The 260,864-nt window shown below is 43.8% G+C and overlaps 4 protein-coding genes, 2 long non-coding RNA genes, 1 other non-coding gene and 2 pseudogenes across 10 annotated transcripts; 2 read left to right on the top strand and 7 right to left on the bottom strand.

The window, feature by feature from the left end:
• Nucleotides 1-960: 960 nt before the first annotated feature.
• LOC128325298 (uncharacterized) lies at nt 961-4,368 on the bottom strand. Its single transcript, XR_008307356.1, has 2 exons — nt 3,823-4,368; nt 961-1,305 (listed from the first exon to the last, which is right to left on the bottom strand). It is a non-coding gene; the product is annotated as an uncharacterized LOC128325298 (long non-coding RNA).
• Nucleotides 4,369-10,158: 5,790 nt separating this feature from the next.
• On the bottom strand, nt 10,159-35,891 carry LOC128325377 (calcium-activated chloride channel regulator 1-like). Its single transcript, XM_053251095.1, has 9 exons — nt 35,604-35,891; nt 34,998-35,222; nt 32,120-32,297; nt 27,860-27,966; nt 25,874-26,104; nt 23,455-23,725; nt 16,663-16,827; nt 11,950-12,189; nt 10,159-11,028 (listed from the first exon to the last, which is right to left on the bottom strand). The coding sequence occupies exons 1-9, from the start codon at nt 35,775-35,777 to the stop codon at nt 10,730-10,732; spliced, it is 1,890 nt and encodes a 629-aa protein (XP_053107070.1). The 5' UTR covers nt 35,778-35,891; the 3' UTR covers nt 10,159-10,729.
• A 1,368-nt stretch (nt 35,892-37,259) lies between these two features.
• Nucleotides 37,260-68,382, bottom strand: LOC128323154 (calcium-activated chloride channel regulator family member 3-like). Its single transcript, XM_053245875.1, has 6 exons — nt 68,374-68,382; nt 60,452-60,503; nt 47,935-48,101; nt 41,599-41,739; nt 38,195-38,345; nt 37,260-37,420 (listed from the first exon to the last, which is right to left on the bottom strand). The coding sequence occupies exons 1-6, from the start codon at nt 68,380-68,382 to the stop codon at nt 37,272-37,274; spliced, it is 669 nt and encodes a 222-aa protein (XP_053101850.1). The 3' UTR covers nt 37,260-37,271.
• On the bottom strand, nt 68,037-104,385 carry LOC128323153 (calcium-activated chloride channel regulator 2-like). The gene is made up of 14 exons (XM_053245874.1): nt 104,197-104,385; nt 99,753-99,890; nt 98,037-98,187; nt 96,563-96,671; nt 95,552-95,720; nt 92,422-92,649; nt 91,867-92,094; nt 88,129-88,306; nt 87,132-87,238; nt 85,790-86,011; nt 85,382-85,652; nt 72,998-73,168; nt 69,439-69,675; nt 68,037-68,915 (listed from the first exon to the last, which is right to left on the bottom strand). Exons 1-14 carry the CDS (start codon nt 104,383-104,385, stop codon nt 68,509-68,511), a joined length of 2,805 nt encoding a protein of 934 aa, XP_053101849.1. The 3' UTR covers nt 68,037-68,508.
• LOC128325514 (U4 spliceosomal RNA) lies at nt 84,425-84,559 on the bottom strand. Its single transcript, XR_008307499.1, has one exon. It is a non-coding gene; the product is annotated as a U4 spliceosomal RNA (small nuclear RNA).
• A 14,494-nt stretch (nt 104,386-118,879) lies between the features above and the next one.
• LOC128325169 (calcium-activated chloride channel regulator 1-like) lies at nt 118,880-168,573 on the bottom strand (annotated as a pseudogene).
• Nucleotides 168,574-172,126: 3,553 nt separating this feature from the next.
• On the top strand, nt 172,127-227,653 carry ODF2L (outer dense fiber of sperm tails 2 like). 4 transcript variants are annotated; one of them, XM_053245273.1, is made up of 18 exons: nt 172,127-172,302; nt 179,186-179,356; nt 181,145-181,308; nt 182,522-182,648; nt 185,889-186,020; nt 187,528-187,590; nt 189,742-189,813; nt 190,159-190,275; nt 193,941-194,126; nt 199,070-199,179; nt 202,125-202,260; nt 206,601-206,711; nt 207,254-207,358; nt 207,516-207,662; nt 210,679-210,764; nt 211,047-211,209; nt 214,112-214,237; nt 225,546-227,653. In XM_053245273.1, exons 1-18 carry the CDS (start codon nt 172,237-172,239, stop codon nt 225,672-225,674), a joined length of 2,211 nt encoding a protein of 736 aa, XP_053101248.1. In that variant the 5' UTR covers nt 172,127-172,236; the 3' UTR covers nt 225,675-227,653. The 4 variants fall into 4 exon arrangements, with proteins under 4 accessions (XP_053101248.1, XP_053101247.1, XP_053101249.1 ...); XM_053245272.1 differs by having other exon boundaries at nt 172,129-172,302; nt 207,504-207,662; XM_053245274.1 differs by lacking the exon at nt 185,889-186,020 and having other exon boundaries at nt 172,129-172,302; nt 207,504-207,662.
• On the bottom strand, nt 227,303-243,079 carry LOC128322950 (uncharacterized). Its single transcript, XR_008306101.1, has 3 exons — nt 242,862-243,079; nt 240,267-240,394; nt 227,303-227,697 (listed from the first exon to the last, which is right to left on the bottom strand). It is a non-coding gene; the product is annotated as an uncharacterized LOC128322950 (long non-coding RNA).
• Nucleotides 243,080-244,089: 1,010 nt separating this feature from the next.
• LOC128323152 (ceroid-lipofuscinosis neuronal protein 5-like) lies at nt 244,090-260,341 on the top strand (annotated as a pseudogene).
• Nucleotides 260,342-260,864: the final 523 nt, after the last annotated feature.

Here is a 260,864-nt window from a genome sequence, read left to right as displayed (position 1 = left end):
TACATATAATCTTTGAACATGCACTGTGGTCATAGGTAAGGAGGTTCATAACAACTGTTTTTGTGTTACTGTGTGGGGATTTAGTATAGGGTTAGGCTCCCTATGAGTCTAACCCTATCCTAAATCACCACAGTAACACAAAAACAGTTGCTATGAACCTCCTTACCTACAACCACAGTGATTGTGCAAAGATTAAATTATTATGGCTGTACAAAGGATGGTGTGACTATGACTCCTGAATAGCCTAGATCAGGGTTAGGCAACCCTCGGCATTCCAGCTGCTGTTGAACTACATCTCCCATCTTCCCCACCTTATGGTGGCTGAGGATGATGCGAGTTTTAGTTCAACAACACGTGGAGTGCCAAAGGTTGGCTCCCCCTATTCTAGATACTCCTTAGAGCACAGCACCAACATCATTCCATAATCATAATTAATTTGACTACACCCAATCAAAAAATAGAGGCAGGACATTTGTATAACTTAAAATTAGAGTCAATCATATTTAGGATGTTCACAGGGTGCTTAATTTACATCCAGATGCCATGACGAACACTCTTCTAGAATAAATGTAACTCTTGCTTTGGCAATGAAAGGGTTTTATAATATATTGGCATTAATCAGGGTTACCTGATGTGATGCTACTGCAACTGGTAACTCATTACAAGTAAAAGAGAATCTAATACATATATCCTACTTTTTGATTCTACTAGACAAATATACTTTCTCCAGGGAGTACAGATATAAGTTATCCTTTTCCTATGTAAGGACAAAAGAAAAAGAAAAAGGGGGGGCACCTAAATTAGGCCAACATCTGCGTAATAAAAAAGCTTGTGTTTCATGATTGTGAATCTTGCCTTTTCTTCCAACAATAGATTTTCCTGACTTTCCACAACCAAAACTGCTAAACTAGCAATGCAAACAATTTTATTGAATTGACAGTATTTTATCACACTATAAAGTCTAGTATAAAGTTTTAATTGGTTTCTGCTGTCAAGTGTACATAGATTCTCTGGTTTAAGCAAACATCACATGAGTCCATTTTATGTGAGTGCTGTTCTATCACTGCTGCTGTCATCAGTCTTCATATGGTAGGGATTGTTCACATGGATGTGAGCTGGAGGTTGCTTGCCTCAGGTGCTACACAGTCCCCAGTCCTGCCTGAAATAGCAGGAAGAGGCCCCAGTGTCTGTCTGACCCATCCCAATATGTCAGCAGCTCAAACCACATTCGCTGAAAACCTGAGCAGAGAATCTCTTCCTCACCCTCCTCCTGTAGGTGCCCACATAAAATAGCAGAGGAAACACCTAGGAGAAAGCATTAGAATGGAAGGCTGCAGCAGGGAGCGAGCATCAGCCCCTTTAAGATGTATATTTTCCTGACTCAGCCTATTTAATAAGGCAATACATTCCACAGTAAAATATTCCATTAGATTAATATGGTCACAAAACATACTAAAATAAAGACCTGAACTTAACCTGAGAAAAAATTATTCCTTGACAGTTCACAACAGTGGAGTGGGACCTGGATAGTTATTAGGTTTTATGGCAGCCATGACCTGCTGTGAAATTTTCACCTGCAAATGTATAATGTGATGAGCTGAAGGAGCAAAGAATAAGAGAACAGTCCCACAGCCTGATACCTTTGTCACAGCAGATAATGCTGGCCACCAGGAGGCTTTACAGACAGGGCTTTCCCCCTGAATCCACTCCTGATTGGAGTGTGCCAGTCCACATATTCGCTGGATTTAACCCGACCTCCCTGCAGGCTATCAGGGACCAGGAGAGACAGGGCTTTGTTTTTCTCTAAAGGTGTTGATGGAGGTGCTGATGGCTATGCAAATAGTCCATCTAATCCCTCAAATAAAAATGCCTGAAATCTGCTGGAAGCAGATTCACTCTTCAGATACCCCAAGGCATAGAGCCAGGTGTGAAAAACTTCCTGGGGCCTCTTCCTTCCTCTCCCGTGTCCAAACAGACTCTGATGCTAGGAACACTACGTGTCCCATTGTTTGGTACATTTTTACATTCCTCTTACAAATAGATTAAAATAGCACAAGCACCTGCATAAAATCCCATTCAAATGGAGAAACTTGACACAACAGGTGTATGTGTATGCGTGCGTGTGTGCACTTGCATTCACAACATGCCTATATCTATATAGCTTTAGCCTACTTCCCTTAAGAAAGATAAGCTTATGAGATCATCCCGCATTCTGTGTGTGTCCGTGTACCTTTGTGTCCCCCTCTATCAACTTTGTAATGACAGGACTAATATGAACCAAATTGGGTATAGTTATAGGGACACATAGAGACACCTCAGTGGCATAGTTCATGATGATGTCATCCACCCCCATTCAGAACAGCGGACTTGTAAACATTTGAGGCGCAAGTGCGCTGACTTGTGAACCACCTAACTGATTTGAATCAAATTGGCTACAGCTGTAGGGACACATAGGGAAGCCTCAATGGTGTAGTTTCATCTACCCCGATTCAAGATGGCAGATGCATGAACGTTTGAGATGCAAGTGGCTTAACTTGTGGACTCTCTAATCGATTTAAACCAAATTTGGTACAGTTGTAGTGAATGAGACATAGGGACACAATGTCTCAACAGCATAGTTTGTGATGATGTCATCCACCTCCATTTAAGATGGCAAATGCATAAATGTTTGAGGCGCAAGTGGGCTGACTTGTGGACCGTCTAACTGATTTGAACCACATTTGCTAAGCTGTAGGAATACACAGGAACATTTCAATGACATAGTTTGCTTTACAGAGTTGCCAGAACCTAAGGGGTATACTTGTGGGTCAAATGGGCCGTAAGCCAGAATTTGGCTTTTTTAAAGCCAAATCTGGCCACCTAGGTTTGCAATGATGTCATCCACCCCGATTCAAGATGGCAGATGCGTGAATATTTGAGGTGCATGAGGGCTAACTTGTGAACCGCCGTACTGATCACAATTTGGGTGGAACAAATCTTATTAGGCAGGAAATCTCTACTGAGGATCCGGCATCTGTTGCATTATAAGGGTAGGAGCCATTTTGTGACTCATTAGCAAATAATAATAATCGTGATTTCTTTGCACAAAAATGGCAGAATTGGGCATTTTGGGGGGTATCACTGGACATCTGGGGACCCAAATAGCATGGTACAGCATGGTGTATTATTTTGTTTGTTGTTTGTTTGTTTGTTCGATTTCTATACCACCCTTCCAAAAATGGCTCTGGGTGGTTTACACAGAGAATCAATCAATCAATCAATTAATTAATTAATAAGAGTCCCAAAGGGCTCACATTCCAAAAAGAAACATAAGATAGACACCAGCAACAGTCACTGGAGGTAGTGTGCTGGGGGTGGATCGGGCCAGTTACTCTCCCCTTGCTAAATAAAGAGAATCACCACATTAAAAGATGCCCCTTTGCCAAGTTAGTAGGGGTGACCATATGCAACTGTTTTCCGTCTCCCCCTCCCCAGAATCCAACCCACTGAGTCCCATTGACTCAATGACTCGGTATCCGCGGTTCCATTGTCCACAGTTGTAGTGGAGAACGGAACCCCCGTGTATACTGGGGTTCACCTGTACTGTTCTTTCATCTGAATTATGTTGCTCTAGGTACATAGGAAAGATAGGACATGGCTGCCCTTGTAGAGATATCTCCAGCAACAAATTGCAGTTGCCTGTGACTAATATTGCTTATTACGCACATTTCTGAAAGTGCTTTTTATGTATATTCAGGCCACACCTTTTTAGAGGCATTTGGAAAAATAGTTTGACAAATCCAAAATGATGCAAATTTTATTTTCCCTTCTTTTGTTTCTTACCTCCATTTATATTCAGTCTCACAGCATATTTTTCTTGGCCATTGGAATTTTTTTTTTACTCTTGTGTCTTGGGCCAATGCTTATTCTGTTTATTTCCTTGTCATTTAAGCGTATGTGTGATTTACGATTACAAGAGAGTTACTCTTATTACGGGCATGCAATAAAATTTTTCAACAGGTACCTGATCATTATCTCTTCAGGTATTTCTTCCTGGATCAAAATTTCCTTGAAGGTTTCCTATAATGATTTGCACCATATCCAAAGGCTAGTGACTAAGATTTGGTGGGGGGGAAGCAAGATATCAGTACTACCAACCCAGCTCCTCACCAGCATGGCATTCTCAGTCACATCACTATACCAACAGGGCATTCAGGTTCAAAATGTTGTGGTCCATCTTGAACATCTATTTGCTGGTGTGATGAAATGAGATTGGGGAATAAACAGTATAGAGATATCTGGATATGAAGGAGTTAAGTCTCATCCTAAGTGTAGTTGGCAGAGACAAGCCCTGTAGCTGAGACTAGAAAAACCCCTGGCAGAGAGCAGAGCAGTTAGAACGGTTAGAATTCAGTTAGAGTGTCAGTTGGAGCTGAAGTTTTACATCGTGAAGGTGTCTGTGTTAGACAGCCTGGTAAGTGTTACTAACCATGCTTGTTACCTCTCTCTCAAACCTAGGCACTTAGACATTTTCTTTCTTTATCATGCTCTGCATTCCAGACCAAAGGTCATTCTGGCAAGGCATTTCCCTACGGTGCCTTTCAGGTCATTTTTGCAAACTACTGCAATGGCCGAAAGGAAATGCCTTTCTCTGATTGCATCTGAGCATAGGCAGAGAGAGATGCAGGGCAAACTCAAATTAGAGTTAAAAAGAGACAAGAAGGAAAGGAATGCAAGCTCTTCTCCCATGTACAATGATAAGAAGTTCCAAGGCTAAATAAAACTTCTCACCTCGTTTCCCCCCAGCCATTATGAGAAGAGTGAGTAATGCCAGACAGCATGATGTGCTCCCTCCTTTCCTATTCAGGTGATTGTCTAAGGCTATCTCTTTCATTGATCTTTATTTAAAAGAGCATACAGGGGAGCCACCCTGATGTAACCTAATCAATGCCCAATATCCATGCCTTCTTTGGAGCAAAACTTCTACAATCCTAAAAATTCCTCAAAGAGAACATTTAATTTTTTAATCATGCCTCAGGGTATGTTTTTGCCTATAAAAATCCCCTCAAAAATGGTATCACGCTCTCACTTCCTTCACTTGCCACCCTTTCTGGCTGTGCACTCACATGCACTCTACCATTGTACTCAGCGCCCCATGCTGCCTGGGGGCACCTCATTCCTTGCCTCCTGCTTTAATTACCAGAGAGGCGGATTCCCGAGCTAGACACAGGTAGCCATGACAAACAGCTTTCTCTTTCTCTTCTTTTCCATTCCCAGTACTGTAACCTGGTAACATGCCTCAGAAACCTAACCACCCCTTTCCCCCTACTTTCTGTACCCCTATTATTCCTCAGTAAAGCAACTCTTTGTTTTCAAGATCACATGTCCATGCTCCTTCATTCCTTCGAGTGTGTCCATGCTGCAGCTGCAGTCCCACAGGAGTTTAAGTATTTGATTGCTATTGATTGGTCTGTACCCATTTGATGCTAATTTCACCCACTTTAGTAAAGCATAGCTACGGACCGTGATAGCTGACACTTGTCCATGTGCAGATCTCTTAAGAGAATAAGGTCTGAAAGTAATGAGAACCATGTTGGGTTCTGAGTAAAACAAGTGGGCAGGAGGAGTGTGTACTGTAAAGACACACAGTGTATATCTGAGATATAGCCTGGGAGAAGGCTGGCTTAAGGAGAACCAGGAAAGGTTCTGGGAAAGAAATATAGTTGTAACTCTAATAGATGAGCTCTGGGGAGAAAGAGTTTGTGAAACCAGACTCATAGAAGTGTTTGTTTATTATATTTGAATACTGCCCCAAACTTCGGTCTCTGGGTAGTTTACAGCAACTTCAAACAAATTAAAACATAAATTAAAAACATAAAACAATTTAAAACCACAAGTCTAGTTTAAAAGTAGGGATGTGCACAAAATAGATTTTGCATTTCATTTCAAGCTCAAAACGAAATGCAAAATGCTTGAAACATTTCATTGAAACAGTGGCCAAGCCAACTGTTTCAACTAAACAAATTCTAAACTTTTTGAGTGTTTCGGCCATAGGGAACAATGGGGTACTAGAAACACCCGCAGTGTTCCCCATGTGAAGCTCATAGGGACACCAAAGTGGGTTGTATGGTAGGACATGATGGGTGCTACCTGCCACCTAACCCACAAAAGAAATGGGTAAGCGGTCGGTTTTTAACAACTGTTTAACCTTTCCCCCAAACCTCCATAGGAACTTGAGGTGACACCATCTGGAATCTGCCCGAGAGGTAGGAGCGGAACTACTTGAAAGCAGTGCCTCCAACTCCCAATCCTCTCAAATGGTCCAGGATACTATAGTATTGAAAGCTGCCTAGAGATCCAAAAGAACACCCATCAAGCCGACCAAGGCAGTCTCCACCCCATATACTGTTCGAAAGCCAGTTTGAAATGGGAGGCCACCACCCTCTCAATTACCTTACCCAGCCATGGAAGGTTGGAGGCAGGCCTATAATTGCTTAACTCTGAGGGTTCTAATGGAGTCTTCTTCTGAAGAGATCTAATGATTGCCTCTTTAAGACAGGAAGGCATCCTGCCCTCCCTCAGCGAAGCATTTATAACATCTACCAAGGCTTCTATAATGACCCCCATCTCCGCTGCCAGATAGTATAGGCCATGTCGGACAAGGGTCAAGAGAAAAGGTGGTAGGCCGCACCATTCCAAGTACAGTGGTCCCTCTACTTACGAAATTAATCCGTTCCGAATGCACATTTGTAAGTCGAAAAATTCGTAAGTCGAAAAGCGGTTTCCCATAGGAATGCATTGGGAACGGATTAATGCGTTCCGGAGCCTAGAAAAAAGACCCAGACCCCCAGTAAGGCTTGCAAACTGCACAGGAACATTTCTTTTCAAGAATAAACAGGCAGTAAACAGGCAGGCAAGTCAAGGAAACCGCATGTAAAATTCGTAAGTCAAGGAAACCCCATCTAAAAATTTGTAAGTCGAGGAAACCCCATCTAAAAATTTGTAAGTTGAAAAAACCTCATCTAAAACCGGATCTAAAACTGCCGTTTGTAACTCGAAAAATACTTATGTCGAGTAGTTTGTAAGTCGAGGGACCACTGTAGTTTATTCACATCATCATTTAAGCCAGAAGTGAATGAAAGGGAACTGTTGAGAAACAAGCAAACCTCAGCAATTGTAAATTAATAAATATTTATTTGATTTGAGAAATAACAAAGGAAAGTGTCTGTCTCTACCCCTATGCCTACAACACTGTATTACCAAATCTGAATCCCCATAAATAGAATTCTTGATTATTAAGAGAGTGTATATTGTGGCAGTGAAACAAGATCCTGTCGGGAAGATTAGAAAGTAAAAACTTTAAAGAAACCTTGGTAAATACATACAAAATCTCTCCCCCCTTTTGTCATAGTTGGTGTGACAGCTCATTGGAGGGGAATGTTAGAAATGACTTGGGACATGGGATAGGGGTGTGCATGGAACTGGCACGGGCAGTGTGGTTCGAGTTCAAACCAAACTCGAACCGAGACGCCTGGTCCACAAGCCAGTTCATTAGAACTGGAGGCAGTCCAGCTCAAGCTGTCAAACTGGTTCTAAGCAGTTTGCCCCAGTTCAATGGCCTTGCATGTAAAGAGGAATCCGGTTAGGATTTCCCTTTACAAGCAAAGGGGGATTGCCTATGTAAAAAATGGGGTTGGAAGTGTGGATGAGAGGGCACCTTACCGGCTTTCACGTTGGCAGCTGTGGCAGCAGCTCCCTGGCGACTGCAGGTACAGCTCTCTGCAGAGCTGGCTGTGGCCCCTCTCAGCCCTGCCAGCGCTCCCCTCCCACACCATGGGTTGGGGGCAGCACAGTTTTGGCCTCCGTGCATGCGGAATCCCTACTGGATTCCCCTTTACAAGCAGGGCAATCAAGCCGGCTGAACTGGGCCGAACCGGTTCCAGTTTGGTTAGAACTCAAACTGGCATCCTCTTTTTGGTGGGGAAGTGCCTTTTAAATGGAAGTGGAAGGAAGCAAGGTGGCTGTTTCAGCATTCCTCTCACTCTGGAAGGAGTGCTGAAACAGCCACCTGTTGTGCAACCTGCCTCAGGTTTAAAAAAAAAAAAAGAGGAAGGAGGATGTGGTGCAGCCTGACTCCTGCCCCCATTGGACTCAGGTGAAGGAGAGGGGAGAAAAGGGCAAGGGTGGAGTTTGTTCTGCCATGACAACAGGAGGGCTTCTAACTGTTCCAATTGTTGTGGCAGAACTCCCTAGGACAATGCTTGAACAGAAGGCATGTCTGACTTGTCCAGGGCTGTCTTTAGAGAGCACTGGCAGAGACCAGGGCCTTGGGAAAAATCAGCCAATCTGAGGGCCCCCTTCCAGTTAATTTTCATGGGAGTGAATAGAGCAGTTGTCCTGCTTGTTCTGCCCTAAGGACACCCCTGAACATATCTGTTTGACTGACACAACTGCACAGTCTTAGTGAGCACTGTAGAAACAGAGGCTGTAGCCTAAGGTTTCCTTCTTCCTGAGGAGGGAACTGCCTCCAAAGGCAGGAGTCTTCTTCCAGAGCAAGTGCCCATGTTTTAGAGGAAGAAAACTTCAGGCTATGACCCAGAAGAAAGGGCACCAATCATTCTTTGTCACATTTTTATTTCCTTGAAGCTAATCATTTTAAAGGCTAGGAAAGAATGTCACTTAAATGACCTGCCATTGTACAAGGAGGCACACCCTTGTGGGACTTTGAATTCATACCAAGGGCCAAACTAGACAGGAAGGTGTCAGATCCACATGTTTAATCTTGGATGTGTCCATTTCGTATCTGTAATTTATCAGCTGTGCAGCTGTTTTTATTTTTCCATTTGCTGTATTTATTTCAAAGCTGTTTTTATTTTTCTGACTGATGAATTACAGATAGAAACTTGTTTTTAAAAGTAGAAGGGGAGAATGCCCAGTTTTTAGAGCAAAAGACCATGAAACTGAAATGTCTGGAATCCACACAACCCACAACTGTCACTTAGTTTCCTGTCTCGTCTCTTCAAGCATTCATCTTTTCCCAGCAAATCTCCCTTCCAGGATCAGAGCTCAACTGCAGGGCAAGACATTCAGATGGACAGACTGTGGGGTACTATGCCATGGGTGGGGAAGAGTCCTCCCATGCACCCTGATTTGCTCTAAAAATTAGATTCCCTACCCACATGTGTTTAGGGAAGATTCAGCTTTAAACATGTGCTGCCACATATAGAGGCTATTCCCACGATCAGTCAAAATCAGGCTAGGGGAGCCTAGCCCGATTTCAGCTGATCGTGGGAGCCACTGGGCTCGCAGGCGAGCCTGTTTGCCTACCGGCAGTTAACCCACCAAACAACCCCTCCCCTTAAACCGGGTTTGTGGAGCAAATGCTCTGCAAAACCGGGTTTTTAAATGATGAGTAGCCGCGGCGCGGTACCATGCTGTGGCTACTCATGAGTAGACCCCCAGAGGGGAGGCGAAAAGCTGCCTCCCGGCTCCGGGGGTCTCTCCAGTATGCCCTGCTCGCTTGCACAGGGCATGCTGGAGCTTCCGGGGGCCACGTGGCCCCCGAACTCCCCAGCCCCTGCCAGCTCCGTCACAGAGCCAGCAGTCATGTGGGTGGCCGTTCTGGCCGCCCAGGGCTCCCGCCCTGCTCATGTGCGGGGAGAGCGGGCTTAGCCTGCTCTCCCCACAAACCCGGCAAAAGCGGGTCTCACTGATTGTGAGACCTGCTTCATACTGTGTGTCTCACAGACATGTGCAAAACAACAGTACTAGAACGATTTATACCGCTGGGCATGAATTTTGCCTATGGTGAAGTGGTGAACTGAGTAACTAGGCAATTTGCCATTTATTATGGTTAAACTGATGATTTTGACATACTAACATAATTGGGTATAATTGCATTGAACTGCAGTTTTATTGTTCTATTATTTAGTCTTTGCTATCTCAGAACTCAAGAGTAGTGTATAAATACTGGCCAGCCTCCAGTGGCGACAAATTGGTCACGAGAGCAAACATACATATAACACCACAGCAAATACTAAAGTTCATCGAGAAATTAGTAATGCCAAGTAGATTTTGTGAGAGATCACAGCATGTGTCTAATGAGCTTTCAGAATTATCACAGGAAAAAAATAAGTGGGCAACACATCTTGATTAGTTCTTTATTTAAAAGTATGTGGTAAGGAAAAGCTAGCCAGGTGGCTAATGATTTCCAAGATTCTAGCCAGGGCTTTCCTGTCAACTAGATATAGCGGAAAATTCATAATTACAAGAAGTACATGTATCTTTTGAAACAATTTTTATTGTGTCTCTTCTCTCCAAATTTTTTCCTTCTAAAACTAAGCATAAGTATTGCAGAAATCAGCCATAATAATTTCACTTTTGAATTTGTTTATTAAATAGAATTCTCATGCATAGTTTTATTATTCAAAATGCCACATAAATGCTTAGTTTTATTATGTAATCTGTGTTATAATTGAGAGCCTTCAGAATCAGAGGTGGAAACGGAATAGACATTTTCCAAAAACGGGCTTAAAGTAGATGTACCTAAATAGCACAGACAGCATATATTTCTCTCTCTATTGCATAATTTCTTAGATGTTAAGTTCTTATCTCTTAGATGTTAAAGTCATGATAACATTCCAGTCTCCAAATGTCTGTTTTCTGCTTTTGTAAAACAAAAAATCTTGTACATATAATAACACAGTAATTACACAAGCACATACTGTGATCGCTGTTGTGGGAGCAGTATTTATAAACAAGTGTGGATGATTTCCTTATTAAAAGAAGGAGGCAATGGAGAAGCAAGCATAACTGCTCTTGCTATGTTAGATACTTCTCCAACGTTGTTGCTGTTATCAATGGCACGAATTGCAAAGTAGATTATGGTGTCATTATCTCTGTTGACATTTTCAGCCTTGAACTGAAGGGATTGTCTGACTCCAGCAACAGCAGGTGTCAGACCAGTAGTGTTCACAGAAATGGCACTCTGAAAGGTAGCATCTCTTAATTCCAAGGCATTTGCACTCCTTTTTATTTCATATCTTTCAGCTGCAAAAGAAGAACAATATAGATGTTCAATTATGGAAAAAGACAAAGTGTGACAAAAATCATATTGCTGCCCCTTCTGATACATCTGCAACTTCTCTTAGGGACTCCTCTCCACATTGACTGGAAGTACACTTCTATCACGGAATCCCTCCATGAGACTCTGGGGCATGTTCTCAGACACACTTTCAACTTACATGGGGTACCAGATAGGCTTGTGGGGTTGTGTGTTGTTTTTTTTACATTTACATTTTAAGCTATTACCCCATGCAAACAGACGGGATGCCTTAAAACATGCCCAACAGTTTCCCTACAGTTCCACGGCCCTGGGAATGATTCGTCATGGTGGACCAGCTGAAGATGGAAAGTTGGAAACTCGGTCTCCAGAGGAATGATACAATACTAATCCAAGGTCTTACAGGGAAAGAGCGCTAGTGTGAATAAAACTGGCATTTGGCTTTTTTCCTTTTGCAGAAAATAATGCCTGACATCCAGACTAACCACGTGCACATCCTTCAGAGGCCTTTTTAGACGTGCAATGGGAGCTCTCACTCAGCTCCCCGCAGGCCTTTTGCATGTGTGCTGTTGCATAAGAGGCCTAAGAGTTTGGAGTGCTGCCTGTGCTCCAGAAGCACTCAGCAGAGCAGAGTTGCTGATGCTGACCCTAATGGGCAGCACTCTCTGAGCTCTTGGCCTTCTTGATCTACAGCACACATGCTAGAGGACTTGTTAGGGTAATGTGAGAACGCCCAGCACGTACCACACGGGCTCAAAGCATGCACACTTCATTAGGATGTCAGCCAATATCTTTCTCTATGATCAACCAATAAGCTCCATCGTGAGTGTGTGTGTGTGTGTGTGTGTGTGTGTGTGTGTGTGTGTGTGTGTGTAAACACTGTGCTTAAAGCATAATTTCATACTTACCTTTTCCTGTATCATAATCATTCCCAGGAGCTGTCCATGACAAAAGGAATTCACCAGCATCACCCACTAGCTCTACCTCAAGGTCAGTGATTTTTCCAGGTGGAAAGACATCCTTGGGATTAGCAGGAACTCCTGCCATTACAAAAGAGCCTCCTGATGCAATTCTGCTGAAATTCCCTAGATCTGCTTGGATTTTATCATCACTGACCTCAGGTCTTGGTGGGTTCATCGTTATTACATCTACACACAAAAAAGGCAAAGAGGATGTGACCTTTTCAGTTTTGGCTGAATGTAACCACAAAACTCCAAACATTTCCAATTTTTTGATAAGCAATTTGATATAAAGTGCAATGGGTATCTTTCTTCTTCTACATATTCCAAATTTTGGCTCATTTGGTTTAGAAATGCATATTTGACATCATTTGGTTTAGATTTTATGCATATGATCCCCAGCAAGTTCTATATTCCATCTCTCATTCACCTTCTTCATGGTTTGCTTGACAGCTTTTTCTTCACAGATGTTAAGTCATCAATTAAAGATCAGTTTGTAGAAAACCAAATAACCTGTTTTAATTCTTTAACCTTTTTTCACTGACCCTTGGCAACATAACTTAACTCACCCATCTGAGCAAATCTGCAATTGTGGTGTTATCTTTAATAATCCCCTGTCCTCTTGCACCTCAGAAAGTTGCTATAAAACCTGTCATCCGCCCCACTCCCATAACATTTTAATGATTCAGCCATTCTCAAATGCTAACTCTCCAAAAATGCTTATCTAACATCTTGTTTCGGTAATTTATTATGGTTTCTTTTCCTGGTTTTTAACTCTTCGGCCTCTCTTCTTGTTGGTTTGGCTTCAGATATAATGTGAAACCATGGTTTGTGCTAGCCACTCACAACATTGTTTAGGCTTCCAGACGTACAACCAACAAGCTATGGATTATGTCTCCGTCTGCTTTTGTTTCACCTTTGCTCAGGACACAGCTTTATAAGTTCACTCCTGCCTCCATGGGGCAGCAGTCTCTTGAGATGGAACAATGACTCAAACTGCTGCTTATCTATGGTCTGTACATTCAGACACAGCACGAACAAACTGTGGTTGGCAAACTGTGGTTTGCCAGCCAGGGGCAGCTCTCCCATGAGGTGAAGTGAGGTGACAGCCTCATGAGGCAAGGGTGGGCATCCTGTCCCCACCCCCCAGAGCAGTAACCCTCCTGCCTGCTGCAGTCCATTACTGCCTCTCTGCCTCCTCTCTACTGTCACCGCTCTTGTTCTGGGCTCTTTCCCCTTCACTGCCTGTACCCTTCCAGGGTATGCTCTGCCCTCTAGCCTATGCCACTGCTCTTCTTGTTGAAGGCAACGTGCATCCAGCTTCACCCACCCATCTGCCTCTCTTCCTTGCCACTGCTCCAGCACCAGCTTGCATGCTCTCTCTTACTGTCTCTCTAGGACCACATCCGCCTCCTTGGTCATCTGATAGTCTGGTGGTGCTGGAGGAACAGTGGGAAAGAGTGAGTGAGCTGGTGACTAGGAGAGAGAGATTGGGAGGTGAAGCTGTCTGCAATAGCAGTGGTGTGAGTCAGACGGCACACTAATCTATAGAACTACATAATGAATAGATAGGGGAAGAGATGTTTCCATCTGCTCTCTAAGAGGAAAGGAAGGGATTCTGACTCAGCACAGGAAATACCTGTAGAGTCATATCAGAGGACATACAGTGGAGACAGGTAGAAAGCTAGGGAGATCCTTACTCACTATCTCTACTCCCAATGCCTCTAGTGGTCATTAGGATAGTTGGTGCAAAAGGTCGATGCACTGGAAGTCCATCTCCAACACAGCCGACGGCTGCAGTGAGGGGGGGGGTGAGGAGAAAGTCCCCCCTTGTACCTTAGACCTGTGGGTCTTTCCATCCAATCAGCAACGTACATTATACAGCACTTTCTATTATGTGTGGTTTGAGTTGTCCCTATATACTATGAAAAATGCTTTTTATTCCAAGGAAATGGTCTTCCTGACATGAAGCTTAGATCAAGAAGTTGCCTAACTCCATGCTTGCATATGTTTTACACTGTTCCATCCCCTCATGTTTTACAGTGGTTCCATTCCTATTTCTCTGGTAGATTCCAGATGGTGTTTTTTGGAACCTGTATGGAGTTCTACATGGCTCCACACTGTCTCTAATGCTCTTTAACATTAACATGAAACCGCTGAGAGAGATCACCAAGAGGTTTGGTGCAGGGTGTTATCAATAAGCTGACACCCAAATCTATTCCTCCATATAGACCTCATCAGGAAATGGAGTAAGTTTCCTAAATGCCTCCCTGGAAGTGGTAATAGGTTGGATGAAGGATAACAAACTGAAGTTGAATCCAAGTAAGATGGAGGTACTGACTGTGGTGGGGTTGGGAACTGAGAGATGGTTTAGAACTGCCTGTTCTGGATGGGGTTACACTCCCCATGAAAGATCAGGTACATAGCTTGGGAGTGCTCCTGGATCCAAAACTCTCTCTGGTTTCTCAGGTTAAGGCAGTGGCCAGGAGTGCCTCTTATCAGTTGATATGTCAGCTACACCCATTCCTGGAGATAAAGTTTTTATTTATTTATTTATTTATTTATTTATTTATTTATTTATTTATTTTCATATTTATATACCACCTGATATGTACATTTATAGGTGGTGTACAAACTCTACGAAATATACATATCAGGTGGAATATAAATTAGATAGATAGATAGATAGATAGATAGATGATAGAGAAAATGTTAGGAAGATAATGGAAGCAGAGGGGAGTATAACTTTCCTTAATCTAGCTAAGCGAGGGGCATCAGAATTTAAAATCTTTGTAAGAATTACTGAATTGCTTCATTAGTCCGAACCCATTATATAACATAACAACAGTGCGATCTTAAGCATGTTGTACTCTGAAGTAAGTCCTGATCAGCTCAGTGGGCCTTACTCCTTATTAAGCACGTTTAAGTTCAGAGACACCTTTCACAGTGGTTATTTCCTTTTAACAGGGAGAGAGCAACTGGCCATGTTCAACTCCAACACAGCATCCTTTAACTGTCTACACATTACTGGTGTCTACACATTGAGGTTGTGCACACAACCATGAGAGGGGCAGGGAGAGGGTAGGGCTGGACCTCCCCCCCCCCCCACAGATGATGGACAATCTCCTCTTCACTGCACTGTTGTGTGCCCATACAATCTGTGCTGCTCCAAGCAGCGCAGATCAATGGAGCCCAGGAAAATGAGCCTTGGCCTCCAGGAATCCCAGAATGCACTGAAGAACAGTGCATTGGGGTATCTCCCTGTGAGTTGGGCACTCTAGATGCTCAATAGGGATGTGCACGGAAGTGGCGATGGCCAATTTGGCAGGGGGGTTACTTTTAAGGAGAAGGGAGAGTGCTCTTACCCCCACCCTGTGTTTCCCACACTGGTGCTGTGCTTAAAAACAGTCCCTCGGGGCAGCAGTGTACCTCCTTGCCGCCCCAATGTGTTCTCCTTGCCACCCCGATGGTTCTCAAGATGGGGGAAAACTGGGCTAAAAGAGCCCGGTTTTCCTCTATCTTGAGAATATCCTCACAGTGTCGAGTTCTGGGGATGTGCACGAACTGGTTCGGAGGCCCTTTTACAGACCTCCTTTTACAGACCAGAAGTGCCTGGTGCGTGCGCATGTGTGCGAGTGTGCCGTGTGTACATGTGCCGTGCACAGCACACTGGGCACTTCTGGTCTGACGCAAACCGATGTGGCATCGAACCACCATCAAACTGGCCAAACCGCCAGACCTTTGAACCAGTTCAGAGGTCTGTAAAAGGGCCTCCGAACCAGTTCGTGCACATCCCCAGAACTCGACACTGTGTGGCTGTTCTCACGATAGGGGAAAACTGGGCTAAAGGAGCCTGGTTTTTCCCCCATTATGAGAACCACCGGGCTTGCAGGCAAGCCCGGTGGTTCTCTGGTGGTTAGCCTGCCAAAGTAGCCCTCCCCTTAAATGAGGTTAGCGGAGCAGAGCTGGTAGTTGTGTGGGCGGCCGACCCGGCCACCCAGGGCTCCGTGGGTGATCATCTGCATGTAGAACCTTCCCAGGTTCTTCACACTATTCGTGTGTCTGCTCAGGTTGTGTGCAGCCCTGGGAGATGCACAACACTGACCCTGGGGATGAGGGTGCGCGCAGATCCTCTAATCCCAGTTAAGGTCCTGGGTTAAAGGTTGGGTTTGTGAGGGTGGAAGGACCAGGATTGGCCTCGATCCCACCGTTCCACATGAGCAGTCCAACCCACGCTGGGCTGCCCAAGCCTATGTTGGGCTGCTCATGTGAATATCCCCAATATGTGTCTTTTTAGACTGAGCCCTTGGGGGACAGGGGACCTTCTTTTTTACGTTATTGTTTTTAAAACTCAAAAAGACTTTGAGTTTTGTTGTTGTTGAGAAGCAGTATATAAATAATAGTAATTAAACCTAGAAAAATTAATTAAGGCAAAGTTAGGATTGTTGATTCAAATAGTGTAGGAGAGAAGGAAAGGATGTTCTCAGTCTTCTGGCTAAATCAAGACCAACAGAAGGGTGATGATGGAGAGAAGACTGCCAAGGGGAACCTTGTGTCTTCACTGTGCAACCCATTTCACACTTTGAGATCCCTTGAGCTCATGTGTCCCCATTCTCCTGCATTTTATTAAAATACTAATGCTCTTTCATATTGAATCCTTACCATCTTCTATAAAACCTGGTACATATAAAGCCTGGCTCTGTCTGCGGATGCGTCTGGCAGTCTTCTCTTTCCCTTGGACACGCGCTTTAATGTTGTATCTACCATTTCCTTTGAAAGATGTGAAATATCTTGAGTAGATTCCATCATGCCTGACAATATCAGCACCTAGGCAGATAAACATTAAGAAATAATATCTAAAGCAACTATATTTCTGCTTAGGAGTTATAAAACAATACACAGCATATTCAGGGGGTGTTCATTGTTACAATTTGACTGCTGTTTTCCTAGAAATTGAGGAACGTCTGATTATAGCTGTGATCATATTGATTAGTAACAAACCACTGTGTAAATTGCTACTCTTTGCGATAACCAGCACAAGAGAAAGTCTACATAATTTGTGGTGCACCATGCTAAATAGAGCTCACCAGCATGTATTCTGGTTTACCATGTACTTAACAAGTTCAAAGTAATTTCTGTAGCTTCAGGTGGTCAACAAAAACAGAAGGGTTATGAAGTCTCTGATGGACTGCCATTCATCTCTTCGGTACTCCAGTAGCTGGTAGGTGAATATATATACCATCAGACATTTCACAGATTAGACAGGGATGGTTCTGTGAATGAATGGGAAGAGCTATTCTAGAGTAGGAATGTGCACAAAACTGGAAAAATCAGTTCAAGCTCAAATCTGAATTAGATTCGAGCCAACCCAGCCCTGCACAGTTCCATAAACCTTCAACCCAGACCAGGTTTGAGTTCGAACTGAGCTGGTTCGAAGGGGCTCAGAGCTATACTGGTAAAGGTGAATCCGGTGAGGATTCCCCTTTACCAGTAAAGGGCAAGGGGGCTCACCTAAAGGTAGATGGGGCAGGAGGGGAGTAAGAAATTACCTTAAAAGTGCTGCTGCCAATAGCGGTGGCGGGGAATGGTGGGGGCGGAACCCCCAATCCTAGCCAGCATCCCTCTGAATAGGCAGGGCTATTTTGGGCCTCTGCTCAGGCGTGGAGGTCACTAAATGGCATCCATGTATGTACAGAGACCATTTGCATGACTACACAAATTGCGTGATCACATAAATGGATGTGGGGGAACAAATTGAAGCTGAATCCAAGCAAGTCGGAGGTGCTCATTGTGGGGGCTCAGAATCTGAGGGGTGAGTTAGATCTTCATGTGCTGGATGGGGTTACACTCCCCCAGAAGGAGCAGGTGCGTAGCTTGGGAGTACTCCTGGACCCAGGCCTCACCCTGGTATCTCAGGTGGAGGCCATGGCCAGGAGTGCTTTCTATCAGCTCCGGCTGATTCGACAGCTGCGCCCATTCCTCGAAGAGGATGACCTCAAAACAGTGGTGCATCAGCTGGTAACCTCCCAGCTTGACTATTGCAATGCGCTCCTCGTGGGGCTGCCTTTGTACATAGTCCAGAAACTTCAGTTAGTTCAGAATGCGACAGCCAGATTGGTCTCTGGGGCAACCCGGAGAGACCATATGATGCCTGTTTTAAAACAGTTACACTGGCTGCCAATATGTTTCCGGGCAAAATACAAAGTGCTGGTTATTACCTTTAAAGCCCTGAACGGCTTGGGTCCAAGATATCTTAGAGAGCGCCTTCTTTTACATGATCCCCACTGCACGTTAAGATCATCTGGGGAGGTCCGTCTCCAGTTGTCACCGGTTCATTTGGTGACAGAGGCAGGCCTTCTCTGTAGCTGTTCCTGGACTGTGGAATGCACTCCCAGCGGAAATTCGAAATCTTGATTCTTCAAGAGAGCCCTTAAAACCTATCTGTTTGGCCTGGCCTTTCAAGGTTTTTAATTAGTTTTAATTGTTTTAATACCTGGTTTTCAGGGTTTTAATTGTTTTGATAGTTTAATTGTTTTTTAAGTTGTTTTAAATTGGTATTTATATTTGTATCTCTGTTTTAATTGTTTTTAATGTTTCCTGTTTTAATTGTAAACCGCCCTGAGCCATTTCGGAAGGGCAGTATATAAATCAAATAAATAAATAAATAAATAAATAAATAATGGCCTCTGGGCATGCTTGAAGGTCATTTTAGTGACCTCCATGCCTGTGCAAAGACCTGAACTGGCCCAGAACCGGCCTTGCCATCTCAGGCTACATGGCAAGTCAAATACATATATGCATTATATTGTTAAAGAATTATGCATGTATACCATTTAGAGGACTCATGTTACAGGTAAGAGACAGTCAAAACAACTGATGACTAGTCCAAGATCATATTGCCACCAGGTCGCTTGCTGGTGACTTGAAACTGGGCCTTCTCTGTGGCTTCCCCAGGGCTTTGGAATATGCTCCCTGTTGAGATAGGAACATCTCCTTCTCCATTTGCTTTTATATAAGAACATATGAAGAGCCCTGCTGGATCAGGTCCAAGGCCCATCTAGTCCTGCATCCTGTTTCACACAGTGGTCCACCAGATGCCACTGGGAGCCAACATACATGAGTTGAGGGCATGCCCTCTCTCCTCCTGTTACTCCCCTGCAACTGGTATTCAGAGGCATTCTGCCTTTGAGGCAGGAGGTGGCCTATAGCCCTCAGACTAGTAGCCATTGATAGACCTCTCCTAAGTTATCCAAACCCCTCTTAAAGACTTCCAGGTTGTTGGCTGTTACTACATCTTGTGGCAGTGAATTCCACAAGTTGATTATGTGTTTTGTGAAAAAGTACTTCCGTTTGTTGGTTCTAGATTTCCTGGCAATCAATTTCATGGGATGTCCCCTGGTTCTAGTGTTAAATGAGAAGGTAAAGAACGCACCCTAACTATGTGACGCAAAATCCCCAGCAATCAGCCAGTGCCATCAGGTCCTTTTATTTCACCAGGGGAGCTCTTTTCATCCCAGCTGCCATAAAGCTTTTCACAGCTAAAGTTTACCCGCAGTTCCTGTATGGTGCCCAACTTGGCCCATATGAGAATTTTACCCCCTCCTCCCCTGGAAGTAGTACAAACCAAATTTTAAAGAACAATATTCCAAGTGCCATGCTGTGTTCCCAATACATCCCTTAAGACATGAGGCAGGAGTTTTTAGACTAGAAATAAGACTCTGGCTGAGTATGTTTATATTTTGGTTGAAGCTGTTATTCTTTCAAGTGGGCTTGGCTCATCTTACCCTTATAGACAGTTACACTTTGAGATGGAAGGTGGCGTTAAGACATAAGCTACAATCAGAGGCGTACCTAGGGAAAATAGCGCCTAGGGCAAACACTGAAATTGCGCCCCCTGTCCAAGCATCTGACACCCATCTTTCAGATAACTTTACCATAATATCAGCTGAAAAATACAGGTCAGGCTCGTTAATCTTTTAATATTTCAAAAACTATTTTAGCAGTGGACTTAGCCAGACCAAAAAATGCTGGAAAACTACACATTTCAGTATGCTGGGGCTCATGAAATACCCAAATACCATGTGGAGGTGTACTTGGAAAACTAAACAGAAGTGCCTGTCTAATTCTCTACTATGTATTGTAGCATCACCATTACATACGTTTTAAAAATAAATGGAGAATTTGACTTTTCCCAGATACTCTGTAAATAATTAAAGGATATGCAGAGTAAACTGTGTCACTGCTTGGAATATATTCTAGTATTTCAGAAAGACAGTTAAAATGAGAGAAAGAGAGCAAGAAACTCCCAGTGGGCCTTAATATTAAGGATTTCACACTGATTCAAAGACAAATTCACCATTAATAGCCATATTAGCAAGACATCACATTTAACTCACTTATCACAAGAAGCAAAGTAAGAGCAAATGAATACAATCCTCGCTCATAAGCATCAGCTCAGTATTCACAAGCCCTGATTCTCTGTATATAGTGCCAATCTGAATATGTGTACAGTGACTTATACTATATATCATTATTATTTTTACCTGTAGCTCCTTCGGGGGGCTTCCTAAAGGCTTGGGGGTTTGCAAAGGTTCCTGCTCCCCCCACTAGCCTCTAGCGCCTCGCAGGGACCATTTGAGCATGTGCAGTGGCCATTTTTAAAAATCTTTTTTTTTAATGGCCACTGAAAACAAAATGGCCACCACGCATGCTCAAATGGCCTCTGCAAGGCCTGGCATGACCTAGGGCCTCACAGAGGCCATTTGAGTATGCATGGTGGCCATTTTGTTTTTGGCAGCCATTTTTTTTAAAAAAATTATTTTTACAAAATGGCGCCCCCTTCAAGTGGCGCCCAGGGCACGTGCCCTGCCTGTCCTACGGGTCATCAAACAGCATGCATTTGATATAGAAATGCAAGAAGAGTCAGCTAAGCTCCCAGATGGATTTATATAGGTAATCGGTTTTGAAATGTAAAACCTGCTAAATACCTAATCAGCATAACAGCAAAATTCAGGAGTGCCATGACCCTTGCTCGGCTAAATGCACTCCCCACTGCAGTTTTAGAGGGGAAGTTCAAGAAACTATCATACGCAGCCCACCTCTGCCTTTGTGGCTTGAAGACATAGAAACAACTGCACACATATTACTTTACTGCACATTTTACAAGCATATTCGAATCAATTTTATTTCCTCATTTTTAATGGAATTTCCTGGCCACACTGATGAGTTTTATTTAAACTACTTGCTATCAAATTTTAAAGACACAATGTCCTGGAATGTGACCAAGTTCTGCTATGTAGTCTGTAAAATCCATAAGGAACTCACTATCTGATTATTGTTGGCAGTTGTTGTTTGATTATTATTGCTGGTCAATGACTGAAATAAAGCTATCTATCTATTTATAAAGTCATAGTTAACATCACCAGGAGTAATCTACTCTGTTCTGCATTATTCTGATGATTTCTGTGACCAGTTCTGGGTATAGCATTTTAAGAGGGATTTTGATTAACTGGAACGAGTTTAGAGGAGGGCAACAATGATTGTGAGGTGTCTGGAAACCAAGTCTTCTGAAAAATTGTTAAAGAGGAGGGAATATATGGCTGCCTTCGCCCATAACGGGAAGCCATGGGTCCAACAGACCCACAGTTTGCCCCCCTTCCCTCTGCCCTGCTCCCAGATGATCTGATCTGGAGTCTGGGAGACTGTGGGTGGGGGCTGGCTGCACAGGCTTCCTCTTTCTCATGAAGGACAGCCACAGCATCCAGTCGAGGATGGAGAGATGGAGGAGCTTGCTACCCTTCAAGCAGAGGCAGCCTTTGGACAACACAGAGCTGCTTACTAACCAAAGTTTTAACAGCCGAACCCAAGGAGCAACCAAGGGTTCAAATTAAGGTTCGTGGTCATTAACCTTGGATCGCTTTGGGGACAAAACCACAGTTAACCACATTTGGACAACCACAAAATCAAACCTCTGGTATGGTTGCCTCTGGTTCAGCGTGATGTCTGAAGGTGGCCTATAATCTCCTGGATAAGAGAAGGTTAAGAGGAGATATGATAGAAGTCTACAAATGTTGGAAAGGCTGTCACATAGAAGCAGAACCAATGGGCTGAAAAGACTAGAACCAATGGGCTGAAAGGACAAGTACATGGAAGCAGATTCAGACTAGACATTAGAAGGAATTTCCTAATTACAGGAGCTCTACCACAGAGAGGAACACTCTGCCTCACACAGTGGTGGGCTCTACTTCACTAGAGATGTTCAAATGGAAACTGGATGGCCATCAGTCAGGGATGCTGTAGCAGCAGTTTCCTACATGGAGAAGATGATTGGGCTAAAAGATCTCCAAGGTTCCTTCCAACACTAACATTCAATGATCCTATGTGCAAAATGTTTTTCCTTCACCAATGAACTACTGTACTGTTCCACCTCCCCACACATGTGGAATTCAGAAGTGGATTGCCTTGCAGCTCATGTTTAACTCACAACTCACCGTGCAAGAGATAAATGAGAACCTTTGGGTAGTCTGTCCAGTCTCTCTCAAAGGCAGGATGGCTCCTAGGCCATGAGGAGCAGAGGAGTAGCACTGTGACATGTATCACACAATCATAACACAGATTACTCACTATACCATCAATGTAGTTTTGAGGGTACAGTGTACACTATACCATAACGCAGGAGCAGAACATTTGTTTTGCATACAGAATGTCCCATCCTGGAGATCCTTTTTAACCAGAATTGCCCAGGATGGGACCTTCTGTATGCAAAGCAAACATACTACTGAGCAGGGGCGTAACTACCATTAGGCAAGGGGAAGCAGTCGTCTTGGGGCCCCACTGCCTCGAGGGGCCCCCAGAGGCACATCACATGACTCCCCACCCGCCCATGTTGCACCCCCTATGAATTATGTTGAGTCTCTTGGAGATCGGCAGGCGCAGAGAGTTAAAAAAAACCCTAGATTGTGAAGTGTGTTTCTGTGTGTATATCAGCGAGGGGCCCATTTTAAAATCTTGTCTCTGGGCCCCCTCCAACCTTGCTACGCCCCTGCTACTGAGACACACTGAGCTAATTGTCTCCCCTTAGGGGAAGCAACTATCCTCCCTTAGGGAGTCAACTCTCTTCTCTTTAGGGAGACAACTCTCTTTTCCAGGCTAAACATTCTCACCTTCTTTAACCTCATAGGACTTGGTTTCCAGATCCCTCACCATCTTTGTTGCCCTCCTCTGAACTCATTCTGGTTTATCAACATCCTTCTTATCACGTGATGGAATCTCCAAGTAGCCAGTTGAGAAAGACCTCTATCAGGGACCCTGGAGAGCCACTGCTAGTCAGATTTGACCATCGTGGGCTAGATGGGCAAAGGTCTGACTCAGTATAAAGCAGTTTGCTCATAACTTTTGAAATGATGCACAGAGACAAATTCTAAAATACATACCAAACGCTTGAAAATAACATACCTGCACCATTGTCAAGAAGTTCCATTTCTACAGCTGTTCCAGACTCTGGTTCAACTGTGGCTATAACTTTTGCACCAATAACAGGCAAAAATCCTTGACTGACTTCTGCATAAACTATCACTGGATTAGGAAAGTTATTGGAATCTCTATTCATATACACCTTCACAGTCACTGGAGGCTCAGTTGAAGACGCTGCTCGAGTGGTGACGGTCATCGATATGACTTGAGCCTCTGAGTGTGTATTCTGGATGGAGTAAGTCCAGTCTCCCACCTGCAAATCAAAGTTTTGAAGTACAAAAGACAGCTAAATATTCAGTATCTAAGACTTCATTTTTCTTAAACACAGTTTTGTTCATTTGGTTTGATAAAGATGGGAGTAAGGCCTTTATTAAAGACACCAAGAACAGAAGGCAGCAGAGTCTTGCTGGGCATATGACAGACTAGACAATCATTTGACTGCCCCTTAAAGGGCCCTGTGGAACCAAGCTGTAATCAGTCTCCCCTCCCTCCAAAGAATTATCAGGGAGTCAACCCTTGTCTTGACTGACAGGCTGGTGAACTCCAGGGCAGCCAATCAGTACACCAGATGGGTGGGTCCTAGAGAGCAGTTGATGGGAATCCTGGGAACAAGAAGGGCAGTCTTTGTTGGAGAGAAACACATGTGGAAAGGCTTAATGAGGGGCATGGAGTTTTTGCTCCCTCATAGTCAAAGCAAGCATGGAAGTTTCTCTTGTGAATAACTGCAGATTCTTGAGAGACAGGATTGCAGGAAGCTTGATTCTCATCAGGTGTTGGGTGGGTTTGCAAGAAAAAGGGGATTCAACATAGGGAACAGTTTGTTAGTCGGATTTTGTGTTAGAAACTTATATTTCTTTGTGTGTGTGTTTTGCATATCCCTGATACTGTTCTATTACAGTTTACCTGCAACATAATTAAAATAAGAAATACTAGCCTACACTCAACCCAACTAGGGTGTTGCAAAAGACTCTATAAAGATCTAAGTGTACCTAAATGCAATCTAAACTGAAGCCTAAGACTACCTATTTTTGTAAACTACTAGGTTTTATTCATTCATTCATTCATTCATTTGATTTCTATACCATTCTTCCAGAAATGGCTCAGGGCAGTTTACACAGAGAAATAATAAACAAATAAGATGGAACCCTGTCCGAAAAAGGGCTCGCAATCTAAAAAGAAACACAAGATAGGTACCAGCAACAGTCACTGGAGGTACTGTACTGGGGGTAGATAGGGCCAGTTACTCTTCCCTTGCTAAATATGAATTGGACCCTGCTTTACCTCCTGTTCTGGTTCTTAGCTAATCCCTACCAATCACTTCAAAAGGATGACTCCTTTGGGTTTATTTCTTTGCACACATCCCAGAAGTTGCTTTTGATAGGGACTGCTGCTGTTATAGGAGTGAGCCTCTTAGTCTCGGTGCTACAAGATTGCCCACAGACTACCTTACAGAGGTATACTCAGTATTATGGACTGCCCAATATTATGGTAAATGATTCTATTTACAGTATGTCATACAAAAGATACAGTAGTGGATCAATAATCAATCACACATATCACAAACTGCAATATCAGAATAGAACTTTGATGTTAAATATTGTAACGGGCCTGAGTCAATGAATTGCAACGAAATTTTGCCATAGGCCTGGCAGCAGCCTCAGGATATGTACTCTTGCACTTTCTCCAGAGTTCAGGGCTTTGTTTGCTCTTGAGCTGAAACTTGCCCCAACGTCCTCATTTCCCATCAAGTTCAAAGCTCTTCCAAACAAAAAGCCCTATTGATGGCTGGTCCACCTAAATGTATTTTGACAGGTGTTTTCTAATTTCTTCATCATAAGCATGGTCAAATTAGCAGATCCTGAATGCTCTGAGCAGGACCAAGCAGGGTTCCAAGCTCAACTCACTTCTCAAATGAACATTATCATCATCATTATCATGATATCAATGTGAGCACCCTCCAGGTGAGCATCAGCTACAGGGAAGCTGGATTCAGGTGGCTGCAGTGATGGCACCCCATCCCACTACTAAAGCCTAGCTCTTGAGCAGCTTTAGGGCTTTGGTTTCAAAGCTGCATGACCAGCCCTAAGATTCCTATCCTGAGAGAGAAGAAATATCATAGTGAGATAGTGAGGGTCCTTTGTTGCACAGTAAGAGAATCTTGCATCCAGGACTTCTGGAAGTAAATGGGTTTGAGAAGCTATCAGAGGCAAACTTGGCCATGGTGCAAGGCTCCTCAGTGCTCACCTAACTCATCGTGTGGTGGCACAAACCTTTGTTGGGACAGCTGCAGTTCCAGCTGGTCCATAAGATGGCCTTACCCACTTTCTAAAAGGAATGGGCACTTTCTTGTTATTGCTAGAGCTAAATATGCACAGAGTTTTAAAGAAAACTCAGTTCTTACCTCTGCAATTCCATTAAGCTTGAGTCGAGCTGTTCGGACATTGGTCTTTTCAATGACAAAGTCTTTTTGAAGGTATTTTTTCCCTTTGGGATCCGTCAGGAAAATTAGTGGTGAAGATGTGCTCTTACTCCATGTGACTACGAAGAATGTGTCTTTTCCTACAGTTTTATCAATGGATATCAGACCATCCAGCCACGTGCCAGAACTGATGCTGTTGCTTTTACTTTCAAGCTGTTAGGAATTTTTGAAAAGTATTATAATGAAGCTGTGTTAGATAATAAATAAATAGGGTTTATTTACTTCCTTAGAGGGTAAACATCTCATTACATTGGCTAGAGGCTGCTGTCACAGCGGATAGCAATAAATAAACAAACAAACAAACAAACAGTGCTCAGTCAGGGAAACAACTTATTATTTTTTCATATAAGCTGATATGAGAAGTTTTTTGTTGGAAAGCAGTGCCTATTTATTTATTTATTTCTATGTCAACCGCTTTGGGAAACTTTGTTGAAAAGTGGCACATAAGTATTTGTCATATTTGTATAAATATTCTAAATAATCACAAGAACAACAACATGTTTCAAATGATGCATAGAGCAATTTGATTAGCAGCACACTGGCAGTAGCAATGTGTTTAAAAGTGGGACAAACACTCTGCAAATGCAGAGTGATCAAAAACAGGAGGCACAAATGAAGAGCCACAAATCTCACTCCAGAAATGAAGAGAGGCAAATGTGTCACAAATACGATATGGCCGAAATACACTTCCTAACTGAATGTGTGAAACACCAGACAAGAGAGAAAACTATTTCCTAAATTATCTGGGGACCTATAAAGTTCCCTATAGATGTGATGAGAGAGCCTAAAGAGCTGGCTTGCTGTCACCATATCAGAACATACAGAGGTGAGCAACACATTTGAAAACACTGTATGCCCAGATTCCATTGAATCGGGGGGAAGTTTTCCCTTTTCTGAAATCTTGTTTCTACTCTACCCAAACATTCAACAAATTAGCAGAATTTGTGAGTTGATGACAAAGCAGGATATGTGAGAATTATATTACCTCTTACAAGAACAAACTTTCTATTAGATGGGACAAAAGTCTAATTACTTCCTTTTTTAATAATGTCAAAATAATTTTTTAAAACTCACTGTAGTGAACAATCATATCATGAATGGGTGGACGTGAGACAGCTTTAGTACTCCAACAAACTCCAGCCAACTCTGCCAGACCCACAAATTTGGGCCTCAGTGCAGAGGGGTACCACACCCATCCTCCTTCTCAGTATGGTTGGCCTTCATTCTTTGTGTGATCAACTTGGAACCTTCCTTTTTGGCCCTAGCCCAGTGTTCTTCACTGCACGGCCCACAGACCCTGCTGGAGCCCCCTGACTTGCCTCTGCCCCCCTTACCCCCCCATCTGACAGAGCACACACCCTCCCTCGCCCCTTCTTCCGTGCCTTCTGTGAGAGGTGGCAGTAGTGGTGGCTGTGGCAAAGACAGGAAAGTGCCTGGCTAGCACCTTGAGTGTGCACCCTCCCCCTTCGCTGCTGGGGTGTGTACTTCCTCAGCAGCCACTGGGTGAAGCACAGGCCTGCAGCAGAAGGCGCGGGGTAGTGTGCCAGCAGCAGCCCCCGCCACAACATCAGTGAAGATCACTACCCTTGCCAGTCCTGTCCACACATCTCGCAGCTGTCCTGCCCCTCTCCTGCCTTCTGCTTGCATTCACCTTGGTTCTTTCCCCTAATTTTGCCGTATTGTTGCATTGTTAATGCAGAACATCCATGTACAATCTGAATACCATTTCAACTTTAAAAAAATAATAATAATTCTTGGAATGTGCTCGTTGGTAAAATATGATGTCTTAAATTGATAGTCCAATTCATCATTGTATTGCCTGTGAGCCTGAAGAGCCTGAGTTTAATTTTAGCACCTTGGGGAATAATAGTATCAGCCTGCTTGTTCCCAAATCCATGAAAGCCAAACCTGAATAGATATTTGAGCGGTATTTCCACTTCCTGATGAAATTGTACTGAAAGCATCTATGAGTCCATTGGAATCCAAACTATCAGTGGCAGCAAACTTCAAACCTCCTGAAATGCAATTGGAGGAATGATTAGCATAATCTGTCATTTGCAATAGCAATAGCACTTACATTTATATACCGCTCTATAAGCAGTTTACAATGATTTAGCATATTGCCCCCCAACATTCTGGGTACTCATTTTACTGACCTCGGAAGGATGGAAGGCTGAGTCAACCTTGAGCCCCTGGTCAGGATCGAACTTGCAACCTTCTGGTTACAGGGCGGCAGTTTTTACCACTGCGCCACCAGGGGCTCTGTTTCTATTGTGCCTTGTGGTGATATCAACAAGTTTGCAAGTGTGGAAGCAGAAATACAGCCCCAGCTGGTGGAAACGGCTTTTTAATAGTGCAAAGTGTGTATCTAACTGCTCATTGTTGCACACATGCCTAGCTGAATCAAGGTCTGTGACTTACAGGAATGGAAGTGTGCTTTCCTATCAACAGAAAGTGAATCAGAACATTCCCATTTCTCAGTCCCTGCAGCTCCACCATTTCCTGTTATGACTGGCTGCTATTCTATTACATCTTGTATTCCATATTACAAGGAGTCCTATGAATTTTGAAATCATAAGAAAAGATTATGAGGATTATAAACGTCTGCTAAGAGTTTGTGGCATCTCAATCACAGTAGAACATCTTACTCTTTCCATTTGCTCAGTGCCTGCCTTGACAGTGTCTATGTACAGTTAAAAACATGGAGGGGGCTGCAGGGATCAGGGGCCGTGAGTGCGCAGGGCATGCTAGAGAGACCCCCGAGCCGGGGGGCTGCTTTTCAGCCTCCCAGTTGGGGGGTCTCCTCATGAGTTGCTGAGGCGTGGCGTCGTGCCGCGGTAACTCACAATTAAAAAAACCCTGGGTTTTTCTGAGCGCTCGCTTCACAAACCCGGTTTAAGGGGAGGGGTAGTTTGGCAGGTTAACCGCCTGGAGGCCACCAGGCTCACCTGAGAGCCCGGTGGTTCTCACAGTCAGGCAAATCAGGCTAGGCTACCCTAGCCTGATTTCGCCTGACCGTCGGAATAACCTCATGGTCTTTTAGTAGGCTTGCTTGCCACTCTTTTTTTTTTTTTACTTCAAATCACAGTTCTTTATTTAACATTAACATGTACCTGTTCTTGATCAACTTAATAAAGAATGCAGTTTGTTCTATATTTTCAGCACCCTGAGGCAGGCCAGTCACTGACTGCAGCGAGCACCCAATGAAGAGGCTGGCTTCATGCTGCAGGCCCCTAGAGAGCAGTCTTCTTCAGCCCTGCAGGTTGGATAGCCGATTGCACTCTGGTACTACAACTCCCATGATGAAGCTTGTTTTGGGAGCCAAAAGTTCACCTTTGCCCCTGCCAGCGATAGGAGGAGGCTGAGCCTTGTGGCGCAGAGAACACCCAGCCCTGTGAAGGAGTGGCCCATTGTGCAAAAGTCTCTCCTTAGAGTTAAGCAGCCTAACGGTCTCTCATCCTCTTCCACCCAACCTCCAGCAAAAAAGGCCGGAGAATGCAACAATATAATGAAGAATAGGAAAAGGAGATCTATCTGTTGTCTAAAGGGCATGATAATGCTTTGAAAGCTCATCGCAAAATATGCAACATAGACTCTTTAGTTTCACGTGGTGGAGTGTGTGAGGTGAAACAGCACGCAGCTGGAGAAGGTCACGTTTACAACATTCCAATGAGGGGCCAAAAGCAAGCCATACCCAAGTATCTAATTAATGAAAGTTCATCAGAAGCCAATAAGGTATCTCTTTTTACCCTATCTTGTTGTTTTACCAGTTAGATGAAAGTGAAATAAATTTGAGGGGGCTTTCTCTGGTGACAAAGCTACTCTTATTTTATATGAGAAATGTTAAGAACACTAGTATTGCTTCTATGCTGCTATGCTGAAACATAGGAAGCTGCCCTAAATCGAGTCAGACCCTTGGTCCATCTAGCTCAGAATTGTCTACACAGACTGGCAGCAGCTTCTCCGAGATTGCAGGCAGAAGTCTCTCTTAGCCTTATCTTGGAGATGTCAGTAAAGGAACTTGGGACCTTCCCAGAGATATTCCCAGGGGAATATCTTACAGTGCTCACATGTAGTCTCCCATTCAAATTCAAATCAGGGTGGACCATGCTTAGCAAAGGGGACAAGGCACGCTTGCTTACCACAAGACCAGCTCGCCTCCCAAGCTATTCAAGGCAGCTTACAATACCAAAATTGTAGAAATATTCAAAATTTCTATTGCTTATTATGAGGTAGCATTCAGACAAAGTTACTCATGAGAAGCACCATTGAAATCACAGTTATCTTTACTACCTTAAGGCCCATACATTTCAATGGAACTCAGTCATGGCTAACTGAGTCTGTATGCTACCCATGAAATCTTAGAAAAATAGTATATAGATAGATAAATTTTATACATTAATACATCACACTACTAATAAATTATTGTTCATGTTCTGACAGACACACATAATGCCATTTTATTAAGTTCTTACAGTGAGGCTATTCTCACACGCCGCCTAAGCCTGGGTTAGACTGTGTGTGAGAACCACCATGATGGGATCCTATCCCAGCGGAGCAGCGCCACCTAGCCTGGCTTTTAAACCCAGCTACTTGCTCGTGCGCAAGCATGGTCTGTTTCCAGCCCGGGCACACACAAAGATGGGTGCTTAGATTGTGCATCTCTCAGGGAAATCCTCCAATACATTTCACGTGTTGCACGGTGCATTGTGGGATTCCCGGAGACTGGGACGTGTCGTCCCGGCCTCCAGAGCTTCACGTTGCACCACGCAGCGCTGCTTGTCTGGGAGTGCAATCTGTGCTACCAGGAACATGAAACTGCTCATCGGGGCGGGGGGGGGCGGGGAGGTGAGTTTAAGCAACCTTCCCGCCCATCGGCCAGCCCACCCGTTCTTTATTTTGGAGCTCTTCAGGAGGCAAGCCTATCTTTTAGTAAAACTTTAAATGGAATCTAGAATATTGTAGGCATTTTCTTACTGGGTCTGATGCAGTTTAAACATTTAAACTGCTACTGCTGCTATGCTTGTTATTAGGTCTTTGTGTCTTTAACGTTTTTCTCCATAGGGAAGAATGGAGGTTTCAGCAGCCCCATAACTGCTCTTGGGGGGTGCTGGGGTGGCTCAGAACGAGTGGTGGTGTAGTGCACAGAGGGTGCCAACCACCCCCATGGGTTGCTAACCCATGGGGTACTGGGTTTTGTTGTTTCTGAGGTGTTCTGAGTGTAGATTCTTTGGTAGCATATGAGATTTTCAATGACAAACCATGAATCCACTCTCATTTACTTCAAAAATCACTTAAAAATCAGCCCTTTGCCCAATTCCTTTCAAATAATTCTGGTAGCTTCCTTGCCCCCCTTGGGCACTACCACTCACCACACTCTGCTCTAGGCCACTCCTTTCCCCTCGACGTGAAGCTATACATTTGCTGCAATCCTCATTATTCTCTATGAGGAATAAAAAAAAACTTTAAAAATTCACCAATAATTGGAGGAGTGTCCGATTGCCTTGGGGTTTTTGTGGGTGGTAGGCTCCCCTGGCTGCCTTCCACCCACCCCACTTTTGTGCCCCTAGGTGCTCCACAATAGGGGATAATGGGCTGGTTCAAGTCTCATTATACCCTATGAGAAAAATAATTAAAAATATTTCAAATATTTATAAAAGATCGTAGGAGCGTCCAATTGCTTTGGGGTTTGAGTGGTAGGTACCCATGGGTTCTAGCTACCACCCCACCTACTTTTGGAGGTTTGGACCAGTTTGAACCAGTTCGAACCAGTTTGAATTGAACCACCCCAAGTTTGGTTCGAATTTGAACCTGCAGCTCGAACCTGATGGCTAGTTTGGTTCGAACCATTGAACCGACCCGGTTTGAATTTGAACTGGTTCGAGTTTGAACTGGTTTGCACATCCCTAAGCACCACAAGGGAAGGGAAGTGATGTCTTTGCTCTGTTAGTTTAGCATGCAGTATTCCGAGGTTTGCTGCCTCTGAACATGGGGGTCTGAGTTGGCTATCAAGGCAGTTTCCTTGGGCTGTAGAACAAGTATGAGGGTGGCTTTGCTGGGTGGCTGGGACTGACAGCACCCCCACTTCTCAGAGGTGCCATTGGCCACCATTTAGCAGCATAGCTGAATCTTGTAAGGCTTGGATATTCTGCTTGCTGGCTTACTTACCTGTCATGTCTGCCAGTATTTCCAGTTCTGGCGCAGCACTTGGCCCCAAGGCGATGGTGTGAATTTTTGAGCCACTTTTCTTAACTTCATCAAAGCAAGACCTCACTGTATTGTCTTCTCCATCTGTCAAGAGCACAATTTCAGTGCCTTGAGTGCTGGGATACTTCTGTAAAAAGACCTGTATTGAAAAGAACATTTCAAATGTTAGCACCAAACGTACAAATAATGTTGAAGTCACAGGATGTGGTTTGGAATTAGAGTGCAGGAGAAAATTCTACAAAGCTCTCCAAACATCGTTTTCATTTTAGCACAAACTGTATCAGAACTGATTTCTCAGCCTGCAACAAGAGGAGGATTTGGTGAGATAGAGGCAATAATATGTCTTACTATTGTTAAAGAAATAGTATTCTACATATCTTCTTTAACGCTTCAGCAAAGAATACAGTGTGGATTTGGGTATTCTTTCAAAAACAGGAAGTCCTGAGACTTATGACACGATTGGTTCCTGAAAACTGCATCTTAATTTGAAATGTCTTTAACTCGAAGCCTATTTTCCCACAGGAAACAATGTTATAAATGGGAGTTTGGTTCCTGTATCGAGTTCAGATACCCTATTTTATTTTCTGCTCCTTTCAGTGCTGGAGGTATGTCAGTCACTGCAACCACAGTAGTGCAATTGGGTGGGAAAACACACCACAACGCCATGGCATCATCATCATTATCCATACTTTATTTTGGCAGCTGTGCTTACGGCACTCTGTCATAGAATGTTAAAGGACAAAGCATTGGAGACTGTTGTGTTATCTGTGTGGTGTGGCTTGCACTTCTGTATTCCAAGCCACACTGGAAACAACTCTAAAGGTGGATGTTTAGAGTACTTTCTACACCAGTGCCATAGCGTTCTGAGGGATGGCAGCTCTGCACGTTACCAGTGTGGTTCTGGACCCAACCACACATAAGCGGCAATTATGTTCTGAGAGAGAGCCATAATGCTACTGCACAGTGTTACCTCGGGTCGCGAAATGTAATTCCACACTAATAACAGCAGAAGACAGAAGTAGGAGGAGAGCTGGTCTTGTGGTAGCAAGCATGACTGGTCCCCTTAGCTAAGCAGGGTCCACCCTGGTTGCATATGAATGGGAGACTAGAAGTGTGAGCACTGTAAGATATTCCCCTCAGGGGATGGAGCTGCTCTGGGAAGAGTAGAAGGTTTCAAGTTCCCTCCCTGGCTCCTCCAAGATAGGGCTGAGAGAGATTCATGCTTGCAACCTTGGAGAAGCCACTGCCAGTCTGTGAAGACAATACTGAGCTAGATAGACCAATCGTCTGACTCAGTATATGGCAGCTTCCTATGTTTCTGTGTTCCTAAGACCAGACAAGTGCACGTTGTCACTCAGTCACTTATCCCAAGAATGAATGAGTAGCAAACTGGGTGAGTGGATGCAGTTCTTTTATCTGTTCAGTCATTCTCTTCTGGCAAGTGACCCTCTGCACAATTTCCCGCATCCCTTTGTTGTTTACACTGCATTTGTTCAATTTGAATGCAGTTTGGAAACTTCTCTTGGTGCAAACTGCAAAAGCCAGACTGGTGATCAGAGTTGGCCTCCAGGAGCATAGAACACCCTCATGAGAAGAGTTCCACTGACTCTCACTTTGTTTCCAGGCTAATTTTAAGGTACTGTTTTAACATTAAACCCTATATGACCTGCTTACAAGATCAGAGGAAGCATCTGCTCCCATACATGCCTCTCTAGTAGTGGAGATCTAGTCATGAATCTTTGCTGTGGGTTCTGCCTCCTTTGGAGATTAGATCTTCTTTGACAGTGAAAGAAATGTTTTCTCTTGCATTCTTGTATATGTGGAACATGTCACTGCTTCAGATTTGCCATATCTCTGACCATATCTGTGACTATTTAGACAGGCGTTTAAAACTTCCCCTTCAGCTGCCAGGAGCTGTCTGCTGTGAGGCTGAGAGCCATGGATTCCGCCTACAGCTGCCCTGTGTGGCAGACAACTGAACTACAACAGCCTTGACTTTCGAGCCTTGAAATGGCCCTGCCCAGCCAGGCTGGCTATTGGATCCTGCCAACGAGCAGGTAGCACAATATACGCTTCCTGTGTGGACTGTGGCTTTTCTTCAGTAATAGACTTTTGTGTGTGTGTGTGTGTGTGTGTGTGTGTGTGTGCTCCTGGTTTGTTTTTGGCTCCTGGTTTCTGCTTGGCCAACCTGGCTGAAAATCACAATATAATGGTTTCACAAGGGTCTCCCATGCATGTGATTTTCATCCTGTTGTGACAAGAAACTAACCAGTTATTACATTTGGGGACTTCTCACCTTAGCCTATGGCTGAAGCATTGGGGAAAGAGGTAATGATAGCCGGGGTTTAGCAGCAGAGGCCTCTGTACCTTCCTATTCAGGTTCAGCCCTTTACTCCTCTGCTTCCCTGTTGTGATCCCCTCTGTGTATTTGGCTATATTGCCTCCCCCTATAATAAAGTGCAAAAGTAGCAATTCAACTTTTAAAAATAAAAAGGAGGAAACTAAGCTCTTAAGTGCAGAAGAGATGCCTCTGGAATTATGGGCATGCATTTGGTGTGGATTGGATGCCCATCCTATGAAATTCCTGGTGAGAAGCAGCACTTGTACTGTTTGACTACTTTAGCAGAAGAAAAGCTAGATTGTTAACAGCTGGTTCTCAGTTGCCTTTCAGTGTCAGACACAGACACACACACATACATATTACCCTTGCAAACCAGTCTTCTAGTACTGTGCCCAGGCTTTCCAATAATACTGTATAGCTCAAAAAGAAAGTTCATGATGGGAAACGTAAAATGTGTAAGCAGAACCATAGAGATAATGGTCAAATTTTCTCCTTCACCTGAAATCCTGAGCGGACTCCTGAACAAATGCTGGTTCCTCCAGCAGCCGAGGTAGGCAGCGAGTTTACAAGAGAACTACGCACATGGTCAGTGCTTATCTGTTGCAAACCAGTCTTGATGGTTGCAGAACTACTGAATGTGACAATTCCAACCCAGGAACCCTTTTCAATGATTTGTAAAATGAATAGTTCTGCAGCTTGCCTCAGTCGATTAATGCGATTATACTGCATATAAAGAAAACAAATTCACAGAATAGTCAATGCCATTCAGGACAGCAAATAATTTTATTTTTTTAAAAAAATTATGTTCTTGGTGTGCTTAGACTGTTTGATAAACATATATGAATACACTACAGGCAAATCCATAATATTTATAAGTATCATGAGTAACCTAATCTACATGGTTATAGATGAGTAACCTCATATGGAAAGCGCCCATATGTATCTAATCAAGAAGAGCAAACATAGCCTCAATATTTCTAACTGGATAGACAATTTATTACTGAAATGCCGACACAGAACTATCAACATTAATTTCAGAATTTAAAACTGCCCTAATCTCTAGACATTTCTTTGGGAAATAAAAAACAAACAAAAAGGACTTACTGAAGCCATACTTCCAGAAACATCAAGTACTAGACACAGAACTCTCTCTTGTGTTTGCAGCAAGGAGATAGTGGGGGCAGGTGGAGGAGCTTTGAGTGGAGATGAACTAGCAAAGTCAGTAGAAGTCATGATTACTTCCCATGTGCTCCTTTGGTTGCATTGTTTGTTCTGCATATTTGGTGCATGGATGTTATGATTACTCTTGTCGCAGAACTGAGTAACCTTTTAAAAAAAGAAGGAAGGAAGGAAAAGCAGGTTAAAAGGAAAACACATTGGATTAGAATAAATCCCATAGGCTCCCGAGTGACATTAGTAATGCTTACTGAAGGTAGACTTTGCATGTACATTATAGAGGCAGGAGTGCTTTGCCTTTTTTCAGGAACAAATAGGCATCCAGTTTTATACAGCCCAGTTTGTGGGTCAACTTCACATCTTCTAATTTTTCCTGCATCAGTTCGGAATACAAATCTACCTCTGACATCAGCTGAGCATCTAAACAAAATAATAGACAAAATAATAAAATATTATTAGCAAGCCAAAAAGTCAAAAAAATAAGTATGAGTAGTGCCTAGTATGAGTAGTGCCATGCTGTTCTGGATAAAATGCACCCACCAAAAGATGAGAAGATTTGTTTGTAGCAGATGCTGGGCCTGCTAATTCACTTTAGCCACAGTGCTACAAATATATTAAGGCCAGGTTCACAAACATTGTGGAACTTAGTTGCAAAGTTGGTAACCAACGTGACTATCTGAACCCATGCCAAGACAGGAACTGAAGGTTCATTTGGTGGTGTCAAACTCAGATGTCCGTAACCAAGATTGCATGCTATATCTGGATCATTGCTCTTCATGAACCTCTGATTTGTTCCAGGATAGCCAGCCATTTTGCCATCAGGACCAATGGCTGCAAAGTGGCTGACATAGGGAGGTCTTGCCAGTCAAAGGGTAGCACAAGGCAGGCTAGGATAGACAGGGGGTGCACCTCTGGCTCAATGTAGCTACTTCCAACAAAAAGATATGAATGTAACTGTCTGCACAACCAATTTCAAGTTCCCTCCATATTTTAGGCTGGGGGAACTGCAGGTTCCTTGCTAAGTGTAAACCTGCCCATGGTGTACTACTACTGCTAGTGCCCAATATGGCTCCTTTCCAGTTGACAGCTTCAGCCATAGCACTCTCAGAAGGACAGATCTTAGAACTGGGCTGTAAGTAACAGATGGAGAGAAAGCAACATTTGGAGAATGTTTGTAAAGGTTGTAGATGAAGCTTAATCTTAGGCATAGAACAGCAAAAGAGATGACAGTAATCAAATTGCACATGAAAATTAGCAGATTCTTCATTCTACAGATTGAATGTAGAATGAAGGCAAAATCTGTGGCAAAAGTTGTCAAGAAAGATAACGTCAACAATTACTTTTCATGATGCACACTGCAACTATGTCATTTTTAGTTGTCGATTAAAGCTAAATACAGGTTCATCTCATAGTGATACTCAGTGACTGTAGACTGTAATTAGAGTTCAGCACAATTGTTTAAATTCAGATATGTGTCTTAAGTGAAATGTAAAACATTCTCTTTCACTACCAAACTATTTCTCTGTGCTCTGGACAACCACTGACACCTCATCAAAACTAACAAACTGAAGTTAAAAAAAAATCACCCATGCAATATTAAAGTATATCAATTGAAGATATGGTTGTAGGAGAGTACCCTGTTGCTTCAGGCTTCTTCTGCCCAGTTGCATAGAAAGGTGCATCACTGTTATATTCATCGAAGACACCCCACCGGAGGTGAGCCCACTCATGGACAAAGACTCTGCCTGTGGAGTACCAATAACAAACATGGCTGTAATGTATTATTTACATGTACAATATATAGTTCTTTTAATGTTGATTACAATATTTTGCAAGAAAAGTTGCAAAATAAAAGGAGAAATGCTGTGCAATTACACCAGCAACTGGGTAGCTATAATAGGGATGCAAACCTTTCCATCTACTGGCTCCTGTACCTCTCATAGTTGTGCTTCTGAGGAAAGATGTGGGTGTATTTCCACGATTATGGAAACTGTTAGAAGAGTTTCAAGGTACTTTCCTTAGCTATGTACATGTTAGGTTTGTGGTTAATAGTTGCCGATAAAGATGTGCTATAGAAATGATGGTGAACTACACTGAAGGAGTCATCCTTTATTCCAGGTCATGGTTTGAAGGTGTATGATACAGCAACCTTGCTAAAACTAAATATGGCCAGGTTAGACTAGTGTCTGAATGGGGACCTCCCGGAAAATCCTAATATAGCACCATGTGTTCTCTTCATGCTTATAAATGTGATGAATCAGGAAATCGTTAAGTCTATGACATGGGAAATGCTTTTATCACTTGGAAAAGTACTGATAAACCTAACATGCAAATATTGCTAATTCCTTGGCTAAACTTGGTGTGTTTTAGACTGAATGCAATAAAGCTCCTAATGATTTCTCAGGACTTTTTCTTTTATATTATTATTATTATTATTATGGCCATCATCTTTCCAACCGTAACGACTTAAATTTTCTGTTTTTATTATTCAAATATAAATGTGAATTGGCAGGTACTACCTCGTGGTCCATACATAGGAAGCAGTTTGTCATTTGTCAGGAAGTTAGATGTGAAATGAATGTATCGTCCCTGTTGCCCACATCCTCCATACTGCAAAGTGTACGGCTCATCTCCATACTTGGGGAAAGGATCTGCCACTATGACATCGGCCTAAAAATAAAACATCACCTGGTTTAAATACAACCAAGAACAGGAATAACAGATTTCTGCAGAACTTTCTGCAGAACATAGGAACATAGGAAACTGCCATATACTGAGTCAGACCATTGGTCTATCTAGCGCAGTATTGTCTTCACAGACTGGCAGCAGTTTCTCCAAGGTTGCAGGCAGGGATCTCTCTCAGCCCTATCTTGGAGAAGCCAGGGAGGGAACTTGAAACCTTCTGCTCTTCCCAGAGTGGCTTCATCCCCTGAGGGGAATATCTTGCAGTGCTCACGAATCACGTCTCCCATTCATATGCAACCAGGGAAGACCCTGCTTAGCTAAGGGGACAAGTCATGCTTGCTACCACAAGACCATCTCTCCTCTCAATTCGCTAGGGCCAAATTCTGCTAGATTTTTATTCTGCATAAAATTTTTATTCTGCATTTGATTTGCAATCTACATTTCAACAGAGCTGTCTTTGCCAGATGGAGAAATATCTGAAAGGAACTGGGACCTCATCCTTCTTTGAGTAACTAACCTGCTAACTTGGCAAAGAGGCACCTTTTGATGTGGTGATTCTATGCAATTCAATAATATGCATGTTTACTCAGAAGTAAGTTGCATTCAATTAAGTAAGCTTAAGCCAAATAAATACATATAGAATACTGCCTTTTAATGTGGTGATTCTCTTTATTTAGCAGGGGGAGAGTAACTGGCCCTATCCACCCCCAGCATAGTGCTTCCAGTGACTGTTGCTGGTGTCTATCTTATGTTTCTTTTAGATTGTGAGCATTTCATTGCCTCACACATGGATACTAAAATGTTTAGAAACAACTGGTCTCAGCAAAAACATTCAGATATTTATAAAAAAAAGCAATGAGCATGTGGAGTACACAGTTAACAATCAATGGCGAGACACTTGGACAGGTTAGCATTAGAAGAGGCATTTTCCAAGGGGACTCACTATCCCCTCTGTTGTTTGTAATCGCCATGACCCCACTTTCACAAATACTAAACAAAACAGGCCTCGGATACCAAACATCTAAAACATCAAGTCAAATCAACCATCTGCTGTACATGGACGATCTGAAGTTGTATAGAAAGTCCCAGTCAGAAATCGAATCACTGCTAAGCACTGTCCGTATATTCAGTAGTGATATACCAATGGAGTTTGGACTAGACAAGTGTGCTGCATTAATACTGAACAGAGGAAAAATAAGAAAAACAGAAGGAATAGAACTACCCAATGGAAGCAAGATCAAGAACCTGGAAGAGAAAGAACATTACAAATACTTGGGCATTCTCCAGGCTGATAACATCGCACACACTGAAGTTAAAAGAAAAATTGGAAGGGAATACATCAGGAGAGTTAGAAAAATCCTCAAGTCCAAACTCAATGGCGGGAACACCATACAAGCCATAAACACCTGGGCATATTATACCTGTTATTAGATACACTGCAGGAATAATAGACTGGACCCAGGCAGAGCTAGAGACGCTAGATCGTAAGACCAGAAAAATCATGACCATCAATCATGCTCTGCACCCCCGCAGTGATATCGATAGGCTATACCTCCCTCGCAGCTCAGGTGGAAGAGGAATGCTGCAAGTCCATCAAACAGTACAGTAGGAGAAAAGAAGCCTTGAAGAATATATAAAGGACAGTGAAGAAGATGCACTCCAAATGGTCAATAATGCAAAACTATTAAACACCAATCAAACAAAGTAGGCCCACAAGAAAGAACAAGTCAAGAACCGAACAGAAAAATGGAAAAATAAGCCACTGCATGGTCAATATTTGCACAATATAAGTGGAAAATCAGACATCACCAAGACCTGGCAATGGCTTAAGAATGGCAACTTGAAGAAAGAAACAGAGGGTTTAATACTGGCTGCACAAGAACAAATGCAATAAGAGCCAAAGTAGAAAAGTCAACAACAAACAGCAAGTGCCGCCTTTGTAAAGAAGCAGATGAAACAGTAGACCACCTAATCAGCTGTTGTAAAAAGATCACACAGACTGACTACAAACAAAGGCATGACAAGGTAGCAGGGATGATACACTGGAACATCTGCAAAAAATACAAGCTACCTGTAGCCAAAAATTGGTGGGACCATACAATTGAAAAAGTGGTAGAAAATGAAGATGTAAAAATATTATGGGACTTCCGACTACAAACAGACAAACATCTGCCACACAATACGCCAGATATAACTGTAGTTGAGAAGAAAGAAAAACAAGTGAAAATAATCGACATAGCAATACCAGGGGATAGCAGAATAGAAGAAAAAGAAATAGAAAAAAAATCACCAAATACAAAGATCTACAAATTGAAATGGAAAGGCTGTGGCAGAAAAAGACCAAAATAATCCCAGTGGTAATTGGCGCCCTGGGTGCAGTTCCCAAAGACCTTGAAGAGCACCTCAACACCATAGGGGCCACAGAAATCACCATCAGCCAATTACAAAAAGCAGCTTTACTGGGAACAGCCTATATTCTGCGACTATATCTGTAACAATTGACAATAAAATTCTGGCATCCCAGGTCCTTGGGAAGGACTCAATGTCTGGATAAAACAAACCAGTCAATAACACCTGTCTGACTGTGTAAATAAGAATAAACAATAATTAATTAATTAATTAATTAATTAATTAAATACTCGTGCCATTGATGGGATATACAATTCAATACTATGCATGTTTACTCAGAAGTAAGTTGCATTCAGTTAAGTAAGCTTAAGCCAAATAAATACCCATAGATTGCAGCCTTACCATCAGGAAAGGTATATAAAATCACAATGTTAGAAGAGCTCTGCAGCATCGGACCAATGGTCCAACTAGTCCAGCATCCTGCTCCCAACCATGGCCAACAGGATACCTTCAAGAAGCTCACAAGCAGGATTGCAAGACACCAGATCAGTGTCACAAGTGACTAGCATTTTGAAGCCTACTGCCTGTGTATGCTACATTCAGCTAATAACCATTAACAGAGCTCTCTTTCATGAATTTGTCCAATCACTTTTAAACCCATCTAAGTGAATGGCCATTTCTACATCTGGAAGAACATCATGAAACAAACCATATATTTGTTTTCTCAGAAGTTAGCCCCAGTGAAATTTAGTTCCATTGAGTGCATACAAGAATGCAGCCTTATTTTTTCTAAGTTTTGCCTCATCTTTAAAAAAAGGCACAAAATTCTTCTATTAGTAAACTTCATACTTGTGATTGAGTTTAAGTTACAAGTATACTTCGTGCTTACCTTTTCATAGGATTCTATGGTTAATCTTTTATATTCAGGTTTTGTTCTCCATGTCAAAGGAATAACCACTTTTACAGTCTTAAAATAAAATCTTTGCTGTGTGGCACTGAAGAGATAAGCAGATGCCTCAGTAATCATGTCCTAAGAGGAAAAATAAGAGCAAGAAATGGCATATTCTGTGCTGTAAAGCTGTACTTAAGGAAGCTATATGAATCTGCATTTCACTTCCCGCCCCCACTCCCCTCCTTTCCTTTCCTAGTGTTCAGCTGGAAGTTTTGGATGTGGGGTCTTGAGATGACTGGGAAACAGTCACACTTCTGTACATTCAAGCCTCCCACAAGCTGATAGGTTCAATTCACTTGTTTTGTCTCTATTAATTTTTTTAATGGTTCTCTGCCTTGAATAGCAGTTTGACACATGGGCATTATACAGAGGAAGCTTTTCCTAGCAGAGAGAATCGACTCAATGGCACACTGTACCTTTACCTTTACTGTTGCTTTGTGTCCCTAGTGGTGGTTGAGGAGGGGGACATGCCCAGCCAACAAAAACAGAGAACCAACAAAGTGGAGGAAACCTGAGTGGTGGCTTTTAGCCCTCAGTCACCCTCCCCGAAAGACTCCTGAAAGTTAGACGCTGTCGCTAGACAGTAGGGAAGTGCACAAAACTGGTTTGCCCAGTTCGGTTTGAATTCGAACCAGGTTCGAACCAGGAGGGGGTGGTTAGGTTTTGGTTTTGCTCGAACCTCCCCCTGGTTCGGTTCAAACTGGTTTGGACATCCAAAAATTGGTAGGGTGGTAGCTGGCACCCAGGGGTACCTGCCACCCAAACCCCAAAGCAATCAGACACTCGTATGATTTTTTATGATTTTTTGAATTTTATTTTTATTTTTTCTAATAGGGTATAACAGGACTCGAACCAGCCCATTATTCCCTACTGTGGAGCACCCATGGGTGCCAACAACCATGCAAACCCTGAAGCAATATGACACCCCTATGATTTTTTATGAATATTTGAAATATTTTAATTATTTTTCTCATAGGGTGTAATGGGACATGAACCAGCCAATATCCCCTATTTTGGAGCACCTAGGGGCACAAAAGTGGGATAGGTGGTAGACACCCAGGGGTGCCTACCACCCACAAAGTTTCAAGGCAATCGGACACTCCTCTGATTATTGGTGAATTTTAAAATTATTTTGGAATTCCTCATAGAGAATAATGAGGATTGCAGCAAATGTATAGCTTCACGTCGGGGAGAAAGGGGTGTCCTAGAGTGGAGTGTGGTGGGTGGTAGTTCCCAAGGTGGGCAAGGAAGCTATCAGAATTATTTGAAAGGAATTGAGCAAAGGGCTGATTTTTAAGTGATTTTTGAAGTTTATGTGTCTTTAAGGTTAGCAGATGAGAGTGGATTCATGGTTTGTCCCCATGGGGGTGGTTGGCACCCTCGCTCTGGGCCACCCCAGCACCCCCCAAGTGCAGTTATGGGGCTGCTGAAACCTCCATTCTTCCCTATGGAGAAAAAACTTAAAGCCACTTGTGGGGTGCTGGGGTGGCCCAGAGTGAGTGGTGGTCTAGTGCAAAGAGGGTGCCAACCACCCCCACGGGTTGCTAACCCATGGGGTACTGGGTTTTGTTGTTTCTGAAGTGTTCTGAGTGTAGATTCTTTGGTAGCATATTAGATTTTCAATGACAAACCATGAATCCACTCTCATCTGCTAACCTTAAAGACACATAAAGTCAAAAATCACTTAAAAATCAGCCCGTTGCTCAATTCCTTTCAAATAATTCTGATAGCTTCCTTGCCCCACTTGGGCACTACCACCCACCACACTCTGCTCTAGGCCACCCCTTTGCCCCCGACGTGAAGCTATACATTTGCTGACACCTCCATGCTTCTTTATGGAGAAAAACCTTAAAGACGCGTAAACTTCAAAAATCACTTAAAAATCATCACTTTGCCCAATTCCTTTCAAATAATTCTGATAGCTTCCTTGCCCACCCTAGGAACTACCACCCACCACACTCCACTCTACGACACCCCTTTCCCCCCGACATGAAGCTATACATTTGCTGCAATCCTAATTATTCCCTATGAGGAATTCAAAAATAATTTAAAAATTCACCAATAATCAGAGGAGTGTCCAATTGCCTTGGGGTTTTCTGGGTGGTAGGCACCCCATCTGTCTACCACCCACCCCACTTTTGTGCCCCTAGGTGCTCCACAATAGGGGATATGGGCTGGTTTGTGTCCCATTATACTCTATGAGAAAAATAATTAAAAATATTTCAAATATTCATAAAAAATCGTAGGAGTGTCAGATTGCTTCAGGGTTTGGGTGGTTGTTGGCACCCATGGGTGCTCCACAATAGGGAATAATGGTCTGGTTCAAGTCCCATTATACCCTATGAGAAAAAATAAAAATAAAATTCAAAAATTCATACAAAATCGTACGAGTGTCTGATTGCTTTGGGGTTTGGGTGGCAGGTACCTCTGGGTGCCAGCTACCACCCTACCAATTTTTGGATGTCCAAACCAGTTTTTGGAGGAGAGTAAAGAGCAGAAAAGAGTAAAAAGTCCTTCTTCCCCCTCAGGTGCAGAAGGAGACGAGCCCACCGCCGGGGGGCCCCTAGCCCCACCCCCTGCATCAGTGTCTGATGCAGGGAGAGGTTAGCCATGCCCCCTACAGTTGACATCAGCTGCAGGGGCATAGTTTAGGTCCCAAATGGGGCCACGAGGTGTTCGCAGTGCAGCTGGAGAGGCTCTCCCTGCCTTTTAAAGGCAGGGAGAGCGTCTCCTAGCCACATAGTGAACACAGCACTGGAGGATCTAGCTCGCAAATGGGGCTGTGTGGCCCCGTTTGAGAGCTAAATCCAGCCAGCGCTGCATTTGCAGTGTGGCCAGGAGTGGCTCTTAGGCAGAGAGAGCTGATCCGGCCATGCTGCCAACGCAGCACTGGCCAATTTAACCCCCAAACAGGGCTGTGCCAGACGCAGGGAGCATCTCAGGGGTGTGAGGCGTGGCCCCTGAGGGGCAGCGGCCTGGGTTCTTTTAACCCATTTGCTTAATGGTGTCTCCTCCCCTGTTCCCCCTCCTCCTTTTTGCACCCTAAGTTCTTTCACCTGACAACAGTATTTGTGGGAGAGAAGAATTGTTTGACCCTGCATAATGTGTAGCTCTGCCCTTGGGCAGTATGAAATCCTGTACATGCTTACTTGGAAGTAAATCATCCAGACCAATTATCTAGACCTATTCCAAACAGGCTTTGGGGCGGGCTATGGGGTGGAGACTGCCTTGGTCTATCTGATGGATGACAGACATACTTACATTACAAATATATTTGCCCCTGCTAACTGGGCAAAGAGGCACCTTTTACCGTGGTGATTCTCTTTATTGAGCAGGGGGAGAGTAACTGGCCCTATCCACCCCCAGCACAGTACTTCCAGTGACTGTTGCTGGTGTGTGTCTTATGTTTCTTTTTAGAATGTGAGCCCTTTGTGGACAGGGAGCCATCTTATTTATTTGTTTGTTGTTTCTATTTGTAAACCGCCCTGAGCCATTTTTGGAAGGGCGGTATAGAAATCGAATTAATAATAATAATAATAATAATAATTAATAATAATACATAAGAGAGCACCTTCTTTGTCATGAACCCTGCCACTTACTGAGATCACATGGGGAGGTATGGTTACGGTTGCCATCAGCTTGTTTGGTGGCAACACGGGCTGTCTCTTTGGCTGGCCCAGGGCTTTGGAATGTGCTCCGTGTCAGTATGAGAGCTTCTCCATCTCTGGCTGTCTTTTTAAAAATCACTTAAGACACACCTGTTTTCTCAGACCTTTAAATCCATTGTATAAACATGCCTAGGATTGCGCTGCACAAGCTGTAATGCAAATGTTAGATCTACATCTCTCTTCTGCTTTCTGCCACACATTAATAACATAGAACAACTGGTCCATCTAGCCCAGGGGTTCTCAACGTTGGGTCCCCAGATGTTGTTGTTGGACTTCAACTCCCATAATCCCCAACCAAAGGCCACTGGGGCTGGGAATTATGGGAGTTGAAGTCCAATAACATCTGGGGACTCAACGTTGAGAATCCCTGGTCTACACTGACCAGCTGCAGCTCTCTAGGGTTTCAGGCAAGAGTCTCGATGAGAATTTAATGCTTTCCTAAAGTCTAGGAATGCATCAGCCAGTGAGCATACTATGAGTTTTGCTTAACTGTGTAAAAATAATGAGCTTTCCAAACCAAACTAGCTTTCCATCGAGAAACCTAGGCCGCGTATGTGGTTACAGATGTTTATTTTTATAGTATTTGTAACATAAAAGAAATCAGAATTACCAAACTATTTTGTTGTAGTATGCTTATTCTCATCAAGAATGCAGTAAAGCACGTGTGGAGGGGGAGGGAAGATGTTCATCGTGGTGTGCTTCACAGTTGAAGACATGGACATTACTGTCTTGAGAGAGGTGCCAAGGGGTGGGCAGAGGATAAGGCTTTTAGGTCTAGACTCTGAAATTATCTAGCTGTGTACCCCTGGTTGGACAAGCCATGCCTACTAAATTTCTCCATGTCAAGCTGCTATTAAAGGCACAAAAATGGGGACTGTTTAAAAAAGAAACATGGCAGCCTTGCATTGACTACCTTGCATTGACTTGTTCTACACTGTGCAGCTCCAGTGACAGAGCGTACAACCATCCCAGTTTATTAAAAAAAACTTTGGCAGCACCAGAAAGCAAAAATATGGGGAGGCACAGAAGGAGCAATGTGCACATCTGGGTGAGGGAACTGCATCTCACATGTTAGATTTTTTGAAACTGAAATAATAGTCTATTTCACATTAACGTTCTCATTCTGAACATATTTCCTATAACATAAATAATATACATTTCAATGAAGTTAATTTAGGGGATATATAATTTGTTTTTATATTACAAGTATTAACCAAATTCAATGGGGGGGGTGCGTGGGGGGGGACTTTCAGACAATCTAGAGTTCCTACACCAGCATCTTTTTGGATTAAAATTAGGCAGACAAAGCACAACCCTCATGATGTATTCCTTTCAACAACACAGTTACTTGAGACAAACTGGGGCAAATCACATATGCAATGCAATACCTAAATCCACCAATTGTTATGAAATTCTGCAAAGTGGTTAAAACAGCTTCAAGGTGGGAGGGCTTCAGAGAGTCTCTTTTCAGTTATGACTATAACAATTTTACTCAAGGTCCCTTTCACAAGTTAAGTTCAACACTCGTACAATGAGTGTACAGTGTACAAAGGTACAGATCTGTACAAAGGTACAGTGATTCACATGTTATGTTGAATGCAGGTACAGAAGTACATTTCCTATCTGCACTATGCATTGAGGGGCCTGTATCCAGGTTCACTTTTTAAATGAACACAGGTACAGTCATTAACACAAACATGTGTAGAAGTGTACAGACATCTATACACTCATACAGCATAATGTCTGAACTGGAATTTAAATGTCACCCTCACCCATGCTGCATGTTCATTCACAGCTTGCAGATGTTGAATGATAAAGAAAAGCACTCAGACAATGAGAAAAGTGTGTTTCCTTCCAGGGGTCCAGCAATTGCAGTTGGGTGGGACAGGTGATAGGGTAAACTAGTCTAATGGGGTATCTGCCCCCACACTGTCCTCCTCTGGAGCCAACCATGATGTGGCACACATAGCATGGCCTAATATAACAGTTGCTAGAAATAGCTGAAATGGGGATAGTTTAATATTTCTCTGCAAAGAGAGGGCCAAGAAGTGTGCTCCAAAACAGTAGAGCTATTCCTAACACCATGATGATAAAATTTGGTGCACATGTGGTTCAGGATACCATGACTAATCGACAAGTTTGAAAATGGGATGTTGTTTGTACATTACCTCATCATGCCTATCCAAAAATATTAAACCTACTGCCTTATCACCTATTAACTTGAAACTTAGGATACAGATAGCTTAAGACAGTCTGATTACTAGTAAAGCCCGTAAATACAATATTTTCTACATTTCATAGTCAAAATTTAGGCCACAAAGTTCACCTTATAATAGGAGCCAGCACACTAAAACAGAACTCCTAGAATCACCCATGGGATGGCATGCTGGGCCCAGTTCCATTTCTGGGTCTTATACTTGAATGAGTGGGGCAGCAGGTGAGACTAATATTTGCAGCCTAGAATGTGCATCTGTACTTGCAGAGAGCAAGCTGGATTTACTAGTATACAACAATCTAGCAAATCTAATAATAGTGGAGGTGCTAATTTAATATATTCCTTGGGCCGAAATAAACAAATACATTTAATATATTTAAAGCATCATACCTTTATGTTGTCAACAATTTTGTTGTCTTCAGCTATCTGAGGGTTAATTCCAATAACAATGTCTTCAAATCCACCATTGGATAACTTTACCAAGGTCCCTGTTGCCTCCAGGAGTAGTTGTAACATCACTAAAACAAACCACTCCTTGAGCATCATCTTTGCTTGTGCTACTTACACCAGCCTTGCTTGGAAAAATAATGGCACAGGCGTGTTATTTATGCAAGTGCTTAATATACAGACACAGAATATTAAATAGGATTTTTAACTGGCTGTCACAATTTCCCCCACTCTTCCCCTCTAAGCCCCACCCTTCCAGCCTCCACCCTGCCTTATTTCTTAAACTCCTATTTTGTGTGTGTGACATACCATCTTATAATGTTTGCCAGCCTACGGAATTATTTTATATAGATTTATATGTCTATATAAAATCGATATAGTATTTATATATAGATCGATATAATTATAAACTATAATTCATTTATATAAACTTTCTACTCCCTCTCAATTTTTTACTCAAATTTAGTGTTTAGGACAAGTAAATATTATTTAGAACCATCAGCTTGATTTTATTGTGAGGGAATAAGACACCATTGTTAAGGTGTCATTTTATTGTAGAAGAAGGTAGGCTTTCTACAAATATGATATAAGGTAATCTGTTTAATAGTTCGTTATAGAGAATAGTTCTGTTATAGGCAACAGCTATAACACCAAACTATTGTTTTGGAAACACACAATAATATTTTTTTTACTGTTTCCCATCATTTACTTCATAAAAATCTATCCAAAAATCAACAAATGGTCCCACATTTTTTCAGTTTACACAGAAAAATAAATTGTGGGGGGAATGAAAAATAAGGATGGTTCTCTGTCCCCAAAAGCCTCATAGTCTAAAAAGAAACATAAGATAAACATCAGCAACAACCACTGGATCCATGTAAGAATGCATGAATGATTTACTAGACCAGCAAAAAGTACATGTACAAATACACAACACAGTCCTACATTTGAAATTCCACAGCATTTTTGGCTAGCTTCAGAAGAAAACTGTAATGTGTGCTTTTAGAAACAACCAGCAACAACCACTGGATAGATGCTGTGCTGAAGTTGGCTGAAGTTGTCTATTTTTTTAAGCTCAATATTTTAAAGTGTCTTTTTTATAATTTTGTTTTTAAATTTTATTGTGAGCTGCCTTGGGATTTTCTTAATGAAAGGCGTGGTATAGATTTAAAAACAAATAAATAAATAAGGACAGTTGCTCTCCCACTACAAAATATTAGAGAATCGCTACTTTAAATAGTACCTCTATTGCTCGGTTCGCAATAGTTTGAGTTTTCCATCCAATGCACAGCAGGTAAAACAAATCCTTTTGTGCACATAAGACATGTCTGCAAATCCAAGGTACATGGAATTCCATACACAGAAGAGAGACTGATGTAAGAATGAATGAAGATGTACAGTATTACAGTCACAGGCCAGCAAAACGTACATGTACAAAAACCCCACACAATCCTACATTTGAAACTACAGGCCATGTGTTTGGCTAGTTTCAGAAGAAAAGTGTTAGGTACTGTTTTAGAATAGAAAAGTTGCCCTGACATGGCTTCCCAGTGTAAGGGAAAAGATTCTGTTGTACACCCTGCTCTTGTTGCTGGCTCTTGGAGATTACTTTGCAAGAATTGAGGGTGAAGTGTGCAGTGTCTGGACATACAGGAAAAAGCAACCAGAGTGTTTTCCAATGTCCAAAACAACTGAATGGGGAAGATGCTAGGTTCTGTTGTGGGACTTGAGACCTGCCCTGTTGTTGTCCATGTAAGAAATTCGTCATGTGTGAAGGCTCAATTATTGCTCAATGTTTCTGGCATTCATTACTATTTCTGTTCTGAACATGCTTAGTATCTGGGCAAAGAGTATCATGATAGCAGAAACAGTTGCTAGCAAGAAATATGGTTATTTGCTGTTTGTGGTAGTCTTAGCATCAAGCCTGCCTAACAGTTTTCATAGCATTTGCTCCTGTTCCAGAACTTCCTGTGTTCCACTGTTTGCACTATTTGCACTTTCTGTGTAGTATATTGTGTGGCCAAGTGAAGTTCCTTGACTGAGAAAGAAAAGGGTTGCATGAAAGGTTAAGAGGGGATGAGTGAAACGAGTCCATGGTAGACTTTTGTGTATTTGCTTGTGCACACACATGTGTGTTGTTTTATGGTAACCCTTTATACTGCTATACTTTGCTCTGATTGATGTATCTATATGCAATATACTGTATGCACCAAGAAAAGAGATAATTAGGGTGGTCTTGTAAAACAGTTTCAACAACAAAGGTCAGTTCAGAGACTGAGAATACTGCCTCTGTTGTAAACTCATATGATGCCCTTGTGATGAAAAGAGTTGTAAAGATAAAATGTGCTGGATCATCCGCCCACACGACTGCTGGCTCCGTGACAGAGTCGCCAGGGACTGGGGAGTTCGGGGGCCACACAGCCCCCGGAAGCTTCAGTATGCCCTGCACGAGTACACAGGGCACACTGGAGAGACCACCAGAGCCGGGAGGCGGCTTTTCACCTCCCTTCCGGGGGTCTACTCGTGAGTAGCCATGGCGCGGAACCTCACCGCGGCTACTCACAATTTTAAAAACTGGGTTTGCGGAGCGCTTGCTCTGCAAACCCGGTTTAAGAGGAGGGGTTGTTTTGCCTGCGAGCCCGGTGGCTCCCATGATCAGCCGAAATCGGGCTAGGTTCCCCTAGCTCGATTTTGGCTGATCGTGGGAATAGCCTCACTGTCTCTCTCTTTTCTTGGCATCTGGAATGGTATTTACCCTTCCCTCTTGGACCAATTCTTGTTCCATTTATGTTCTTGTCATTTAAGCTTACACAAAATAGAGTCACCCTTATTAGGGCATAGCAGAAATTCTTTCAGCAAATACCTGGCCATTTTGTTTGGGGGCATTTGTTTCCTTTTGAGGGATTCCATGAAGTTTTCTTCTTTTTCTATCCACAGCATTACTGATCACACCCAAAAGTTGGGACTTCAAGGGTGGAGGTATGGGTGGAATAGACTTAACATAGTTATAGGCTTAAAAGGCACAGTCTTCACATAGATATAGGTGAGATAGTTTAAACAGAACATAATTTAGGAGTAACATAGATAAAGGTATAGACCTTAACATACCTGGAACCATGTTTAATAAAAAGGCTAAATATTAAACACTTGTCTCAATCAAGATGACAACAGAAAACACTTGTAATGACCACTTGTAAATTAGAAGGCAACAATAAAAATCAGGGCGGAGGTATCTAACTGAAGCAGAATGTAGTAAGCACCTGACCACAAGGCAGGGTGTAACCGCTAAAAAGAGGTAGCTGTGGTGAGCTCTAAACGGAATAAAAACCACAGGGAGCTGGGCATCTCTGAATTTAAAAAACTAAAGGTTCCATGGAAACTGAGGGCTTTGGAGATGCAGACAAGTAGGATGAGTTGTCCTAATGAACCAAATGTTATACTTCAAGCTATCAGAATACATAGACTGATGACGGTCTATATATGGGGAAAGTTCCTATGCCAAGAAGAGTATTTAAGTACTCATCAAGAGCTGCTTAAGATCACCATCTCTCAAACCAGGATTGGGTTGTGCCTGTTGGCTGCCCACCACTGTCTATATTCTGCTTTGCTTGACTCCGATCTTCTGGCTGCTGTTCTGCAGTACTACTATCTGCTGGGATTGGTGAGTTGCTAATAAAGGCCTTGAAACTTTACTCTGTGCAAATTGTTCTCTGGGCATTGGCAACCAAGTGGGAAGGACCTGAATTTCAGACTTGTGGCTGAGGTTTTGGCCAGGCTGCAGCTGCAGACCTAATTATTAAAGGTGCATGCTAAAAGGTCAGGGAATGAATTTCTTACAAACACTACAACAACCAGCATCCAGATCAGTGGGTCTCATGACCAAAAGTACACTGCAGAGATTGATTCAAAAACACTACACCTCTTCAGCATGTGGTAGTAATGAGATGTACAACTGGGTGTCATTAATCTATTGGATGGAAGGGAATGAGGAAGACTCAACATGGCGATTCTGCTTTGGGTGCCATGATGATGTCATTGATGGAGTACAATTCTGGCCTCTGATTGCATATACGGGGTTAAATTACAAACTTCTGAAGGGGAAGAATGGCAGTTCAGTCCCCAAATAGTAGAGCAAAACCAGCTTGGGGAGAATTCAGCCAAGCAAGAGATCTGGAGACAGTTCTTTAAGTTTGAAGAACAACAAGGATTTATTTAGGAATTACAAAAGGAATGTGAAAACTGAGCTTAAGGCTAAAAGGGGAGAGACCAAAACAAACAGCCCTCTCTGGAGAGACAAAATGGAGACTAACACTGGAAGAACAGAGAGGGGAGGAGTCCACCACCATTATCCATGACCCTATCCTCCCCGACCCCCAACCACCACCACCAATGGCCACTATGAGAGCTGATGCTGCCACGGTCCTAGCTCCAACAACTTCTAATAACCAATTGTTTAATCCAGGCCTACAAATAAGTATATAGAAGTGTGTATCAAAGTATAATTCAAAGTGGTTTGGATCAAGTGCCTAATAGAATATAAAGCCAGCAGGACTGAAATAAGAATTGTTCAGAACTGAGAGACCTCTTGGTAACAGACACCAAAGCCAAGAACGCGGGCTTGAATGTGAGATGGGAAGCCCATGAGAAATAACAGGTACCAGAACCTGTCAAACACAGACCATTAGCCAAATTCCTCAGTCAGCAGAAAGAGGATCTTGCTGGTACCAGGAGATACGATAGGGATTAACGTTGTCAGAAAGGCCAGGTAGTAACTCATCTTCCCAGGTTCTAGGTGGCACCTATAGAATACTTTTAGTTATTTTATTTATTTAATACATTCATATACTGCCCCAAACCAAAGTCTTGGGGTGGTTCACAATTATAAAACAATACAAATAAATAAAACATTAAAATCAATTAAAACTCAAAAAAGCTGCTTAAAACAAAAACAGTTTACAATATTTAAAATTACAAAAGCTAAAAGGTCTGGTTAAAAAGATGATTCTTCAAAGATCTTTTTAAAACCGCTAGAGATGGGGAGAGTCTTATGTCAACGGGAAGCGCATTCCAAAGTCTCAGAACAACTGAGAAGGACCGTCCCTGAGTGGCCACCAAACAACTTGAAGGTAACCACAGACAGGCCTCCCATGACAAACGCAGTGGACGATGGGGATCGTGCAGAAGAAGGTGTTCTCTTAAGTACCGTGGGCCTACGCTGTTTAGGGCTTTATAGGTTATAACCAGCACTTTGTATTTTGCCCGGAAACCTATTGGCAGCCAATGTAACTCCTGTAATATATGAGTAATATGGTCTCTTCAAGATGACCCGGAGACCAACCTGGCTGCCTTGTTCTGTACTAATTGTAGTTTCCGGACTATGTACAAAGGCAGCCCCACATAGAGTGCATTGCAGTAATCAAGTCCGGAGGTTACCAGCAAATGTATTACTGTTCTGAAGTCATGAATCTCAAGAAACGGACGGAGCTGGCGTATCAACTGAGGCTGATAAAAAGCACTTCTGGCCACTGCCTCAGCCTGAGAAACCAGGGAGAGGTGTGAATCCAGAAGCACTCCCAGACTGAGTACCTGTTCCTTCTGAGGAAGTGTGACCCCATCTAGAACAGGCAGGTCAATATTGTTTCCTGAGTAATGACCCCACACAACAAATACTTCTGTCTTGTCTGGATTCAGTCTCAGTTTGTTATCCCTCATCCAGCCCATTACCTCCTCCAAGCAGGCATTCAAGGAGGATATGCCATCTCCTGATTATGTTGACATGGAGAAATAGATTTGGGTGTCATCAGCGTACTGATAGCACCCAGCACCAAATCCCTGGATGATCTCTCCCAGCGGTTTCATGTAGATGTTAAAAAGCATTGGAGACAATATGGAGCCCTGAGGGAACCCATATAAAAGCTCAAGTTTTGAAGAACAACAGTCTCCAAGCAACACCATCTGGAATCTGCCCAAGAGATAGGAGCAGAACCACTGCAAAGCAGTGCCTCCTACCCCCAACTCCCTCAGATGTTCCAGAAGGATACTATGGCCGATAGTATCAAAAGCCGCTGAGAGTTCCAAAAGGACCAACAGAGTCACACTTCCTCCGTGAAGTCCTAATTGGAGATCATCCATCAGGCCAACCAAGGCAGTCTCCACCCCATAGCCAGCCCAAAAACCAATCTGAAATGGGTCTAGATAATCAGTTTCTTCCAAGACCACCAGGAGCTGAGAGGCCACCACCTTCTCAATCACCTTATTCAACCATGGGAGGCTGGAGACAGGCCTGTAGTTATTAAACTCTGAGGAATCCAAGATAGGCATCCAGTTTAACCACACAAGAGGAGGTGCTGGATACCTCTGCATCTGATCCTATGCTAACTGTGGAGCTGAAATCTAAATTGGTCCGAATACGAGATATTTTGTCCACGAAAAACTCATTAAAAGCGTCACAGTGGGCAACTGATGGATCCCAATTTTTATTCAAGGGAGCAGGGGGTCCTACAAGCCCCCTCACAACCCTAAAAAGCTCAGTTGGACATGAGTTTGTTGAAGCAATACTGGCAGAAAAGAAGTGCTTCTTTGCTGCATGTATAGCCAGAGCATAGATCTTTAAGTGTGCTCTATGTCGTAATCTGTCGGATTCAAGTCAAGTCTTCCTCCACTTGCGTTCCAGTCGTCTACCTTGCCACTTCAGCTCCCGCAGATCTTCCATATACCAAGGAGCCATTTTTGAAGCGGGTAGGAGAGGTCACTTAGGAGTGATCACATCTACTCATAGGCGTAACGATAGGGGGGTGGGGGGCACGTGCCCCGGGTGCCATCGTTGTGGGTCACGTGGGGGTCACTGCCATGACCCCCGCCGGCCATCCCCCAAAAATATTTTTTTTAAAATATTTTTTTAAAAATACAAATGTGAATTTCTGTGGCTCAGCTGCAGCAGCAGTCAAGGGAGCACGTCAGCGCCCCCTCCCCCACGAGCGGTCCCCCCCATTGTTTTTTGCTGGCCTGGCTGCTGGCCTGGTGGCGGGCAATGCGGCAGGCGCCTTCCATGTTCACTGCTAGACGCACGCATGCGCGACTCGGCCGGCGTGCCGAGTCGCACTGCGCATGCGTGCGGTGCGTGCGTCTCTGACGTCCTCTCAGCTTGGTTCGCCTGCACGTGACGCGGAGCGGGAGGAGAGGAGAGCGTTGTTTCTGGGGTGGCTGGCTGACTGGCGGCGCAGGGAGCTGCTCTGACGGGCTCGCCCGCCGCCGCTGCTCTACCCCAACGCCGCAGGAGCTGCGGCGTCCACCCAGGAGGGCCGGCCCGGGGAGGAGAGGCTCCATGAGCCACAGCAGCAGCAGCGCCTTCCCCTCCCCAGGGCAGCGCCACCCTCTGCTTCTTTGCTCCACCACCTGGGCGCCTTGCCTCAGCCCCCTCCTGCAGCGGTGGCACCCCCGGGCCCCTAGCAGCTGCAGCAGCTGCTGCTGCCTCCTTCGCCGCTGCTGCCTGAGCACCTTCCAGTGCGGCCCCAGCCCAGAGAAGAAAGGGCTCCCTCCTCCTCCTCCTCTCGCCGCCGCGCTCCCTCTGTGGGCTTCCCCAGGTCGCTGGGCACCCACCCCAAGAAGGAGACCATGGAGGCGCTCAACACGGTGCAGTGAGCCCACGACTTCATCTACAGCCTTCACTCCACCGAGCAGAGCTGCCTGCTGCCGGAGCTGCACTGCTTCGAGTCCATCGCGCGATCGCCCAAGGTAAGGCGAGAAGAGTGTGCAGCGTGTCCCGGGCAAGGGAGGAGAGACTCGCGCGTCCCACTTGTTCCCCCTCCTCCACCCTCTCTCCCGAGCAGCACTCAATCCAGGGCGTGCTTGTATTGGAGGAGACCAGCAAGTGTTCAGCTCCCTCGGAAGGAAGGCAGAGGGTTGCAGCCATCCCTTGGCTTTGGGCGGGCACTGAGCCCTCTTCCGCCTTGCATTCTTGAGAATCAATGGATCACAAGCATCACAAGCCTGGGGCACTCCAACACCAAATCCGAGACCAGGTCCACAATATGTATGTTTAATAACAAATAACATGTATTAATTGCTTTATTGATATGCTTGTATGTTTGAAACCTATAAAAGCTAGCCAACTGTATGGCTTAGGCGCATAGTATCAGCCAGATATTCTCTGACTATACTTGTGCCTTTCATGACATGAAATAAAAGCTTATTTGAGCACCGCACCCTTGCTGCATTTGACTTCATTCAGTCAGGCAAGAAGTATAATTGTGGGAATTTGGTCTAATCCTGTTTGGTTCTGGCAAGACACCCCATTCTCTATCCATGTGATAGAAGGATGAACGCAAGTGGCTGAATCAAACAGGAAGGCTAGATTCCAGAGGTTTCCCCCCCACAACACTTCTCTGTGGTTTACTTAATGTTAAAGGCCTACAGTTCCAGTAAATGTACAGAGAAAACCAAACAACGTTTGAGATTAGTTCCATGTAGTCAGTTTTAAAACCCATAAACACTAAATCAACAGAACAAAGGGCACCAATAATATTCTTTAGTATTTTCTCTTCTAAACATTTTTGAAGGCTGGAAATAGAACTGCTCTCAACTTGCAGGTTAGGCTATAGGATCTGAACTGATGCCAGTGCATTTCTGTGGGCATTTCAGAGGTAATACTTAGAGAAGTAGTGGCTTTTAGGGATGGTCCCTAAAAGCCACGACATAAACTCTCACTTACCTTGGTTTAGTGCATTTCAGTGGCCACTCAGAAATTCCACATATTCCTATGGCCATTCAGAATGTACCAATGCACCCCAATGGTCATTCTCTGTCATTTGTTTGTGTATGCCTCTCTATAGAGCACTAGTAATTCATAAGAACATAAGAACAGCCCTGCTGGATCAGGCCCAAGGTCCATCTAGTCCAGCATCCTCTTTCACACAATGGCCCACCAGTTCAAGATGGGGAGCAGAAAGGATAGGAATTCAGTTTGTACAAAGACAAGACCCAAATACAATTTACTAATCCAAGACAGATGTGTGTGTTCTAAAAGAAAACTTGAGAAGGAGTTGCATATGTGAGAACACTCAATTCCATACCCCCAGCAATATATTCATCTATTGCATCATTTTATGGCTGTAATTCTTTCTAGTTGTTTTACTTTTCAACCATAACTCATTTAGTTTTTGTACATGCACTGTGGTTGCAGGTGAAGAGGTTCGTAGAAAACGTTTTTGTGTTAGCATGGTGATTTAGTATAGGGAATCTAACCCTATACTAAATCACCACAGTATTAAACGACAGAGCGTGTGCAAAGATTAAATGTATTATAGTTGAAAAGTGAAACAACTAGAAAAGATTATAGCTGTAAAATAATGAAATGTAACACATTATGCTTTAGGGTCCTGGATCTTGTCTGGATTTCCATCCTGATTCCATCCTATGCTATAGCCATAGGGCAACATACTATGTGCACTACAGATTGCTCCACAATTTGCACTGCAACTTCTAGGGCAACAAACTACTTGAAGAAGGTTCCAGCACTGCCCTGTTGTATCTTAAACCCCGCCAATGCTCCTTTTTGCCAATGGAACTGTGCACCACTCCTAGATGGAAATGACCATTCCCATGAAGGATACTTGGGATTCAGCACTAGCATAATGTAGTTATGCTAGTGCTAACTCCTCCTTCCCACCCTCGCTTTATGGTCCTCCTCTCCACCCCTTTTTCACCCTCAAAATTACTTGCAATATGCTCTGGTGCCACACTACAGTGATGATAGCAGGTGTTGCCGGTGGAAAGGGGGTGGAAAGGAGATCATTTTAATAACCCACACGAAGAAAGTGTACACTGCATAGAACAATTAAGCTAATTGTGGAGATACAACCCATTTCATTATGGAGATATGCCCCATATGTCTTACCATGTATGCTGTAGTAACACAGAAACCCACCCCCTCCCCCAATCCTGATGCACTTTGAAACCCTGATTATCCCCCTTTGAAAAGCCAGATGCTGTACTTGGAGAGAGATTCTCCCTATGATTACAAATGCTGGGGTGCCAGCAAGATAGTTTTTCACTGAGCAGAGTTAGGTCTGTCTCTTCAAACAAATGCTGCCCTTATGGTGATAGGGAGGGCTTCCAAAGCACATCAGTATGAGGGGCGGGCGTACAGGTATGCATTTGTGGACACTTAACTGTGTCTATAGTTGCCTGAATAGCACTAGTGTTTATGAGTCCATATTCAGTATAGTCATCCAGAAGTCTTGATGGTATTCACTGACTTCCATAGAGTCTAGAAAGCATGGTGCAAATATGACTCCTGAATAGTCTAGATCAGGCTTAGGCAACCTTTGGCACTCCAGCTGTTGTTGAACTACAACTCCATCTTCCTCAGTCACAATTTATTTGTGGCTAGGGATGATGGGAGTTGTAGTTCAACAACAGCTGGAGTGCCAAAGGTTCCCTGCCCCTATTCTATATACTCCTTATTTATAGGACAGCACCAACATCATTCCATAATAATAATTTACTTACTAATTTAACTATACCTAATCAACAAAATAGAGGCCAGGCATTTGCATAACTTAAAATTAGAGTCAATCAGATTTAGGGCTGCCCACAGGTTCTAAATTTACATCCAGATGCCGTGACTGACATTCTAACAGGATACCCGTAACTCTCACTTTGGAAATGAAAGGGTTTTATAATATATTGGCATTAATCCGGGATATGTGTCATGATGCTATTGCAACTGGTAACCCATCTTTTAAAAACAGTATCTAACTCATATATTCTGCCTCTTGCTTCTATTATTTTTTGAAAGATTTATGTCCTGCCCCTTCAGTACAGTACTGCTTGGGGGGGCTCACAGCAGTAAAACAATAAAAGCAATACAAAATTTAAAACAATAAAATTGATAAAGCACAATTTAGAATAAAAACAATTAAAACAAACCACATGAACCAAATTTTAAAAATCCATTAGGTAAAACACATTAAAAAGCCTCTCTAAACAAGTAAGTTTTAAGTTTGTTTTTTTTAAACTAGCTGACCTGGTGCAAAGCATCTGCGTCCCTAGTTCACCCTGTCTCCTCATCTTCTTTTCGTGCTCCCCCCCTTCAGCCCCAATTTGTGTTCCCCCCTTCAGCCCCATTTCATCCTCTCCCGGCAGCTAGCTGGGGCGGGGAGGGAGAAGTTGCCTCTGCCTCTCTCCACCCACCCCCCATTTCCCCCCACCAGCGGTTGTTCATCGGGCCCCTGCTCCTCCTCCCCCCCCCCGCTCCTCTTCCCCCATCCCAGTTGGCTGGCCGTTTGCTGGGCTGCCACTTCTCTCCTCCCCTGCCCTCCCCGTCACTAATCGGCTGCTTGATCACAAACTCTCATGAGAGCTGCCACACATGGGATTAGCCTTGGATACGTCTTAGAGAAATAAATATATAGATCCTAACTAAACAAACATACATTCTCCAGGGAGTACAGGTATAATTTATCCTTTTCTTGTGCAAGGACAAAAAAAATAACACCAGGAAAAAACCCCTAAATTAGGCCAACATCTACTAAATAAAAAAAGCTTGTGTTTCATGGTTGTGAATCTCAAGACCTTGCCTTTTTCATAAAACAATTTTTTATCCTGATCTTTCACAGCCAAATCTGCTACATCAGTAATGCAAACAATTTTATTGAGTTGATAGTATTTTATCATACTATAAAGCCTAGCATAAATTGGCTTCTGCTGTCAAGTGTACATAGTCATCCTGGCTTAACCAAACTTTGAAGGCATCCATTGTATGTCGGTGCTATTCAATCACTGCTGCTGTCATCAGGACCGTGTCTTCATTTGGCAGGAATTGTTCACATAGATGAGCTGGGGGTTGCTTGCTTCAGGTGCAACACAGTCCCCAGTCCTGCCTGATATAGCAGGAAGAGGACCCAGTGTCTGTCTGACTCATCCCCAAATATCAGCAACTCAAACCACATTTGCTGAAAACCTGAACAGAGAATCTCTTCACCGCCCCGTTCCTACTCTTGCCTGTAGGTGCCCACATAAAATAGCAGAGGAAACACCTAGGATTAGAATGGAAGGCTGCAGCAGGGAGCGGGCATCAGCCCCTTTAAGCTTTGTATTTTTATGACTTTCTAAACAGCCTGTTTAATAAAGCAATATATTCCACAGTAAAACTTTCCATTAGACCAGGGATTCTCAGTGTTGGGTCACCAGATGTGATTGGACTTCAGCTCCCATAATCCCCAACCAAAGGCCACATGGGCTGGGGATTATGGGAGTTAAAGTCTAATAACTTCTGGGGACCCAACATTGAGAATCCCTGCATTAGACTAATATCTTCACAAAACCTACTAAAAGATATCCTAACTTAAACTGAGAAAGAACTATTTTATCTCTTGAGGATAATTCAGTTTTTTAAGGATGGCAGTCTTCCAAGACACACATATGAAAGGTCAAGGCTATCCTAAAGAGGAAAACATACCTGGATAGTCATTAGGTTTGATGGCATCTAAGAACTGCTGTGAAATTTTTACCTGCGAATGTAAAATGAGAGGAGCTGAAGGAGCAAAGAATCAGAGAACAGTCCTACAGCCTGATACCTTGATCACAGCAGATAGTGCTGGTCACCAGGGGCCTCTTCCTTCCTCTCCCTTCCTCTCTTGTGTCCAGACAGACTCTGCTGCTCAGAACACAGTTGTGCCATTGTTTGGTACAGCAGATTGTTTGGTACAGCAGGCCCTGATCTCCAGGGCCTCTTCCTTCCTTTCCCTTGTCCAAATGGACGCTGTTTCTGGGAACAATAGTTCTCCAGAAAGTAAATTTATCTTATGAATAGATCAGAATAGGGCAAGCACACGTATAAAAAGTTCCATTTGAATGGAGAACCTTGGCACAACTCTGTGTGTGTGTGTGTGTGTGTGTGTGTGTGTGTGTGCATGCATTCACAACATGACTATATCTATATGTCTTTACATATTATTTTCAGTCCTGGAACTTATATATGTTCTAGTGATCTTGTTTTCTTCAGAGAAAAGTGAGTTTTTTTGGGGGGGTTTACAGTTCTGTCATGTGTTTATTAGAAATATTTTTACTTTACAGATAATACTTAAGATGTAGGCAACTGGCCTGGCAATAAAGGAGTTTCCATCGAAAATGAGAGAGTTTGGATGTGCAAGGCTGCTCAAAGAGCGACGAGAAGAGCCTATTACAAGCTCCAGGGCCCCCTTCACATGTATGACTGGCAACAGCATTAGCAGACATTTCAGCATGGTTGGACCCCACATGTAGGGAGGTACATATAACAATAATGAGGTCAGAAGGCACAGTCAATCAATGGGTCTTTTGACAGGAATGCATGTGAGGAGGAGCACTGCTAGGGAAGCAGCACTGGGACTAAAACCTGAGCTTTCTGCAGATAGGGGCAGCAAGCCTCCACCATGTGTGCATTCTGAGGCATCTCTGTATTGTGCCTACGCATGTTACCCCTCTGCATGATTGGAAACCCTGCAAAGGATACCCAGTTGAGTGGAGAGATAATTTCACGTGTACGCTTGCAGTCATATTGAAGATGTGCTTAGTGTATACTGAGTGTATACAAAGGGTGTGGGGCCTGCTGCTGCTAAACAAGCTCTATATATTCTGAATAACCATTAAAACTACTTATGAAGGTAGAATGTAGGGATGTGCGAACCGGTTTGAATTCAAACTGGTTCAAATTCGAACCAGGGTGGTTTGAAGGTTTGAATTCGAACCGAACCAGCCATCAGGTTCGAGCTGCAGGTTCGAGTTTGAACCGAACCAGGGGTGGTTTGATTCGAACTGGTTTGAACCGGTTTGAACTGGTTCGGACATCCAAAAATTGGAAGTATGGTAGCTGGCAACCAGGGGTACCTGTCACCCAAACCCCAAAGCAATCGGACACTTGTACGATTTTTTATGAATTTTTGAAAATTATTTTTTTTTCTCATAGGATATAATGGGACTCCAACCAGCCCATTATACCTTATTGTGGAGCACCTACGGGTGCCAACAACCACCCAAACCCTGAAGCAATCGGACAGTCCTACGATTTTTAATGAATATTTGAAATATTTTTAATTATTTTTCTCATAGAGTATAATGGGACCCGAACCAGTCCATATCCCCTATTGTGGAGAACCTAGGGGCACAAAAGCGGGGTGGGTGGTAGACAGATAGGGGTGCCTATCACCTACAAAACTCCCAGGCAATTGGACACTCCTCTGATTATTGGTGAATTGTTAGAGTATTTTTGAATTCCTCACAGAGAATAATTAGGATTGCAGCAAATGTATAGCTTCATGTCAGGGAGAAAGGGGTGTCGTAGAGTGGAGTGTGGTGGGTGGTAGTTCCTAGGGTGGGCAAGGAAGCTATCAGAATTATTTGAAAGGAATTGGGCAAAGGGCTGATTTTTAAGTGATTTTTGAAATTTACACATCTTTAAGGTCTTTCTCCATAAAGAAGCATGGAGGTGTCAGCAAAGGTATAGCTTCACGTCAGGGGCAAAGGGGTGGCCTAGAGCAGTGTGGGGTTGGTGGTAGTTCCAGGTAGGGGCAAGGAAGCTACCTGAATTTTTTCAAAGGATTTGGGCCGAGGGCTGATTTCTGGTGAATTGTTGAAGTTTACGCGTCTTTAAGGTTTTTCCTCATAAGGTATAATGGAGCTTTCAGCAGCCCCATAAGTGCACTTGGGGGGTGCTGGGGTGGCCCAGAGCGAGTGGTGGTGTAGTGCCCATAGGGTGCCAACCACCCCCATGGGTTTCTAACCCATGGGGTACAGGGTTCTGTTGTTTCAGAGGTATTCTGAGTGTGGATTCTATGATAGCAAATTAGAGTGCATTCATGGTGTCTCATTGAAAATCTCATTTGCTATCATAGAATCTATGATAGGCATCCCTGTCTGTCTACCACCCACCCCTCTTTTGTGCCCCTAGGTGCTTCACAATAGGGGATATGTACTGGTTCGGGTCCCATTATACTCTATGAGAAAAAGAATTTAAAATATTTTAAATATTCATTGAAAATCATGGGGGTGTCTTATTGCTTCAGGGTTTGCATGGTTGTTGGCACCCATGGGTGCGCCACAATAAGGAGTCCCATTATATCCTATGAGGGGAAAAATAAACAATTTTCAAAAATTCATTAAAAAAATTGTACGAGTGTCTGATTGCTTTGGGGTTTGGGTGACAGGTACCCCTGGGTGCCAGCTACCATCCTACCAATTTTTGGATGTCCGAACCAGTTCGAACCAGTTCGAATTCAAACTGAACCAGGGGGTGGTTCGAACAAAACCAAAACTGAACCACCCCCTCCTGGTTCGAACCTGGTTCAAATTCAAACCGAACTGGGCGGACCGGTTTTGTGCACATCCCTAGTAGAATGCCAGCAGTGGAGGGGGTGATTCCCAGTGAATTGCAGTGTGGCATGTATGATTATCTGCCCAAGGGGGCAGAAGTCAAGAGTGTGTGCTCAGTGCAAAGAGCTCCTGGCTCTCAGGGAATAAGTTTGTTCTATCAAAGCCAAGGTGGCTGACCTGGAGAAGTTCGGGAGGCAGGGAGGTATTTGGATGAGACCCTCAGGGATGTGATACAGGCATCCCACTCCCAAGCTAATGGCTCCTCTGCTGTCAAGGAAAATGAAGGTCTCTGGGAAGGAGGACATCCATCTAAGGAAGAGTGGAATGCAACCTTACAAGGGACCCCTTCCTTGGGTGATGCACCAATATCCTCTCACACAAAGGATTCTCCTCCAGGGGGTGGGGGGCCTCCTAGTAGTAGGTGATTAGATCATTAAAGGCATAGAGAGATGGATTTGTGGCCTGCTCATAGACCACATGGTTACTTGCCTGCCTGGTGTGAAGGCTGAGGATGTTGCGCAGCATCTAGATAGGCTGTGCTGGGGAGGAGTCAGTTCATGGATGCTGGCACCAGTGACATTGGAAATGCAGTCAGGAGATCCTGGGAGCCAAATTTAGGCTGCTTGTAGCATATTGAAGTCCAGGTCCCCCAGGAGAGCATTCTTTGAAGTGCTAGTTGTTCTATGTGCAGGACGAGCGAGACAGGCGGAGCTGAGGGGTTTAAATGTGTGGATAAGATGGTGGTGCTGAGAGGAGGGGTTTAGATTTATTAGGCACTGGGATACATTTTTGGGCAAGTGAAGCCTGTACAAAATGGACGGGCTCCACTTGAACCAAGATGCAACCAGACCACTGGCGCTTAAAATAAAAAAGGTCGCAGATCAGCTTTTAAAATGATGCCTGAGGAGTTACAGATAAGAACTGGGTAGTATCTGGTTTGGCAAGCAAAATCCCCTAAGGTGTGAGGGTGCAAACATTTCAGATAAAACAGAAGGGACAGAGTAGAACTAGGAGTACAGCAGACAGAAGAACATGACAGCTGGTCAAAAAGATCAAATAAAGGAGATAGCCCACACCAATCCCAGGTAAGAGACTTTGCATATAGCTGTTTATATACCAGTGCCAGAAGTCTCCAAGCCAAAATGGGTGAGCTGGAGTGCTTGGTTGCTAATGAAAACATAGATATAGTGGGCATAACGGAAACCTGGTGGAATGGTGAGAAACAGTGGGACACTGTTATTCCTGGATACAAACTCTACAGGAAGGACAGGGTCGGGAGGATTGGGTGTGGAGTAGCACTGTGTGCTAAAATAAGATAGATTCCAACAAGCTAGAAAACCTAGGAGGACTGGAGTCCTCCACAGAATAATTATGGGTGTCTCCAAAAGAGGGAACTTCTCAAAAATGAGGGGACTGGTAAAAAGGAAGCTGAAAGAGAAAGTCAGGAGGGTCAAATCACTCCAGAAAGCATGGAACTTATTCAGAACCACAATAATAGAAGCTCAGTTAGAATGTATATCAAGAAGGAGGAAAGGTACCACCAAGTTCAGTAGGATGCCAGCATGGCTAACAAGTAGTCAGGGAAGCTATAAAAGGGGGAAAGACTTCCTTCAGAAAATTGAAGTCCTGCCCAAAAGAAGAGAACAACAAGGAACATAAACCCTGGTCAAAGAAATGCAAGGAGACAATAAGGGATGCAAAAAGAGAGTTTGAGTAGCATATAGCTAGGAGTGTCAAGGGGAATAACAAAAACTTATTTAAATATATCAGAAGCAGGAAACTGCCAGGGAGGTGGTTGGAACCTGAGATGATGAGGGCGTGTAAGGGATTATTAAGGAGGATAAGGAGATTGCAGAGAAGCTGAATGAGTTCTTTGCATCTGTCTTCACAGCAGAGAATACTGACTATATTCCTGCTCCTGAACTGAGATTCATGGGCTTTGAGGCTGAAGAACTGAGCCAAATTGAGGTGACAAAGGAAGATGTTCTAAACTGTCTTGAAAAACTAGAAGCTAACAAATTGCCAGGGATGCATCCATCAAAGAGAATATGTAACTGTTCCCTACAATTGGGCTCTCACCAGAGGACTGGAAAGTAGCTAATGTAACTCTGATTTTCAAAAAGGGCTCCTGGAGGGATCCGGGAAATTACAGGCTAGTTAGCTTAACTTCTGTGCTGGATAAAAGGATGGAAAATATACAAAATTGTTATACACATAGAAGAACAGGCCTTGCTGAAGGAGAACCAGCATGGCTTCTGCAAGGGCAAGCCTTGCCTCACTTTTGGAGTTATTTGAGAGTGTCAACAGGCATGTGGACAAAGGTGATCCGGTTGACATAGTATACTTGGACTTCCAAAAAACTTTTGACGAAGTTCCCCACCAAAGGCGCTTGTGTCAACCTAGCAGTCATGGGATAAGAGAACAGGTTCGTATATGGATTGGTATCTTGTTGAAGGACAGGAAACAAAGGGTGGGAATAAATGGACAGTTTTCACAATCGGGGGAAGTATGAAGTGGGATTGCCCAAGGATCTGTACAGGGACCAGTGTTCTTTAATTTATTCATAAATGATCTAGAAGTTGGGGCAACCAGCAAAGTGGCCAAATATGCAGATGACACTAAACTATTTAGAGTAGTGAAATCCAAAACAGATTGTGATGAGATCCAAAAGGTTCTTTCCAAACTGGGGGAGTGGGTGACTGACAAAATGTCAAGTGCGGTTCAATGTAAGCAAGTGTAAAGTGATGCATATTGGGGCAAAAAAACACCAACTTCACATATACGCTAATGGGATCTGAGCTGTTGGTGACTGACCAGGAGAGAGGTCTTCGGGTCATGATGGACAACTCATTGAAGGTGTCGACTCAATGTGCAGCAGCTGTGAAAAAGGCAAATTCTATGCTATTATTTATTCATTCATTCATTCATTCATTCAATTTATATACCGCCCTTCCAAAACGGCTCAGGGCGGTTTACAACAGAATAAAAACAAGTAAAACCAGTTAACAATTAAAATCAAAACTATAAAAACAGAATAAATTAAACATTCAAACAGCTAAAAACCCTGGAGAACCAGGGCAAACATTAAAACAATTAAAACAAATTAAAAACCCAGAAAGGCCAGGCCAAACAGATGGGTTTTAAGGGCTCTCTTGAAGGTCACTAAGGATTTAAGATTACAAATTTCTGCTGGAAGTGCATTCCACAGCCCGGGAGCAGCTACAGAGAAGGCCCGCTTCTGAGTCGCCACCAAACGAACCAGTGGTAACTGGAGACGGACCTCCTCAGATGACCTTAACATGCGGTGGGGATCACGTAAAAGAAGGAGCTCTCTAAGATGCTAGGGATCATTAGCAGGGGCGTAACTACCATTAGGCAAGGAGAAGCAGTCGTCTTGGGGCCCCACTGCCTCGAGGTGCCCCCCAGAGGCACATCACATGACTCCCCACCCGTCCATGTTCCACCCCCTATGAATTATGTTGAGTCTCTTGGAGATCGGCAGGAGCAGAGAGTAAAAAAACTAGATTCAATGTGAACTGGATATTCACCGTATTCATAATGGGGATGTGAGTGTGAGTGCACGATATATTGTGAAGTGTGTTTGTGTGTGTATATCAGCAAGGGGCCCATTTTAAAATCTTGTCTCTGGGCCCCCTCCAACCTTGCTACGCCCCTGATCATTAGGAAGGGGATTGAATATAAAAATGCTAGTATAAAACTATGGTGCAGCCACATTTGGAGTACTGTGTTCAGTTCTCATCACTGTATCTTAAGAAGAATATTGAAGAACTGGGAAAAGTGCAGAAGAGGGCAACCAAGATGGTCAGAGGCTTGGAGCACTTTCTTCTTTATGAGGCAAGGCTACAGCATCTGGGGCTCTTAATTTGGAAAAGAGGCGACTCTGGGGAGACATGACAGAAGTGTATAAAACTGTGCATGGAGTATAGAGAATGGGCAGAGAGAAATGCTTCTCCCTCTCTCACAACTCTAGAACCGGGGGTCACCCCATGAAATTGAAGGTCGGGAAATTTGAGACTGACGAAAGGAAGTACTTTTTCACACAGAGCATAAATAATCTATGGAATTCTCTGCCACAGGATGTGGTGATTGCCACTAGCTTGGGTGGCTTTAAATGGGCTTATACAAATTCATGGAAGCCAGGTCTATCAATGGCTACTAGTGTCTATAGGCCACCTCCAGTGTCAGAGGCAAGATGCTGCTAAATACCAGTTGCAGGAGAGCAACAGCAGGAGAGGGGGCATGCCCTCACGCCTTGCCTGTGGGCTTCTCGGAGGCCACTGTATGAAACAGGATGCTGGACTAGATAGGCTTTGGGCCTGATCCAGCAGTGCTGTTCTTATGCTCCCCTACATGTCAGTGGGGCAAGGTCCTGGCAGAATGTCTCCACATGATTTTAGTGTAGGCAAATAACAGCAGCCTGGCTGATTGTCTCAAATATTGTCTAGGGTAGAGAATATTGCAGATAGGTCTACTATGATTCCATAATTACACCTTATCTCAACAAGGCTGGTTCTCAAGTAGATAGAGCTGTCTGATATGCTTATTTAGAGTGTAGCTGTTGCATTTTTCTAAAATTTTCCAAACTGTATTTTAATAGTAATAAAGTAGTACAAATGTTTTAAATGTTTCCTCTTCTTTAAAAAAAAAAAAAAGAGGGGGCAAACAAACATTTTGAAGGAACACCCCTCCCCACAAATGTTCTTACACTTTCTTGTACAAAAAATGTATATGATTATTGGTGTGCAATCCATTTTTCAAAAAACAATTTTTCCCAATGGGGAGAGACTTTACTTCCAGTTTTGGAGATGAGATATTAAACATTTCTTTTCTTATTCACTAAATTTTCCTTTCATCACACACAGACATTGTATATTTGCTGAAAATCCTGTGAAGCCAGGCAACCATGTCATAAAATGTATGAGATAGCCTTTGTCTACCTCAGAAAGAGAATTCCTGATTTAGGACTTTCATTGTTACCTAGGATTAAACTAGGATTGTGACAAGTTGTACCTTCGACATTGTTTGAGTTGTCTGGTAACCATTACATGCATTTTCTTCCTCCTCCTCTACAAGCTAGAAGCTTGTATTTGTATATTAATTGTTCCTCTCTAAAACACTGAAAAAAGTTCTAAGAAGTCTGGTATATCATAGTACTGCTTCTTCAAAGGCCATGTTTTTCTTCTTCTTTAAATTCCATACAGTTGCAGTTATAATAAGGCACAAAGCTGCCACCAAAATTCCACACGTTGTTAGAACGATTGTTAAGGCATTATTCTTGCCATGAGCAATGAGTATATCTTTCTGAGGGAGGAACGCAACTGCTTGTGCTATATTGGAGATATCTGAATACAGGAAGGCTTTATCAACAGTGCGAATAGCCATGTATATTAGTGTGATGTTTGCTGTTGCAAAAGCTTCAGGTTTAAACATAAATGTTTCCTTGTAGCCAGCCTCCTGAGGTGTCAGTCTGGAGATATTCATGGAAGCAGCATTTTCAAAATTGTCCCTCAGTTCCAGTGGACTTCCACTTGCTCTTATTTCATATCCTACAGCTAAAAACAAAAACATGTTAACACCAGGAATTTCCCTCCCTTCAGTATACATTTAATACCTGCAAATGAACCTCTTGACCTACTGTGTGAAGAAGAGAAACAATTATTTCTACCTATTCCAGAAATCAGATTGAGACATTTAAAGAGGAATCAGTCTTTTACCCAGAAATGATAACCCTTGTAGTGCAAACCCATGCCTGTTGATTTGGAAATAAGTACTGCCAAATCCAGTACTTATTTACAGAGAACTGCTCATAGGATGCACCTTTGGTTAGTTAAATTGGCCAATGGTACTAGCAAACAAGAGCATTGCTTCCTTAGCAAAAGCAGTGGATCCAATCCAAAGATAACCAGACACAACAGGCCTCTCTGAGTACAACTTCTCTCATGTTTAATACTTTGATATGGCCCTATGAACATAGTTAAAACATCAGTTGAAAATACAGTGCACTTTCCTAGTGAAAATGCAGTGCATTCCTTTGCAAGGGTCACTAACAAGGAAATGAATAAATACTGAACCTACCTTGGCCCTGGTCAAAATCATCCCCTGGTGCTGTCCAAGTTAAAACAACTTTATCACCTTCTATTCTGGCATCAAGATCAGTAATTTTGCATGGTGGAAATACATCAGTATATGGGCCAGTGGGAACTGCAGATACACTGAAAGAGCCTCCCGAAGTTATTCTTCTGAAGCCCCCTGATCTGATTTGTGTATCTTCACTTTTCATCAGTGGCCTTGGTGCATTCATCTGGATTGTACCTACATCATATTGAGAGAGAGAGAGAGAGAGAGAGAGAGAGAGAGAGAGAGAGAGAGAGAGAGAGAGTCTGTGTGAATATGCTCTCCACATACTGACTGATGGATTCTTCACTAAATTGGCCAGAAAGCCAACAAAAGACTGATGTTAGGAATGGGCCAATAGTTCATTGGTAAGGCACATGCTTTTAAGGGAACATTGGAAGCTATTTATATACTGAGTCAGACCATTGGTCCATCCAGCTCAGTATTGTGCATACTGACTGGCAACAAGTCTCCCAGGTTTCAGATAGGAGGCTCTCTCAGCCTTACCTGGAGATGGCAGGGATTGAATCTGGGATCTTGTACAAGGGAAAGAGATACTCCACTACCACCACCATGACCCCATCCTCTAAGGGGAATACCCGACAGCAGACAGTGCTCACATGTTGTCACCCATCCAAATGCAAGCCCAAGCAAACCCTGCTTAGCAAATGAGACCATTCATGATTGTTACTGCAAGACCTGACCTATAATGCTCAGATTAGCACATTATCTCTTTTGCAAATCCCTGCTAACTAAGCAAAGAGGTACTTCTCAAAGTGGTGATTCTCTTATATTTAGCAGGGGGAGAGCAACTAGCCCTATCCAGCCCCAGCACAGCAGTCCATGTTCAATCCCTGGCTCCTCTAAACATCTCAGGAAGCAAGGCTAGGAAACACGTATTTCCAGTAAATTAACCTGTGAATAACCCTATAGACAAAAGGAAGGACCTCAGATGAACAGGACTGAAGAGGGGAAGGTGGCAGAGAAGTGAGGTAAAGGTGCAGATTAGGCAATGGACAGAAATATCAGTCCAAGCAGACAGAAATATCAGTCCAAGCAGCCACACTTTCCTTACACTTTCTCATATTTGGTGAGAGACTTGTTAGTAGTCTGTAATGAACTAGAAGGGGCATTAACCTAGCCTGGCAGAAGACAGCTTTATATGCTCATAAACTTTCTTACAGGAGGAACAGCAAGGAAAACTGAAAACCTGGCTCCAAAAGGAATCATATGCTCCTTACATTAAAAAAAAAAAAAATCAATTACAAGAGGAAGGGAGGAGAAATACAGCTTCTTGTTCTCATAAAGACTCACTCTCCCACAAGTCACAGAAATTCAAGTTTTATGGAAGGAGCAAAACACACCTAGCAGTCAATGCTCGTGTTTATCGCTTGTCATCAGTATTTGAAGTCCCCTAGGCCATAGGAACTACTGTTCATACTTTTTTTAAAAGTGCCCCAGCCTCCCAGTCACGTGTATGGCTCCCATCATGGTTACAGTGTTAAACTCTTCAGGTGAATGCTTTGGAACCATGAACAGCTTCGGGGAGAAGATACTATAAATCAGTTGAGTGCCAGTCCGTGCTGGTCCATGAGTAATTAATCTCCCCACAAAACAATTTCATGCCGGTGGGGGCCACCACTGCTGGGAGCTCTCCACACATCTCATTTCTAGGCAGGCATCCTTCGTGTTGGGATAACGTTCATTTCGAAGAAGCTAAATGAATGTTATCCCAGCAGCGAGGGCTGCCTGCCTAGAAATGGAGAGCTCCCAGTGGTGGTGCCCGCCCCCCGGCTTGAAATTGTTTTGGGGGGTGCCTGGAGGTGGGGGCGAGGGAGGGTGACCCTTTTACTAACTGCTGGTCCAGGAAACTGCGCACAAAGACTGTACCCCGGTCCATGACTCCAAAAACGTTGAGACACTGCTATAAATTATGCATCAGGGCAGGACTTCCAGAGCACTTTCAGAGGCTGTACATGAGCATAGCCTTTGGTTTAATGACATCTGAAAGGGGCGAGTATGACAATGAATACCAGTGGCTGGGGGCAGTGAGGCAGGGCTGATGTCTTTGTGTCCTGCTTGTGGGCTTCCAGGAAACAGCTGACTGACCACTGTGGTAAATGGGATGTTGTACTAGGTGAACTTTTGGACTAAGCCACAGAGTTTATTCTTGAGTTCATAAGGAGTATCCTCCACTACAAAGAACCTTGTCAGGATATGGAACTCAAAAGAACTCCATGTTCAGAAGTTTTATTTTATACATTGTACATCAGGATCAAACAAAATTAACTGAGTTCCTTGCATCTGCAACCATGTACTGGATTATCTACTGGACTAAAAAAAATAGGGAAGGGGAAATAAATGCTATCATCCCAAAATGTGTGTGTGTGTGTGTGCGTGCGCACGCACGCACGCATGCCTAACACTTACAATCACACATTGGTTGCATTTAAGACAGAAAAGCTTTTAATATATGCTTATTTCTGGGAGAAAATGCCCCCCTCCAATGTAATATTTACATATAAGGGCTTTTTTTTTTTTAGCATGATGTCTGTGGAAGATGCACACATATATGAACATATTTCTCTATATAATGTAGTCTGCTCAAAGATTAATTTATGAACTGGATTTGTTTTGGTTTTTTCCTAAATCTCTAGCTTAAGCTTTCAGCAAATTGTAGCTGATACCTATGGATGCAATTCATCAGAATGTATCATTCAAAGCATCAGCCCACAGGAATAAATATTGACCCAGTTCAAAAACTTCAGCCATGTCCTTTGTTTGTTGTGATGAGAACAAGCAACAATTCCACCATCTCTTCCATCCTCCTTTGTGGGCAAGAGGAAAAGACTGGAAGCTTCTGTTTGAGATTTGTAACAAAGTTTCCCCATTACATCTGAATATGAGAGACTGTGGTTTGTACAAGTCTCAGAGGTCATTCACACTATCGAAAAGTGTGTTCTACCCGGGTTTGGAAGCTGTGTGTACTCCCAATTTTTGATTGTGTGGAAGCAAGGTTAGAGGAAAACCTGGGTAGCAGTGATTGTGTGGAAGCAAGGTAGGAGAAAAAGCTACCCAGGTTTTCCTCTAACCTTGCTTCTACACAATCACTTCTACCCAGGTTTTCCTCTAACCTTGCTTCCACACAATCAAAAATTGGGAGTACACACAGCTCCCAAACCCGGGTAGAACACACTTTTCGATTGTGTGAATGACCTCATCGTCTGTTAACAAACCAGAATCTCCTGATTTGATAACCTGGATTGTTAACAAACTGTGATTTGTATGTGAGGGAAGGGGAGGGTTGTACCAGATCATTCTTAATACAACAAACCATCATTTTTGTATCGGAACCAATTGACTACAGTACTTCAGTATTTCTTTAATGATGCTTGTACAAGGAAATTTAAAGGAGTATTTCTTTCTACTGAACATATAATCAGTTGGGAACTACTCTTGTGAAGTGCATTGACCCAAACATGCACAAGAACATGACTTGGTTGACATCTCTCTTTCTTACCATTTTCCAAATAGCCAGGAATATACATGGCATTACTCCATAGTATAGTAAGATATGGACCAATAGTCTTGTTGTCTCTCTGAACATGCACTTTCAAGCTATACCTTCCATTCCTTGTGAAAGAAAACAGGTATTTGGAATATACACCATCATTTTTAAAAACATCAGCACCTGGATGCAAGAGAAAGCAAAACCAAAAGTTATTCGACATATTTTGTGCTTGCCCCTCCCCCTCCCCCCTTAAGATGAAAATTATAATGCAGGGATAAATTTGGGTGTGGCACCTCAGAGTGACTGGAGTCTTAGCAGCCAATGATAAACAAAAAGGACAAAATCCCTGTTGTATAGCTGTGGCCCATAAGTGCTCAATAGTTGAGAATCATTGGATGGATCATTGTAACTTGGCCTTTTTATCCTGCTCAAGCTGAGAAGTGTGAGGGAAAGGATAACCTCAAGCTGAAGTATAAGAAGGCAATGTCTGTTTGGTGTGAAACGTAGTGGCTGAATTCAGACGTAACACAAAACCAGAGTTCTCGGGCAGAGGTTGCAACTGCGAATATGTGCAACTGCGGTTTTGAGCCAAAAGCAACCTCTGGTTTGCCTCACCAAACTCCAATTTGAACCTTCAGATTGCACAAAGGCTTGCAGCCAAGACCAGAGGTTTGGCTGCTGAAGTATTACGTCCAATCCCTGATGGTGCCATAACCATGGTTTCATGCAGATTTTGAAACCACAACCATAGAGATGGTGGCACAAACCAGCCCGGGATCATGCCTACTCTGTGCCTGCGGCACTTCTTGCTAGCTGCCTCTTCAAGCACCAGTCATACCCCTCCTGTTCCTGATCAAGCAATGGAGTTGCCTGGCAACCGTGACACTACCACATCCCATCTCAAGCTTGTCAGCCAGTCAAGCAGCAAAATCACACAGGGGAGTCACACAGGGGCATTCCCCCTTCCCACTCTGTCCCGCACTCCCCTCTCCTGGCAAGCAGGAGGGAATGGAGATGGGATGACAGGACAGGCACTAAGTGCTTTGCTCCTGGAGAGTTAAGGAACAATGATGTATTTTCACAAGCACAAAAACTCCAGGTGGCAACAAAATCAGGACACCTCATCATAGTGCCGGGGTGGGGGTGGGGGGCAACATGGGGTTGGGTTTAAAAGGTAGCCCTACCAGGGATTTTTGAGCAGTCAAGTTCTATTTTTTTCACAAAAAGATTGGGGAAGGGAGCCCCCCACTCCTTCTCCATGGGGGTTTGCTGTCTCTAGGCTTACACATGAGAAGAGCCAGGCAGCAGGATTGACATTGCCATCACTGATGGTGGACCACACTCGCTCCAGAGAGTGGCAGGCCATGGGGACACCCCATAACAACGTATGTGAAGAACCATCTGAGGGGAGAGAGTTGCCAAGCAAAATCACTAATAATGTGTGACGACAAAACATTCCCTTCTCCCACAGACCGCTCTCTCACAAGAGTGAAAGGCCATTGGAGCTCTATATCAAGCCAGGTTGCTCTATGGAAGAAATCCATGGGATGGGTACCCCAGTGACTGCTCTTCCTGTCTTGGTGACTGCCACCAAATAGGTTTCAAAGTGTGCCCCCTGCCAGCCTGTCCACCTATGTGCACATGTGCACCCTTTCTTGTGCCCCCAAACAGCAACCCGGCTCTCCTGGGGTTGCTGTTTGGGAAATCAGTGCTCCCCTCTCCTGTGATTCCCTGCATCAGCAGATCTGCAGATGGTGCTACACTGGACCGAACCTGAGAATTTTGAATGGGTTTAAAGGTCTGTCCATGAATCCGGTGTTCCCCCTGTCCATGCACGTGACCAGGCTCTGACACATGGAGCATCAAAATCTCCTTTGGGTGCATTCAAGTCTTCACTGGGGGGGGCAGGGAGGCAGTGCTTCTGTTCTATTTTTTACCATGGAGAGATGGGGGACCCACACAAGAAGGGTCCCCTTCGTTGGATTAGCTCAACCTGTGAGTGTGCAGACTGATGGAAGACCTAGGGCTTACACTCTATGACAGGGATTCTTAACCTTGGGCCCCCAGATGTTGTTGGACTACAACTCCCAGAATCCTCAGCTGCAATGTCCTTTGCTTGGGGGTTATAAGAGTTGTAGTCCAACAACATCTGGGGGCCCAAGGTTAAGAAAACCTGCCCTATGATCCTCCCCAGTAGACTGGCCCTCTCATGAGAGAGATAGTCCACTGGCAGCAAGCTGTTAGCGGAGCAGGAGTTTGGTTTGTTCTGCATGGATTGCTTTGCCAGGGTGATCCATCACAAGAGCATCCTAGGTCATGGTGGGACAGACCACCCAGGATCTTTAGCCCTCCCTCATATACATATCCCCTCCTAGGAAGTCATCATGTTCCCTTCCCTTTCCTGAGTAGCAAGGAAGTAGTTCCCTCAGCCCCCAAACCCCAAATTGTGCTTGTGCAGGGCTCTTTGGGTGCAGGGCTCTTTGGAGGGCAGCGGTGCCATCGCTGGCTGAAGAAGTGCTGGCATGACATGGCATTTAAATGGATTCAAATGCATGCCAAAGGCCAGGGGCACGAGCACGCTCAGCAAGCCCACTTCGAGACTGTGGCCAATCACAACCGCTCTGCTGATATGCTGACGCTTTGCCCACAGTCTGGCTGTGGAACTTGCTTGGAACTTGCTGTGGAAGCAGCAGGGAGGGTCTCCCTTCATATGAAACTGAAGGTTGCCGGACCACAGTTGGACAAATATCTGTGGTGCAATTTACAGAATCAGATTAAAATGGCTTGCCATTGTTACGTCCGAATTCAGCCATTGGCAGCCAGGATTGTGCAGCTGTGGAAAACCTCTGTATCTCCTTTTTTGCACTTTGAGCAACAATTGTCAGGGAAAGTGTGTTTTATATTTTAAGAAATATAAATGATATATAAATGAATGCAATGAAAAGGTTTGCTGGGGAGATTGTCTGAGTTAGAAATCCACCTTTTGTTTTAAAAGACAGCCAACTCATTCCTTTCGGAGAAGGCTTCGTCTCTGTATAGATGAGAGATAATTTAAAGAATTTTCCAAGATCAATACATTTGCTGCTCTTCTCATATTGCTTTAACACACCAGATGCTTCCAATCATAATTTGGGTGGAACAAATCACATTAGGCAGGAAATCACTACTGAGAAACCAGCATCTGATGCAACAATGCAAATGTGCTATGTGTTATCTTCTTCCGTTTCATCGGAATACAAAGCCACATGCAAGACAAACTTGCTCACAGGAAGTGCATGAAAGCTGGAGCAACTCCTTGTAGTATTTCATGTAAAGACTATGCCTGAAGTGCAGTTGATAAGATATAATAACTGGGATGGGCATCACTATCTACTCCACCCAGGGAGCCTACTTTGTTGCAATAAAAAGTCTGCATAATAGTGCACATTACGAAATACCAGGCAGTGCGACTTTCTTCCTCCTGCTCTATTCACCCTTTAAGTGGGTGCAACTTTCAATTAGAAGACTTCTAACTGATTAAAGAATGAATGTATTTTGAGAAAATATACACAAAGGCAAAGGAAGTGTAGTTCATAAAATCTTCAACACTTTTCTTTTCCTCTGTCTAGAAATAAATGAAGTATCCAGAAATTACTCAGATAGTGTCTTATTATATAGAGATAGATAGATAGATAGATAGATAGAGAGAGAGAGAGAGAGAGAGAGAGGAGATCAAATACAGGAGGCCCTCATTTTTCATGGGGGTTCCATTCCAGCCTATTGCCTCAAACTACACACAAAAAGAAATCTTGAGCTTACAAGGATTGGGGGGTTAGGTTCCTCAGCACACTCAAATGTGCTCAGTAGGAATGTGCAAGAACTAGAGTTTGGCCTGTTCAGCAGGTGGGGGGTTATCTTTAAGGAGCAGGGAGGGTGCCCATCCCCTGCTGCATTTCCCCCGCCAGCGCTGTCACCAAAATTGGTGCCACGCGGCAGCTGTGTACCTCTTTGCAGCCACGTTCAGCATCGTACCGGAAGTGGCCAGTGTGCGTGCACACATCATGTATGTGCACCAGCCACTTCTGGTAGGACGCTGAACAGCGCTGTAAGGAGGTATGCAGCAGCCCTGCAGCACCGGTTTTGGTGACAGCACCGGCGGTGGAAATGCAGGGGAGGATGTGCATCCTCCCAGCTCCATAAAAGTAACCCCCCCACCGCTGAACCAGCCAAATGCCAGAACTCTGCACCAGTTTGGCAGTCCATAAAAGAACTGCCAAACAGATTCATGCACATCCCCAATGCTCAAATCTCATTTTAAAAGTATGTGTGTGGGGGGAGGAGAAAAGCTAAGTGTAATAGACCTTGGGTTGGGGCGGTATTAAAATGTGCTAAATAAATAAATAAATAAATAAATCGCATTACCTTGCTGTCCTGCTCTCCAGTAATGCCCCCCCAACCCCCAAATCACCCGGTTTTCAGACTTTGTGTGTGTATGTGTGTGTGGAAAAGTCATAAATGGCTACCAGAAATGACACTACAAATGATTTCTGGGTGGCACTCAGCCACAAATAGCTGGAAATAATCCTAGCTTTAGTACAGACACACACCAACTAGGTCTCTACATTGCACAGAGCCAAAAATAGCCTTACACTGTGCACAAAGAAACCAGGTCTCTATACAGCGGATAGCCAGAAATAGGGCTATTTTTGGCCTGCAATCAAAGAAACTGTGAGTGTAATCAAGATGATTGCTTGAAAGAAACTGGGTGTCTATGACCCACCTGCAAATAACAGAAACCATTAGGGATGTGGACAAAATGGATTTTGTATTTTATTTTGAGCTCAAAATGAAACACATAATGCTCAAAATGTTTTGTCAAAACAGTGGTTGATCCAGCTGTTTCAACAAAACAAACTCAAAATGTTTCAAGTGTTTCAGCCATAGGGAACAATGGGGAAACTCAAAACACCATGTTGTTCCCCATAAGTAGTTCCTAGGGACACCAAAGTGGTTTGTGTGGTAGGGCATGATGGATGCTACCTCCCACCCAATCCACTAAAAAATGGGCAAGAAGGTGGGTTTCTTTTTTTTTTTTTTTTAAACCAACTCTTTCCCCCAAACCCCCATAGGATCCTATGGGGGTTATTGCCAAAAAGGAATCACTGACCCAGAATCCACTGCCAGCCACAGTGCCTGTGCCACAGTATCATCATTGACACAATTTGCTCTCTCACACACAATTATGACTCCTTACTTCCTAGCATTGCGAAAGCTGCCACAGCAGCACCCTTAGCAGCAAGCACAGCCATGCACTCAACTAGAGCAATTTCAACCACATTTTGACATAGAACACCTTGCAATGCAGATAGCAGAGCAGACCAGAGCAGTGAGTGAAGCTCAAGTTAATCTCAAGGCCAAACAATGAGCTCATCACAGCAATCACCAAGAATTAGTACACACATGCACAATCAGAGAGCTACCACTGTCCATTTCTCACCACAACACTATCTCACAAAACAAATCACAACTCAAGGCAGGCAGGCACCCAAGTTCTGCCTATGTCAATCTAGCAAAACCAGATAGTTATAGAAGCAACAGCACCGAATATTATACTCAGTGCCGAGAAAAGAAAACCACAAAATCAAACCTTCCTTGTGTCTTTCCTCCTCTCCTGATGTAACAGCTCTCTGCCTCCCAGTCCCTTTGGATACATTTTGAAATTCCATCCTTTTTTGTTCCTCACTCCTCACCCCCAGCCAATGGGGGCACAGCTGCCCGTAACAACACTTGATTTGTATGATAATAAGCCAACCATGAAGCAAGGAGATCTCAAGCCATTCGGAAGCCAGTGCCAGAAAGCCAGTGCCAGAAAAAGAATTGTTTTGTGGAAAACAATTCTCCAAAATGGCACTTGAACCACTCAGAACGTTTCAACTTGAAATGGGGTTGTACTGTTTCGAGTAGAGAAGTTTCAAGTTCAAAACATTTTGCACATCTCTAGAAACTGATAAGAGAACCCGTCAAAAACTAGGGTCTCTTGTTTTCATAAAGTTGTTTTCAATAGGTTGATCTTAAACAAAATAGAGGGAAGTAGACAAAAATTCCAGCAAATTGGCCTTAAAATGTATGCAATGATTCCTCCGTCTATGGAGAGCACAGGATATCCCAATGTGTATATGGAAAAATGTCAAAAGCAACAAGAAATGCATTCCTAAACACATTTATTAGACAGTAAGCATACCCCCCCCCACTCAAGTCCTGCTATCCTGCCTCATCATGGCAGGGGGGCGTATTCCCGGGAGGGATGAGCGAAGTATGCTGGGAGCTATACTCCCAGTAGGATCACCCAAAGCATGAAGGGCATCCCAGCTGCCCAGCTAAAGCAAGCAGGCACCTATATTGGGCAGCAGCGATATAGGAAGGTACTGGAGGCGGACAATCACTTCAGTGACAATGACAAAGGCAATGGTAAACCACTCCTGTATTTTACCAAGAATCTACATAGATAGACTAAATAGAATGATTGTCGATGTAGTGCTGGATGATGGGCCCCTCAGGTCAGATGGTACTCCACATGCTACTGAGGAAGAGCTGAGGATCTCTCAGAGTACCGATGGTGTTTATGACATGGTTAGACTAAAGCCTTTTGGACATCTAGTAGCTGATGTTGCCCTGCAGGAAAAGAAAATCCAAAGCTGCAAAGACAGAATTACAATGGGGCTGTGGAATGTAAGAAGCATGAATATGAGAAAGCTTGACACAGTGAAAGATGAAATGAATCAACTACAGATTGACATCTTGGGCATTCAGTGAATTAAAATGGACTGGAATGGAACACTTTCAATCAGAAAATCATACCGTTTACTACTCAGGACATGAAAACCAAAGAAGGAATGGTGTTGCTTTCATAGTCAGGAAGGATATAGCAATGACAGTACTTGGGTACAATGCGGTCAGTGATTGACTAATACCAATTAGATTTCATGGACAACCCTTTAACATGTCAGTTCTTCAAGTCTATGTCCCAGCGACTGATGCAGAAGAAGAGGAAGTTGATGAGTTTTATGTTCAAGTTCAGTCTGAAATTGACAGAACAAGCAAGCAAGATGTGATGCTTGTGCTTGGAGACTGGAATGCCAAAGTTGGAAAAGGTAAGGAGGAAAACACAGTCGGCCTATATGGCCTACTTCAAGAACCTCTAGTATGGGAAGATGAAGTTAGATCAGCACTCCAGTCATTACCAAGTTAGAAGCCTACAGGAATTGATGGAATAGCTACAGAAATATGGCAGGAAACAGAAGAATCAGCCAAGGCTCTAACCAAACTATGCCAGCAAATTTGGAGAATGACACAGTGGCCAATAGATTGGAGGAGGTCAGTCTACATACCCATACCAAAGAAAGGAGACTTAACAGATTGCACAAACCATCACACAATATCCTTAATTTCACATGCTAGCAAAATAATGCTCAGAATCATCCAACACAGATTAGAGCCCTACATGGAAAGGGAAATGCCAGATGTTCAAGCTGGTTTCAGAAAAGGCCAAGAAACAAGAGACATCATTGCTGATGCATGCTGGATAATTGAGAAAGCCAAATAATACAAAAAATAATTCAATATATGCTTCATTGACTACAGAAAAGCCTTCGATTGTGTCGACCATGTCAAGGAATATCCTTAGGAAAATGGGCATCCCAGAACATCTCATTGTTCTCATGCGAAACCTATACACAGAACAAGAAGACACAGTCCAGATGGAACATGCTGAAAGACTGGTTCCAGATCAGCAAAGGAGTAAGACAAGGCTGTATTCTCCTTCTCTATTAAATTTATATGCTGAACATATACTGAGAGAAGCTGGATTGGAAGAAAATGAGTGTGGTTTTAAGGTTGGAGGAAGAAACATCAATAACGCTGATGACACCACTCTGATAGCTGAGAATGTGGATGATCTGCAAGCTCTAGTAATGAAAGTCAAGGAGCACAGTGAAAAAATGAGACTACGACTAAGTGTAAAGAAGACTAAACTAATGACAACAGGTACAGCAACCAGCCTCAGAATTGATAATGAAGACACTGAAGTGGTGGATAGCTTCTAACTTTTAGGATTGACCATCAAGTGTAAAGGATTCAGCAGTCAAGAAATCAGGGACGTAACTATAATAGGGCAAGGCGAGACAGTTGTCTGGGGGCCCACTGCCTTGGGGGACTCCCCAGAAGCAGGTCACATGGAGGTGAAAGGAACTCATTGGCCCGCATTATTTATTTGTTTGTTTGTTTATTTAACATATTTGTACACCACCCAAAACTTACATCTCTATAAGCCTCTAATAGTACTAGTAACCTGGAGGTGGGATTGGGGCTGGAGGCATGACTGCTGTGAGGTTAAAAATTGATGTGAGTGTTAAGACCTGGAGCTACCAGAACAGCATGTCTTTCTCTTGTACCATTAAATGACTTGCATCGTCCACAATTCACAAAACCATATAGTGCTTTTTGTTACCACGATTCAGCCTAATTTAAGATTTCTTTACTTCATGAGCTGAGCTTCAGTGAGGAGGGGGCATTTAAAAATCTTGTCTCTGGGCCCGCTCCAACCTTGCTACGCCCCTGCAAGAAATACGCCACAAACTAGCACTTGATAGGGTTGCAATGAAGGCCTTGGAAAGGATATTTAGATACTGTGACATGTCTACACCTACAAAGAATAGAATCATTCAGACAATGGTTTTCCCCATGAAACTCTATGGATGTGAAAGCTGGACTTTGAAGAAGCAAGATAGAAAAAGCAAAAGAAAAAATGAATCTTTTGAACTTTGGTACTGAAGAAGACTTTTGAGGATACCATGGACAGCCAGGAAAACAAACAAATGGAACATAGAACAAATCAATCCAGAATTTTCACTCGAAGCACAAATGACCAGGATCAAACTATCATACTTCAGACACATTATGCGAAGATCCAGCTCCCTTGAGAAGTCCAGAATGCTGAGAAAAATTGAAGGAAAGAGAAGAAGAGGATGACTAGCAGCAAGGTGGATGGACTCGATTACAACAGCAATGAATGCACCACTGAGAGAGCTTAAAGGCCATGTTGAAGACAGATCATCCTGGAGAGAATATTTCTATTTGGTCACTAAGAGTTGACACTGACTTGATGGCACTTAATCAATCAACCAAGCACATAATGAGGCAATTGTCACGATCAGTGGAAAGCAGGCTAAGGGAGCTTAGCCCACTGTCCACGAATCGTGGGAACTACCCCAAAGCGGGTCACCCACTTACCTATCCATCCCTTTAGCCCAGTTTAGTGGAGTGAGCACTCCGCTAACCCGGGTTTTGTGGTCGTGTATTGCCACAGCGTGGAGGCAACACATGAGAAGAGCCCTGGCTGGGAGGCTGCAAGCAGCCTCCCAGGCTCGGGGGTCTCTCCAGCATGCCCCACACACTTGCGCACTTGCGTGGCTCAGGGGTCTCTCCAGCATGCCCCATGCACTTGCGCACTTGCACTTGTGCAGGGCAACCTGGAACTTCCAGGGGCCGCACGTCCCCCGGTCCCCGCAGCTCCCGCCGGCTCCATGACGGAGCCGGCAGTCGTGTGGGCGGCCAATCTGGCCACTCAGGGCTGCAGCAGTGTTCATCTGCGGGGAGAGTGGGCTGAGCCCACTCTCCCTGCAAACCTCATTATGGTGAGTCTCACCAATCGTGAAACTCGCCTCAGTGACTTACAGTTCTTCCAAGTAAATACGACACTGTATGCAGTATGCAACTATCTCATATAGCAATAGCACTTACATTTATATACCGCTCTATAGCCGGAGCTCTCTAAGCGGTTTACAATGATTTTAGCATATTGCCCCCAACATTCTGGGTACTCATTTTACCGACCTCGGAAGGTTGGAAGGCTGAGTCAACCTTGAGCCCCTGGTCAGGATCGAACTTGTAACCTTCTGGTTACAGGGCGGCAGTTTTACCACTGCGCCACCAGGGCTCCTAGCAGTATGCAGTATGCAACTATCTCATAAATGCCAGGCTAGCTGGAAAACCTGGGGGTGTGATAATTTGAACCTAATTGTTGGGAACTTGACACCAGGTGCAAAGAGGACTGAAACACCGTGTGTGTGTGTGTGTGTTTGTGCGCGCATGCAAAAGAAGCACTAGTTGGGAGTACTAGTTGGGACTAGTTGGGAGTAAAATGAGAAATCCATTGACCGTTTCCTATTGGATGTCCCACAATAACCAACTTTCAGTGCTGTGCAGTGAGCAGAAAGCTGCAAAAGATATTATTTTAACCTAAATTAGAACAAAGAAGCAGTCATTCCTCTTAAATCTAAAGTGTGCATATGTAGAGTCATGCAATGTCAGAAAAAGACTTTGTAACAGACACTCCCTTTGAAAAACGTGTCCAACAACCAAGTGACTTTGGAGCCCAAATATTATCAGTTCTTTGGTGTCAAATGAATTAATTATCATTATAACCCTTTAAAAAATGAATTTAATTGGAGTGAAAGTAGAGCTGATTCTTGGGGTGGGAAGTGGGGAGGGTGTTCTGTTTTGACATAAACAGAACACCACATAAAAGCTGACATAAAAGCTTCCAAGCTACTAAACCTAGCTTGATTCTCACAATAACAAAATCCTGTGGATACTACGCCTTAATATTTTGGAACAGTGAAAAACAGTAATATTTTGGAACAGTGAAAAACAATCTTTTCATTCTATGCTTAAACCTCCCAGTTTGTGGCACCAAGAAACTTTAAATGATAATCTCCATTAAGCAATTGTGAGAAATCATCCTAAGACTGATTTCCTAAGTGAAGCTTACATCTCTTCTGAGCTTCTCTTTAGCTGTTTGCGAAAACCCAGTTTGGTTTGAATAGAACCAGACTCGAACCAAATGGTTTCTGGTCCAACTCAGTGCACACCAGAGTCGGACCCAGTCCAGCTCTAGTCCGAACAGGTTCGGACCCAGCTTGTGGAGGGATGAGGTGGGATGACAAAATATTTTTTAAAGAGAAAAAATGGCGGGCTTCCTCCATTCCCAAGCTCTGGTGTGTGTTGTGGCCGTGGGGGGTGTCTTCTGATATCCCTCCTCCCCTGCTGTCCTCACCCCCCCCCAGTAATTTTTGGCGCTTACAGACCGTTTTTGGACCATTTGGGGCCATTTTCAGCCCATTGCGGGCCTCTCTGTGGTGTCAGTGGGTGTCCATTTTGGAGGCTGCCATGCATACCCAATGGCCATCTGCATAGCTGAGTCATGACCCAGGCTACATGGGTGGCCATTGGGAATGCGCAACGGCCTCCAAAATGGCCACTTACCACTACCACAAAGAGGCCTGTAATGGGCCAGAAGGCCCGCAAAGCTCAAAAATGGCCTGTAAAAGCCAAAAGGGGAGACCGGCAAGGGAGGGGGAACTTCAGGAGACACACACAACCCTGTGGTGGTGACAGCACCACTCTGAGCCCAGCGATGGCAGTAAGTCCACCTTAAAAAAAAAAAAAGGGAACTGGCCCTGGACCAGTTTCAATTAGCAATAATCACACCTTGGATTAACCTCATTGGCTACGATACTGCCACTGTGTAAAGCAGTGATTTTGCAAAGATGCTTTCAAACTGGTGTTTAAATTTATTTATTTGGTTTTAGATTTCTAATTGTGTACTTACTGTTTAGGTGCTATTTTGTTTGGTCATTGACTGTAAATAAAACTAACTAACTAACTAACTAACTTGCCCTGGACCAGCCAAGTGGGTTCAGCTTGACTTTGAGCTGAACCGGGCCCAGTCCAGCTTGAGGGCAAGCCTTTGAGCCAGGCCAGTTAGAGTGCGAGCTGGCTCGACCTTGAACCTGCTCTCACATCCCCAGTGTCTACCTTATGTTTCTTTTTTAGATGTTTCTTATGTTTCTTTTTAAGATTGTGAGCCCTTTGGGCACAGGGAGTCATTTTATAGATTTGTTTGTTTGTATGTAAACAGCTTTGGGAACGTTGGTTGAAAAGCGGTATATAAATATTCTTTGTATTCATAAAAGCCTATTGGCTGCTTTAAAAAGGTAAAGTGTGCCGTCGAGTCGGTGTCAACTCCTGGCGCCCACAGAGCCCTGTGGTTGTCTTTGGTAGTATACAGGAAGGGTTTACCATTGCCATCTCCCACACAGTATGAGATGATACCTTTCAGCATTGTCCTATATCACTGCTGCCCAATATAGGTGTTTCCCATAGTCTGGGAAATATACCAGCGGGGATTTCAACTGTCAACCTGTGGCTTGCTAGTCAAGTCATTCCCCCACTGTGCCATTAGGTGGAATGCTTTACAAAATGTTAAACTGATTATCTTACACACCACTAAAATGGAGGGGACTCCAAAACCCTGCTTCCTTTCTATGTTCAGTGTTATTATAAGATGGTTCTTACCTGCACCATTGTCAAAAAGGTCCAGGATGATTGGATCCCCATTTTCTGGCTCAATAATAGCAGTCACATTAGCACCAAGAATGGGAGAAAAGCCTTGATTAACCTGAGCATAGACAATCATTGGACTGGGGTAGGAGTTTGTATCTTTATTTGTGTGGACTCTCACAGAGATAGCAGATACATCAGACTTGACTACTCGAGAGGTTGTGGTCATTGTGAAGACATCAGGTAACACGTGAGTGTTAGTGAGTGTATATGTCCAATCCCCAACCTGAAAAACAAATTCATATATTTTCAAATAACATCTCTTGTCTTTGCACATTATTATTTAGCCTCTCCCCTTCCCAGCCCCACCCCACCCCATCCAAAGATGGTGCTGACAGAAACAATGGAATAATTAATTATTACCCATGCAATCCCTGGAATCTGTAGACGAGCAATGTGCAAAATGGGATCAACATCAAAATCTTCAGTGGTATAACTTTTCCCTCTCGGGTCCCGAAGAGTGATAGTGGGTTTGTTTATCTGCCACGTTGCAACAAAGAATGTGTTCCTCCCCACAGTGCAGTCAATTGTCGTCGTCCTGTTAATCTGGCTGTAGGCCTTCACCCTTTCAGCAGCACTTTCCATCTGTCCAAAGCCAGTAACATAATGCTTTTTATTTGCTTGAACACCCCACACTCTCTCATGTAATTGTTAAAGGATAATAAATCCCAGTTAAAATATTCCATACAGTGTATTATCATCATCAGGGGGGGCAAACATTCAAGTGCCTAGTTGCCCCTGGCACCAAAAAGGGGGGGGGGAGATAGACCTGGTAACTGATACAAAGATTATGAATCAGATTACAGCTCTTTACAGTTGCCAAGTTGCCAGAAAAGGAAAACCTGGTCCAGTCTGCCCCTAAAACTTTAACAAATTTTTGATCTGCTCTACCAAGAACAATTATATATGTTTGCAGCAGAAACAAGTGGTGGACAGCAGCCCACATGCAGCACAGTGTGTGAAATTAGGGACCCACAGGTGCATCTGCCAAATCTCCCCTCATCAATAAACCCCTCCCCCACCCCACCAAAAACCAATTTTCCAAAAACATATTTGGCTGTTTGTATTTTTTAAAAAGCGTAAGTTGGGGAATGAACAGATAAACTGATAAACAGACATGTGCAACTGACTATGTGGGGGTGGGGTAGGGTTTAAGGTAGACAAGCCACCTGAAATTTGGGGAAAGGGAAAAGACTCATAGCTGGACCAGTGTTCAGTTAGCTATTATGTATGTGAGTCATTAAAATTGCAAAATGTGTCTGTGCGTATTTGTGTGCGTAAGAGGAAGTTAAGCCCACTCCACAGCTGACACCTGCTGGCAGTTCTCTTTCTATATTACATCTGCCTTCGATCTGATATGTCCACCAATTTTCATCTTGTTAAAATACAACTGCTAATAAATACATATATAAATACACACACACACACACACACACACACACACACACACACACGATAAGCATCCAGAGCTGTGTTGTCTGAAATAAGGGCTACCCATTATGTTGTATGGCATTGTGGCGTTCTAAAATAGTGGATTACGAAACTCCTTCAAGTGAAGTGCCATTTCTAGGACTGCTTTCTCCATGTCTTCTTAGAAATCTACTCACCTCATTATGTACATTCCTCATTATGTCAAGATATGCAGACCGTAAGAATACACAAACACACACATACATAGAGAGAGGAGGGGGGGAGAGAGAGAGACCTGGACAGGCTGGTCGCTAACATCTCCATGACCAGCTGCAATGGCCGTGAAGACATCCATTAGACTATTTGAGTCTGGCCTATCAGTAGCAAAAAAACTCAGGCCTCCTGAAAGAGAGTACAAGGAGAGTTTTACAACTGACTACTGTAAAATCTTCACAGTGCTTAATGAGGATGTCCAGAATGTATTGGCTTACAGTGAATTGATTTCATGAATGATGCTTACAGTTTTGTGCTTTTATGATATTAGAAGTTGATGGAAGATATTTCAAGTTCCCATAAGCCTGGGGGCACTGTACTCACATACAGTGCCCCCAAGAAGGTGCTCTGAAAACCCCATCCCCATGCTGCATGCTCAGAAACTCTGTCCACTCACTGTCCATGGTTTCAGTATTTGACTGCAGAACAAATACTGTACTCATGGGCAGACTTTTCCTGTGATCAGAATGCCAGTGGAACACAGAAAGAATCTGCCTGCGCATACAGCGTTTATCTCTGCAGACATATACTGCAACCATGGACAGTGAGCGGTGGAGCTTTTGAGTGTACCAACATGGGGCGGGGCTTCAAAATGCACTCTCAGGTATGCTGTTCATGAGTACAGCATCCCTGCTTTCTGTAATGTCTGAACAGGGCTATAATCTACTCTTTATGGGACTATTAGCCAACAGGAGCTTCTTAGAGTAGAGGAATTTTCCCTGGCACTAAAGCACCCTTCTCATGCATCATGGTCCCCATCTTGATTGCCCAACCCTGTAGCTAATATTTCAGATTTTTAAAAACAAAGACAGAAACACAAACCTCACATGTACTTTGACCCTGGGATCTTTTTCACTGGAAATGTCAGGGACTGGACCTGGAAAATTCTGCCTACACTCAATCCCCCACCTGGCCCTTTCCTGTTCAGATTGTTAAACACTGCCAAATAATAATAGGATTGCCTTGATAGTCTTAAACACAGGGACTACAAAGATAATCTGATAAAACAGTGAGTCTACCTGTCATTCTTCCCAGTTTTTCAAGTTCTGTGGATGCAAATGGTCCCAGAGCAATGGTATGAATTATTGAGCCACTGTTGATTACATCAGAAAAACACTTGCTGAATGTGCTGTCATCTCTGCTGGTCAGTAATATGATTTCAGAACTAGAGGCATCTCCATTATGTTTTTTAATTTCCTGGAGCAAAGATTTAAGTATCAAAATAAAGAATGAATACACCTGCATCGCTCGGTAAATAATCTTAGCACAGAAAACAATGAGGCTATTCTCACAATGAGGGAAAACCGGGCTAAGGGAACCCACCCCAGTTTTCCCCCATTGTGAGAACCACTGGGCTCGTGGGCAAGCCCAGGGGTTCAATGGTGGCTAGCCCAGCAAAGCAACCCTCCCTTAAAATAAGGTTAATGGAGCTGCCTTAATGGGCAGTGGTGGGGTGCCTTTAAAAAACAGGTAAGGTGCTCCTTACCTGTTTGTCCCCTCCCTGCCGTGCTCCGGCCATGTGCATGCTGACATCGATCCAGGCTGCAGGCAGGAATGCTGCAGCCCTCCACATCTCTCAAAATCAAGCATCGGTGGGGGGAAAGTGACAGGGAAGAGGCAAACAGGTAAGGAGCACATTACCTGCTCGCTTAAAGGCACGTGCATGCACACACACACACACACACACCACCCCAGGGAGTGCATGAACTGTTTGTCCACATCCCTACTTAGAGGACTCTGGTTAAAAAGAAGGAAACCAATCTAAAAATAGACAAATAAATGCCTTTGGCTATTTCAATCCACTCATCTATCAATCCAATGTATTTGATCACAATATAGAAACCTGCACATTCTCCTCACAAAGCAAGCAATGCTATATGGTCATCACAGATCTGTGTATTAGCAAGCACCCCCTTAAGAGTGCCAGTGCAGAAGAGGGCAGGGACATTGCTAGCTACTTAAAAAATCTGGAGCCCAGGTCCACAGGTGCTCGCTCAGGCCTACAGCACCCTGCATTTTGATAAGTAAACTTCCTAAAGAAATTCACCACTCTTCCCATTTTTGAAGCTATTAATCAACAATGCATCACCAATGTCAGACAGTGAGGAGGAGGACCGGGGCAGCAAAGCATTGATCTGGTGCACATGTTCAGGTGGCTCAGTGGACCTCACTGCCCCCTGCCATAAGACACAGTCAGTACTATGATAGGTCACTGTTCTAGGGATGTGCTTCACATCCCCCACTCCTCCTTGTTATTACACATTCAAAAGTGACACTGCCTTTCAGACACGTCTGTACCGTCCTTGGGATGTTTGCTTGAAGGACCAATGGTACACCCAATGGTACAATAAAATATTGGAACAAGTCAATAAATAGGTGGTGCCTGCATAATTGCCGAAATGTGCTGTTGTTTATGTTACTATGAGGAATATGCATGATTCATACAGTTAAGATACTGCATTTTCACATAAGCAGTGTCATTATGCCAAAGATGACCGGGAAGATACTGAGTGAGCGTTAGCCTGTCATTGAAGCTTTAGTACCCCCAGGAGTGCCTTTGGCATATTTGACTGCACTGTGTCATACCATAAGAAATACATCATTTCTCTCCTTTTCAACATGAATTTTTGCACTGAATAAAAAGATTGGGAAGAGGGTTGGCGGGGGTGTTTCCTATGCAGAACCGTAGTCTTTGATCGCATACCTCTGATTGAAATACCACCTCTGACCTCACTTTGCCCTCTCCTTTCACTCATGCATAATAAGCAAATGTGTGAGTTCCTGCCCAGCCAACTCATATAAATCAGATTATGGCACACATGGTCCTACTACTGTTAGAGCCACAATCTGGCAAAGAGTGGAACATATAAAGCAACCCTGAATTGAATAATACCATTCAACCTAGTATTGTGAACACTCACTGGCTAGCAGCAGCTTGCTAGGGCCTCAAAGTCTTTTCCTAGCCCTGCTATCTAGAGATGCCAGGGACTGAACCTAGGACATTTGGCGTGCAAAGCTTTACTGTCAAGCTGTAGGCTTCCTCTGCAATGTGCATTATTGAGGCCCCTGCCTCTTCCTATTATTGCACATTCCAAAGCGTTTAAGCATACCTAAAATTCCACTGATTTCAATGGGCTTAAGTATGCCAATGGGCTTAAGTATAGCAATAGCAATAGCAATAGCACTTACATTTATATACCGCTCTATAGCTGGAAGCTCTCTAAGCGGTTTACAATGATTTAGCATATTGCCCCCAACATTCTTGGTACTCATTTTACCGACCTCGGAAGGATGGAAGGCTGAGTCAACCTTGAGCCCCTGGTCAGGATCGAACTTGTAACCTTCTGGTATGCCAATGGGCCATTGATTTCAGTAGGCTTAAGTATGCCAGCTATTCTGGATTGTGGCCTACATGTTTTACCAAGAATCATACATCACAGCAATATTTAACATAAGGTTCTCTGGCCACCTGATGGCACAGTGTGGAAGTAACCTGCCTAGAGAGCAGGAGGCTGTTGGTTTGAATCTCTGCTGGTGCGTTTCCCAGAATATCCCAGAACTCCTATATCGGACAGCAGCAATATAGGAAGGTGCTGAAAGGCATCATCTCATACTGTGCGGGAGGAGGTAATGCTATTCTGTCGAAGAAAACCACATGGCTCTGTGGTTGCCAGGAGTCGACACTGACTCGACGGCACAACCTTTCCTTTTCTCTGGGTCTAAAGTATCTCATATGTAGTTTATTTTGATTTTTGGTCTGTTTGTTCCATTCTAATTTCTTTAGAACATAAGAACAGCCCTGCTGGATCAGGCCCAAGGCCCATCTAGTCCAGCATCCTGTTTCACACAGTGGCCCACCAGATGCTAATGGAAGCCTACAGGCAGGAGTTAAAAGGGGCATGCCCTCCCTCCTGCTATTACTCCCCTGCAACTGGTACTCAGAGGCATCCTGCCTTTGAAGCTGGAGGTGACCTATAGTTCTCCAACAAGTAGCTGTTGATAGACCTCTCCTCCATGAAGTTATCCAAACCCCTCTTAAAGCCATCCAGGTTGTTGGCTGTCACCACTTCTTGTGGCAGAGAATTCCACAAGTTGATTGTGCGTTGTGTGAAAAAGTACTTCCGTTTGTTGGTCCTAGATTTCCTGGCAATCAGTTTCATGGATGACCCCTGGTTCTAGTGTTATGTGAATGGGAGAAGAATTTCTCTCTATCCATTTTCTCCACACCATGCATGAATTTATGTTTTTTTAATTTATTCTCTTCTATTTAATCTGTCCTGATTTGTCATGTTTGGCATATAGAATAAATAGCCTATCCAAAGTTTTTCGCACCTATTTGTCTCTTGAAGCATTTGTCCACATTTAGTGCTTCTGTTGAGAAACATTGGCTGACATTCTCTAGACTAATGTTGTGTGTGCTGGAAATTGTTCTATGCACACAACAGAAGAGAGGAAAAATTTACCCAGCCTCTCATTCCCTCTGCATCCCCAAGGGGACACATTTCTGAGAGACATAGGCTGCTGGCTCCAATGGAAGACTGGCAAAAATAGGCTCTCCCCATTGAGTATGCAGAACGTTTTTCAGCACCCACATTAATCTGGATGTAAACCATTAGATAGATTTCTTGTAAGGATAATTTCAATGGTCCTGCACCCAAAACGTTAGTTCTGCAAAATGTGTAGGAACATTTTGTTCCCACAATGAGCTGAGATATGGTAAAATAATAATAATAATAGCACTTATAGTGACACTTCACCTCCAGTCCCAGTTGTAACCCAGCACACAGACTCGTTCGTTCACCAAATGAAGCAACAGGCAAGTTTGAAGCAAGTTGCTTTCGCACATCATCATTTATGATTTGGCGGATCGGAGACTTGACTTCTCCTGAGTTATTGAAAGTTACAATCCCAACATAGGAATTCTGTTCCACAATTTGCAATAGATACACTTCTGCTGCTTGACGCATCCGGTGGAGCCGATTGTTCTAGATAAGATAAAAATTCCCTCTCATCATTCATTTATCAATTAAGTACAACACAGAAAGATAACATCATATATTTTACAGGAGCAACATCTGGCAGAATACTTTGGATAACATATGTAGGTTTTCAGGTTATTCCTAAGAGAACAACTGTCCGGGGTCGGGTGGGGGGGATATTCTACCTATTGTTACATTTCTTATTCTCTTCCAGAAGTTACATGAAATCAGCAATGAACTATGAAATTAACAGTTTTTAAAAGTACAAATTAACAAAAAGTGAAATGCATTTCATTTTTTATTATAGATGTCAATTTTGTTGGAGGACTTTACCTCATTCATGCTGCTAGAAACATCCAAGACTAAACAGATTACTCTGTCTGTAGCCTGTAGCAGTGAGAAGGTGGGAGGCATAGGAGAGCTGTAGCTGGCCAATGGGAGGTTGGATTTAAAGTCATCAGAGTCCATGATGACATCCCATGTGCTCTTATAGCTGCACATTCTGTTCTGGAGATTGGGAGCATCAATATTATGGTTGCTTGCATCACAGAATCTAAATACCTGGAAACAAGAAACAAAAGAGATGCGTGTGCACTATCACAATGTAATGATCACTCCAAGAATGTGTACTTGGCCACATTTTATTATGAGGCCCCTTAAATCAGGTTTGAATGATCTTTTCCCACTTCTCCCAGGACCACACTTTCCTTGATAAACCACAGTCGTATTGATGGTGAATCTGGAGTTCCTTGTCCCTGGCCTTGAGCTGATGAACATCCCTCCCTTCAGCTACACACTTTGGATGTACCTCCCATATGCTTTATGTTGCCCATCCCAGCCTTGCAAAACTCAACATTCCTATTTGCACTTTGCAAACAAAGCACCACTGGAGAAACAGGTTTTCATTTGTGCTAGGGATCATCAGCCCTGCAACACACAGGGATGGAAGTGCTCCTGAACCCTTGCAGACTAAACTACCCTCTCCAGTGAATAACTAAAGAGAGGCTGCACATATCAGGGATTAAGGCTTCCAGATTAGAGGGTGTTCTTTCCAGAGAGGCTTAAAACCCTACATCATTTTCTCCTAAAAATTAAGCACTGTGAGTGACAAAAATAAAAATGATGAGCACTGTGTCCAGAAGGGAAGATACAAACACTCCTTGTTATACATACAAGAGGCCCTTTTTTCATGGGGGTTACATTCTGGACTAATACCATGATCAGGGAAACTGCGGGACAAGATAGCTTGAGCCTATAGGGATGGGGAAGAGGAGTTAGGTTCCTCAGCACCCTTAAATATATTGATTGATTGATTGATTGATTGATTGATTGATTGATTGTTAAATTTATATATCACCTTTCATTAAAAGAATCCCAAGGTGGTTTATAGCAAAATTTAAAAACAAGATTGTAAAAAAGACACAATTAAAATATTAAACTAAAAATACAAAACAAATCTGATTAAAAAATTTAAAACACGAGCATAAAAGCAATACAAAGTACAAAGAGCAGCAGCAGAGCCAATCAAATAAAAGCCCTGGTAAAAAGCCACGATTTAACATGCTTTCTAAAAGCTGTGATGGAGACTGAGGAGCGAATAGCCACCGGGAGAGCATTCCAGAGTCTGAGGGCAGCAACAGAGAAGGGCCTGTCCTGCGTGCACGACAACCGAGCCTTCCTCATTGTTGGCACCCGGAGCAGAGCCCCCTCATATGACCTCATCAAGCGGGCAGCAACCTTTGGGAGCAGGTGGTCCCTCAGGTATCACAGGCCCAAACTGTTAAGGGCTTTAAAGGTCAAAACCAACACCTTGAATTGGACCCGGAAACAAACTGGTAGCCAGTGCAGCTCTTTCAAAATGGGTGTAATGTGCTCCCACTGGGCAGCTCCAGAGAAAACCCTAGCTGCCGCATTTTGCACTAGCTGTAGTTTCCGGATATTCTTCAAGGGCAGCCCCACATAGAGCGCGTTACAGTAATCCAGCCGTGACGTGACTAAGGCATTGGTAACTGTGGCCAGATCAGCCTCCTCGAGAAAGGGACGCAGGTGGCGCACTAGCCGAAGCAGTGCAAAGTCACCCCTGGCCACCACCTCCACCTGAGTTTCCAAAAGCAGAGCCGGGTACAGTAATACCCCCAAGCTACGTACTTGCTCCTTCAAGGGGAGTGCAACCCCATCCAGAACTGATAATATCTCCTCATCCTAATTGGCTCTCCTGCTGACCAACATTACCTCCGTCTTGTCCGGATTCACTTTCAGTTGATGCTCAAATGTGCTCAAATCTCATTAAAAAGCGGGGGGGGGGGGAGAAATAAGAATAGTAAAGGACATTTTCTTGCTCTTCAGCAATGCCCCCCAAATCCTTCAATTTCCAGCCTTTTTGGGGGGGGGTGGAAAATTCACAACATGGCCACTGGAAATGAATCCAGAAGTCATTTCCGGGTGGCACTTAGCCACATATAGTTGATAATAATCCTAGTTTCTGTGTGCAAAAGAAACCCCCACATCTAGGTCTCTATACCATGAATTGCTGAAAGCAGCCCTAGTTTTGGTGTGCAAAGAAACTAGGTCTTTATACCATGAACAATCAAAAATAGGGCTATTTTTGTCCTGAGAACAACCCACCCTCAAATAACAGAAACCATGAATGGAGAACCCACGAAAAATGGGGGTCACCACTTCCAATTACTGATTAAAGATCAAAGTACACATCACATTAAACATATATGTTGACCTTGCAATCTTGGTTTCCTTTTGTTCAGCCACCAGGAGGGGGGCATTAGGACCATGGTGGAGGTGGAGAGAGGTTCTAATCTTTTCCCTCTGCTGAGGTTCCAGTCTGGACTAAAACCCCACAAATGCTATTTCCCCCAGAAAGAAAGTTCCCATTATGTCCCATCCTACCTCACGTTGCCTCACCTGCTCCCCCAGCCCACCGCCGCTGCTTCCTGGCTCAGTGGCACTCAGAGGCACTACACTTCCTCCTCCTGAACATACTGCATTCAAAAAGGAAAATGGGACAAAGAGGAAGTGTAGAGGACAGCAGAAGAATGTGGTGGACTAGAGTGTCTCTACATCATCTCCTCTCCTCGGCAATTCCTCTTCTGCTCTTCCCCTTCCTCTCTTTCACATCCTGCACACCATGAGGAGAGTGACTCTTCATGCTGCTCCTAAGAGGCAGTCAGGGGCAGTGGTCATTTGCAGCAGCAGACAGAAGGGCAGTGTTTGGCATCACATTTTGGCTGTCAACATTAGGCTATCCCTGTATAACATGCTCACTGTTCTTTTCCTAGCATTCTTGCTTCTGGGTGGCAGAAGCAAAATCTGGCTTCTTCTTTCAAGGGGCAGGTTTTGGCCCTCTCTATCTGCTGATCTTGCCACACTGATCATATATTGAAGCAAAAGCTTGTTCTATTCATTAATTTTAAAAAGGCTGCCAAATATCTTTTTCTAGCCTACTTACAGAAGATAAGCTTTGCATGTACATTATAGAAGACGATGCATTTTGATCCTTGTCATGGATAAAGGTACATCCTTCCTTTAAAAGTCCTGTCACCTGATCAATGACACAGTTGCCTTGGGTACAGGATTGTTTCTCACAGACATAAATTCCAGTAAGGTCAGATGAACACCTAAAAATGCAAGTAGGGCAATCAGGAATTGGTATGCAACAATTTAGAAGCTTATAAATCTGGAAGGAAATTTATTTATTATTTATTTATTGTTAAATTTATATACCACCTTTCATTAAAACAATCCCTAGGCGGTTTACAGCAAAATTTAAAAAGAAGATTGTAAAAAAGACACCATTAAAATATTAAGCTAAAAATATAAAACAAATCTGATTAAAAATTTAAAACACAGCATAAAAAACAGTACAAAATACAAAAAGCAGCAGCAGAGACAATCATATAAAAGCCTGGGTAAAAAGTCAGGATTTTACATGCTTTCTAAAAGCTGTGATGGAGACCGAGGAGCGAATAGCCACCGGGAGAGCATTCCAGAGTCTGAGGGCAGCAACAGAGAAGGGCCTGTCCCACGTGCACAGAGCAGAGCCCCCTCAGATGACCTCGTCAAGCGGGCAGCAACCCTTGGGAGCAGGCAGTCCCTCAGATATCCTGGGCCCAAACTGTTAAGGGCTTTAAAGGTCATAACCAGCACCTTGAATTGAACCCGGAAACAAACTGGTAGCCAGTGCAGCTCTTTCAAAATGGGTGTGATGTGCTCCCACCGGGCAGCTCCAGATAAAACCCTAGCTGCCACATTTTGCAATAGCTGCAGTTTCCGGATATTCTTCAATGGCAGCCCCACGTAGAGCGCGTTACAGTAATCCAGCCATGATGTGACTAAGGCATGGGTAACTGTGGCCAGATCTGAATGTTTGAATTTTTTATAAATACAAGAATTTTTCTTCTGGAGAAAACACGTCTACATTTCTGCACAAACAAGTCCAGACAGGACAAAGAAATATTACCTTGTGACTTTCACTTGATTTTGTCCTGATATGTAAAAAGGCTTTTCACTATCATACTCATCAAATACTCCCCATTGAAGATGGGCCCATTCGTGGACAAAAAGTCTCCCTGTATTAAGCATTAATTTCAAAATAAAAATTACATTAAATTCATGTAGGTATTGCCTGTGTTAAGCACTGAAATTAGTTACAAATTCATGTAGGTATTTAAACATCATCCAAAGGTGATCAGTAGCAAATGTTTGAAAGTGGGTAGCGCAGTAGAATATTTTTTCAATTTGGATATGATGTGGGCTCAAACCCCTGTGTGAACACCCAAGGCTATGAGCACAATAGATAGCCTTGGCTATGTCCTATCTCAGTCTCAGTTTCTCATCTGTAAGGCAGAAGCGATCACCACCTACCTCAGGGGATTTTTGTGAAAATCAATAAAGGTTCCAATCCTAAACATATTTACCTGAAAGCCAAGTATTGCTGAAACCAATAGGACTTACTTCTGAATAAAAAATCTAGGTCTGGGGTGATAAAGTATAATTAAAAACTTCTGAACACTGAGTCAGATAGATTATCCAGCTCTTTCACTTTGATCTTCTCTGACTAGTCCTAACTCTCCAACATCTCAGGAAGAGTAATTTCCAGTCCTGCTATCTGCTGAGATCCTGTTAAATGGAGGTGCCAGAGAGTGTCTCTGAAAAGCATATGTGATGTATCACTGTGGTATTTTTAGATGGTGAGCCCTTAGGGGACAGGGAACCACTTTGTTTATTTGTTTGTTTGTTTGTTTGTTTGTTTGTTTGTTTGTTTGTTTCTGCTTTGGAATTTTGTTGGAAAGTGGTATATAAATATGTGTTGTTGTTTTATAGCCTCTCCACCATAGCTCACTATTAAACGTCATTTCCTGACAACTTGTTAAGTGTGCAAATAAAATAAATGTGTAGCTGCTAGTTATTGCCAGGAATCCAATTGTCTTTCCTCAGCTAACACATCACTGGTATATGAAACTGCATTTCCCCAGTACTCATTTGATCCCTCATCCAACGCACATGAAACCACTATGGACATCCTAGCCAGAGATGGTAGGGAAAGTGGGGGGACACATTTTCCAAGGAACTGTTGTTTACTTGGAAAATATGAGTTTCCCCCTTCCTCTACCATATGTCCTTAGTGGTTTCATGAGCATTGGATGAGGGATAATAAATTGGAACCCACAACTGAAGCAGTGTGCCTTGTTGCACTATACTGTTGGGGCTGCCTTTCACCTTGCACAGAAGTCCCATTGGATCCTTAATGCCGATTGTTCCCTGTGTGGAATGTTGGCCAGAGTCTTTTATAAATGTATCATTACTATGTATTATTAATTGTATTGTTAGTTATGATGAAAACAGCTATGAGGTGAAAACGGAACCAGTGCACTTTTTCAGAACACAAAAGATAATGAAGGAAGAATGTTCAAGAGGATTCATTTAAAATGTACCTCGTGATCCATAGATGCCAATCAAATCATCATTTATTAGGAAGTCCGGGGTGAAATGTATGTATTTCCCCTTTTCTCCACACCCTCCATATTGTAATGTATATGGATCATTGCCATGTTTCCAGTAAGGAGGAGCAACAATGACATCTGCCTAAAATCAAAGTTTTGTTTAATGAATTAGTTGTGAACAGCTACATTTATTAAATACTAGGAGAGACACTTAGGTCCCACAATTACTGTTACGTCATATCCAGATTACACAGACATATGTTAAAATAGAGTAAGCATATACTAATTTGCATCCTCTTTATTCACTGTTCTCTAGATAAGTTATCAATGCATGTCACACTTTAAAAAAATGGAAATGCCAATATTTGCTTGAGAAGAATCACAAGAGCCATTATTTTTTGTGTGTTGCCTGTGATAACACTCCTAGAGCCCTTTCTCATGATTGTGGGAGAGGGCTTCAGGTGGTGGGGCGTGCCTTCCCCACAGACAATCCAACTGCAAGGTCTTGGAGGGACAGGGTGTGTGGATCGCATGCTCAGACACAGGGGCGTAGGAAGGTTGTAGTGGGCCCAGAGACAATATTTTAAAATGGGCCTCCACTCACTGTTCTGGTAGCTCCAGGTCTTAACACTCACATCAGTTTCAGAGGATGAATACAACTGAAGGAAGCCCGGGCGGGTGCGCGGCTGGGGACGTCAGTCATGTGACTTGCCTCTGGGGGGCCCCCCAAGGCAGAGAGGCCCCAGACAACTGTCTCCCCTTGCCCTATTATAGTTACACCCCTGCTGCCTCAGGCAGCGCCTAGGTGCAGGGTTTGGGACATGTCACCCCCCCCCCAGAAATCCCACAATCCACCATATGAGCACGCAGTGCATTGTGAGGATCCCCCAGTGACAGCTCAGAGCCCATTCCTCTGCCAGGGCCAACTGGGAGCAGCTGGTGCTCACACATGAGCAATTAGCCCAAGATGAAATACCTTGGGCTAACTTTAAAGGTGAAGCTAAGCTCACACCCTTAACCTCAGCTAATGGCGGGCTCTGTAGGTCGGTTTGCCACTGCGGTGGAGCCACACTGCTCTCCCTGGTGCTCACAGGCAGCCAAGTGTAGGCTTAGCTGTCCTAGCCTTGGTCAGAACAGCCTCCTAGTTTTTTCAAAAAAAGGTTTTTCCTGATTTAGAATTTTCTGAGGGTTTTCTTTCTCAGGTGAGGAAAATTCCTGATATTTTGGATAAATGTTTGATTATTCTTGAATATTATTTTGTTGCAACAGAGGAGAGTGTCCCAAGGTAATAATTTTCCCATTGTTTTTATAAATTTTTATAAGTAACAGCTTTCAGGTTGATAGTCCAAACATGACTTAACTACCTTTCTGCAGAAGCATGAATAATCAGAAGCTCATACAGTATGTTCTCTCTCTTTTGCTGTCTGGCCAACCAGCAAGAGAAGTTTTCTTCATTTGTTTTGTGAAATTGTACTTTTGCCTTTCTAAACCTCAGTTGAATGTATTTTGTTTATAGCTGATTACTGAAGTGTTAATATAAGTCTATTTTATTTATAAGATCCAACAAAATGTGTTAAATTTAGTCTGTGTCTGATTCATTATTTCCTGAACTTATATTCACAAGTCCCAAAGAAATGAAAGGTTTCTAATCAGATAATTAGAAGATGTGAAATATATATTTGCACAACCTGGCTTTAATTTTCTTACCTTTGTGTACAAGTCCTGCTTTGGTTTTGCATAAGCATAGGCTTTCCATGTTGAAGGTATTAAGATGCTGATATTCCCCAGATAGACTCTTCTTTGTGTAGCATTGAATAAATAAAAAGAAGCCTCAGTAATCATTTCCTAATAACAAAATGTAGCAAGAGAATTTATTAACAGGATTAAGTCATGGAAGTATATTACTATCTGAAGGAGAAAATGAAAGGTCATAAATGCTTCCACAGTCATACTTCATAACTACAGCACCAGGGGCATATCTAGGGTGGAGCAGGCAGGGCATGTGCCCCGGGCGCCACTTGAGGGGGGCGTGCCATTTTTAAAAATTAAAAAAATGGCTGCCGAAAACAAAATAACCACCATGCATGTTCAAATGGCCTCTGTGAGGCCCTAGAGGCCAGTGGGGGGAGGGGTTACCTTTGCAGATCCCCCCCCATGGTCTTTAGTAAGCACCCCAAAGGGGCTACCAGTAAAAAAAATTTAAAAAAATTAATATGTCACTGTACACATATTCAGATTGGCACTATGTACAGAGAATCAGGGCTTGTGAATACTGAGCTGAAGCTTATGAGCTAGAATTTGATTCATTTGCTCTTACTTTGCTTCTTGTGATAAGTGACTTAAATGTGATGTCTTAATAATATGGCTATTAATGGTAAGTTTGTCTTTGAATCAGTGTGAAATCCTTAGTATTAAGGCCACTGGGAGTTTCTTGCTCTCTTTCTCTCGTTTTAACTGTCTTTCTGAAATACTAGAATATATCCCAATCAGTGACACAGTTTACTCTGCATATCCTTTAATTATTTTCAGAGTATCTGGGAAAAGTCAAATTCTCCATTTATTTTTTAAACTTATATAATAGTGATGCTACAATGCACAGTAGAGAATTAGACAGGCACTTCTGTTTAGTTTTCCAAGTATACCTCCACATAGTATTTGGGTATTTCATGAGCTCCAGCACACTGAAATTTGTAATTTTCCAGCATTTTTTGGTCTGGCTACGTCCACTGCTAAATAGTTTTGGAAATATTAAAAGATTAACGAGCTTGACTTGTATTTTTGAGCTGATATTATGGTAAAGTTATCTGAAAGATTGATGTCAGATGTTTGGACAGGGGGCGCAATTTCAGTGCTTGCCCTAGGTGCTATTTTCCCTAGATACGCCTCTGTACAGCACAGACCTCAACAGGTTTAAATAATCATTCCTCTGTCTAAGGAACCCTGAAAATGCATAGTTCTGAGGGGGAAATTTTCAAACATTATCAAATAACAATTCCCAGGATTTTTAGAGGCAAGTCATGGCAGCTGGTTTAAAAGTGATATAAATGTGTAGTGTATACCTCCATGAGGTAGCTACTGTAAGTAGGAGGGAAAGAAAGAACTAATTAAAATAAACAGCCCCAGGTCTTGAGGGTGGAAGGAGAAATGCCAAGAAATGTTGCCCACAATTATTCAAAAAGAATTCAGGTTTATCAAATTTCTCTCTTTATGAACTGTTCAAACTGCTCTCCTTATGAAGGGTACTTCAAAGCGGAGAGAGTGTGTGTTAATTTCTATGTTCCAGAATATACATCACTTTAAAAGTGATGTAACACTTCAAAGGTGATACAGTACATGAATTTCTAAATAGTCTTGAAGCCTAAAGAAATACTGGCCATCATGCTTTTATGATACTTTTTAAGATACAAAAAGTCTGGCCATAATTCTTCACACTGTGCAAGAAATACAGCGACAGGACAATTTCATATCACTTTCATATGAATCAATTTCATAATAACAATAACTTTTTGCATATAAAATACGATGTTAGCAAGTTCTGGTTAAATACACAAACTATACAAAGCTTGTCTGGGCAACTATAATTGCTTTAATGACTTTCACAATAGTAAACAGTAGGCTTAAGTAGCAGAACAATTGGCTTCTATTGCTGCAGGTTCATTCAGCTCAAACTCCAGGCATTTCTAGGCCACACCTTAATTATGCAGGTACAGTCCTGCCTAGAAAGTTAGGGTGAGGAGTACATACTGCATTCCACCATTAAAAGCGCTGATCAGTCATAAAATCCAAACCATCCATCCAATAAGACTGACCTTGAATTTGACATGAAACAACTACCTGACAAGTGCAATTATCTGTCCAAATTTCATTCATTCATTCATTCATTCATTCATTCAATTTCTACACCGCCCTTCCAAAAATGGCTCAGGGCGGTTTACACAGAGAAACAACAAATAAATAAGATAAATAAAATGGAGCCCTGTCCCCAAAGGGCTCACAGTCTAAAAAGAAACATAAGCTAGACACCAGCAACAGTCACTGGAAGTACTGTGCTGGGGTGGATAGGGCCAGTTACTCTCCCCCGCTAAATAAAGAGAATTACCACCTTAAAAGGTGCCTCTTTGCCAAGTTAGCAGGGAATTTATATTTTTTATTTTTGCATATAAAGTACAATGTTAGCAGCATCTGGTATTTCATGGAGAAATAACATCTCCATTTTATGGAGATCCCTTGAGAAATGACTGTGATATAGCAACTGATCCATTAGAAGCCAATTCCACTTGTTTATTTTTGGTCAAAAGTAACCTTTGAGTCTAAACATTAAAAGCGCATTTGGAGGTGGGATCTATTGAGTATTTATTGAGTTATTGACAGTTAAGTCTCCGTTATTACAGGGCAATGAACTAAAGGGAGTACATAACAACACATATCAAATAGCCTGATTGACCTTCCCAGAAGCAATCTTTTTCTCAATAAAGATGGCTACTGCCGTGCTTAGTACTTATGGGTGAAGGCAAGCTAGACCAACTGAGCCAACATACTGCATTGAGCTGAGTGGCTAAGCTGACCCTTATTAAAAGCAAAGAAGGCTGGTTTTCTGAGAATTCTTAATGTCTGCAGCAGCTGCCTAACATTACTGTCCTGTGCATGTTTCTGCCAGAGTAAGCTCTACTGTTAATAAGGGGTGGGGGGTGAATTTTTCTGAATCTCTCTCTCTTTTTGTTTTACAAGGTGCTCTTGTGTGCCCCTACTATTATGAAGGGAAGAAAACAAGTTGGAAATCCTTTTGGAGTAGCGCAGCTGTGTAAGAGCACCTTCACAATCCAAAACACACAGCCGTCTATGGCTGTGCCAATTTTCAGAGCCCAGCCACTACTGCATTCTGAATTTTTTCCTCTATTCCCCATCGATGGTTGTGTTTTTTGGTTTGAGAAGATGCTCTTGCACAAATGTGAAATAGCGGAGGTGTGCAAGATTTTTGCCAAACTGAGAGAGAGAGAGAGAGAGAGAGAGAGAGAGCACACTCAGATAAGAACTATTGCAGCTGAGATCAGGGGGGGGAATTGCTAGAACTGTGGAACATGGCTGTGCATGTCATTTTGTATTTCTGCCACCATTTTCTATTCTGATATTCTGGTACTTTTACTGAAAATTTTTACTGTACTACCGAGCATGAAAGCTGCTAAGGATTTTAGATTTGCCTGTGTGGCGTGCCTGTCCATTGTTCTAGCCTACTACTGGTAGGGAACGAGAACACCGAGAACACCGGGGTGTGTGTGTGTGAAACAAACAAACAAACAATGTATATTGTCCTGTAGACAGGAATTTGACTGCAGGGAACACCAAACAAGTCTGTGTCATTCTCAGGCAGTATCCACACTTCCACTTCTCATTTTATCCATAGAGTTTGTCCACACGTTCCACAAAAATGTTGCATACCACACAACCATTTTCAACACTCCAGCAAAGCGCAGCTTTTTAAAGATGCATATGTTACATATTAAGGGCCTATTGTGGAAAAAGCTGAATAATATCACTGCTGTATGAACAGAACTGAACTGAAGGTGCTGTAAATACTTCCTTCATATGAACTCACCCACCCCTTCCTTAAACGTTGTGAAGCAGGAGAACGTCGCTGTTTGGAAAACCTCCTATTTTGGACAGCTTACCATAAAATGTTAGTTAATAAAACTAATAGTTAAATGTTAGTGACTCTAAAGCTAGAAAGGATGAAGCTGCAAGATCATACAAATTTGGTTTTCCTCTGGAAACTGAAGTCTTGTTGGAAAAGACTTTGATTTTCTTGTTTTTGCGAAAAGATGGGTTTTCAGATTTTTTTTGAAAATTGCCAGAGATGGAGAGGATCGTATCTCAGCAGGGAGCGCATTCCACAATCCCTCAAACTATGAACGCCATGACATTCACCGCTGAGTGGCCTGGGATGCTACAGTCTCACTGAAGCAAAGTGAGCTGAAACTCGATCAGGAATTTATGTTGGAGATTGCCAGTAGTCAATCTCCAATAAAAGCAGAATATAAAAGCAGAATATACATATAATAGATACATAGAAATTACACTGATGACAAAGCCTGTTTCAGGAGAGGGAACAGGAGGAGGACATGAGAGAGACGGCAGCTTGCCCAGTATCTCTTACCTTAATACTGGCGATGATTTTCTGATCTTCAGGAATGGCAGGGTTAATGGCAACAAGCAGCCCATGGTAAGCATTGCCCTCGAGGACCACAGCAGCCTCCCCTCCAAGCAGCTGAAGGAAGGCAAAGCCCAGACTCAGCTTCAGTAGATGGAGAGGTACTGCAGCATTCTGGGGTCTTCTTCTGTTCATCTCCCAGACTGCCATGGAGGACTGCTGATCTCTGGTGTTTCCCGTGCAGCTGCCACCAATAGCGTGCAACAGGCTGTATGCAAGAAATAGGAGGAAGAAAGTCTTTCCTAACTCCAGTAGCTCTAGGCAGCTCCTGACTTGATCATCCCCCCCACCCTTCCCCTCCCAAGGGAGATTTAAGAGGAGGGGGGCATTCTTAAATGGTTTTGTGTTGTTTTACGGTGGACACCAACCTTCCCCTTGTTCATCCATTCCTAAAATATGGACCAGAGACACATGACTGGTTCTTCATACCTGGCAGCCTCTTGGTGAAATGCACGGAAGGGCATAAAAGAGGGAAAGCAGGAATGTCTGGGCTTGTACCCTGATTCTGCACAGGCAATAGAAAACAGATTTGTGTGTGTGTGTGTGCCGGCAGGAAAGAAATCACAACTGCCCGGGCTTGTTACAAGAAAACCATAATAAGAATATGTCTAGCAATACAAACATTAAAAACACTCTCCATAACCGAGCAGTCGTCTTTACAAAACCAGATAAGGTACGAACAAGCACTTTGAATTGTGCCTTGAAGGTTAACAGAGGCCTATTTTATTGATTGCTCAGTATTATGAGAATGAGATTAGGCCCCTGTCCCAAGGAGCTTACAGTTTGGATATTGACACAAAGGAGACAAAAGAGGAAGACAAGGGAAATGGAGGCAGGGTTAAACAGGGAAATAATATGCTATTATTTCAGTGACACATGCTTACCTATTATAGGGTATGAGACTACTCGGGATATTACATTTCTAGCACGTTTGGCCCTGATGAGTTTAGTTTGCCTTTGCTCAATGGCAGCCTCAGGGGGCCTGATCTGGACTGAGACTGCGGAGGCCAGCAGAGGCAGACGTTAACTCTTTGCCTCCGCCGTGGTCTGGATTTGAATTTGAACTAGCCTCCCCACCCCTCATCCACAGCTATTTGCCCCTGAAGGATACTCCTGTTTGGCCCAATGGAAGCTTTTCTGTGGGGTCAAACAGCAGCTGTGGGGGAGAGGGGAACACATCGGGATCATGGTGGGGCCAAAGGGTTGTAGCCCTTCTCCCCCACAACATAGCACATAGTACTTACAGAATAACAAAACAAACTTTGCCCTGCCCCAAGGAGTTGGCAATGAGAATTTGACAGGCGGATGCAATGGGAGGAAGAGGGGAGAAGAAGAGAACAGGGGAAGAATATGCTTTCAGTTCAGCTAGATGTATTCAGGCTTAATTTCAATGGGAGATGGGTTGTGTCAATGGCTTCATCAAAAAAATTGAGATTTGAGGAGGGATTTGCCGGAAGAAAGAGAGGTGATGCCATTTTTCTGGGAGGGTGTCCCAGGCATAAGGAGCAGTAAGAGAGAAAGGGTGAAGTCCTTCAAGGGAGCATAAGACCTTTAGATGGCTAGTGGTGATAGAACAAAAGTCTCCAGCAATTGTGGTGTGCACAGAACTGTGGAGGTACAGTTTGACAGTGGGTGGGGGGTGGCTCTTTAAGGGTGGGGGAGGGTGCACCCTCCCTGCACTTCCCCTGCCAGTGCTTGGTTTCTGGCAAAGTTTTTGGGGTGGCAGCATACCTGCTTGCCGCCCTTGCTCCCATTCCTGGCCGGAAGCACTGTCTGCGCGTGTCTCGTGTGATGTGTGTGCGCTGGGTGCCATGGGGGGGGGAGTGCCGGAGGGAGCATCAGCGGAGGAAGTGTGGTGTGTGGGGGGGGTAAATGCACCCTCCCCCACCCTTAAAGAGCCACCCCCCAGCATTGAACCTTCGAGCCGGTGCCACATTCAAACCGGTTTGGAGGCCTCTACAATGACCTCCGTACTGGTTCATGCACATCCCTATCCAGCAAGGCTATGAGGTCCAAAAGATGGCAAAGCTGTGGTGGCTACTCCTATCAATGACTCGCTGGGAGTGGACTAAGGAGCTAGTTCACAGCTCAGGTGAGTCTTGGTGAGTCTTGATTGGTCTGTGGGATCAGCTGATAATATTCTAGCTGGTCTTGCTACCCGTAGGATACTCTCTTGACCCATATAGTCTGTCAGAGCTGCAAAAGACTTACATAGTATGAGTGAAGAGGAAGATGAATTATTTAGGCAAAAGGTAGACGTGAGAGAGCTACTGTGACCAGACAGGAGAAGGCTGTAGTAGTCAAGGCAGGAGATAAATAAAGAGTAGATAATGGAGGCAGTGTTTCCTGTCCTTAGAAGGCATATTGTATCATCAAGTCACATCAAAGTTTTTGATGACCTTCATACCATTCAAAGTTGGCCTTCCTTCTGTTGTTGCAGAAGTTTCTTGGGCAGCTAAAGTTGCAATCCTGTGCATATTTACTTAAGAGTAAGACTTGCTGAACTCAGTGGCACTTAACTTCTGAGCAAACATGCATAGGATTGGGCTGCACAAATGGTATCCTCCATCGCAGATCCAAGTTTTCCAAGAAGGCTCACCACCAAAAGGTTCTGATTAATACCATACAATTTACTCTACACTGATTTTTCCCCAATAATAAACCAATAATAAACCAATAATATTGCTAGAAGCTAAGATTACTGAACAAAGACTGACATATTTTGGTCATGTCATGCGAGCTGATTCACTCGAAAAGACAATTATGCTGGGAATGATCAGCGGGAGAAGGAGACGGAAATGACCTTGTACTCGGTGGCTGGATATTATAAAAAATGACACTGGAATGACCATGGTGGAATTAAAGGAAGCTGAACGAGATAGGATGGCATGGAGTGCAATGATCCATAGAGTGACCGAGAGTCGGACACGACTGAATGGATAAAGAGAGAGAGATTTTTCCCCTAGCGTGTTCTCCATATTTATTTTCAGTGTCTAATATATTTTGCAATATTCTTTCAAGATGTTTCAAATCTGGTACCTTGTCACTAGTCACCAACACATAAGCACAGAACAAAACCTGGATTGTCTAGGTAAACCCTGACATCGAGCAAGTCTAGGCTTGAACCAGGCACTCAAGAGAGAACAATGTGCAATCTCTCAGTAACTGTAAATGGAAACATATATAATTTCACCATATATAGTGAATAAGTGCAACACACATTATACAGTATTATGACCCCCCCACCCCCCCACACACACATTCCTTTAATATATATTTGGGTTGATGTATTTTAAAAAATACTCTGACTAGTATTTGAATGAGTGCAGCTGCAGGACTGTATTCATTCCAGCATCTTTCTGCCCCAGGCATGAGATGAGTAAGAGGTTAAAATCATTGAGAGGTTTACGGTAACAGCAGAGAAACACCTAGGAGTCCTTCCTGAAGATGCAAATGGACAATGATGATGAGCTACTTACATAAGAGTACATGATTGCGTAGTGATATTTTGCACATATACACAAGCTGAAAATCAGACCTGCTGCTATTGCTATGGGTATTGCTGCTCTTGTTTGCTTAGAATAACTGTACACTCAAACTATTGACTTCAAAACAGCTCTTACCTATACTGATGGATAAATGGATGGGGATGGGGCCGTCGCTCATTGGTAGACTGAGTCAAATAGAAAAAATTTAATTTGACTTTTGGAGGTACAATTTGTCTATTTAACATATTATTTCATTTACTTACTTATGTAGTATGAAGATTAGTGTAAGCCAATTTACATAGGAGGAGGATAGGAGCCAGACTGGATTAAGAAGAAGCTCTTAATGAAACTGCCTTGAGGGTGACTGGCCTGCGCCCCCTAGTTTGGGCGAATGGGGGGAATTTAGCTCAAAAGGGGAGACAGTTCCAATCAGCCTTAATCTGTGCAAGCGTATGAACTCAAGAAAATAGGCTTGAGAGAGAGGTTTTAATTAAATCAAAAATGAGTTTATTTAAAGCAAAAATAATAAGACTAAATAAAGTAGAAGCAATGTAAATATGTTTAAAAATAGACTATTGTAAGGCACATTTAGCTTAAAGTTCCAAATTATGTGTAAATTCCCAGGTGGGCTAGAGAGGTACTTTAAGGTAGAGGGGCAAGATTTCAGAAATAAGAGAAAGGGATGGATTCAGCCCTGAAGGAACCGGGCAAGAGGCTGTATCACCTGTCCTGTAGAGGGGAAGACAAAGGTGGTCTGCTGGAGTCTCTTGTTGCTGTCTGCTGGGGTCCAGAGTGAGAGGCACAAGGGAACACTGAGATGTTTTGAAGTGTGGGTCCCAGGTGTAGTAATACCACGAGGAAGCACCCTGGGTCATGGAGTTAGAGATACTTATATCCCAAAACGTGCCCTGAAGGCACATTTCTTTTGTCCTGCTCTGCTGAATAGGGGAGCCCAGACAACCTTTTTTAGCCTACCTTCCTGTAATGAGATCACCCGCCACACTATGTGTGTGTCCGTGTGTGTCCCCCACCCCACTATTAACTTCGCAACGCCTGGACCAATATGAACCAAATCGGGTACAGTTGTAGGGACACATAAACGGCATAGTTTTTGTTGATGTCATCCACCCCGATCCAAGATGGTGGACGCATAAACTTTTGAGGCGCAAGTGGGCTAACTTGTGAACCACTTAACTAATTTGAACAAAATTTGCTACAGCTGTAGAGACACATAGGAATGCCCAAATGGCATGGTGTGTGATGATGTCATCCACTCCAATTCAAGATGGCAGCCACAGGAACACCAGAAGTGGGCTAATTTGTGGCCTGTCTAACTGATTTAAACCAAATTGCATACAGTTGCAGTGAGTGACACACAGAGACACCTCAAAAGCATAGTTTGTGATGATGCCATCCACCCGGATCCAAGATGGCAGACACATACACTTTGGAGGCACAAGTGGGCTAACTTGTGACCCTCTTAACCCATTTGAACCAAATTTGCTACAGCTGTAGGGACACATAGGGACACCTCAATGGTGTAGATTGTGACAATGTCCTCCAACCCAATTCAAGATGGCGGACACATAAACATTTGAGGCGCAAGTAGGCTAACATGTGGACCACTTAACCAATTTGAACCAAATTTGCTATGGCTGTAGGGACACATAGGGACACCTCAACGGCATAGATTGTGACAATGTCATCCAACCCAATTCAAGATGGCAGACTGGTAAACTTTTGAGGCGCAATTTGAACCAAATTTGCTACAGCTATATGGACATATAGAGATGTCCCAATGGTGTAGTTTGTGATGATATCATCCACCTTGATCCAAGATGGTGGATGTGTGAATGTTTGAGGTGCATGAGATACAGTTGTGGTGAGTGACACACAGGGACACCTCAGTGGTATAGTTTGTAACAATGCCATTTACCCTGATCCAAGATGGTGGGTGCATGGACATTTGAGGTGCATGAGATCTAACTTGTGAACCTTGATTTGAACCAAATTTAGTCCAGTTGTAGAGACAGTGAAAAGAAAGTAAGCTGATTAGTTCTTACTAGAACAACTTGTTTGGAATGCATTGTGTCTTAGTCCTTCCTGGGTAGAAATGTGTGTGAATCGCCTATGGCATTCAAGGCTGATTGCGAGGACAATTGGACTGTGCAGGTGCATTTAAAGAATATCCTGTGCTAGGAAGGGCTTCTCAATCATTCTATCAAGAGTTTCAATGGGCACTCTCTTGCAAGAGGAAAAGTGGAGTTTAGATTTTATTCCAAGGCTGAAATGATCTTGAATGCCAGACACTTGCAGTAGCTAGTCCTGGAGTCTGTTTAGTCAGGGCCCCCTCACAGAATGAAGGAGTGTGGATCTAATCCCCAATTTGTGGGGCTTTCTGTCAAATCTAGGGGTGACCAGTCTACTGCCAACTAAGCAACTTGTCCCCATGTATAACATAGACTGGGAGCTCACATTGTGGTGCAGCTCCTGAGCATAGCAAAAGTGCAATCTCTAAGCCTGGAGATGCAGTTGCAACCAGGGAGGCTTCTGGGAGTGAGCAGAATAAGCTCAGCTGGTAACAAAAGCCTGCTTACATGCTGAAAGTAGGTAAGATCTCCAGTCACTCACGGGCATGCAACACTGGCAGTGCAGCTCTCCAGGGTTTCATAGAGGACTCTTTCCCAGCCCTGCATGGAGATGCTAGGGATGGAACCTGGGACCTTCTGCATGCAAAGCCCGTGTTCTGCCTCTGTGCTACAGCTTCTTCCATGTTCTGTATGTCCAGGATTGGGCAGAAGGCAGATGGTGGATCTACTGGTGGATCACAGGGACTCCCTAGTGCTTTCAGGTTGTTGTGCCTGGTGGATCTTGATCTGAAACGGGAAGGCATTCCTTATGATCTTGGGAGTATTGATTATTTATTTGTTTGTTTATTTTTGCAATCTTTAACTACTACTACGACAATTATGATGCATATTTATATACCACTTTTCAACCAAAGTTCTAAAAGCGGTTTACATAGGAAAATACATAAATAAATAAGATGGTTGCCTGTCCCCAAAGAGCTCACATTCTTAAAAAGAGACATAAGAGACAGCAGCAACAGCCACTGGAGGGATGCTGTTCTGGAGTTGGATAGGACCAATTGCTCTCCCCCTGCTAAGAGAATAAGAGAATCGCCACTTTAAAAGGTGTCTCTTTGCTCAGTTAGCAGGGGTCTTTAACTACTGGTTCCTATGTGTATACAAGAGTTCTGCCTACTATGGCTCAGTTAGAGAATTATAAACTGCAGTTATCCATATTTTTGACTGTATACTCAGGCTCATCTTAGACAAATTAGTTATTAATGGTTAAGAGATAATCAAATATGCGCTCTTGCTTTATACATTTAAATGGAAATCGTAGTTTTAAAAAAAAAAAAAGACTGCTCACCCCTTCCATATGTGATGCCAAGTGCAATTTGCTGGGCAGTTCATATAATAATAATATAGTGTGCATGCTGAAGCAAGTCTTACTTGCCTTGATCGAGTCGCATCCCCAATGTCTGCAGTTATTCATCTTGCACAGGGAAAGCCAGCCGGGGTAGACTCAGTCTGTTTGTTACTCTTAGTGCCTTTCAGCTTCATCACTCAAAGCATTCCTCAATGACATGTTTGCCTTTCTGTGATAATCCCATATATCCCATTCCAATGAGAATAACCTCATATTCCATGGAAAAAATAAGAATTGGTGTGTGTGTGGGCGGGGAGAAAGTCTTGTTTTGCTGTGCGGTATAGGATGCTGCTGTTGCATGGTGTCTCCCCCCACCCCTTAAAAAAAACCTGCGGGAGAAGGACAGGGCACTGTTGCAGGGAGAGGGGAGGAGTGTCTTGCTAGTGTTTGCCACTGTTCTTTAGGGTCATCTTTGGGGGCTCTCCTCTGGTTGCCCCTGCCGACAATGATGCAAATGGAATGGTTGCTGGAGATTTCTCTACAAGGGCAGCCATGTCCTATCTTTCCTGTGTACATAGAGCAACATAATTCAGATGAAAGAACAGTACAGGTGAACCCCAGTATACACGGGGGTTCCGTTCTCCACTACAACTGTGGACAATGGAACCGCGGATACCGAGTCATTGAGTCAATGGGACTCAGTGGGTTAGGTTCTGGGGAGGGGGAGATTGAAAACAGTTGGATATGGTCACCCCTACTAACTTGGCAAAGGGGCATCTTTTAACGTGGTGATTCTCTTTATTTAGCAGGGGGAGAGTAACTGGCCCTATCCACCCCCAGCACAGGACCTCCAGTGACTGTTGCTGGTGTCTGTCTTATATTTCTTGTTAGATTGTGAGCCCTTTGGGGACAGGGATCCATCTTATTTATTTATTATTTCTCTGTGTAAACCGCCCTAAGCCATTTTTGGAAGGGTGGTATAGAAATTGAATGAATGAATGAATGAATGAATGAATGAATAATACTATTAATAATAATAGAAGTCCTGCTGGATCAGGCCAAGGCCTATTTAGTACAGCATCCTTTTTCCCACAGTGGCCAACCCGATGCCTTTGAGAAGCATGGGAAGGTATGGGCATCCGAAGGACTTTTCTTGGGGTGAGGGGTGTGGAGGAAGGTGCAATTCTATACCCACTTACCTGAAGTAAGCCCCATTGAACTCAATAGGAATTTCTCAATCCAGAGGAGAGGTGGCAGTTGCCCCCCTTGCCACCTCCCCAAGATGCCCATGCTGGGAAGCCAATGAGCAGGAGATGAAGAAATCCTCCATTGCTTCCCTGCAACTTGTATTCAGAGACATGATGTCTGTAATCCTGGGTGCTTTCTAGATTAAACCCTACAACAGTATCACTACAAATCTACTAAGGGTGCTTCCGTATTTCCTATGTTGTGACACCGTAGTCCCTGTGCTGACAGCAAGGTGCCATTCACATTTCCGATGCCTTATTTTGGATTTTATCTTTGAGTTATAGTGCAACAACGTTTCAAGACAGTTGCAGAAAAATAGCTGTATTTTCCCATTGTAGGAGTTTGAGATTCTGGGGGTTGTTTTCAATACGATCCTGCCAAGCCGATGCATTTTACCCCTGTTGTAGTATGTAATCTGGAAAGCACCCTGGAGGCAGAATATAGCTATTGAAATTTGTACCTATTGGTAGGCTTGTCATCCGTGTGTATACAGGTGGTGGTCACTGGCACAATGGCTTTGAAAGGGATTAGACACCTTCATGGAGAACAGGTCACCATTACCCTTAATAAGTAGATAGTGGCGCTTCCAGCTTTAGAGGCAGTATGGCATTGAATGCTAGGTGCTGAGAGGCAGCAATGGGGTCAGGATATTGCCTTTATCCCCCTCTTCTGGGTTTCTTGGAGAGCTATGGCTGACTAATGTGGGAAACAAGATGCTGGCCCAAATGGACCCTTGGCTTGATCTAGCAGCACTCTTCTGTTCTTCCAAACTGTGCTCATTTAATCAATTACTGTGAATTATAGCCAAGGCACACCATCCCTGTAATTTCAGTGGGACCAGCAGAACCTGCCCAGTTTGTTCAGTAATTATCAGGATCATGATGTGCTATTGTGAAGAATGGTGTCTGCTCTCTTGGATTACTATTGCTATAAAATAAGAATTATTATTACTATAATAGTAATATTAATACTATCGCTTTTGAGGGCACACTTGTAATTTAAGATGTGTTGCAAGTGGCAAAACTGCCATTTTTATCTGCAACTGCCGTGAGTTTGAGTGGCAATATAGAAATGTAACAAATAAATAAAACTGGCCTTAATGCTGCCTATTTAAGTGCTAAAAATGAAGTGGAAATGGATAGTGCTGATGGATAAAACGAGGCTGTTCCTAATGTGAGCACAGTGTAATTCTGGCTGCCAGTAAGAGCAGCACATGGTTTCATCACATTTGTATCCTGCCCTTGAAAAATCAGTTCTTTTCTTGCCTCAGTAGGCTTTTCATATTATCAAACCCAAAACCCAGTGACCACACATTTTAAAGCTTAAGTTTTGTTCAAAGACTTGAGGCATATAGAATGGTAAATGTATAGCTAAGGGTACATAAAATGGTAAATGCATGGTAAAAGATATATCAAAATATAAGCATAAGCAAACAAAAATGCTCTAAGAAGCATAAAATGTGTAGCACTTGAAGCTATTATTAAGAAGAATCTTAATCAATGTTCCCTAGCCATTTTCTATACTAAATGAATCTAAACCCCTTAACCTATACCCCTAAAGTAAAAGTTATATTTATCCTTCTGGCAGCTTGAGTTATTTTCAGGCTTCTCCAAAAAGGATTCAGGCTGGAGGTGGGGGGTTAAAAAAAGAAACTAAGTACAGAATTAGCTTGTCAATGGATGGATAAGTCTATAGGAATATAATAAGTTGTATAGATCAAGTTTGTATATTTAGAAGAGAATAGAATACTTGTTGTGAAGGAGAGAAGGGAAGAGAAAGAAAATAGTTTTTGAGGGATAAAGCATCATGGACAGAGGGAGAGAGAGAAGGTCTGAGAAAGGAAGGTAAAATATATAGAAAAAGAGAGAGAGAAAATCTGCTATTTTCCCACTTCTACATTTTATACCCTCAAAGCCAAGCTTCTTTCCTTTGTCTCTCCTCTCAGACCCTTGATTGGTTTCCACCTGTTGCACAGAGGATTCCCATTGGCTCTTTGGATCCCCCATTTCCATAGTTATTAGAAATCTAATATTTGGTGCTGATCATGGCAACCTGGTGCAATTTGGTGTTGATCATGGCAAATCCAATCCCCCACTTTTGACAGGGCTTAAGCTGAACCCTGGAAACAATGTATGCAGTACTAACAAACATATAGCTTCCCCCCCATGCCCAACACACACCCTGGCTTGTTCCAAGGCAAGTCTATAGAGATGAGAAAATGACAAGCACTAAGGAAAAGTGGATTACCTCAGAGCCACCATTTGTTTTTGCCTCATGTCAAGCTCTCCGACAGACCTGTTTACCCACCTCCAATAGTATATATTTTTTCTCATCTTATTTATTTATTTTGTTTGTTATTTCTTTATGTAAACCACTTTGGAAACATTTGTTGAAAAGCAGTATATACATATTTGTTGTTGTTGTTGTTGCATCTAGATTCTCTGTTACTGGCTTGGGAGCAAGGACTGTTTCCTGCCTGTCTTTTCCTCACAATTCAACTGAAGCCAAGCATCACTATGGCTTAGTCCCACTTGCAAGTTAGGGCTCAAGTCTAAGATTTAAAATGCTAATAGAGAGAATGCCTCAAGTTTACGCAGTACGCACATGACATGATTTCTAAAACAAGAGGTGCTGGGCTCAGACATCTCTGGGGGGAAACGATTTCTCTGATCCCATATTGGGGTGGCTGCTGTCAGCTGCCTTGTAGGAAGGGAAAGACACTCTGCACATGCTCAAAGAAAACACATCACTGTTCAGACTTCAGCACTGTAGCCCACTGACCTGGTTCCAAGGCTTCTGCAGCAACTTGAACATGTGCAGAGAACAGTTACCTTTTCACTGAATAGTCACAGTCATCACGTGATAGACAGGCAAAAATGAGAACCAGCGGAAGCTTTCCATACCAGAGGATATGGCTATTCTTGCTGGGAACATCACAGCCAAAAGTTCATGAGTGACAACATCTAAACCACACATCCTGACCCTGGAACAGTTTATGAGAGATAAAGACTTGAGACTTTCAGGCACTTGTCAAGAGTAGGAAAACCAGATTTGGACATTTGTGTGCATCAGAGTTGACATGGCCCAATGGATGTGACTGACCTGGTGCCCTGAGAGCTGATTGACCCAAAGAGGCAAACAAAGAAGACCCAGAAGTAGACAGTAACTGCTTCTGCCCTATGGCAAGAAGCTAGAGCAGGGGGAGTCCATCTCCCTGCTCTCCAACACGTGTTGCCTCTTGGCTCCCTAGCCATCCTGTGTGCCAGCTTGCTTCATTCGACAGTCTACGACATCTTGGTAAGCCACAGGATGATTGAATTGATTGGGCCCATCGATGGAGTCCTGCAACGTCTAAACTGGACATTTCTCCTTAGTGTCTTTCTCTCTCCCCCTCCCCTCTTCTTTTAAGAATTGTACTTGATAGGTTAGGAATAGTCTAGTTTGCTTCCCTAGCCTCTCTGTCTGTATCCTTATTGCAATTTTTCAGTAAAAGTAACAAAAGAGAAATCCTGGTGTGATCTTTTGCCTCTTTTCACACATACACTGTATGAAAAGAACCTGGATAGGTGATGACTTGGCACAGTTAGAGATCATTAGAGATAACTAATCCATGGGATTTAGGGTAGCAAGGCCCTGTAGGTACCCCTTTTGGGCTGGACAGGCAGCCACTCCCTAAGAATAGGAGGGTATAAGACTCAAGTCCCCCCCAGAAATGAGGGCTTGTAGAGATTCGCCCTATAGGTGCCCCTTTGGACTGGATAGGTGGCTACTCCCTAGGAACGGGAAGCTGTAAGACAAAATCCCCCCAAAGTGAGGGACAAGTTGATCAAATTTCTCCACACTTGGGTCCCCTAGACTGCTCCCTAGGGTAGGGTGGGATTCCCAGTAACACACAGGGTTCCTCTAGGTTGAGAGATAGGGTTCCTCTAGGTTGAACCCTAGGGCTGGATTTCCAGGGCTGGAGACAGAGAAGAAGAGGTTGGTGGTTACTTAGCTACCCCAGTATAGAGCAATCTCCTGGATCAGTAAGTTGGCATTCAAGCAGTTTGACAGAAGCCAGTCAGTTGAGTAGCACATTGCTACCATCTAGTGACGCTTGAGGAAATTGCAGCCACGGTTACCCAGATTGAAAGATTAAATTGATGGTATGGGAAACACCTATATCGGGCAGCAGCAATATAAGATGCTGGAAGGCATCATCTCATACTGCGCAGGAGATGGCAATAGTAAATCCCTCATGTATTCTACCAAAGAAAATCCACATGGCTCTGTGGTCACCAGGAGTCTACACCAACTCAGACGGCACAACTTTACTTTGTCAAAACTGACATGTGTCAACTGCTGGGAACCCACAAAATTTTCCAGTCACCTCCAAGTTCATAACAGTCTGATTCCAGAAATTAAGCAGCCCCCCCACCCCAAGCATGCCCGAGCCTGGAGCTCCACCATTTGCCCCATCCCGCCTCCCTCTTACCAGAACAGCACGTTCTCCCATCCCTTCTGAGAGGACAGTGAGCAAAGACATCACTCCTATGCAGGAAATCGACAATACCCTGCATGTATTTCACCATGTGGCAAATGCAAATGTGTCTGTTTTGTCATGTGTACTTGCAGTTCAGGCAGAGCATTAATGGAGGCTTTCCATGCCATATTTAAAAGGTGAAATAGTCACCAAATACCTATACGGTATATCTAAGTGCATCTAGGGTATATGGGATTTCCTACACAGAAATGATACCCATGCAAGAGATCAGTCATGTGTGAAGCAGCAATGGTTCTTTCATGTTTCTGGGCATACATGTCTGTTTGGAGCCCTGTTCACACACTAGTTCAGTGCTAGTGTACTCTGCTTACACCGCTTCAGATATGTACAGAAGAAGGACACAAGTGTGCCCTTCTGCCTCAGATCCCAGTTGTGTGGCTGCTTGGGCTGCCTGCAGCCACAGATTCAGGCACCTAGAGCACACAGCAGAAGGGAAATGCCACAGTGCATTGTGGGATTTCTGGAGGCTGGGCTGCGTTTCCCTGGCCTCCACATACCACGTGGCTTGTGGGGGTGCGTGAGAGGCATGGACACAAGCAAGAAGAGGATCGACGGGAGGAAGGTGGGTGCAATCCTGCCTTCCACCCCGTGGACATTGGGGGAGGAAAAGCACTGGCGGTGGGGAAGAGAAATGGGGTGGCGGCAGCAGCTGGAAATAGCCTGCTGTTTGGCCCATGCGCTTTCCCCCGCCGCCTTGCTACACTCTGAAGCTTCCTGTGCTGGCTGATTCCAGTCACTGCCAAATTTCCTCCTCCCAATTCACCATGCTCTGAAGTGATGGTGGACCTCTGAGCTGTTAAGAGTGCTCAAGGCGTGGGGATTTCTTTATCTGCCCCACCTACAGCAGAGGTGCACAGGTAAGGAGAGCACTGGTAATTGATATTGTCTGGAGACATGGAGTTAAAGTTCCAAATAAAGTAGTTTATTTAGGAAATACACCAGGGATAGATTACGACCTATCATGCCTCATTGCTAGCTACATACAGGAAATGAGGGAAGGGAGGAAGTCTCTCTCTCCAGGTGAGAGAATGAAACCTGAGACTATCAGTCTAACAAAGGGGAAGTTGAGCAGAGAAAGCGTAGTCAGAGAGGGGATTGCTTTGCTCATTATTTCTACCCCTAGTGCCCCTAGAGGTCAATAGGGTTGCAGGTGCCAGGACTCCATGCCATGCGGGAGCTGCATCTCCAACAGGAGCAGAGGCCGGCAGACTGGGCACTCAGGCCTCTGCAAGAGCAAGAGATGGGGAGGGAGGAAAATAATCCATCGTGGAGGAGGCTGGACCAGAGAGAGTGGAGAGTAAAGATCGGGGGGACTGCTTTTCTTGAACATGGTGTTGTTTTGGAATTATTGATCTAATTGAGTGTTAAAAATATGTTGAGAACAATAATGTTAAATTTTTATTTTCATTTATATTTATTTCTCTGAGCATATTCTGGTGTAAAATGTAGTGCATTCAGCTAATTTAAGTGGCAGGATTGTCCATGCAAAAGTTGGTATCTGCAGATCAAAGGGAAGTATGTTTTTCAAAATTTCTTCTTTAAAAAACTCCCAACCTTTCCCTGGGCATATTCTGGTGCAGTCTATTCAGCTAATGTAAGTGGCAGGATTGCCCATGCAAAATTCAGTATCTGCGGGTCATTTGGAAGCATTTCTTCTAAAAATAGAAATGCACTTTTTATTTAGGTACAATAAAAATGTATCTAAATAGCACAAACAGCAAATATTTCTCTCTGTGTTGTATAATTTAGGATTCTGTTGCATGCTAGGGATTGCTTCTGCACTCTGAGTATGCTCACGAAATATACACTGGAGTGAGAAGTAAGCTAGCAACACTGCCACCCTGTGGCTCGAGTTCTTTTGGAGGTCCCCATGAGCAGACTAGCATGCAAGAGAGATTCAGACCCAAGACTCAAACAAAATTCAAAGCTTTATTGGGATATGACAGTATCATGATGGGAGTGACTAAGCAATAATAAATGCACCTCTAGCAGTCTACAATATGTGTATGGGTGTTTGTAAGCTCAGTATTAATCTAAAGAGACCATATGTTCTCAGGAAGGAGGGGAATTGGAAGACAAATGCAGACAAAACTCAGGAGAAGGGGAGGGAGGAAGTGGGCGGCTCAGGCAAGCCAAGTCAGTGTGCCAGAGGGGAGGGAGGAGGAGAAAGGATGGGAGCCTCCAGGGATACAACGGGAATTATTCTAGGTGAAGGATTGGATGTGAGCGATGCTGGCATTCATTGCTGGGGATTGAGGCTTTTAGCAGACAGGCAGGCAGGCTAACCAGGTAGAATCGCAGAACTGGTCCGGATAGTGTGGCCCAGTGAGAGCTTGCCTTGCAATTCAGCTATGTAAAGAAATGCACCAACAAGACCCTTTCTGGGGCTGACTTCTGTCTATGCTCAAGAGCTAAACAGACAGTCAGGTTGAGTAAAAGCTTGCTGGAGCCATGTCTGAAGACAGCCTTTCTTGTAGTCACCAGATCCTTAGACCTGCACATGAAGTTCTTTGAAGCCAGCAATATCCATCATGAATTTCCATACAGGTCAATCGAAGGACCATAAACAATCTCTCACATAAAACAGACATACTTTTCTCAAGGATAGGACACAGATTGCCCCGGTCTCCCAAATATGTGGGCCTCTTATCAGGAAGGAACTGTCTTGGGGCCAGGGGACTTGTAAATAATCTGCTAGCAAGGCCCTGTTGTGGGCAAATTGCATTCTCACAGGCTTTATGGCGCCTTTGTCAGGGTCACGTGTGAATGGGGACAGGCATGAAAGATGGGAGAGGGGGAGCACATGAGGGTCGGTATAGGTGATAACAATCTATGTATGGTCATTCACTCTACTTTGTGTTGCCTTTCACACTTTTCAAATGCAATTCTTCCAATATATATGTGCATCTCAGGAAAATCCCATACAGATGAGACGAGCAATTTGGGGTTACATTTGAACAGTAAATCAAGACAAGAACAGCAGCATACAATCAGTTTCTTAAGGCAATAGCAATTAACTCAAGGAAGGCCCCTTTTGGTCTCATTCTCCCAGAGTGAATGATTCACTCAGAGGGCAGCGTGCTTCTAACCAAAGAATCGCTGACAGGGAAACCTAGTGCAGATGTAGGCCTCAGTTTGGATAACTGGATCTTTGGTTCTGATACTGGGTATCGAGACCTGGGCTGTAACTATTCCTATCTCTTAGATGTTAAGGTCATGATAACATTCCAGTCTCCAGATGTCTGTTTTTTGCTTCTGTAAAACAAAGAACGTTGTACATATAATAGCACAGTAATTACACAAGCACATACTGTGATCGCTGTTGTGGGAGCAGTATTTATAAACAAGTGTGGATGATTTCCTTATTAGGAGAAGGAGGCAATGGAGAAGCAAGCATAAGTGCTCTTGCTATGTTAGATACTTCTCCAACATTGTTGCTGTTATCAATGGCACGAATTGCAAAGTAGAGCATGGTGCCATTCTCTCTGGTGAAGTTTTCAGACTTGAACTGAAGGGATTGTCTGACTCCAGCAACAGCAGGTGTCAGACCAGTAGTGTTCACAGAAATGGCACTCTGAAAGGTAGCATCTCTCAGTTCCAAGGGATTTGAGTTCCTTTTTATTTCATATCTTTCAGCTGCAAAAGAAGAACAATATAGATGTTCAATCATGGAAAAAGACAGTGTGACAAAAATCATATTGCTGCCCCTTTTGAAGCATCTGCAACTTCCTTCTCTTAGGGACTCCTCTCCACATTGACTGGAAGTACACTTCTATCACGGAATCCCTCCATGATCCAGAGGACTCTGGGGCATGTACTCGGACACACTTTCAGCTTATATGGGGTACCAGCTAGGCTTGTTGGGTTAAGCTATTACCCCATGCAAATAGAAGGGATGCCTTAGAACATGCCCAACAGTTTCCCTACAGTTCCACGGCCCTCGGAACGAGCTGAAGATGGAAAGCTGGAAACTCGCTCTCCAGGGGAATGGTACAATACTAATCTAAGGTGTTACATGGATAGAGCGCTAGTGTGAATAAAATTGGCATTTCATTGCCAATTGGCTTTTTCTTTTTGGAAAAATGGTGTTTTTTTCTTTTTGCAGAAAATAATGCCTGACATCCAAACTAACCGAGTGCACATGCTTCAGAAGCCTCTGTGGATGTGCAATGGGAGCTTTCGCTCAGCTCCCCGCAGGCCTTTCGCATGTGTGCTGTTGCATAAGAGGCCTAAGAGTCTGAGTGCCTAAGTGCTGCCTGTGCTCCAGAAGCACTCAGCAGAGCAGAGTTGCTGTTGCTGACCCTAATGGGCAGCACTCTCTGAGCTCTGGGCCTTCTTGATCTACAGCACACATGCTAGAGGACTGCTGGGGTAATGTGAAAACGCCCAGCACGTCCCACACAGGCTCAAAGCAGGCACACTTCATTAGGATGTCAGCCAATATCTTTCTCTATGATCAACCAATAAGCTCCATCGTGAGTGAGAGAGAGAGAGAGAGAGAGAGAGAGTGTGTGTGTGTGTGTGTGTGTGTGTGTGTGTGTGTGTGTGTGTGTGTGTAAACACTGTGCTTACAGCAGAATTTCATACTTACCTTTTCCTGTATCATAATCATTCCCAGGAGCTGTCCATGACAAAAGGAATTCACCAGCATCACTCACTAGCTCTACCTCAAGGTCAGTGATTTTTCCAGGTGGAAAGACATCCTTGGGATTAGCAGGAACTCCTGCCATTACAAAAGAGCCTCCTGATGCAATTCTGCTGAAATTCCCTAGATCTGCTTGGATTTTATCATCACTGACCTCAGGCCTTGGTGGGTTCATTGTTATTATATCTACAAAAAATGCAAAAAGGATGAGACTTTTTTTCAGTTTTGTCTTAATATAATTCCAAACATTTCCACTTATTTGATATAAAGTACATATTCATACATATACATATTTGAAATTTTGGCTCATTTGGTTTAGATATGTATATGATTGTATGCATATTATCTGCAGCGATTTCTATATTCCATCTCTCATTCACCTTCTTCACAATTTGCTTGACAGCTCTTTCTTCACAGCTGTTAAGTCATTGATTAAAGATCAACATGTAGAAAACCAAATTACCTGTTTTTCTTCCTTAACCTTTTTCTTCACTGTCCCTTGGCAACAACCTTAACTCGCTCAGCTGAGCAAGTCTGCAGTTTTGGTGTTATCTTCAATTGTTGCCTATCTTCTGAACCAAGATGATATAAAACCTGCCATTTCCCCCTCTGTAACTTTTAACTGATTCAGCCATTCTCAAATGCTAACTCTCCAAAAATGCTTATCTGACATCTTATTTCCCTATCTTATTATTGCAATAATATTATTCCTACTCTTTCTGGTTTTTCTCTTCCACCTACAACATCTGTCTTAAACTCTTCGGCCTCTCTATCTTGTTGGTTTGGCTGGCTTCAGATATAACGTACAACCATGGTTTATGCTAGCCATACTTAACTCACAATATAGTTCAGGCTTCTAGACATACAACTAACAAGCTATGGATTATGTCTCCTTCTGCTTTTGCTTCTCACCTTTGCTCAGGACTCAGCTTCATAAGTTTACTCCTGTCTCCACAATGCAGCAGCTTCTTGAGATGGAACAGTGACTCAAACTGCTGTTTGTCAATGGTCTTTAGATCACAAACTGTGGTTTGCCAGCCAGGGGCAGCTCTCCCATGAGGTGAAGTGAGGTGACAGCCTCATGAGACAAGGGTGGGCATCCTGCCTCCACCCCTCAGAGCAGTAACCCTCCTGCCTGCTGCAGTCCATTACTGCCTCTCTGCCTCCTCTCCACTGTCGCTGCTCTTGTTCTGGGCTCTTCCCCCTTCACTGCCTGCACCCTTCCAGGGTATGCTCTGCCCTCTAGCCTATGCCACTGCTCTTCTTGTTGAAGGCAACGTGCATCCAGCTTCACCCACCCATCTGCCTCTCTTCCTTGCCACTGCTCCAGCACCAGCTTGCATGCTCTCTCTTACTGTCTCTCCAGGAGCAACTTCGCCTCCTTAGTCATCTGATAGTCTGATGGTGCTGGAGAGATAGTGGTTGAGAGCGAGTGGGCTGCTGTTGGTGTGTTGATGTCGACAAGGAGAGAGAGTGGAGGGGAAGCTGGACACACTCTGTGGCTATTCCCACAATAACTGGAAAGTGGGCTAAGGGAGCTTAGCCCGCTTTCCAGTGATTATGGGAACAGCCCTTTGCTCCCAAGGTGGCTAGCCCACCTAAGATGGGCACTCCGTTAACCTCGTCTTCCTGCTTACATGGCAACACACGAGTAGACCCCCAACCGAGAAGCTACAAGCAGCCTCCCAGTATCAGGGGTCCCCCCTAGAATGCCCCACGTGCTCACACGGAGCATTCTGGGACTTCCAGGGGCCGCACGGCCCCCAATCCCCACAGCCCCCACCGGCTCCATGACGGAGCTGGCAGTCATGTGGGCAGCCAATCCAGCCTCCCAGGGCCACACATTTAATCGTCTGTGGGAAGAGCGGGCTAAGCCTGCTCTCCCCACAGACCCACCAGAAGCTCTTCTCACTGATCATGAGAAGAGCTTCACGGTCTGCAATGGCAGTGGTGCGGGTCAGAGGGAAGAGCAAACCCTGGATGGCTGAGGGGCAAGAAGGGCAGCATCAGCACCAGGCTGATAAGGGTGGTGGAGTGTTGTGTTCCAGTTCAGCTCAAGTGGTAAAAAGCACTGAGCCTGCACTGTTGCAAACCAACTTCAGACCAGAATCTGGTTTCGGATTCTGGTTCGTCGTTCCCAAACCAGTTCTGGAGGGTTGTGGGTTCATATACAACACAAAAACTATTGTTTAGCTAAGCAAAATATGATTTCATCTTACATGTGAGCTGCCTTTGCCTCTCTTGTCTGCATATGTCATTGTAATGGGTTTAAACTTCTCATTTGTTTCCACACTATCCTATCTCTGCTTTGGCTTCTCTCTTTATTTTCCATCTTGATCTCTTCACTTATCAAACACTAACTTTATTTCCAAGCTCAACCTTCCATCTGCTGTTTCTTTTTACAGTGCTGTTCTTTTACATCATTTCTCTGCTTGATCAGTATTTGATACATGAATGCCCATTCCTCCCAACTCCCTGGGGTCCATATGGTGGTCTTATTAGGTGGCAAGCTTAACAAGCAGAGCCATCTCTTATTCCATCGTTTTAGATGTCACTCAGTAAGACAAGAGACTTTGGATAAATGACAAACAAAGGTTATGCATACATACATCTTCTTTGTTTCCTTCCCATTATCAGTTTAATGTATTGAAACCACCATTCCAAACTGCAGCACCTTCCCAGTATTGATTAAGGCCCTACTCATGCATTGACTTCGCTGCTATCACAAGTGGCTGTATGAATACCAGAACTCTGTAGGTGGGACCACCCAATCAGCACTGTACATTATACAGCGCTTTTTATTATACAGTATGTGGTTTGAGATGTCCCTATGTACTATGAAAAAAAGCCTTTCTTATACCAGGGAAATGAACTTCCTGACATGAAGCCTAGATCAAGAAGTTGCCCAACTCCCTGTTAGGAAGATAATGGAAGCAGAGCGGAGTATAAAATTCCTTAATGTCACTAAGTGAGGGACACAACATTGTAAAATCTTTGTAAGTATTGCAGAAGTCTGAACCCACAATTTAACACCACAGTGCAATCTTAAGCAAAGTAAATCTAGCTCCGCTCAATGGGCCTTACTCCTTAATAAACATGTTTAATATCGGAGACACCGTTCATAGTGCTGATTCCCTTATATTTAGAAACTGGCCATGTTCAGCCCCAGCACAGCATGGTGGTTGCCACATTGAGGCTGTTCGCATGAGCAGCCAAGCCCATGTGAACCGTGGGTAGATCCCAGCAGGGCTGCAGTTCTAAACCCAGCACTGAAGCCTGGCTCCTAGCAGAGGTTAAGGGAGCAAACATGCCCTTAATCTGGCTCCCAGGATCGTGTGTCACCGTGAGCTGCTTGCACAGAGCTGCTTGCTCTGACTCAGAGATGGGTGCATAGAGCACTGTGGGAATCCCCCAGGGCACTGCATTCAGTGCGTGCTGCATTGCAGAATTCTCAGAGACCGAGACAATGAGTCCTGGCCTCTGTTCACCCATACTGCCAGGAGCAGCACAGACAGTCATCCCTGCTACTCCTGGCAGTGCTGCTCATGTGGGTGTGCGGCTTGTGCACCACAGAGGCTTGGAGTGGTTGTCTGGGGGAAGGTAGGCGGAACCCTGCCTCACCTCCCCACCCGCCAAACCACATGTATGGCCATGTGCTTAGCTGCATTGCATGTTTTTTTAGACTCTGAGCCATTTTGGAACAGGAAACCTGCTTCCTATTTTTTTCCTGTATAAACCACTTTGTTGTTGAAAAAAGTATATCCCCAGGATCCTGCATTTTATTTAAACAGTAATGCTCCTTCATATTGAATCCTTACCATTCTCTACATAACCTGGTACATACAAAGTCTGGCTCTGTCTGCGGATGCGTCTGGCAGTTTTCTCTTTCCCTTGGACACGCACTTTAATGTTGTATCTACCATTTCCTTTGAAAGATGTGAAATACCTTGAGTAGATTCCATCAAGCCTGACAATATCAGCACCTAGGCACATAAACATTAAAAATGTTTTTTAAAAAAGCAATCATCTTCCTGCTCGTAACAGGGATGTCGTGAGCTTCCCAATGGCTGGGGGACAAATTGTAACTAGGGGCCCCCAGAGGCCCAAGCCACGCCCCCTGTCTGACATCAGATGCAAGGGGAAGGGCAACCTAACCCACCCAAGCCTTCCCCTCCACAAACACGAGCCCCCTCTTCCCTAGCTACGCCCCTGATCAGGACACCCTGAATTCTGAGGTGGGCTATTAACAGAACCATTATCTTTGTAAAAGTTCTGGGAGCTGATGATAAACCGAATGGTAGTGCTTGATATGGTTGCCTGCATACTTGAATCGGAGAAAAGGGTAGCTTTCTGGGTGAATGGAAATGTGGAGATATGCCTTTGTGAGGTCTATTGATGCCAGGTAATGTAAGTGATGGAGAGATCCTGCAATTGACCACAGGGTTTCCATTTTGAATTTCCTGTGTTTTATGAATTTGCTGAGAAATGTTAGGTCTAATACAGCCCTGAGGGAGCCATCCTTCTTTGGTACAGTAAACAGAACGGAATACATCCCCACCCCGTGTTGTTGAGGAGGAATAGGCTCTACAGCACCAATCTCCTCCAAATGATGGATAGCTTGCAGTAGGCTGGTATGCTTGGAATGCAAGTTTGACAATGGAGTTGCCAGGAATATGTCTGGGTGTGTGAGAGAGAAGTTCTGTACTGTAACTGTACTGTATGGAATGAAGGACGCATTTGTCACCAGTGGAGAGTTCCCAAGCACAAAAATACTCTGCTAAGCAACACCCACCACCACTTGGAGGGGTCAAGTGTGAAGACTGCTGCTTGTTTGCTTTAGTCTGGGGAGTAAACCCCAGTCATTGTTGACCTGAGGATTTGATGGCTGAATGAAATCTATTCCAGTAGCAATATTATGATCAGTTATCTATATCTCTTGGTCTATTCGAGGAAAGAATGCAAGGTCTGAAATGGCTTTTTATTTTGCCTTGTTGGGGGCACCCCAAAATATTAGACCCAGAGGTACCGACCCAGAAGTATATGGAATTCAGGCCTGTGTCTGATTTCATTTTATATTAAGAAATGAATTAATGCCTGGACTCAGGGTGAACTGACACCCAGAACTCATGAGGAAGAGGCGATCCAGCATTGTATTGTGAAATGGGTACTCAAGGAAGCACAAAAGCCAGGCCAGAACAATCCAAATGCTAAAATGTGACTCACTATCAGATAATGTCTGTGGAAGAGGCCAGAGGCTGAACTCCCCTTTCCTGTTGCAAGAAGTCTATGTTAATCCTTGTCAATGATCGCTCTGCTATACTCAATTTCTCTCTATAGAAATTCAACATAGGTAACTGCACACAAAAGAAAACACCTATAGACTTTAATTCTTACTTTACTAACACTTTAACACCTTTTGGGATCAGGCTAGCAAATCTGGGACAAGGGAAGACCCCCATTTGCAACTCAGAGATGCAGATTTGCCTTGGGCAATGTCCCCTCCTCAAGATAGCAGCTAACAGAAGATGAGATTGAGATCTCTCTGGACTGGCTAATATCCTGACTAATTAAAAGATGATATCCAGAAGGTAACAGCAAGTTGACACCTTTTGGAACACAGGAAGGATGAGGATATTTGGAATAGACTCTATGAGAGATCAAAGGAGAATACAACTATAAAGAATGAGGCTTACTGGACAGAGAGCTAGCAGTCTTGTGCCTACACGCAATCTTGAGCCTACAAGCAAGATCTGCTCACGAGCAATCCCAGAGTTTGCTGCTAAGCCACGGGGCAACAAGCAGGAACTCTGTCCATGGACTGGAGCTGTCTGTGACTTCCACTGCGCAGTGAGAAGTCTAGACTTACCCAGCCATGGTACCTTCACTCTCTGCCTCGCTCTGAGCAAACTGTCTGCTTGACCACCAGAAGCCAGACCACCGCTCCCAAGTTGCTGTTCCCAGCCAAAACCTCTCTCCTTCAGCTGAAAGATCCACCGTCCTAAATGTATCTATTACCCAAGCTTTTACTTAAATACTGTTTTGATAGTTTTAAACATTGTTTTAGACATCTAAATGGTTGTAATGTTTTAGCCTTTTTATTCTGTTGTAATTTGTATTGTTTTACTGTAAACCACCCAGAGACATAAGTTTTGAGTGGTATACAAATATGTTCAAATGGAGGAAGGGAGAAAGGGAGACGGAAGGGTCTAGTTAAGATTAAAAGAAGTAACCCACTCTGTTCTTCACTGGTCAGATCTCACCTGAAATTAAGAAGGCTTTTAAGGAACTGGAACAAATCCAGAGGAGGGCAACAAAGATCCAGAAACCAAAGATCTGGAAACCAAGTCCTATGAAGAATTGTTGGAGGATGAGAAACTGCTGAACCTAGATAAAGAGGACTAAGGGTATAGTCTTAAAATGCCTTATAGCAGTCTTTAAATGCTGGAAAGGCTGTCACATAGAAGAAGGAATAGATGTTGCTCCTGAGGGCAAGGCTGGAACCAATGGGCTGAAAGGACAAGGTAGAAGTTTCAGGCTAGACATGAGGAGGAATCTCCAAATTACAAGAGCTGTACCACAGAGAGGAACACTCTGCCTCACACAGTGGTGGGCTCTCCTTCACTAGAGATGTTTGAACAGAAACTGGAGGGCCATCAGTCAAGGACACGGGTGAATTAATGATAGGCAAGGTAGGCACTTGCCTATGGTGGCAAATTTTGAGGGGCGGTGGCAAATTCTGATGGCCAGGGAAGGGGCCGAAGGAAAGTTCTTAGTCTTTTTTTAAATTACCTTTTTAAAAGTGCTTCTGTGAGGTGTGGAATGAAGAATGGAGAGCAGCCACCAGTCGGTGGATAGTGAGGGTGGTGGTCAGGAATCATTCCTCTATCCCTCCACCCTCCCACATGAGAGTCCGGGCAGCGGGCAGCTGTGGCCCATTTTGGAGGTGGAGGTGGCAGAAGTGGTGGAAGCTCTTTCACCCATCCCTCTGCCCTCCCTCCCAAGTGAGCTAATTTGAAACGATCATCCCATCCATCCCGAGAATGGGCCAGTGGGGATGGTGAAGGCAGTGACAGGAACTCCTTCCCTCCGCCCTCCCAAATGATTGCTCCAGCTGGCTGCAGCCCATTTTTGGGCCTCTCTGCGTGTGTGCTCTTCATTCTTAATTCTGGCACTTTTAAAAAGGTATTTTTTAAAAAGGCTAAGAACTTTCCCTTCCCCCCACTCACCCCACCAGCCCTGCTGAAGGGAAATATGTCTTTGGGGACAGAGAGGGGCAGCAAATCATTCATTGCCTATGGATGGAAGAAAGCTTAATCCGACCCTAGTCAGGGATGCTGTAGCAGTTTCCTACACGGAGCAGATGATTGGACTAAAAGACTTCTAATGTTCCTTCTAATTCTAACATTCAATGATCCTATGTGCAAAATGCTTTTCCTTCACCCATGAACTATTGTAGTCTTCCATCTCCCCACACATGTGGAATTCAGAAGAGGATTGCCTCGCAGCTTATGTTTAATTCACAACTCACCATGCAGGAGAGAACCTTTGGGTATTCTGTCCAGTCTCTCTCAAAGGCAGAAAGGCTCCTTGGCTATGGGGAGCAGAGGAGGAGTAGCACTGTGATGTGTATCACAGTCACAACACAGATTACTCACCACACCATCAATGGTGTTTAGAGAGTACAATATGGTATCAGTGTGCACCATACCATAACTCAGCAGCAGAACATGTGCTTTGAATGTCCCACCCTGGACATCTCCGGTTGAGATCCTTTCTAACCAGTATTGCCCAGGATTGGATCTTCTGTATGCAAAGCACAAGTTCTGCTACTGAGCCACACTGAGGTAGTTGTCTCCCCTTAGATTTCTCTTTTCCTGGCTAAACATTCTCACCTTCTTTGACCTCATAGGACTTGGTTTCCAGATCCCTCACCATCTTTGTTGCCCTCCTCTGAACTTGGATTGTTCTGGTTTATCAAGTAGCCAGTTGAGAAAGACCTCTGCCAGGGACCCTGGAGAGCCACTGCTGGCCATCGTGGGCTAGATGGGCAAAGGTCTGACTCAGTATAAAGCAGTTTGCTCATAACCTTTGAAATGATGCACAGAGACAAATTCTAAAATACATACCATAAATGCTTGAAAATAACATACCTGCACCATTGTCAAGAAGTTCCATCTCTACAGCTGTTCCAGACTCTGGTTCAACTGTGGCTATAACATTTGCACCAATAACAGGCAAAAATCCTTGACTGACTAATGCATAAACTATCACTGGATTAGGAAAGTTATTGGAATCTCTATTCATATACACCTTCACAGTCACTGGAGGCTCAGTTGAAGACGCTGCTCGAGTGGTGACAGTCATCGATATGACTTGAGCCTCTGAGTGTGTATTCTGGATTGAGTAAGTCCAGTCTCCCACCTGCAAATCAAAGTTTTGAAGTCCAAAAAGACATTCAAAATATTCAGTATCCAAGACTTCATTTTTCTTAAACACAGTTTTGTTCATTTGGTTTTTTGGTTTGATAAACATGGGAGTAAGGCCTTTTTTAAAAACACCAAGAACAGAAGGCAGCAGAGTCTTGCTGGGCATATGACAGACTAGACGATCATTTGACTGCCCCAAAAGGACCCTGTGGAACCAAGCCCTAAGAGACAGTGATACTCAGTCCCTGAAATGTTTGTGTTACTCCCTATTCTGAACTGAGCTACTGCACTGGACCCTGCTTCACCTCCTGATCTGGTTTTTAGCTAATCCATTCCAATCACCTCAAAAGGATGACTCCTCTGGATTTATTCCAAAGCTTTGGATACATCCCAGAAGTTGTTTTTGATAGGGACTGCTGCTGTTATAGGTGTGAGCCTCTTAGCCCTGGTGCTGCAAGACTGCCCACAGTCAAGACTACCTTACTCTGACTGAAGTTTCATATAAAAGATAAAATAGTATATTAACAATCAGTCACACATATCACAAACAGCAATATCACAACAGAACTTCAGTGTTAAATATTGTAACAGGCCTGAGTCAATGTCTTGCGATGAAATTTTGCCAAAGGCCTGGCAGCAGCCTCAGGATATGTACTCTTGCACTTTCTCCAGAGTTCAGGGCTTTGTTTGCTCTTGAGCTGAAACTTGCCCCAACGTCCTCATTTCCCTTCAAGGTCAAAGCTCTTCCAAACAAAAAGCTCTATTGATGGCTGGTCCATTTAAATGTATTTTGACAGGTGTTTTCTTCATCATACGCATAGTCAAATTAGCAGATCCTGAATGCTCTGAGCAGGACCAAGCAGGGTTCCAAGCTCAACTCATTTCTCAAATGAACATTATCATCATCACTATCATGATATCAATGTGAGCACCCTCCAGGTGAGCATCAGCTACAGGGAAGCTGGATTCAGGTGGCTGCAGTGATGGCGCCCCATCCCACTACTAAAGCCTAGCTCTTGAGCAGCTTTAGGGCTTTGGTTTCAAAGCTGCATGACCAGCCCTAAGATTCCTATCCTGAGAGAGAAGAAATATCATAGTGAGATAGTGAGGGTCCTTTGTTGCACAGTAAGAGAATCTTGCATCCAGGACTTCTGGAAGTAAATGGGTTTGAGAAGCTATCAGAAGCAAGCTTGGCCATGGTGCAAGGCTCCCCAACGCTGACCTAACTCATCGTGTGGTGGCACAAACCTTTGTTGGGACAGCTGCAGTTCCAGCTTGTCCATAAGATGGCCTTACCCACTTTCTAAAAGGAATGTGCTTTAGCTCTTTAGCTTGTCATCCCTAGAGCTAAATATGCACAGAGTTTTAAAGAAAACTCAGTTCTTACCTCTGCGATTCCATTAAGCTTGAGTCGAGCTGTTCGGACATTGGTCATTTCAATGACAAAGTCTTTTTGAAGGTATTTTTTCCCTTTGGGATCCGTCAGGATAATTAGTGGTGGAGATGTGCTCTTACTCCATGTGACTACGAAGAATGTGTCTTTTCCTACAGTTTTATCAATGGATATCAGACCATCCAGCCACATGCCAGTACTGATGCTGTTGCATTTACTTTCAAGCTGTTAGGAATTTTTGAAAAGTATTATAATGAAGCTGTGTTAGATAATAAATAGGGTTTAATTTCTTAGAGGGTAAACATGTCATTACATTGGCTAGAGGCTGCTGTCACATTGGATAACGATCAATAATAATAATACAGTGCTCTGTCAGGTAGAAATGCTGGTACTGCCATAAGCAGACTAGTCTTGCTCCATCCAGATCTTGATTTGTGCCATGGTGATGATAAAGCCGGTTGCCTAACATCACATGGCTAGAAATATGTATAGGTGATCTTAAAAGCTGCTACGTTTAAAAGCAAGTATTGCAGCTGTAGAACAACACTGTCCTTCAGTTCCCATGCTCATGGGCCAGCCAAAGTAGATGCAGCATAATATACCACCAGATATATTTATTGGCTGCCATCCTGACTGACGAAGCACAAGTGCTGCATATGAAGCACCGGCACGTATGTGGTCAGGGGGATTTCAACCACCTCACCTTCCTCCATGAACATTATGTGCCACTGGAAAATATGCCCCTGAGGTAGTGGAACCCTCAGGGATATATTTGTAGGTAGCACAGGCTTCCAAGGAAAGAGAAGGTCTTCAAAATTTCCTCCCCAACATGGGCATCGGTGCTGCGTTAGGAATTCTGCAACAGCACCGGCATTTCTCATGTAGCATATGTGCTTCATTACTCAGGATATCAGCCATTGTTGTTATGTACTTTTTCATGTATGTTTTAATAATCTTATAAATTGGTTCCTGCCTTGGAAGCTTTAACTGAAAGGTGGTGAGATGTGAACATTTTACATATCCCTATCCAACCCGAGCACAGCATCTCGCCAGTGTCTGTTGATGGTGTCTAGCTTCTCTCTCTCAATTGTGAGCCCTTTTAGGACAGGGATCGTCTTCTTTTTTCATATAAGCTGATTTGATAACTTTTTTGTTGGAAAGCAGTGTATAAATATTCTTAATAATAATAATAGCTACATGTTTCAAATTATGCATAGAGCAATTTGATTAGCAGAACACTGGCAATAGCATTGTGCTTAAAAGTGAGACAAACTCTCTGACTAAATGCAACTGGTCAGAGTTGACCAAATTGTTATGGACCAGTACACAACTTTAGACTTAAAGGTACCAGCCCAGAAGTATGTGGAATATAGGCCTGTGTCTGATTTCATTTTATATTAAGAGTTCAATTAAATGCCTGAACTTGAGGGGAATCTCATGATTGCCTGGTAAATGATTTGTAGAGGCAGGAGTAATCTAGCATTGGTTATCAGCGTCTGTGGAAACTCACTGAGACAATGGGTCAGGCTTAATTACCAGTCTCACACCGCTGAAATTAACCTGCTGTCCAGTAATCCCCTTACCTCACTGACAGGATGCTCCTGCCATGTCCAAATGTGTTGATTAACTCACATGTGCCCCTTTTTGATGTTACTTTGAATATTCTTTTGCTATAAATACACACTAGATAGAAGTACACAAGAAATAATGTAATTGCTGTCTCACACTAACTCCTGACTCTTAACACCTTTTGGGACCAGGCTAGCACATCTGGGATGCAGATTTGCTTTGGACTATGTCCCCTCCTCAAGATAGCAGCTAACAGAAGATGAGATTGAGATCTCTCTGAACTGACCAAATATCCTGAGCTAATTTTGGTAATTAAAAGACAATATTCAGAGGATAGCAGGAATAAATGCCTTTTGTGATCCAGAAGACTCAAATGGACATCAAAGGATGGAACCACTATAAGAAGGAGTCTCTGGACATGGCATCTTAGCTATCTTGTACCTACAGCAAGATTTGCTCACAGCAATGCCAGAGTTTGCTGCCCAAGCCATGGGGCTAGAGGCAGGAACTCTGTCCATGGACAGGAACTGTCTGTGACTTCTATTGCGCAGTGAGAAGTCAAAACTTTCCCCCAGCCATGGTGCTCTGACTCTCAGCCGTGATTTGAGCACTGCAACAACTCCTGTCTCCAGCCAGAGGCCTCTTTCAGCTGAAAGATCCTGTGCTCTCAAGTCTCTGATCCTGGTAAATATGCTGCTCCTACAAGCCTGGAATCCCCTCATCCCTTCCCCTTCACCTGCCCCCCTTCTCCTCTCCCCCTACTAATTTCTGATCCCCCAAACCATACCAGCCCTTAGCCTGCCTTCCTCCCCCCCCCCCCCCGCTTTTTCTGTCTGTATCTGAATTGTATTAGGCTCTAGGAAGATTTAATTGCACACACATATGTTAGTTAGGCACATTACACGACACCTTGAATTGGAAACATGTTTTTTAATGGGGATTATTTTATCCTGATGAGCAACTTTTTATAATAAAGCCCATTGAACTTTCTGAGTGTGTGTCTCTCTATCTCTGTTTGTGCGCCCAGATCCTACATGGTCACCATCTCCAAGAACCAATTCAGTTTGTGTATGATGTGACTTTGCCTCTTTCCATCTGAGCATGTACAGAGTGCGAAACCAGGTATAGTTCACAACAAAATGCAACTGGTCAGAGCTGCTAACTTGGCAAAGAGGCACTTTTTAATGTGTTGATTCTCTTTATTTAGCAGGAGGAGAGTAACTGGCCCTATCTACCCCCAGCACAGGACCTCCAGTGACTGTTGCTGGTGTCTATCTTATGTTTCTTTTTAGATTGTGAGCCCTTTGGGGACAGGGATCCATCTTATTCATTCATTCATTCATTCATTCATTCATTCATTCCTCTGTGTAAACCACCCATCAATCAATCAATCAACTGGTGATCAAAAACAGGAGGAGGCACAAATAAAGAGGTACAAATCTCACTCCAGAAATGAAGAGAGGCTAATGTGTCACAAATGTGATATGGCAGAAATACACCTCCTAACTGGATGGCAGAGAGAAAGGGGGGGAGGGGATTATGTTTTTCTGGGAAAGAGAGAAAACTAATTTCTAAATTATCTGAGGAATTATAAAATTCCCTATAGATATGGTGACAGACCACAACAGAACATACAGTGGTGAGCAATACATTTGGAAACATGATATGCTCACATTCCATTGAACCAGGGGAAGTGAATTTTTGCCTTTTCTGGAATCTTAGGAACATAGGAGGCTGCCTTATACTGAGTCAGACCATTGGTCCATCTAACTCAGTATTGTCTACAGAGACTGGCAGTGGCTTCCCCAAGGTTACAGGGAGGATTCTCTCTCAGCCCTATCTGGAGATGCCAGGGAGGGAGCTTGGAACCTTCTGTATGCAAGCATGCAGATATTCTTTCCAGAACAGCCTCATTCCCTAAGGGGAATATCTTACAGTGCTCACACATGTAGTTTCCCATTCAAATTCAAACCAGGGTGAACCCTGTTTAGCAAAGGGGACAATTTTTGCTTGCTACTAAAAGACCAGCACTCCTTCTTGCTTCTACTCCAACAAAACATTCAACAAATTAGGAGAAATCCCAAGTGAGCTGATGATGAAGCACGATATGTGAGAATTATATGACGTCTTACAAGAAAGAACTTTCTATTAGATGGGACAATAGTCTAATTACTTTCATTTTTAATAATGTATCAATACAAATTTTGAAACCCACTCTCATGTGAACAATCATATCATGAGTGGGCTGAAGGGGGAAAGCTTTAGTACTCCAACAAGCTCCAGCCAATTCTGCCTTTGGGCCTCAGTGCAGAGGGAAGGGAGGGAAGGGAGTCCCAAGTCAACCCATAATACTTTTTCCTAATTTTCTCTTAGTCTTGTTGCATTGTTAATGTAGAACATCCATCTACAATCTGAATACCATTTCAACTTTTAAACAAAATTAACCCTTGGTGTGTGCTAGTTGGTAAATATGAAATCTTAAATTGACACTCCAGTTCACCATAGTACTGCCTGTGAGCCTGCAGGCAGAACCTTTGTTATTTTTTAATTTTGATCAGCATCTAGCATTTTGGGGAATAATAGTAACAGCCTGCTTGCTCCCAATTCTACTGAAGCCAGACCTGAATAGACATCTGAGCAGTATTTCCACTTCCTGATGAAATTGTACTGAAAGCATCTATGAGTCCGTTGGAATCCAAATTATCCGTGGCAGCAAACTTCAAACCTCCTGGAATGCAATTGGAAGAATGATCAGCATAATCTGTCATTTGCAATATCTGTTTCTGTTGTGCCTTGTAGTGATCAGGGGTGTAGCGACCATTGAGCTTGCGACTGGGTTACTTGAGAGAGTGCCTTGCCCCATACGTCCCTACCCATACCTTAAGATCTTCTTCAGAGGCCCTCCTCCAGGTGCCCTTGCCAAAAGAGGTGAGGTGGGTGGCTACCAGGGAAAGGGCCTTTTCGGTAGTTGCACTCCATTTATGGAATAGCCTCCCCAGTGAGGTTTGCCTGGCTTCATCATTTTGTTCTTTTAGATGCCAGGTAAAGAACTTTTTGTCCACTCAGGCTTTTAAATTTGAGTTTTCAGATTTGATCTGATTTTTAACTAATTTTAAAATGAATTTTTAAGGTACTTTGTATTGTATTTTGTATTTTCTTTTCACCTTTTCTTTGTCTGTTATGATTTAATGTGTTATGTGCTTTTATTGTATGTTTTAATCCTCTGTTGTGAACAATTTGTTGAGAACAATTTGTTATGGGGCATCTAACAAATAGTTTATAATTATTATTTATTATTGTTGTTGTTGTTATAATTAACCACTTACAGGGGAAATGAAATTCTGCCAGAGCTGCAACAGCCCTGTTCTCAGCCCTGGCCCCGCCCATGAGGTCTGACATCAGATGCAGGGGGTGGGGCTTGGTATCGTGCTTGCTGGGCAAGAGGGCCACTGGTTGGACTATTCCCTCCAGCCCCCAACAAGCTCCCTACATCCTGGGTGGTGAAAGCAACCAGTTTGCAAGTGTGGAAGCAGAAATATAGCCACAGATGGTGGACACGGCTTTTTAATTCTGTGAAGTATGTATCTAGCTGCTCATTGCTGCACACATGTCTAGTGGAATCAAGGTATGTGACTTTTAAAGCAATGAAACTGTGCTTTCCTATCAACATAAAATGAATCAGAACCGTCCATTTTCTCAGTCCCTGCAGATCCACCATTTTCTATTACGACTGGCTGCTGCTCTATTACATCTTATATTAGAAATTACAATCATCTACATGAAATTTGTAATGATGAGAAAAGGTTGTAAGGATTCTAAATGTCTGCTTTGTAGCACCTCAGTCATAGTAGAACATCTTCCTCTCTCCATTTGCTCAGTGCATGGCTTGATAGGGTCTATATACAGTTATAATATGGGCTTATGGTAAAACTTCTAATGGAATCTAGAATACTGTAGGCATTTTCTTACTGGGTCTGATGCACTAAGCTTTGATGTATGCTGCTGCTGCTGCTGCTATGGTTGCTATAGAGTTTTTATTGTATTTTGCTGCTTCTCCATTTGTAATTTATATCATTTCTGTTTTTCCATGTATTGTTATTTTAGTTTTATTTTAGCTTGCATGGATTTCAGATTTCACTCACACAAAGGGGCAGGTCTATACTTTTTATCTAATGCCAGCCTCAGTCCTCTAAACCACACCCTATACTGTCCGGTGACTGCTCCCCATGGCCAAGATGCCTGACAGTTGGGTTGCAGGGTTAAATGAATTTTTAGAATTAATTTGGGGAGATTATTCTTGAGATGAGGGAGTTAATTTTTGGTGAATAAATTGTGACATCATGGGTTTGCAATGATCTGTTTGAACTGTGCAGGTGAGCCTCGCAGTTTTCAAGGGCTGCTTGGCTGGACGAATAGGCCCAGCAGCCACTCGGCCCGCAGCCCCCACCAGCCCCCACTACCATGCTCAGCTCACACACACCCCTGGCCATGCACATGGTGGCTAAAATTACAAAAAAGTGATGGTTCTATGTGGCAGGGCCTCACGGCGGCAAGGGAAATCTTGCAGTGATGGCAGGGGGGCTTGCTGAGTGGTGGGGGGTCATGGCAGGGGCAGTCCGGATGCCAAAATCACCTTGGTGCGCCACTGCATACAGTGTTCCAGGGTTTGGTGCCTCTGAACATAAGGGTCTGAGTTAGCTATAATAGCTAATAGGAGCAGGTTCCTTGGAAGGAACAAGTAGGACGAGCTTGTTGTGGCTGGAGCTAAGGGGAGGTTTGGATGAGGGTGGCTTTGCTGGGTGGCTGGGACTGACAGCACCCACATGTCTCAGAGGTGCCATCAGCCACCATTTAGCAGCATAGCTGAGTCTTGTAAGGCTTGGATATTCTGCTTGCTTGCTTACTTACCTGTCATGTCTGCCAGTATTTCCAGTTCTGGCGCAGCACTTGGCCCCAAGGCGATGGTGTGAATTTTTGAGCCACTTTTCTTAACTTCATCAAAGCAAGACCTCACTGAATTGTCTTCTCCATCTGTCAAGAGGACAATTTCAGTGCCTTAAGTGCTGGGATACTTCTGTAAAAAGACCTGTATTGAAAAGAACATTTCAAATGTTAGCAGCAAAAGTACAAATAATGTTGAAGTCACAGGATGTTGTATGGAATTAGAGCGCAGGAGAGAATTCTACAAAGCTCTCCAAACATCGTTTTCATTTTAGCACAAACTGTATCAGAACTGATTTCTCAGCCTGCAACAAGAGGAGGATTTGGTGAGATAGAGGCAATAATATGTCTTACTATTGTTAAAGAAATAGTATTCTACATATCTTCTTTAACGCTTCAGCAAAGAATACAGTGTGGATTTGGGTATTCTTTCAAATACAGGAAGTCCTGAGACTTATCTATGAAAAACCAACAAAATCCCCAATCGGTTTCAAATTAAATATTCGGAGTCTTCCCAATCTGCCCTACCTTCCCTCTCCATATCAAAGCCCTATGGCAAGATGATCCCTACATATCTGGGGGAGAGGGATAACCACAAAAAGGAAATCAGATTATACCTCCATTACTAAGCAGGCAGAGGCTGGGCTGGGCTGGGCAGAGGGTCTACACAGAGCTGTAGTGGGTAAAAGGCAGCCAGCGATGGCCACTCTGCTGCCTTCCTTGCTTCCTTGCTGCCTGCAGCAGCCAGCTGACCAGCACTAGAGTGCAGGCTTCAGTGAAGCCTGGGGAGGCTTCTCTGGAAGCTCCGCCCACCCACCGAAGAGCTGAAAGGCGGAAAGGAAAGGAGCTGTCGCAGCTTGCCTGGAGCCATTTTCCCACAGGAAACAATGTTATAAATGGTTCCTGTATCAAGCTCAGATACCCTATTTCATTTTCTGTTCCTTTCAGTGCTGGAGGTATGTCAGTCACAGACATGTAGATATGCTGCAACCACAGTGGTGCAACTGGGTGGGAAAACACACCACAACGCCATGGCATCAGCCTCATTATCCATACTTTATTATGGCAGCTGTGCTTACGGCACTCTGTCGTAGAATGTTAAAGGCCAAAGGACTAAGGATTGGAGACTGTTGTGTTATCCATGTGGTGTGGCTTGCACTTCTGTATTCCAAGCCACATTGGTACCAACTGTAAAGGTGGATGTTTGGGGTTCTTTCTACACCAATGCCATATCGTTCTGAGGAATGGCAGCACAGCACACTACCAGTGTGGCTCTGGACCCAACAACACATAAATGGCAATTATGTTCTGAGAGACAGCCATAATGCTACTGCACAGTGTTACCTCGGGTCGCAAAATGTAATTCTGCACTGATAACAGCAGAAGACCAGACAAGTGCACGTTGTCACTCAGTCACTTGTCCCAAGAATGGGTGAGTAGCAAACTGAGTAGGTGGATGCAGTTCATTTATCCGTTCTGTCATTCTCTTCTGGCAACTGACCCTCTGCACAATTTCCCACATCCCTTTGTTGTTTACACTCCCATACATGCCACCCTGGTAATTATTTTAGTAGTATTTTAGTAGTATTTCCAGTGTGCCGAGGAGGATTTTTTGGATTTTATTGGGTGCTACTGATCCCATGGAATGCTGATTCTCTTTTATATTTGTCTTGACTTCACGTTGGTCTTCGACCGAAACAAAGTGTCAGATTGTGTCCTTTTTAGCTTATATGTATTTTAGCTACTCTGTTTGTGCTTTATAGCATATTTTAAACATTTTGTATTTTTTAGATTCCTCCCATCTCAGCCTTATCTGCTATATCAATCTTAATCTCCGTAATACTGTAACATTTTTTCCCCTTTTATGTAGCATTTATTGTATAGTATTACTGTTTTATAACCTGTGCTGGTCTATGACCGTAATAAAGATTGATTGACTCATGCCACCCTGGTAGTGGAGATCTAGTCATGAATCTTTGCTGTGAGTGCTGCCTCCTTTGGAGATTAGATCATCTTTGACAGTGAAAGAATTTTTTTTTCTCTTGCAGCCTTGAATATGTGGAACATGTCACTGCTTCAGATCTGCCATATCTGCGACCTTGGACTATTTAGACAGGCTTTTAAAACTTCCCCTTCAGCTGCCTGCTTTGAGGCTGAGAGCCATGGATTCCGCCTACAGCTGCCCAGTGTGGCAGACTACCGACCTACAGCAGCCTTGACTTTCGAGCCTTGAAATGGCCCTGCCCAGCCAGGCTGGCTATTGGATCCTGCCAACGAGCTGGAAGCACAACATACACTTCCTGTGTGGACTGTGGCTTTTCCTCAGTAACAAGGCCATCACAAGAGATAAGAGGACCAAGCTGCCCTTGCACTCCCCCCTTGCACTCCCTGTACTTGGAGCAAGGATTTGTACAAGCATGTAAAACTCCCATAGTAGCTGATTATATATCAGTGTCTGCACTTCTGAGCCTGAAAAGTTGCTGCTCCACCAATGATCACTATTGAGAATGAAGCAGCCAATTCTTTTTAACATGCTGCTACTGCTGTTTAGTTGTTATGCAGAAAAAGAGCTAGCTTGTTAACAGCTGATTCTCAGTTGTCTATCAGTGTCAACTGCTTCCCATGCTGCCACCCTCACCAAAAAATTACCCTTGCAAACTAGTCTTCTAGTACTGTGCCCTGGCTTTCCAATAATATAGCTCAAAAAGAAAATTAATGATGGAAAAAGTAAAATGTGTAACCATAGAGATAATGGTCAAATTTTCTCCTTCACCTGAAATCCTGAGCGGACTCCTGAACAAATGCTGGTTCCTCCAGCAGCTGAGGTAGGCAGAGAATTTACAAGAGAACTGCGCACATGGTCAGTGCTTATCTGTTGCAAACCAGTCTTGATGGTAGCAGAATTACTGAATGTGACAATTCCAACCCAGGAATCCTTTTCAATGATTTGTAAGACAAATAGTTCCGCAGCTTGCCTCAGTCGATTAATGCGATCATACTGCATATAAAGAAAACGAATTCACAGAATGGTCAAAGCCATCCAGGACAGCAAATACAAATATTTTAAAATACTTCTTGTTTTTAGTATGCTTAGATTGTTTGATAAACGTATATGAATACACATAATATTTATAAGTATCCTGAGTAACCTCATCTACATTGTTGTTTGGGCCACAATCCACCTGGATGTTTTCATGCAGAAGTCCCATTGAAATGAATCTGAGGCACTCAAGAGCACTGGTCATTTCAGTGGGGCTAATCCGTTGGATTATCTATTATAGTAATTCTCCTGGGTGTGCCTTGGAATGTGCGTGCCGGCACCCAGATGATTGGCTGGGCAGCGGAGGCACCTGATTGGCTGAGGCACACCCAGGAGAATTGGCCTGCCGGGCAACCGCAGCAGCGAGGCGGCAGTGGCCCAGCCGTGGTGGTTGCAGCAGGCCTGGCTGGAGAGGCGAGGCGGTGGCAGGCTGCGGAAGCGAGGCACGGTAGCGGCGGCGGCCCCAGCCGCTGAAGTGAGGCGGCAGCAGGCCCGGCCACAGCGGCGGCACCTCGGCCGCCATGGCGGCACTCTTATCCGGCAGCCTGGGCCCAGACGGAGACTAGGGCAGGTGTGCAGGGGGGGGAGGTAGCCGGCCCCAAAGAGTGCACAGATGCTCTGTGTGGGGGTCGGCTAGTGAAGTATATTTATGCTAATCTATTAGTTGCTATATTTTGTCTACATGTTAGGTATTAGGCACATATAAACTAAATACTAAATTCTATCATCTATAGTATTACTATAAGTGGTGTAGCAAGGTTGGAGTGGGAGTAGGGACAAGATGGGCCCCATGATCCCAATCTTCTTGCACCCCCCCCCCCAAATATGTGTTGCAGAAAAACTGTAAGGACATGATGAAAACAAGAGTTAGCATGCCCTTTCTTTCTATTCAATGCATATATTACACCTTCTGGGTGTAATCAGGGGCGTAACTATAATAGGGCAAGGGGAGACAGTTGTCTGGGGGCCCACTGCCTTGGGGGGCCCCCAGAGGCAAGTCACATGACTGACTCCCTCAGCCATGCACACGCCCAGGCTTCCTTCAGTTGTATTCATCCTCCGAAATTGATGTGAGTGTTAAGACTTGGAGCTACCAGAACAGCATGTCTTTCTCTAGTACCATTAAATGACTTGCATTGTACACAATTTACAAAACCTTTTAAAAAATAATTTAGGATGATGTGGCACACGGGAGATAGATAGATAGATAGATAGATAGATAGATAGATAGATTAGATTAGATTAGATTAGATTAGATTAGATTAGATTAGATTAGATTAGATATCTTCATGAGCTGAGCTTCAGTGAGGGGGGGCATTTTAAAATCTTGTCTCTGGGCCCACTCCAACTTTGCTATGCCCCTGGGTGTAATATTATATTACGAAATGCCCTGAACTGGCCTGGGGAGAGGCGAGCCCACCAGAGAACCCCATACACATATGGCCGCCGCTGCAGCCCCAAAGGCCACCAAATCCTTGGTGGTGGTAAGTTGCTGATTTTTAAAACAATTGTAATGCCCCAACACCCTTGAATGAGGCCTGAACCGGCTCGGCTGGTTCAGCTCAAGGTTGAGCCGAACCGATTCAAGCTTGAGCAGGCTCAACCTCAAGGAGGCACGCACACCCCTATTCTCTTCCTCACTAGTTTGTTTCACCGCTAAAAATGAGAATTTGAATCTCCTTTTTCTCCTACATAAGATTTCTCCTGCAGTCAATACCCACACAGTAGAGAACCAGTGTTGTGTAGTGGTTAGAGTGCCAAGACTAGGATTTCGGGACTTGCATTCAAATCTTTTCCCATTAAGTCATGAAGCTCACTGTGGAACTTTAGGTAAGAGACACTCTCTCTCTTCCAAACCTACCTCACAGGATTGTCATGAGCATAAAAGTGGAAGGAAGAACATGTACACTACCCTGAACTCTTTGGAGGAGGCACAGGATATGTGTCTATAACTTATACATATTGACGAGTTTAAGCCATATGCACTCCAGTCCTAAGCATGTATCACAACAGTAAGCAACCCAGTTTGATCCCTTATGTTATTCAAAATATGGAGGAAACAGGAGGGAACAGGGAAAATACGGAGGGAACAGGCACAGAGGTAACAAGTTGGAAGGTTTGAATTTTGGTCCCTCTGGCCTGCCTGGACTTTAACATCTGGCCCCCTCAAGGCTGCATTCTATCTCTCAGCCCAAACAAGGGGTTGCCTACCAGCTTGCCACTGCATCCTAGCCGTGAGGTTCTAGCTGGCTGCCTTCCAGGATTGCCAGGACTACCTGATTTGGACATCTGTTGCCTGCTACCTCAGCAATAACTCGTGAGAGGAGGAGCTGCTGGGTGGCTGAGGCACATAAATCTCTGGAAGGCACGCCTGAGGCGTGGCTGGCACAGTCTACCTGTAGGCAACCGCCAAAGGGGGTCGGCCTTTGGGGCTGGGCCTTCAGAGCAGGACTAAGGGCTGGGGGGAGGTTTGGGCTAGAGGTTGTTGGTTTTTATTGTACTGAGTTGTGCCAGGCCTGTTGCAGAGATGTGTTTGGGCTCTCTTGAGTGGGATGGTGTGAGGGGTGCGTCCGGCAGTTCTGGGGCGGCTAGTGCTGTAGTGGTGGGTAATAGAAGAATTGGCGCCAGCAGAGCAGCTGGCCATTACAGGGGAAGCAAAATCAGTAATTTAGTAACTGTTTCCACTTCCAACTGCTTTGTCGACTCTCAGGCCTTGGGAAGCAGCTCCAACTACTCACAGAGCCTGGCCTTGCTCCTCTGCAATGCCAGGTCAGTTCAGAATAAAACCGAAATCATCCATGATTTGATCATGGATGAGGGAGCTGACCTTGCTTGTATAACTGAGAACTGGTTGGGGGAGGTGAGTGGTCCAGTGTGGGCTCAGCTTCTCTCTCTAGGTTACTCTATTGTGAAGCAGGCTAGGGGAAGTGGGCGGGGGGGTGGGGTGGCATGACTGTGGTCCATAAGACTACTATCTCCCTTACCAGGGCCCCTGTGAGACAGTTGACTTATATTGAGTGTGTATTTCTGAGGCTGGGAACTAGGGATAGATTGGGGATTTTGTTGGTGCACATTTACCCCGCTGCCCAACTAACTCCCTAACTGAGCTGACGGAGCTGGTCGCAGAGTTGGTGTTGGAGTCTCCCAAGCTTCTGGTGCTGGGGCACTTCAATATCCACTTTGGGGCTGGCTTGTCTGGTGCAGCTCAGGAGTTCATAGCGCCCATGACAACTACGGGCCTATCCCAATTAGTTTCTGAACCAACTCATATTGCCGGCCACACATTCAATTTGGACTTTTGTTCGGATCAGGGGGGTGTTCTGTGGGTGGGGGATCCGGTGGTTTTCCCATTGTCATGGATGGACCACTACCTGGTTAAGGTTGGTTTCACAGCCATGACCCACTCCTGCAGGGGTGATGGACCTATTAGGATGGTTCGCCCAAAAAGGCTGCTGGACCCAGCAGGTTTCCAAAAGGCCTTGGAGGGTTTTGAAGTTGGTGTGGCCAGTGATTCTTTCAATGCCCTGGTGGGAACCTGGAATAGGGAACTGACCAGGGCAGTAGACATGATTGCTCCTAAGTGTCCTTCCCAACCTGCTTCAAAAATGGCCCCTTCCAACCAAGGAGCTGCAAGGGCTGAAGCGGTTGGGTAGGTGACTGGAACACAAGTGGAGGAGAACTCAGCTCGAATTTGACAAGATGCAGCATAGGACCCATTTGAAGGTTTATACGTAGCAGTGCATGTGGCAAAAAGGGGATTTTGGTCAGCCCGCATTGCATCTGCGGGTTTGTGTTCAGCAGAGCTATCCCAGGTCATGAGGAGTTTCATTTCTGCTCCTTCTGCTTCAAAACAGTTCCCAGAGGTGTTCTGCTCTGACGCTTTTAATGGGTTGTTTGTGGACAAAATCTCCTGTATTCGGGCTGATTTGGACTCCACTATTTCTGCAAGGTCTATGGAGGAGGTGTCCAGCGATCCCTCTTGAAGTGTTAGGTTGGATCAGTTTCAAGCTGTGACTCCTGAGGATGTGGACAAGCTGCTTGGGGCGGTGCAGCCCATCACCTGTTCTCTGGACACTTGCCCGACTTGGCTGCTTCGATCTAGCAGGGAGATTGTTGAAGGTGGCCTAGTTAATATCATAAATGCATCGCTGAGGGAGGGTAGGGTGCCCCCTTGTTTGAAGGAGGCATTGGTTAGACCACTCCTAAAGAAGCCTTCCTTGGACCTCTTAGCGATGGATAGTTACAGGCCAATCTCCAATCTCCCTTGGTTGGGCAAGGTGATTGAGAGGGTGGTGGCCGACCAGCTCCAGGCAGTTTTGGAGGAAATTGATTATCTAGACCCCTTTCAAGCTGACTTTAGAGTTGGCTATGGGGTTGAGACAGCCTTGGTCGGCTTGATGGATGACCTCTACAAGAGAAAGAGTATGACTCTGTTGGTTCTTTTGGATCTCTTGGTGGCATTCGATACCATCGACCATGGTATCCTTCTCGATCGCCTGGGGGAGTTGGGGACAGGGGGCACTGCTTTGCAGTGGATCCACTCCTATCTCTCGGGTAGATTCCAGATGCTGGAGCTTGGTGATAGTTGCTCCTCAAAACGGGAGCTGTTATATGTAGTCCCTTAGGGCTCCATTCTGTCACCAATGCTTTTTAATATCTACATGAAACCACTGGGTGAGGTCATCAGGAGGTTTGGTGCTGGGTGTTATCAGTATGCTGATGACATCCAAATCTACTTCTCTTTTTCATCTTCATCATCAGGAAATGGTGTTCATTCCCTAAATGCCTGCCTATGGAGAGTAATGGGCTGGATGAGGGATAACAAATTGAGACTGAATCCAAGCAAGACGGAGGTGCTCATTGTGGGGGCTCAGAATCTGAGGGATGAGTTAGATCTTCCTGTGCTGGATGGGGTTACACTCCCCCAGAAGGAACAGGTACACAGCTTGGGAGTACTTCTGGACCCAGGACTCACCCTGGTATCTCAGGTGGAGGCTATGGCCAGGAGTGCTTTCTGCGTCCATTCCTTGAGGACAATGACCTCAAGACAGTGGTGCACCAGCTGGTAACTTCTAGGCTTGACTACTGCAATGCGCTCTACGTGGACTGCCTTTGTGCGTAGTTCAAAAACTTCAGTTAGTTCAAAATGCAGCAGCTAGATTGGTCTCTGGGGCAACCCAGAGAGACCATATTATGCCTGTTTTGAAACAGCTACACTGGCTGCCCAGTGTAGCTGGCAAAATACAAAGTGCTGGTTATTACCTTTAAAGCACTGAACGGCTTAGGTCCAGGTTACCTCAGAGAGCACCTTCTTCTGCATCATCCCCACCACACATTAAGGTCATCTGAAGAGTCCATCTCCAGTTACACCGGTATGTCTGGTGGCAACTCAGAGGCGGACCTTCTCTGTAGCCGCTCATGGACTCTGGAATGCACTCCCTGCAGAAATCTGCAATTTTAATTCTATTGGCCTTCAGAAGATTCCTTAAAACCTATCTGTTTGGCTTGGCCTTCAAGGGTTTTTAAATAGTTGTAATTGGTTTTAATGTTGTAACCTGGTTTTCAGGGTTTTTAAAATGTTCTGATTGTTTAATGGCTGTTTTATGATGTGTTAATTGTTGTTTTACGCTGTTTACTAATTTCTGTTTTAATTTTTAACTGATTTTAATGGTTTTGTTTTAATTGTAAACTGCCCTAGCCATTTTGGAAGGGCGGTATAAAAATCAAATCAAATCAAATCAAATCAAATCAAATCAAATCAATAAATAAATAAATTACCAACAGGGGTGTAGCAAGCTGGGCGGTGGCCCAGGGAGAGGCCACCGCCACTGTGCTGCCCCTGCCTCATGCTGGCACAGGGGGCATAGCTGGTGCTGGGAAGGAGCGTGTGGTGCGCCCCTCAGCTTCTTCAGCCTGCAGAGTGCCTGCTTCGCCAGCTGAGCTGGATGTTTCCTTTTCCTACCTCATGAGAAGAAAAAGGGTGAGGGTGAGAGGGTGCTGGCAATGTCCCCTCCGCCAGTGTGATGATGCAAAAGAGGGGCAGGGCCTGCACATATTAGCACACCTGGCTTTGACCGAGGTGGGGAGAAATGTGGCAAGGTGGAGGGTATGAGGGCCAACTCTGGTGGCCCAAATTCCCCACTAAGTGAGAGAGAATCATCAAAATAATCCACACTCTATGATGCTGTTTGCTCCACAAGGGAACCTGAGGGGGAACACTCTGGTGGCCCCCATTCCCCATTAAGTGAGAGGAAATCATTTTTTTAAAAAATCTGCACTCTAAAATGTTGTTTGCTCCACAAGGGAACCTGTACTTTGTGCCCCACCCAGGTCCACTTCTCATCCAGCCCCACAAACCTCCTCCTGCCTTAGGGTCTAGGGATGTGCATGGTCCGGAGCGGTCCGGAGCGGCACCAAAGGGGGATCTCCCTTTACGGGCAGGGAGGGTTTACTTACCCCTCCCGCCGCTTTGCCCCCTCCAGCGCCCGTATTCTTTGTAGAAATTGGGGTGGCAGGATACCTCCCCGCCGCCCCTTCTGCCTCCAATGCTGCCTCCAGGACAGGGTGGGCGCGCGCGGCTTCACCTTGCAAAGATCCTGTTGCTGGTGCTGAGGGACTCACGGTTTAGTAATTACTGCTGCCAATGGTATTAAAAAACCCGAACAGAAGCCGGCACAGCACCGAGCCGGCCTCCGCTCCGGCGCAGCCACTGAGAACCGCTCCGCCAGGGAGGACGCGCCGTCGCCGACACGCTGCGGTGCCCAGGCAACCCTCACTTCCGGCTTCCATGCGACTTCCCCCCTACATACAGAGTGGCAGAATGAAGGCAGCCACTCTGTATGGAGGGGGGGAGTCGCATGGAAGCCGGAAGTAAGGGTTGCCTGGGCGCCGCAGAGTGTCGGCGACAGCGCTTCCTCCCTGGCGGAGCGGTTCTCAGTGGCTGCGCCGGAGTGGAGGCCGGCTCGGTGCTGTGCCGGCTTCTGTTTGGGTTTTTTAATACCATTGGCAGCAGTAATTACTAAACCGTGAGTCCCTCAACACCAGCAACAGGATCTTTGCAAGGCGAAGCCGCGCGTGCGCCCAGCCCGTCCTGGAGGCGGCATTGGAGGCAGAAGGGCCGTTGCAATGGCCTCCGAACCGGTTCGGACTCATGTCTATTAGGGTCTACATGATGTTTTATTCCAAACCAAAAAAGGACTTTCTTTTCCCTCACAAGACCAGGACTGCAGCCTTCTAACCACTCCATTCCTAAGCAATCGGAATGTTCCACTCAGCTAATCTGCCTCAGAGTCTTAGACAATATGAATGCATGTCATTGCAGTTGTTCAGGGTTGTGAGGGAGCTAGTATCTGCCCCACCTCCCTTGAACCAGAATTTGGAAGCATCAATCACCCGCTGTGATGTGTTTAATGAATTTTTCGCAGACAAAATCTCTCGGACTCGGGCCGACTTAGATGGAGACTCCACAATTAATTTGATGTCTGAACTGGAGGTGTCCAAGAATTCCTCTTATACAATTCGACCAGATCAATTTCAGTTTGTGACTCCTGAGGATGTGGACAAGCTGCTTGGATCGGTGAGGCCTACCACTTGTTCTCTTGACCCTTTTCCAATATGGCTTATTATATCTAGCAGGGAGGCTGTTGGAGGCGGCCTGGTAGAAGTCATAAATGCTTCTCTGAGGGAGGGCAGGATGCCTCCTTGTCTTAAGGAGGCAATTATTAGACCTCTTCTAAAGAAGCCTGCACTAGACCCCTCAAAGTTGAGCAATTATAGGCCTGTCTCCAACCTCCCGTGGCTGGGCAAGGTAATTGAGAGGGTGGTGGCCTCTCAGCTCCAGACGGTCTTGGAGGAAACTGATTATCTAGACCCATTTGAAACTGGCTTTCAGGCGGGCGATGGGGTGGAGACTGCCTTGGTTGGCCTGATGGATGATCTCCAATTGACAATTGACAGAGGAAGTGTTACTCTGTTGGTCCTTTTGGACCTCTCAGTGGCTTTCGATACTATCGACCATAGTATCCTTCTGGAGCGTCTGAGTGGGTTGGGGGTGGGAGGCACTGTTTTACAGTGGTTCCATTCCTACCTCTCGGACAGGTTCCACATGGTGTCAATTGGAGATCGTTGCTCTTCAAAATCTGAGCTTAAGTATGGTGTCCCTCAAGGCTCCATACTCTCTCCAATGCTTTTTAACATCTACCTGAAACCGCTGGGAGAGATCATCAGGGGATTTGGAGCTGGGTGTTACCAGTACACTGATTACACCCAGATCTACTTCTCCATGTCAACTTCTTCAGGTGATGGCATATCCTCCCTAAATGCCTGCCTGGAAGCAGTAATGGGCTGGATGAGGGAGAATAAACTGAAGCTGAATCCAGATAAGACGGAGGTACTTATTGTGCGGGGTCAGAACTCCAGAGATGATTTTGATCTACCTGTTCTAGATGGGGTCACACTTCCCCAAAAGGAGCAGGTTCACAGTCTGGGAGTACTCCTGGATCCACACCTCTCCGTGGTTTCTCAAGTTGAGGCAGTGGCCAGGGGTGCTTTCTATCAGCTTCGGCCGATACACCAGCTGCGTCCATATCTCGAGATCAATGACCTCAAAACAGTGGTACATTTGTTGGTAACCTCCAGACTTGACTTCTGTAATGTGCTCTACGTGGGGCTGCCTTTGTACGTAGTCCGGAAACTTCAGTTGGTTCAGAATGTGGCAGCCAGGTTGGTCTCTGGGTCATCTCGGAGAGACCACATTACTCCTTTGCTGATGGAGTTACACTGGCTGCCGATTGCTTTCCAGGCAAAATACAAAGTGCTAGTTTTAACTTACAAAGCCCTAAACGGCTTAGGTCCTGGGTATTTAGGAGAGCGTCTTCTTCGCTATGAACCCCACCGCCCATTGAGGTCATCTGAGGAGGTCCGTCTCCAGTTACCGCCAACTCGTTTCGTGGTCACACAGAGACGGGCCTTCTCGGTTGCTGCCCCGAGATTGTGGAATGCGCTCCCTGCTGAGTTACGATCCTCCCCATCTCTGGCTATTTTTAAAAAACATTTGAAAACCCATTTTTTTTACCTAAGCCTTCTCAGGTTTTTAATTTAAAAATACTGTTTGTTTTATGGTTTTTAAATTACTGTATTGTTTTAACTTTTATATGTGTTATATGTTTATCTTTTTTTACTTTTATATGTGTTTTAATTGTTGTTAGCTGCCCAGAGACGTAAGTTTGGATGGGATATAAATCTAAATAATAATAATAATAATAATAATAATAATAATAATATCCTCAATATTTCTAACTGGATAGACAATTTATTCCTGAAATGCCGACACAGAACTATCAACATTAATTTCAGAATTTAAAACTATCCTAATCTCTGTAGACATTTCTTTGGGAAATAAAAAACAAACGAAAAGGACTTACTGAAGCCATACTTCCAGAAACATCAAGTACTAGACACAGAACTCTCTCTCGTGTTTGCAGCAAGGAGATAGTGGGGGCAGGTGGAGGAGCTTTGAGTGGAGATGAACTAGCAAAGTCAGTAGAAGTCATGATTACTTCCCATGTGCTCCTTTGGTTGCACAATTTGTTCTGCATATTTGGTGCATGGATGTTATGATTACTCTTGTCGCAGAACTGAGTAACCTTTTAAAAAAAAGAAGGAAGGAAGGGAAAACAGGTTAAAAGGAAAACACATTGGATTAGAATAAATCCCATAGGCTCCCAACGGACATTAGTAATGCTTACTGAAGACAGATTTTGCATGTACATTATAGAGGCAGGAGTGCTTTGCCTTTTATCAGGAACAAATATGCATCCAGTTTTATACAGCCCAGTTCGTGGGTCAACTTCACATCTTCTAATTTTTCCTGTGTCAGTTTGGAATACAAATTTACCTCTGACATCAGCTGAGCATCTAAACAAAATAATAGACCCAGGTATTATTAGCAAGCCAAAAAGACAAAAAATTAATACACCCTAGTATGAGTAGTGCCATACTGTTCTGGATAAAATGTGCCCACCCAAAGATGAGATTTTTTAGTAGCAGATGTTGGGCCTGCTAATTCACTTTAGCCATCGTGCTACAAATATATTAAGGCCAGGTTCACATACATTGTGGAACCTACTAGCAAACTTGGTAACCAACGTGACCATCTGAACCCACGGCATGACAGGAACTAAAGGTTCATTTGGTGGTGTCAAACTGAAATGTGCGTAACCAAGATTGCACGCTATGTGTGGATCCTTGCTCTTCATAAAACATTTTAGTTCACTACCAAACTACTGCATCGTGCTCTGGACAGCTACTCATACTTCATCAAAACTAACAAACCAAGTAAAAAATCATCAGTGGAATCAGGGGCATAGGGACTATAGAGCAAGGGGGGGATGATTATTCCCTGGCCACCAGGGGCCAAGGCTCCCTCTCGCCCTCAGCTAGGGTGCTCCCTTGCCCCCTCCCACTCCTAAGTGCCAAACAAAGCACTAGCCAGCTGGGAGCGCGAGGCACGCCCTCTCCTTTCCAGCCAGTGTTTCCCTGAAACGCAGGCTGTGCTGGGGCGGGGAGCCCAGCCAGCCAGCGTTTCAATAAAACGCTGACATGGGAGGGATGGCTATTGGCCATGCCCCTTCATCTGACATCAGATGCAAGAGGTGGGGCCAGTGCTGAGAAAAATAACAGTTGGGGAATTTGTTATAGTAATGAATTTAATAGATTACTATGGTGATGAAAACAAGGATTAGGATATAATAACTAGATATATAAATACGAAGAAAATATTCACATGAGAGCAAATATGGATGTTGTATTATAACTGTGTTGAAAGATGAACTGGAAGTCACACTGATATGTAGAAAACTAATAGAAAATAAAAAGAGAGAGAGAGAGAATGGAGCCTATCAGACCCAGCATAGCTTCCCTTCCCCAGTCAGCGGTTCATGGAATCACAGACTAGGAGCTCCTTTCCCTGCCTCCTCGAGAAGGCAGGGAAACGAGCTCCCAGTCAGTGATTCCAAAACCACTAACTGAGGAAGGGAGCTCTACCATGGCTGACGGCCCCCTTCTCGGCATTGGCCCTGCCCCTTGCATCTGACATCAGATGTAGGGGCATGGCTTGGAGTGTCTGCGATGGTAGAACCTAGGGGGCATGAGAGCCGTCAGAGGACGTTTTTCTCCAGCCGTAGCCATTCCCTAAGCCCCTGTGTGGAAAATTAATCATATCAACTGAAGATAAAATTTAAGAAGATCACCTTGTTGCTTCAGGTTTCTGCCCAGTTGCATAGAAAGGTGCATCGTTGTTATATTCATCGAAAACACCCCACCGGAGATGAGCCCACTCATGGACAAAGACTCTGCCTGTGGAGTACCAATAACAAACATGTAATGGCTGTAATGCTATTATTTACATTTACAAAATATACTCTTTAGAGATTGATTACAATATTTTGCAAGAAAAGTTGCAAAATAAAAGGAGAAATGCTGTGCAATTACACCAGCAACTGGGTAGCTATAACAGGGATGCCAACATTTCCATCTACCGGCCCCTGTAGCTCTCATAGTTGTGCTTCTGAGGAAAGATGCATGTGTATTTCCACTATCGTAGAACTGTTAGAAAGGTTTCAAGGGGTTAGAAGGGATAAAATACTTTTATTGCTTGAAATATACTGATAAACCTAACTTGCAAATATTGCTAATTCCTTGGCTAAACTTTGTGTGTTTTAGACTGAATGCAATAAAGCTCCTAATGATTTCTCAGGACTGACTTCTTCTTCGTCGTCATTATTATTATTATTATTATTATTATTATTATTATTATTATTATTTCTTGTTTACACAGTCAGACAGGTATTATTGACTGGTTTGTTTTATCCAGACATCGAGTTCTTCCCAAGGACCTGGGATGCCAGAATTTTATTGTCAATGTTGTTGCTGTTGTTATAGATATCGTCGCAGAATATAGGCTGTTCCCAGTAATGTTGCTTTTTGTAATTGGCTGATGGTGATTTCTGTGGCCCCTATGGTGTTGAGGTGCTCTTCAAGGTCTTTTGGAACTGCACCCAGGGCGCCAATTACCACTGGGATTATTTTGGTCTTTTGCTGCCACAGCCTTTCAATTTCAATTTGTTGATCTTTGTATTTGGTGATTTTTTTCTATTTCTTTTTCTTCTATTCTGCTATCCCCTGGTATTGCTATGTCGATTATTTTAACTTGTTTTTCTTTTTTCTCGACTACAGTTATATCTGGTGTATTGTGTGTCAGATGTTTGTCTGTTTGCAGTCGGAAGTCGCATAATATTTTTACATCTTCATTTTCTACCACTTTTTCCGTTTATGTTCCCACCAATTTTTGGCTACAGGTAGCTTGTATTTTTTGCAGATGTTCCAGTGTATCATCCCTGCTACCTTGTCATGCCTTTGTTTGTAGTCAGTCTGTGCGATCTTTTTATAACAGCTGATTAGGTGGTCCACTGTTTCATCTGCTTTACAGATGAAGGCGGCACTTGCTGTTTGTTATTGACTTTTCTACTTTTGCTCTTATTGCATTTGTTCTTAGTGCCTGTTCTTGCGCAGCCAGTATTAAACCCTCTGTTTCTTTCTTCAAGTTGCCATTCTTAAGCCATTGCCAGGTCTTGGTGATGTCTGATTTTCCACTTATATTGTGCAAATATTGACCATGCAGGGGCTTATTTTTCCATTTTTCTGCTTGGTTCTTGACTTGTTCTTTCTTGTAGGCCTGCTTTCTTTCAATGGAGTTGAATAGTTTCACGTTATTGACCATTTGAAGTGCATCTTCTTCACTGTCCTTGATATATTCTTCAAGGCCTCTTTTCTCCTCCTCTGCTGTTTGATGGACTTGCATTCCTCTTCCACCTGAGCTGCGAGGGAGGTAAAGCCTATTTACATCACGGCAGGGGTGCAGAGCATGCTTGATGGTCATGATTTTCCTGGTCTTACGATCTAGCGTCTCTAGCTCTGCCTGGGTCCAGTCTATTATCCCTGCAGTGTATCTGATAACAGGTATAGCCCAGGTGTTTATGGCTTGTATGGTGTTCCCGCCATTGAGTTTGGACTTGAGGATTTTTCTAACTCTCCTGATGTATTCACTTCCCATTTTTCTTTTAACTTCAATGTGTGCGATGTTATCAGCCTGGAGAATGCCCAAGTATTTGTAAGGTTCTTTCTCTTCCAGGTTCTTGATCTTGCTTCCATTGGGCAGTTCTATTCCTTCTGTTTTTGTAATTTTCCCTCTGTTCATTATTAATGCAGCACACTTGTCTAGTCCAAACTCCATTGCTATATCGCTACTGAATATACGGACAGTGTTTAGCAGTGATTCGATTTCTGACTGGGACTTTCCATACAACTTCAGATCGTCCATGTACAGCAGATGGTTGATTTGACTTGATGTTTTAGATGTTTGGTATCCGAGGCCTGTTTTGTTTAGTATTTGTGAAAGTGGGGTCATGGCGATTACAAACAACAGAGGGGATAGTGAGTCCCCTTGGAAAATACTTCTTCTAATGCTAACCTGTCCAAGTGTCTCGCCATTGATTGTTAACTGTGTACTCCACATGCTCATTGCTTTTTTTATAAATATCTGAATGTTTTTGCTGACACCAGTTGTTTCTAAACATTGTAGTATCCATGTGTGAGGCAATGAATTGAAGGCTTTCTTGTAGTCAATCCATGCAACACTTCGATTTGTTTTTCTTCTCTTGCAATTTTCTAAAATCATTTTGTCAATCAGCAGCTGGTCTTTTGTGCCTCTGGTGTTCGGGCAATTTCCTTTCTGTTCAACTGGAAGCTGTTTGTTAGTTAATAAGTGTTGCATGACTTCATCTGCTATTATTCCAGTTAATAATTTGAACATGGTTGGCAGGCAGGTTATTGGTCTATAATTACTTGGGACTGCACCTTTTGCTGGGTCTTTCATGATGAGATGAGTTTTCCCAGTTGTTAGCCATTGATCAATATCACCTCCTTGCAAAATGTGATTGAACTGTTTTGATAGTTATTTATGAAGGCTTGTTAGGTGTTTAAGCCAAAAGCCATGCAGTTCATCATTGCCTGGCGCAGTCCAATTTTTAAGTTTCTTTGCTCTTTCACTTATTAATTCTGGTGTTATTATTAGATCTTGCATTTGTTGGTTACATTTTTTGACCTCTTTCATCCAGCCTGCTTTTTTATTATATTCTATTGGATTGTCCTATAATTTCCCCCAGAATTGCACTGTTTCTTCTTTATTTGGTGTTTCTAGGTTTCTTGCAGTTTCTCCTTCTATGCTTTGGTAGAAACGTCTCTGATTCGACTGGAATTGGAGATTCTGCCTGTGTTGTGTAATTCTGGCTTCATACCTGCTAATCTTCTTTGATACTGCTGTTATTTGCTGCTTTATTATTTCCAGGACTTCTCTAATTTTCCTTGAATCTAGGTGGTATTTTTGGATCAGATACTGTTTGGTGTTTTCATTCTTCAGCTTCTTGTCTTTCATATCTTTCAGTTTACTAGCATCTGATCTAAGCCTGGCGATTTTATTTTCTAATCTAATCTTCCATTTAGGTGATGTACTGCTTTCTTTTTTTACAGGTCCACTGATCTTATATCCGAGCTCTTGTGTTGTTATTGTTGCTGCACTGTACATTAGTTGGTTTGTTTCTTGCAAATTCTTGGTTGTTATCTCTGCAAGTGCAGCATTGACATCTTTTAATGCCTGAGCAAGTTGTTTTTTGGCAACTGTTTTTAGAGCTGGAAGTCGAACCCTGGTGGTTGTTTGGTTCATGTGCTCAGTTATTTTTTGCTTTAGTTCTTGTTGCTTTTCTGTTAAATGGCATTTGGGTTTTTGAGGTGAAGGCAAAGGGATGGTTGCCTGGTTTTGATTTTGGAACAGTTCAGTAACAGTGGCATCCTCGATTTCCAACACCTCCTCCACCTGCGCCTGAGCAACTTCTTCAATTGGTGGTAATTCTTCTTCCATATCTTGAGCCTGTGTTGCTCTTTGCAGTTCTTCCAGCTCAACACCTGTGAATACTTTATTTCTTATTATGTATCTTCTCTGGTCTGCTAGCCTTTGTTCTGTTATTTCTGTATCTGGATGCTTCTCTTTCCAAAATTGGTACATTCTTTTTAAATATCATCTTCTAGTTGGACTAGACTTGTAATAGCAGATCATTATTTCCTTGTTGGCATTTTTCGTATATATTTTTTCGGTTAAGCGACGTTTCTTCCAGTAACTTTGCTGTCTTCAGCCCTGGTTGCTCAACTGAAGATCCTGCGTCCTGTTGCCCACTTGCCACCAGATGTCCAGGGACTATAGCACCTGGCGCAGTCCTTGTTTACCCAGGCGATGACCGATCCGGTATAGATTTATTAAAGTTACGTCTCACCATATTGTTGATGGGAGAGGCACTCTTTGTCTGGCTCCTCTGGTGAGACATGTCCAGTATGGTTGGACCTCTGGCATAGCTCTCACCTTCCTCAGAGCACACAAGCCCCACAACCATGCCAAGGTAGTGCCTCACTGGGGGATTATTATTATTATTATTATTATTATTATTAATTTACACAGACAAGTATTATTGACTGGTTTGTTTTATCCAGACATCAAGTCCTTCCCAAGGACCTGGGATGCCAGAATTTTATTGTCAATGTTGTTGCTGTTGTTATAGATATCGTCGCAGAATATAGGCTGTTCCCAGTAATGTTGCTCTTTGTAACTGGCTGATGGTGATTTCTGTGGCCCCTATGGTGTTGAGGTGCTCTTCAAGGTCTTTTGGAACTGTACCCAGGGCGCCAATTACCACTGGGATTATTTTGGTCTTTTGCTGCCACAGCCTTTCAATTTCCATTCGTAGATCTTTGTATTTGGTGATTTTTTTCTATTTCTTTTTCTTCTATTCTGCTATCCCCTGGTATTGCTATGTCGATTATTTTAACTTGTTTTTCTTTCTTTTCAACTACAGTTATATCTGGTGTATTGTGTGGCAGATGTTTGTCTGTTTGTAGTCAGAAGTCCCATAATATTTTTACATCTTCATTTTCTACCACTTTTTCAGTTGTATGGTCCCACCAATTTTTGGCTACAGGTAGCTTGAATTTTTTGCAGATGTTCCAGTGTATCATCCCTGCTACCTTGTCATGCCTTTGTTTGTAGTCAGTCTGTGCGATCTTTTTACAACAGCTGATTAGGTGGTCCACGGTTTCATCTGCTTCTTTACAAAGGCAGCACTTGCTGTTTGTTGTTGACTTTTCTACTTTTGCTCTTATTGCATTTGTTCTTAGTGCCTGTTCTTGCGCAGCCAGTATTAAACCCTCTGTTTCTTTCTTCAAGTTACCATTCTTAAGCTATTGCCAGGTCTTGGTGATGTCTGATTTTCCACTTATATTGTGCAAATATTGACTATGCAGTGGCTTATTTTTCCATTTTTCTGCTTGGTTCTTGACTTGTTCTTTCTTGTAGGCCTACTTTGTTTCATTGGTGTTGAATAGTTTCTCGTTATTATTATGGCCATCATATTTCCAAACCTTAACAACCTAAATTTTCTGTTTTTATTATTCAAATATAAATGTGAATTGGCAGGTACTACCTCGTGGTCCATAAATAGGAAGCAGTTTGTCATTTGTCAGGAAGTTAGATGTGAAATGAATGTATCGTCCCTGTTGCCCACATCCTCCATACTGCAAAGTGTAGGGGTCATCTCCATACTTGGGGAAAGGATCTGCCACTATGACATAAGCCTAAAAATAAAACACCAGCTGGTTTAAATACAACCAAGAACAGGAATAACAGATTCCTTTTGATGTTAACTTTCTGCAGAAACATTTTCTAGGGCAAAATTCTGCTAGATTTTTATTCTGCATAAATTTTTTATTCTGCATTTGATTTGCAGTCTACATTTCGACAGATCTGTTTTTGTCTGATGAAGAAATCTCTGAAAAGCTGAGGCTCCATCCTTCTTTTGAGTAAATATTTGATGGGATATGCAATGTAATACTATGCATGTTTACCCAGAAGTAAGTCTCATTCAATTCAGTAAGCTTAAACCAAATAAATACCCATAGATTGCAGCTATACCACCAAGAAATGTATATACAAGCATGATGGCAACCTTCAGTCGCAACGTGGAACCTTGGGTGCAGTGGAACCTTAGGTGCAATGGACCCACGGTTCCGCTTTCCCCACTCCCCCGCTCTTCTGTCCAAATTCAGAGGTTCAATATAGCTCCCTCTCTGCAGTCTCGCTGACTGCAAAGAGGAGGGGGAACTGGCTGCCTGGACTTCCTTCTTTACTGAGTCCTGGCAGCAGACCGCACTACAAACTGAAGGTATACATCTCTGTCTGGGGAGGGAAACTTCTGGCCCATTTTGAAGCAAAAGTGTAATTGCCCACATTTGGATGTACTGAGAATGAAACTGGAGGTCCCTTCACCTCCAGTTTCATATTACACAGGAAAAGCTCTGGAGGATCGGACCAATGGTCCAACTAGCCCAGCATCCTGCTTCCTAGATGCCTTCAAGAAGCTCACAAGCTCAAGAGGACTTCAAGACACCAGATCAGTGTCACAGCCAATCCCAAGTAACTCACATTTTGAAGTCTGATGCTTGTGTATGCTACTTTCAGCTGTTATGTCTAATAGTAGTCATCAACAGAGCTCTCTTCCGTGAATTTGTCTAATCCCTTTTTAAAGCCATCTAAGCCAATGGCCATCTCCACAAATCCTGAAGAGCATAATAAAACAAATCCTATATATGTTTTCTCAGAAGTTAGCCCCAGTGAAACTTAGTTCTAGTGAGTGTGTACAGCATTATTTTCTTCGAATAAATAATACACACTTATTTTCTTCTAAGTTTTGCCTCAGTTGTTTTTTTTTAAGCACAAAATTCATCTGAGTATATTAATAAACTTCATACTTCATAGAGGAGAGCTGGTCTTGTGGTAGCAAGCATGACTTGTCCCCATAGCTAAGCAGGATCTGCCCTGGTTGCATCTGATTGGGAGACTTGATGTGTGAGTACTGCAAGATATTCCCCTCAGGAGATGAAGCCTCTCTGAGAAGAGCAGAAGGTTTCAAGTTCCCTCCCTGGCTTCCCCAAGATAGGGCTGAGAGAGATTCCTGCCTGCAACCTTGGAGAAGCCGCTGCCAGTCTGTGAAGACAATACTGAGCTAGATAGACCAATTGTCTGACTCAGTATATGGCAGTTTCCTATGTTCCTATACTTGTGGTTGAGTTTAAGTTACAAGTATACATTGTGCATACCTGTTCATAGGATTCTGTGGTTACTCGTTTATATTCAGGTTTTGTTCTCCACGTCAAAGGAATAACCACTTTTACAGTCTTAAAATAAAATCTTTGCTGTGTGGCACTGAAGAGATAAGCAGATGCGTCGGTAATCATGCCCTAAAGGAGGGAGGGAGAAAAAGAAATGGCTATTATACATTCAAGCCTCCCACAATCTAGTAGGTTCAATGCACATGTTTTGTCTTTGACATTTTTACTGGTTCTCTACCTTGAACAGCAGCTTGACACATGGGAATTGTTCCCCAATGACAAATGGGAAACTACGCCCCAATGGTGTAGTTTGTGATGATGTCATCCATCCCAATCCAAGATGGCAGACACAATGTTTGAGGTGCAAGTAGGCTAACTTGTGGACTGTCTGACCGATTTGAACCAAATTAGGTACAGTTGTAGTGAGTGACACACAGGGACACCTCAATGGCATAGTTTGGGATCATTTCATCCACCCCAATTCAAGATGGTGGACACATAAACCTTTGAGGCACAAATGGGCTAACTTGTGAACTGCCTAACCAATTTGAACCAAATTTGCTTTAGCTGTAGGGACACATAATGATGCCCCAGTGGTTTTCTTATCTCCCACTTATCTCTCTGCTATGAGAAGCTTCCTCTGTATAATTTATTTATTTATTCAATTTTTTTTTAAATAAATAACATTTTTAAAAAATAAACGTTCGCACATCCACCATGTTTGGATCGGGGTGGATGACATCATCACAAAATTCACTACACCAAACTACACCCCCACCCCCCATGAAATCATCATTGTCTGAGGATGAAAGGGATATGAGGATGGTTAGGGTACTTATAGCGCATTTGGATGCCTTGGAAAAGGCACAACTTCCTAGGGCACTTGATGCATGTCCTTTGGGAGTGCCAACGAGGCCGTGCAAGGAGCCACGAACCACCAAATGAACTAAATTATTTAAATCTTTATCCAAGTGCCTGGTGAAGCTGGAAGAGGATGGAATGGTCCCTGTGCCTACACTTGCGGCTACACCTGTGGACCTCACATCAGATCCAGTTCCTCAGACACCCGCTCCTGCTCCATCTCAGGAAGGACCGTCAGCTGACCCTGGAACAGGTGAGCAGCCCACCAGTATGTGGCCTTGGCAAGCAGGCCCTTACAGGTTTTACCTACCAGCTTTTTCACCCTATCAGTCTGCCCCCTTTGTGGGGACACAGGTTTGAATGCCGGGGAAATGCCTAGTCAATGCCTAGTCAACAGTTTCCAGCTTGGGAAGATTGTAATCAGGTATGGCAGGGCTCTGGCCTCCCTGGCCAAGTTCCTTGGACTAGTTCCAGCATGGCTAGCACAGCTCAAACTCCCCTTCCAGAGAACTAACCAGCTGGTTGGGTGTCCTTGCCACTCGGGGATCACCTGCTCCCTGCCACTAAAGAGAGGATCTGGCAAGGGGAATATGTGGACATATTTCAGCTACTATATAGAGAACCTGAATCCATTTCTAAGGAAGGAGAGCAAGTCAGAGAGTAAGAAAAAAGCAAGAAGAAGCTTATTGAAAGAAATTGAACCGATCTTACCAGTCAGTAGGATCTTGTTGATCATGGTGTTTGAACAGCTTTTGCCTACAATTTGGGGATTTTTGGAGGATAATCTCCCTCCTGACTTCATTTTGCATTTGGGTGGGAATGATTTAGTGGGTAAGTCAGGGCTGGCCATCTCCCATCAGGCTATGAGGAACCTAGGGGTTATCGAGAGGTGGATGCCCAGCATAGTTTTCATTTGGTCTGATTTACTGCAGCGCCGTATGTGGCATAGAGCACAGCAGCTGGGTGGGGTGGATAAGGCCAGGTCTAAGATTAGCAGGGACCTTGGCCCTTGAGTGGGGGTTTCATCCCACACCCTGATTTGGTTTCTTCCTGCCCTGAGTTGTTTTGGGCAGATGGGGTTCACTTGTCTCCCCGGGCTTCTGGCTTGTTTCTTGAGGTCTTAAGGAGAGGATTGGCGATGGTGTTGGAGGTTTGGTGGGTGGAGAAGAGGTCAAGCTAGGCTAACCCCTTCTTATGGCAGGTACAGTGTGGTAAGTTAGGTATGTTGAGCACCTTGCAGGCATATGTTTGGCATGAGGAGTCGTCCCTGCCATTCCCATGAGGCTTGGCAGCTAAGAGAGTGCTGGCTGGTTTCTTACTCCAGCTTGCTATTGGAATCACCACCCTCTAAGGCTTGGTGGCTTGGGGATGGCAAATCCTATTACAGGTGCCTGCACATTAGGTGGGCTAAGGTGGGCAGCAAGCAGCCATAGGATTAATGCTGCCTGGAGCCAAGGTGTTTCAGGTTGGACTCGTACAGCAACAGCGAGTCTATAGTTTCCGCACTGTTGGAGGTGGAGCACCAATCCTCTTGCTTATTGTTGATTAATACAGTTGTGGCCTATTTTCTCCATATCTATTGTCTTGTGTCTTCATTGGGTCCAGGTGCCAAAGTTTTCAAACAAGTTAGAGTTCCTACACCAACATCTTTCTGAAGTACAAATAAGGCAGACAGAGCACAACCCTAGTGATGTATTTCTTTCAACAACACAGTTACTTGAGGCAAATTGGGGCAAAACTCATGCAATGCCCTACAGAAGCTAAATCTGCAGGTTTTTATGAAATTCTGCAAAACGGTTTAAACAACTTCAAGGTGGAAGGCTTTGGAGAGTCCTTTTCCTGTTATGACTATAACAATGTGATTGTTTTAATGAAAGGCAGTATATAAATTTAACAATAAAAATTTTACAATAAAATTTTTAAAAAATGTTACTTGGCTCTCTATCACCCATGCTGATGCTCAGATGGGTCTAAATTTGATGCAGACATGAACATGTTCATTCACAGCCAGCAAATGTTGGATGATAAAGAAAAGCACTCTGAGAAAAGTGCCTTTCACTCAAGGGGTCCAGCAATGGGGGAGCGGCCGATAGTGGGGCAAACTACTTGTCTGAGGGGGCATCTCCCCCCTCCCCATTGCTCTCCTTTGGAACCAACCATGAGGTGGCACACATAGCCTAATATAACAGTTGCTAGAAATAGCTGAAATAGCAAAACAATAGTTTAATATCAGTCTTGAAAGAGAGAGCCAAGAAGTGTGCTCCAAAACAGTAGAGCTATTCCTAACACCATGAAGCTAAAATTTGGTGCACATGTGGTTAAAGATACCATGACTGCTTGACAAATTTGAAAATGAGATGTTTGTAAATTACCTCATCATGCCTCTGCAAAAATATTTAACCTACTTCCATATCACCTATTAACCTTGAGACTTGGGATAGCTCAAGACATTCTGATTTCTAGTAAAGCTTGTAAAAGTGATATATTCAATCTCTCATAGTCAAAATTCAGGCTACAAAGTTTACCTCATAAATTTTATTTATTTAATTAATTTATATAATGCCTGACTCCAAAGTCTCTAGGTGGTTTATAAAAATAGCATAGGAGCCAGCACGCTAAAACAGAACTCCTAGAATCACCCATGGGATTGCATACTGGACTCAGTTGCATCGCTGGGTCTTACACCTGAATGAGTGGGGCAGGGGATGAGACTGATATTTGCAACCTAGAATGTGCATCTGTACTTGCAGAGAGCAAGCTGGATTTACTAGTATACAACAATGGCAAATTTAATAATAGCAGAGGTGCTAATTTAATATATTTACAAGCATCTTACCTTTATGTTGTCAACAATTTTGTTGTCTTCAGCGAGCTGAGGGTTAATTGCAATAACAATGTCTTCAAATCCACCATTGGATAACTTTACCAAGGTCCCTGTCGCCTCCAGGAGTAGTTGCAACATCACTAAAACAAACCACTTCTTGAGCATCATCTTTGCTTGTGCCACTTACACCAGCCTCACTCGGAAAAATTATGGCACAGGCGTGTTATTTATGCAAGTGCTTAAGACACAGAAGAACCTGTTTGACTGGACTTTGAACTGTCCAAAAATGCTCTATTTGTTCATGTTCAGTATGATATCATTTGTAGAAAGTTCGTAATATAAAATGGGATTTTTAATTGGCTGTCACAATTTCTCCCATTCTTTCCCTCTATGATCCACCCTTCCAGCCTCTTTCCATCCTGTCTTAATCCTTGATCTCATATTTCATATGTGTGACATGCCATTTTATAGAGTTCCTGAGCCTACCAAATTATTTTATATAGATGTATATTGTTACAAAATACAATTAGTTACAGATTTTCCACCCCCTCTTAATTTTTCATTCAGACTTAGTAGTTAGGAAAGGTGAATATCATTCACAACCATCAGCTTGATTTTATTGTGAGAAAATAAGATACCATTGATAAGGTGCCATGTTACTTAACTGTAAAAGAAGGTAGGTCTCCTACAAATGTGATATAAAGAAATCTATTTAATAGTTCTTTATGGAGAATAGCTGTGTTGTAGCCATAACACCAAACCACGGTTTCAGGTACACACAACAACTTTTCACTATTTCCCATCATGTACTTCATGAAAATCTATTTTCCTAAATTTGAAAATCATCTTACAATTCATTTAAAAGGATGAACTAATTGTACAAAAACTTCCCATCCTATGTAATATCTGTAAGACAGAAAATAAAAGTCCTCTAGGAAGATTCTCTTCTTCTAGACTGCTTTTTGCAATGTTTCTTTTTGTCCACGTCTCTTTGAAGCAGATCTGTTTCACTCTCAATGATCCCGGGTTTCTCTACCACAACATGTTGCTCCATCATCAAAAATGTATGCAGTGATGATTCAGAGAGTTTTTCAAACTTTCAAGCATCATATTTTCACTCTTAGCACTGCTAAAAGTGATTCCTTTCATTTAGATATAGGCTTTCCTACACAAACATTATTACACCTAAGTCCTAAAGTTGTGTTCCTAAATGCTCTTTTTAAAAGCCTATGTCCTGGCCTGACACAGTGAGGTCATGCACACAACCTCTTCGGAAGGGCTGGCAGGGCGGTGGGCACCTGCCTCCCCACACACAATGTCCCTCCACACTTTGCTCTACCACTCGCTGTAGCACATGAGCAGCACCATGGCAAGTGGCAGAGCAGGCAGTTGGAGGAAGAAGTCATCCAGCATCCCTCAGTGCATCACACCAGGAGCCTTTGGACCAGACATGACTGACTTCACTTTGGATACAAGCTGAATAAGAAAGCCCAGCATGTTAACAAAGCCTGATGACAGTAGTCTTTACTTGTACTTGGAGGTTTCCAGAATACGGCAGGAAAAGGCCCAAAGAACTTTATTAAGAGCAGTTCCAACACAACAGCAGTACAAAACAACAACCTGAACTGAAAAACCTAGCTGCTGCTTCCTGTCCCCTTTTTTATCTTCTGACTCCTCTCAGCTGATTTACACTATCAAGCCACTTAAAGGCACAGGACAACCCAAGACTTAGAAAGCACAGAGGTCCTCTCTCTGCACCAGGAAGATAACCATCCCAATCCACATTACAGTTCACCAATCAGCAGCTTCCAGGTACCTATCATCACATTTGCATATGTGCAGGTTTATCTAGTTTGTTCCAAAGCAGCCCCCACTCACAGGCAGGATGCCTCTGAATACCAGTTGCAGGGGAGGGGAGTAACAGCAGGAGAGGCCCTCAACTCCTGCCTGTAGGCTCCCAGTGGCATCTGGTGGGTCACTGTGTGGAACAGGATGTTGCACTAGATGGGCCTTGAGCCTGATCCAGCAGGGCTGTTCTTTCTGTCCCACCACACAGTTTCTGGTTTAGAATAACATATTAACAGCCACTTGCAAAGACCATTATCTACTAGGCATGATAAAGCAAACCCATTAATCTGGGACAGTCTGTCAACTGGGAGTCTGAGAGGAAATGTTAGGCTTCATAAAATAGGCAAATTTTGGCCATCATACTGCAAGGGTGGGGGAGAATTACATCCTGAAGGAGTATGTACTTAGGCCTACAAAGTAAAGATATAAATTCTAAGGAAAATAAAACAAACTGTATGCCCCTGTTATGCAAAAAGAAGGTGGCTGGCATTATGCTTCGAATGGGGAATGCTAAAAGGAAGAGTTTTCTAGTCTAATTGTTTCATTGGTGGTTTTTTTGGGTTTTTTTATGGTAAAGGCAATGTAAGGCTTCATTACATAGGCAAATTTTGACCATCATACTGCAAGGGTGGGGGAGAATTACATCCTGAAGGAGTGTGTACTTAGGCCTACAAAGTAAAGATATAAATTCTAAGGAAAATAAAACAAACTGTATGCCCCTGTTATGCAAAAAGAAGGTGGCTGGTATTATGCTTCGAATGGGGAATGCTAAAAGGAAGAGTTTTCTAGTCTAATTGTTTCATTGGTGGTTTTTTTGGGTTTTTTTATGGTAAAGGCAATGTAAGGCTTCATTACATAGGCAAATTTTGACCATCATACTGCAAGGGTGGGGGAGAATTACATCCTGAAGGAGTATGTACTTAGGCCTACAAAGTAAAGATATAAATTCTAAGGAAAATAAAACAAACTGTATGCCCCTGTTATGCAAAAAGAAGGTGGCTGGCATTATGCTTCGAATGGGGAATGCTAAAAGGAAGAGTTTTCTAGTCTAATTGTTTCATTGGTTTTGTTTTTATTTTTATGGTAAAGGCAATGTAAGGCTTCATTACATAGGCAAATTTTGACCATCATACTGTAAGTGGAGGCGGGCGGGATTACATCCTGAAGGTGTGTGTACAGTACTTAGACCTACAAAGTAAAGACAGAAATTCTGAGGAAAATAAAACAAAGCTGCATGCCCCTGTTATGCAAAAAGAAGGTGGCTGGCATTATGCTTTGAATGGGGAATGCTAAAAGGAAGAGTTTTCTAGTATAATTGTTTCATTGGTGGTTTTTGGGGGGGGGGGGTTTATGGTAAAGGCAATGTAAGGCTTCATTACATAGGCAAATTTTGACCATCATACTGTAAGTGGGGGCGGGCGGGATTACATCCTGAAGGTGTGTGTACAGTACTTAGACATACAAAGTAAAGACATTGTGTCGGTGGATAGCTTCTGCCTTTTAGGATCGAGCATAAACAGTAAAGGATCCAGCAGTCAAGAAATATGCTGCAAACTAGGACTTGGTAGGGTTTCAATGAAGGCCTTGGAAAGGATATTTGGATGCCATGACGTGTTATTGCTACAGCAAAAAAAAAAGCACTCTGGAAGCATACATACTGGCCCAGCAAATGGAAAGATGTAAAGCTGCCTTGGATTCCAGATACATGAAGAGGCTTGTTTCAGCTGGAGTGGAATTTCCTTTAAATGCATGAAGTTCCTCCATTCCTTTGTCAGAAGACAAGGCAGACTGATTGTGTTCCGGAAGTGGTCAAAAACTCAGCTTTTTGAGCTGCAGATTGGTTCTTGTTGAAAATTGAAAAGATTTTTGATAATAAATCGTCCTTTCTAAATTAACTAATTTCTTGTTCATCCTCTAAAAGGTACCCCATTAGTACATCTCTTAATATGCCTTGCATGGACTTGCCTAAAAAAATAAATCATTTATGAGAAAAACATAGATGTCAGGAAACCACGCCCATGAGGAAGGGAGGTGAATGATCAGAGGAGTTGTGCCGGGGGGCGAGGGCAGCACCACTTATCTCAAGCTGCAGCAATGCCCCTGCCAATTAGCAGCAGTCTAGCCGGCCCAGGGATGACTATCGCAAGTCACTCCCAGCTGAGGGAAGGAGCACACAAGAGCTCAAGAGCGTCTAGCAAGACTTCAGGCCACTCTCACGAGATTTGGGCGTGAGACTTTGGCTGGGTAAAATCTTGCGAGAGTTGTCCCTGCTGCCAGGGACTGTACAGTATAAAAGAGAGCCGGCCAATGATGAAGGCCCGCATAATGTGTGTGTGTGTGTGTGTGTGTGTGTGTGTGTGTGTGTGTGTGTGTGTGTGTGTTGGGGGGGCCTCAGCAGCAGTGGAGCCCTGTGACCCCCAACAACCTGAGCCCTGGTCACCAGTAGCCTGGCAAGTAGTTAAGACAGTGCGAAAGGAAAGGGAGGATAGTGGTTGCGGGTTATCTGTTTCACTTTTCCCAAACGTGTGTCCCCAGATGTTGGACTACATCTCCCATAATCCCTAGCCACAATGTGTGGCATCATAGATGGAGGGGGGACATTGTGGTGGTAGACTCCTTCCCAACGTACACACATTCACTAGGACATTTACAGGGAGCCCCAGAAACACAGGGGCTCCCTGCAGACATTCTAATGAACAAGCATAGATTTAGGGCAGAACTTGTCACATGGATCAACCTGTTTACACAAAGTTCAGCCAACAACCCAGGAGTGTGCTGTACTCAATGAAAACAGCTAGTTTGGGTCCAGGCCTAGGGTTTTGGCCTAGTCAAAGTATGACCATCTTTTCCTGTTTATTAGTTGTTTCCCCCACACAGGGAAAAATGAGGGAGGGGGGAGTTAGCAAAATGCCTAGGTGGGAAACCTTCCTTTGGTTTCCCAAAAATTAAGCCCAGGAAAGATGCCTGAAGCTGGGGTGCAGGCTCGCTTGGCCCCGGGGTGGGGGGGAGGAAGGGTGCCTCAAAACTGGGGTTCAAGCTGGCTTTGGCCAGGGGGGAAGAACATAGTGTTCCTTTCCAGGAAAGGTGCTTGACAGCTATGGGTGTTTCTACAATAAGCAACATTCAGTACAACCACTACCACACTTAGAGCCTGGCAACAGAATAGACATAAAACATGATGGAGACAGACAGTAAAGTAATGACAGACTCCTGCTGTTATGGAAGGAGAAACATGCCCAAATCGTATTTGGTCCAGACAGTTAGTGGAATACTTAACAGAAATCACAGTCATCTCCTTGTCGTACCTGAGAATGAACAACCTTCTGAGGAAACAGCACGTGCAACCCCAAGTTCTTCGATAGAGACTATGCCAGGGCCAGCCACCAAAAATGACAATGATACCATTACTCAGCTCACTACTCGGTCCGGTCAAATTATCTGGATAGCCTTGAGATTTCGAGATGAGTAATGGACCTACACATTGTCCAATGTTTAGTTGTGCTGTTAAAATAATAATATTGATGATAAACTGTTGTTGGCTTAAGAAAGTGGGAGATATGTGTGGAAATGTTGATGTAATATATCCAACCAGTAGGTGGCACTAGCATTTGCTAGTCGGGATCCTAATTGGAGGCAGAGTCCCTTCCAACTTTCTGCTTGTACTTCTTGTTGAACCTGTCTCTTCCTGTAACACAATAAAGGAGTCTTCCTTCTAATGCTATGGCTGCCTTCCTCTGAACTCACATGTCACTGATTAAACATGTGGCTGTACACTAAGGATGTGCACGAACTGGTGTCTGGCCGGTTCACTGGTGGTGGGGTTACCTTTAAGGAGCAGGGAGGGTGCCCATCCCATCCCCGTTTCCCCCACTGGTGCCAAAACTGGTGCCATGGGGCTGCAGTGTACCTCCTTGCAGCCCCATTCAGCAGCGTACCGGAAGTGGCTTGTGTGCATGTGGCGGGGGAGATGGGCACCCTCCCTACTCCTTAAAGGTAAATACACACACCCCGTCGCTGAACCAGCCGAATCCCGGACCTCTGTACATCATTCCCTCTAACAGGGATTCCCAAATGTTGACTACAACTCACATCATCCCCAGGCAAAGGCCATTGCAGCTGAGAATTCTGGGAGTTGTAGTGAACAACATCTGGGAATCCCTATTAGAGGGAACACTGCTTCCAAACTGGTTCGTGCACATCGCTACTGTACACCGAGAAGAAGCTTCCCCACTGTGGAGAGCTTCCTTTGCTCCTCAGCAGCTGTCATGCAAAGGGTGTGTATGATTTTTACAGAACTCTGCTTCTCCTGGACCCTGAAAGTGTCCTGTGTCACCTGAAAATATGTCCCTCTTGATTGGGTTGTGACCTCTAGAGCAGGACCGATGGGGAGGGGGGAGCCGGTACAAATTACTAGGGCCCAGTGGTCCAGAAGGAGAACCAGGGTGATAAAGATAATTATAAATTATCAGTATCTGTGGTTGGTGTCATCATCAGCCAACCCTTGAGTACAGCACATTCTGTTCCATCCAGGAGATTTCCCACACAAGGGAAATCTTGCTGAATCTCCTCCAGATGAGAGGGAGTCCATTTGCACTGCAACCAGATTCCCGCCAAGGTCAGTTCAATGTCTTTGGAAGCACCCCACACACAAATAGGGCTTTTCCTTCTGGATTTCACCTCATCCCGATTTATGTTTTGAAATCCTGTATTTTACTGGAGTTTGGGGGGATAAACCATAGCAAGGCGCTGACTTAAGTCTTCACATTAACATGATAAGAGCAAGTCACTTATGAAATTTTCCTGGCCCCCGCCACGAGCCCCCCCCCGCTGCTGCCAACAAGAGGCTGCTTCTGCTGCTGCCACCATGAGGCTTCTTCCGCTGCTGCTGCAAGGCCCACACACTGCTGCCGCCACCGCTACAAGGCCAAACCACCGGTCTTTAAAATAATTCTAGCTGCCATGTGCGCGGCTGGTGGGTGGGAGGTGAACTGAGCACCCCCTTGTGGCAGTGGTGGCGGGTGGAGTAAGAGTGGCTGCTGAATCTGACCGTCCAGCCCAGCTGCCCTTGAGAACTGTGAGGTGCTCCAGCGTGCCTGTGCAGTTTGAATAGAACATCAATGCACTGGAGCACCTCACAGTTCTCAAGGGCCACTGGGCCGGACGGTCAAGCTCAGCAACCACTCCCACTCCACCTGCCGTCGCCACAGAGGGGTGCTTGGATCACCCCCACACCCACCAGCCGCGCACATGGTGGCTAGAATTATTTGCAGAGATCTGAGGAGTTTGGGTTTTTCTTTGGTTCCTAACCAGTTTGTTTAGGTTAATTCTAGCCACTTTTTCACACATAATGCCAAGGTATTTATTATTGACCTGTCTTGCTTCAGATTTGAAAGGATGTCCTCTGTTCTGGATATGGAAAATAAAGATGGAAGGATACAAAATGGAATATAACTGTGGAACAATACAACTGGTGATTGATTGATAGATGGTGGTTTTCTGCCATTCTTAGTTGCCCAGAAGTTGCACATATTTTCTGGTTTCCTGTGCAGGAATTTTGCCTGGTACACAGGAAATGAGCACAGTCAGCTCAGATGCTTTGTGCAGCAATACAGGAACAGGACAACATGGGACATCTTTGCTGGTGCCAAGCACTCCATCCTCCCCATCTTGATTTGGGCCTCAAAGGCCAAGGAAAAGTATGGGTACATGAAGGGCAAGTTGACCCTTGTTAACTGATCAAAGAGATACCTATTAAAAGTGGAGATTCTCTTTATTCAGCAGGAGTAGAGCAACTGGCCCTGTCCATCCCCAGCACAGCATCACTCCCATGACTGTTGCTAGTGTCTATCTTATGTTTCTTTTTTAGATTGTGAGCCCTCTGGGGATAGAGACCCATTTTTTAAAAAAATTATTTATATCTAGGTAAACTGTTCTGAAAACTTTTGTTGAAAAGCGGTATACTGTATAAATATCTGTCATATCTGTTGTAAGTGTGCAATTTGTGACATTGTGTAACATCACTACAGATCACATGGCATTTCTGTTAAGGAATCAGCCTTAGGTTCCAATTTTCCGGCTTTGTAGAGCCTGAAAAAATAATGAGACAGCATTAACTCTGGTCTGAAAACGAGCTGATTTTTTGACTGTCTAGTCACATTATGTATCCTGCCCTTCTTTTACTGAGCTCAGAGTAACTTACTGACAACATTCTCATGAGTTAGGTAAGGCTAAGAGGAACATAGGGACATAGGAAGCTGCCTTATACTGAGTCAAACCATTGGTCTATCTAGATCAGTATTGTCTTCACAGACTGGCAACGGCTTCTCCAAGGTTGCAGGCAGGAATCTCTCTCAGCCCTTTCTTGGAGAAGTCAGGGAGGGAACTTGGAACCTTCTGCTCTTCCCAGAGCAGCTCCATCCCCTAAGGGAAATATCTTACAGTGCTCACACATCAAGTCTCCCATTCATAAGCAACCAAGGTGGACCCTGCTTAGCTAATGTCATGCTTGCTGCCATAAGACCAGCTCTCCTCATAAAGACCTGCTTAGTTTCAGCAAGATGGCTGCTGTTCCAGGTGCCATTAAGCCAGACCACAGGACTCAGACTAGACATGGATGTTCATCATGCCCCACTTTGTCTATTCCCCAGCTGTGCTGCCACTTTATTTTGGTCAACTTCCAGTCTGGAAAAGAGCACTAGGAAACTTGAAAGCTCACTGGCCACTTTGTGATATTTTAGTTGGTCTTGATAAAGATATTCGCTTAATTTGGATTATTTTTAATGGACCACCACAGCGTTTAATGGTTATTAGCAGTAACTGTTCAGAGTGAAAATAAATACAAATAGTTTGTTATATGTCCAGTCCAATAGACACCCAGCAGGGTCATCTCCACTATAGGGATGATGGGAGTTGTAGTCCGGTTACGTAACAACTGGAGAGCCTCGGGTTGCTCGCCACTGCTTTATAGCAAAATAAGAAAGTGTGCATCTTTATTCATTTTCCCTCCTCTAAGGTGCAGAGCCAAAGCTCATTCTCACCAGGCTCCCGCTTTGGGCAGTCAAAGGTGAGAGCAGGAGCCTGGCAATGCTTTTGAGCATGCTCAGATGCACAGGGAAGGAGGCAGTGACAAAGAGGAGGAACTGTTTCTACACCGGCAGTTCTCAATTTGTCCCCCCGCGTTTCTGGAATTCAGCATGTCTCTTTGCAACATTTCACCAAGCGCGACCCTTTCCTCAAGGCTTCTGCAGCTCGGTCAAAAACGACCCAAGGAAATCATCCACTCGCTAAAAAAGTGCAAAGCAAGGCTGCTGCTGAGCATGCGCAAAGGGAGGGGAGCACGCTCAGTAGGCGGTACTTGGCTTGGCGCTGCGGGATTCCAGACGCTCCTCCCGGTGTTGCCAGGCAAGGAAGCAGAAGCGCCTGGGCGCGTTCCCGCCGGCGAGCGGCAGGAGGGCGGCAATGGAGGAGAGCGAGACCACGTCGTTCACTGTCCCCTCGGAAGGGATGGGAGAAAGCGCTATTCTGGTATGAGGGAGGCGGGAGGGGCTCAGTTGCGGGGCGCGAGGCTCGGGCATTCTTGGGCTGGGGGGCTGCTTAATTTCTGGAACCAAAGACGTGCCGGGGTTCCAGTCTGCGAACGCCTATATCGGGCAGCAGCGATATAGGAATATGCTGAAAGGCATGATCTCTTACTGCGTGGGAGGAAGCAATGGTAAACCCCTCCTGATTTCTACCGAAGAAAGCTGCAGGGCTCTGTGGGCGCCCGGAGTCGAAATTGACTTGACCGCACACTTTACCTTGCCTCTTGTTTTAGAAATCATGTCATGTGCATAGACCCGAGGCATTCTCTTTATTAGCATTTTAAATCTTACACTTGAGCACAAACTTGCAAATGGTAAGCCATGGTGATGCTTGGCTTCAGTTGAATTATGAGGAAAAGAGAGGCAGGAAACAGTCCTTGCTGCCAAGCCAGTAACAGAGAATTTTATTTAGATACACTATTGGAGGTGGGTAAATGGGTCTGTCGGAGAGCTTGACATGAGGCAGAAACAAATGGTTGCTCTGAGGTGATCCACTTTTCCTTAGAGCTTGTCATTTTTGCATCTCTCTAGACTTGCCTTACAACAAGCCAGGGTGTGTGGGGGGCGGCGTATGGGGAAGAAGATATATATTTTTAGTACTGCATATTGTTTCAGGGGTCCAGTTGCCCATCTTATTTTTGGTGTAAAAGCTCAGACGTGAATCATACACAGGGATAGTGTTTCTGAGCATGTGCAGAGTGCCTTTCCATTACTAAGACACAGGTGTCCGGTCTGGAAGCAGGGCTTACTGGAGGCTTCTGCCTGCCTGCCTCACATCTCTAGTTAGAAATTGAGAGCATCTGTGTAACTTGCTCTCATCTCAATATTCATTTCATTTCATTTCTATACTGCCCATCCCAAAGTGCTGGGTGGTGTTGCCCTGATTAATCAACAGGGATGGTTGCCAGATACATCAGAATTTTAGGGATATGAAAACTGAGGCACGGTCTCAGGGAATGTGATATAGGCACCTTGCTGAAGCTAAGAAGGTCTAGATCTGGTCAGTGCCTGGATGGGTGACCCCAATAATCCTGTCCTGACTTCTGTAATAGAAGGAAGGTGGGATATACATATAATAAGTTAACTATGGCAGCTGTTTTGTGGAGTGCTGTGGAGTTCTAAAATGAGAGATGGTCAGAGAACCCATTGTGCAAATAGAAGGTACTTTTGGTGTGTAAAGGGAAGATCTTTGAAAATCTTCCCTCAGCTGTCACAGCCTGTACCATATCCATGTACCATCATGGGAAGGTGCCCCAGTCTTCGTGAGTGGCTTTTCAGGAAGTGCAATGAGCTACAACAATAAGGAGAAGATGTGAAAGCCCCGTTGTTTGAGATCTCTGTTCACTGGTTCTCTGAATCCTACCCATTTATATCCAGCAATTGCGGTTGCGCGGGAGAGTGCACATGTGACCTGCCTCCTCTTCCCTGCACATCTCCTCCCATCTGCAGGGAGAAAGCATGCAGCCGCAGGTGGCGGTGGTAGCAGCTACTTGGGGGGACAGGAAGAAAATGCATGCAACCACAGCTGGTTGGCAGAGGAGTCTCCTCCCCAGGGCTGGCCCAAGGGTCAGAGGCATCCCAGGTGAAAGCCCACCTGGGTGCCCCTCGCACATACCTGTGGCCTGCCTGAGTGCCCTCCCACCGCCCCCGTTGCCCTCCAGGGTACCCTCTTGGCTGGCAGAAGGGTTGCTGCTGGGCAGGTGATGGGGAGCATGCGTCTGCTCTCCTAGCTGCCGCCTCTACCTGCCGCTTAGCAGCGGCGGGGAGAGCAAGGAGTGGGGAACACTCGCTCACCCACCCTCCTCGGCATGGTTGCCTCCACTCACCGTGAAAGCAGTGCGAAGAGGGTGGGCGAGCAGGCGGGTGTTCCCCATCGCCTGCCCGCCTTCCTTGCTGCCACTGCCACAAAGTGGTGGGTGGAGGCAGCCGTGAGGAGGGCAGGCATGTGCTCCCTGTCACCCGCCCAGCACCTGCTGTGGCCAGAAGGGCAAGTGGGGCGGTTCCGCAGGGAGGGAGTGGAGGGCCACGAGGTGGGGGCAGAGGGCCCGCAGGGAGGCAGTAGAGGGTGATGAGTGGGTGACTCTGGGTCCCATGTGACGCAGGCTGTTGCCACCCCTGTGAGCGTTGCACCCTGAGCAAGAACTTAGCTTAATGGGCAGGCTGGCTCTGAAAATATTGTAAATTGCTTCAGAGTACAGCAGCTGGATACTGTCCATAGGGCTCTCCCAATGGCGATATGGGGCTGGGAATGAATCAGCATTTGTGGGGCCTCATGGGGAAGTGGTTGTGTGGGAGATTATGCATGCAGCCATAGATGGTTGGAGGAGGAGTCTTGTTCCAAGCGCCAGCCCAAGGATCAGGAGTGCCCCAGGTGAAGCCCACCCAGGTGCCACTTGCCTGCCCTGTTACCTGCCCAGGCACCCCCTCAGATGCCCCACTGATCACCCCATTGCCCACCAGGGGCACCCTCCGGGCCACAGCGTGCAGGAGGGTGAGCACCAGATAAGGAATGGGCGCCTGCCCTCACCACTATTGCCTCTACGGGCAGCTTCTTAGCCTGGTCCCTGCTAACTTGGCAAAGAGGCACCTTTTAATGTGGTTATTCTCTTTATTTAGCAGCAGGAGAGTAACTGGCCCTATCCACCCCCAGTGACTGTTGCTGGTGTGTGTCTCATGTTTCTTTTTAGATTGTGAGCCCTTTGGGGACAGGGATCCATCTTATTTATGTATTATTTGTCTGTGTTAACCAACCTGAGTCATTCTTGGAAGGGCGGTATAGAAATCGAACGAATGAATGAATGAAATGGTGCCAAGAATTCCTCTGAGTTTTGGCTTTGTCCACACATCCCCTCTGAGTGGTAGCCGCTCAGGGGACGGGGTCTAGCGGGGTCCCCCAAGCTCTGAGTGTGCCCTCTCCCACCCACCCCATCCACACACACACACCCCAGCGCCAAGCAGCAGCAGTGTGGCTCCTGCTTGGAGGAGGCATGTGGGCCGGGACTTGGAAGCACTGTTCCCTCTAAGGCATTGCATACTCACAAGGTTTTGGATGTCCACTCAGTTCATTAGATCCTGCTCAGATTGAATCAGGAAGGCCCCATTCTGAATGCAGGAGCGCTCACACTGCCTTGACACTGCTGCCCAGAACAAAACTCATTCCACACAGAGAGGAAAAAAATTTAGAGGGTCCGCTGCTCGGAAGAACTTCCATTCCAGCATCCTTTTGCAGGAGGAGAGAGTACTCAGAGTTCTGGGCCCTGACCACACACACCTCCTCCAAGCTGCAGCTGCTCAGGGGACACGGTCAAGGGAGAATGTGTGTGCAGCTGTTGGTGGTGGAGGCCTCCACTGTTGATCGGCGCCTGCTGCATCTCATTCGAACCCTGCATCTTAACACCTCACTCAAGGTGAGGTATAGCCCACAAGGTCATCTTACGAGTGCCGCCCTAACGCAGAAGGGCGTCAAGCAAGGTTGCATTCTGGCCCCACTCCTATTTAACTTTTACATCAACTCAGTGGTGGACCAGCTTAGCAACATTGACTTCCATCCTCCTAAGCTCGCCGGGAGACACCTAGCCACCCTACTATATGCAGCTGACGCGGTCATCCTCTCAAGAACTCCCATTGGCCTTAGAAGAGCATTGAGGGCTCTGACACTGCACTGCAAGGAAGACGGTCTGGAAATCAATTACAACAAAACTAAAATAATTGCCTTTGCTAGGAGGCCCAAGATCCGTTCCTGGAAGATCGAGGGACATAAAATTGAACAAGTGACCCGTTTTAAATACCTGGTCGTAGTCTTTCATTCAAGTGGCTCCAGAAAAGCCCACAGAGATCATGTGGCCCTAAAGGCTCAGAGAAGCTCCTCCACTATTCTTCAATTTCTGTGCACAAGAGGAGGCCACTATGTCCCTGCAGCTCTTGAACTGTTCCAAGTCAAGTCATTAGCCCAACTACTCTATGGCGCTCAATTGGGTCCTTTCCCCAATATCATGACTTTGGAACGGGTACAATCCAAGTTCCTCAGGGCAGCGCTACATGTACCAAGATGTGTTTCCAATGCTACATTGCGCCTGGAAACAGGCCTGATCAAGATTGAGGCTAGGGTATGGGTGGCCACTCTCTCCTATTGGCTTAAACTATCCCTCAGTCCAATTGGTCTTGCCCCTCTAACCCTTCATGACAATTACCATTCTATATGGGCTCAAGCAATTAAGATGAAATTAGCTACACTGGGCTTTGCCCCTCTGTCCCTGATCAACATGGGATATGATCAGGCAAAAGCTATTATCAAACAGCACATCACAGACACTGAGTGTCAAGCGGATCTCAGCAGTGTCCCAAAGTTTTGTATAAGTGAGGAGCTTAGATATATAGCCTCTTCGACAGCATACCTTTCCCAACTGGAGGCCCCAAACCACAGAAGGGCGTTCACTCTGGCCCGCTGCTATGATCTCCCCTCAGCTGTAATAGAGGGTCGATACAGAAAGATCCCATACACAGAGCGATTATGTCCCTGCGGCTCAGAGCAAATTGAAACCACTGAGTATGTCCTTTTATACAGAGACATTCGTGCCGCCCTGATTTCTCCACTGTTGAACAAGCTTCCGGGATGTACGAATCACTTCTGTACTCAATTGCTGCTATCTGACTCTAACCCCCCCACCACAAAGATTGTTGCCAAGTTCTGTGCGACTGCGATTGGCATCCGGCGAAAGATGATAGCTGATGGGCTCCCCTAATTTGAGCCCTGTTGACACTTGCCTCCATATTCCTCGTACCTTATTAATTGCGCCATGGCAATGCATAATATTTTATTAGATTAATGCAGTGCAACTTTACCACTTAGCGTATTTTAGTGTATTTTATCATTCAGTGTAATTCCTTGTAACTTTACCATTTTTAGTAATAGTCCAACTTATGGTAACCATTATAGTTTTAACCATTTTTAATTTTAATTCTAGCTTTCTATCACATTTCCAGCTATATTACTATAGTATTACTACTACTATTTAAATTCCCCTTCTATCTTTTCTGTGCATTTTATTATGGAAAAGTATTTTTAGTGGTTATAGTCTTTTAGTAGCTTGTTTCCTTTTAGTAGCTTGTCTCCTTTTAAATTGTAATTATTTTAAATTTTAGCCTTTTCATAATAGCTATTATCGTATTTGCAATCACCTTTGTTAACATGTAACTTTTCTCCAGTATTACCTTCATTTAATGTGTAATTTTATGCTGGTCTCTGACCGCAATAAGCTTGCTTGCTTGCTTGATTGATTGATTGATTGATTGGTGGGGGGAGGGAAGGAGGAGAGCGTGCACGTACAGCCCTCACGGGGTCTACTGGCCATGCCATCTCCAAGCAGCAGATGCACTGTCACTACTAGGCTGTGGGGTGGGGAGTGTACATGCATGGCCTAGGAGAGTGTGGGGTTGGGGGCGACTGCCCCGGTTGTCCCGCCCAAAGGACAGGCCTGAATTGTAGCACCAGTGGTAATGTATTCTTTCAAGCAGCATTCTCTCTAACTTTTGTCATCTATGTGCGGAATAAGTTTTGTTCTGGACAGCAGTATCAAGGCAGTGTGTGTGCATGTATATTCAGAGTGGGACCTTCTTGATTCAACCTGAGCGGGATCTAAAATTAACTGAGCAGACATCCAAAAAAGTGTGAGTGTGCGCACATGTGCACACCTTAGCAGGAACACTGCTTTCAAGTGATAATATATTAGCACAAATGTTTGTAGTGCAAGTGGTGATTTGTTATTTCGAGAGCACATCACTTGCTCCCCCCTGCCCCATATTCTTCCCCAAAACACTGAATTACTGGATTTCTATGCCAACATTCAACCAGGGCAATTTACAAAAAGCCATAATAGTAATGAACAAAAAGCATTACTACTGAGTTTGTTACAAAATGTTGATGAAGTTGTTTATCATATAAATACAACAACATATTTTTAATGACAAAAATGAAAATTGATGCATGTCTATATGCATGCCTGTTTGTCAGAAAGAAGAACTATCACTGTCAGAATTGTATGGACATAGCAGTGATGTGTCCCCGTACCATGGGACAATGAGACAGCTGCTTTCTTCTAGCATTTGTGAAGTATGCTCTTAAAATATAGTGTATTACTTACACACACACCTCCCACCCCAAAAGTATTGTCTGCAAATCAGGTTATTCCATCAGGTTAGACTGCTACCATACCAGACAAGTACATCAATGGATTCCTTCTGATTTGTCATTTAATGAGAATGACTGTGATCCAAATAGCTGGTTTGGTTCACATAAGGGGCTTGCATGGAATTTCTGGAATTCCTGGTGGAATTTATGACTCTCCCCCCGCCCCTTTGAACAACTTACCCTCATGCCACATTACTATTGCTTTTGAAACTTCTCTTGGTTTCAAAAGCAGTTTCCCATATGGAGACTGCTGTTGGGGGAGGGGCAATGTTCCCTCTAACAGGGATTCCCAGATGTTGTTGACTACAACTCCCACAATCCCCAAGCAGTAGCCATTGCATCTGGGGATTCTGGAAGATGTTGTAGTCAACAACATCTGGGAATCCCTGTTAGAGGGAACACACTGGGGAGTGGGCAGAGATTGAAGCGCTTTGGGGTTCTCAAACAATTTCACATTTCTTTGAATCCTTTCTGGTGGTACCTCTTATGGAATTTAATTTTTGGAGGGGACTTTTTAATAATTTCTTGCAATTCACTGGTCTGTTTTGATAATGCAGCTAACTGTGTACTGAAACTGAGCTGGCAGACTTATTTATCTAGCACAGAGTATTACCTAATGTTATGTTGGTGATATTTTTAGGAGACAAGACTCATGTCCTTTCTTACTCCTGGGGAAGCAGAGAAACTGTGTTCAGTTATTCAGTGCTGTGATTCAAGTTTTAAAACAGATAGTCTTGGAACAGAAACATCCAGCCAACCTGTGAAGTATTTGAGTTGTTTAAATGAAGAATTGGACAGTTCAGATAACCATGTAAGACTTGTTAGAAATTTCAGTAGTATTAATGTGAACTTTGAGGTAGCCTTTTTGCTCATCAACAGAAAAATGGTTGTTTTCAGTTAGATGGACTGCACAAATCTAACTCTGTTGACTTCACTTTATGTAAAACTGGAAGGATATTCTAGTATGTACTTTAAACTCTCCGCTTTTGGACCTGACTTGCTCCACAATGCACTAGGAAGGATGGTTCTCTTCTGGTGAATAAAGGAGCCGGCTTATTTCTTTATGGCTCTTAAAGCTGGGCTGGAGGAGGAAGGAAGTGAAAATAAATAAATGCAAACCATGTGGTAGCTTTGAAATTGCCCCCCCCCCAGCGTGTCTGTATTGTGGGGGCAATGTGCCCCAATTTAAAAAAATGTAAGTGTGCTTTGGGATGAAAAGGGTTGGGAAACGCGGTTCTAGGTTCATAAACTGTTGTATGAACTATTCGCACTTCATACAAGGCTTAGCCAGTGCCCTGCATAAGCTATGTGCACCTTAACCTTTGGAAGGAACCAGGACAGATCATACTTCTATTTGAGAACACTGAACACAATGTTCCAGGTCAGGCTCAACCTTAATGAGGTTAAGTGCCCTATACTGTAGTGTTTCATCCACTACCCCATTGTAATATTGTTTAAAATGTCAGGTCATACTAATACAGATATTGGGGTATCGACAGCCCCTTTTGCATCGATGGGAAACTGTGCACTTGTGTTGCTAGGGGTCAAAGAAAACCCACAAAATGCTAATGTAATAATGCAGTCATTCTTTACGCCTGTAGATACTTAGACCAGAACCTGTGCCTTCCATTTCTTGTGTGTTCAGCATAAAAGCTGAACATGGAATATTTTTTCTAGATTTGTTATAGACAAAATGCTCACTGTTCTCAATATCTCTACAAATGGTTGTGAGGTAAGGGGTACCCCAAGGATACTACAGATATACTTATTAATCAGCTTTTGATTGATTTGTGGGTTTGGTGTGACAAATATTGTGAGGCTATTCACACGATGGGACGAAATCAGGCTAGCCTCCGCTAGCCTGATTTCGTCCCATCATGTGAACCACTGAGCTCGGCTGCGAGCCCTGTGGTTCCTGAGCAAGTAACCCGCTCAAGTAACCCGCCCCTTAAACCAGGTGTGCGGAACGAGTGCTCCGCAAACCCTTTTTTAAAAATTGTGAGTAGCCGCACCGCGGCTACTAACGAGGAGACGCCCAACTGGGAGGCTTAAAAGCAACCTTCATGCTCGGGGGTCTCTCCAGTGTGCCTTGTGCACTCATGCAGGGCATACTGGAGCTTCTGGGGGCCGCACAGCCCCCGATCCTCCCAGCCCCCTTCTCCGTCACAGAGCCGGCAGTCGTGTGGGCGGCCGATCCAGCTGCCCAGGGCTGCCACCCTGCTCATCTGCGGGGAAAGCCGACTTAGCCCGCTCTCCCTGCTAACCTGGACAAAGCGGGTCTCACTGATTGTGAGATCCGCCTCCCTGAGTTATTCAAATACATTAAAATCAAAAAACTTGATTTAAGCATGATGTCAAATGCAAAATAAATAATCAACACCTATTTACTATTTAGCTTTTTATAGGGAGGAGTAACGTAAGAAAGAAGGCACTGGGATCCATGTCACCCCACAGTGTTGTTGGCATTATTAGTTCAGAAATGGAAATGTGAGAATCCTTAAGTGCATGTTGGTTGTTCTGAATGACATAATTCTGATGCAGAGTCTGTTTTTAAAGATGTGGACGGGGAGAGAATGAAACAAAATCAATATTTTCTAAGCTTCCAGAATGCATAGAGAGAGAGCCCTTGAAGGAGAACTGGAGTTCATACAACAGACTTGTGAATAAACACCGGAGAAGGATGAAAAAACTCTTGCCGTACCTGAAAGGGAAATCCCAGGATAGCCTCTTGGAAGAAAGCCCGAGTGACAGCGAAATGAAATGGTATGATTTGAGTTGAAGTGTGGGTGGGGAGATACGCATCCCATAGGCCAGATATTTTTTCTAGGTTTACTTGTATTTTGTTAAGCTATTTATTCTGTGGCTTAATATAGCACATAATCTCAAAGCACTAGAGCTGTCTGGTGAATTTGACTCTTGTAAAGCACATGAGCAAGGAATAAGATTGTATTTAACACCCAGATACTCTTAAACACACTCAGATATAGCCCCCCCCCCAATTCGGTTGGGTAAAATAAATATATATTTTAACCATTTGAAAATATAGTAATAATTGATTGTATTATTAGATTTATTACAGCTCTAGTGCAGCATCTTTGTTAGATTATGACCACTGAGCTCATATTTGCTGCAGGAGAAGTGTTTGAAAATCCTGCACGTGCCATCTCTTCAAAACTGGACCAATGGGCCCGACCTCCACAAAATACAAGAAATATAAAATATGCAAGAAACCTGCATGTTGCATATATGTGGGATAGTTACAAAATATTGTAAGTCAGGAGTAACTCAACCGTCTCGGTGATCGGCTCACTATGCAGCCTGGAAATCTAAGTGTGGCGCTTGAGCCAGGCAATGAACAGATGTGACCAGGAGAAGAAGAGAGCAACCTGCCCCACTTGGCTTGCTGCTCCTCCTGCTGGCCACATCTGTCCATTACCTGGCTGAGCCAACATGTCCGTCTTGTGTCGTTGCAGACATCCGTTTGTCTGGAGGAGGATGGGGTGGTGACAGCGGGTCTTTGTTGTCTACCTTTCATGCCCCGTCGAGGTGCCTGCCTGTCCTGCCCTGCTTATGCACCTTTGCTTCCCATGCCTGGGTGCTCAACACCACCCATCTATGTGGCACTCACTTAAGCCGCTCTGCAACATCTGCAGCCAGAAGGTGGAGTCCCAGGAGCTATTGGGCGTGGATGCACTGCCCTTTTCCAACGTGCTCCTCAGCACGTTTTTTCAAATAAAGTGTTCTCTGGATAGGAAATGCCTATGGTATGAAGCAGCGCTAAGTGACATAATGGTCAAAATCAATTTCAGCTCAAGCAAAGCCTTCCTTAGCCTAAAATAAAGTGCTATAGTGCAAGTCCAAAATGATAATTAATAACACAATGAATGTACGCTTGATAGTATCATTAGTTAAGACTTGGTGCTAATAAGTTGTATCATATTAGAATCATTACTCATTTATATCTTTGCATCACTAGGTTATGGGAAGACGCCATTACTGAAGAAGTGGCTTTCCGTAAAAAGCTCCAAGAAGCAGAGTTGGCAATTGGTTCTGCAGAAATGTTCTTGCCGTCATTTAAGGAAACTCTTTCTCGAATTACAACAGTAAGCTGATTTAGCTAGTCATGTGGTTGAAAAAATACATTGCAATGGAACCAGGAGCAGGACTCTGCTTGTGGCACAGGACTTTCCTGGCCCCTCCTTCCTACTGCAGTTCCCCGAGCCCCCACAGAAGGCAGTAATGGCAACTCCAACTCCACTCCAGGGCGTTTTCCAGATTACACGCTGCCACAGATTCACGCAGTGTGTCCCATAAGTGCCCCCCTCCATTTTGCCACTGTTTTGACATCGTACTCGCTGTGCTGTCAGCAGGGTGCTGTTTATATTGCCCATGCCTTGTTTTGGATTTTATTCCCGTGTTGTACCCCTACAACATTGTAAATGTGTTGCAGGAAAGTAGCTGTATTTTTCCATTTTTAGGAGGCTTGCCCCATTGTTTATACACTGCAGTGCTGTGTGGTGTGGAGGGTTCAAATCACAGTGCAATGATTTACTGATTTGTACAGCCCCATTCTGCCCGTTCCAGAAATAATGTTGCCGCTCATGTAAAATGATTTTTTAAAAACCAAAAAAACCCTATTTTCTTGCACTTGGGGCAGGTAGAGGCTGAAAAAGCCAGTGGCATGCTGGGCTGGGCTAGGCAGGATGGCAGACCCCCCCGCTCCCTCTTAGCTGACCCTAAGCGGGGTCCAGGAGCAGCAGAGTGAGTGCTTCATTTCCAGCTGGGGATTGCTTGGAGTGGCAAGAAGCTCCTCCACGGCTGGGTTGCCAAGCCAGCCTCAGCATCCACCCAGCAGCAAGCGGGGAAATGGGGTGAGGAAGACAGCTGAGAGCAGCTACTGATCGCGCCCTCGTTCCCTCCTGCTCCCCTCACTTGCTGCTCTGCCGCCTCTGGATAGAGACAGAGTGCTGCCCAGCCAGAGGCCACCTTATCATGCTGCCCAAAGTGGAGATGGAAGCCCTGGGACTCGCTCAATCGAATGGGGAACGGGGGCAGATGTGTCATGAGCTTGCCTGTCTGCTGCCCGGTCCAAGGTCTCTATCGGAGAAGCTAGTAGTACAGGAGTCGTTCCATGTCTATAAAGAAGTAATTTTTGTGAGAGAACGTGGCAGCTGGGCAGTTGTGTTGATATGCCTAATCACCTAGACCTTACACGGTCAAACACAAACTTTTGAACGTTCAAGTTAGACCTGAGTAACAGGACTCACCAGTTAGAGGTGATAGGTTGTTAGATGTGTACTCCGATCAATATGTAACCCATTCTGATGCATGGCATCAAATGCATACATACTTTCCTAGTATGTCCATATGTACTAGTTATATACTGTGCTGTAAATGGTCTGATGACAAAATGTTGCATCCTAACTTTTCATGCAGTGGGTATCTTACAGCTTGCCTTCCATTTGTGGCTACGAAGCTCTGCAGCAGGCAAGCTTAGGATCCAGCCTGATGCTTGAAAGAACAGTGCTACTTCAGTCTGAAGGGGAAAAAGCCATTGAGGATACTTTAAGTATCTGTCCAATACAAGTATATTGTAGGGGTGTGCAATTCGGATTTTCGGTGTTTCGGCTCAGACCCGAGCCGAAACACCCCCGTTCTGTTCTGTGGCCGAATATGGCCCTCCCAAATCACCCCCCGATTCGGTTCGGACCCAAATTTATTCGGGTCTGAATCCGAATCGATTCGGGGCAAAAAAGCGGGTTCCAGGGGCAAAATAGTGGGGTGGGGTGGTAGTGCCCAATGGGTGGAGGCTACCACCCAAATTTCAGGGGGATTGGTCAAAGGGCTGATTTTTGGTGAATTTCTGAAGTTTACACATCTTTAAGGTTTCCCCCCATGAAGGGTGTATTGCTTCACGTCGGGGGGAAAGGGGTGTCCTAGTGCCAGGTGGGGTTGGTGGTAGTGCTGGGTAGGGGCAAGGAAGCTACCTGAATTTTTTCAAAGGATTTGGGCAGAGGGCTTATTTTTGGCGAATTGTTGAAGTTCACGCATCTTTAAGGTTTTTCCTCATAAGTGCACTTGGGGGGTGCTGGGGTGGCCCAGAGAGAGTGGTGGTGTAGTGCACATAGGGTGCCAACCACCCCCATGGGTTTCTAACCCATGGGGTACAGGGTTCTGTTGTTTCAGAGGTTTTTTGAGTGTGGATTCTATGATAGCAAATTAGAGTGGATTCATGGTGTCTCATTGAAAATCTCATTTGCTATCATAGAATCCACACTCAGAAAACCTCAGAAACAACAGAACCCTGTACCCCATGGGTTAGAAACCCATGGGGGTGGTTTGCACCCTATGTGCACTACACCACCACTCACTCTGGGCCACCCTAGCACCCCCTAAGTGCACTTATGTGGCTGATGAAAGCTCTATTATAACTTATTATGAGGAAAAACCTTAAAGACATGAAAACTTCAACAATTAACCAAAAATCAGTCCTCCCAAGTCCTTTGAAAAAATTCGGGTAGCTTCCTTGCCCCAACCTGGCACTACCACCAACCCCACCCCACTCTAGGACACCCCTTTCCCCCCGACGTGAAGCGATACACCCTTCACGGGGAAAACCTTAAAGACGCGTAAACTTCAGAAATTCACCAAAAATCAGCCCTCTGCTCAATCACTCTGCAATTGGGGTGGTAGCCTCCACCCATTAGGCACTACCACCCCACCCCACCCTTTTGGCACAGATCCCACGTTATGCCCCTATCTGCCCCAAAGACACTAAAACTTCAGAAATTCACCAAAAATCAGCCCTTTGCCCAATCCCTCTGCAATTGGGGTGGTAACCTCCACCCATTAGGCACTACCACCCCACCCCACTATTTTGCCCCTGGCACCCGAAATTCGAGCAGACATCACATCCAACCTTTTTGCATTGAAGTCAATGGAATGCAAAAAGGCGGGAAATTCAAATAGACGTCATAGCTCAAAACGGAGAGGGGGGAAGAGGGCAAAAAAATGGAGGTCCGAATCACCCAAATTTTCGGGCCCGAAATTCAGGTGATTCGGCTCGTGCCCGAAATTTCTTGGATCTTTTCGTGGGTAATTCGGTTCGGCCCCGAATCACCCGAAATTCACTGTTTCAGGCACAGATCGTTCTGTGCCCGAAACGTTTTGCACATCCCTAGTATATTGCAGCCAAATATTTTGTGGTATTTCTGTGTATTTCAATGACTCTGAGGTAATAGACAGTTTTCAAAATGGTCCGCTAGTAACGTAACCAGTGCTACTAGCTTGGTGAAAACACAGTGTATGCAAAATGATTTAACTATAACTTAATATCTTGCCAGGCTTGTTACATTTCCGCAGCAGATATGATAAAGATTTCTATGCAAGAGGATTTACTGATTAAGGAAATAGAGGCTCTCAAAAATATGAAGGGATTGTTACAGCAGCTACTTAGAACAAGCAAGGAAAAAGAAGTAAGATGGTGTGCAGAAACCACAACCAAGTATAACACTGATCAGCAACACATTTAAATCTTTTTGATTGTTTTGAAGTAGGATTTGCAAAGAAAGGTAAATATTCACAGAATAATAAAATAATAGTATCAGCCAATGCCTGCTTTTTCCTGGAACAAGCTCTTAAGATTGTCTCTCCTGCCAATCCTTTGTCCAGGTAAGTTTCCATGCAGCTCTTTTGTGTGTGTGATTAGCTCACATGCACAAAGAGCAGAGCAAGAATTGCTTATCAGTAGATCCACTTGCAGGTAAGGGCTTAGCCTTCTGTTCTTAAGACGACTAAAGTCTTCTTCTCTGCTGCTGGATGAGGACATCTCTTGGTGGGTTGTCCTTCCCATGTGCTCCAGAGCCAGGACTATGCTAATTAGATCAAAAGTCTTTAAGAGCCTGGAAGGGTTACCCCACCTAGTTCTCTTAGTCCTGTGCTTGATCCAAGCTAAAGCCTTTATTAAGTGAATCCACATGCAAAGAAAGGCAACCTGCTCTGCAGAGTGGTAAGCTATGTAGAGTAACTCACCTCCACCAGCAGATTCCCTAGAAAGGAAGCGTTAGTGGGTGCCGTCACCCTCCCGTGGCAAATCCATTTGTAGACAAAAGCTACAGCTGCTTTGTCAAGCAGCAAGCTGGGGCTCTTCCTTCCCAATGGGTTAGCTATTAAGGAAGAAGATTTCACCTTCTGCTTGACAGAGCAATTTGCAGCCCATTTACTACAACTGTACTCTTTGAATGCAGTATATTATTAATAATAGTATTTGCAATGAAACCTGCAATATAAGCTACTGGCATGCCAAAAGATGAATCTTGCCCATGTTGCCCTGAGCTGGGACCCAATCTAGGTAGGTTCTTTCTTCCAGAATTAGGTCTAGTTCTGCAATAATATTATGCCTGGCATATCACAGTGCTGACTCAATATCTTGTCAGTCCATCCCATTGTCAAAATTTTTGGTGTATGGCAACTTAAACACTATCATCAACCATCAAATTTCCTTTTCTCAATATTGGTAAAAGGCCCAAATTAAATAATAAAAAGTTGTCATTATTTTGTGTAAATTTGTTGAGGGATTAAAACATTTGGGCTTATTAAACTTCTAGAGGGACGGGGATGGGGGCCTCCCGTATTCTTTAACTATGCAACTTTCATAATTAGGCTCCTAAAAATAGTTGGTGTAGAATGCCCTTTCACTCTATAATAAAATAGTCAGGTACCTTTAAAACGCCTTCTGATACAGTAGATGCTCATTGGTCTTGTTCACAAGGTCCATACGAGTTAGGTTTCTATTAATTCGGAAAGTTTTGTATGTATAACTGGCATTTGTCAACAGGGAGGGTGAATTTTTTTCTCTGCACAAAATTGTTGCTTATTTTGATAATTTGGAAGTTTGATAGCACAAGAAATTTGTTAAACTGTTATGCTGTGTACAGCATTAAATGATATTGAATTAGGTTTGTCCCATTTTCTGATTTGTAGATAAACACGAAACTAATTGAAGATTTGACACAGAAATTAACTGAAAGTGAAACGGAAGCTGTAGTAAGTTCCTTTTTCCCCCTGTCGTGCCCTGTTGTCAGAACATTCAAAAAGGCGAAAATGCTGCCTCTCTTACAGATAGTCTTGTATCCCAAGCAGCACCTGTGGAAGAAAGTTCCTCAAGGGAACTTCTGCTCCTCCACATAGCAGTGCCCCACACACCCCAGCCCCACTCCTCTCTTTAAGTTTAGGAGAGGAAATTGTCACATGCCAGGTAAAGGTTGCCTTGTCTCTTCCTGGTTTTGGATGATCCCTGCCCTATTCCTGAAGGTTTGCTGACTCTTGGGGGCACAGGAGGCTCAGGTGCAGAATCTTCCCTTGTGGGAACTTCTACAGCGGCTACTTAGGATACGGTCCATAGGAAAAAGGAGGGCAGTTATGTTTTATGTAGTCTCATTAATATATTTGAGTCTTTCTCGTCACTACATATGTTATAAAAATAGTTTGGCTAAATGTGATATACAGATAGGAAAAAAATCTGTGTCATGCAGGGGAGAATGAGGACGACGACAGATATCATGGCCAGTCTGTAGTCTTGGGCTTGAGTGGGGAAAGGAAGCAGTTACAGTAGCTATGAGTAACTTTAGAGATGGTGTCAGAGGAGTCCTATCAGCCTTAAAGCTTAGATTATTTTTTGCCTTTGTACAAGTGAACTGGCACAGACAGCATTGTTTCAGAATCGTCTCTTTGGAAAGAAACTAGTCTGTTGGCCTTTCTTGGGGTGTAGTTTTATATACTATTGGAGTTACATTGTTTAAAGAAGGGGTTCGCTCAGTAAAAGACTGGAAGAATTGATGGGGCTTTAAGACCACAGTGCTTGCACGAGACTTGCTCAACTTACCACACTTCTGAGCATAGCCCAACTTCATGGTTACAATCCAGGTTAAGTAACTAGGTGAACAGATACTACCTTTGGCACCAAACTAACTTAAGCCAGTTGTGTACCAAATAGAATCATAAAGTGTATTAATACCTGTAGAAAAGATAAAATCCCAAAAGGAACTGCAAGAGTAGTCTTAATTCTTACACAGTTACAACTAAAATTGTTTAAAGTTAATTTAAAGTGGTATAACTAGAACATAAGATTGGCTGAGCACCAGGTAGGAGAGATATGGTACAAATGCAAACCTTCATATCAGAAGATTCAAAGACTGAATTTAGAAAACTCACAAAAACATGCGCAGAACATAGATTTATTCTCATTTTAAATAGTGGGAATTTGAGGTGCAACGAGGTGTTTGATAAATATTTATACCTTCCTCCAAGGCAGCTCACAGCAAATAATTAAAACTATCTGACCTGGGGCAGAGCATCTGCACCCCTAGTTCTCCCTATCCCGCCCATCTTCATTTCGTGCTCTCCCCTTCAGCCCCAGTTCGTGCTCCCTTGGTGGTCAGGCGGGCAGGCCACTGCTTCTCCTGGCCAGCAGTTTCTTTCTGCCTGTCCCCGTCGCTAATCAGCAGCTCACTTGCGAACTCTCGTGAGAGTTGCCACACATGGGATTAGTGACAGGTACGTTTAGGATCTATCTAGCTATCTATCTCCATCTGGTGTCCTTTTCTGGGACCAATAGTCATTCTCCACCATCTTCCTGAATACGTTAGCAGTAGATAGCAGTTCCAGGAAGGCAGGGCTTCATTGCCACAAGCCACAGACCAAAGTGCAACCCCAGCTGATAGATACTTTATTTACGGCCAGTGGCCAGAACACAACCCCAGCTGATGTCTGTCCCTCTGTGCAGTAGCTCCAAGCGGTATCTATATTCTGCCCCTGACCTAATGGCTGGTTCAAGTGTTAATAGACTCCAGAGTAGCATACACAAGATAATGGAGCTTGGCTTTGGGAGGCCATATGCCACCAGACATATTGAATAATCTGGGCCCAGTTGAACACACACAAGAATGCATGCACAATCTGCTTGATCATTGCTCTCAATCATATGCTTTTGGAAGAGGCCATGGATCATGAGGTGAATCGCTTCAATGATCTGACATACATTTGCATTTTTTTTACATTTCCTGCAAGGTGTTAACTATTTATGAACTAGCCCTTTGCAGTAAAGGAAAGCTGGTATACGCTTTTAAAAATGAGTACGCCACCCTCTCTCCCTCCAACATTCCTTTTTTAACCCACATTTGATGTTTCTTCTCAAAGGTTCTCAAAAATGAAGTGCACCAAAAAGAGAGGTACATTTTGGAGCTTTCAACTCAGCTTCAGCAAGAGAAAGTAAGTTAATATTTTCTCATATCTTTGAGAACCTTGATTTTATGTGGGCTAAATAATTTTAAACCTCTGAGACAATGGCTCAGGCTGGCCAATGAGTATCTCCTGTACCGAGCCCACAGCATGGACACCTTCTACAGTGAAGGTATGAGGGAGAACTTCACTTCACTGCTCCTCCAGTGGGTATTGCAAGCAGTTTGGGATCTTCCATAGAATTTAAAAATTGCTGTCTCTTCTAAAAAATGTTTTCTCTCTTCCACATATTGTGCCTACTTTCAAATAATATGATTGCTCATTCTAGATCCAGCCCTATAGCCTTGAAAGTATATTTTGAATTGTATATTTTAGGCGAATGTACTAAGAGCATCACACAAATCTGAAACTATACAGTCTGTGCAAAGACACCTGCAGTGCCAGATAGAGAAGAAGGAAACAGAGAATTATCAACTAAGAAAAAAGTTACAGGTTAGAATTGTCTTCATTTGGTTAATTCACCGATTTAATAATTTCATGAATGTATTTGGAGGGGTGTGGAAGATATCCTGAAGTTATGGTCCCATTATATTTTTACACCATGAGACTCCTACTTTCACTCCACAAGGAAAAGAACAAATATAATAAAACATGATCATTTTAAAGTTGTAAATTGACTAGTTCTTTAAAATTCTGAGCAAACTTCCCTTCTGAATACACTATAGTTATAGAAACAGTACTGAATACATCTACATTAGCCATAGTCCATCAAATAGTTCAGAAAGCAAAGTGTCTCTTCCAAATACATTTTCCTGGCCTGGGTTATATCTAAATAGTCTAGACTACTTCTGGTTTCAAACGAGAGAGCAACATGGGCTTTCTTTGGACCATTTAAAAAAATAAATAAATAATGAGATTATTTATTATCATTTATTCAAAATGATAATTTTGAATAATTGGTGATGACACAGCTGTGTGCTAGAACTGAACAATACTTTTTATGTGGACTCTTCTGTAAGCAGTTTCATTGGATCATATTCCAACTAAAGTAACCTCTAAATTGGAATTTATAGTTAAGATAGAACAGCCCAAGGAGACACAAACTAACATTGATTTTAAGCCATGTAGTAGTCGCCTAAAAAAATTATGGTAAGGACTGATGCTGAACAGGGAGCTAAAATCTAGTTTCTAAGTGATACATGAAATTGTTTTAGTACCAGTTATACATTTGGGCTGAGGAATGTTGTACAAAGTTATACATTTGGGCTGAAGAATCCCCCCCCATACTTTTTATAGGCTAACAACATTTTGTGTTTCCTATTTCTATATTTAGAGGTTTGAAAAATTGATTTGATTTTTTTACTTTGTGGAAAATTATTTTTGGAACTCTTTTTATGCTGATTCCTCTTCCTCAGATATATCATGTCTAAAATATTTGTGTAAGCTTTGTATAAAGGTAAAGTGTGCCTTCGATTTCGACTCCTAGTGTCTACAGAGCCCTATGGTTTTCTTTGGTAGAATACAGGAGGGGTTTACCATTGCCGCCTCCTGCGCAATATGAGATAATTTTCAGCATCTTCCCTATATCACTGCTGCCCAATATAGTACCAGTGGGGATTTGAACCAGCAACCTTCTGCTTGTTAGTCAAGTATTTCCCAAGCTTTATATACTGATCTGTCAATTTATATCCACATGCAACCTTGAAACAGTTAGAAATGTTGGCACAACAATAATATAACAAGAATTGTTAAACTAATCAGACTTTGAAATGACTGCTTTCTTCTGAGGAATATAGAACTGCATGTGTTGTTGTTTTTTTAAATGAATGTATTACCTGTATTGGCAATTGCTTTACTTTTTAGTCTGTTTCAAAAATTGTACTATAATGTTATAATGGTGACATCTTGTGGTGACTAGGGAAATAACATTCTTCATCTGTGGGTCATGTCATCAATTTGCCAACAATCTTAAAGATTTGTAGGTCAGGTTTGCAAAACTTATATCCCACCAAGCTGAATGCAGCAAAAACAGGAAGTCTTGATGGGCCACAACTTGTTCGGGCTTGTCCTAGGCTGAAGTGTGGGTTGCTAGGCTGAGCCCAAAGAAACAGAAGTGTAGAATTGGTGAGATGAAGTTTGACAAGCAGTTGAAAAGTGTGTGTGCAGGCAACATCTTCAAACTGTTTTATTGAAATAAAAATACATCTTTACACACACACGCCTGCGTTTTTACTTAAAACTATTATCACTTGAATGAATGTATTTCTGAAAGATCCATCATAAAGATGAATGGGTCCATGACTTGTCTGTGCCACGACACAGATCAGCAGTCTTGCTTCTTAGAAAAAGCACGAATGGGCATCTCTTTGGGAAATCATTGCTATAGTGGTATTAGTAAGCTTACAAGTAGCTCTGGGAGATGCTGTGTTATTGGGAGCCTGCCATAAAAACCCTTACAGACTTGTTCTGATGTTATGTGTTATCTAGGGCCCCCTAGTGTAGTTGGGAAGTATGACTTGGTCTCAACCCTCCTATGGCATATTTGTACTGAAGGGGCATTGAGCCAGTGGTACAAATGAAAGCGGAATGCATCTCCTGCCATCAGCTTAGAGGCACCTTTTAAAGTGACACTTCTCTTGTATTATGCAGGGGAGAGAAACTGTCCCTATCTAACCTCAGCACAGCATCCTTCCGGTGGTTGTTGCTGGTATCTCCCTTATATTTCCCTTTAGATATTGAGCCCTTTGCGTTCAAAGGCTTTTTAATTTAACCATCTTTAAATTTTTGATTCTCTGGAAACTGCAGGGGGGGTACCTTTTAAGTAGCAAGTAGGGTGCTCTTACCTCCCCACTGCATTTCCCCCACCAGCGCTGTGCTTAAAAACGGTCCAGCGGGGCGGCAGTGTACCTGCTTGGCACCCCAGTGCATGTTGGACCATCTGCTGTGCACCGGGGTGGCAAGGAGGTACGCTGCTGCCCCGCGGGACCGTTTTTAAGCACAGCGTTGGCAGGGGAAATGCAGAGGAGTGTGGGGTAAGAGCACCCTCCCTGCTCCTTAAAGGTCACCCCCTCAAAACTGGCCATCGCCAGTTCCGTGCACATCCCTAGTCGGGCTGTTACCCAGTTAAGGAAATCTTATCGATTGTGTGAGTTTTAATCAGTCAAATGATTAAAATTGCTTATGCATACAACAGGAGTTTGTTGGTGGTGATGATGCCTGCATTTGTCAGCAGGCCCCATCTTAGCTGCTTCTAAGAAAACATTTGCTACTGCAGCTTTCAGAAATTCTTGTGTTAAAAGTAATTAAAATCTGCTGCCCAGTTAATGGAGTGGGGGACTTCTTTAGTTTTATCAAACTGGTTTTATTCAGTTAATCAGATCGGAGTCAATTAAATTAAAATTTAATTGCAGCCAATAAATTTAAAGTTGCAGCCTTATTTATTTGTTCATAGTTGCTACTAAGGCTTAGTAGCCTTATATTTAGTAGCCTCTCTTATATTTAGCAGCGGGAGAGTAACAGAACTGGTGGGGGCATCCTCCCCTGCCCTTAATGTTATTCCCTCCCCCCGCTTTTGAACCCCTGGTGTTCGCCAAACAGGTCTGTGAACATCCCTACGATCCCAACTTTACTGTTAAGCTAGTAAAAAGCTGCATTAGTCATAACTGCAAATAAGGAAAAAATAGTTTTCTGGAAAACAAGAGTAGGATTGATCTTCCTGCATTTACTAGACACACAATCATGCTTTGGCTGGAGAAGTGACCATCTCTCCTTGTATCGCTGCAGCTCAAGTCAGCCTGCTGGAGTATACTGGCTACTAGTACTTCAGGGTTCAGCTTTTTAGCACTAAATAGAGTCTGGGCTGGTTCCTCAAAACATTTAAGCTTATGCTTAACTGTAAAGGGTTTTTTTTTAGTAGCTTGAATAAAGTCACTCAGCTGGCTCACACTTTAAGCCTGCCATCTTAAATACTTTTCTCAACCAGGCCCAAACTCATTTAACTGCTCCTTTGGGGCTCTCGTTTACCCGAGTTTGGTTATGTATGTATATATTATGTATATATGCGCACCCACACACTCATTGCCCTACCCTAAAAGCTGTTTTCTACCTTGAACCTCACACATTCAGAACATATGATATATTTATTACTTCTGTTGCAGACTATAGAAAAGAAAATTGCTGAATGGAAGCTTCAAGTTGGAGAATATAAGCAACAGACCTTGGCCGAGAAGGAAAGAAGAGAGGAGAGGAAAAATGCACTGAAAAAAGCAGCTAGTGTTCAGAAACAAAGAGCTGAGCTTTTAGAAGCAGCTGTGGAAAACTTAACTTCCAAAATTAGGGAGAAGGTGAGTGGCTGCATAAGAAGCCAAACTATTGTTTCAGAATAATGAAGACACCCAAATCTTAATATTTCTAAAGAATGCTAATAACTGGCTTAGAATACAGTACTAAGAACTTCATTTTAGCAACATATTTTGCTATCTCTGGACACATTAATATGTTTGTGAAAATAAATAGTATACTGCATATGGGTTTATGAAGTGCCCTGCTGGTATGTTTGTGTGAATTTATTGGCAAGTGCGTGGTGGTGGTGGTGAAGCAGTGACATGTTTGAAGAGTGATGTCCTTGTATTTGGTTGGTCCCACAAATCCACTCAGGGAGTGATCAGCTGAAATGGTATTTTGATTGGCTAGAACAATTTTATGCTTTGCAGGAACTAGCCAGTCATAATCTACAATAGGTGGGTCATCAGACATCTAGCTAAAGCAGCAAGAAGCCATTCCACAGGGCAGCATGTTCAGCTAAAGGCCTTGGACTACCTATGATGTGTTCCTGGCCATTTTCTGGATAGATCACTGAGAGACTCATATTAGCTGCTCTGTGGTTTCTGATGGAAGAGTAGAATATATAGGTGAAAGGAATAGTGGGCAATTTGCCTCCTGTCTACAGGTGGGATAGCCTATCCTAGGTTCACATTTCTTTATCTGTTAAGCCATCTTATATGGTAAAAGGAATGAAAATAATGTAATATTGATGGTGCATTTTTAAGTAGCTGTCCAAACTTTGGTCTGAATATTGCTTTTAAAATTTAATTAAAGTAAATATACTGATTCTGATGCAGAAATGGCTAACCGTATGTTCTGTTCCAAACACATTTCCCCCAAACATCCTGTAAAACGGTTTTTGGATTCTCTTGATGGACATTGTATGCTGGTGCTGTTATAATGGCCTTGGTCTAGATAGGGCTGCACAACTTTGACCTGCCATCTGTTTTTGGACCCTCGCCGCCGGCAATAGCCAGGTATGATGATAGTTGTAGTCCAGCATCTGCAAAAGAGCCAAAGTTGTGCAGCCTTGGCCTAGATACTTCTGCCAGCCAAAGTCACCGTGATTTATTTATTATATTTGTACACCGCCCCAAACATGTGTGTCTGGTTGGTTTACTTGGATTTCATAAGGCTTCGTTTTGTAATCAACCTTGCCACTAGGATTTGTAAGTGTAGCCAGGGCTCATTGTGAGCACATGCTACCCTTGGGCAAACACCGGGATCAACTGCGCCCACTGCTAATGCCTAGGCCTCTTTTTAAAAATTATTTTAACCTCTTGTGAATTGTGCCCACCCACCCCCAGTGTTGAGTTTCAGCAAAAGCCCCAGGATGTGGCTGAAGGGTGTATGTTATGTTCCCCCACATGTCTGACTGAAGGCCCTAACACAGATTCACTCTAGAGCAGAGCTGCTCAGGTTCACTCCTCCTGCAGATGTTGGCCTACAACTCCTATAATCTGGCTATTGGCTACTGTGGCTGGGGATTATGGGATGTAGTCGAGAAACAGCTGGAGGGCTGAAGTTGAGCCAGCCCTGCAATGCTGCTTCAGGACCCAGGCAGTATAGGGGAAATAAAATGGACTATGCACTCCAGGCAAATCTCTGCATTTTCTGCAGCTTTCCTTTCACCACCTCTCAGGATTGAGTGGTAGCAAACAAGCGAAGATTCTGCTAGAGCACATGTGCTATTTTAATTGCTGCTGGATTTATTCCCTGCTAGCTCTGAGTGGCAGCAAAATCAGCAGGACACACCCCATTTTAATTTTCCCCACTACCTGGCCCAGTGCCCTGACACAGCAGAGAACACAGCCAAAAATTATGGGAGAACAAATGGCATATCAACTCCAGCCATGTCCTGGCAATTTTAGTGCTGGTGTTCAGAGTCAGGAAGGGGATGAAAGATGGCGGTGAAAGCACCAAAACTTGGCTGGAGTACAAATGGCCTCCCATCCTTCTCTGCTGCTACTCTCACCACCACTGCCTGGCATGCTTACATGTTAGGCAAACTAATGTAGGAGGGACCTATTGAAGAGCTTTGCCCAAGGTCTCCTGAAACCTGGAGCCAGCTCTGAGCACAGAGCTTGTTTGTTGACTTCCTGCATTCCCAACATATCTTGATCAGTTTTCTTGCATGACACCATAATATCTTAATGTCTTGTTTGTACTCAAGTTATATTTACATCCACAATTTGCTTCTTCAGTTGCCCATTTGAGCCTTGATTTCTCACTTTCTAGTATGTGAGTAGACCACACAGATTTGGGAAACAAATGAACTGAGAGCTGAGTTCTGCTATCAGCCCCTGAAGATCAGATGACAAGGCTTAGTATCTAACTGTGCAGTCATGTAACTTTTTTAGTTTAAAGATGGAGCCATCTTTAAATGATCTTTAGATTATTTAATGTGCAAGCCATTTAATCTTTTGAATTTAGTAAACTTTGCAGGCGTGTTTAAAAATGACTTGTAAATCTCTGCTTTTGGATCTTCTTGAAAATGTCTTCCTTCCAGCTATATAATAATTTAACAAAGAGAAGAATTTGCTAATAAAGTTAAAGTGAAAGAAGCCCATCAGAGTACACTTGTGTGTCTCTGTGCTAAACAATGGAAGATTTCTCATTTTAGTATTTTGTTTGTTTTTTGCTAACTGATTTTAGGTTGTTAGCAATGTTGGACATGTTTTATGCAGGAAAGACAGAAGATACTATTCTGAAATAAAATCCATTTTGTGAAATAAAAATATATACGCTTTAGCTGCTGTACTATGGACTTCTTTTTTTCATGAGCTCTGCTTTTCAGTGATTTATGTAAATTACTTCCAGTTTTTCCTGAGCTGCTTTATGTTTCCTCACAGTGATGTGTAGCTGACTGTTGGCAGATGTTCAGCTCACATATTTCTACGATTGTAGAGCATATTTTTTGCCTTGTGGTTTGAAATAGTGGGGGGTGGGTTGGAAGATGTGTAGTAAAATTTTCCATGCTGTTCAGGAAAAATCAGATTGGCAACTTAAATGAAGGAAAAGAAACTTTCCTAAGCATTTATCTTTTAAAAAATCTATTCTGAATAATAACAGTATTAATGTGGCTGGGTTCAGACATAGTGCGAAACCATGGTTTGTTTTGCTAACCAAAATCCTTGCATATGTGTGAACCTAAGCCTGGCCAAAAACCATGGTTTGTTGGGAGCCATCAAACAAGGATCTGAAACCATGGTGCTAACTGTGGTTTTGCATTTTGTCTGAATTTACACATGACTGATAAACCACAATTAGAGCCAGTGTTCCTCCTCAAGAGCCTAATGCCCCCTGGCAACAGGAGCAAATGTATAAAGCGGAGTTGATTACATTCTGATCAAATGTGAAAGAAAAGCGGAGCAGGAACTCTAAATCATACAGTCAGGTCAGATGTGACACGAAACCATGGTTAAGGCTGGCCCCACACGATGTCCTTGATAGGGATGTGCGAACTGGCTTGAGCTCAAGCCAGTTTGCTCTTGAGCTGGACCAGGCGTGGTTCAGCTCGACCTCAGAGCCAGTTCAGGGGTTCTCTTAAAAAAAAAAAAAAAACACTCACTGCCAGGCCCGGGGGCAGGGGAGGTGTCGCTGCCATCTCTCCCCCCTGCTGGCCTTCTCCCATTCTAAAAAGGGCCGGCTCAGACAGTTTTCAGGCTATTTTGGCCATTCCTTTGGTGGCAGTGGCCATTTTAGAGGCCACTGTCCATGCCCACTGGGCCTCTGCATGGCCTGGGTCATTGGGCATGTACGGTCACCTCAAAAAAGGCTGCTGCCACCAGAGGAAAGCCCGGAACAGCCTGAAAATGGGCCGAACTGGCCCTTTTTAGAATGGGAGAAGGCCAGCGGGGGAAGGGGGAGAGGACAGACACACACACATGATGCTGACCCAGACCCAGCAATGAGTGTTAAATTTTTTGAAAAATAAAATAAAATTAGAACCCCCAAAACCTCCTTGAATTCGAGCCATGCCAGGGGTATATTCGGGGGGCACAAAATTGAACAAGTCTGGTTTGGTTTAAGTCCAGTCTGGACTCTGAGGAAACCAGTTTTGTGCACACCCTTGAGTCCTGGGCCACAATCTGGCCAATCTTGGTTTATTCTAACCTGCTTACTTGGTTACCAATCATATTTCATGTTAAGAAGGTTAGAATAATCCTAATTTGGAGGTAGACACTTGCGTTGGCAGGGGAAAGAACAGCATGTGCCCTTGAGACTCAGGGTTATTAGGCAAGCCCAGACTGTAACTGCAGTTCTTCATGACATCAGAATGGGCCCATAGTTTGTCTGTTATAAACCTGGAAACTCAAATCATGGTTTGGGGTCTAAACTAAAGTTTGCACTGGTTTTGTTCTATGTCTCAATCCAGCCTCTGTTTCAAACTAATCATAGAATCTATTTGATAGTATTTGACCAGGGCTTAGGTAAACTGGTTGAGAATCCTCATTGTGGGGTCATTGTAAGCCATAATATCATGGACACCAACCAATCTGGTGCTGTGTATAGCAGTCTATGGCATTTGAGATGCTCGCTGAAGCAACAACCTCTAATCTCAGTCTGTAAGTGCTGGATAAACTGCAAAGGAGGTGTGATCTGAAGTATCCTCTATAGCCAAAGAATTGTGAGGATGTTCTTGTTGCTTAAGACAAGAATTGTCTGTAAATAACTTTAAAATGCATCCTTTAGGAAGACATTCTTATTGGACATAAACATTTTCCTTAACCAGGAGGTTAGTAATACTGCCTGGATCCCAGCTGATTCTAGCATGTTACAGTTTTCCAAGTCTTTAGTAATGCGTTTATGTTGAGATTTGAAACTTAGTTTATATTGTTCTGTACTACTGCACTACACTTGGAAGCTGCTTTGAGTGAAAATACCTCCTGTGTTTAGGGAATTGAGCAGAATTATAAATGAGTGCTTATATTACATGGTCTGTATTTTGTACATTCTCCAGGAAATCCAATTGTCTGAGGCACTTTCAGCTTCTAAAATCTGGAAAAGTCATCACGAGACAGCGGTAGATGAAAAAACCAGGTTAGAAGTTCAGGTTGAAATGCTGAAAAAGTAAGTTAATATGTTGTGCTTCTCTGGAAATAATGAACCTCTTTATTAAAAATTGTATAGCTCTTCTTAAAGGTTTGTTACTTTGTTAAAGTTTATTAAAGGTATATTTTCATTTTCTAAATTTTAGGCAGAATTTAGGACTGGGAAGTTGGCAATGAGCATGTAATAGTAAAACCTCTTGGTTTGGTGATTATTTCGCAAAGTGTCAAGGAAGCTACCACTCCAGTTATAGAGTGTGGAGTGTAGTTGTTGCAGCCATTTAAATAAATATGCATGGAGAACATTGTAGAGTCTAAAATAAATTGATTTATTGATGAAATACATTGAGATAGGAAAGACCTAATCCCATCTATCAGCTACATAATGAAGAGGGAGGGAGGGAGGGGGAGAGATATTTCCATCTTCTCTCTAGAAGGAAAGGAAGAGGACTGACTCACTACAGGAAGTACCCAGGGAGTCAAAGCAGGGGCCATAGAGTAGAGGCAAGCAGGGACAGGTAAGGAGACCCTCACTAATTATCTCTACACCAATGCCCCTAATGGTCATAAGGATGGTGCAAAAGGTTGATACACAGGAACTCCATCTCCAACAAAACTTTCTCATTCTTTCATTCATTTCTCATTCATTTCTCATTCATTATTATTATTATTATTATTATTATTATTATTATTATTTCGATTTCTATACCGCCCTTCCAAAAATTGCTCAGGGCGGTTTACAAAGAGAAATAAAACAAATAAGATGGCTCCCTGTCCCCAAAGGGCTCACATTCGAAAAAGAAACATAAGACACACACCAGCAACAGTCACTGGAAGTACTGTGCTGGGGGTGGATAGGGCCAATTACTCTCCCCCTGCTAAATAAAGAGAATCACCACAGTAAAAGGTGCCTCTTTGCCCAGTTAGCAGGGGGCATTCTTTCTTACTTGGTATCCAATATGTGAATAGGACACTCTTGTAATGGCACATATCTTGTTCTTTGCATTGCTCTTAGATAGGGAATTACTGATTTGTAGAATGTTGAGATAAGTGAGCGCAGAAGCAGTGCCTGCAGTAGCTTCTGACATGTTCTGCTTCCTGTGCTATACCAGAAGTGTGCTTCTCTCCTTCACTGGCAACAGATAACCTCTTTTGACATAGGTGAAAGCCAGCAGTGTTTGCTGCCTTTGTATGTAGTCGGAAAGCTATAATTGGTACAGAATGTGGCCGCCATAATGGTTTTTGGGACAGCCCGAATGGACCATATAACACTGATTTTAAAAGAATTGAACTGGCTGCTAATGAGCTGGGTCTCACGATCCATGAGACCTGGTTTAGTGAGCTGAGCAGGAGAGCAGGCTAAGCCCACTCTCCCCACTCACGATCCGGCAGGGAGCCCTGGGCGGCCAGATCAGCCACCCACATGATTGCCAGCTCTGTGACAGAGCCGGCAGGGGTGGGGGAGCTTGGGGGCCGCGTGGCCCCTGGAAGCCCCAGTATGCCCTGCGTGAGTGCGCAGGGCATATTAGAGGACCCCTGGAGCCAGGAGGCGGATTTTCACCTCCCCTCCGGGGGTCTACTCATGAGTAGCTGCACCACGGCTACTCATGCCCAGATAGCCCAGTTTTGTGGAGTGCTTGCTCCGCAAACCCAGGCTAAGGGCAGGGGTACTTAGGCGAGTTACCCGCATAGGAACCACCGGGCTCGCAGGTGAGCCCGGTGGTTCACACGATGGAGCAAAATTGGGCTAGCCTCCGCTAGCCTGATTTTGCCCCATCGTGTGAATAGCCTCAATATGTTTCTGAGCAAAATACAACATGCTGGTTGTTGCCTATAAAGCCCTCAATGGCTTGGGTCCAGAGTACTTAAGAGAGCACTGCCTTTGTCATGAACCCTGCTGCCTATTAATATCATCTGGGGAGGTCCGGTTAGGGTTGCCACCAGTTTGTTTGGTGGCCACTCGGGACTGGGCCTTCTCTGTGGTTGCCCCGGGACTTTGGAATATGGTCCCTGTCAAAATAAGTGCATCTCCATCTCTGATTGCTTTCAGGAGGACCCTCAAGACGTATCTGCTTTGTCAGGCTTTTAACTGAAATTAAATTTTAATTTGTTTAATTGTTTTTATCCTATAAAATTGTTTTAACTTTTTTTATTCTCTGAAATGATTTTGTGTGTGTTCTGTTTTATGTTTTATGTTTGAAATTGTGTACACTGCCTATAGATACACATATCAGCTGGTATATAAATATGATAAATATATAGAAAATAAATAAATCACATGAAAAAAGTTAATTAAAATTAGAAACTGAAAAACAATTGCAATGGAAAATGTTCTGGCCCACATCTCTGCATGGGCCAGTAAAGACGTAATGTTTCCAAACTCTGCACCACATTTAAGAGATAGGGAGCAGGTTTATGCAGGTTTACCCTTCCTCACTATGAATTCCCCTTACCTCTATAATAGTTTTCCTTTATCTGGATTGACCATGCTGTATCCTTGCAACTGCACTGTAGTTGCAACCAGTGTTGTGCAGTGGTTAGGTGTTGGTCTAGGCCAGGCCTGCTCAACTTAGGCCCCCCAGCTGTTTTTGGACTACAGCTCCCATAATCCCCAGCCACAGTGGCCAATAGCCAGGGATTATGGGAGTTGTAGGCCAACATCTGCAGGAGGGCCAAAGTTGAGCAGGCCTGGTCTAGGCCAATGGACACCTGAGTTCAAATCCTCATTTAGCCATGAAACTCAGTGGGTGACTTTGGGCCAGTCACTTACCTCTCAGCCTAACCTACCTCACAGACTTGTTGTGAGGATAAACATAACCATATACACTGCTCTGAACTCCTTAGAGGAAGATTTGGATATAAATGTAAAAACAAAAGCTGAAAATAAAGCGCATGTGGGTTGAAGTACAATGTACTTATCATTAATTAAATAATATGGCTACAGAAGCTGTGCTTCAAATGTTAAAGGCAGATGACGGAGCATTTGATGGAACTGAAAGCAATGCAAGATGGTGGGAAAAAGTCAAAGAGAGAGATTCTTGGAAAGATTAATTCTATCATTTCTGAAAATGAAACAATTTCTCTTGAAAATGCAAAACTAAAGGTAAGATTACCTGCTAAACTGTAGTTATTTTAGTTTGTTAGGAGTTCCACTATGAGATAATTTCTTAATGCTCTCTTAGCCACTTGGGCAGAACTACAATCGGGCAAGGGGAGACAGTTTTCTGGGGGCCCCACTGCCTCAAGGGGCCCTCTAGAGACGTGTCGCATGACTCGCCATTGCCCTCCTGCCCAGCCCCAAGGCCCCTCTGCCACTTGCCCTGTTCGCCCTCTCTCTTGCTTGCCCTCTTGGCCGGCAATCTAAGCAGCCTGCAAGCTGCTAGAGTGTCTTCTCTCCCCGCCTCTCAGCTGATTGGCAGGTGGGTGGGGCTTCCAGAGAAGCCTCCATGCAGGCCTCCCTGAAGACTGAACTCGAGTGCCAGCAGGCCTGAAGGAAGGAAGGAGGCACGCAGAGTGGTCAGTGCTGGCTGCCCTTACCCACCACAGTAATGGAGGTAGAATGTGAATTCCTTTTTGTGGTCCCCCCCCCCCATATAGGGACCTGCTTGCTTGCTGTAGGGCTTTGATATGGGAGGAGAGACTGAGAAGTCTGTGAATATTTAATTTGAAACAGATTGGAAAATTTGCTGGCTTTTAAAAAAAACTATCTAAAAAGTCCTATAAGTGGCTTGTTTCATGGCAGAAAATTACAAAAACCTCTGGAACAAACATATATTTTATTTTATTTTATTTTATTTTATTTTATTTTATTTTATTTTATTTTATATTAATTTATTTTATTTTATTTTATATTAATTTATTTTATTTTATATTAATTTATTTTATATTAATTTATTTCATTTATAAATGCACTGTTCAAGTTGTTTTGCAACCTAGAAGGTCTGAGTGAGAACTGTGAAGCATGTGTTGTGCTTTTATATTATATTATTTTTCTTTAGAAATGCCAAGCTGGTTGGACATGTCCAAAAACTTCACTCACACTATTTACACTGTATGTCATCAGTCGGTATGATTCTGTAATGATATGAAAGTTAAGGAGGCCCTGCACATGCTGATTTGCCCCGCACCCCACTAGGGATGACCCTGCTTCTGAGCACCTGCAGAGAGTGATTTTTATCTCAGTACAATGAGAGACCACAACCAGCCCTACTTCCACACTGGTGAGCAGGGAGAATGACTTTTAGGACAGAGGGGGTAACTTCAGGAGCTCCTTGAGCCCTGGCATATCTCATCTATCTTAAAATTTTACCAAGAAGAGGAAGATTCCTCATCCCCCCCGCCCTTTTTCTCCTCTGGAATGGAGCTAATTCTTTCTTTTTTCTCTATTTTCGCCCACCTATCTTCCTTGTTTCAGTGGGACTTACTGGTCTCCTATAGGGAGCAAAATATGCTGGGAACACAAATTAGTTTGGTATGGTTTACATCCTTGAGCATGTGCAGTCCTATGTGCATTTACGAGGGAAGGATCTCAGAAAATTGAATGCAATGGAATTTATTTTTAAGTAGACATGCTTTCCTTGCTAGTAAGTCCTTTAGGTTTCAATGAAATGTACTTCCAGCTAAATGTGGTTAGATTTGCTGCCTGAGGTTGCAATTCTCCACACACTTACTGGGACTTTTACACACAGCAGGCTTTACTGCAAGTTTACTGAGTGTCTTTACTGCAAAATTGAAGTTGTCCCGAAGAACCAACGCAAAATAGTTTTGTTTTGTTTTTACTCCAGATATAAATCGGGCTACACTCTAACAGCATTGAAAAACACGAATTGTGTGTGAACTGCTCTCCAATAACTTGCAGGGACTTCAGGGTAAATCTGGCCAACATGTGAATGCAGCACCTCCATTCCAGAGGAGATATGTGTTAAAGGGCTTTAAAAGCCTCCTGTGAAAAACCTCCTGGAATCAAACTTTACTGAATTTGTTCAGAATTCTGAGAAAACATTATTCCCCTAACATTATTTCACACTGCATGGTTGAAAGCCTCCTTTGCTAATCTGCAGCGAGGGGCCCGTTTTAATAATTAGTGTTTCTAGTGAGTTCTAGGCATTAAAAGTAGCACAAATATATAGTATACATTGTATATCACTATATATTGTGAAGTGTGCATATGTGTATTCAGTGAACTGTATTTCCAGGCAGCATACTTATTTTGAAATATCAGACTTAAATCCTTGGGGGCCTGGGGTGTGCAGAAGCCCTGGACTTGGCGGGGGGGGGGCATTTTAAAATCTTGTCTCTGGGCCCAATCCAACCTTGCTACACCCCTGCTTAGCCATACAGATTTCTACCCTTGTTTGAGTATCACTTCATGAACTTTACAGATGTTAGGTAGGAAGGGACAGCCAGCTCTGAAAAGAGGCTTGCTGAGGCAGCTGCCTCAGGCAGCTGATTGGCAGAGATGACCGATTGCCCATTTGCTCTTCCATGTGTCTAGTTTCGAAAAAGCCTTGACTTTTGAAAAGCCAGAGGCAGGAGCAAAGGAGGTGCAATCAGGTAAGGTTAGAGGGAGCTGTATGGGAGATGTGAGGAATGAGCACGAGACAGACACTGGGGTGGGGAAAAGGAGATAGCTGAGTGCAAAGGGCACTGCAGGAGGATGGTGGGGAGCCAAGGTGGGTGAGGAGAGTGGACAGGAATAGCAGCAGACTTTGCACACTGCCATGAAGATGAGAAAGGAAGATCTTGCGTGGGGGGTGGAAGGCTGAGGGAGTGGTGACCGTACTATGGGTGGGGTGTGCAGTTTGCTTGGGTCAGCTTTGCTGAAAGAAAAACTATTTCCGCAGAGAGTGTATATTCAGATTTTTCTTTCTCATTCAACGTTTCCAGCCCAACTTTAGTGGCATTTGAATGCATCCATGTTACCGTTAATATTTTCTAGTAGAGGTGTGCACAAATGGTTTCAAGTGAACGAGTCTGCCATGAACAGGGCCAGTTGAGCAGTTTGATTATGAATAGGACCGGCCTCCAGGAAAGGGGGCCAGTTTGAGATTGAACTGAACCAAGCCCGGTTTGAACCGAAGTGGTTCAGCGGTTCATGTGGCTATGTAAAGGGAATCTGGTGAAGATTTCCCTTGCTTGTAAAGGGGAATAATCCTTAAAAGGGCTTGTGACGGAAAGTACATATAAGAGCTGGAGAGTGAGTGCATGAGAGTGTATGTTGCCATAATAACCAGGCACAGCATGTTGCCATAATAACCAGGCACAGGGGGAGGGATTTAAATAAGGACAGTTGGTCAGGAGAAGACAGTTGGAGTTGGTGTTGGAGTGTGGGAGCTGATTGTTAGGAGTGAGAGTTTGGACAGAGTGTAGCAGAGAGATTAGTTTATCTGATCTGAACAAGAGAGGTTGTTCAGGGGTTTGTGTGAGTCTTGAGTGGTGAATGTGTGGAGACTGTGGAACCAGCAGTACACTGAGTCAGTGCTCTAAAAGTGGGGAAGCGTTAAGCCTGGGAAAGAAACCTTTAATGTAAAAGATACCCAGAGGTGAAACTTTAGTTTCAGTAATAGACAAGAAGGTCTGGGAAAATTCATTAAGTGTACAAACCAAGTTTTATTCATCTCTGTCCCAGTTATATCACCTCCCTAAATGTTACATTTTGTCAATAAGGAAAAACCACTCAGAGAGTAAAACAGCTGATGCACTTTGCAACTTTATAGAGAAGTTTTTGTGCCCTGCCTTGCAGATAATCTTTATTCCAATAAGTTGTAAACAATATACTTATTCTTGTTTTTGTTCTACACCTCAAGTTTTGTTTCATTTGTACACTGAACATATGCGCCTATCCTGCACTTGCGAGGTTACATAACCACGGTGTTGAGGACTGAGAGCAGGGTAATAAGTAATCATATGGTGGCAGTGAAAGAAAGTACAAACTGAATAAATCCCCAGAACCTAGAGACTAAGTTGGAGCCCAGGCGAGTGCCAGTCGGAGCAGCACTGCCGCCATGCTGGCTGTTGGGGGGGGAACGCCACTGGCCGGTAAGCACCTTATTATTTAGTTTTACAGTTGCCTTTCGCCCCCCCCCCACCCAAGTTTGGCCCTCACAAGGCTGGCTTATCAAGCCCATTAAAGGATTGATTCCCTTTTAAATAGCCACATGAACCATCGAACCAGTTTGAGCTGATCCAGTCGAACCGACCAGCCGAGCCAGATGGTTTGTCCAAACCTGTTTGTGGACCCATAGTTTGGTTTGAATTCTGACTGAACTGTGGAAAATGGTCCGCGCTCACCCCTATTCCGTAGTCATGCTACTTTTCATGACAAATAACTTAGTAGTGTATTCAGCTTAATTTTATATATTTGCCATACAAGATAACTGCCATTTTTATTGTGCCCTTAAACCTCTCCTGTAGTATTTTTTTAAAGATATTTTCTAATTTTAGGCATCCCTTGCTGCTTTGGAAGCAAATGTTATTGCTGGAGAAGCTGAACTCTTAGACCTGCACAAAGAAGCAAAAAGACAAGCAAAACTGGTAGAACAATATAAAACTGAGGTGAGTTGTGCAAGTGAAATACTGATTTCTTGAGCCTAGTTCAAACGATAGTCTCACCTGTTATCTTACATAACCTGGGTGGAGGAACCAGAGTGTTTTATTTAAGCTATTTCATTTATTTATATTTTATCTTTGTAAACTGCTTTGGGAACTTTTGTTGAAAAGCGGTATATAAATATTTGTCGTATTCATAAGCTACAATTAGCATTTCCTGCCTCTGGGCCACAGAGGTGATAGAATTTTCTCAGCGTTGGATTGTTTTTGAAAATGGTGGTGTCACAGTAATGATTGTCTGTTCTGTTAGCCTGGCCTTTGAAGAATAATGATAGGAAGTATTTGTCTATTCAAACCTATGGAAATCTTGATAAATTGGCTTGCAGATTTGCTTTTCAAAATTTACAGAATTTTTGAAAGTCCAAAACTTTGAATCTTTAAGAAGAAACCCAATACTTTAAAATATGTGGTTCTTGATGGCTAGAGGAAAACATTACAACCTTAAAAGAAACATTCTTTTGACTTTATAAACTGAAATGTTATCCTAGGTGGGGAAATTAGAAACAGAAGCTGAGGAATTGGAAACCAGGTATGAAAAAGTCATACATGAAAGCAGTAAGGTAACAGACGGCAAAGTTTTAGAGATGGATACGGTAAGTCTATGTGACCTACAATGTATTCTGCTTTTGTTATGTATAGGTGTTTGAATTTATTATGTTGCGCAAAGTGACTGAAAATGCTAACCAGGTTTTGTGTCTTGTGTTTGTGCATTCCCCCACCCCCAATGCTGCTGCACAGATAAAAAGCCAGGCTGAGGCTCAGTTAAAGGAGTTAGAACATGTCCGTGATTTACAGAAAGCAGCTGAAGAGAAACTGCAGAAGTGTCAGGAGAGCCTTCTGTCCTGCCAAAAGAGCTGTGTAGAGAAATCCAAAGCCATTAGGGAACTGCACGCTCAGGTACTTGGAGAATAATAGTTTTGGATTATTTTTCTAAATGTGGAAGGAAGTCAAGGAAACTTGAATTGGTTTTTTTCATTTGATTAAGGGTTTGTGTTTTGGTGGTGGTGGTGGTGGGTGGGCACGTGTTAACATATTAAAAAGGGAAGGAAACAGGTTTTGCCAGCTGAGAGCACTCATGTCATCTCTCTGACAGAACAAATGTTCCTTTGATTTGGTATTCTTAGTGAAATTGATCTGATTCATTTTTTCTAGGCAATGGTGCTATTGCTGCTGTGCATTTCTACTGATTACCCTAAACTGTTAGATATTAGACTTCTGAAGCATTAGTTGTCTTTTAATAACCCACTCCTTCATCATGCTTAATGTTAACCAGGGTGTAACATTAAATTTGTAAATTTCCTCTCCAAAAATTAGTTTAATGGTGGTTACAATGAACTATGCCACTCCTAGTTGATAAGGCTGCATCCAAGTACGCTCAGTCTTCAGATCTTGTTTGCTTAATGAAAGTATAGCATTTTGCTAAATATAATGGGACAATGAAATATTGATTACAAAGGCTGAGTTCAGACATAATGTAAAATCATGGTTTGTTTAATGAACTGTTTCACATTGGGGCTATTCTCACAATCAACAAAAATTGGGCTAGGAGAGCCTAGCCCGATTTTTGTTGATTGTGTAAACCACCGGGCTCGCAGGCGAGCCCGGTGGCTTACAAGCGGGTCACTCGCTTTGGTAGCCCTCCCTAAAGCCCGGATTTACGGAGCGAGCGCTCTGCAAACCCAGGCTTTCTGGTCATGAGTAGCTGCAGCACAGCTCCGCGCCATGACTACTCGCAAGGAGACCCCCAGAGGGGAAGCGAAAAGCCGCCTCCTGGCTCCAGGGGTCTCGCCAGCATGCCCTGCATGCTTGTGCAGGGCATGCTGGAGCTTGCGGAGGCCAATTGGCCCCAGCCCCCACCAGCTCCATCACGGAGCCGGCAATCATGTGGGTGGCTGATCCAGCCGCCCAGGGCTCCCTCCCCACTCTCCGCCCCAAACCGGGTCTCACTGATCGTGAGACCCGGCTCCTTGTCTGAACCCAAGACTCCTCACCAACTGTGGTTTATTTGGGGCTAACAAACCAGAATCTGAAACAACAGTTTGAAGTTGGTGTGCACACCACAGTTAGTGCTCACTGTGCTTTCATGTTCTATCTGAAACCACAGACCATTGATCAGCCACAGTTTTGGTGATGTGCATCCACAGTTATGTTTGGAAGTTCAAACCATGGTTTAAGTTCTTAACTATGGTTACCACAAACCATGGTTTCACATCATTATGTCTGAATAGGTTTTGCATGGGATAGATTCAGGGTCTATTGTCTCCCCCCCCCCTCATTCCAATGTATCATCTTCCTGAGAAATTTGCTCTTCAGAATATATGTTAGTGCTTCTTCTAAATCTCAAACACCAGATGCTTTTGAGTCACTGCATAAGAACCATTCTACATGAGATCTCAGTGGGCCCGAGATAACGCGTGGTGGAGAAGCAGCACAGATAACTACCCATGTGAAATGACTCTCCAGTTATGCAGAGGCCCTATGCACATTGTTCTTTTCCTTCAAAAAAGAGGAGATAATTAAACATACTGGGCGCCCATGCTATTGGGTGCTGAGGTGGAAGGCCCAGTTCACATGAGAGGGTATCTGTGGAGGAGGGGCCTGTACCATATCACCACCATGCTATTTTGAATGTGTGAACTGTGGAGCCAAGTTGAGTTGCAAAGAGAGGTAGTGTACCTTAGGACAAGTTACTGCAATTCTGTCAGTCACTATCTGACATTCTGTACAGCCTTACGAGGCTGGAACAAAAGTGTCATCCTCACAACGAGCCACTAAACTTACTGTGGGTAAGACTTGGCTTGCAAGGCTGTCAAAGGCGAAGGAGGATGTAATTTTTGCTCCTCTCTCCTCTCCACAAAAGCTCTTTTTTGCATTCAGAAATATGTCTGTGAAGGCTGCGGAGCTCTCATGGACATATTCCAGGATGCATAAAGGGCTTTTGCATAGAGGGGAGAGAAGCAAAAATTGCTTCCCCCTCTGCCCATGCTGCTCTGCGAGCCAATCCTCACCTACAGTTGTTTAGTGTCTCCTTGCGAAGATGGAGTGTCAGTCATGATCCCCAAGGGCTTGGAGTCAAAGACAAAAACTCGACATGACATGGAATTCCCTGTGTGTGTTTGCCCAGAAGCAAAGGAAGACTGGACTGAGATTGGGGAAGAGGGGTCCTCCCTCCCTTCACCCTCCCTTCACAAGCACTCTTAGCCATGGAGGGAAAAGTTATGAGCACAAAACATGTGCTTGTAAGTTTTTTTCCCATCTGCAACAAATGGAAACTTTGGTGGGAAGCATTTCAGTCAGGGAATCACTATGAAGTGAACAGGTTGGACCCCTCAAAGCACAGCCTGATCCAAATCACCACCACCACCACTTCACAGCTGCTTTCGGGCAGGGAGCAATCAGAAGCTCCAAATACAGAGCTCACAGCTGCATCTTGCATTCTCAAATACCATCTATCTCCCTGCCCCCGTGACAAAACACAAAGAGGGGAAAAATAATTCCACCGCATCGGGGGGGGGGGCATGCGGGATGGGAGGGGAGATATTCCTGTATGACTTCTCTCCAAATAATCTGCTGTGGGAATGATGAACCCTTTTAGAAATTTTGTTTACTTGTGTATTTGTTATATACACAAGACACTGTTACATGCTATGTAGCAAAAGTAAAATTCATGACTGGAATCTGCACTTCAGGGTGTAAAAGAATACTCCATATACTGTACATGCCAGAACACATTTTGATCTCGGATAGTAGATTCCTAATTTTGACAGTAGCTTACTCTTGCAAATAGAATCCACTCAAGTATGTCTTTATTGTGAATTAGTCCTGCTGATAGTGCTGTGAAAGATTTCACAGGGCCAAGTTGCTGGGACTTTGTTTTCTGTACACAGATATATTAGGATTACTATTCTTACAGGTAGGCAGTGATGACAGTTTCTTGAAACAGCATTCTTTAGAAGAGGAAAATTACCACATTCAGTTGAAGTATGGAGAAGTTCAAAGGTAAATGTGACATTTTACACTTCAGAATTATCTCCCACTCACCCCTCATATGTAGTCATCTTCCATACAGATTCTTTTGTGCCAGCATGGTGTTGTACTGAATTCAGACTGGGGAGGCCTGGGTTCAAATTCCCACTTGGTAACTGGGTGACCTTGGACCAGTCAAGGGTTGTTGTGAGAACAATTCACAACATAGGGTGAGTCACCATGGACATCATTCTGTGCTTCTTTGAAGAAGGGCAGGGTACAAAAGCAATAACTACCTAAATATTTTGTCTAAAGAAAATTAGAAGAAATTCAGTTGCAAAACCAAGGGCTTGAAAAACAGTTGGAAAACCAAGAAGAGAGTCTTAAGAAAACTGAATTGCAATTCAAGCAGAAACTTGCAAGCTGTGATGCTTTGACCAGACAGCTGGAAGTTACTTTAGAAGATGGAAGGAAAAAGGTAAATCCGGTCATGCATATTTGGATATTTCCTATTTGAGATCAAACATTCATATGTTGATTGACAAGTTCATGTATCTAGGCTCAGGATTTCCTGAAAGAAGCAGTTGGTTCTGTTTGCAAAATTCCACGTAGCCTGCTTCTTCAAGTGAATAGGAAAGAGCAGTCATTATCTCCTGAAGTGAAAGGGGCTTCCCTAGAAGTAATATTTTTTAAAAATCCTGGAAGCCCTGTCCTCTCTTCCCAGATGGGTAGAATTGCAGATTGCTCTTGTTTGAGAGCTGGTATAACATAGTGGCTATACAGGATGCCTCTGATTTGAATCTCTCCTCTGCCATGACCCCATTCAGTGTTCTTAGGCAGGCCACTCCCTCCAAGCCTCAGCCCCACCCCCCAGCAGTACGGCAGTAATAATGGAGAGGGGTGTGCATGACCCAGTTCGGCACCTCTTCTGGGGAGAACCAAACTGGCTCGGGCACAGGCCATGTGCAAACAGTGCCACAACCCTGGCTCAGCCGGTTGGAGGGCAGCCACCACACCCAATAAAATGGTGGGGTAGGCGTTTAAGTTCTGGCTTAAATTAAGCAGAATTAAAGAGCACCTGTATTTTTAGGATGGATCCATGAATTAATGGTACAGCTACCCCTTGGAAACAACTGTATGGGGAGATGTGCTACGTGTTTCGATGCAGCCATTTTCCATGGGGTTCAGGCAGTCTTTGACCATCATGCAGTTAAAGTTTTCTGAAGCACATGAGGAGACATTTTGGACAATGCCCAAGAACACTGAACATTAGTTCACATGGAGTAATGGTCTCTTCTCTTCCATTTCCCGTGTTTGCATTCTAAAGCGTTAGTGACCTTGTGAGTCCCACCACAGGCTTTTAAATTTCAAAACCATTCCCCACAATGCTGGAGTAAATGTGAGATAATTCCAAGTGAATGTTGAGTTTTATTGGTCTTTGTCGAGAGCATGGAAAACAAAATACTTGAGTGTATTCTTCAGAATATAACTCAGAGTCTGAAGGATTTATATCCCCTCAGAGTGGCTTCAGACATGAGAGAGAGCAGAGCTATGAATGCTTAGAGATGCACACTCTCTCTGCTTCAGGGTGTGTGGGGAGAAAGATGCATCTCCAGCCTTTGGACTAGACGTGGGAACATAGTGAGAGGATGGTGAGTCACTCACGCCTCGGCTCTGGGTTATGTGTGAAGCCATGCCATGGTGTGAGGTATATCCTGAAGACTATCTGCATCATATTCTGAAGAATGGACACAAGTGATTTGTGGTTTATATACTTAGCATAATTAATGCACAGCATTATAGAGAAAACAATCGCTAGAACCAAAGGTTAATTATCTGAGAAGGGGAAAGAGAGGGCATGAAGGTACAGTAGAGCAGGGCCGCACAGCTTCTGCTGTCCAGCTGTTTTTGGACTACAGCTTCCATCATCCCCAGCCATGGGCTAATCATCAGAAATTATGGGAACTGTAGTCTGACATCTTGAATAGGGCAGAAGTTGTGCAGCCTTGAAGTAGTGTATGGACCTTCAAGATAGTTTTTAGGCATAGGAACATCAGACTGGTGTTTTCCTTATCACAATTTCAAGGACAGATTTCTGTGTTAATTTCCCTGCTCACATTTGGAAAATATATGTAAGCAAACAATAAGAAAATGGCCACAGATGTTCACCTTTGTAGCATGCCTAAGTGTTCCGGCACATCTGAGGGATGTATCTGTCCAAGCTATCAGACACTCCTCTGAACAGTTCTGCAGCCTTTAACTTCCCTTACATACAGCACCCTACCTTTGAGGCTGGAGGTGGCCTATAGCCCTCCGACTAGTAGCCGTTGATAGACCTCTCCTCCATGAAGTTATCCAAACCCCTCTTAAAGCCTTCCAGGTTGTTGGCTTTCACCACATCAGGTGGTCTAGCCATCTGCTAGTAGCAGGTGGTCTAGCCAACTGCTTCCCTCCCTTTTTTATGATGCTTGGGTATGCCCCGTCACTTGTAGGATGCCTTCCCCATACCATGGAAAAAGAAACATTGGTAGACTTACCATGAAGGGTTATTTTTCAAGGTATAGGGAGTGCATCCAGCCCACCTGTGGATGAAAGGGGGGTATTTTTTGCTGTATCTCAGGGAGGTGGGACAACTTTCAGGGTCAAAGTTTTTTCTGTCGCTTTTTTTCTACTGATTCTGCTGAGTTCTGGGTGAGTTCTCCATTCCCTTTCTCGCGCTCTCTCTCTATATATCTCTATCTCTATCTCTCCCACTTCCTTACGCTTTTCTATGCTCTATAGTTCCGGAACTGGGATTGGGGTGATAGCTGCCTGGAGAGGCATAACCGGCCTGAAATTTGATTGGTCTTGTCTCGAAGCATGCAGAGGCTGATAACCCATCATGTGTAGGATGCCTTCCCCATACCTTGAAAAAGAACCCTTCGCAATAAGTCTATCCATGTTTCTTTCCATTTCAGTATTTGCAGGATTTGTAGTTTTGAATAGAAAATGTACCATAAAACTAAAGCAAATTAAAAACAGTAGGGGCACATTGCTAGTGACCTACTTTGGTAACGTTGGGTAATGTTCACATATTTTCACATAATTTTCCCATCTGAACTAGTGGTGTGCCTCATATTGTGCAGTTAATATGAGCAATTAACATATTGTGCAATTAACATTCTTAACCTATAATTGTATCTACATAGTTTATAATTATTGATAAATTTGTGTCTATTATTGTTCTTCCTTAAAATTTTCTCATGATACATATACTTGTAAATAACCATTCATGGAAACGTAAGATATTCCATTAAGGTTTGGTATTGAAACTGCAAAGTGAATAGTTTCATGAGACTGTTTAGATGTATGGTATTGGTCTGAACTTTTACTGTTTACAGCTAGCAGAGGAGGTGGAAAACATTACGTCTCAGGAGCGATCTCTTCAGTTGAAAGTATTGGATCTAGAAAAAGAATTAAGGCAGAAAAAAGCAGAGCACAAGCAGCTAACTAGAAAAATTAATACAGTGAGTAGATGGGTTTTCTTTCCCCCCCTAATAGGTTTGGTTTTTTGTGCTAGCAGGTCATCTAAACACGGAATGATCAGCTTACAGTGTGCAAGCTCTGCATCCCTTTCTTTGTGCTTTAGGTAGGCTGAAACATGCAGATATGGTGCTATCAGACTAGAGTTGTAGTCCATCATAGCTACCAAGTCTGAGCATAAAATCAAGGGGCCACAAATTATGGGTGCCCTTAGTAGCCAACTAAACATTTGTGCACACCAGGACCTTGCCCATCTCCTATGGAGTGGGGCCTTGTTAAAACAAAACAAAACACCACTCTGCACTTTGCAAGCAGAGTGCAAAGTCAGGGATGATTGCCCGCCTGACCCTTCCCAGGTGGGAGGGGCATGAGGAATTCTCCCTGTGATCATGCTTCTTTCTAGTTATGCCAAACACTTTGGCAACACAGGGCCAAATAAAGTCCCATCTCGGAGCTGGAGAAGAGACAGCGGACATGCCATTGCTGTGCTGGCTTCTGAGATGTGCTAAGACGTGTCCACACCACTGTGGAATGATCCTCTTCAGCTTCCAAGTTGAAGAGGACGACTAGGTTTAGCCTCTGGGCTTCTGACTCATTTAAAGCAATGACAAAACAAGGTGTCATTTTCCTTCCACTCTTGGAGTATAGTACTACTATAAAAACGATCCCTGCCCTACCCCAGCCCCACTGCAAGGCTGAAAGGAAGGCTGTGGTTTGTTGCATTCACCCGAGGGCAGCATGACATGGCGAGTGGGATTGTGGAACCCCTTTTAAAGTGTTTAATTTACTCCTGTGCTCTGGTTCACAATAAACATCCAGTTGTACCAATTAGTACTGAGTTGTTGTACTGTTCTGTTGTCTGAGCACTTTAAAATGTGGGTGCAGAATTCTAAGTTTCACTTTCTACAACTTCCTTTGACATTTAGATCTCTCATTCATTTGCTTCCAAATCTCTGATTTGAAACTAAAATAATTTAAACCATTGATCGCGAGATGTGTCAAGTGGGAAAAGGCTTAGAAAGTCCCTCCATGCACGTTCTTCCGTATATGGAGTCCTATATCTTTGTCTCAAAGATAAACTCAGTAGCCAACTGAAGAACCTCCTAGACAACTGATTGGATTACTTTCCAACTCTCTAAGCCCTGCAAACTAAACCTATGTTGATTTTGATGATATGATGGAGTATGATCAGATATATCTGTGGTAACCTCTCTGCAAAGCCAATGAAGGCTGTGGCCTTGGGCAGAGCTGGTCTTGTGGTAGCAAGCATGACTTGTCCCCTTAGCTAAGCAGGGTCCACCCTGGTTGCATATGAATGGGAGTCTTGAAGTGTGAGCACTGCAAGAGATTCCCCTCAGGGGATGGAGCTTCTCTGGGAAGAGCAGAAGGTTTCAAGTTCCCTCCCTGCCTTCTCCAAGATAGGGCTGAGAGAGATTCCTGCCTGCAGCCTTGGAGAAGCTGCTGGCAGTCTCTGAAGACAATACTGAGCTAGATAGACCAATGGTCTAACTTAGTATATGGCAGCTTCCTATGTTCAAGTTCTCTCAGACTTTCTCTAGTTTATGGTATATTGGGACAACCCAATATACATTGCTGCACTGAAGTTCTTGGAGAAGGTTTGGTATCCAAATGTGATTTTAAAAAAGCCTTGTGTTAATTGTCAGTCTGCCTTGGTGATCCGTTTCCTTCTTTCTAGCGCTGAGAACTAGATACTTTTATAGAAGGCATGCACATATTTTGGAGGACCAAATGACTTTCCCCCCCATCAGGTATCGGAAGCTCTGGGGAGCAGCTGGAACATTATGTTCGCTCAGAACACTTTGCTCTCATGAGCAGCTTCTCTTCCTTGGTCTCCTTCTCCTCCCAGGATCCTACTGACCATCCATTCAATGGAGAAACCAGAGTGGAAGTTCTGCTTCAGTGGCAGGTTTCAGAGTCACGTGATGCAGGAGCATGGATAGCTGGGCCCCACAGGTGCAGCTTCCTTCCTTCATGTGCTGGTGGTGGTGACAGTGAGAATTTAGCAGTTAGCTAATTAACTTTACTCAGTGAGCAGTTACCCCTAAAACGGCACCTTTTAAAGTGGTGAATCTCTTCTATTTGTCATGGGGAGAGCAACTGGCCCCATCCAACCCCAGCACAGCATTCCTTCAGGGGCTGATGCTGGTGTTACCTTGAGTTTCATTTTAGATTGTGAGTATTTTGCAGACAGGGAAGCATCTTGTTATTTATTTTTCTTTGAAAACGACTGTGAAAAGCAGTATATAAATGTTCCGTGTTTCCTCGAAAATAGGACACTGTCTTATATTTATTTTTCCTCAAGGAGACACACTATGGCTTATTTTCAGGGGATGTCTTATTTTTATTAAGTGTGGTACAACAATCTACATTTATTCAATTATAGTTAAGTCATCTTCTTCTGGAACATCGTCATAACTCCAGGCTCGGACTGGCCCATAGGTCAACAGGGCATATTCCCGGTGCGCCCTACCCATGCGGTGCCCCTGTGCCCCAACTCTCACCCTTAATTACCTATTCTGCTCAAAACCTGGCACCCTCCCCACATACATTCTGGCGCCCTCTCGGTGCCCCCAGTCCGGCCCTGCGTAACTCTCATATGATCCATATAAGACCCACAGACTGTTGCTGGTCAGTGTCGGGGAGCAGCAGCTTTACTGGTGTGTGTGTGGGGTGAGAGAGACCCACAGACAGGGGTGTAACGATACCGGTAGGGGTGGCAGGCTGCAAGCTGAGGCATACGGTAGAGGGAAGTACGGTAAAAATCTCCCGCCCGCCAGTGCGCAGAGCGACGCCGAGGCCCGGCGTCGCTTCCCGGCGTACTCTTGCCGCCTCCCGCACCACCGCGCCAGGAGGAGGGGAGATTGAGGAGGAGATTTTCTGAGGAGATTTTTTACCGTACTTCCTTCTACCGTATGCCTCAGCTTGCAGCCTGCCACCCCTACCGGTATCGTTACGCCCCTGTCTGTGGGTCTCTCTCACCCCATACACACACACCAGGGGGATAAGGGGGAAAGCTTCAGCAAGCAGCCTACTACTGAGCCAGGAGAGATCACCACTATGTCTTATTTTCGGGGTATGGCTTATATTGCACAACTGCTTAGAAATCCTGCTACGGCTTATTTTATGGGTATGTCTTATTTTCGGGGAAACAGGGTTTGTAGTTGTAGACAACAGCAAGTGAGTGGGAGACCGTGCACGCACCACTGCACCATGTGAAAAGGCTGGTTCGGTAGCTAGCTGGCTGACCTACCTCGAGCCAAGAGGTGAAGTTGCTGGCCTAGCTGGGGAGAGCAGGCTGGGTGACCCATGGGGGCGGAGGACTGAGGACTGTGTGTATGGTAAACCTAACCAGGAGATAAATTTATGGTTAAGAAGCAAGGGCCTTGAGAACTTGGCACCTAGACATCAAACTGAGCAGACATGCAGCGCACTAGGGATGTGCAGAATGTTTTGCTGGCAAAATGTTCCAACTCAAAATGAGTCGTTTTGAGTGTTTCAAGCTCAAGACAGAACATCCTTTAAATAAAGGTTCCGTTTTGAGCTCAGAGCAGAATAATTCCATTTTGATCAGAATGTTTTGACATTTCAAGCACCATTTTGGAGGCCTGTTTTTCCCTTCGTGATTGGCTTTTTGGCACTGGCTTCTGATTGGCTTGCAATCTCTTTGCTTGGCTTATCATACAATCAATCTTTATCACGGTCACAGACCAGCATAAAGTATACATGTTAAAAGAGAAAGTAGCTAAAAGTAGAATAACTAAAACCAAAATGACAGTTGCTATTAAAACCTGTCTGTTACATTTAAAAGCCAGGATATACAATTCTGTTACAACAACATGTTAAAAGTGAGAATAGATTAAAGTGATTACATATAAAATTATGCATATTGATACTAAAAGACTAAAAATAGTAAAAATAGAATCACTCCTGAAAAATAGTAAAAGTCATATAAGTGCATAAAAGGCATTTAAAAAAAGAGCAGGGATAAAATTAAAAGACATGGGAAGACAGAAATATAGAAAAACTCTGAGCAATAAAACTGGAAAACAGCCAGATTGGAGGTTGTAAGGAGCAGAGTAAAAGGAGGTGTGTGAGCAATTGCAGGGCCTATCCAGAGTCAACGGGAGTCAGATTAAGGCTGGTAGGGCTCACTGCCCATCATGCATCTACGGAAGCTGATGGCAGCAGCACAGTACCTGGTGACGCTATATGTGATGTCAGGCTTAGAGTCAGAGAGTAGCAGGGAGCTGTAGAATTGGCTTGGACAACCTGGATACTTGCTTAACAATGGTTAGGATGAAGGAAGCATGGATGTCTCTATGGAGCAAGCAGTATAGAAGAACATGCTCAGTGGTTTCAATCTGCCCTCAGCCACAGGGACATAGTCTCTCTACAAATGGGGTCCTTCTATAATGGCCTTCTAGCACTGCTGAGGGGAGGCCATGGCAGCGAGCCAGAGTGAACACCCTTCTGTGCTTTGGAACCTCCAGTTGGGTGAGATATGCTGCTGGAGATGCAGAATATTTAAGCCCGTCACTGATATGAAATTTTGGGACACTGCTGAGATCAGTTTGGTGCTCAACGTCTATAATGTGCTGTTTGATGGTTGCTTTTGCCTGATCATAGCCCATATTGAGCAAGGTCAAGGAGGAAAGACCCAGAGTAGCTATTTTTGTCTGTGGATCTAGATTGGTAGTCATTGTGTAGGGTTAGGGGGGCAAGACCAATTGGGCAAAAGGATAGTCTGAGCCAATAACACCCACACCCTAGCCTCCAGCTTGATCAGGCCTGTCTCCAGGCGCAGAGTGGCATTGGGGACACATTTCGGTACTTGAAGTGCTGCCCTCAGGAATTTAGATTGTACAAGTTCCAGAGTCGTGATGTTGGGGAAAGGGCCCAATTGAGCACCATAGAGAAACTGAGCTATTGGCTTGGCTGTAAACAGTTCAAGAGCCACAGGTACATAATGGCCTCCTCTTCTCCACAGAAATTTGAGAATGGCAGAGGAGCTTCTAAAGCCACGTGTTCTCCATGAGTTTTCCTAGAGCCGCCAGAATGAAAAACTACTCCCAAGTATTTAAACTGTGCAACTTGCTCAATCTTATGTCCCTCAATCCACCAGGGGTGAATCTTAGGCCTCCTGGAGAAGGCCATAATTTTAGTTTTGTGATAGTTGATTTCCAGGCAGGTCTCCCTGCAGTGCAACATCAGGGCCCTCAGTGCTCTTCTAAGGCCAATGAGGGTCCTTGAGAGTATGGCTGCGTCATCCACGTACAACAGGATGGCAATGTGTCTTCCCATGAGCTTTGGAGGGAGGAAGTCTGGGTTGCTGAGCTCTCCTACCATAGAGTTAATGTAGAAATTGAAGAGGAGTGGGGCCAAAATGCATCCTTGTTTGATGCCCTTCTGAGTTGGAACGGCTCTTGTGAGGTGGCCTTGGGGGCTACATCTCACCTTGAGTGAACATGCAGGGTGCGAAGAAGGTATAACAGGCACCAGTCAATGGAGGAGGCTTCCAGCTTCTCCCATAATTTGACTTGTGAGATGGAGTCAAATGCTGCCTTGAGATAGATGAAGGCGGCATAAAGAGAGGTTCTCCTGCAGGAGGAGTATTTCCTGATAAGGTGCTGTAGAACTAGACACTGATCAATAGTGGAGCGCCCTTCCATGAACCCACTTGTTCCTCAGCAAGAAGATTTTCCTGTTCCAGCCAATCCCTAAGTTTCCCGTATAGGTGTCTTGCATAAGGTTTGCTGATGGTATTGAGCAAACTGATGGGTCTGTAGTTGGCGGGGTCATCCTTCTTGCCCTTTTTAAATATAGGGTCAATGATCTCTACCCCCTAGTCCTTGGGAATTTGTCCATTCCTGTCAATATAGGTGAAGAGCAATGCCAGGATAGGGGCCCACCAGTCCAGATTATTTTTAACAGCCTCCGGTGGAATAAGGTCCTTGTCTGAAGCCTTCCCCAGTCTTAATTGGGCAACTAGACTGTGGATCTCTGAAGCTGACACCAGTGCCCATGCTGGAGTATCCTCAATGGCACAAGTGGAGCTTCTGCAAACATCAGCAGGGTCTTTATATAGGTCATGAAAGTATTTCTCCCAGAACCCTGGGTGAATATGACAGTTCAGGTGACTTGGGCCATAGCTGGGAGAGTGTTTTGTAAGATGCCAGAACATGGCAGAGTCTGTGGATCTGACAGCCTGAATGAGTCCCATCCAGGCATCTTTCATGGCATCTCTTTTCCTAAGAGCCAGCAGAAGTTTGTACTGTCTTTTCTGCTGAAGGTGATCCTGTGCAGCCAACAGTCCGGAACTAGATTTATAGACTTGATAGGTGCTGGCAAGGGCTCTTTTGGCATTCACACAGTCCTTATCAAACCACTGCTTTGAGGCCTGTTGACACAGTGCTTGTGGCTCGCAGATCTTGTGAGAGAGGAGCTGCTGTAATTCATGGACTAGGGCACTGTAGGACTCCAACAGTGCATGAGTTGGGTCATTATTTAGTAGGGATGATTGAATACGCTGCAGTTGGTCAGAGGCAAGTAGCTGACTTAGCGCTTGATCCAGTTGTGGAGACCATTTAGCACGGCAATATGCTCATCAAGGATATGGTGGGATTGTAATGGTTCTCTATGTAGGACTGATGAATGAAAGGCTTCAGAAGGAGCGAGATGGGGAGATGATCACTATCAAGTTTGGGGGTAACCTCAAATCTCTCCACCAGAGGAAGCAGGTTCCCTGAGGTGATAAAATAATCAAATCAGGCACATTCTGGAGCTGGCCAGATAGGTGAACTCAGCAGGGTGGTTTTTTTCAAGCGAGCCACTCAAAATGAAGAGGTTAAGTCTGATGGTCATTAGGCTCAGGCAGAGTCCAGCATAATTTGACCTTTGGTCCTTTGAAAGACAGATAAGTGGGAGCCCATCAGCCTCGGGGGTTAGGTGGATGAGCCTTCTGTTGAGTGTATAAAGTACAATCATTTAAATCGCCACCCATCACCACATATGCATTAGGAATTCAGAGGGGGAGATCTGCTACGTAGTTTTCAAGTTCAGTCCAGATTGATCTGACCTGTAGCTTTCTCCATTGTGGAAGGAGATAGATGTTAATTATCAACAGTTAATTAACTGTTAACTAATTCAGCAGTGGCTGAACTGAATCAAAACTGCCATAGCATATTGTTTAAGCAATGGAAGCAGTTTTGAGGATGTGCGTAGAGAGGTAGCAACAAGCACACCCAGGCCACCTTTGCACCTTCCACAGCCTGCCCCAGGTACAGCTCCAACTGTATATGAATAAAAACCATTGAGTAGTAACTCCCCGGTTGTCCAGGTTTTCTGGCTCAGAATAATGTTGTGGCAAGTGAGATAGTCTCTGAAGGAGGGGTCTGTGACAGAGGAATTCCACCCGGCCACATTCCACGATAAGAGGCCGACTTAACACTGGTCTACTCAATGTCGTGTAGAGCTGTAAAGCAGCGGTTGTGTGGAGGGATCCTGCGATGTCGACGAGCCCATACAGGGTTGTTTTGGGAAGCATAGTTCCTGAGAGGAGATAGCAGGTGGAGCACTTTCAGGTTCCTGGGCACCCACCTCTGTGAACGTCAGTCCTCCCTGGGAAGAAATCTCTGCAGAATGGGTTAGAAGTGACGTAGAGGAGCCTTCTGGAGAGGTTGGCGTGGCAAAGATGTCAGGGAGGGGGTTGCTATCAAGGAGAGTTCCTGGACCTGTTCCTTGTGTACTGGTGTCCTCTGCAGTTACAGAGAGAGGCTGGATCGATGGGGGCACTGCAGGGGCCCCTGCCTCTGACAATCGGCCTACTTCCAAGGATGTGTGCATCTGTTGTTGCTTCTGAGGTGATGACTGTCCCAAAGGAGCTTCGTCCTCCACTTGATTGTGGCTCATGTTGGGGTCAAATGGAGCTGGGGGGACCTCATACTCTCAGGGGCAACCAAGATGTTTTGTGGCTCCTCAAGATGTGGAAGTGATGTGCGGGGGGCGGGCATGGAGATCCTCCCCTAGGGTGGCTGTCACATACAGGTTGCCTGAAATCAACAGCGCAGTGACCTTGTCGAAGTGCGGGTCACTGGCAGGTAGCATTCCAGGACACAGTTCTTGCAAAGTAGTGACACCTGGCGGAGGTTTCTCATCCGCTTCTAAGGCCTCTGCCCTTAATGTCTTCAGATATTCGTTAGAGATAGGGAGGAGCCTGGGGGATTGGTCTTGATCACAGTCACTTTCCAGATCCGTTTCAGATCCTGATTCAATTGCAAAATTGTCTGCATTCACTTTTAAAAGTCTTTTGGGGGGTGATTTTAGCTGTACTTCCATTGATGATTACTGATCGGTTTCAGAGTCTGTGGTAGGGTCTGTGGCTGAGTAACCATCTCTCCGTCTTTTTGGGCTCAATCTCTTCAAAAGTGCAGCAAGTTTACTCTTTAATTGTAGCAGGTCATCTTGTCTGCAGAGTTAAGAGTCAGCCAACTCTGTAGAGAGAGTTGGTTGTGGCTTGTTTTGGATCTGTGTCCTTGGACGAGCATTCCGTGCCTCAGCTAATGAGGACCTGCTACAGCTCAGAGGGGGCAGTTTATTGTTAATGTAGGAGTCAGGATTCTTGCTGCTAATGTTTTTGAGGCCCTTAATTAATGGTCTGAAGCCGGGATCTTTGAAAACACGATGCAAGGTTATGTGGAATTGTCTTAGGTGCTGTGCTGAATGTGTTAGCTGTGTGGGCACCCTTGCTGACTTAAAGGTTATAAATAGCCTTTTATCGTCTAACTGTGATGGCAGAAAGTGAAAGTGCTCTATCTCTGAAGGGGAGATTTGTTGGTTTAAGAGCTCCGAAAGGAAAGTGAGTATCTTTTGTTTTTTTTTTTTGCTTGCCCATAAATATGAATCCTTCCTGAGAAAGTGGATGAGAGTCTGATGGGTTTGCAAGATTCCTTGCAGCTTTTTCCCTGTTATTTCCAGCTGCTTCTGAGTATACCCAGTGCAATAAGTCAGATGCAAAAGAAGAGGGCAGGGGGACTGGACGGGAGCTGTTGGCGTCAGCTGAACTGTTAACCACTGGCTGGGTCCTAGCTGAGAAATAGGCAAAAGCCTGTGTTAAACTCTCTATTTGTCCCCCAATTTGGTTCATACGCCTTAAAATTAAAATCAGGCTTTCTGCTGAGATAAGGCAAGCATCGCTTAGCCTTATCAAGGTCAGACTAGGAGTGAGGTACTTTTCTCGCTATAGGGCTTCTGACCCCTTGTCTCGGGGAGTTTCCCTCCTCTTCTCTTTGATGAGACAGTTTTAAGTTGGATTGTTTGATATCTGTCTCCTGGGGAGCCAGCCTGGCAGTGGGGGCTTCTGTGGGCCCGGGCTGCGGATCTGTTCTTAGTACTCACAGCAAATGATGCTGCCTCAGTTGCGGGGAGGAAGTTTTCAATCTTTAGCTGTTTCTTCTTCCTTGTTCTTCTCCCTCCTTCCTCAGGTGGGCTCTTGGTCCTGGGACTCTTTCGTAGTCATTTCCTCCCTCAGGGCGGGGGGGGGGGTGTCAGCCCCTTGGATGGCATGCCTGGAGTGGGGGAACATCCAAGTACAGGCAAGAGCTTGGAAATTAGGCTATTAGCCCGTCGCCATCTTGCCCTTTCTCCCTGTTATCATACAAATCAAGTGTTGTCATGGGCAGCTGTGCCCCCTTTGCTGGAGGGAGGGGGGAACAAAAGGAGGGAATTTCAAATTCAAAATGTATTCGAAGGGACTGGGAGGCAAAGTGAGAGACCTTATCATTGCCTCTCTTGAAGTGGATACATCATGAGAGGAGAAAGGAAGGTTTGATTTTCTTTTTTTCTTTTTTCTTTTGTGACTTTCTTTTCTCAGCACTGAGTACAATATGTCTGTGCTATTGCTACTGTGCTATTGCTACTATGTACTATAGTTATCTGGTTTTGCTGGATCTCAGATTGACAAAGGCAGAACTTGGTGCCTGCCTGCCTTGAGTTGTGGTTTGTTTTGTTTGTGAGAATAGTGTTGTGGTGAGAAATGGACAGTGGCAGAGGTGCCTGCCTGCTTTGAGTTGTGGTTTGTTTTATTTGTGAGAATAGTGTTGTGGTGAGAAGGCATGCCCTCACTTCTTGCCTGTGGGCTTTTCAGAGGCACCTGGTGGGCCACTGTGTAAAACAGGATGCTGAACTAGAAGGGCTTTGGGCCAGATCTAGCAGGGATGTTCTTATGTCGCTTTGGCCACTGTGTCTGGGGATGATGGGCGTTGTAGTTCAACAGCATCTGAGGACCCAATGTTGTGAACCACTGCAGCAGTTAATCATATTTCTCTTGTTACTTGTTCTTGTTTCTTCAGCAGAATTTTCCCTTTCCTTCCATATTATATTTTAAGTATTTTCCACTTTGGTTTTACTTAGAGTGACAGCTAAAAAATAAATGTGAAACTGATATTATTCATGCATGAGTAGAATGTCATTGACTTAACACACAACACATTCATTGTTCATCTCCTCCAATGTTACACAAATTGGGAATATATTATTGAAAGGAAAACCCCAGTACAGATGGTTCCACTCCTGGTGAAGTTGCTGGAAGTGGGGATAAATTGTAAATACTCACTAACAAGGCCCAGGACTCCTAAATGTATGAATGTTATAGGGTATCACAATGACGAAACAAGCCTCAAGAAAGTCATTTGTTTGATCGCTTTTAACTAGAAGTGAGTACTGCATATAAAAATATACCCAGCACTTGCAAATTCTGGGTCAGTTTTGACATTTATTTTAACCACATGTATTTAAGACTGTGTTCTAATAAACATAAAAGTAAGTCCTAAGAATGTTGTGCGTATTTGATGGGACTAGTAAATTATGAATGGCTCTAATAAAAAATGCTATCAATCACTTTATTTTAACATCTACCTTTGGTAACAAAAATGTAATTTAAATTGGTTACAGGTGCAGTCGTAAAAAAAAGCCCACAGGAGTCCTGAGATTGCATTGGTATGAGGATCCCACAGTTACTTCCTAATGGAGAGTGGGATTAGATGATTCCTATAAGAATAGCTTACTGAGGGCCTCCATAGTCTTGTTTTCAACGATAGAGCCTAAGTAGCAAGGTTGTTTGGCTTACCTGATGATAAAAAGTTTTGGTTCTTGTGGGAGTGAGGGGGAAGCATCCAGAGCTTTCAGTTACCAGAGGCATTTTTTTCAGGTAACATTTCTTCAAATCTTAACCATTAACTAGTCATATTTACTAATAATTTTGCTTTGTCTTTTCAGAATGAGAAGCATCATGAAGTGTGTTTGAAAGAATTAGAACATAGTCTCAAAAAAACAGAAAACCAGAACCAGAGTATCCAGAACTATGTGCAGTTTTTGAAAACCTCCTATGTAACAATGTTTGGCTGAACAACTTTGTTTCTTCCCCAAAATAAGGAGCATATATTGGGTTGGATTCAATTCTGTGTTGACCACATCGGAATCTGTCGTTTTGGAGATTTCCTCCACTATGCTACCTGAAGTGTATGTTTTATCATAATTTGTGGCAATATGCTCCTGAAAAACAACTTTTTCCTGTTTGTTAGGCATCACCAATTAGAACAAAAACTAATAAGAAAAAATTAGGAAAAAACCAATAAGGTAGATGCCAGCATTATAAGGACATCTGAAGCCATTCTCAGTACTAGAAGTCATTGGGTTAGATGGATCTCGTATGCTACATGCATAGGAAGGTACCCACAATTTTCCCAGCTCTTTTCACCCAAAGCAGCCCTCTGTGCCTCCCAAAAGGCCTTTTTTGAGACCCTTTGTGGCATAGCACATAGGGGGCTATAGGGGAAGAGAATAATTGGTCCAGACTGGACAGAGACACCTTGCACAGGTGGAGTTTCTGTTCCCAGCAGTCCTCTATCCTCAGGAAACACTTTTCAGGGGGCGCAAGGGTTTAGTGGCAAGGCAGGGGCATGAAAGTTTCTTGATGGGAGCCAACCCTTTGAATCTAATTTATTTCCCAGAGGCTTTTCTCTCTCTCTCTCTCTCTCTCTCTCTCTCTCTCTCTCTCTCTCTCTCTCTCACACACACACACACACACACACACACACACACACACACACACACACACAAACACCGGGACGTTTCTCATGTTTGATTTGGCAGAATTGGCTCTTGTGTTTTCTATTGATGTATTGTATTCTGAAGGTTTGAATGATGGTAGTAATACAACACAATAATTGCCCTGCTCAAGGGACTCCTTGTATGCTCCAGTGTCTGTATGGAACTGTGTGCCCCTCCGTTAGAGAAAATGAAGATGCTCACTCTTGTAAGCTCCCCAGAGTTCACACTGAACTGTTGATTAGACTCAGTGTGCTTGGCCAGTAATCAAGCAGGAAGGATGCAGATACTCAAAGATAAAGATAACCCTTCTGGCTGTAACATGTGCTCTAGCTACACTCATGAGTTTCATGGATCAGTATGAATCAACCCCAGGTCAATAAAATCCTGTTGATTATACTTGAAGGATGAGCAAATGAAAGCCCATCTGTTCACACTAAGTACTTGAATGATTTATAAACACTAAAATCAGATGTCCAGTTTTTACTGAAAGTGGCCAAATCTCAGTTGAAAAAGACTTCTAATTGGTTTGTTTTTGTTAACCTTAGCACTGGCATGTTTAAAAACCTCTGTGTCCAGTTTAAAGAAATTGGGGGCCAAACTAGATCTGGTGCTGGGAGATATATAAATTCCATCTTCCACTCCACACACAAACAAACTAACTGCCCTGGTGGGGTACCGGTATGCCTTCCCCTGTGAGGGGAAAAACAGCTGGGGAGGTGACCCGTATGGGGGAAATGGCATGGGAGGAAAGGGTTAAGCAACACTTTCCCCTGTGCCGTTTCCTTGAGCCTGTTTGCTCCCCCTACATTTTGAGCTTTTAAAACGAGGCAGGAGGAGATCTAATCTGAGATCTCCGAGCATCTCATCTACTTTAGCCTGTGTCATAAGAGTGTTTCTTTCCCCTCTAAAACAGTAGCATGAAGTAACAATATCTAAAGAGCATTTATTTCTACAAGAAGTGTCACAATTTCAAAATTCAGTTTTTAAAAGTTCTTTGCAAACTGCAGGTAAAATACAACTAGTAAATCCGGCACCCAGTAAAAGTGTCATTTGTTCCATTGCACTTTACTTGCCCTTTGGTCACCTTTTTTGCTGACAAGGTTTTTAAAGTACACCACAAGGTTCGAAGGGGAGAGCAGATTAAGTTATATTTACTATGTTTTTTCTCATGCCCTTCACTGACTGTGTTCTTGGTGTAAAGTTGATGTAAGATTGGTTGACTTGCATTTATTTTTTAATAAAAATGTTAAACCTTTTCCTACCAGCTTCTCTCACATCTGCCTCCAAACATTGTTTTTTCTTTCTTTCTTCTACACACCTGTAGTGACACAGAAATGCATCTCAAATTACTCTTGCCTGAACATGAACAAGCATAGAAAAGAAAAGTTGTATGCTCTGGGTCAGGGGTGTCCCAGTTGGCATTGGACTATAATTGGCCTTTGTGGCTGGGGATGATGGGGTGGTGCCGTGCCGTGCCCCAAGCTGTGTCCTTAACACCTTGATCCAGCCTCCTTTTGTGCTGCTCAACCAGTGCCAGATGTTCACTTCCCTCATTTAAAAAAAAAAAAAGTGGGAGGGAATCCTTCAGTACTTTTGACTAGCTCAACCAGTGAACTAGCCCTGCAGATAATTAGAGTACTGTGTGGGAGGAGACAATGGTAAAGCCCTCCTGTATTCTACCAAAGACAACCACAGGGCTCTGTGGTCGCCAGGAGTCAACACCGATGCGACGGCACAACTTGACTTGAGGGCTCAAGGAGAAAGGAGTGGAACTTGAACATGAGCCCTATCCCAACATTACGGTTTATGTGCCTACAGGTATTTTTGTGTGACTGACTGTATAGGTGTTTGTTTTAAAAGTAAACCTGGATACACACCTGGATACTAAAGGCAGGGTGCAAATAGGAGGTGTACTAGTGTACATCTGTGGAACATAATGTGTGAATGTACATCCCTGCATTTACCTGCTTGCACTGTACATACACTGTTTGTTGAACGTGACTTGTGAATAGGTCTGTGCTGTACACATGAGGACTGGAAGAGGAGGCAGAAGCCAGCTGGCTGCAACCTCTACTCTGGAGACTGAGGGTGGCCCCAAGGGGAAGGGGAAGGATGCTGCTCGGTGGTAGTGCCAGTCCTTGAGGCAATCTGAGAGGGAGAGGCTCCTCAAAGAGAGGCCATCCAGAAGGAAGTCCCCAAGTAGATAAAAGAGCTCTGCTCTCCACTTGAATCTGCCCTTTCCCTCTATCTTTTTGTTTAACACTTGACTTTAAATAGAGGCTTCATTCTGCATACGGGGGAAAGACAAAAATCTCTGCTACATGGCTAAGCTGCCCTTAGGGCCCCGAAAAGTCTCATCTCCCCAACAAGGAACCACAGGGGCTCGCTTCACAACTCTTTCCCCACTTGTGCATCAAGTCACAGGCACCCAAGAACAATATGCCTTCTTTGCCCTAAGGATGGCTGATGGAAGAGGAAGGAAGGAGAAGAGGCCGATGCAATCTCAGTTGCACACTCATTCAGTTTGCACACTAGTTACATGAGATCAGGCTCCCATGTGGCAATAGGGTGTGATGCTTTAGGGCAAACAGCAACCTGGCAGGAGATATGTTCGCATTTTAAAATTTTATTGGTTTTTACAATATCTTAACAATCCAATTACATTTAATTAAGTAAATATTGACTTCCCGCTTACCAGTCTGTGCAGTTCATGTTAGCTATACATATAAACCATTGCTATAGTAATTCAAAACATATATACTCCACATGGCAGGAGAGATTTTCAGTGGGGAAATGGTGCAGGAGCAAAGGGCCCAACCTGCATCAGGGAATCCTTAGGCTGTTTTTTTTCTAAAGAAAGAGACATGGCCAGTGTTTAGCATGCTGTTTAAAAACCCTATTAGTGTAATGTGATGTTTGGCCCTACTTATTTGGATTTTCACCATTCTGAATAATTTGGAGTCATCTGCAAATTTGGCCAATTCACTAATCTCACCAACTTCAGATTGTGTGAGCAAGTGACAGCATAATGTCAATGAGTATCACTAATTTACCTACCTGTTAGACTTTAACACAGGGTGCAGTGATAATATGTTTTCAGTTTTGTCACTGTGGATCTGATATTTAGGGTTCTTGGTTTTTTTGCTTCTGAACGTGGACATTTCACTTTTAACTACCATGACCAACAGCCATTAGAATCCAAAGAGCTACTTGAGGCATTCTCAGAGGTTTGGATATGCCCAGCAGAATACTCCATTTTTTTAGCCAACTTTCCAGTAGGCTTATGAGATCACCCAGCATTCTGTGTGTGTGTCCATATGTCTGTCCACCCCATCAACTTCACAAATCGGGTACAGTTGTAGGGACACACAGGGACACCTCAATGGTGTAGTTTGTGATGTCATCCATCCCAATTCAAGATGGCAGACACGTAAACATTTGTAGCACAAGTGGGCTAACTTGTGAACTGCCTAACCGATTTGAACCAAATTTGCTGCAGCTGTAGGGACACATAGGAATGCCCAAATGGTATGGTGTGTGTGATGATGTCATCCATTCCAAGATGGTGGCCACATGGACATCTGAGGCGCAAGCAGGCTAATTTGTGGACTGTAACCAATTTGAACCAAATTAGGTACAATTGCAGTGAGTTACACACAGGGACACCTCAGTGGCATAGCCTGTGATGATGTCATCCACCCTGATTCAGGATTTATTTATTTTATTTTATGTATATACCGCCCTTCCAAAATGGCTCAGGGCGGTTGATGGCAGACGTGTAAACCTTTGAGGCACAAGTGGGCTCACTGATTTGAACCAAATTTGCTACAGCTATAGGGACACATACGGACACCTCAATGGCGTAGTTTGTGATGATGTCATCCACCCCAATTCAAGATGGCAGATGCATAAACTTTTGAGGCACAATTGGGCTAACTTGTGAACCACCTAACTGATTTGCACCAAATTTGCTCCAGTTGTAGGGGCACATGCTTCAATGCTGTAGTTTGTGATGATGTGAACCACCCCAATCCAAGATGGCGGACATGTGAACTTTTGAGGCGCAAATGCATTAACTTGAGGGCTGTCTAATCGATTTGAACCAAACTGAGTACAGTTGTAGTGAGTGAAACACAGGGACACCTCAATTGTGTCATTTGTAATGATGTCATCCACCCCGATCCAAGATGGCAGATGCATGAACATTTGAGGTGCAAGAGATCTAACTTGTGGACCTTGATCTGCACCAATTTAGTCCAGTTGTAGAGACAGAGAAGGAAAGTAGGCTGATTAGTTCTTACTAGAACAACTTGTTCTTTAACCATCTAATCCCCTAGGCTGTATGACAAGCTGCTTTTGAAAGTCCCATCAGTTTCAAAAGTGGTGTGTTTGTTGATTAGACTGCTGTTGAAACAATCACAAGCCCTTGGAAGAACTATGGGTAACCATGGAAAATGTATTTGATGATCTCTTAACTGATGCGGTTTTGAAAGAATGGCCTTTAGAAGAGAGAGATCATCAGTTTCTTGCAAACTACAGTTTTGCGGGGTTTGGTTAACACTTGTCAGAACCCAAGCCTGATTATCTCTTGGAAATATGATGCCTACATGTTTGGGCTCCCTTCAAAACTCAGAGTTAAGTTGGGAAACAAGAACAGATTTATATACTGCTCTTCAACAAAAGTTTCCAAAGTGGTTTACATAGTGAAATAATAAATAAATAAGATGGCTGCCTGTCCTCAAAGGGCTCACAAAAGAAACGTAAGATAGGCACCAACAACAGTCACTGGAGGGGTACTGTGATGGGAGGGGTGAAGAGGACCGGTTGCTCTCCCCCTGCTAAACAAAGAATATCACTACTTTTAAAAGGGGCCTCTTTGCCCACTGAGAAAGGTCTGGGAAATGTTCAAGAGATTTTATTAAATATTTTTCTGTTTTGCTTCTATTACCCAATTTGAGCCTTCAGGACTCATACACTGCCAACCTTCAGCATTCTCCTTTCAGTGTTCATCCATTTGAAAATAATTCTTTTGGATAATCTCTCTTTTAACTGTGTTTTTTTAAAATCACTTCCAAATCGTTCTTAATCATAAAAAAATATGTTAATGCTCCCTCACACATGGACTGTCTGGGCCGCCACCTCAGTGAAACCGAACTTCTCCTTCAGCAAGATAACACAAGGAGTGTTTCTCTATGATTGTATTAAAAAGTACCAGAGTAGTTTGGACAATGCCTTAGGAGATGAAGTGCCAAGAAAGCACCTGTAGGGATGTCTTCAGAAGATGTCCCAACAGGCAGACTTTTGGCATGTCCCCTTCCTACTCGTATGGGCCAGTAAGCTATCATGCAAGCCAGCCCATTTTCTTGCTTCTATTATGCTTTATAATATACCTCTTTGTTGCTTTATTTCTCTCACTTTACAGAACTGAGGAGGATTTCTCTCTCTGTATTTTTCATGGGAGGTTTCATAACTGACTCCTATGGTAATAGAAGGCCTCCTACTAGAACGCTGGATGGCAATCTTGATACAGGGATCAGGTTATGTTGTGATATGTGTTTTATCCAAATGTGAGTAAAGTGGAAGGAAAACAAACTGAGGAAGACGCTACTATCTTGGATGTCAGGTGGTTTTCATTATCTATGTTTTCCTTCCAAAAGGTACTTCATCCTATTCTTGTTTTTGAAAGAGATGGATCCTTTATTCAAGTCAAAATACTTCTTGAAAATTCAAAAGGCTCCTGGCAACTTTGTTCAAGGGTAATAATCTCTGTAAAACAGACCAGCCTGAATAGATGACTTGTTCCAGTATTGGATTCAATTAGATTCATCAAATGAAAAAGGGTGCATTAATGATAACATTTCTTCCAAGCTATAATAATGTTAACTTGAAACACTTTATTGAAAACGGGTGATGTTTTTTCTTGGTCTTTCTATTAATATTCTCTCTCTCTCTCTCTCTCTCTCTCTCTCTCTCTCTCTGATAGAAAAAACTAATGCATGTAATTTGGAAGCAGGCCTACAGATGGGCCTGTGGAAAAGCTATTTTCTGCTAGTGAGAAAAGCAGGGACTTTGTTTTTCTCTTGTTTTCTGGTCATTTTGCATTCAGCAAACTAAACTAATTCATGGTTTCCATTCTTCTAATATCCAACCAATCCCCTTACAGGAGCATTGCTAGTATTAAAGGTCAGCCATAACACCAATTTAAACAATATTAATAATAATAATAATAATAATAATAATAATAATAATAATAATAATTATTATTATTATTATTATTATTATTATTATTATTATTATTATTATTATTTCTTGTTTACACCTTCAGACAGGTGTTATTGACTGGTTTGTTTTATCCAGACATCGGGTCCTTCCCAAGGACCTGGGATGGCTGGATTTTGTTATCAATGTTGTTGCTGTTGTTATAGATATCGTTGCAGAATATAGGCTGTTTCCAGTAATATTCATTCATTAATTCATTCATTCATTCATTTTTACACAGTCAGACAGGTGTTATAAACAATATTATTATTTCTTGTTTACACAGTCAGACAGGTGTTATTGACTGGTTTGTTTTATCCAGACATCGAGTCCTTCCCAAGGACCTGGGATGCCAGAATTTTATTGTCAATGGTTATAGATATCGTCGCAGAATATAGGCTGTTCCCAGTAAAGCTGCTTTTTGTAATTGGCTAATGGTGATTTCTGTGGCCCCTATGGTGTTGAGGTGCTCTTCAAGGTCTTTTGGAACTGCACCCAGGGCGCCAATTACCACTGGGATTATTTTGGTCTTCTTCTGCCACAGCCTTTCAATTTCAATTTGTAGATCTTTGTATTTGGTGATTTTTTCTATTTCTTTTTCTTCTATTCTGCTATCCCCTGCTATTGCTATGTCGATTATTTTGACTTGTTCTTCTTTCTTCTTGACTACAGTGATATCTGGTGTATTGTGTGGCAGATGTTTGTCTGTTTGTAGTCGGAAGTCCCATAATATTTTTACATCTTCATTTTCTTCAACTTCTTCAATTTTATTGTCTCACCAATCTTTGGCTACAGGTAGCTTGTATTTTTTGCAGATGTTCCAGTGTATCATCCCTGCTACCTTGTCATGCCTTTCTTTGTAGTCAGTCTGTGCGATCTTCTTACAACAGCTGATCAGGTGGTCCACTGTTTCATCTGCTTCTTTACAAAGGCGGCACTTGCTGTTTGTTGTGGATTTTTCGACTTTTGCTCTTATTGCATTTGTTGTGCAGCCAGTATTAAACCCTCTGTTTCTTTCTTCAAGTTGCCATTCTTAAGCCATTGCCAGGTCTTGGTGATGTTTGATTTTCCACTTATATTGTGCAAATATTGAACATGCAGGGGCTTATTTCTCCATTTTTCTGCTCGGTTCTTGACTTGTTCTTTCTTGTAGGCCTGCTTTGTTTCATTGGTGTTGAATAGTTTCTCATTATTGACCATTTGAAGTGCACCTTCTTCACTGTCTTTGATATATTCTTCAAGGCCTCTTTTCTCCTCCTCTACTGTTTGAGGAGGAGAAAAGAGTTGCAGCATTCCTCTTCCACCTGAGCAGGATGATGATGATGATGATGATGATGATTCGATTTCTACGCTGCCCTTCCAAAAACGGCTCAGGGCGGTTTACAGAGAGAAATAATAAATAAGATGGATCCCTGTCCCCAGAGGGCTCATAATCTAAAAAGAAACACAAGATAGACACCAGCAACAGTCACTGGAGGTGCTGGGGGTGGATAGGGCCAGTTACTCTCCCCATGCTCCATAAAGAGAATCACCACGTTAAAAGGTGCCTCTTTGCGAAGTTAGCAGGGGTCCTGTCATCTTAATCTGAATGATTATTTTTTAAAAAAACAACAACATTTAGCTTATTCATTTAAGTCCCAGAATGCATTGCAAGTGTAGAATCCATGTAGCTGCCCCCCAAAGGTCGGTGAGGAATGCCCTGGATAGTGTTTAGGTTCATGCAAGATTGAATAAGCATGGACGGCTCAGGCTAGAGATGAGGAGAATTCGGACATAAGCAGAGTTTTGTAGCTCTTCTGAGTAATGGTCAAACTAGGCATTACATTTAAGTACATGCTATATAGCTGTGTGGTTTTTCTTCGTCAAGTAGCATATACGGGGACCTGATCTGAATCAAGTCCATGATGAAGGAGAGATATTTAGCCCTTTGTCTGACCGTGGTTCCAATCTGAATTGGGTGGCAGGGGACAGGAGTGTGTGGATACAGCTAATATTTGACCAGGGAGAAAAGCCTCTATTGTTGCCCAAGGGAGCTTTTCTCCACAGTCAAATAGCTGGATCTGGATCAGGAGTGTGACAGTGGCAGAGAGTTCAAGGCCCCTCCCCCTGCCATGGTCTTGATCCATAGCATGTAATTAAAAAAAGAAAAACAAGTACCCAGCTATATAGGGCTAAAAAGCAATGTGTAATTCGGTCCTAAATATGTCTCATCTCCTAGATCTCTGGTTTCTAACTAGCAGAAATTGCACATTTTAAAACGTGCATCTGCAGCCATAATGGCTGCATCCCAAGCACTGATTGTCCCTCTTCTCATTGTGTAGAGCATGCTGGAGATCAGTGGCGCACCTAGGAATTTTGGAAGCCCGGATTTAAAGGACTTTAGAGGCGCCCCCCCCCTCACTTTAGGGGAAGCTTGAAACCTTGAAAAAAAAAACCCTCTGCATTTTGCATGGCACACACCGCATGCCCACCACTCTCCTGTCCCCGAGGGCCTGCAGCAGTTCTGGGGGGCCTCCCCAGCAGTCCCCTGCCGCGCCACTCTCTCTCCTTTGTGTCACTATGTGCACGGCCAAGGGATGGGAGCCTAGCGGGCCCCCTCCATGTTGCCAGTGGCAGCTAAGTCATTGGTCCTGCCAGGCTGGTGAGCCTGCTGGAGGCCCAAGCACAGGCGAGTGGTTCCCATGCACCTGCTCAGTGTGAGTCATGGGCTTGCGACACTAAAGACTCGAACTGCGCAGGCGCAGGGGAGGCACTCGCCTGTGCTCAGGCCTGGATAGACAGGCCCACCACCCGGCGGGACCAATGGCTTAGCCACTGCCACTGGGAGCATGGAGGAGGCCCGCTTGGCTCTCAACCCCTCCCCCTGCCACCACGCACATGGTGGTAAAAGGAAAGAGTGGTATAGAGTCATGGGAGCACGGTGAAGGGCTGTAGGGAGGACCCCCCTGACACCTGGAGGCCCTTTCCCAGTGTTTAGGACCAGACTTCATCCCCAAAATTCGGTCCAAAGGGCACCACTGCTGGGGAGCAACGTTACTTCCCACTCACAACCTAAGCCCCACCAGCCTTTCCCTTCCTCTCTACCCCAGCCCAAGCTCTACAGTTTCCTGCTTCGGTGTCTGCAAGCCATGCTAGGGAACAACTTCTCCTCCTCCAACCCCCATTCTAACCCTGCCAACACGCCCCCCACCCACCCACCCGGCGTCGACTGCAGGGAAGCAACTTCTCCCCAAACCCAAGCCTTGCTGACCTTTATCTTTTCTCCCTGAATCCAAGCCCTGAGATTTCCCTTCTTGGCTTGTGTGCCAGAGAGCAACTTCTCTTCCCCACAATTCAAACCCAGATGCTGCTGCTACTACTAATATTTATATACCACTTTTCAACAAAAGTGCTCAAAATGGCTTACACACACAATAAATTATAAATAAATAAGATGGTTTTCTGTCCCAGAAGTGTTCACAATCTAAAAAGGAACATAAGGAAGACAACAGCCACTCAAGGGATGCTGTGCTGGGGTTGGATAGGGCCAGTTGCTCTCCCCCTACTAAATATAAGAGAATCACTACTTTAAAAAATGTCTCTTTTTTCACTTAGCCAGGGTGTAACTTTCTCCTTCTCACACATACAAAGTACGTAGGGAATAAACTTCACCTCCAGTCCAAACTCCAAACTCCTCCACGCCCCCCATCTTCTTATTTGATGGCAGTGGAGGTAACTACCACTGCTCAGGTGCATCCTCTCCTCTTTGCCACTGCTGCAAAATTCTCTGCTCTTCCTGCCTTTTGAGGGGGCAATGCACAGGGAGCAGAGAAGCAGGAAGTTTGAGTCCACACTTGCTTTTGCTCCATTCGCTGCCTTCTGCAGAGAGAGTGGGGAAAGCAGCAGTAGCTAGCAGCAGTAGGATGAGTCTGAATGCCAGCAGTGGCAACACCATTGCTGGTTGGTGAGGCAGTTGTGACAGCTGTGTGCCCACCCCCAGTGATGTAGTCACACATTCAGAAGTGCAGGTGCTCTCCATTACAGCCCCCATAGCCACATCCACCCTAACAGCTATGCCCCATGTCCCTGCCTATCCCAATGGCCACACTTAGATAGATTCAGTAATTTGGGGGTTCCTATTACAAGAAGTCAAGGATCATGTAGACTCTAGGGAATGTACTAGACTGAATGACAGGAAATGCCCACTGAAATGCACTGGTTCCTTCCAAAATGGCCATTCAGAAATTCAGTGCATTCTATGGCCATTTCAGTGGGCATTCCCTATCATTCATCTTAGGATGTCCTGACACTAGTCCACCATAGGACTTGCGTGATGATGGTCCCAGGTTCAGTCCCTGGCAGCATCTCCAGGGAGTTATCCAAACATGGCTTAATGCCACGAGGTATCCAAAGAGAGAATCTGCTTCACCGCTATTTAACTAGGGGAATTAAATTGACTGTTCACATAGGGTTGGCTCCTCTCTGCGTTCCCTGTGGATCTTTTTCCCACAGCTTGCTCTGGGTTTTTTCTCCAACCAATCACATTCTAGAGGAGGCGGCAAGAGACACCTCCCTTCATTATTATTATTTATTGTTATTTTGAAAGTCGGTGTTCCGGAAGACTGTTTAGTCTAAACAACAGAACGCTTAACCCAAATCTGCTGAATCTGAGCCAAATCTTTGCTGATTTTTATAATGAACTTGCCCTTGTGACTGCCTTCATCACCTCATGCCCTCCTTCCTCCCGCCTCCCGTTTAGTTAGAGAGCCGGAAAGCATGAAGGCTTTCAAACTCCACTTCATTTAGCATTGTGGAGGTTCAGCAAGACAAGTTGCCAAACAGCACCCTTCACTGACCCCTGGCATTCTGCAAGTCCATCGAGCAAATACTAAACAAACAAACAAACAAAAAACCCATGAAAATGTGAGTGTTGAAAAAAGCCTAATTATTGGCAATGGCCCTTCCATACATTGAGAAGAAGCATTGGGGCATACCAGAAACCTCAGTTTTTTCATCATCAACAACAACAACAACAAAAGCCACCATGAGAGGAGAGCTGGTCTTCTGGTAGCAAGCATGACTTGTCCCCATAGCTAAGCAAGGTCTGTCCTGGTTGCATATGAATGGGAGACTTGATGTGTGAGCACTGCAAGATATTCCCCTCAGGGGATGAAGCCGCTCTGGGAAGAGCAGAAGGTTTCAAGTTCCCTCTCTGGCTTCTCCAAGATAGGGCTGAGAGATATTCCTGCCTGCAACCTTGGAGAAGCCGCTGCCAATCTGTGTAGATAATACTGAGCTAGAGAGACCAATGGTCTGACTTAGTATTAGCAGTTTCCTATGTTCCTATGTTCCACCGCAAATACAGGATTTTTTAACCCCCAACATAATTCAGGCTAAGCTAGACTGTGCAGCCCTAATTTGGGGGAAACCAGAATCGTGTGTGAACTGGTCCCTGATAGCCCACTGCAACTTCGGGGTAAATCTGGCTGATATGTGAACTCGTACCCTCCATTCCGGAGGATATCCAAGCTAAAAGCCATATGTGGAAAAGTTCCAGGAGGCGTTTCCTATGTTCCTAAGAACTGGTCCCTGATAACCCACTGTGACTTCGGGGTAAATCTGGCTCATACCCTCCATTCTGGAGGAGATCCAAGCTAAAATCCATATGTGGAAAATTTCCAGGAGGGGCTTCCTATGTTCCTAAGACAGGAAGAATGATAATAAACAGTAGGAATAACAAGAGCAGCACATTATTTCCATGTAGAAAGCCAAAGGCTCAGTGTCCCTGCTGAGACCCTGGAGAGGAAAAAGTTACCGGCACTACATCCCTGCAGCATTACACCACTGCCCAGCCCACCCCTATCCTCCTCCAGTCCACAGCCTGAGCTAACTGCCTCAGTGTACTTCATTACAGGGCTGCCTGCATTCTGTAGCATAATGGCAACCACATACTTGCCTAGCCCACTCATTGGTGAGAAATCCCCTTCATCTAAATGACTGCATATCAACCACATGGCTTGAAATAAAGTTATCCCATACTCGTTTAGGGTTTTCTCTCTCTTTAAGATTCTGGTTCCCCCTTCTTGTCTGAAGTCCAGCAGACCAAAGTCCCCAAAGGCAGACAGTTATTGAACACTTTGGAAGAAGAAGAGCTTGCCACATTCTCCCTCTACTTAAAAAGAAGAGAGTTTCAAGCTGAAGAATGCTCATATTATCATATGCTTTTGATTTGTTAAATGTCTGGGAAAGCAGAATTTAACTCAGAAGCATAAGTCTCTTAAGGCAATGTGGGGCCCCTATCCTTTAATCCTGTCTGCCAAATAGACTATTACTAGTGTTTCAGGATTGATACAAAACTTTAATCTCCGCTTCCTATCCATGGCATGAAGTTGCTGTAAATCTTATTGCAAGAGTGACTCCAGCTAGTTAATAGAAACTTAATGGTTTCGCTCTGTAAATGTGCTGCCTCAAGGAATTTTCTTGCAAGACATACTAACTCACGTTGGGCTCCTTACACTGAGATCATCTTGCATAGTTGATTAGCTCAAGCCATCCAACTTTAAAAGAAAATATAATGATCAGTAAAGACCTGAACATGGTCTTGAACCATGTTCAGGCAGCTTTAAAGAGGAACCATTCTATTATTAAGCTGACACCCTCATGTGTTGCTACTTTTATCAAGACCTTAACCATTACCAGTTTTGAAAGGGTAGAGGCTGCATGCTAGCATCTGAGTACAACTCTGTATGTGTATGTATGTAGCACTGTTTGAGTGCTGGGGCCATGGTGGAAATACACTACATTAACTGTTAAAATCAACTTTTTTCTCTCTCTCCAGGGACAAGCTTAACAAAAGTCAGTTCTGTGAGTTTACAGCCAAACCTGGTTTTGCACTCTGCTGACTGGCCAGTGCCTTTAACATCACAAATCTCTCTCTCCTGTCCCAGAAGCAGTTTTGCAGCACTTGGAAAAACAAATCTTTTATTTTTATTTATAACAAATCTAAATTTTTATTTATTTATTTATTCTTCATGGTGATAGATGAATATTTAAGCAAATTCACGTGGTGCTTTCAGTTTTTAAAAAGCTATCTGGTCTGAGAGAAGGGCCATTGGTAGAACACATGCTTTGCATGCAGAAGGTCCCTGGCATCTTTAGGTAGGGCTGGGGAAAGAAACTTGTCTAAAGCCCTGGAGACCCACTACTGGCAGCCAGTACTGACCTAGGTGGACCAATGGTCTGACTGAGTAGAAGGCAGCTTCTTGTGTTCATATATGCTTATATGTTCACCTGCCACATAAGACAAAAGTAAGATTGATGACTGAACCAGCATTCCATATACTGGACTGGTGTGTATGTCTGGCATTTAGACAGTGAAAGAAAGAGGAAGCCTGGTAGCTCAGCGGTAAAGCACCTGTTTTGTATGCAGAAGGTCACAGGTTCAGTCCCCAGCATCTCCTGAAGAAAGTCTCCTGCCTGAAACCTTGGAGGGCTGCTGCCAGTCAGTGTAGACAACATTGTACTGGATGGACCAATGGACTAACTTGATATAAGGCAGCTTCCTATGATTCTTTTACATTCTGCACTCTCAGGCAAGTCCGTATGTGAGGTTTTACTTATTCCTTTTTGTCTGTTATGCTTTTGTCCTACCTTTCCTGTATGGAGCTTGGAGCAACATCTGTTGGGGTGACTTTCCATACAAGTCCTGATGAAGCCCAAACACATTTGATTTCAGAGATGGAATGGCTTCGGGTGCTTGGAAGTTCAGAAGGCAATACCTGCGTTAAAAGGCAACATATCAAGTTGGGCTTGCACTTGTGTATGCAACTATTGCATCCATGCTGACCCTTTGATTTTTCCAGTCTGTTGTGTGGACCATCAAGGATAGTGTGAGCTCTCTGAAGATGCTGCTTGGACTACAGAGGTCAAAAGTGCTAAAGCTGACCACTGAAATCCTTGAAGACCAAACTGTGTGGACATATCCTTATATCTTTTATTGTGGCCTGCTGGCTGGCAGGATCATGTGAGGGGATAGATAGATACACACACAGATAGAAAGATAGATACACACACACATACATACATATATAATGGTCCTGAGCAGTGTTCCCTCTAAGGCGTGCTCACATGTTTTTTGATGTCAGCTCAGTTAATTTTAGATCCTGCTCAGGTTGAATCAAGAAGGCCCCATTCTAGATGCACATACACACACACTGCCTTGATACTGCCACTCAGAACAGAACTCATTCCACACACAGATGAAAAAAATTAGAGAGAACACTGGTCCTAAGCCCCTTGGAAGAAGGGCAAGAAACCAGTGCATCCAGAGGCGTAACTAAGGAAAACGGCACCCGGGGCAAGCACTGAAATTGCCCCCCCCCGCCGTGCGCCCCCCGCCACCCCCGGAAATATGGAAATGTGTCACAGCCATAGTCAAATGTGGGTTGTGGGCTGCATCCGTGCAAGTATACTGGGACAGGAAAAAGGAGACATGAGGCTACACGGCTCTTTAGAAATATATATTTTAAAGAAATGTCTTGCACACCAACAGCCTAGGTTTGCAGTCCTCATGGCCAGAAAATAAATGCTTTTAAACATAGTAATAGGTTTTGTGTCCCAAAATGGAAAAGACAAGACAGGTATTCAGAGGCATAACTAGGGAAAATGGCGCCTAGGGCAAGCACTGAAATTGCACCACTGTCCAAGCAGGAATGATGGGACTTGTAGTCAGCAATATCTGGAAATCCCCATTAAAAGGAACACTGTACCATCTAGACATGGTTGTTGATCAAAACCTGAAAACATGAGCCATCTCTGTAAAAGAACAACAGTCAGGAGTTATGCGAGGATTCCAAGTGTCATTTTCTCTGTCTCCTCTCATTTTAAAAAACATGACTTTGTCCTAGAGGATCACCTGCCCAAATAGCCACTAGCAAAACAAGGGAAGAAGAAGGTGGTGGTGGTGGTGGTGGTGGTGGCGGTGTGTGTGTGTCTATAAACCAGTGAATGATTCCTGCCAGCCTTTGTCTTATGATGACTGTTGGCTCATGATGGGGTATATGTGCATTCACCACACTAGTGCTTACTTTGAAACCAAGAGGGAGGAGGATACATTAGTTTGCCACACTAAACAGAGGAATTTGCAACAGGAGCAGATAGCCAAGTTCTGCCAGGGCCAAAACCAGCCCCTGCCAAACTAAGAAATCATTGTAATTTGCCCCTTCCTGTCACAAGCAGTGTGCTGTTCTTTTATTATTGACTCTAACTCTCAGATATCCCAGTCATGGGTGGAAAATTCAGGGTCAATTTACAAGAGACACATTTTCTACATGGAAGTTTCTTCTGTGCAGGTGCTGTGCAGAAACCCATGTGTAGTGATCAATACATATGTAACTATTCCGCCAAGGGCATAGCAAGGTTGGAATGGGTCCAGAGACAGGATTTCAAAATGGGCCCCCAGACCCTCAAAGTCCAGGGCCTCCACACACCCCAGGCCCCCAAGGATTTAAGTCTGATATTTCAAAATATGTATGCTACCTGGAAATACATTTCACTGAATATACGCATGCACACTTCACAGTATATAGTGATATACACTGAGTACTATATATTTGTGCTACTTTTAATGCCTAGAACACACTAGCAATGCTAATTATTAAAATGGACCCCTTGCTGCAGATTAGCAAATGATACTTTCAACCATGCAGGGTGAGCCTATGTTTGTTTTCTCAGAATTCTGAACAAATTCAGTAAAGTTTGATTCCAGGAGTCTTTTCACACCAGGCTTTTAAAGCCCTTTAACACACATCTCCTCTGGAATAGAGGTGCTGCATTCACATGTTGGCCAGATTGACCCTGAAGTCCCTGCAAGTTATTGGGGAGCAGTTCACACACAAGAAAAATAAAATAAAATAAAATAAAATAAAAGCACAACACATGCTTCACAGTTCTCACTCAGACCTTCTGGATTGCAAAATAACTTGAACATAAGAGCATTTATGAATGAATGAATGAAAATAAATAAAATATACTTGTTCCAGAAGTGTTTGTAATTTTCTGACATGAAACAAGCCACCTATAGGCCTTTTAAGATAGTTTTTGTTTTTAAAGCCAGCACATTTTCCAGTCTGTTTTAAATTAAATATTCAGAGACTTCTCAGTCTCGCGCCCCCCCCCATATCAAAGCCCTATGGCAAGCAGATCCCTATATATGGGGGTAACCACAAAAAGGAATTCACAGCCTACCTAGCAATAGCTGTTCTGGATGGTCTGGTCTGGGCAGAGGGTCTGCTGCCTCCTTCCTTCTTTCCTTCCTTGCTTGGGGCCTACTCGAGTTCAGGCTTCAGGGAGGCCTACTCGGAGGCCTCTCTGGAAGCCCCGCTCACTCGCAGATCAGCTGAGAGGCGGGGAGAGAAGAGCTCTGCAGTTTGCAGGCCTTGCCGATCCTAGGCCTCTTTGCCGATCAGCCGGAGCTGGAGGCAAGTGGCTGAGGGGCCTTGGGGCTGGGCAGGTGGGCAATGGGGTGGGGGTGGCAGGGACTGGTATGGCGCCCCCACCTCAATGGTGCCCGGGGCACGTGCCCCCTGCCCCCCCCCCAGTTACGCCTATGAGTGCATCTTACCTTAAGAAGGCTTCTGTTCTGTGCCATCTCTATATATAATTCTCTAAAGCATACCCGTGGCTAATCCTCTGTGTGGCAGCTCTCGTGAGAGTTCACAAGCAGAAGCACCTTACTGGGCAGTGGGGATTCCATATGCATAGGGAGGAGAAACCTGTGATGGTAAAGGTCAGTTGGAATGCAACTGTTACTTGTCGGAAGATGTTCTTGATTGTAGAGGAGAGGAATCTATCTATACAAAAGGATAGTGGGCAGGGGTCTGCGAAGAGAGGCGACATGAGGGAGGAAAGAGCCCCTTCAGGAGAAGGAGGCTGCCGTTGTGTGAATTAGATGAGGAAAGAAGATGAACACCATCTGTTAATTCAGGAAGGGAGAGAGAGAAAGAGAAAGAGAAAGAGAAAAAGGAAGGGAGGGGAAGAAAAACAGAGGGGAAGAGTGAGTGGAGGAGAGAGAAAGAGAGAAAAAGAAGGGAGGGGAAGAGAGAAAGAAGGAAGGGCGAAGGGTGGGCCTGAGTCTGTTAGCGGCCTGAGGGGAACGAGCAGCCATGGCAGCAGCGACACCAGCAAGGAAGGGCCCAGTCAACCAGTGCTGCTGTTTGGGGCTACCGAGGCCATAGGCAGAGGGAGGCAGGCAGGCAAGGGATGGGCCTGGGCCTGTCAGTGGTCTCAGGGGAGTGAGTGGCCATGGCGGTGGCAGCAGCGAGGAAGGGCCCGGTCAACCGCTGCTGCTGCTCCTGTGGTGAGGAGCAGGAGTGAGTTTCAGGTGAGGGTGGGGAGGTCTCTGGGGATAGGTGGCTGCAGCTTGGCCAATAGGCTCAGCAACTCTGCAGCCACCACCAAGAAGGGTGAGAGGGATGGAGTAAAGGGATGGAGGAGTGACCAATAGGGTTGAGGAGGATGGAAGCAACAGGATGGAGGACGAGCAGGAGTGCGGCTCAGGTGAGGGGGGGCTGTGGCAGGGGGTGAGGGGAACAATCAAGTACTAGTGCGCAGATGCTCTGCACGGGTTAAGCTAGTAAATTCTTATTTTGTGTGTACTGAAACTCTTGTGAAAACGTATATAATATATGTGTTTTGTTTTTATCACTCTGCAATCCTTCATGGCTCATCCATAACATCTAATTTTTAGAGTAGTTTTTAGACACCCAGCAACAACCTCCACAGCTTTCAAGCCTTCCTCACCAAAACATCAGTCATGCTTATTCCCCTTTTTAATTATCATGGTGACCACATGATTATTCTTGGTAGAGGCACTTCCTTGCAGAGATGCAGCGTGCTTATCTGCGGCAACAATCCACTTGCCAATTTACCAACTCCACCCCAAAAAATGCCATTGTGAATTATAAACTACAAAAAGTAAACATGTATTTTTAGCAGCCTTAATTTTAGTCATGGTTTCAAAGGGGGGAAAAAGATGGTTTTGGCAGGAGCAAAATGCTAGGTTAGCCTCTTTATGTTATTCTGAGAATGCAGAATGTTGTAGGTTATTTTACATATAAGAAAAATCAGTACAGAGTACACTGAAGATCACAAGCTATTTCTCTTGCTTCCCTGCAGTCACATCCACTTAGGTCCTCTGATAATGCTGTTGTGCCACACACACCTTGGAAGCATAGCAAGGGAGCTGCCCTGGCTCCTGCCATCTTTGTTTCCCGATAATGCAATGCACGGGTCCTCATTGTTGTGTCTAGTAACACAAGGACACACATTTTCAAATTTTGACATGTATGTGTGTTTTTTAACTAGCATGTCACATTTATTTATTTATTTACATACTTACTTACTTTTCAGATGTGTACACCACCCCAAATTTCCATCTTTGGGCAGTTAACAATAACATAAAAACAAGTCAAAAACATACACAAAAACTTAAAACCATTTAAAACAATTTAAAATCAAACACATTAAAAACCTAAACAATTTTAAAAGTGGAAAAAGCTTGGTTGAAGAGGTGGGTTTTCAAATGCGTTTTAAAAATTGTCAGAGGGAGAGGATTGTATTTCAGTAGGGAGCACATACTATCTTGGTCCCTCTTCCCTAATGAAATGAAATGACAGCTCAGATGGTTTGAACTGTATAGGTTATGGACTGCATATAAATTACTTTCAATAATGCCTATTTGCCCACGTAGCAGAATAATAACAACTAGCTGGCCTGGGCACAGAGCATCTTCACCTCTAGTTTGCCCCTCATTCTCACCCTGCCTTGTTCTTGGCTCCCCTCCTGTTTCCTCTTCCCCCATTCTCACCCCATTTTGGGCTGCCTGCTCCTCTTCTGCTTTCTCTCCTCGCCACTTCCCACCGTCCACCACTTCCCCCTACCACCACTTCCCCCCAAACTGCCACTTTCCCCACTACCTCTTTCTCTCAACCATCCGTCCTCAGTGCTTTCCCCAGTGCCTCTTTTCTCACCGTCTCTTTCTCTCACTTGTTCATCCTCAGTGCTTTCCCCGCTGCCACTTTCCCTCACACGTCTGTCCTCAGCGCTTTCCCCGGCGCCTCTTTCTCTTGCCCATTTCTCTCATCTGCCATGCATGGGATTAGTGACGGGTACATCTTAGAAAAAAAAAAGATAGATAGATAGATATAGATGCTAGAAATGTTGTATGCATGTGCAAGTCCTACCAAGCATTCAAAGAACACTTAGAATGCTTGGTAGGACTTGCACATTCAAAGTGTTCTTTGAATGCTTTATCTCTGCTTCCATTTAGATTTTGGTGGAAGCCTTGAGAATGTGTGCAGAAGTGTTGGCTTCAACGTATTTAATTGGGATTTGGGGCCGATAGGGAGTTCAAATTCTACTGGAATTTGCAACTATGTCCTTATGTGCTTTGTTCTGGAGGGAAAACTAGTCAACCCTGGGATGCTTCCTGTATATACCAGTAGCTACTGTAAATCCTTGTGAATTAAGGCTAGATTGTTTGCACATTCCAGTTCAGTGTATGCTAGCTTGCACTGGATGTCCACACTAGGAGTCATCCTGATGGACAAAGAAGAGTACATGTAGCTGTTTCCTTCCCTTTGTGCCCTGGGGGAGGTTCTTGCTCTAATGAAATATCACTTTGTCAAGCTCATTCCTTTGCTTTGGGCTTCAGTTCACAGACATATATCTAGAAGCATGACTGCTTTGCTTTTGCACAATGGCCTTGTTTCTTTTTCTTATCCCCTACCCCCACCCCCCGACAACTCAGTTTGTATTATTGGCAACCAATCAGATTCGGAAAAATAAACATTTAACAAGAAGGATTTCTTCCCATTCCTTTCTCCCTTCCCCCAATATTTATGCTACTACCTAGATATTAACAGTAGGGACTGTACTGAATTCCAGCTGCCTGAAATTGTACATATGTTTACTGTGTTATGTCTTTTATGTGCTTTCTTCCCCAAACTTTCAAATACCTTGAATATTCTTACATAAAAAGCCAAATACGAACTTAAAGAGACATGGTTTTACACAAATTGCATAGCACGTTTGCTTTCCATGCATTGTGACAAACTCAGATTAGTTGCTTGAAAAGAGTTATCTTGCATCTTAAAGGCATGTTCAAGCTTTGTTTCCCCTTCATCTGTGCTTATAGACAGAAATCACTATGAGACTGAGAAAAAATGTGGATATAGAGAAATGAATAATCTTCCTTCAAACTTGCTGCTAGGAAGATACTACTAAAGAAAAGTAGGCATGTTTGCTATCTGCTGCCCATCCAGTTCCAGGGCAATGCCATCACAAAATGCTATGCATGGTAATTGGCATATACAGTACTCTCTTATCTAAGCTCTGGATCGTGACAATGCCTTTAACAGGTTGTGTTCAGTCTGGAATCCAAGGACCTGTTCACACAATCTCCTTCCCCCTTGTGGCTATGTGGACCATTTCACACATGACCAAGCCACAAACCAAGGAGTGCCAGAGTGTTCTCTCGAAAGGAAGCTACAGTCAATTCCACCCATTTGAGTAGCACACCTCAATGATACATATGTTTTCCAAACACCTGTTTGAAACTTTGTTTTTTGTTGGTATAAACTAAAAATGTAATGTGCAAAGAAGCCTGTTGATGTTATCTAGAATTGCCCAAACTCCAGGTATTTTGGCTCCACCAACTGACTCGTTCCTTCAGAAGCCGAGATGGAGGGAAAAGGCTCTATCTTGCCCCTACTTTATAGTGAGATAAACTAGAAGCTTTGGGTTAATTCTCCCATTATGCACTTCAGTTGTTTATTCCCCCATACATAGTAATTCTACTTTTATGGATTAAGGTCCATTAAAAGGGGGATCTTTGGGTCTGGGAGTCTGCTAGGGTTCTGTTTGAGCCCTATAAGGGGGCGGTGGGGGGGGTACTTGGCACTCTGGCTGTTGTTGAACTACAACTCCCTTCATCCCCAGGCACAATTTATTGTGGCTAGGGAGGAGAGGAAATGTAGCTCAACAACATCTGGAGGGCCAAGTTTGTCCACCCCTGCTCTATAATGTGCACTCATCGTTCTTAATGTTTCATGTAGTACATCTGTTTTCACATTGTGAGAGACTGTAGTTCAGTGGCAGAATACATTCTTTCTATTTGGAGATCCCAGGCTAAATGGATCCTTTGCTATGAACCCCACCGCCCATTAAGATCATCTGGAGAGGTTCGTCTGCAGCTGCCACCAGCTCATCTGGTGGCTACTCAGGGACGGGCCTTCTCCGTTGCTGCCTCCATTGCTTTAGAACGCGCTTCCTGCTGAAATAAGAGCCTCCCCATCTCTGACAACTTTTTAAAAGGCAGTCAAAACGTATTTGTTCACCCAGGCTTTTAATTAGATATATTTTTAATTGTGTTTTAATAGTTTTAACATTTTAAATTTTAATTGTTGAAATGTGTCAGTCTTTTTGTTGGTTGTTTTTATTGTCTTGTAAACCTCCCAGAGAATTTGCATTTTGAGCGGTATAAAAATGTGATAAATAAATAAATAAATCCCCAGTGTTTCCAGGTATGGCTGCGGAAATGCTGCTGCTGCCAGTCACTGTAAACAATAGTGACCGAGATGGGCTCATGGTCTAATTAGTTATAAGACAGGTTCAAATGTTCACATATATTATCTCTCCTGGCAGGGTGCCAATCTGTCAGAGAGACTAATGCGGATGGCTCAGCCTACATGGTTGTTTAATTCACACAGAATGACTAGCATTGTGAATTGTGACACCATACCCATGCCGCTCTCCCTGGGCACCTGTAGAGGGGAGAGCCGCAGATTAATATTCCCTCCCTCTCCCTCTCCCTCTCCCTCTCCCAGAGAGCTGAATCCTTTCCATGAACTGTTGAGTTGGGATTATGCAGAGGGGAAAAATACTGCCAGTGGGAAATTGTGATGTGGAATGTGAGAGCATATGGACTGCAGAAATACTTTAAAGTAGACAAATGACAGAGTTAGAAAAAGACAGACCCATTTTTCATTGGCTAAACAGAGTAAGTGGGAAAGCAGGTAAAATATTAATGGTGCTGCCAAGCTGAGGCCCAATGAAAGGATTCATGCTGTGGCAGGTGAGGTCTGTGACATCTTATTGTAGTCAGTGATCCCTATGATACGAGGATGAACTTCTTTAGTTTTTCCTGTATGGTATGTGGTTGATTAGACTTGTAAAAGTGCAAGGCCTTGATTTTCAGATCCAGAAATCTGGAACAAATCATTCTTGTTTAACATTTCTTTCACTGGAGCTGATTGATCAGTCTTTGAACTAGATTGTTCCCATATCCATATGCTTCTTATAATTAATTTACACACATCTGATCAAAATGTTGTTTAATATAAACCCTTTTATGGGATACTGCTACATGAACCATTTCTCCTCTGGAGCCCTTCAAAGCCTGAAGAATGGGGGATATTGTATATATAAATATTACATGGGTGTCTATGGAGCTTATATGTCATGAGATGTTGGATTTCTTATTTCCCTTTTTTACATGGGAAAACTTTTATTGATGAATACCAGCGGACAGCAGTTTTTGGCTCCTTTGTGACTATGCAAGGATTTATTTTTAGCTCATGTGGTAGATCTTTTGTAGAGTTTCCGGTAATCCCACCCCCCAGACACAAACTTTTATGAATAAAATAACTGGTATTGTTTACTGCAAAATGGTACACAGTAGCTGTCTCCAGCCTGAAATAGTGCTTTAGACATGTGCTACTACAGCAGGTTTTCAGAACTTGAAGTCATTTTAGTACCTTGTGTTATCACATATTGGCATCCTAATCTCAAACCTGTTGTCTCCTGTATATTCCAAGAGCTGTGGGGCTTGAGCCAGGGGACATGCAGGGTCTGCTCCCTAGACTGCTAGTGGTGCAGGCTGGAGAAGGCACTGCAGGCCATTTAAATTAGGATGCCACCAGCACATCCCAGAACCCTCTTACCTCTGGAAATCAAGAGATCTTGGAAAGATAATATTATAGCTTCAAGGCCTATTGCCTCATCACTGAGGAATGACACTAGGTACCTCTGCACCATCAAATCAACCCCCTGCCTCCCTGCCAGCTTCCTAGCCTGCCTGTTCCTCTCTCTGCTCAAGGTAATTTCTGCATTTCCATACGACTGTAGCTAACCTTCCTCATTAGATGAGGCTGCCCCATTTCCACACAGAGCTTCAAAGGAATGTGTGAAAAATCAGTGACTTCTTCATAACCAACATAAAGATTTTGAAGTGTTTATATCACCCTAGACTAGAGTCTTATGACGAAGGTGTGGTAAATGCAACGAAACAAATGCATTAAGGCAGGGGTTCTCAAACTTGGGTCCCCAGATGTTATTGGACTTCAGCTCCCATAATCCCCAGCCACAACAGCCTTTGGAGATCTTGAGACCCAAGAGGGAAATGGCAAGGAAGAGACGCACAGGACTTTGTTTTTGATCTCTACTTCTGCCTCCGGAAGATCTGCTGGAAAAAGGAATTACTCATCTGTTGCTGCTTAGGCTTGGCTCTACTCATCGCTTTCCAACTTTAATTGCCATTCCTCCTTACAAATGGACTAAAGTTTGCCAGAGAGCCGGGATTGGTGAGTGCCAGGCATCAGCCCCCTTTGATGGCTTATAAAAGATGAGGGGTTTTTTGGGGGGGGTGCAGCCAGTGATTTGTTGGTGGGGGGGACTGCTTGTAGGCAGTTGCTGAAGCTGGCAGGCCTTTGGTGAAGTGGCTTTCAGCAGTGAGACTGAAGTCTGGGGTCAGATATTGTAAAGGATCACTCCAGTTGGCTAGGGTCAGTAGCTTAAATGTGTCTTGGCTTCAGAGGTGCTCTTACCCCTGGACTTCTGGACTGAAGTCTAGGGCCTCAAGACCCCTGGGCCCCCCCAAATCCTCTTTAGTCTGTCCTGGGTGGTGTGGCCATGTTAAAAATGTGTTAAAATACATTTTGGAGGGCTTGGGGCTTCCAAAAGCCTTTAGGTCCAGGCTCCAAAATGACCTAGGTGCACTTCTGCTTGGCTTGTCTGGAGATGAGGAAATGAATGAGGTCAGTTCAGTGATGTGGTGGTCAGGAATAGAAGATTTGGCACTGGCAGGTCAGCAGGCCATTATATGGGAGGGAAACCAGAAATTGAATTGCCGTTTCTCCTTCCAGCTGATCAGGCAGCTCTTTGACCTTGGGGAGCAGTGCCAACTACCCACCAAATCTCAACTTGCTCTGTTGTAATGTCAGATCAGTTCAAAATAAACTGGAATTTATCCATGATTTAATGGATGGAGTGGAATGGATGAGTAGAGTGAGCTGACCTAGTATGTTTGACAGAGACCTGGTTGGTGAAGGCTAGCGGCCTGGCCTGGGTCCAGCTTCTCCTGACTGGATATTCTGTTATTGAGCAGGTGATAGGAGTGGGTGATGGGGAGGTAGCCTGGCTGTGATATATAAGAATAATATCTCCCTTACCAAGATCTCAAGAGAAACTTCCCATATTGAATGTGTGTACCTAAGTCTAGGAACCAGGGATAGATTGAGACTTCTGTTGGTGTACTGTTCACCCCACTGACAAACAGAGTCCCTAACTGAGCTAACTGACTTGGTTGCAAAATGGATTTTCTGAGATTCATGATGGTGGGTGACTTCAATGTTCACTTTGGGAGCAATTTGTCAGGTGCAGCTCAGGAGTTTTTAGCAGCCATGACAACTGTGGGCCTATCCCAATTGGTCTCAGGACCTACAGGTACAGCTGGTCATGTGCTTAATTTGGTCTTTTCCTCTGGTCAGGGTGATGTTCCATGCCCCTGACCAGAGGAAATTGTCCATGACAATTTCCCCATTGTCATGGACGGACCACCATCTGGTTAAGTTAAACTTGCTGCCATAACCCACCTCTGCAGGGGTGAAGGATCTATTAGGATGGCCCTCCTGGAAAGCTTGTTGGTTCAACCAACAGTTCTTTCAATGCCTTGAAACATTCCTGGAATAGGGAATTCACTAGGATGGTAGACACAATCGCACCTAAGCATTCTCTCTGACCTGCTTCAAAACTAGCTCTGTAGTATACAGAACTGTGAGTGCTGAAGCGACAAGATAGAAGACTAGAACGCAAGTGGAGAAAGACTTGATTTGAATCAGACAGATTACAACATAGAGCACATTTGAAAATTTATGCTCTGGCAATATGGACAGCAAAGAAACAGTTCTTTTCTGCTTATATTGCATCCACAAGTTCACATCCAGCAGAGTTGTCCAAGGTTGTGAAGGAGCTAACTCAGGTGTCTTCTCCCTTGAATCTGAATTTAGATTCTTCAGTTATAAGTTGTGACACTTTTAATTAGTTTTTTCCTGATAAGATCTCTTGCATTCAGGCCAATCTGGATTCCTCAATTGTTGTATGGTCTAATGTGGGGTGTCTAGTAACTTGTCTTATATGGTTAGATTGGATCAATTTCAATTTGTCTCCTGAGCATGTGGACAAGTTGGTTGGAGCAGTGTGGCTTACTACCTGATCCCTCGACCCTTGTCCAACATGGCTTATATCAGCTGGTGGGAAGGTTATTAGAGATGGCTGCAATATCATAAATGCATCTCTGACTGAGGGCAGAATGCCCCCTTGTCTTAAGGAGACAATTATAAGACCACTTCTGCATTAGATCCTTCAAGGTTAAACAGTTATAGACCAGTTTCTAACCTTCCATTGTTGGGCAAGGTGACTGAGAGGGTGGTAGCCTCCCAGCTCCAGCCTTGGTCGGCCTGATGGATGATTTCCAACTGAGAAGGAACAGGGGGAGTGTGACTCTGTTGGTCCTTCTGGATCTCTCAGCGGTCTTAAATACCATTGACCATGGTATCCTTCTAAATTGCCTGTGTGGGTTGGGAGTGGGAAGTGTTGTTTTACTGTGGTTCTTCTCCTGTCTCTCAGGGAGATTCCAGATGTTGCTTGGAGACTTGTGCTCCTCTAAATGGGAGTTTTTGTATGTGTCCCACAAGGCTCCATAATGTTTCCTATACTTCTCAACATCTACATTAAACTGCTGGGGGAGATCATCAGGAGATTTGGTGCAGAATGTTACTAAGATGCTGATAACACCCAAATCTATTTCTCCATGTCATTGTCATCAGGGAACGGCATAACTTCCCTAAATGCCTGCTATAATGGGCTAGATGATGGAAAACGAAGCTGAATCCAAGCAAGAAGGGTACTCATTGTGGGCAGTTGTAACACAGGAGATGAGTTAGAGCTGCCTGTTCTGGAAGGGATCATATTTCTGCAGAAGGATAAACAAGTACATAGTCTGGGAGTACTTCTTGATCCAGGCCTCTCTCCGGCTTCTCAGGTTGAGGCAGTGGCCAGAGGTGCTTTTTATATGTCAGCTATAGCCATTTGGAGATGGGGGGGGGGATTACTTTAAAAAGTGTACACATGCTAATAAGCTCCATACTTGACTACTGCAATGCACTCTACGTGGTGCTGCCTTTATACATAGTCTGGAAACTTCCCTTGGTACAAAATGCAGCAGCTAGGTTGGTTTCCACTTCAAAAGCATTAAGAGACTCCATTTTAAAAGCGTTACACTGTCTGCCTATACATTGCTGGGCAAAAATATAAAGTTCTGATGATTACTTATAAATCCCTAAACAGCTTGGTCCCCGTGTATTTAAGAGAGCATCTTCTGCTTCAGGATCCCCACCAGTGCTCCCTCTAATAGGGATTCCCAGATGTTGTTGACTACAACTCCCACAATCCTCAAGCAAAAGCCATTGCTGTTGGGGATTCTGGGAGTTGTAGTCAACAACACTGGGGAATCCCTGTTAGAAGGAACACTGGTCCCCACCGCTTATTTAAAATCTGGAGAGGTCTACCCAAGGTTGCCACGAGCGTCTCTGGTGGTGACTCAGGGTTGAGCCTTTTCTACAGCTACCCCGAGATTATGGAATGAACTCTCTGTTGTTGCAAGAACTTCACTGCCTCTAGCAACCTTTAAAAGAGCTCTCAACACACATGTTTAACTAAGCCTTTGATCAGCTGTAGGTGGGTTTTACTGTTGCTATTTTTAATTTTATTTTAACTGATTTTAATTGTTTGGTTTTAATCTGTGGTTTTATTGTTTCATTTTTGTGTAAACCACTATAAGCTTTCCCAGACAGCAGGCTTCACAATGGGTTTTCTGCTAGGCTTCACTGAGAGTTTGAAGTTGCCCAAAAAATGCAATGCAAAAAGTGGATTTTTATTTATTTATTTACTCTGGATATAATCGAGCTACACTCTAATGCCTGTTGAAAAACCCAAATTGTGTGTGAAGTGCTCTCTGATAGCTCGCATGGGACTTTTGGATAAATTTGACTGATATGTGAATGCATACCTCCATTCCGGAAGAGATGCGAACTAAAAGCTAGATGTGGGAAACTTCCAGGAGAAATTTGTTTTTGGCAGTATAGAAATAAATAAATAAATAAATAAATAAATAAATAAATAAGACCCCGAGTTCAAATCCCCATTCAGCCATAATACTAGCTGGGTGACTCTGGGCCAGTCACTTCTCTCTCAGCCTAGCCTACTTCACGGGGTTGTTGGGAAAGAGAAACTTAAGTATGTAGTACACCGCTCTGGGCTCCTTGGAGGAAGAGCGGGATATAAATGTAACAACAACAACAAGCAGCTCACAAATGTCTGCATTTGAGAGCCAAACCAGATGAGACAAGATCCATGATTGGATCTCCAGTCTCCTTAAATATATAGTGACTGTTTTAAAATGCACTTTGTGAGTCACGTTGGGTCTTCAAAGATGAAGTGGGATAGAAACATTTTTAAATATTTGGCAAATAGGCCATGTGGACATAATACTCGGGACTAAGGGGGTTAACTCTTTCCTTTGCCACACTATGTTCCTTATGAAAACCACACCCTTCCCACTTTGCTCTTTGCTGCCTTAGGGAGAACATATATGTACACAGATAGTGTGTGTATGTTTTCTCTCAAGGGCAAATAGCAGTTGGGGGATTTTCACTGAAAAAATAGCATGGGGTGAGCAGGGAGGAGGTCTGGTGCCCCAAAGCTGGCTGGATGCATTTATTTCCCTTCCTTTCCCTCCAGTGAAGGAGAGAGAGGGAAATAAATGCACACAGCCAGCTAATGCTGGCTGGGAACAGAGGTGCACCTAGTTAATTTTGGAGCCTGGACCTAAAGGCCTTTGGAGCCGCCCCCCCCCCCCGCAAATTAAGCATCATCATGCTCCACCAGGCAACCACACCACCCAGGACAAACTAAAGATATGGGGGCTCCCAGGGGCTGTGGAGGCCCTGGACTTCCACCCCAAAGTCCAAGGATAAGAGCGCCTCTGGCTAGGAATGAATTCTGGAGGGCTTGCACTGTGGCCACGCTCAGTAGTGGCTCTGCCCCTGCTAGTGTCAATGTATAGATTGAATTAGGAACAGTTATTGTTATGTTCAGAACCTTTCAGCTTATAATGAACATTTTAAAACGTACTTCCTTAAGGTACCCCTTCTAAGTACCTTGCCATGCTCACATTTGCTATGCGTACCCCTTTTAAATACCTTGCCATGCTTATAGGGCAGGGGAAATGATGATTATTTTTCCAGGCTGACTGAAACATGAAAAAGTTGACAGAACTCTAGAAAAATCCACCCCAAGCCAGGATGAACTTGAGACGGGCAAACTGGGTGGAGTCCTGAGCACTACCACCTGCAAGAAGGGCACCAGCCACTACTGGTATTTTCTAAATCAGAACTTGTCCTATCCTAAAAACTAGCTCTCATTATTTGTCACATTTAAAAAAATGTCTTCGTTGGGGTTAATCTGTGCTTCAAATGAGACAGTGCATCTGTCCCTCAGGGGGCTTTGGTTCTGTCCTTCCTGCTGTTGAGACTGGAGCTTACCAGATCTTCAAGACTTGGATTCCTGACAAGGTACCTGAAAATCCTAAAATAGGAAATTTCAGCTGGTTTATTTTACAGTGTTCCTTTAACGGTGCAGTAAGCGGGCAGTGCTATATTTTGCTATAGGAGGAGTCAAAAGCAGTCAGGGTATATACATACACACATTTTAATCCAAGGCTGACTCCCACACAGAGGTGCACCTAGGTAATGTTGGAGCCTGGACCTAAAGGTCTTTGGAGCACACACACACACCCCCGGCAAATTAAGCATGATCATACTCTGCACATGTTAATAGTTCTGTGGTATACAAGGTGCTGTAGCACCCCATACATTGTTGAAAATAAAGTCCCTAGGCTTTGCACCCATCACAGATGTGAAACGATGATTGTTGGGTTTTTTCCCCTTACTGGGACCCATGTTATCGGAATCACAGGCAGCATATAGCACTTTTCAGCACTTTTACAAAATATGTGTCTAATGATGGCAGATTTATCAGATAAAGCACATGGTAGCCATCTGGAGGAGTTATGACTTTGCAGAGCTGATTATTTCACTCTGGACCATGATGACCAGATCCCTAAGCTAATGCACATATGGGGTGGCAAATCCAAAATTATGTTTGAACTGCACACCTGCACTTGGGCAACTACCAAGTATGATCATATTTTTGAAATTAGGAACAACAGCTTTACAGTGTTCACATGAATCCCTTTGAGAGGAACACATTGCTGACAGCTGTGTTGTTTTCTGCAGGCCCTGGAACATTAAAAGCTGCTATATTTGGATCTCTCCCTCCCTTTCTCTCCCTCTCCCTGGGGTGGGGTGGGGGGAGTGTGTGGGGGTGTGTGTTTTTAAGGCCTTCATGCAGTTTAAATCCATATGAAGAAAATGGAAGTTTGACAACATCTCAGTATCAGTATCTGTGGCAGGACTGGCACTAGGTTGCACTGGACCCCAGGACCCTACCAGCTACTGTGTTCTGGCCAGCCCACCCCATAGCTTACTGGGCAAGTGCACCTTCCCCTTCCATCCTGTGAGCGGCTGTCAGCTGCTGCTTCTTTTCTTTTCTCTAACCCTATAAGTGTGGGGGGGGGGCAGCACCACTGCTCGGTGGGTGGTCTTGGGCCCTCAGGCCTATGCCCAACCTGGGACCAATGACACAGCCTGGATTTATACAGTTTGTCCTTATTGTTTACCTAAGCAGTGATTACTAGTGCCGACGGGGGGTGGGGGCAGAGAGATGCAAATTTCAGCAAACAGAGTGTTCACCGCCTTCAGAATTCTGAGAAAACAAACATAGGCTCACCCTGCATGGTTGAAAGTATCATTTGCTAATCTGCAGTGAGGGGGCCATTTTAGATTTTAACGTTGCTAGTGTGTTCTAGGCATTAAAAGTAGCACAAATATATAGTACTCAATGTATATCACTATATACTGTGAAGTGTGCATGTGTGTATTCAGTGAAATGTATTTCCAGGCAGCATACTTATTTTGAAATATCAGACTTAAATCCTTGGGGGCCTGGGATGTGTGGAGGCTCTGGACTTTGAGGGGCTGGAGGCCCATTTTAAAAGCTCATCTTGGCCCATTCCAACCTTGCTATGTCCCTGGCAGTCACTACACATGGGTTTCTGCACAACACCTGCACAGAAGAAACTTCCATGTAGAAAATGTGTCTCTTGTAAATTGACCCTGAATTTTCCATCCATGACTGGGATATTTGAGAGTTAGAATCAATAATAAAAGAACAGCACACTGCTTGTGACAGGAAGGGGCAAATTACAATGATTTCTTAGTCTGGCAGGGGCTAGTTTTGGCCCTGGCAGAACTTGGCTATCTGCTCCTGTTGCAAATTCCTCTGTCTAATGTGGCAATCTAATGTATCCTCCTCCCTCTTGGTGTAAAAGTAAGCACTAGTGTGGTGAATGCACATATACCCCATCATGAGCCAACAGTCATCATAAGACAAAGGCTGGCAGGAATAATTCACTGGTTTATAGACACACACACACACCACCACCACCACCTTCTTCCCCTGTTTTGCTAGTGGCTATTTGGGCAGGTGATCCTCTAGGACAAAGTCATGTTTTTTAAAGAATGAGATGAGACAGAGAAAATGACACTTGGAATCCTCACATAACTCCTGACTGTTGTTCTAGGTCTTTTACAGAGATGGCTCATGTTTTCAGGTTTTGATCAACAACCATGTCTAGATGGTACAGTGTTCCTTTTAACAGGGCTTTCCAGATATTGTTGACTACAAGTCCCATCATTCCTGTTTGGACAGGGGCACAATTTCAGTGCTTGCCCTAGGCACTATTTTCCCTAGTTATGCCTCTGGGTTATATGGAACTGATACCTACAAATGGGATTCTATTCCTGGTGCATAAAGCCAAAAAACCCACCAAGACGGAAACTAGTTCAAAGCTTTATTTTACTCTGCAGAGTAAAAGCAACCCTGAGGAATAACTTCACAACAGGGCAGCCCCCTGAAATGGCTGCCCTGGATTTTTATACAAAATGATCACATCTTTAGCACAGTCATCAGTTACAACAAGCTAGCTAGGTAGTCCGGTAGTGCACTACCATATTAGGTCGAATAGATTACAACCCTGCTATTGTTTTAGTCTTTGACATACGTAGGGCCTCTAGTGGGCTGTTTTTTATCAGCTTCATTCTCGTTCGTGATCAATAGACCACGCAGAGAAGGCAGAGAAAGCATCCAGTGCAATAATGTTAGAATTTCACAAGGCTGTTGCAGCTGGAAGGGTGAGAACCAGAGCAAGCAAAGCAAATAGTTTCTATATGATGTACAGGCAGGAACATAAAATGGAGGAGACTCTTGTTCAGTTGAGCCAGAATCAAAATGGCGTTACTATAGCTAAGTTCCAGATAACAGAACAATTAAGCACTGCTTCTTCATATGAACTGGCACAATGCCTTGTACTTGCATGTGGTATTCTAGATGTTGTTTTACTTCCCAGGAATTGCAATAGTAAGAAAGCTTTAACATAGGCTAGTGGGAAGAAAGAAGGGCTGGTGGTAAGAGTTTTTTGGTCTGGCTACGGCCACTGCTAAATAGTTTTTGGAAGATTAAAAGATTAATGAGCTTGACTTGTATTTTTGAGCTGATATTATGGTAAAGTTTTCTGAAAGATGGGTGTCAGATGTTTGGACAGGTGGTGCAATTTCAGTGCTTGCCCTAGGCGCTTTCCCTAGATACGCCTCTGGTTTCAGAGCTCAGCTCTGTGCAAATTCATATACCCGTTGATTAGGCTTAGGCACTTGGTTAGATTTCAGGCTGAAAATTGTTCTTGATCTGATTAATAATTTTGTATGCCACTATGAGATTATGCAGGCTGAGCACTGTGATATATGCATATAAAAACAAATGAAAGCCCTTTGAACAGGAAGCATGTCTTCTGTGAAGATATATTAGATGGAGCTGGTGAATTTGCACACATTATTTTAAAATCACATTTTATTCTGGTTGCACAACCTTATCCTTTTTTGTTGTTGGGTCTGGAGGCTTGGAAGTAGGCTTAATCTGGGGGAAAAACTGCTTAGTCACATTGAAACCACTTGAATGAACATCCTGTTTCTAAATGTATACATAGATTTAAGTCCCACTGAATTCAGTAGGACTGATTTTCAAGTAACTGTTTAAGTGCATAAACCCCACTGGCTTTCAGATAATTCAGGAGGTTTAGATTTCCCTGGATTTCATCCATTATGGGTGTAAAAGTGAAAAGAAAGATAGTACAGAGAGTTTCCTTTCTTCTGCTCCATGCCATTAGTGACTACTGGTGAAAGTCAAAGAAACTTACCACATGATGCTCTCACTTAATATGGTGAATTTTGCTTCATATTAGAGCCAGGGCTGGAAAGCCCACCACCACAGAGATGCTGTTTTTAGGGGCATCTTTGAACTGAGAATAACAGGGAGATCAGCTCTGAGTATCACAAGGAGATTTGAGAATTTTACTACCCACATGCTCTTTGCTTTCTGAAACATTAGCAGATACTGTACTGCTCAAATATTTTTAGGCTTTTCTCTGCAAAAATGGAAGAGACACTCTATTTATCTTAAATGAAAGCTCAGATTGTTCTATTTACTGTTGATAGCAGTATCCAGCATACAATCAAGACAGGACAGCTTTCTAAACCATATATACTATATTCACTCTTCATTATTTTAGCAGCAATATCCTGTTTTCAAAGTTAACGTACAGAATCAGTTTAAGCCAGTGTGACCAAAATCCCCATTGTGAGCTTCCCAGAAGCATTTGGCCAGCCACTGTGGCTACTGTCCTAGCCACTGTACTCTATAAGATGCTGAGCTAGATAAGTCTTTGGTCTGAGCCAGCCAGGCTCTTCTTATGATTTCACCATTGCCTAAACCAGTTTGGTTGTTTCTCTCTTTCAGAAAATCATGCATGATGCTGTTGGTTTCAAGAGCTCCTTAACTGGGAAGAACTATACAATGGAGTGGTATGAACTCTTCCAACTAGGAAACTGCACATTTCCACATCTCCGGCCTAATGTGCCTGAACCTTTCTGGTGCAACCAAGGGGCTGCCTGTTTTTTGAAGGAATAGATGATGCCCACTGGAAAGAGAATGGGACCTTGGTCCTGTTGTCCACAATCTCAGGTAAAAATCCAAACTTTTATACTATGATCATGAGCATTGTTTATGCAGTCTACATTCAGAAGTGTTTACTTCTCAGCATTATTGATCATTATGCTAAGCTTCTGTTCCTGTTCATTCAAATGAAGAGTTCAGGATGATCTTGGAACACTTCCTGGCTGATATCCAGGGTAGTGAAGCAGCTTGTAAAGCTGCACAAAGTTATGGTGTTTCACTAAGTGGCGTAACCAGGAATGTTTTCTTTTTTTCTGGACATATACAAAATTGCGTGGTGTGTTGCATAGCCGGTTGTCAACATCTCCTGCTAGCTCAAGGACTAGTCTGGAACACACATTCCCTTTTTTGTGCTAAGTGCTAGTGCTAGCACAACCCCATCACACTAATGCATGTCCAGAGCTCTCTTGGATGTATTTGCATGTACTGTTTCAAACAACAGTAGATTCCTCAAAAATGTTGCTCTCCCAATTAAGTGAGGAGTAAACTGCTGCTGTTCTCCAATGTTTTATCCCCAGAGCAGCAGTGGCTGTCCCTTGCAATAAGGAAAGGAAGGTGAAAGAGTCTGGGAGGGCTGAACTAGCTACACTCTACTCTTGTGTTGTCTTTCAAGCATCTCATGGGGAACAGAAGTAAGCTAATTTTATATACATGATGACTTTTGCTCAT

Source organism: Hemicordylus capensis, chromosome 4, assembly GCF_027244095.1.
Source record: "Hemicordylus capensis ecotype Gifberg chromosome 4, rHemCap1.1.pri, whole genome shotgun sequence".
In the NCBI taxonomy this organism is placed as follows: domain Eukaryota; kingdom Metazoa; phylum Chordata; class Lepidosauria; order Squamata; family Cordylidae; genus Hemicordylus; species Hemicordylus capensis.
This window is presented reverse-complemented; position numbering and strand designations above follow the sequence as displayed.

What these genes read in the sequence shown, in the direction of transcription:
- LOC128325377 (XM_053251095.1), bottom strand. Translation starts at nt 35,777, where the DNA reads ATGCAGAACAAACAATGCAACCAAAGGAGCACATGGGAAGTAATCATG. An exon ending in TTTCTGGAAGTATGGCTTCA is followed by an intron (nt 35,223 to 35,603) that starts GTAAGTCCTTTT and finishes CTTTATATGCAG; the next exon opens with TATAATCGCATTAATCGACT. An exon ending in TGATTATGATACAGGAAAAG is followed by an intron (nt 11,029 to 11,949) that starts GTAAGTATGAAA and finishes CTTCTTTTGCAG; the next exon opens with CTGAAAGATATGAAATAAAA.
- LOC128323154 (XM_053245875.1), bottom strand. An exon ending in CAAACCTAATGACTATCCAG is followed by an intron (nt 48,102 to 60,451) that starts GTATGTTTTCCT and finishes TGGTGTAAGTAG; the next exon opens with CACAAGCAAAGATGATGCTC. An exon ending in CCATAGAATCCTATGAAAAG is followed by an intron (nt 38,346 to 41,598) that starts GTAAGCACGAAG and finishes TTTTATTTTTAG; the next exon opens with GCCGATGTCATAGTGGCAGA.
- LOC128323153 (XM_053245874.1), bottom strand. Translation starts at nt 104,385, where the DNA reads ATGAACAGAAGAAGACCCCAGAATGCTGCAGTACCTCTCCATCTACTG. An exon ending in AAAACTGGGAAGAATGACAG is followed by an intron (nt 87,239 to 88,128) that starts GTAGACTCACTG and finishes ACTCTCTTTCAG; the next exon opens with GAGGCCTGAGTTTTTTTGCT. An exon ending in CCTTTTTGACAATGGTGCAG is followed by an intron (nt 73,169 to 85,381) that starts GTAAGAACCATC and finishes TCTTGCATCCAG; the next exon opens with GTGCTGATGTTTTTAAAAAT.
- ODF2L (XM_053245272.1), top strand. Translation starts at nt 172,237, where the DNA reads ATGGAGGAGAGCGAGACCACGTCGTTCACTGTCCCCTCGGAAGGGATG. An exon ending in CTCTTTCTCGAATTACAACA is followed by an intron (nt 182,649 to 185,888) that starts GTAAGCTGATTT and finishes ATATCTTGCCAG; the next exon opens with GCTTGTTACATTTCCGCAGC. An exon ending in CTCAGCTTCAGCAAGAGAAA is followed by an intron (nt 189,814 to 190,158) that starts GTAAGTTAATAT and finishes TGTATATTTTAG; the next exon opens with GCGAATGTACTAAGAGCATC.